We start from the raw sequence: 221,384 nt of genomic DNA, 5'->3' as shown, positions 1-221,384 counted from the left end.
GGTGGAAGTCTCACCTGCCGATAGCTGCCAGCTTCTGATTGACTGGAAATTCTATTGAATGGCAGCAATCACCGGGGATATGGTGGCTGCTGCCGTTATGACAGCCACATGAAGCTCAGCGAGTCCCCACCCACCACGTTCCACCTGATTGCCCCCACCACCACATTCACCATGTGGGAGAACATTAAATCCTTCCTGGAGAACTTAACAGCTTCACCCGCCTACAAATCCACCATCAGGGATGGTAAAATTCTACCCATAGAATATTTTTTGCACAAATACAAATATTAAAATATTTTTGAAAGAGGCAGAAGATGCTCATCTTTTAATGTACAAAGAAGAACTCATCCAAGTATGATGAGGGACAACCTGCAGTTCTCTAGTTCAAACATTTAGCTATTTGTGTAACCGTTTTACAATACCATTTGATCATACATTTTATAGTGCATTGCTTGTGAGAAGTGTTGAAAGCTTAAAATAACTTAATAGAATTATTTTATATTTTGACTAAGAATCCAATAAAAACAAACAGACTTAGGTGATGATAATGAAAATAATATAGTCGCTCCCCTCAAAAATTATTAATCTTAGACCCTTCAACATCAGAAAACATTATAGTGATCATCATGCTAGAGTTTGCTGTGTGTATGGCTAACATAGGTTTAAGATCAGATTGCATGTTCATAGGATGGATGTCAATTTTGTTCTACCCTCCAGGTTTAATGCTATGCTTTTAGTGTTTACTAAGAATGCACAAAACATGCCCCAATTCTGGGACAATATGGTATTCAGAGTATTCAGATTTAAATCTAGGATTTAGAAGTCATTATAACTTATTGTCTGCTGGCTTTCCTATGAGCTATCCTTTAAACCCATTGATAAATGTGTATGCATGCACAAATGCAAGCTGCTCCAGTTATATTTCTCTAAAAATTTGCATGAATCTAATGAATAAGCATTGTTCTCACTCAGCCCCTCAAATTTGATCTGCCATTTGATAAGATCATGGCTGATCTCATTCAACAAGATGAATTCTCAAGCTCAACCATGCTGTTTAGTGAAGCAACAACTGACAATATTCTTCAAACCATGCTAAATTCACAAGAGCTTATACAAGAGCTTTGCTTAGGTAGATGACTAGCAACTGGAGAAGGTTGGCACCTAACATTTTAGTCAAAGAATTAGGTTGGTGTCCATTACACCAGAAATAAGGTAGCCAACTTAATTTAAAATATGCAAAGATACAAGTGCAAAAAGCTTCAGGAAGACTTAGTGTAGTTTCTTTAAAAAGAGGTTGGTACAACGAAGGTAGGAATGTGAATCAACGGAGTTACTAACATTGAAGTTGTTTTTGAAGAATTCCAGCAATGCCAGCTTTAGCAACGCCAGCTTTACTTACACTTTTAATAAATTCTGGTAACATGACACCAAAGTATAAAGTAATTTTCTGGCACAAATCTTTTCATAGTTGGGTATATATGTATTCAAAGAGTCTCTATACTTACTCCAATTAACGGAATTTGGAATATTCATATGTAATCAACTATATGAAATAATGACAAATTATAGTGTGACCCTTTATCACAAAGTTGCACATGATGCCATCATGCCAAAACATTGCTCTTCTGGCTGTACTCTGTCCTTTAATAATGATAGGTTTGTTAAATATGTTTTCATTTGTCGCTTTTCATGGAAAAAATATCTATCATTGAATGTATGTATGGAAAGATTCTTTTAATTTTTTTATGTGAACCGAACACCAAAGATAGCAAATGTTTTCAGTGTATATTTTCAAATCAATGTGTTTATTGAATCACTTACAATTAAAGTAACAAATAATTGCATTTCTCTGTTCTTATGTAAATAAATCTTCATGTAAATCTTGCCATGTCAATTGTAACACATTGTAAACAGACAGTTTTTATAACTTTGCCTCCACTCAGTTGATACTCATTTACAACAGAATATAATTATTTTCTGGCTATGATGCTGTATTTTAGAATATTATAGTTTATGATTATCAGGACTTCACATCCCTTAATAGTATTTCCTGCATTTGCTTTAATTAATAGAATGTTTTAACTCATATTGCTGTAATTATAGTGTGACTAGCCAATAATTTATATTAAGTTTATGGTATGTAAGTTAACTAGCTGCATTACACATGCATAACAATGCCTCAGAAAACAGTCTAATGGGAGGAACTATAAGATGGGCTGATCTCAAATAAGATGGTAGAACTTACTAAAATCTCAATCACAAGGGATAGAGTATTAGAGAAGCTCAAGGAGCTAAAGTCGGACAAGTCGCCAGGATCCGCTGAACTGCACGCTAAGGTTTTAATGGAAGTGGCTGCAGAAATAGTGGACCCATTGGTTAAAATTTTTCGTAACTCGCTAAATTCTGGGAGGGCACCGGAGGATCGGAAACAAATCAATGTGACTCCCTTGTTCAGAAAAGGAGAAAGTCAGAAGGCAGGAAACTATAGGCCAGTTAGTTTAACATCTATAATTGGCAAGATGCTGGAATGAATAATCAGAGAGAAATAGCAAATCATTGAGGAAAGCTGAATATAATACCAAGTCAACGTGGTTTTATGAAAGATAAATCATGTTTGACAAATTTGCTCAAATTCTTTGGGGATGTAACAAGGAGAGTAAATAGAGGGGAACCTATAGATGTAGTGTATTTAGATTTCCAAAAGGCATTTGACAAGGTGTCACATTAGAGGCTGGTGCATAAAGTAAAATCCCATGGAATTGGAAGAAGTGTGTTATCATGCACATAGCCCCATTTTGTGGACTGAGGAGTTCTGCAAGAAATCGGGACACCATTTTGTAAATGGCATCCTGATCTCTGGAGCCCCCATGCAATCCCCAATCCCCTGAAGTTCCAATAGACTATGGGAGACTCCCCGGGCCCCCCCATCCCCAATACGCACGCATCACTCCCGGCCCAATTGCCACCATGTGACAAATGCCAGCTTGGTACCTTGGCAGTGCCCCCACAAGCTGGCAGTGCCAGGCCAGGCCCATCCAGGCTAGGTCACCCCAGGAGACGCGCACCAACGGGGACCCTTGTCGCAGGACAGGGATCACAGCAGACCGCCTCTACTCCTGCTGTACCATCTGGGGAACCACCTAGACGTAGTGTTAGGGCCCGTAAGGCCAGAAAGTGAGACACCAGTTAAGTTGGCATGGGTGCAGAGCGCAGCTTTGTTATAGGAGCTAAGGCACAGACTGTATATATTTGTTCACAATAAACCCCCGTTACAACCTTTCTCGGTGCTCTGTCTGATGGGTGTGAGGGTGGGCTGGTCTGGGACGGCCAGGGGGAGGGGAGCAGGGGACTGGTGCAGGCCCTGCACGACCATCCCCGTCACCCCAACCCCAGGGATTCGGTGCGACATTGAGATGGAATGGCCAGCCTGCATGCAGGGATCACCCAGGTGGATGGTGCAACCGTGGGCATGAGTCAGACGTGGCCATTTGATGCGGAGCACCAAAGCTCATTGCAGCTCGGGTTGTCATCATCCTCCATTCCATGGACAAGACCCACTGTTACTGCCAACCCAGGGCTCCCACCTTCTAGCCTTGCAGGTATGTATAACGGAAGGGAGTGCAAGCAGGGGGTTTGGCAGGGTGGGAAGTTTGGGTGTGGGTTTGGGATGTGGTGTCCCTGCCCCTGGCTAGCCCCTCCTCTCCACCCCCTCCCTCCTAGTCTGTGAACCTGGAGGCGATCAGTGCATCCCGTGCACGTTGGCCCTGGCGCACATGTTGTGCGGCCTCCCCTGCCTGCATGGGCTCCATGTCCTGCTCATTGTCTCCCTCCCCTGCATACTCCTTGTGGGACGAGACCTGCCCTTCCTCCTTATCCTCCTCCAGCACATCGCCCCTCTGCTGCGCGATGTTGTGGAAGATGCAGCAGACCGCCTCGATGCTGGCGACCCTCTCAGCCTTGTACTGGAGGGCCCCTGCAGAGTGGTCCAACTGCATCTTCAGGACGCCGAACCACAGCTTGATCATACCCCTGGTCGCTGTAGGGGCGTCATTGAAGCGGGTCTCTGCGTTGGTCTGTGGCCTCCGGATAGGTGTCATCAGCCACGGCTGCAGCAGGTAACTCCTGTCACCCAGGAGTCAACCCCTCAGCCGGGAGGGAGGGAGGGGGGCCTCAAACATGTCAGGAATCGCCACGTGTGCCAGGATGAAGGAATCGTGCACACTGCTGCGTATCAGGCGCAGAGGTATACGATGCGCAGCTGATGGTCACAGACCAGCTGAACGTTCATTGAGTGGAACCCCTTCCGGTTGGTGTACAGCGGCCTGTTATCCGCAGGTGTCCGTAGGGGACATGCATCCTGTCTATCGTCCCCTGGACCTGGGACATCCCGGCGATGGCAGCAAACCCCGCTGCCCGGGCATCCTGGTGTGCTCGGTCCACATCAAAATGGATGTATTGATCCGCCTGGGCATATAGGGCTCCGTGATAGCACGGATGCACCTGTGCACCGAGGTCTGTGAGATCCCAGACAGGTCCCCACTCGGTGCCTGGAAGGACCCGGTGGCATAGAGGTTAGGGCAATCGTCACCTTGACAGTCAACGGGAGCGGGTGTCCTCCCCCATCAAATGGCAGATGTGTTGCACTGTCTCTCTGCTCAGCCGGAGTCTTCAACTTCCTAATTCAATTATTCCTCCAATAGCTACGGAGTAAAATTTGGATCTATTTGCTTTTGCTAATTTTATAATTTCCTTCAATGGAGAACCACCTTAAGAATCCCTTCACCTGTAAAATTGAATTTGGTAAAGTCTCCAATATGGAGAGAAGCTGCCTGCTTCCTGAGCAGTTACTTTTATTTTACACAGTGTACCTGCATGAGACCAGCTTCAGAGCTGGTCCAGAATGGCATATAACATCTGACACAGAGGAAAAATGCTTCTCGGCAGAAGCATTGAACAAATATATTGGGCGGACTTTCTGTCCCCAATTTCAGTGGGTGGGAAAGTCCGAGGAGGCGGACAGTCCAACGGGATTCTCAAATCTTCATTTATACCAGCAGGATTTCCTGTTGAGACAGTCACCACCCCCTGCCGGTGATGTAATGGGGTTCCCACCATAGAACCCCATTACTATACATTTAAATGTAATTTGTGGACCTCCCAGCTGTGTCATCCCCCCACGTAAGGAATTTCACACACCCCACTGCGCCAACCCCCCCCCCCCCCCCCCCCCCGCCTTCCCCATCAATGTGACATCATGGTGGCAGGGTTTACAAAAGGGGACAGAAGAGGACCTGCCAGAGCACAAAGGTAAGTACAAGACCACAGGTGGGAGAGGATCATGTCCGGGCAGTGTGATGATATGCATAAGCAGTCATGTATATTGTGATAGACAAGACCTCCAACCAGCAGGTGGCAGTAATGGGTAACCACGTGAGACTGTTACCTCAGGGAGTTGATTTAGGGTCTTCATAGTGGATAGTCATAGCTTGTCTTGGCTCATGGTTTGTCCTAGCTCATATAAGCTCATAGCTTATATCTTTTTAATATAAATTTAGAGTACTCAATTAATTTTTTCCAATTAAGGGGCAATTTAGCGTGACCAATCCACCTACCCTGCACACCTTTGGGTTGTGGAGACGAAACCCACACAAACACGGGGAGAATGTGCAAACTCCACACAGATAATGACCCAGAGTCGGGATCGAACCTGGGACCTCATCACCATGAGGCAGCAGTGCTAACCACTGCGCCATCGTGCTTCCCACAGCTCATAGTTAATTTATTATAGTTAGTTGTTTTTCTCATGGTAATGTACCCCACGCAATTGTTAAACAATAAAACTTAACTAGTCTAAGAACTACACGTTCTTTAGTGCATTTATTCCGACCGGCCAAGCACCAGAACGTTTCAGGCAGTTCAGGGTGAGGGGGTTCCTTTTGGAGGGGGTGGAGATCTCATGTACGTCAGGAGGGGATTCCTTTTCTTTTCAGATCAAATCTTTAAAAGGTCCCCAGATCTATCAGGGCCGAGGTTGCCGGTGGGGAGGGCTCATTTGGAGTCCGTCCAGCCAGCGTAATGTCGTGGGAACCCCCCTTCCATGCGTTTTTTGACTATCTCAAACAATATGGTGGGTAAAGGCAGCAGTGCATCCGGTGGGCTACACACCACTTTCCTGAGTTGGCCACAGTCAAAAAAGAGAAAATTTCACCGAGTGTGTCTGTCTTCGCAGTAGCAGACAAATGATGCATACCAGAAATAGAGGATAATCTAGAGAATAAAAAGAGTGAAGAAATTAAGGTAATAAAGGTCGGCATTGAAAAAATATTGGAGAAACATAAGGGACTAAAATCTGACAAATTCCCTAATGACCTCGGATGGTGATGTCTAGCACGAGGGGACATAGCTTTAAATTGAGGGGAGATAGATATAGGACAGATGTCAGAGGTAGGGTCTTTACGCAGAGAGTAGTAAGGGCGTGGAATGCCCTGCCTGCAACAGTAGTGGACTCGCCAACACTAAGGGCATTCAAATGGTCATTGGATAGACATATGGACGATAAGGGAATAGTGTAGATGGGCTTTAGAGTGGTTTCACAGGTCAGTGCAACATCGAGGGCCGAAGGGCCTGCACTGCGCTGTAATGTTCTATGTTCTATATTCTACACCTCAGGGTTCTAAAAGAGTTAGCTGCAGAGATAGAGAATGTGCTAGCTTTGATTTTTCAATATTCTTTAGATTCGGGAATGGTCTTTTTGGATTGGACGTTGAAAAGCGTAATACCGCTCTGCAAGAAAGAAGGGAGAGAGAAAATAGTGAACTGCAGGTCAGTTAGCGTAACATCAACTGCTGGAAAAATGCAAGGATCTATTATATATTTTAAAAAACATTTTATTAAGGCAATTATGATTTTTTAACAATAAAAGGAACAAATACAAATGTAAACATAGTTCAGTGCGTAACATATCCCTTCCATCTCCCACTGTTCCTGTCTAATCTAGACAAAAACTAGCCTAACTCCCCCCACCCCCCTTACCCCCAACCCCACTCCTTATTGAACCTGCTGACAGCTTAGTTTTCTCCGAAGAAGTTGATAAACGGCTGTCACCTCCGAACGGACCCTAACGTTGATCCACTCAGGACGAACTTAATTTTCTCAAGTCTGACAAACCCAGCCATGTTGCTAACCCGTACCTCTGGTTTCAGGGGCTTCGAGTCCCTCCACGCTAGTAATATCCATCTCCAGGCTACCAAGGAGGCAAAGGCCAAAACGTCAGCCTCACTCGCCCCCTGGACTCCCAGGTCTTCCGACACTCCAAAAATCACCACCTCTGGACTCGGCTCCACCCTCGTTTTTAGTACCGTGGACATGACATCCGCAAATCCCTGCCAGAATCCCCGAAGCTTCGGACAGGCCCAAAAGATGTGGACATGGTTTGCAGGCCATCCTGCACACCTCACACACCTGTCCTCTACCCCAAAAAACCTGCTCAGATGGGCCACCGGCATGTGGGCCCAGTAAATCACCTTGAATTGCATCATGCTGAGCCTGGCACATGATGAGGTCGCGTTGACTCTGCTCAGGGCATCCTCCCACAGGCACGCCTGTAACTCCTTACCCAGCTCATCCTCCCATTTACGTTTTATCTCACCTATCTGGGTTTCCTCCCACTCCATAAGTTCTTTATAGATTTCCAATATCGTCCCCTCTCCACCCCCGTTCTAGAAACTACCTTGTCCTGTATCCCCCAGAATCTATTATTAAGGAAGTCATAACAATGCACTTCAAAAAGTATAGTATGATTAGAACAAGTCAACATGGCTTTTTAAAAGAAAAATCTTGTTTAGTTAATTTATTAAGGTTTTTTTGTGGATGTAACTAGTTGGGGTAGATAAAGAGGAACCAGATGTGGTGTCATTCCAGAGCCAAAAGGCATTTGATAAGGTGCCGCACAAAATGTTAATTGGCAAAATAAGAGTTTGTGGAGTTTGGGTGTTATACAGTAGCATGGATTAGATTGGTTAACCACCATAAGGCAAAGAGTGGGCATAAATGGTACACTGTCAAGTTGGCAGGCTGTGATAGGGGCTGGTTTAGCACCGTGGGCTAAACAGCTGGTTTCTAATGCAGAACAAGGCCTCCCGTACCGGCCTCCCTGAACAGGTGCCAGAGTGTGGCGACTAGGGGCTTTTCATAGTAACTTCATTGAAGCCTACTTGTGACAATAAGCGATTATTATCATTATTATTTAGGATCAGTGATGAGGCCTCAGCTATTTCAACTATATTAAAGACTTAGATGAAGATATAGAGAGTTATGTACCTAGATTTGTTCTTGATACAAAGCTAGGTGGAACGATAAGCTGTGGGGAGGACACAGATTGAAAAGAGATATAGACAGATTAAGTGAGGGGACAATAAGAAGGCAGGTGGAGTGTAATTTGGGGAAGTTTGGAGTTATTCACTTTGGTGACAAGAATAAAAAAGTAAAATAATTTTAAAAAGCTGTGAAACTTGTTGATGTTCAAAGGGATTTTGTTGGGTATGCTCATACAAGGATGACAGAAAGATAGCACATGGATACAGCAAGCAGTGAGGAAGACAAGTGACATGTTGGTCTTTATTGCAAGGAGATTGGAGTGTAGGAATAAAATACAGTGAAGTAATTTCTCCTCATCTCAGTTCTAAATGATCAGCCCCTTATTGAGGTACATGAATAAAAAACTCTTGCTACAATTGTATAGGCCTTTGGTGAAACCACATCTGGAATGCTGTGTACAGTTTTGGTTTCCATATTTCAGGAACAATCTCTGTGCATTGGAAAAAGCACAGTGAAGCTTCATTAAACTTGGTACCCTGGGTGAGGGGGTTGTCCTACGATTGGGGGTTGTCCTGTGATCAGAGATTGTGTAAATGGGGCCTACATTTTCTGGAGTTTCAAAGAATGAGATGCAACCTCATTGAAACATACAAATTTCTGACAGGACTTTAGAGAGTGGATGCTGAGAGACTGCTTCAACTGGTTAGAGAATCTAAAACACAGGAGCACAGTCTCAGGATAAGGGGCTGATCATTTAGGATTGAGAGAAGGAGAAATCACTGCACTCAAAAGTTCTGAATCTTTGGAATTCTCTATTCTCCATCATTAAATATATTTACGGCTGCAGTAGACAGATATTTGGTCTCTCGGGAAATCAAGGAATATTGAGAGCAGGTGGACAAGTGGAGCTGAAGTCCAATATCAGTGTTGTTGTATTGAATGGCAGAGTAGGCTTGACGGGCCGTGTGGTCTACTCTTATTCCTATTTGTTGTGAATGGTGTTTTGAATTTCTGCAAGCAAACTCTGTAAGAACAGTAAAATGGAAGCAAAATACTGTGGATGCTAGAAATCTGAAATAAAACCTTAAAGTGCAAGAAATACTAAGCAGATCTGGCAGTGTCTGTGGAGAGACAAAGGGTGTGATTTAACGGAAACATTTCTAAATGTCATTTTGGGCACAATTGGTGGGGTGTTTTTTGACAACCACAGTGTTGAGATTGCGGCCGGTATTTACTGCACTTAGTGCCAGAAATTAGTTTCTCGCAATTACTAGCTGCCTTGCCGTCTGATTCGCCAGACCTGTGCCCCAGCGTCTCGCCACTAACAAGGGGGAGTTGCTTTTAAACACTCCCTCACCACTCACTCCCAGTTAATACACAAGTATGGCAGCGCGCAGACCTGCTCCTTGCTTTAGCGATGCCAACCTGGCCAGGCTTCTGGACATTGTAGAGGTGAGCCGGGACATCCTGTTCCCCTGAGGGGGTCAGGATCAGGGTCACCAATACCGCCTGGGAGGCAATCGCAGGCAGCATGACAAGGAGGACCGCAGTACAATATCGGAAGAAGACCAATGTCGTCTTTTAAAATTTTTCCTACTCCAAGACTGTGAAGAAAACAACTTTACAACTCGGTTTCGATAAATAACTTTGTCTTTATTGACCAAAGTCTGCATGCAGATGGCTACAGGTTAGAGAGAGAGAGAGCTGTTAAGGTAAACCTGCTCATTCTTTCTCAAGCTCGCAAAGACATGGAGAAAACGTTCAATATTTATACAAAAGCTGTATCATTTTACAAAAACAGACCTTGTTCAAAAATGTCAATACAGTCATAACTTCTGATCAAACATGTTGTCATGGAAAGACCCTGACTCGGCTTATTTGCAGTATTTTGTCTTTAGAGGGTTTAAGACGTGGTCCTATTTTGTTTTTACCTCTGCCCTCATGATGCCTTGACGCAGATGGACCTAGGTCATGAGGAGGTTGTGTTATTAGGACATTCCTAGATCGTGGCTTTGTTATCAGGTTTTAATAAGGTCAGGCACTATTTTCCCTCTTCTGGCCTTGTATGATACAATTATGTGGATTCTTAGCTTTGTTTAGTTTGTCAGGGTCTGATCTTGGCCCTTAGCTGACACAGCTGTCTCACACTTGGTTACATAAGTTGGCTATTTTTCCCATCATGCTATTGCTGAGTTTGTACACTTTCACATTCCCTCCTGTTGTCCCATCAGGACAACCACTCAATTTGTTCAAATAGGGATATTCAGGAGACGGGTGTAAATACATTGACACAAGCATCCAAGCAATCCTATTGCTAATAGTAATAATAGTAATAATATGAAGGCCTTAAAGATCCAATCGAACAATCCGTGTCCCAGCCAACCTAACCAACCTGGTGGGTTATAATCGTGAAATTCTTGGCCAATTTCTTGAAGTTGATCCGCCTGTCTTCTTATATGGTCAGCTAGGTTGGTAATATTTTCAGAGGCATCTGGGATATAAGTACAGCATTCCTGACCTATAATGGCACACGTTCCTCCCTGCGACGCTAACAGATAATCCAGAGCCATTCGATTTTGTAATGCCACAGTCCGGACAGCCACCAGCTCAGCCGAGACCTCGGCTAGTGCCCGTCCGGTTGCCCTGGATTCTGCTGCTGTTATGTTCGACAGTTGTTCCAATGCCGAGGCCATAAGGATCAGTTTGTTTGCTGCCTTGCCTGTTCCGTATTGTGGAAAGGCGATCATAAAGAACTCCTCAGTTTTACTAATGGCCCTCCTGATTCGTGAGGAGTGTTGTTTAAGGGAGAGTAGGTGGTGCATGCAGGGTACGACATATCCTAGATAACAGGGCCCTGTCCAATTTCTGGGAAGCCAGGAGTATGCTTTAGTGCCACATATTAAATAGGTCCCGTTATAGGCCGTAAAATTCTCAGCCATTGTCATCCAGGGTACCTGGGAATTCTGCGTCCATGAGCTATTTGATGTTTTATTCCACACCCTGGACCAATCAAGAACAAACATACCCTTGGTATCGGTCCCTGCCATTCAGTTGTAGGATTACACCTACTCTGCCCCATTGATGGTCCTTCTCCTGATTTACTAAAACATAGGGATCCTTGCGCAGTGCTCGATGGGGTGGTAAGGGCAGGGGGATTCGAAACATGGGGATATCCAGGTTGATACCAGGCTGAAAATCTAGTCATCTCATAGCCAGCTGATCTCCAAATTTTCATATCTCCACCGAACCCCTGTGTTCAGTTTTGACGCAGTATCCACTCAACTGTTTCTGCTAATTGGAATGGGAGTGATTGGAGAGGTAGCCCCTCCTTGGAATGGATGGGGATACGGGTACAAACCCAACAGTTACTTACATTCATTCTGTCAGCATAAATATATGACATGTATAGAAAGCTATTAGCACGCAGCTCTTGGTCAGTTTGTTCGCCTACTGTCGAATGGCCATTAAGACCAATTAGTCCAAATAGTCCAAATGTGATAATGAAGATCCTCATTCTGCGTCCTCGTTGGGGCTGGAACCAATCTTCTGACAATCCGATAGGTGTACCCAACTCGAACGTCCTTCGAGTTTAACGGCAGTCGGTGTAGTCAGCAATACTTGAAAAGGGCCGCTCCAGCGTTGCCCTAACTTCTCTCTGTCCCAATTCTTTATCAGCACGTAGTCTCCTGGTTTGACTACTGGATATCGAGGGATCTTTGTTCCGGCTGCTGCTAGGAGATGGGCCTGTTTTACCTGCGAGTGGAGAAACTTCAAAGAAAATGTTAATTGCTTCAAATAACTCAGCATTTTATCTCCCATAACGTGGAGGTCTACTCCCTCGAGGGGTTCTTCATGGGCATCCCAGGGAGTCCTCATTGGCCGACCGTAGACTATCTCTGCAGCTGACAGTCCGGACCGCGAATGTGGAGTAACCCTCATGTGAAACAGTGCCAAAGGCAATACCTTTAGCCAATTTAATCCAGTTTCTTCGGTCAATTTAGATAATTTTTCTTTTAAGGTCCCATTTGCTCTTTCTACAATTCCTGCTGCCTGTGGATGATACGCGCAGTGCAGTTGTTGTTTAATTTTGAGTGCTTCGCATAATTCAGAATTGATTCGAGCCACAAAATGTGTTCCATTATCTGAACTCATCATTCTGGGAATCCCAAATCGGGGAATAATTTCTGTCAATAGTAATTTTACCACCGTATGTGCAGTACAGTTGGTGGTGGGGAAGGCTTCAATCCATTTACTAAATACATCAATGATCACTAAACAATATTTATAGCATTGTACTTTAGGTAATTCAATAAAATCAAGCTGTATGCAGGCAAAAGGACCATCTGGCAAGGGGGTTGTTCCGGGAGGGCATTTAATGCCTTTACCCTTATTATTTTTCATGCAAATAAGACATCGATCCAGCCGCATTTGTGCTGCTGTATTCAGATCTGGGTGCCACCAAGTTTTCAAAAGTAGCTGTACCATTCCCTCCTTGCCAAGATGTGTACAAGAATGCAAATAATCAATAAGTATCGGCAATAACGAATCTGGAACACAAACTTGACCTACTGGGGTAAGCCAGAGGTTTTGTGTCAACGAGTGCGAACACCCCATTGACTTCTATAGTGTGCGCTCAGAATCAGAGGCGTCCCTCTGTAACCTTTGAATTTCAGCTAACTCTGGCATGCCCTTTTTTGCTAGAATAGGTAGCTGATTTAAAGCCTGTGTACCCCCTGCGGGAACAATCATAGGGGCTGATGCAGACGCTGCCTTAGCGGCTGAATTAGCACGGGCGTTTCCTAATTGCACAGGAGTGTCCCCGAAAGTGTGCGCAGCACATTTAATGATAGCCAATTGACGAGGAAGTTGAATAGCAACGAGGAGATTTTTAACGCAAAGAGCATTTAGAATGGGAGAGCCTGCAGAGGTAAGGAATCCACGTTGCTGCCAGAGGCGGACAAAATCGTGGGTGACACCAAAAGCGTACCTAGAGTCTGTGTACACATTCGCACTTTGGTCTTTGGCCAGAACACAAGCTCTAGTAAGGGCGAATAGCTCAGCTTTCTGTGCCGAGACTGGAATCTGGAAAGCAGCTGCTTCCAGAATGTCAGTGTCTGTAACAATGGCATATCCTGATTGCGGGACACCCATTTGGGAAATAGAAGAACTGCCATCAACATAAAAAGTGAGATCAGGATTATCAAGAGGGTGGTCAGTTAAATCGGGATGAGGTGCGGTAAGGAAGTGATTCCTAAGCAAACAATCATGTGGTGGATCAACAAGTACATCAGGGGGATGTTCGAGGAATGCTGCGGGATTTAAAGTGGAACAGTAATGGAAAGACAGATATGGGTTCTGTAATAGTGAGACCTCATATCGGCTCAAGCGGGCCTGTGTCAGATGCTGGGTCTGCTGAGATGTAAGGAGAGCCACAACAGAGTGTGAGGTATACACATGCACGGGCTGATGAAGGGTTAGATTAGAGGCTGCCTGAGCTAACACATGTACAGCAGTGAGAATTTGAGTGCAGGGGGGCAAACCACAAGCTACTGGATCCAATTTAGTAGAATAATAGGCAACCGGACGGCGTTGGTCACCATGTTCCTGTGTCAAGACACCCGTGGCACATAGGTCAAGGACATTAACATACAACTGGAAGGGCCTGTCATAAAGAGGTCGTCCTAGAGCCGGGGCGGAAGCCAGCGCGTTCTTGAGAGTAACAAAAAATTGCTGTGCTAAATCGGGTAGTTCAAACTTAAGGGGTGAATTCTGGGAGGAATAAGGAGTAAGCTCCTTAGTATGAGCAGTAACATTCGGAACCCATTGTCTGCAAAAGTTCACTAAACCTAAAAAGGCTCTCATCTGCTTTGGCGAGGTAGGAAGTGCGGTTTGCAAAATGGGAGTAATACGATCCTGCGTAAGGGAACGTTCAGTAGCGCTTATCAGAACGCCCAGAAATTTAACCTGCCTCTGTCCTTTGTGTACTTTATTAGGTGGTATTACATATCCCCAGGAATGGAGACGGGTGAGCAGATAAATGGAGTCGCGTTCGTTAGAAGCAAAGTCAGGGCTAGCAAGGAGTAAGTCATCGACATACTGTATAATAGTAGATTCCCCTGGGGGTGTCAAAGTAGCTAATTGGGAGTGCAGTGCCTGTGAGAAGAGTGTCGGTGAATGAATGAAACCTTGCGGTAGCCTAGTCCAAGGGTACTGGTGCCCTTTGAATGTGAAGGCAAACAAATACTGGGATTCAGCGGCAAGGGGTATCGCAAAAAAGGCATGTTGTAAGTCCACAAGGGTAAAGACAGCTGCCTCAGGCGGGATATTACTGAGGATTGTAGCCGGGTTAGGGACCAGGGGATGCAAGGGTTCAACGATCTGATTGATACGGCGGAGGTCCTGGACCAAACGCCATTCAGACGGCCGCCCAACCTTAGGAACCGGAAGAATAGGAGTGTTACAGGGCGATTGGCATGGAATCAAAATTCCCTGTTGAAGGAAGGACTGTATCATGCTGGAGATTCCTTCCTCAGCGTCAGGGCGAATAGGGTACTGAGAAATGGAGGGCAGGGGCATAGCGGACTTAACCTTAATGAGAACTGGAGGCACATTAGTAAGACCAACTTCGTGTTTGGACGCAGCCCATAAGTCTGCAGGAATCTCTGGGGATGAGGAACGGTTGGTCCGATGATGGTTCAATGTACCATCAACACAAAAGGGCTGTGAAACATACTGTAACGTGCCTTCAGGGAAGATCTGTCGTCCAGTATAAAAAGGATCACATTTTCCTTGGAGGGTAGCAACCAGAAAGCCCAGTGACCTGGCAATGTAGCCTGCATTGACAGTGAGGGTAACGTGAGGTGCCACTAGTCCAGACTGTTTCCAGAATACGAGGGGCACTTCAACAAGAAATGCAGAGCCCTCTTTTCCCTCCGCATGAGCGATGAAAGTAACCGCCACCGTGGACCCGAGGGAGTCCTGGTAGATGGTCTCCAAATCGGGCGAGCACCCCGTGTGGTCATAGCAAAGGGTCACGTGTGGATGAGGAACATGCAAGGGAGGTGAAAAATTGGAGGGATCAAAATCAACGGACCACCATTGGGGAGTGAAAAAAAGGGGTAAATTTCGAGGCTGGACTTGTGGAGCCGTGGAGATCGTGACGCCGTCGTCAAGGCAAACAATCTCAACTTGTAAGGGATATAACAGATCACGGCCAGCAAGATTAACACCGAGGGTACGCGTGACAGTGAAGGGAATACAACATTGACGGTCATTAAATTGAACCAGAAGGGGTTTCGTGAGTTGGTATGTAGCCCCCTCACCCATAAAACCAGAAAGTTCCACATATTCGTCTGAGAGAGGAAAACAATACTGTTTAACTAACGTCAAATTCAACGTAGAAGCAGTTGCCCCTGTATCAATGAGGAAGGGGACGGGAATACCCTCAATGTGAATTGTAGCTGTGGGTTCCTCAGAGTGGTCGCCAGAGAGAACCGGGAAATTGGAGCGGGCCAGTCAATAGGGGTGGGAGTCAGTGAAGGGAGCATACCGCCGTGGAGGGGGTGCCATGTCTCTGCGTGATGCAAGGCAATCCCTAGCGTAGTGACCCGTCCGTCTGCAATTAAAGCAAGTGACACTGTCTCGGGTTGGAGGACAAGGCCGGGGAGGGCCTTGGTGACGTTCATAAGGTGGGGGGTTCCTGCGAGGGGGTCGCTGGACAAACTCCGGCTTTATTTTGGGTGTAGGAGGGTCCCTTCCGAAAGCTTCTCTGTCACGGCCATTGCTCCAGTAATAAGAGATAGCACGTCGCATGTGGGATTTGGAGCTATCAGACCAATCCATATTATTAGTTTTAATACTGGTTGCTATGCGGTCAGGCACGACCTGCATAAGCAGCGCATTGAACTGGGGAGATTTCAAGCCCGCATTAAAAGTCTCATCACCGGAATAAAGAGTGTAAATTCCACAAAAGCGGTCAAAAAATTCAGGACCCTCCTCCTTAGGAGTGGGTGTACAATCAAGAATTTTGGAGATATCTACAGGTTTACGGAGAGCACGCTTAAGTACTGGGAACATTAAAGTGGGTTGAGCCTCATCTGATGGATTGTTGCTTTTAAACGCATCCCATGTGGTTCCATGATCCCCTAATTCCCGTTTCCATTTCTCACCTAAATCTGGGGGAAGGGATGAAAAAATAAGGGAATATTGATCCCTAGGGGTAGCACCATCCACAGTCGCAGTTCTCCTCAGATATTCAGTAAAGCCTTCTGGGTCCGTTTTATGTGACGGACAGTGAGCCATGATCAAACAGAGCTCCTGAGGTTTAAAAGCCTGCCATGTCTCAATAAATTGGTCGTCGTCATCAGTCGCTCGAGGGTTAACGAGACGTCGGATTGGAAAATTTGCAGGGGGAGGCGGTGGTGGAAAAGGCTCCTCTACCGGTGCTGTACTGATAGTTAATTCTTGGAAAGCCTGATTAACAGAGGTAACGGGCTGATCGAGGAAGGTGGTTGGTGCTTTTGAGCGAGTGCGTGTTGCAATGGAAGTAATAGGAGCAGGGAGATTATCGGCAGCAAGATTGTTACAAGGGGGATGGTGAGAACGGGGCTGCCGCACCGTGGAGCTGGGAAGAGGTGGCCATGGGGGCATCGTGGGATTTAATTCCTCCTCCTCCTCCTCTGTATCAATCAAATAGGGAAACAACGGCATGCCAGAGGTAGTGGGAGGATCCTCCTGATTTTTAATCTGATGGGCTATTCTGACCTGCTTACCACCCGATGCAGTATTATCCCCCTCTTGATTCTTAGGATCTTTCCTGTCCCATAGTTCACATTCGAATTTCAACGTTTCCCAGTCTTTGGTTTCTCCGTCTTTATAATCAGCAATCCCTCTCCTACGTGCATTGTCTCTCCAACTCATTAACAAGGACAGTTTGTGTCGTCTGTCTGATTCTTTTTGCCATTTGGTAATTAATTTCTTCCATTTGGCTCCGGCATTCCGAGACCAAATGGCTGTCTCTGCCGCGGTGCAGTTTTCTAAATTCCAGGTACCACCTAGTGGCCAAATTTCAGATCCGAATTTCTTATTTAAAGCTGAAGACAAGAGGCGTAAATTGCGTTCCTTATCAGGGAACATGGTGCACGTAAGAAGCAAGGGAGAATTGTCCTCCGTTTTGTCCAGGCTCTGGCCCATGACTTTTAAGGAGTGGAAAAAAAATTAAAAGAGCGAGAGAAGAGAAAAGAAATGGGGAAAAACTGCCTTGTGAATTTAAAAGTCAAAAATCCAAATCTGGTCCCTGACCTAGCCAAGCCTGTGTATCCCTGTCCTGGGAAAAAAACAAGAGCAGGTGGTCCCTGACCTTAGGCTTTGAACGACAACCGGGTCCCAGACCCTAAGAACATTACTCACAGTCAAATTTAGATTCGAACACCGTCACCTGTCAGCGTTATCCGTCAGGGACGAGGGGTCACAGCACCGATCCGAGAGAGAGAGAGAGACCAAGGTTAAAGCTTACCGTATTGCGCCGTCCGTCTCTGCTCTCCGGGTTCGTGCTCGATCACTTGTTCGGTCCCCCACGGAAGCCACTCAGGGTATTGGTGAGGGCTCGCAGCGCCACTGTCGTCTTTTAAAATTTTTCCTACTCCAAGACTGTGAAGAAAACAACTTTACAACTCGGTTTCGATAAATAACTTTGTCTTTATTGACCAAAGTCTGCATGCAGGTGGCTACAGGTTAGAGAGAGAGAGAGCTGTTAAGGTAAACCTGCTCATTCTTTCTCAAGCTCGCAAAGACATGGAGAAAACGTTCAATATTTATACAAAAGCTGTATCATTTTACAAAAACAGACCTTGTTCAAAAATGTCAATACAGTCATAACTTCTGATCAAACATGTTGTCATGGAAAGACCCTGACTCGGCTTATTTGCAGTATTTTGTCTTTAGAGGGTTTAAGACGTGGTCCTATTTTGTTTTTACCTCTGCCCTCATGATGCCTTGACGCAGATGGACCTAGGTCATGAGGAGGTTGTGTTATTAGGACATTCCTAGATCGTGGCTTTGTTATCAGGTTTTAATAAGGTCAGGCACTATTTTCCCTCTTCTGGCCTTGTATGATACAATTATGTGGATTCTTAGCTTTGTTTAGTTTGTCAGGGTCTGATCTTGGCACTTAGCTGACACAGCTGTCTCACACTTGGTTACATAAGTTGGCTATTTTTCCCATCATGCTATAGCTGAGTTTGTACACTTTCACACCAATGACCTCCACCAAGCTGCAAGGGTAAGTTACCACTTTTCTCTTGGCATCAGTTCTGCCTGCCACCCCTCAAATTCCCAAACCCCACCCCTCCGCTCGACAAATCGCTGGTCGACACCTCCACCCTCCCCGCATCCGATCGATGTGCTTGTTCCACAGCACCCGTAGCACCCTCCAACACAACCCCTTCATTTTCACACATGTCACCTGCCATCGATTCCTCAGATCCACCAAGCACGCCACTCACAATGCTTTCTCTTTAGCCCTGCAGGAGAAAATAACCCACAATAAGAGGGAAATGACCAACGTGGGCAGAGTACCAGAGATCTGAATCCTCACTCCCTATGAGGAACGGGCCCTGAATATTGCAGGGTTGACCCAGGAGAGAGCAATCACCGACAGCAAGGTTCGCCTGCGTCACAGAGGTGAGCATACTCTGCCCCTTCACTAGCTGACCTGTCTCAAGTGAGTTGTTCATGTCAGACAAAATGATCCTTCCCTCTCACTGACCACATGTCCATTGTCTCGCAGGATTTCCATCTGATGGGACCGGGCCATCCGGATTTGTGTCCTCCCCCCACCACCGCTACCCAAGAGACCGCCATCGAGGTATCACAGCTGTCACCCCCACCTTCCACTTGCGCAAAGACACACACCTTGATAGGTGACATTAGTGGTCAGGCTTCTGGCACAAACTGGTAAGTATCACACAGTTGCTGATGCACATCAAGTGGAAGCAGGAACATCCCTGGGAGTCAGCAGTCGAGGGTCTGCTGGATTCCAGGACTCAGCTGGGTTCCAGTCAGGTGCCGAGCCTCTGGTATCCCAGAGCTGATGCAGATGCTAGGGCACAGTCATGAGATTCAAGTGGGGACCTCAGTGATGTTCCAGTGAGTGCTTAGCCGATTGGAGGAGCAGGAGATGATGCCAACAATAGGTGGCACTGGGGCCAATACTTCTAGGGTGGCAACTGCAGTGGAAAGTCTGCAGCATGATGTCAGCGTCTTAGTGGTGGTGCTCAAGGCATGGCTCAGTCTGTGATGACCGTGGCTGAGGGCCCCAATGACGGACATGTCCCAGATGCAGGTGGACATTGACAAGACACTGCAGAGCATGGCACAGTCACTGAAGAGCATTGCTGAGGGCGTCAACACCATTGTACAAACAATGGGGAGCTGCCAGGACTGGCACAGCCATATATTCAGTGGCGTCTGGAGCTCACTCCAGCTGCCCTGTTATCCCAAGGAGACTCCCAGGACCCTACGGACACCGTCAGGGAGAAGGAAGCCCTGGAGACTAACCCAAGGCCTGTCACCAAGGAGACAACGGCGATCTCCAGTTCTTCGAAATCTCCCCCCCCTCTCAACACCAGTACATCTGAAGGGCAGCGGGCAAGACAGGGTGGCCCAGCAATGCCAGTGACACCAGTAAGTGAGCCAGGAAAGAATTTTGTGTCTGTCTTCACGGTAGAAGACTTAGAAAAAGATATGTGAAAATCGAGAGGTCTCTCTGCAGAGATGCTGGTAAACCTGCTGTGCATTCCCAGCACTTGCCATTCTTATTCCAGTACAACAGCTTTCCTTTGTAAATTTACATTTAACTTAAAAATTGAAGGCACTTGAGTGTTGGTAAGTACACTTTATTTGCTGCATTGTATGATTGAGGGAGTGAAGGTGTTGCACTGGTTTTGGTTTGTGGGGTTTGGGAACGGGTTTGAGGCTATGGCCTGGGGTGTGAGGATGTCTCCTGGTTTGAGGTTTAGGGTTGCCTCACTGTGGGAGTGGCTCGGAGTGGGAATGTAGTTTTGGGAAAGCTTACTGTGGGGTTTGGAGTTGGGTTGGGTTGTGGGGACGGCTTACTATGGGGACCATCCTGGAGTTCAGGATTAGGGCTGGGGTTGACTTGGTTTGGAGAAGGCTCACCGTGGGGATTGGTAATGGGACACTGTGTGGTGTAGGATTTGGAGACTAAGGGATATGGGGGCGCTCACTGTTGGGTTTAGGATTGGTTCACTGTAGGGTTTGCCTTTGGTTCATTTTGGGGGTTGGGATTGGCTCATTTGGGGATTTGAAGGCAGATCACTTTGGGATTTAGGGTTGGCCCACTGTGGGGTATGGGATTTAGGGTTGGATCACTGTGGGGTTTGGGATTTAGGGTTGGATCACTGTGGGGATTTGGGGTTAGGTCACTGTGGATTTTGGGGTTGGATCGCTGTGGGGTTTGGGATTTAGGGCTGGCTCACTGTGGGTTTTGGGGTTGGATCACTGTGGGGTTTGGGATTTGGGGATGGCTCAATGTGGGGTATGGGGTTGGATCACTGCGGGGTTTGAGATTTAGGGCTGGCTCACTGTGGGGTTTGGGGTTGGATCACTGTGGGGTTTGGGATTTAGGTTTGGCTCACTGTGGGGTTTGGGATTTAGGCTTGGATCACTGTGGGGTTTGGGATTTAGGGTTGGCTCATTGTGGGATTTGGGGTTAGCTCCCTGTGGGGTTTGGGATTTAGGATTGGCTCACTGTGCGGTTTGGGGTTGGCTCTCTGTGGGGTTTGAGATTTAGGATTGGCTCACTGTGGGATTTGGGTTTGGTTCACTGTGGGGTTTGGGGTTGGTTCACTGTGGGGTTGGGGATTGGCCCACTGTTGGGTTTGGGGTTGGATCACTGTGGGGTTTGGGATTTAGGGTAGGATCACTGTGGGATTTGGGATTTAGGGTTGGCTCAATGTGGGGTTTGGGGTTGGATCACTGTGGGATTTAGGGTTGGATCACTGTGGGATTTGAGATTTGGGGTTGGCTCACTGTGGGGTTTGGGGTTGGCTCACGGTGTGGTTTGGGGTTGGCTCACTATGGGGTTTGGGATTTGGGGTTGGCTCACTGTTGGGTTTAGGGTTGGCTCACTGTGGGGCTTGGGATTTAGGGTTGGCTCACTGTGGGGTTTGGGGTTGGATTACTGTGGGGTTTGGGGTTGGATTACTGTGGGGTTTGGGATTTGGGGTTGACTCACTGTGGGGTTTGGGATTTGGGTTTGACTCACTGTGGGGTTTGGGGTTGGATTACTGTGGGGTTTGGGGTTGGATCACTGTGGGGTTTGTGATTTGGGGTTGGCTCACTGGATTTTGGGGTTGGATCACTGTGGGGTTTGTGATTTGGGGTTGGCTCACTGTGGATTTTGGGGTTGGATAACTGTGGGGTATGGGATTTTGGGTTGGCTCACTGTGGATTTTGGGGTTGGATCACTGTGGGGTTTGGGATTTGGGGTTGGCGCAGTGTGGGATTTGGGGTTGGATCACTGTGGGGTTTGGGATTTGGCGTTGGCTCACTGTGGGTTTTGGGGTTGGATCACTGTGGGGTTTGGGATTTGGGGTTGGCTCACTGTGGGGTATGGGGTTGGATCACTGTGGGGTTTGGGATTTAGAGCTGGCTCACTATGGGGTTTGGGGTTGGATCACTGTGGGGTTTGGGATTTAGGTTTGGCTCACTGTGGGGTTTGGGATTTAGGGTTGGATCACTGTGGGGTTTGTGATTTAGGGTTGGCTCATTGTGGGATTTGGGGTTGGCTCCCTGTGGGGTTTGGGATTTAGGATTTGCTCACTGTGGGGTTTGGGATTTAGGATTGGCTCACTGTGGAGTTTGGGGTTGGCTCTCTGTGGGGTTTGAGATTTAGGATTGGCTCACTGTGGGATTTGGGGTTGGTTCACTGTGGGGATTGGTGTTGGTTCACTGTGGGGTTGGGGATTGGCCCACTGTGGGGTTGGGGATTGGCCCACTGTGGGATTTGGGGTTGGATCACTGTGGGGTTTGGGATTTACTGTTGGCTCAATGTGGGGTTTGTGGTTGGCTCACTGTGTGGTTTGGGGTTGGCTCACTGTGGGGTTTGGGATTTGGGGTTGGCTCACTGTAGGGTTTGGGGTTGGCTCACTGTGGGGTTTGGGATTTAGGGTTGGCTCACTGTAAGGTTTGGGGATGGCTCATTGTGGGGTTTGGGATTTAGGGTTGGCTCACTGTGGGGTTTGGGGTTGGATCACTGTGGGGTTTGGGATTTAGGGTTGGCTCACTGTGGGGTTTGGGGTTGGATCACAGCGGGGTTTGGGATTTGGGGTTGGCTCACTGTGGAGTTTGGGGTTGGATTACTGTGGGGTTTGGTGTTGGATCACTGTGGGGTTTGGGATTTGGGGTTGACTCACTGTGGGGTTTGGGGTTGCATTACTGTGGGGTTTGGGATTTGGGGTTGGCTCACTGTGGATTTTGGGGTTGGATCACTGTGGGGTTTGGGATTTGGGGTTGGCTCACTGTGGATTTTGGGGTTGGATCACTGTGGGGTTTGTGATTTGGGGTTGGCTCACTGTGGATTTTGGGGTTGGATCACTGTGGGGTTTGGGATTGAGGGTTGGCTCACTGTGGGGTTTGGGGTTGGATCACTGTGGGGTTAGGGCTTTAGGGTTGGCTCACTGTGGGGTTTGGGGTTGGATTACTGTGGGGTTTGGGATTTGGGGTTGGCTCACTGTGGGGTTTGTGGTTGGATTACTGTGGGGTTTGGCGTTGGATCACTGCGGGGTCTGGGATTTGGGGTTGGCTCACTGTGGGATTTGGGGTTGGATTACTGTGGGGTTTGGCATTTGGGGTTGGCTCACTGTGGGGTTTGGGATTTGGGGTTGGCTCACTGTGGGATTTGGGGTTGAATCACTGTGGGGTTTGGGATTTGGGGCTGGCTCACTGTGGGGTTTGGGTTTTGGGGTTGGCTCACTGTGGGGTTTGGGGTTGGTTACTGTGGATTTTGGGGTTGGATCACTGTGGGGTTTGTGATTTGGGGTTGGCTCACTGTGGATTTTGGGGTTGGATGACTGTGGGGTTTGGCATTTGGGGCTGGCTCACGGTGGGGTTTGGGAATTGGGGTTGGCTCACTGTGGGGTTTGGGGTTGGATTACTGTGGGGTTTGGGATTTGGGGTTGGCTCACTGTGGATTTTGGGGTTGGATCACTGTGGGGTTTGTGATTTGGGGTTTGTGATTTGGGGTTGGCTCACTGTGGATTTTGGGGTTGCATCACTGTGGGGTTTTGGATTTGGGATTGGCTCACTGTGGGTTTTGGAGTTGGATCACTGTGGGGTTTGGGATTTGGGGTTGGCTCACTGTGGATTTTGGGGTTGGATCACTGTGGGGTTTGTGATTTGGGGTTGGCTCACTGTGGATTTTGGGGTTGGATCACTGTGGGGTTGGGGTTTCGGATTTAGGGTTGGCTCACTGTGGGGTGTGGGGTTGGATCACTGTGGGGTTAGGGCTTTAGGGTTGGCTCACTGTGGGGTTTGTGGTTGGATTACTGTGGGGTTTGGGGTTGGATCACTGTGGGGTTTGTGATTTGGGGTTGGCTCACTGTGGATTTTGGGGTTGGATCACTGTGGGGCTGGGATTTGGGGTTTGTGATTTGGGGTTGGCTCACTGTGGATTTTTGGGTTGGATGACTGGGGGGTTTGGCATTTGGGGCTGGCTCGTTGTGGATTTTGGGGTTGGATCACTGTGGGGCTGGGATTTGGGGTTTGTGATTTGGGGTTGGCTCACTGTGGATTTTGGGGTTGCACCACTGTGGGGTTTGGGATTTGGGGTTGGCTCACTGTGGGGTTTGGGGTTGGATTACTGTGGGGTTTGGGATTTGGGGTTGGCTCACTGTCGATTTTGGGGTTGGATCACTGTGGGGTTTGTGATTTGGGGTTTGTGATTTGGGGTTGGCTCACTGTGGATTTTGGGGTTGCACCACTGTGGGGTTTGGGATTTGGCGTTGTCTCACTGTGAGTTTTGGGGTTGGATCACTGTGGGGTTTGGAATTTGGGGTTGGCTCACTGTGGGGTTTCGGATTTGGGGTTGGCTCACTGTGGGGTTTGGGGTTGGATCACTGTGGGGTTTGGGATTTATGTTTGGCTCACTGTGGGGTTTGGGATTTAGGGTTGGATCACTGTGGGGTTTGGGATTTAGGGTTGGCTCATTGTGGGATTTGGGGTTGGCTCCCTATGGGGTTTGGGATTTAGGATTTGCTCACTGTGGGGTTTGGGATTTAGGGTTGGCTCACTGTGGGATTTGGGGTTGGCTCCCTGTGGGGTTTGGGATTTAGGACTTGCTCACTGTGGGGTTTGGGATTTAGGGTTGGCTCACTGTGGGGTTTGGGGTTGGCTCACTGTGGTGTTTGAGATTTAGGATTGGCTCACTGTGGGATTTAGGGTTGGTTCACTGTGGGGATTGGGGTTGGTTCACTGTGGGGTTGGGGATTGGCCCAGTGTGGGGTTTGGGGTTGGATAACTGTGGGATTTAGGGTTGGATCACTGTGAGGTTTGGGATTTGGGGATGGCTCACTGTGGGCTTTGGGGTTGGATTACTGTGGGGTTTGGCATTTGGGGTTGGCTCACTGTGGGTTTTGGGGTTGAATCACTGTGGAGTTTGGGATTTGGGGCTGGCTCACTGTGGGGTTTGGGTTTTGGGGTTGGCTCACTGTGGGGTTTGGGGTTGGTTACTGTGGATTTTGGGGTTCGATCACTGTGGGGTTTGTGATTTGGGGTTTGTGATTTGGGGTTGGCTCACTGTGGATTTTGGGGTTGGATCACTGTGGGGTTTGGGATTTGGGGTTGGCTCACTGAGGGGTTTGTGGTTGGATCACTGTGGGGTTTGGGATTTATGTTTGGCTCACTGTGGGGTTTGGGATTTGGGGTTGGCTCACTGTGGGTTTTGGTGTTGGATCACTGTGGGGTTTGGGATTTGGGGTTGGCTCACTGTGTGGTTTGTGGTTGGATCACTGTGGGGTTTGGGATTTATTTTTGGCTCACTGTGGGGTTTGGGATTTAGGGTTGGATCACTGTAGGGTTTGGGATTTAGGGTTGGCTCATTGTGGGATTTGGGGTTGGCTCCCTGTGTGGTTTGGGATTTAGGATTTGCTCACTGTGGGGTTTGGGATTTAGGATTGGCTCACTGTGGGGTTTGGGATTTAGGATTGGCTCACTGTGGGATTTAGGGTTGGTTCACTGTGGGGATTGGGATTTGTTCACTGTGGGGTTGGGGATTGGCCCAGTGTGGGGTTTGGGGTTGGATAACTGTGGGATTTAGGGTTGGATCACTGTGAGGTTTGGGATTTGGGGTTGGCTCACTGTGGGGTTTGGGGTTGGCTCAGTGTGTGGTTTGGGGTTGGCTCACAGTGGGGTTTGGGATTTGGGGTTGGCTCACTGTAGGGTTTGGGGTTGGCTCACTGTGGGGTTTGGGATTTAGGGTTGGCTCACTGTAGGGTTTGGGGTTGGCTCATTGTGGGGTTTGGAATTTCTGGTTGGCTCACTGTGGAGTTTGGGGTTGGATCACTGTGGGGTTTGGGGTTTAGAGTTGGCTCACTGTGGGGTTTGGGGTTGGATCACTGTGGGGTTAGGGATTTAGGGTTGGCTCACTGTGGGGTTTGGGGTTGGATTACTGTGGGGTTTGGGATTTGGGGTTTGCTCACTGTGGGGTTTGGGGTTGGATTACTGTGGGGTTTGGGGTTGGATCACTGTGGGGTTTGGGATTTGGGGTTGGCTAACTGTGGGCTTTGGGGTTGGATTACTGTGGTGTTTGGGATTTGGGGTTGGCTCTCTGTGGGTTTTGGGGTTGGCTCACTGTGGGGTTTGCAGTGTGATTACTGTGGGGTTTGGGATTTGGGGTTGGCTCACTGTGCGGTTTGGGATTTGGGGTTGGCTCACTGTGCGGTTTGGGGTTGGATTACTGTGGGGTTTGGGATTTGGGATTGGCTCACTGTGAATTTTTGGGTTGGATCACTGTGGGGTTTGTGATTTGGGGTTGGCTCACTGTGGATTTTGGGGTTGGATCACTGTGGGGTTTGTGATTTGAGGTTGGCTCACTGTGGATTTTGGGGTTGGATCACTGTGGGGTTTGGGGTTGGCTCACTGTGGGGTTTGGGATTTAGGGTTGGTCACTGTAGGGTTTCAGGTTGGCTCATTGTGGGGTTTGGGATTTAGGTTGGGGTTGGATCACTGTGGGGTTTGTGATTTGGGGTTGGCTCACTGTGGATTTTGGGGTTGGATCACTGTGAGGTTTGGGGTTGGCTCACTGTGGGGTTTGGGATTTAGGGTTGGTCACTGTAGGGTTTCAGGTTGGCTCATTGTGGGGTTTGGGATTTAGGTTGGGGTTGGATCACTGTGGGGTTTGGGATTTAGAGTTGGCTCCCTGTGGGGTTTGGGGTTGGATCACTGTGGGGTTTGGGGTTGCATTACTGTGGGCTTTGAGGTTTGGGGTTGGCTCACTGTGGGTTTTGCGGTTGGATTACTGTGGGGTTTGGGGTTGGATCACTATGGGGTTTGGGATTTGGGGTTGGCTCACTGTTGGCTTTGCGGTTGGATTACTGTGGGGTTTGGGATTTGGGGTTGGCTCACTGTGGGTTTTGTGGTTGAACCACTGTGGGGTTTGTGATTTGGGGTTGGCTCACTGTGGGGTTTGGGATTTGGGGTTGGCAGACTGGATTTTGGGGTTGGATCACTGTGGGGTTTGTGAGTTGGGGTTGGCTCACTGTGGACTTTGGGGTTGAATCACTGTGGGGTTTGGGATTTGGGGTTGGCTCACTGTGGGGTTTGTGATTTGGGGTTGGCTCACTGTGGGGATTGGGGTTGGTTCACTGTGGGGTTGGGGATTGGTTCACTGTGGGGTTGGGGATTGGCCCAGTGTGGGGTTTGGGGTTGGATAACTGTGGGATTTAGGGTTGGATCACTGTGAGTTTCGGGATTTGTGGTTGGCTCACTGTGGGGTTTGGGGTTGGCTCACAGTGGGGTTTGGGATTTGGGGTTGGCTCACTGTAGGGTTTGTGTTTGGCTCACTGTGGGGTTTGGGATTTAGGGTTGGCTCACTGTAGGGTTTGGGGTTGGCTCTCTGTGGGGTTTGGGATTTAGGGTTGGCTCACTGTGGAGTTTGGGGTTGGATCACTGTGGGGTTTGGGATTTAGGGTTGGCTCACTGTGGGGTTTGGGATTTAGGGTTGGTTCCCTGTGGGGTTTGGGGTTGGATCACTGTGGGGTTAGGGTTTTAGGGTTGGCTCACTGTGGGGTTTGGGATTTAGGGTTGGTTCCCTGTGGGTTTTTGGGTTGGATCACTGTGGGGTTAGGGTTTTAGGGTTGGCTCACTGTCGGATTTGGGGTTGGATTACTGTGGGCTTTGGGATTTGGGGTTGGCTCACTGTGGGGTTTGGGGTTGGATTACTGTGGGGTTTGGGGTTGGATCACTATGGCGTTTGGGATTTGGGGTTGGCTCACTGTGGGTTTTGGGGTTGAATCACTGTGGGGTTTGTGATTTGGGTTTGGCTCACTGTGGGGTTTGAGGTTGGATTACTGTGGGGTTTGGGAATTGGGGTTGGCTCCTGTGGGGTTTGGGATTTGGGGTTGGCTCACTGTGGGGTTTGGGGTTGGATTACTGTGGGGTTTGGGATTTGGGGTTGGCTCACTGTGGGGTTTGTGATTTGCGGTTGGCTCACTGTGGGGTTTGGGGTTGGATTACTGTGGGGTTTCGGATTTGGGGTTGGCTCACTGTGGATTTTGGGATTGGATCACTGTGGGTTTGTGATTTGGGGTTGGCTCACTGTGGGTTTTGGGGTTGGATCACTGTGGGGTTTGGGATTTGTGGTTGGCTCACTGTGGGGTTTGGGATTTGGGGTTGGCTCAATGTGGGGTTTGGGGTTGGATCACTGTGGGGTTTGGGATTTGGGGTTGGCTCACTGTGGGGTTTGGGCTTGGATCACTGTGGGGTTTGGGTTTGGCTCAATGTGGGGTTTGGGGTTGGATCACTCTGGGGTTTGGGGTTGGCTCATTGCGGGGTTGGGAATGTACACCTGGCTTGTAATGCAGAACAAGGCCAGCAGCGAGGGTTCAATTCCTGTTCCGGCCTCCCAGAACAGGTGCCAGAATGTGGCGAAATTTCACAGTCACTTAATTGAAGCCTACTTGTGACAATAAGCGATTTTTATTATTAATGTGGTGTTGGCTCAATCTGGGTTTAAGGGTTGGATCACTCTGGTGTTTGGGATTTGGGGTTGGCTCACTGTGGGTTTTGGGGTTGGATCACTGTGGGGTTTGGGATTTGGGGTTGGCTCACTGTGGGGTTTGGGGTTGGCTCACTGGGGTTTGGGATTTGAGTTTGGCTCACTGTGGGGTTTGAGGTTGTATCACTGGGATTTGGGATTTGGGGTTGGTTCACTGTGGGGTCTGGGATTTGGGGTTGGTTCACTGTAGGGTTTGGGATTTAGGGTTGGCTCACAGTGGGGTTTGGGATTTGGGGTTAGTTCACTGTAGGGTTTGGGGTTGGATCACTGTGCAGTTTGAGGTTGGATCACTGTGTGGTTTGGGATGTGGGCTTGGTTCACTGTTGGGTTTGGGGTTGGATCACTGTGGGGTTTGGGATTGGCTCACTGTGGGGTTTGGGATTGTCTCACTCATAGTGTGATGGAGGCATCCAGTACGGAACAGTCCTTTTGCCCATCGACCCTGCACCAACAAATCTACACTAAATCTAAACTAATCCCACTTTCCATCCATCATTTGGTCAATAAACTTGAATGTTATGATATTTCAACTGCTCATCTAAGTAATTTTTAAATACTATGAGGTTTCCTGCCTCTACTACCCTCCCAGACAGAGCATTCCAGCCTTCCACCAACCTGTGGGTGAAAAGCCTTTCCACAAATTCCCTCTAAATCGCAAACCCTACAGTGAGCCAATCCCAAACTCCACAATGAGCCAAATCCAAACCCCACAATGAGCCAAATCCAAACCCCACAATGAGCCAATCCCAAACCCCAAAGTGAGCCAATCCCAAATCCCACAATGAGCCAATCCCAAATCCCACCATGAGCCGATCTCAAATCCCACAGTGAGCCCATCCCAAATCCCACAATGAGCCAATCATAAACCCCACAGTCAGGCAATCACAAATCCCAGTGAGCCAATCCAACAATGAGCCAATCCAACCATGAGCCAATCCCACAATGAGCCGATCCCAAATCCCACGATGAGCCGATCCCAAATCCCACAATGAGCCACTCCCAAACCACACGTTGAGCCAATCCCAAATCCTACAATGAGTCAAACCCAAATCCCACCATGAGCCTATCCCAAATCCCACAATGAGCCGATCCCAAATCCCACAATGAGCCAATCCCAAACCCCACAATGAGCCAAACCCAAACCCCACAATGAGCCGATCCCAAATCCCACAATGAGCCGATCCCAAACCCCACAATGAGCCGATCCCAAACCCCACAATGAGCTGATCCCAAATCCTACAGGCAGGCAAACACAAATCCCAGTGAGCCAATCCAACAATGAGCCAATCCCACAATGAGCCGACCCCAAATCCCACAATGAGCCAATCTCAAATTCCACATGAGCCGATCCCAAATGCTACAATGAGCCGATCCCCCCACAATGAGCCAATCCCAAACTCCACAATGAGCCAATCCCAAATCCCACAATGAGCTAATCTATAATCTCACAGTGAGCCAATCCCGTATGATATTTCAAGTGCCCACCCATGTAATTTTTAAAAACTGTGATGTTTCCCGCCTCTACTACCCTCCCAGACAGAGCATTGAGTCACTGGGATTTGGGATCGGCTAACTAGATTTTGGAATTGACTCACTGGGATTTGGAATTGGCTCACTGGGATTTGGAATTGGCTGACTGTGTGATTTGGCATTGACTCACTGGGATTTGGGATTGGCTGACTGTGTGATTTGGCATTGACTCACTGGGATTTGGGATTGGCTCACTGAGATTTGGATTGAGTCACTGGGATTTGGGATTAGCTCACTGTGTTTTGGGATTTGCTGACTGTGGGATTTGTGATTGACTAACTGTGGGGTTTGGGGATTGACTCACTAGGATTTGGGATCGACTGACTGGGTTTTGGGATTGACTCACTGGGATTTGGGATTGACTCACTGGGATTTGGAATTGGCTCACTTGAAATTGGCTTGGTTGACCGTGGGGTTTGGGATTGGCTGACTGGGATTTGGGATTGACTCACTGGAGTTTGGGATCGGGTGACAGTGAGATTTGGGATTAACACACTGGGATTTGGGATTGGCTGACTGGGATTTGGGATGGGCTGATTGTGGAGTGCGGGATGGGCTGACTGGGATTTGGGATGGGCTGTCTGGGATTTGGAATGGGCTGATTGTGGAGTTTGGGATGAGCTGACTAGGATTTGGGATTGGCTGACTGGGATTTGGGATGGGCCGATTGTGGAGTTTGGGATGAGCTGACTGGGATTTGGGATGGGCTGTCTGGGATTTGGAATGGGCTGATTGTGGAGTGCGGGATGGGCTGACTGGGGTTTGGGATGGGCCGATTGTGGAGTTTGGGATGGGCTGACTGGGATTTGGAATGGGCCGATTGTGGAGTTTGGGATGGGCTGACTGGGATTTGGAATGGGCCGATTGTGGAGTGCGGGATGGGCTGTCTGGGATTTGGAATGGGCTGATTGTGGAGTTTGGGATGGGCTGACTGGGATTTGGAATGGGCTGATTGTGGAGTGCGGGATGGGCTGACTGGGGTTTGGGATGAGCTGTCTGGGATTTGGAATGGGCTGATTGTGGAGTGCGGGATGGGCTGTCTGGGATTTGGGATTGGCTGACTGGGGTTTGGGATGGGCCGATTGTGGAGTTTGGGATGAGCTGACTGGGATTTGGGATGGGCTGTCTGGGATTTGGAATGGGCTGATTGTGGAGTTTGGGATGAGCTGACTGGGATTTGGGATGAGCTGTCTGGGATTTGGAATGGGCTGATTGTGGAGTGCGGGATGGGCTGACTGGGGTTTTGGGGGCGGCTCTGGTGCAGCCCCGGCCGCTGTGATTGACGTTTGGGGCGGGAGTGACGTGACGTGTGTGCCGGGCTCGGCTGCTGGGGGAGACGGAGCGGCCGCAGGGTGAGGCCGGTGAGTGGGGGCCGGTACCGGGCTGGGGTTTGCAGCGCGGGAGGGGAGGGGAGCTGGAGCCGCTGCTACTCCTCGTGTGACAGCCTCCGGCCTCGGGCAGTGTCCGGCCGCTGAAGCGGACTGAATTCGCCTCCCTGGGTGCAGGTTGTGAGCGGCTCCTGGTGTTGTCACCGTTAACCTGGGGCTGGGAGACCGGGATCCTGCTGTGGGCAGAGTTCGGGCAGTTTATGGATGTGACACTGGATAGAAACGGCGCAGCTGGTCCAGCTCACCAATAATAATATTTGCGCGTCGAATCCAAATTTGATCTTTGTTGACATATTTATATCAGACGGAATTTCCAGGAGTGATTGGTTACGGGTGACAATGTTTAATTGTCCTTGTGCTGATTTTACTGTGGTTATTCCACCAGCTGCAATCGGTAACGTGTGTTTTCGTTCTGTTCCATTTGTCAATTTGCTGCCGCCCCGAGCAGCCGCACTGCTATAATTTAATAAATTCCACAAAATGAAATCTGGGCTGGTGCCAAGCAGGTAATCAATTTGCAGTAAGGCAATGTTTCCAAGTTTAAACGGGTTAAAGAGCGGGGAGCAGCATTATAAACTCCCAAGAGAAATAGAGAAAAGCCATGGCTACAGTGGTTGGTGGACAAGATCAGGAGGCATTAAACGGGATAGGTTTCTGCAGGGCCATTTCAGATGAGTGCTGAATTTGAACAGATCCCATTTTGGCTGTCGCCAGGGCCTTAACCCGCACTGTGAGAGTCACAAATTGATGGGCAGGGATGATCTGTTTAAGCTTCATGATTGGAAGTTTTTTTTAAAATCCCCCACTGTTTAAAAATTGAAAAAGACAGGCTGAAGCTGTCAGTGAGATTTAAAAAGCCCTCTATTCCACTGTGTGATTGACAGACCATCTGGTGTACCTTAAAAAAAGTCTTCATGCAAAGTTATTTGTTGGCATTTTGGTAAGGCCTATTGTTATATTATCGTGAATGTTTTGCTAAGTATTAAAAGGTACAATTATCCTAGTAGGTGTCCTGGGCTCATGGTCTGACAGATTAGAGAGGCAGTCAAATGATTAGCTGTTGATCTGGATCTGAACAGAAATGTGTTTACATAAGAGATTAACCACTTGAGATATTAAAGGTTATGAGTGGGTTCCTTAAATTTAAGTTTTTTTTCCACTGTCAAGTGTGTAGATGTGAGAGCTGCATTTGATTAAAATGTTTTTTATTAAGATGAGGTCTGTCCATGGTGGATATTGGGAGAATGAAATGAAATGAAAATTGCTTATTGTCACAAGTAGGCTTCAAATGAAGTTACTGTGAAAAGCCCCTAGTCGCCACATTCCGGCGCCTGTTCGGGGAGGCTGTTATGGGAATCGAACCGTGCTGCTGGCCTGCCTTGGTCTGCTTTCAAAGCCAGCGATTTAGCCCTGTGCTAAACAGAATGGCATTGGGCTATGGGGGCATGAGTTAATATGGCGGTGCAGGGGGGAATGAGGGACCATGGGAGGGAGTGGGGGTGGGGAGTCAAGAGTTGGCATGGAGGTGACGAAGGAGTATGAATGATCCATGAGGATGGGTAAGGGCATGAGTTTAGGGATGGCATGCGTGCAAGGGGAAAGGGCTAGAGTCCCTAACAGCTTCTAAAATAACAGGCACAAGTCCCAGAGAAGCAGAGTGGGAGTTACAATCAGCCCATGTCGACACTCGCTCACCAGTGTGGTGCTAGGATCTGCTTTTGGGGTCAGTAGGCTAGACCTATTCCTACCTCTGCCTCCTGGAAGTGAAAATTGGATTTAACGGGACTCTTTAAACCAAGGCACACCTACCATGTCGGGAAATTTCCTGACTTAGCTACTCACTTTGGTTGTGAATATCTGACCTGAGGAGTTTGATTAGCAGGCTGCTTTGGGGTTCTGAGCTGGGGGTGGGGGGCATCATAGTTCATGTATATAAACAAGATGGAAGTGGGGGCTTTTTTTTATTGAATGTTGATACTGGAACTGCAAATAATATAAAACAAGCAATCAAAATAGATTGCCCTGAGGTGGGGTGAATGATGAGTACCATGTGTTACTTTAAGGTAGATAAATACAAGGTGATAATACTGAAAAAAAAAATATTCAGTGCGATTATGGAGAGACAAATGTGGCTTCCAAGAGTGCTCCAGAACTTCACAATCTCATTGAGTCCTACATTTCTTTGAGATATCTGTTCATTTGAAATGGAAATCGCTTATTGTCACAAGTAGGCTTCAAATGAAGTTACTGTGAAAAGCCCCTAGTCGCCACATTCCGACGCCTGTTCGGGGAGGCTGGTATGGGAATTGAACTGTGCTGCTGGCCTTCCTTGGTCTGCTTTAAAAGCCAGTGATTTAGCCCAGTGTGCTAAACCAGTCCCTGGAACTCTGGAACTCAGCCCCTTTATCTCTGGAACTTCAGCATTCCTGATTTAAATCATTGTACCATTGGTGGCTGCACTGTCAACTGCCAAGGCTTGAGAATCCCCTCCCCGCATCTCTCTGCCTCTTTGCCTTGATTTCCTGCTGTAAGTCTCATCTTAAAACCTTACCTCTTCACCTGACCTAATATCTCCTTGTGTGGCCTAGTGTCATTTTTGTAATGCTTCTGTGAAGCACTTTAAGGTGTTTCATTATGTTAAGCAGACTGTATGAAAATAACTTGTTGAATTATTTTGAAGGCATAGTCAGTGTTGTCTAAGAAGAAATTGTCAGTGGTAGAGAAATGGACATGATTCAGAGCAGTGATATACATATTGAAAAAACTCTGCTGCCCATTTACTCCCCTTCAAGCTCTGCTCACCCATAACCCCTCTCCATTACCTGACCTGTCTTGACTCCTGATCCACCAAAATGTCAAATTTACAATTCCCATCCTAGCTCTTGCCCTTCTTTATTTGTAACTACTGTTAGAAAAAAACAAAGGTAGTTTTAAAATATTTGTATCAGTAAACATTAGAAATAAGGTAGCGTTTTCATTGGGTTTAATTTGATGTTTCTGAACCTGGAAGGGTAGAACCTATAGTTAATTCATGCTAGACAAAGGTGTATATATGTATGTGTAGGGATTGGTTTCAATTCCAACTGTGATTCTTTTGTTAAAAATGGAGCGGAAGCTTTGTTTAAGCTTTACAGGCAACATGGTGGCACAGTGGTTAGCACAGCACCAAGGACCCAGGTTCAATTCTGGTCTTGGGTGACTGTCTGTGTGGAGTTTGCACTTTCTCCCCGTATATGTGTGGGTTTCCTCCGGGTGTTCCGTATCCCCCAAAGTCCAAAGATGTGTGGGTTAGGTGGATTGGCCATGGCAAATTGCCCTTAGTGTCCAGGGATGTGCAGGTTAGGTTATGGGGTTACGAGGATTGGATTTTTGAGGGGTTGGTGCAGATTCAGGGTTACAAGGATTGGACAGGTGTGGACATGGGTGGAGTGTTCTTTTGAGGGGTTGGTGCAGATTCAATGTGCCAAATAGCCACCTCCTGAACTGTAGGAGTTCTATGATTCTGGGCAGAAATCCGCAAACACTAACTTTGATTCAGAGTGGAGAGTGTATTTGACCACAACCACCTTGTATATTTAAAGGGACGTTGTGTTACTGAGACCGTTGAATCTTAAGATATACTTTGTAATCCGAGTTATTCTTATAATATGTGTGTATTTGTTAAAATAATGGGAGTAAAGGAGTATTGTATTGTAGTACAATATTTTCATGTTTAATAAATGTTTTTCCCCTTGTTAAAACTAATTAGTGGTCCTGTGACTCTGTTCCTCCACATTTTATTTTTTTTTAAAGTAAAAATTACGAAGTTTCTATCTTTTGAGCCAAGGTTCCATTCTGGGGCCTTCCCATCCAGTTATAACAATCAACTGGGATCGTGACACCACCTTCAGTTCTACGACCTTCTGGAAAATCTGCTCCAATTCTGGCCTTTTATACATTCCCCACTCACTTCTGTCCACCAAATATGACATGGAGTGTAAAAGCAAGGAAGTGATGCTACACCTCTACAAATGATTGGTCAGACTACATTTGGAGTATTGTGTTCAGTTCTGGGCATCTTATTTAAGGAAGGATGTTAATGCCCTGGAGAAAGTGCAGAGGAGATTTATTAAGATGATACCAGGAAAGAGGAATTTTAGATACAGGGGAAGATTGGAGAAATTGGGCTTGTTCTCCTTGGAGCAGAGAAGATTAAGAGGTGATCTTACTGGGGTGTTCAAATGCTGAACAATTTGGATAGGGTAAAGAAGGATATTCTGTTTCCACTAGTTGGTATGTCAGTGACGAGGGGTCACAATTTCAAGATGGTCAGCAAGAGAGCCAGGAGTGAGATGAGAAGAAACTTCTTTAATCAGAGAGTTGTTGAGGTTTGGAATGCGCTGCCTGGGAGAGTGCTGGAGGTGGATTACAGGAGCTTTCAAAAGAGAGCTGGATATATATTTAGAGAGCTTCAGAGATGAGGCTGGGGAATGGGACGAGCTAGGTTGCTCTTTTGGGAGCCGGTGCAGACACGATGGACCAAATGGCCTCCTTCTGTGCTGTAGGTAACAATAGCAAACAAATGTCTTCAGCTATGTAGGCCATAAACTCTGAAATTCTGTCCCCAAGCTGCTGCTCTATTAAACCCTCTGACTAATCGTTTAGTTACCTTACCTAATGTTCCCTCCTTTGGCTTGGTGCGAATCTTACTCCCATGTTTCTCCCATTGAAATATACTCCCATGAATTGCCCTTGGAATATGTTTTCAATATTAAAGGTGCTGTATTTGTTATTATTGACCTGAGGGTTCATGGAAACAAAAAGAGTATTCAGGGAAAATGTATTGGTGGTTTAGAGTATTAACATTTCATTACTTGATGGATAAATCAACTTAATATAAATTGTTACTTCACTGTGCCAAAAATAGAAAATGACACTATAGATGACAGGAGTCAGTGTAGATAATCAGCATCTGTATCCCTGGAATATTAATCTGCCTTTCTGTTTTGCCGATGCTGAGTGATTTCTGTATTTCTATTTTATTTCAGAATTTTCGTATCCCAGTTTTTCTTTATGCTGTTACTGGGATTTTTTTAGTTCCAGCAGTTTTAGGACATTTTTAGATTTAAAAGTTTGATTTTTTTAAAACTACATTTTTATAGCCTTTGTGTTGTATTAAAATATAATTACTTGCAATCAATGTACGTTATCAACATTACAGCAAACATATCAGATCTAAGCTCTGTAGTCCTGCCCCATCCAGCCGTGAATGGTGGTGGACAATTAAATATCACCCTGGAGATGCAGGCACCACAAATATCCCCATCCTCAATGATGGAGGAGCCCAGCACATCGCAGCAATGTGGTTGATCCATCTCGGTCTCCACCGGAGGTCCCCAGCATCACCGATGTCAGCCTTCAGCCAATACGATTCATTCCATGTGATATCAAGAAGTGGCTGAAGACACTGAATACTGCAAAGGCTTTGGGCCCTGACAATATTCTGGCAATAGTACTGAAGAGTTGTGCTCCAGAACTTGCCACACCCCTAGCCAGTACAGCTACACAGTTGGCATCTACCCGGCAATGTGGAAAATTGCAGAGGTGTATCCTGTATACAAGACTGGACGAATCCAGTCCAGCCAACTACTGCCCTATCCGTCTGCTCTCCATCAACAGCAAAGAAATGGAAGGAGTAATCAAAAGTGCTATCAAGTGGCACTTATTCAGCAAAAACCTGTTCGTGAACGCTCAGGGTTCAGCCAGGGTCGCTCAGCTCCTGAACTCATTGCAGCCTTGGTTCAAACATGGACAAAAGAGTTAAATGCCAGAGGTGAGGTGAGAGTGACTGCCCTTGACATCAAGCCAGCATTTGACCGAGTATGGCATCAAGGAGCCCTAGCTAAACTGGAGTCAATGGGAATCAGGGAGAAAACTCTCTGCTGGTTGGAGTTATACCTGGCACAAAGGAAGATGGCTGTGGTGGCTGGAGGTTAATCATCTCGGCTCCAGGAGATCACTGCAGGAGTTCCTCACGGTAGGCCCAACCATCTTCAGCTGCTTCATCACTGACCTCCCTTCCATCATAAGGTCAGAAGTGGGGATGTACGCAGATGAGTGCACAATGTTCAGCACCATCCACGACTCCTCAGATAATGAAGCAGTCCATGTCCAAATGCAGCAACATCTGGACAATATCCAGGCTTGGGCTGACGAGCGGCAAGTTACATTTGTGCCACACAAGTGCCAGGTAATAACCATCTCCTACGAGAGAGGATCTAACCATCTAATCAATCAACATCCTGGGAGTTACCATTGATCAGAAGGTGAACTGGACGAGTCTTATTAATACTGTGGCTACCAGAGCTGGTCATGAGCTAGGAATTACAAGGCTAGTAACTCACCTACCCCCCACCGAAAAAAAACAGAAGCCTGTCTACTACCATTTACAAAGTACAAGTCAGGAGTGTAACGGAATACTCTCCACTTGCCTGGATGAGTGCAGCTCCAACAATGCTCCACACCATCCAGGACAAATCAGCCCACTTGATTGCTACCCCTCCCACAAACATTCACTCCCTCCACCACCGACAAACAGTGGCAGCCGTGAGTACTATATACAAGATGCACTGCAGGAATTAGGCAGCACTTTCCAAACCCATAACCACTACCATCTAGAAGGATGAGCAGCAGATACCTGGGAACCCCACCACACGGGGTTTCTCTCCAAGTCACTCACCACCCCGACTTGGAAATATATCACTGTTCCCTCACTGTTGCTGGGTCAAAATTCTAGAACTCCCTCCCTAACAACACAGTGGGTGTACCTACACCTCAGACTGCAGCAGTTCAAGAAGGCAGCTTACCACCACCTTCCGAAGGGCAACTAGGGATGGGCAATAAATGCTGGCTTAACCAGCGACATCCACACCCTGAAATGAATTTTAAAAAATGAACACAGAACTTCCCATTGTATAATCATCATGGTACTTCATCTATTATTTGGATACATATGCTGCAGTATTGTTTTAGTGATATAGCTGTTATGCAGAAATACCCACGAGGGGTCTCTAGTCAATCAATTTATAATATGGTTAAGAATATGATACGGTTTGATAAATTGAGAAAGGGCTATTGATGCTGTTTTTGCCAGAATTATTATCTGTTCATATAAACACCGCTGTTACTGGTGTCAGTTGTGGCTCAGTTGCTAGTTCTCCATCTGAGTCAGAAGGTTGTAGGTTCAAGTTCCACTCCAGGGCCTGCAAACAAATAGCAGAAGCTATACTCCATTGCAGCATTGAGATGTTAAATCGAGGCCCTGCCTGCCTGCTCTGGTGGATCTGAAAGATCCCATGGCACTTTTTCTAAGAAGAGCAGGGTAGTTATTCACGACATCCACAGAATTACACAAAGCACTTTGCAGCCAATGAAATGTGGTCACCAATGAAAGGAAATATGGCAGCTGGTTTTCACATGACGTTGCTCCTGTAGGAGCTTGCTGCTATAATGATCAAAAAAAAGTTTTTGTGATTTAGATTCAGGGACAAATATTGCTCAGGACACCAGGAATAACACATCTGCTCTTCTTCAAAGTAGTGCCATAGCATATCTTATATCCACCCGAGTTGGCAGATGGCTCATCTAAAAGATGGCACCTCCAACAGTCCAGTACTCCCTTGGTACTGCACTAGAGTATCAGTCTTGGGGCGCGATTCACCCAAAAAATGACTTGTGTCATTTTGGGTGAGTTTGGCGGGAAGTTTCCCACACTTAGTTGTTATTAGGGCCTTGGGAGTTTCTCCCCGGTCTAGCCCACACTTAGAAATGTTTTCATCAGTGGGGAGCTGAACTCAACGGGATCCCGGCTCCTCCGAGACCGAGGTGCCATTTTAAGAGGGTACCCTGATGTCTAAGTGAGCTTGAGGGTCCCTCATGCGCCCCAACCATGGACAATGGCACCCCCTGCAGAAATGGACAATAACACCCCCACCCGCCCTAGTGGGCACACCCCAGTGTGGAGTCGCTCAGGGCCCCTCCTTTCAGGTCCCCAATCTTTATGAAACCCCTTCATATGCCCCTTTTCATGCGCCTGGCCCCCATGAGGCCTTGATCTTTGGCACTGCCAGCTTGGTAGCCTGGCACCCTGGCATCCTAGAAGTCTCCCTGCCTCCTAGCAATGACAAGCCTTGCACCCAGACAGTCTCCCTAGATCCTATCAGTGCCAAAGTCACCAGGTAAGAGTGCCAGTGTACGGCCCTACCCTGTCCCTGATCACTTGGGCACCTCCAATGGTCTCCCAAGACCCCTGGAGTGGCCATCAAGCCTGGTCTCAACTTGTGGCAACCAATACTAATCGGCGCCTGGTTGAGGCCTCGCTGATATGGCCGGTGACTTCCAAGTGCCTGCGGCCTCTAATAGGCCGTGCATATTTAAATGAACCAAATAACTCAAATCAGATTGCTCCGGGCGCCGCAGACTGGGTGACTTGTGCAATTTTGATGTGGGCCTCTCCCACGGTGCATCCGCACGACCAGATTGGCGTCAGGCGCAACGCGGTGGGAAAATTGCACCCTTGATTTTTGTACTCAAGCCTTGGAGGGGTCTTGATCTCAGATCTTGTGGCTCTGAGGCAAGAGTGCTACCTTTAAGACATCACTTGCTGAAAAGCCTAACCTCCTTCCCTTATTTTACATGAGGAAAATGGGGAAAACATTGTTTTTAATATTTAAGTTGAAATCATATGGTTACATTATCATAGTCAAGTTCAACTGGCAAATTTCATGAGCTGTACTAATTGGCTAAGATCCAGTGCAAGGCTTTCCAATCTGATTTCCTCATCCCTAATTGACATATTGCATGCTGCAAAATATGCACCAATATTTTCCTAACTATTTCACTTCAGACACTTCCAATGTCTGCTGTGGAATAAATAAACACGCTGTTTTTTTTTCGAACAGTCTTAGAGGGGAATTAGATGACATTTGATTTTTCAAGGTTCTCTACACAATCACAGGGCTTAAGAGATGAAGGAAGGCATTTTTTAAACTTGTGCCAATAGTATTACGTAGGATTTGAGGCACAGAATTAGGAGATTCGGCCCAACAGTTTTACTGAGGATGTGCTAGATAGCACTGGTGGAGATACAGAAGTGCTCGTTGGGGGAAAAACATGGGAAGAGACCAATGATTATTCTATTTTTGACCATATTTGGATTTGGTTCTACACCTGTATTGAGGAGGCAAGGTCAGAAATTAGTTCTGATGCTTATGTCTTCTGCATACGCTCAAAAGTAGTTTTTTGAAGGAGGGAAAAAAAACAGAGGAACCAAAAATCAGTATGACGCAATCCCACCAGTTTATTCTGGGGTGGTGCCGACCGATGCAGATGAGCACGAGCAATATCTGTTGTGCCTCCTTGCTGCAAGCCTGTGGAAACTTGGCAATTCCTTTGCCCTCAGTGGTGTTCCTGAGGCCTCTAAGTTATGTCCACTTACTCGCTTCTTGAACGTGACTTGGCCTAAATCCCAGTGGTTGGGCCTTCATATGCTGCAACTGGCAGCCATTAACATGCTGGGTTCCTTTCCAGCCTTCAGAATGGTTAGCTGCTGGCTTATGATATCATTGTAAAAGAACTTAGTTCAGTCTCATCTAAAATACCCTGCTTTGATTCTTCACGTGGTCTGGTATTATAGAAGCCCTGGGAAATGTTCAGAGGTTGACCATTGGATTGACACCTGGAATATAAATCCTTAGTAAGACATTACAGAATGGAAACTTTTTTTTCTTAGAAAAGTGTTGCATTTGGAATGTTCAAATTGAGGTATTGCTGGATGGGGAACCGATGTACATCAGCGAGCATAGGGATCATAGAATACCTACAGTGCAGAAGGAGGTAATTTGGTCCATTGAGTCTGCGCTGACCCCCCTCCTCCCCCCACCTCGAAAGAGTACCCCACCTAGGTCCATTCCCCTGTCATCCTCACAAGCCGCATAACCTTTAAAAAAAAATTTAGAGTACCCAATTTTAGCATGGTCTATCCACCTAATCTGCACATCTTTGGGTTGTGGGGGTGAAACCCACGCAGAGAAGGGGGGAACGTGCAAACTCCACACAGACAGTGACCCAGGGCCGGGATTCGAACCCGAGTCCTCAGCGCCGCAGTCCCAGTGCTATCCACTGCGCCACATGCTGCCCTATGCAGCCCCTTTAAAGGGCGGGCACCACAGACCATGTGACCGGCTTGGGGCCAATCGCGCAGTGTCCATGGAGCCAAAGTGTGAAGACCTATTGTATAGTGTTCTGCATCTGTTACTTAACTGTCTTTGCCTTTCATTAATAAGCCCCTTCATTAAGTACTGGAAGCCTCCAGTGTATGTCTTGAGCCACCACATTGATGATGAGGTAAAAGTTTTTGATCATATCCGACAGTTATGGTGAATCGAGGGTGGAAGGAAGGAACAGTTGAGAAAGTAGAGAAGCTCCAGCGAAAGTTGGAATTATTTAAACCTCGGGTGGAAGTGTCTATCATTGGGAAACGAGACCCATTTGACCAAGAGGGGCGGCACGGTAGCATAGTGGTTAGCACTGTTGCTTCACAGTGCCAGGGATCCGGGTTCAATTTCCTGCTTGGGTCACTGTGCGGAGTCTGCGTGGATTTCCTCCGGGTGCTCCAGTTTCCTCCCACAGTCCAAAGATGTGCGGGTTAGGTGGATTGGTCACGCTAAATTGCTCTGTAGTGTCCAAAAGGTTAGGTGGGGTTGGTGGGTTATGGGGATAGGGTGGAGGTGTGGGCTTAGGTAGGGTGCTCTTTCAGGGGCCGGTGTAGAGTCGATGGGCCAAATGGCCTCCTTCTGCACTGTTAATTCTATGAAAAAAAAGAGGTTGAGGTTGGAGTTAGTACATCGAACAGCTCCATTATTTTTACCATGAATGAGATCACAGGCAATATGGTGATACTTCTGACAGTTTGCAGGCCCCAATGTATAATTTGATTCAGAACCTCACGTATCCAGAGGCACCCAATTCAAAAAAACTTTTGATCAGATAGTGAAATGGGTTAAAGAACATTTCAATCCAAGGCCCTGTGTTATCCTCCAACATTACAAGTTTAATTCTGCAGTGAGGGACCATGTTTCAGCCTTCATAGCCGGACTCCGCCAGCTGGTTGAGCACTGTGCATTTGGGACCTTATTGACATGTTGTGCAATTGGCTGGTTTGTGGAATCCATAACCTTAATTTCCAGAAGAAGTTCTGACCGAGACCACGATTATGTTGGAAAAAGCGATTGGGTAAGCTTGGACGACGGAGTGAACAGATAAAGGCACCACTGAATTTCAAAGCATTATTATGATCCTGGACCAGACCTCAACATTTGCTGGGATACCGGACAGGTACCCCAATATCTTTTTGAAATTTATAAAACTGTGAGGAAAGAATACTTCGCTCCAGAAGTGATTCCATGCAAAAATAGGGATATTAAAACAAACTTTATTTGTAACACAGTATTAAATTATCTTAACATCACACAAATGTAGCTTACAATTACCAGTTAAACAATGTTTAACAATAAAAATAAACACTTTAGCTTCTAACTGATACCTTCTTTATCTCCAATCAAGCAAAACCCATCAAGGGTCGAAATCTACATTTAAATAGAGTTAGCAAACAGGATTTCTTGCTAAATTGTTCTTTGCGAAGTTGAACAAGCTAGTGAATTCCTTTATTTGAGCAGGTAAGGCACAAAGAATTTGCAGGGTGTACCTCCAGAGGGGCTGGCAGTTGGGAGGCTTGGCATTACCCAATTTCTTCATGTATTACTGGGCGGTCAATATGGAGAAGGTGTTGAGGTGGTATATGGAATTGGGTAACATTTGGGGAGGATGGAGGCAAGTTTGTGTAAGGGTTCAAGCTTCTGGGCTCTAGTGACAGCGTCACTCCCATTCTCTCCAGCGAAGTATACCTCAAACCCGGTGGTGATTTATCTTTATGGAGGCAGCTCAGACAACATTACAAGCTGAGGGCCATATTATTATTGACCCCAATATGTGGTAACCATTTGTTTGTGCCATCAGGTTTTGATTAAACTTTTAAGGGATGGGAAGGGAGGGGGTTAGAATGCCTTACAGACCTGTTTATGGAGAGACAATTCGCCAAATGCTGGAAGCTTTTGGCAAAATTCCAACTAATAGGGGCACATCTGTTCCGATACTTTCAATCGCATGACTCAGTTTGTGGGGGTTGTCCTGCTTTCCTCTTAGCACCGCAACCCTCCCTGTTGGAGGAAATCATACGGTTGTGTGGGGGAGGGGGGTGGGGTGGCGATCTCAAATATCTATCAGCAGACCATCTCATCAGAATCTGAGCTGCTTGATCGGGTGAAGGTGAAATGGGAGGAGGAGTTGGAGCCCATCCTAGATGAGGATGTTTGGAATGAGGCCCTTTGTAGGGTGAATTCCACCACCTCTTGCGTATGGCTCAGCCTGATCCAACTCAAAGTGATACACAGACCTTATCTAACCAAAACTAGGATGAGCGGACTTTTTGCTGAAGTGGAAGACAGGTGAGAGAAGATCTCTGGTGGGCCTGCCAATCATACCAACATGTTCTGGTCATGTCCAAAGATGGTGAGCTGCGGTGTCTCCTTCTTTAGCATCATGTCAGCAGTTCTTATTACCGATTTGGAACCTTGTCTGTTGGTGTCCACTTTAGGGGTTTCAGACTCACCAGGGCTGCATACAGGGTTGAAGGTGGGGTGAATGATAGCCCGAAGATGACTTCTGGGGTGGAGAGCTTCCGCTCCGCCTTTTGTACCTGGAAAAGATAGAATATATTGTTGGGGGATTGGTGGAGGGATTCTACCTGAGGTGGCAACTATTTCTCGCATACTTCAAAGGGTTAATTACCATCAGCTGTTTGGGGGGGGGGGGGTAGGGTTTAAATTGTGGGACTCGGGAGGTTATGGGGGGGTTGTTGGATGTGGCTGTTGTTGTTCGTTTTTCTTTGATCTTTTGTGTTAGCATAACAAACGTGCCATGCTTGAACCGTTTTCAGAGTTGTGTTATAGTTTAGATCGTGTGTGCTTTCTATGCAATCTTTAGTAAAATATTATTTTTACAAATTGCACCTCTGTAGCCACAAAGTCTGGCTGTCTTTCAAACCAGGATTTAAAAAAAACATTGCTGCAGCAGATACATACACGCTCTAACCTAGGCTTTTAAAAACATTACTGCATCAGATACATATAATCCAATATATATACCAATTTCTTAATTCGTCACCGCATGGCTGAAGGGAGATTAACTAGGTATGGTGTGGTATGGCTGCAAGATCTGCAGCAGGATCAACAGGCATGGCGCAGAACCAAACACGGTCCTCGGGACAAGACTGGAACTCAAGGAGTGGGAAGGAGTCGGGACCTGAATCCATGGTGGAATTCTGTCATTGCGCGGGCTGGACCATCTCCAGAAGACCTGCCATGTTTGGGAGTTTGTGTGCTTCTGATGCAACCAAACTGGGTACATTCAGGCACGTTGCCCCTCGAGGCACCACTGCAAAAACAAAACTAGCAGCAGCAGTCCACAACTCTATTGAACCAAGTGAAGAAGAGCTCTGAAGAAGTGGAGAAGAGCTCCGAAGAAGAGTATGCAATGTATCGGTTGAATCCAGACCAATTGAACTTGTCTTAAGGGTAAATTGTAGACCCCTTGTGGAAATAGAGAGGCTTCGGTGACTGGACTGGGGAAGCACATTTTGAATATAATTGTGCAGGAATGCTGTCTTTAAGCTTTCAGCAAATGCTGGGGAGATTTTGAAGATCCTCTGAACAGCCAATATCCACAAAGGCCTCTTTCAGTATATCAGACTGCCGTTCAGCATTGTTTCAACTTGTGCTATCTTCCAGTGCATGGTGGAAAATTTCCTCCAGGGAATTCCCAAGCTGATGACTTGCTAGTCACCGACACTTCACCAGAAGAACACATAGCCAGCCTAGAGGAAATATTAAACGTTCTTCTGATGCAGGGTTCCGTCTAAAACACAGAAAATGTACTTTTCAGGCCTCAGAAGTGGCGTACCTCGGATTTCGTGTTGATGTGACATGGTTGCACCCATTGAAAGAAAGAAGGCCATAAGAGATGTCCCTGCATCCAAAAATATCAGCGAGCTTAAATCCTTCCTCCGTATGGTCAATTATTATGGGGGTTTATTTCAAACTTAGCTACAGTGGCAATCGAGAGAGCCCCAAGAGGAAGCCTTCCCAGTCATGAAGCAAGCATTACAGTCTTCAAACCTCTTGGAGCATTTATTGTGCCACATTTATTCCACAAAATGGGAGGTGGTTCAGAATGCCCAATCACCATACCTTGAGGATCCTTTTTGAAGCGGAACAAAACTGTGCCCAAATTGAGAGGAGGGCTTGGCAGTGATATTCAACGTGAAGAAATTTCACCAGTATGTGAATGATTGACGGGTCGACGTAGTGACTGACCACAAGACTTTACTGGGCCTTTGAAGAGAGTCCATAGAATCCCGACAGTGCAGAAGGAGGCCATTCAGCCCATTGAGTCTGCACCAACCCCCTGAAAGAGCACCCTAACTAGGCTTATTCCCCCGCCCTATGCCTGCAACACCACCTACCCTGTACATATTTGGACTGTGGGAGGAAACTGGCGCACCTTAAGGAAACCAATGCAGACACGGGGAAAACGTGCAAAGTCCACACAATCGAACCCAGGTCATGGCGTTGTGAGGCACCAGTGCGAACCACTATGCTACATGCTGCCCATAGAAGATAAGCTCATACTGCCAATAGCTTGGCAAGGGTGCAGCGTTGGACCTTGTTGGCAGGCTCCAACAATGCTTTTCAGCACTGGCCTGTGATGCAGATTACTAATGCGAATGCATTGTCATCTGCCCCTCCCCAAGAACATTACACCACCACCTGTACCCCAGGAGATAGTTTGAACTTTAAACATCCTGTACACCCTCCCAGTATTCATGAGGCATCTGCAAATGGGCCCAAAGAAACCATTTCTTTCAAAGGTCAAATGAATGATGCAGTCTGGCTGGCGTTAAGAGAAGTCTCAAGATAAGATTCTACTCCACTCATCAAGATGAGTTAATATGTGAAGACGGCATTATTCTGTGGGCATCATGGGTGGACGCCCCACTCCGTACTAGGGCCCATCCTTCAGTAGCTACATAGCATCCACCTAGGGCAGACAAAGATGAAGATGTTAGCATGGAGACAAGTCTGGTGGCCAGACATAGATAACATCATTGAAGAACTAGTACAACAATGCCACCCTTGCCAAATGCAACAATCTTTGCTGCCTTCCAACGCCTATCACCCTTTGGAATGGCCAGGTCTCCCATGGACCATGGTCCATGTTGATTATGGGGGCCCGTTTATAAGCAAGATGCTTTTGCTGCTGGTGGATGCCCACTCTAAGTGGCTATCGGTTCAAGAGATGGGAACCACTGCCTTGGTGGCCACGGTAGATACCTTATGCCGAGTGTTTGCCAGTCTCAGGCTTCCCGAGTCAATGGTTTCAGACAATGGTACTCCCTCTACCTGCGATGATTTCCAGGTTTTCATGCGAGGGGAGGACATCTGCCCACCACCCAGTGTCAAATGGTCTGGCTGAGAGGGCCGTCCAAACATTCAAGAAATCCATGAAAAATCAATCTGATAAACCCCTTTGCCAGATTTGGCTAATTGTTTGCTGTTGTACAGCAGACCCCCTCAGGGGCCACACCAGCTGAGAGTTATGGGCCGTCGGCTGAGACCCCAATTGGATCTTGTGTTTCCAAATTTGGCAGGGAGGGTGGAGGCACGTCAGGCCCCCTAGAAGGTTCAGTGGTGAGAGCAGAGGGGCGACAGGCCGTTCCGGATGGAAGACCCGGTTTTCGCCTTGGTTCGAAGGATGGGTTATGGCCCAATCAGGGCTCGTGTCTTATGTGGTCAATTTAACTGGAAGACCATCAGAAAGCATGTCAATCACTTGAGGAGTCGAGAGGTGACGACTCCCAACTTCGACAAGTCCCGCTATTATCGTGAATACTACTGTAACTCTATCCAGCCTGGGGAGCCACGGACTCCCATTTCTGTTCAGCCAGCTGTGCCTGTCGAGGCCGGTGAGACCAGCTTGCCAGTCACTGAGGTGCTGCTTCCTGAAGTGGCACCGTCTGTTGACCACTCGATCTCCCAAAAGAGTGCTGAGCCTGTGGCAGGGTTACGGAGGTCCGAGAGGACCTGGCAGTCTCCAAACCTTTTTGATGGAATCTCTTTCCCGTGTTGTCTCCGTTAATATTTGCAACTTGTGTATGTAGTTTTTGGGGTAGTTGTAATAAGGGACTTGCGGGGGAGGGATGTGATAGCACGGCCCCTTTTAAGGGGGTGGACTGCACGGACTTCTTGACCGGCTCTGGGCAAATCGTGTGGGAGCGCCTGAACCGTGGCCAATGGGGAGTTTGCAGAGGGCCCTGGGAGCAGAATCCCAGGCAGTGTGGACCCTGGAGCCGAAGTGTTAAGACCTGTTGTATGGTGTTCTGTGCCTGTTACTTGACTGCCTTTGCCTTTCATGAATAAACACCTTTGTTAACTACTGGAAGCCTCCAGTCTATGTCTCGAACCACCACACGGGTCCATAGCAACTTTTTAATTTCCTGCAATGTATACGGTTCACTATTCAGAGGCTCATATGCCTCCTTTTTTAATGGATTACAGTATATCTAAAGCTTAAAAGTTCTGAATACACTGACATTGGAATAAATACTGCACTTAATGTACCAGTTACTGTCAATGCCCTATGCCAGACTGTAGTTATATCTAAGCAGTGGTGTGCTCTATTATGCACTGAGTAGAACATTCAATTAACCTGACCCTAACACTGCTCTTCAATAAATACTTTGTTAATTTGTTATTGCTGTGCAGCCACTCCATTCCTATTTCTTTTTGTACCATTTGCAGAGAACAAATTGTTTGTCATTGTCTCATTCCTTCAGTAACAGAGTTGTGCTGGTAGTAGCAGCATATTGTTGAAGTCTTATGGATCCAGCTTAAAATAAATTAAACGGTTGCAGCACACCAGTTGTGCCAAACAGTGGCCTTAGCAAAGTAAGATGAAGGTTACGTAATTTGAAATGAGATGCATTTAAAGTGTTTTGAAAAAGGTTAGGCTTCGAGACTTCCGGTGGCGGCTATGAGGGAGTAGGTCGGACCATTGGACCTTTTTCTCCGATTTGTTTTGTCGGATTTGATTCGGAAAATTGATGGTGGATGCAATTGTGAAGGGGAATCCTACATCAGTGCATGGAGAGGCAGACCAGAAGTGCTCGCAAAGGAAGAAATAGGCGAACAGAGAAGGCTTGGGCTGAGGCTGCAGCGGGAGAAAGCATGGCGGATGACCGGAGTCCTGGCTCGACGACCCAGCGGTCGACAGAGCAGCTGATGCAGTTCACAGAGGAGGGCTTCGCCAAGCAGAAACAGGAATGCTTGGACCCAATTAAGGAATCGATTGCGCGGTTGGAACTTCGACTGGATGCTCAGGATCGGGGCGATTCAGAAAGTGGAGAAGGCACTGACTGAGCAGGAGGAACACCAAACAGCAGTGGAGTTGGAGGTGGGGATGTTGAGAGACCAACAGAAAAGGCTCCTGGAGAAGGTGGAGGACCTAGCGAATAGGTCCCGCCGGCAGAACGTGAGAATCGTTGGTCTCCCAGAGGGATCCGAAGGAACAGACGCAGGGGCATACATAGCGGGCATGTTGGAGATGCCAATGGGGGATGGGACGTTCTCCCGACCCTTCGAGGTGGACAGGGCTCACCGAGCGTTCGAGAGGAAGCCGCGTGTGGGGGACCCCCCGAGGGCAATGGTGGTGAGATTCCACAGGTACCTGGACAAGGAGTGTATTTTACGGTGGGCCAGGCAGACACGGAGCTGTAAATGGGAGAATAGCATCCTGCGTTTATACCAGGATCTGAGTGCGGATGTGGCCAGGAGAAGAGTAGGGTTCAACCAGATAAAGTCGACCCTTTTCAAGAAGAAGGTGAAGTTTCGGTTGCTGTATCCGGCCCGTCTTTGGGTCACTCATGAGGAGCGACATTTTTACTTTGAGTCGCCCGAGGAAACTATGGACTTAGCTAGAAGGAAAGGGCTTGTAGCGGACTGAGGTCTGTGAACTTTGCTGTAGCGCTAATGTTAAAAAAGTTTTGTGTTTTTGGACGTTACCTGTAATGCCTTCTGTATTGATTTGGGGCCTGCTGCAGAACTGTGGCAGTTAAAGTTTACATTTGCACTGATGGGGGATGGAGGTGTGAATGTTAGATGTTGGATCTTCTTTTTGATTTTCTGTGTGTTCTTTCGGGCATTTGGGTTGGGATTATTTTTCTTTTGCATATGTGTGTCCGGGGGGGGGGGGGGGAGGGAACAATAGTTGGGAAAATGTCTGGTGCCATGGATGGGGCCACCAAGCTAGCTGGGCGGGCTAGCTCACAGTGGGGGGTGAGCAGATGTTATGCTTGTTGAAGGGGGTGGTTTGTATAGTGTTGATACTGGGGGGGGTAATGTTCTGCTGAATGGGGAGGGACTGTTGCAGTGGGGCAATAGGGAGGTCGGGGACGGAGGCTGCCTGGGGGTGGGCCTGCGGATGCGTGGGGCGCGGGCTGGAGACTGGCCCAAGAAAGGAGATGGCTGATCGGCGGTGGGGGGGGGGGGAAGGGAAGCGAAGCAAGCCCCCCCCAAACAGGCTGATCACATGGAAAGTAACAGGGCTAAATGGGCTGGTTAAGGGGGCACGCGTGTTCGCGCATTTGAGGGGACTGAAAGCAGACGTGGCAATTTTACAGGAGACGCACCTTAGAGTAACTGACCAGATTAGATTAAGGAAGGGATGGGTCGGACAGGTTTTCCACTCGGGGCTGGACTCTTAAGACTAGAGGGGTCACGATCCTGATTAACAAGCGAGTGTCATTCGAGGCGGGAAGAATAGTTGCGGATGTGGGAGGCCATTACATTATGGTCAGTGAGAAGCTGGAAGGGCTGCCGGTGGAGCTCATGAATGTGGACATGCCAAATTGGGATGATGTGGAGTTCATAAGGAGGATGTTGGGGAAGATCCCGGACCTGGATTCGCACAAGTTGGTCTTGGGGGGGGGGGGGGGGGAAACTTCAACACAGTCATTGACCCAAGGCTAGACCGATCTAGCTCAAGGACAGGCAGAGTGCTAGCAATGGCAAAGGAGCTAAAGGGGTTTATCGAGCAGATGGGGGGAGTGGACCCATGGAGATTTGGGCGGCCGAGAGTGAAGGAGTTCTCCTTCTACTCAAACGTGCATAAAGTGTACTCCCGGATTGACTTTTTTATCCTGAACAAGGCTTTACTGACGGGGTTAGTGGACACTGAGTATTCAGCGATCATGATCTCGAAACATGCCCCGCACTGGGTTGACCTACAGGTGAGCAAGGAGGGTGGCCAACGCATGCACTGGAGATTGGATGTTGGACTTTTAGCGGATGAGGAGGTGTGTGGGCGGCTGAGGAAATGTATCCAGAACTATCTGGAAGTTAATGACACAGGGGAAGTCTCGGCTGCAATGGTCTGGGAGGCGCTGAAGGCGGTGGTTAGAGGGGAGCTGATCTCGATACGGGCCCACAAGGAGAAGGTAGACAGAGCAGAAACGGACTGACGGATAAAGGAAATACTACAGGTTGAAGGAGTTATGCGGAGACCCCAGAGGCAGGGCTTTTAAGGGAACGACGGAGGCTACAGGCGGAGTTTGGCTTGTTAACTACAAGGAAGGCGGTGGAGCAGTTGAGGAAGGCGAGGGGGGCGATTTATGAATATGGAGAGAAGGCCAGCAGAATGCTTGCACAGCAGCTCAGAAAGAGGGACGCAGCCAGGGAGATTGGAAAAGTGAGGGACAGAGAATGGGAACCTGGTCGGAGATTCAGCAGGTGTTAATAAGGCGTTCAAGGAGTTTTACAGCAGGCTGTATGAGTTGGAACCCCCAGCTGGGTCGGAGAGGATGAGGCAATTCTTAGGGGGGGCTGAGGTTCCCGAAGTGGATGAAGGGTTGGTAGAAGGGCTGGGAGCCCCAATTGGGTTGGAAGAAATAGCAGAGGGGCTGAAGGCCATCCCGTTGGGTAAAGCCCCAGGACTGGACGGGTACCCAGTTGAGTTTTATAAAAAGTTCTCTGGGATACTGGGGTCGCTGCTGATGAGGACATTTAATGAGGCAAGGGAGCGAGAGGTGCTTTCCCTAACGATGTCACAGGCCACTATGCGGGTCCTATAGACCGATCTCCCAGCTAAATGTAGACGCCAAACTGTTGGCCAAAATCTTGTCCTCTAGGATTGAAGACTACGTTCTGGAAGTGATTGGGGAGGACCAGACGGGATTTGTTAAGGGTAGGCAGTTGACCGCCAACGTAAGAATGTTGCTGAATGTGATCATGATGCCCCTAGAGGGTAAGGACGTAGAGGTAGTGGTCGCAATGGACGCAGAGAATGCATTTGATCGGGCGGAATGGGAATATCTGTGGGAGGTACTGGGACGGTTTGGATTTGGACAGGGCTTCATCGACTGGGTCAGGCTGCTGTATCAGGCTCCCGTGGCGAGTGTACGGACGACCAGGTTGACATCGGGCTATTTTAGGCTGCGCCGGGGGACGAGGCAGGGATGCCCCCTCTCCCCACTGCTGTTTGCGTTGGCCATAGAGCCGCTGGCAATTGCGCTGAGAGCCTCAAGGGGCTGGTTCTGGGAGGGGTGGAACACAGAGTCTCGCTATACGCAGACGACCTGCTCCTATATGTTTCTGACACACTAGAAGGGATGGAAGAAATTATAAGGATTCTGGGGGAATTTGGCCAGTTTTCGGGTTATAAATTGAACATGGGGGAAAAGTGAGATGTTCGCGATCCAGGCAAGGGGGCTGGCGAGGCGATTGGGGGAGCTGCCATTTCGAGTGGCAGGGGGAAGCTTTTGGTACCAAGGCATACAGGTGACGCGGGAATGGGATCAGCTACACAAGTTAAATCTGGCCCGACTAGTAGATGAAATGAAGGAAGATTTCAAAAGGTGGGACGTGCTCCCATTGTCACTGGCTGGGAGGGTGAAAATGATGGTCCTCCCGAGATTCCTGTTTGTGTTTTAGTGTCTCCCCATCTTTATTCCACGGTCCTTCTTTGAACGGGTCAATAGGGTGATCTCTGGCTTTGTATGGGCGGGTAAGACCCCGCAAGTAAAAAAAGGGGATGCTGGAGCGCAGCCGGGGGGAGGGCGGGTTGGCGCTGCCGAACTTTAGTAATTATTATTGGGCGGCGAATATAGCCATGATTATTAGTAAGTAGGTGGTGGAGGGATCAGTGTGGGAACGAGTAGAGGTGGCATCATGCAAGGGCACTAGTTTGGGGGCATTGGTAACAGCGCCTCTGTCATTCCCGTCAGCACAGTACTCCACCAGCCCCATGGTGGTAGCGGCCCTGAGAGTCTGGGTGCAATGGAGGAGACATGTGGGAGCAGAAGGAGCATCGATCTGGTCTCCAATCTGCAATAATCACCGGTTTGCCCCGGGGAGGCTAGATGGAGGGTTCTGGGGATGGCAGAGAACAGGGATCAAGAGGATCAACAGGGAGATAGGTTTATAGAGGGGAGCTTTCCCAGCCTGAGGGAGTTGGAGGAGAAATTTGAATTGACGGGAGGGAATGAGTTTAGATACCTGTAGGCGCGACACTTCCTACTCAGGCAGGTCTCAACCTTCCCGATCCTACCGCCAAGGGGGATATAAGACAGAGTATTTTCCTGAATGTGGGTGGGAGAAGGTAAGGTTTCGGACATTTACAAGGAACTCATGTGGTCAAATGAAACTGAGACTGGGGAGCTGAAACACAAATGGGAAGGGGAGTTAGGAGGAGAGATAGAAGACGGTCTCTGGGCGGACGCGTTGAGTAGAGTCAACACGTCCACAACATGTGCCAGACTCAGCCTGATACAGTTTAAGGTCGTTCACTGGGCTCACATGACAGCGGCCCGGATGAGCAGGTTCTTTGGGATAGAAGATAGGTGCGCAAGGTGTGCGGGAGGACCAGCGAACCATGCTCATATGTTCTGGGCATGCCCAAAGCTTAGGAGATTCTGGCAGGGGTTTGCTGACGTCATGTCCAAAGTGTTTAAAAACAAGGGTGGCACCGAGTCCAGAGGTGGCGATTTTCGGAGTGTCGGAAGACCCGGGAATCCTGGAGGAGAAAGAGGCAGATGTCCTGGCCTTTGCCTCTCTGGTAGCCTGGAGACGGATATTATTAGTTTGGAGGGACTCAAAGCGCCGAAGTCTGAGACCTGGCTAACTGACATGGCTAGCTTTCTCTGACTGGAGAAAATCAAGTTCGCCCTGAGAGGGTCAATGTTAGGGTTCGTCCGAAGGTGGCAGCCGTCCGTCGACTTCTTTGGGGAAAAGTAACCGTCAGTAGAAGGGGAGGAGGGGGGGTGGTTGGGGTTTAGTTTAGAGTAGGGTGTTAGAAAAGGTAAGACCTGTGAGGGAGGAAGACGGCTTTTGCACTGTGTTTATATTTGTATGTTCATTGTTTCTTCTGTTATATAACCATAAATACCTCAATAAAATGTTTTTTAAAAAAAGGTTAGGCTTCAATTTCTTCTTTGTGGGCCTTTGGGGCATGTGTTAAGTTTAATCCACGTTCCTATTAATTTCCCTATATCTAAAGCTGATCTTGGTAGCATGATTTAGAATTTCTCTGTGAATTAGAGAATTGTGACAACAAAGTAGGAGGTCTTTCAAACCATCTTCAACAATTGTACACTTATACCCCCAGTTCTTTCTGTTCCTGCATCCCCTTTAGAATTGTACCTTTAGTTTGTATTGCCTCTCCTCATTCTTCCCACCAAAATGTATCACTTCACACTACTATCTACTTCTTGTCATTCAGCCAATGATGATCCTCTGCTGCTACTGTTCCTTTTGTTCCATGGGCTTCAGCCTTTGCTGGCATGCCTATTGAGGGGCACTTTATTAAACACCTGTTGGAAGTCCACATAGTCCACAACAACCACATTACCCTCATTAACCCTCTCTGTTACCTCATCAAATAACTCAAATCCATTTAGTTAAACACAATTTACCTTCAATCAATCCATGCTGCTTTCCTTCGTTCACATATACTTGTCCAAATAAGAGTTAATTTTATCCCAAATTATTTTTCCTAAACCACCCAGGTTAAACTCACTGGCAAGTAGTTGCTGGCTTTATCTTTATATTTTCTGGACAAAGGTGTAACATTTGCAACTCTCTAGTCCTATGGAACCATTCCTGTAGCTATGGAAGATTATAGCCAATTCTCCGCAATTTCTAAAACTATACTGACCACCATAGGTGTATGTGATTTACAGTTGCGGATGAGTGCTGTGTCATTGCACACTCTGCAACAGATTTGCAAGACACTATCGATCTCTTCAGTTCGACAAACACAAACTGAGAATGTTTCCAAAATAAAATGCTTTTGTTTGCTCAGTTAAATATTCCACCCTCAATATATGTTGAATTCATTGAGCATTTCCCATACCTTGGTAACCATCATTGATGAGATGGCGGCACAGTGGTTAGCGATGCTGCCTCAAAGTGCCAGGGACCTGGGTTTAATTCCGGCCTTGGGTGACTGCCTGTGTGGAGTTTGTATGTTCTCCCCGTGTCTGCATGGGTTTCCTCTGGGTGGTCCAGTTTCCACCCACAGTTTAAAGATGTGCAGGTTAGGTGGAGTTATGGGGATAGGGTGAGGGAGTGGGCCTAGGTAGGGTGTTCTTTCAGAGGACCGGTGCAGACTCAATGGGCTGAATGACATCCTTCTGCACATAGTCAGCTGCACCAGCTCTGTCTTCTTCAAGTATGCCAGGAATTGTTTTGACAACAAAGACCTTCCCAAGTCAACAAAGTCAAGACCTGGACTGTTTATCGGTGACACATAGCGCAAGAGAAATTGCACCAGCAATGCCTCCGCCGCATTCTCCAGATTTAATGGGAGGACCATTCAACAAATTCTCATGTCCCTCGAAGCTAGGTCCATTTGCATTCAGGCAAAACTCCTGCAAATTCAACTTCACTGTGTCTGGCTGACCGCAAAGTATCTTCCCCACCTGCCTTGGTTTTCTCAACTTCCAAATGACCAGCATTTCAAAGGAAGACCAAATAACTTCAAAGGCACTCTGAAGCTCTCTTTGAAGTGCGGAAGCATTGACATTAATAACCGGGGAGGAGCTTTCTGACAATCGTTCAGAATGGCGACAACTTGTCCATCAAGCATCTCACAGTCACATGCTTTAATGGTGAGGCAGAGCAGGAAATAAACGGCAGCAAATCCTGCACTTCGGAGCCCACTGCTCCGTGGGACTGCGCTTCCTGAATTCTTAAGATTATGTTGGTGAGATTCAGAACGCACGTGAGGCCTGTTCTGCTGCTGTACCCGCAAACACACTCATGGTCTACTTCAGGACTTCATCGTTGGTTTCTTCCTGTTGATCATCTGTATGCTAACTCCATAAGCATGACGTTTATTTTAACAAACATGTTGGAAACACTCTGTTCAATCTCTTCAACCACTAATGACTCTTGAGTGACTGTTTTACTACCTAGTTGTCTGCCCAAGCTGTGGATGACTTTAAATAAATAATGAAAACTGGAGTCACCTGTTTAGCACACTAGGCTAAATCGCTGGCTTTGAAAGCAGACCAAAGCAGTTCAATTCCTGTAACAGCCTCCCCGAACAGGCGCCGGAATGTGGCGACTAGGGGCTTTTCACAGTAACTTCATTGAAGCCTACTTGTGACAATCAGCGATTTTCATTTCATTTTCATTTCATTTAAACTCTCTCCAGTTCGATCCTTGCTGTTAAAATTTTTAATTCTCAGCCTCGTTCGAATTCCTCCTGGACCTTGCAACTACATACAATTGTGACATCTTCCTTCATCCCTACAATCCTCTGACAGCTTTGTGTTAACCACCTTTGGCCTTGTGCATTCCAGGTGGCCATGTCTTCAACAGTGCAGCCACCCAGCTCTGGAATTCCCTCCCGAAATCATTTCACCTCTCGATCTCTTTAAGACAATGTTTATAACTTAGCTAATTGAACAAACTTGTGGCCATGTGTCCCAATGTCTTCTTATAATAATAATAATAATAATCACTTATTGTCACAAGAAGGCTTCAATGAAGTGACTGTGAAAAGCCCCTAGTCGCCACATTCCGGCGCTTGTTCGGGGAGGCTGGTACGGGAATTGAACCCACGCTGCTGGCTCAGTCTCAATTTTTGTCTGTTTAGATTCCTATATGGTTCTCGGGGGCATTATGTAGAAAGTTCTATATGATTGCAGATTCTTACTTTGAACTCTCTAAACTTGCTTGGCTGGCTACCTTCATAGAGTCATAGATATTTACAGCATGATCGGGCAGCACGGTGGGTCAGTGGGTTAGCCCTGCTGCCGAGGTCCCAGGTTCAATTCCGGCTCTGGGTCACTGCCTGTGTGGAGTTTCCACATTCTCCCCGTGTTTGCGTGAGTTTCGCCCCCACAACCCAAAGATGTGCAGGGTAGGTGGCTTTAACACGCTAAATTGCCCCTTAATTGGAAAAAAATGAATTAGGTACACTAAATGTTTAAAGAAAAAAATATATATTTACAGCATGGAAACAGTCCCTTTGGCCCAGCTGCTCCATGCCGCCTAGTTTCTATCACTAAGCTAGTCCACGCGCCTGCATTTGGCCCATATCCCTCTATACCCACCCTGCCCATGTAACTGTCACTGCATTTTAAAGGAAAAAATTGTACTCGCCTCTGGCAGCCCATTCCAGATGCACAGCACCCTCTGTGTGAAAAGATTTCCCCTCTGGTCTCTTTTGTATCTCTCCCCTCTCATCTTAAACCCATGCCCTCTAGTTCTAGACTCCTCTACCTTTGGGAAAAGAGGGTGACTATCTATCTTATCTATGCTCCTCATTATTTTCTAGACCTCTATAAAATTACCCCTAAGACTCCGACGCTCCAGGGAAAAAAGTCCCAGCCTATCATTATAACCCAGACCATCAAGTCCTGGTAGCATCCTCGTAAATCTCTTCTGCACTCTTTCTAGTTTAACAATATCCTTCCTATAATATGGTGACCAGAACTGACCACTGTATTCCATGTGTGGTCTTACCAATGTCTTGTACAACTTCAACAAGACGTTCCAACTGCTGTATTCAATATTCTGACCAATAAAACCTAGCATGCTGAATGCCTTCTTAACCACCCTGTCAACCTGCGACTCCACCTTCAAGGAGCTATGAACCTGTACCCTTAGATCTCTTTTTATTCTGTAACTCTCCCCAACTCCCTACCATTAATTGAATATGCCCTGCCCTTATTTGATCTACCAAAATGCATCACCTCACATTTATCCAAGTTAAACTCCATCTGCCATTTATTGGCCAATTGGTCAAGATCCTGCTGCAATCTTATATTTTATATTACCTTCTTCACTATTCACTATGCCACCAATCTTGGTGTTATCTGCAAACTTACTAACCATGCCTCCTACATTCTCATCCAAATCATTAATATATAACAAATAACAGTAGACCCAGCACTGATCCCTGAAGCACACCGCTGGTCACAGGCCTCCTGGCTGAAAAACAACCCTCCACAACCACCCTTTGGCTTTGGTCGCCAAGCCAATTTTGTATCCAATTGACTACCTCACCCTGGATTCCGTGAGATTTAACCTTTTGTAACAACCTACCATGTAGTACCTTGTCAAAGGCCTTGCTAAGTCTATATAGACAACGTCGACTGCACTGCCCTCATCTACCTTCTTGTTACCACTTCAAAAAACTCAAATCAAATTTGTGAGACATGGCTTTTCCCTTACAAAGCCATGCTGACTTTCCTCAATCAGCCCTTGCCTGTCTAAATGCCTCTAGGTCCTGTCCCTCAGAATGCCTTCTAACAATTTACCCACTACAAAAGTAAGGCTAACCGGTCTATAGTTCCCAGGCTTATCCCTACAGCCCTGCTTAAACAAGGACTAATTCTGCCCAGAACGGACTCTGTTTTTCTTTTTAGTTAAATCGCACCCTACATTTTTCTGCTGTTCTGTTTGTAATGTTTTGTGATCTGCAACTTTCCCAGTACCCTCTGATTAATTTTCAGGCTATATAAATCACATACTTTGATTCTTTCTTAGATAATTTATTCCAACAGCTTGGAATGAGGTAAAGGCCAATCTTAGATTTAAAAAATTCCTACATTGTTTACTTTGCGGAAACAGAATTAATTATGAAGAATTATCACAAACAAAGAAGTCATTCAAATTTGAATGGAACAAAAACTTTCAACTAAGCAGTAAACCATTTGAAGCACAAATGCGACATGGACGGAGTGCTTTTCTAAGTAACAGCAGGATAACATTTTGCAGGATGAAGGATTTCCTAATATCCTGCAATCTGATTAATGCAAATTATTCAACTTATATTTCAGCAATGTGTCCTGGCTGTGCGGTAATTCATGTTGTATTGGTCAGTGCTTCTCTTTCATTTGTATTTCTATGAATAATTTGTTTAATAACTGGAAATTTCAAATTTAATTATGTTGGTAATATGTACTCTTCTGAAGTAGAAATTCTGAAGTTGTGCAAAATATGTCTGTAGCTGTTGGCATCAACTACAAAAACCCGAGTTAGTAAACATCACTATGCACCCACTGCATTAAACCCCGTACTGAACTCAGAGCACTTTTTGAAATAAAGGCAAAGGCAAAACATTGCTAAAAATAGTCAACAAAGAGGAAACTAATTTTATTTTTGCAGTATAGTAAATCTTATTAATTATAAAAGAGTACTCATCGAGTCATAGAGGTTTACAGCATGAAAACAAGCCCTTCGGCCCAACTTGTCCATGCTGCCCAGTTTTTACCACTAAGCTAGTCCCAATTGCACGCATTAGGCTCATAACTTTCTACACCCAGCTTCCAGCTTTCCCATTTAACTGTCTAAATGCTTTTTAAAAGACAAAATTGTACCCGCCTCTACTACTGCCTCTGGCAACTCCTTCCAGACACTCACCACACTCTATGTGAAAAAAATGCCCCTCTGGACCCTTTTGTATCTCTCCCTTCTTAGCTTAAACCTATGCCCTCTAGTTTTAGACTCCCATACCTTTGAGAAAAGATGTTGACTGTCTACCTTATCTATGCTCCTCATTATTTTATAGACCTCTATAAGATCACCCCTCAGCCTCCTACGCTCCAGGGAAAAAAGTCCCAGGCTATCCAGCCTCTCCTTATAACTAAAAATGTCAAGTACCAGTAGCATCCTAGTAAATCTTTTCTGCACTCTTTCCAGAAGAATGAGAGGGGATTTCCTAGAAACATATACAATCCTGATAGGACTGGACAGGCTACATGCGGAAAGAATGTTCCTGATGTTGGGAACGCCCAGAACTAAGTGTCACAGCCTAAGAATAGGGGGGTAAGCCATTCAGGACTGAGTTGAAGAAGAACTTCTCTCAGAGAGTTGTGAACTTGTGGAATTCTCTACCACAGAAAGTTGTTGGGACCAGTTTGTTGGATATATTCAAGGGGGAGCTGGACGTGGCCCTTGCGGCAAAAGGGATCAAGGGGCATGGAGAGAAAGTGGGAGTGGGATACTGAATTTGCATGATCAGCCATGATCGTATTGAATGGTTGTGCAGGCTTGAAGGGCTGAATGGCCTACTCTTGCACCTATTTTTTATATTTCTATGTTTTTCAGCAAATAAGTTGGAAAACCATTTTACCTTGCATCAAAATAATCAGAAGCATTATATACCCTGATGTGTATGTTTTCAAATGTCATGTGGCCCAATTTTGTTGTTACAAGTTAAGAAATTAAATGATAGTATTAATGAAAATGACACGATCTACTGCTTGTGTCATTGAACTCTGGATGTTGCTATTATTGGAAAAACTTGGAAGTACCATGGGTTGCCATTTGAGTACACCAGATGAAGAGAATAACTACAAGATGCTGGAAACCTGTGATTTAGAAAGTAAAATAATTTTAGAATGCCTAATGATTCATTCAAGGCAAGTATGAAGGATGACTTAAACTAGTTCCATTTAATTCGGGGTCATGTCTAAATCTATCTATCTGTTGTTGTCTTTTAGATACAACTGGTCTGCTTTATTACAACAATGTAGCATTGGAACTTCTTGCTGGGAGCTGAAAGGTTGAATCCCAGTCTGGATTGATATCTGCATTACAGAGGTGAGTTTATAGCAATTATAACTGAATCACAGTCATTCTCTCTTTCTGCTGACAGATTGCCCAACTGATGGAAATCACAGGGATGTTTGCAGTTTGTATTTTTCAGTCTCCTAAGAATAGCAGAGATGAAATCTGGAAATATTTTACAATATAGACAGTGAGGTAAATGTAAGAATTGTGGTGCGCACCTTGTCCGTGTATGTGCACAGCTATCTTCTGGTTAAAATGCCCCATGATCCAAGACACCAATCAGCCCTCCTTAGAGGGGAACTGAAACTTGAATGATTTTTTTCCTGCGTCTGGCAAGTGGCATCAGAACTAAGTGGAATGAAACATACTAAGGCCGGTTTAGCTCAGTGGGCTAGACAGCTGGTTTGTAATGCAGAACAAGGCAAGCGGCACGGATTCAATTCCCGTACCGGTTTACCCGAACAGGCGCCGGAATGTGGCGACGCGGGCTTTTCTCAGTAACTTCATACTTGTGACAATAAAAGATTATTATTATCAAATCTTATTATACAATACAAATTGTTGAATTGAAAATACTATTTTGCAAGGTTATTGGTTGAATTTAGGAGTGATATATTCTTATGTAATCTGCATTAAATTGTAATCCTTGTTTTTCATGGTCAAGTGTTTGAGAAAATAGACCTGCAATTCATGCCAAACCAGTTGATTTACCATTATTACAGGCCGTTGGCACAAAGAAGTAAAATGGTTTACAAGAAAAAAGCAACATGGGCTGTCATTACTTTTGTAAGAAATAGTTCTATAAAAAATAAAATGAGTATTTCTTCTAATCCAAACATTTTGATCTGACTAATTATTTTAGATGCCAGAAATAAATGAACATATGAATCACAATATTTTTTTAAAAATGGTATGTTAGACATGTAAAGTATTGTTATACAAAATCTATTATTGTCATATTGGCACAACGATCCAAACAGCTGTATAGCTAACGAGCATCACCCATTTTAAATGCAGTTGTTGGTCTAGGCTTTCTTCGTTTGGCATTGATGGACTGGGTTCTTTATTTAAATCCCAAATTCCTGTACTTGCCTTTTAATAAGTAATGAAAATGCATCTACAGAATAAGCTAAAGGGAAGCCATACATGTTCACATTTTCTGAGGCAGTGACGTAATGTGTGTTAAAGAAGAAGGCATATTTGAACTGTTCGAAGTAGCCTCTAGACGTCTTCTGATTCCCTGCCCATCTTAGAATGATAACAAAAGCCCCAGAGAGTTGAAAAAGACTAGTCTGAATTTTTCAGGTGGCAGGGGCTTGACCTGGAGAATCGGCGGGGAATGCATCCCTGCCAACTCTGACAGGCCTGCTGCCAATTCACATTCAAATTGATTGATTGGCAGCAGGTGGGAGTCTTCATTCCTCACTTGGGCGCAAATGGGTAATCGTCTTTATTAGCTCGGAATAACTTGATCGTTCTTTGAAGAAATTTTCAATGTCTATTTGTGTTTATTTACACAATATTAAGAGGTATGAAATGGGTGAAAGTTTAAAAAAAAAAAAAATGTTTTATTCAAGTTTATCCAATCAGCGTTTTTACATAACAAAAATAGAAATACAGATGGTAATAAAAAATAACTAAGCATAGCCCAAAGCTTACAATAAAACTACTTACAAAACAGAAATTTATTTTTAAACAGAACAAGGTGGGTTTTGCCTCCATGCCCAACTCACATTATATCAACAGTACCCCCCCACTTGAAAACCCCACCTGAACCTGACACTTACTGCTCCTCTCGAAAGTCATGGAAAGGTTGCCACCGCCGGGAGAACCCCATCAAGGACCCTCTCAAGGCAAACTTTATTCGCTCCAGGCTGAGGAACCCCGCCATGTCGCTAACCCAGGCCTCCACGCTCGGGGGGGTTTCGAGTCCCTCCACATTAACAAAATCCGTCTCCGGGCTACCAGGGAGGCAAAGGCCAGTACCTCGGCCTCTTTCGCTTCCTGCACTCCCGGATCCTCCGCCACCCCAAATATCGCTACCGTTGGACTCGCCTTCACCCGAGCATCCAAAACCCTAGACATCACCCTTGCAAACCCCTGCCAGAATCCTTTAAGCGCCGGGCATGCCCAAAACATATGGGCATGATTCGCCGGACTCCCTGCACACCTCGGGCACCTGTCCTCCACCCCAAAAAACCCACTCATTCTTGCCACCGTTATATGCGCCCGATGCACCACCTTAAACTGGTTTAATCCGAGCCTGGCACATGATGAGGAGGAGTTCACCCTGCCCAGGGCATCGGCTCACAGGCCCTCATCCAGCTCCTCGCCCAGCTCCTCCTCCCACTTATCCTCCAACTCCCCCACTGAGGCTTCCTCCACCTCCTGCAGCTCTTGATATATGTCCGACACCTTCCCCTCCCCTACCCAGACGCCAGGCACCACCCTATCCTGGATCCTACGTGGGGGCAGCCACGGGAATGTCCCCATCTGTTTTCTAAGGAAGTCCCGAACCTGAAGGTACCTGAACGCATTCCCCGGGGGCAGGCTGAACCTCTCCTCCAGCGCCTGCACGCTGGGGAAAACCCCATCTATAAACAGGTCCCCCATCCTCTTGCGGGGTTTTATTCGCCCACACAAATCCCGTAACAATCCTATTCACCCGCTTAAAGAAGGACTTGGGGAGGCACTGAAATACGAAGAGGGACCTGAGGAGAACCGTCATCTTCACAGTCTGCACCCGTCCCGCTAAGGAAAGCGGGAGCATGCCCCACCTTTTAAACTCTCCCTCCATCTGCTCCACTAGCTGGGTTCATTTGAGCCTGTGCAGGGCATCCCAGTTCCTGCCCACTTGTATCCCCAAGTACCGAAAGCTCCTCTCCACCATCCTGAGCGGGAGCTCCCTCAGTCTCTCCTCCTGGCCCCTACCGTGGACCACGAACAGCTCACTATTCCCCACGTTCAATTTATGCCCCGAGAACCTCCCGAAGTCCCCCAGGATCTGCATGACCTCCTCCATCCCCTCTAACGGGTCCGAAATATACAACAGCAGGTCATCCGCGTAGAGGGAGACCCGGTGTTCCTCCCCTCCGCGCACCAGCCCCCTCCAATCCCTCAAAAGTCCTGAACGCAATGGCCAACGGCTCAATTACCAGGGCAAACTGCAACGGGGACAGGGGACACCCTGTCTCGTCCCCCGGTGCAGCCTGAAATATTCCGACCTTAGCCGGTTTGTGGACACACTCGCTACAGGGGCCTGGTACAGCAGCATGACCCACCCTATAAATCCCTCCCCAAATCCAAACCTGCCTAGCGCCTCCCACAGATACTCCCACTCCACCCTGTCAAAGGCCTCCTCCCTGTCCATCGCAGCCACCATCTCCAATCCCGCACTCCCCCTCTCTGGCCGCCTCCCTCCTGCGCAGCTGGTGTGCCAGCATCCTACTCGCCTTATCCCCATGCTCATAAACTGCCCCCTTCGCTTTCCTCAGCTGCGCCTCCGCCTTCCCCGTGGTCAGCAAGTCAAACTCCGCCTGTAATTTCCGGCGCTCGTTCAACAGCCCCCTCTCTGGGGCCTCCGCGTACCTCCTATCTACCCTGAGTATCTCTCCCACCAGTCTCTCCCTCTCCGCCCTCCTTCTCTCTATGGGATCTAATGGAGATTAACTCTCCCCTAACGGCAGCCTTCATCGCCTCCCAAACGTCACCTCTCCTGTGTCATTCGTTCCCACATAATTCTCAATACTCCTCCTTATCCGCCCGCACACCTCTTCGTCCGCCAGCAGCCCCACATCCAGTCGCCAGATCCCGCGCTGACCCCGATCCGCCCCCAGTCGCAGGTCCACCCAGTGCGGGGCATGGTCTGAGACCGCTATGGCCGGGTATTCGACCCTCTCCACCCTCGGGATTAACGCCCTACTCAGCACAAAAGAAGTCTATTTGCGAATAGACTTCATGGACATGGGAGAAAAAGGAAAACTCCTTCGTCCTTGGCCAAGCAAACCTCCAGGGGTCCATTTCCCCATCTGGCCCATGAACTCCACAAGGCTTTGGCTGCTGCCGGCCTCTTTCCTAACCTGGACTTGGGAATGATCCAAGCTCGGATCCAAGACCGTAATTAAAGTCCCCTCCCATTATCAGGTGACTTATCTCCAAGTCCGGGATCCTACCCAACACGCGCCTCATGAAGTCCGCATCGCCCCAGTTCGGGGCATATACATTCATTAACACCACCCGGGCCCCCTACAGCTTGCTACTCACCATTATATACCTGCCCCCCTTGTCCATCACGATGCTCCCCGCCTCAAATGCCACTCGTTTACTGACCAAAATGGCCACCCCTCTGGTCTTGGAGTCTAACCCCGAGTGAAACACCTGTCCCATCCCTCCTTTCCACAGCCTCGTCTGGTCAGCGAGCTTTAAGTGCTTCTCTTGCAACATGGCCGTGTCCGCCTTCAGCCCCTTCAAATGCGAGAGAACACGCGGGACCGCTTGACCGGCCCATTCAGGTCCCTCATGTTTCCACGTGATCAGCCTGGTCGGGGGGTTGACCACACCCCATCCCGCCGACTAGCCGTTTCAGTTTTTCGGCCAGCCGCGTGCCCCCGTCTCCCTCCTCCAGCTCTCCCCCCGGCGGCCCCCCCCCCGCCCGAGTCTCCATCCATACCCCTCACCTGGCCCCCCTTCAGTCAGCAAAGCAGCACCCCTTCCCTCCCGCCCCCAGCTCCCACACTCCCCCCCCCCCCCCCCCCCCCCCCCCCGCACCCCATCCCCCCCCGCTGCCAAGCTCCCCCCATTGTGCTTCCGTGTATCAGCTCACCCATGCTGACCCCGGCCGCTCCCGCCTCTATACACCAACCCTTAACTTGTTGCCTCCTTCGGGGCACCCTACCCCCCCTCCCCTGCAGGGTAGAGGGGCCAGTGCCATCTGGGACCTCCCCATGCGCCGGACAGCCCATCCCGGGCGTTTCCCGCCCCCTAACACCGAACACCTGGAAAATAAAACACCTGGAAAACAAGCAAAACAAACAACAAAACCACCAACCAAACTAGGGCAGACAGGCCCGTAAACCTATGCTTTGCCCGCCGTCCTCCCCTCGCTCCCTCCACCCGCACATTTCAGCCCCATACAACTGTCCCTTAGTTCAGGTCCAGCTTCTCCTGCCTGATGAACGACCACGCCTCGTCTGGAGTATCAAAATAGTGGTGCCTGTCCTGGTATGTTACCCACAGTCTCGCCTGGTGCAGGAGCCCAAACTTCACCCTTTACTGTGGAGGACCGCCTTCGCCCGGTTAAAACCTGCACGCCTTCTCGCCAGCTCAGCTCCCAGGTCCTGGTAAATTTGGTTCTCGCCGTTCTCCCACTTACTGCTCCGCTCTTTCTTCGCCCACCACAGGACTCGCTCCCGGTCTGCCAAGCGCTGAAACCGTATCACCATCGCCCTCGGCTTGTTTACCCTCAGCTTTCTGGCGAGAACCCTGTGCGCCCCATCCAGCTCCAAGAGCCGCGGTAAGGTCTCCGCGCCCATCAGCGTCCCCAGCATTGTGGCCACGTATGTGCTCGCATCCGTCCCCTCCGCCCCTTCGGGAAGGCCCAGGATCCGCAGATTGTGGCTCCGAGATCTACACTCAAGGTCATCCAGCCTCTCCTGCCATCTCTTATGGAGCGCCTCGTGCGCCTCCACCTTCACCGCCAGGCCCAGGATCTCGTCCTCGTTCTCCGCCACCTTGCTCCTCACCTCCTTGATCTCCTCCTGTACCTTCTGGGTCACCACAATCCTTTCCATGGAAGTCAGCATCTCCGTTTTCAGCTCCATGAAGCAATTTTTAAGGAGCTCCTGCTGTTCTCTGGCCCACTGGGCCCACACCTTCCGATCTTCTCCGGCCACCATTTTGTCCTCCCGTACCTTCTCGACCTTCATCCCCGGGTTCGCATGTCTGCCGGCTCCGCTCCTGGTTCTCTCCATGCACCACCTCCATGGGAGCCTCTCCCATGTCCATTCCGGCGCCGGTCCCGCCTGTCAATTACCGCCGCCGCTCCTTTTAGCGGCCCGAGAAACCGATCCCGGCGGGAGCTGCCATTCGCACGACCTAGCAGGTCATGGCCGCTACCAGAAGTCCCGAAGGTTTTTAAAATTAATACCATGAATATCTGATTGATTGACAGGTGAACAGTTTGTTTTTTTGCTGAGGAGATTTTAAAACCTGTGCTTATTGAATTTGTTTCACGAGCATTTAAAAGACTTGGCAAACTTGCCAATGGCTCATTGATTCTGCGACATGTTGGATACTGGAAAAGTGGGTATGGAGGATGCATTGGGGATATGAGAGCACATGGAAGGAGCATAGGCTTGATGGGACATGAGGGCCTCACAGTCATGATTATAACTGGGTCGCTGTCCCATTCAGGGAAGTGGGATTTCTAGCCTCTTGGCTCATGTGTCTGCCTCTCTTGTGGCCGTGCACTTGCCCCCAGAGTTGGCGGGGGTGGAGGGGGGGGGTGGGGGGGGGGGGGGGGGGGGGGGGTGGGGGGGGGGGGGGGTGGGTGGGGGGTGGCTCAGCTACATCCTGCCCTCGTCTCCCTGGAACAAAAACATAGAGAGAAAGGGCCTCCTTAACAGAGATAGTTTTGTGGCATTGGGAGCTTTTCTAACTCCCGACGCCCACCTGCTTGATGAAAACATGGCCCATAATGAATATTGTTCATTGATGCATGCATTCCCCTTCTCGGCCAAAATAATATTTGTACATGAAATACAAATATGCTGAACAACATAGATGAAAATGGGGCACAATTCAATTTCTTTTTGCTGTGTACTTAATAGATATTGTTGATTTCCACTGCAATATTGTCCTGAATCATCTTATTATTATCTTTGTATTTGATGTTTATGCCACAAGTGACTGAACTGTTTATCTTCAAGAAGTTCACATACTGCTGGTAAAAATATATCCTAATTTCCACTGGTTCTTAATGTCCCCTTTATGAGACTTTATCTTATAAATTTCATCACATCAGAGAATGGTATCTTGACAAGAACAGTTACTACCCTTCAAAAATAATGTTTCTTTCCTTATTAAAAGAGAAAATGCTGGAAAAACTTAGCAGCTCTGGTAACATCCGTGGAGAGAGAAACAGTTGACATTTTGAATCTCTACGATTCTTCAAAGCTAATGAGGGAGCAATGTGATGGTTTTGCCTTAAGAGGAGGTAGAACAGGATAGACGTAAGTGATGGGTGTGAGCTCGGAGAGATTGCACAAAGATGTTTACAACACGTGACAAAGGAAGTGTTAAGGACTGTAGAATGTGCTGATAGTGGCATGAAGGTAAGGTAGCAGAATGTTTCAATAGGAGAACAAAGATCAGTGCTCCATGAAAACAAAACTTAAGGACAAGTGACAGTTGGCCTTTTTTTTTGGGGGGGGGGTGGAGGAGAGACTGGGTTGAGTTGTGTTGGGACAAAACATTTTTTTTGATTGAAGAGTTGAGTCCAGAAGGATGTAATGTTCCTAATAAAAGATGAGGTGCTGTTCCTTCAGTTTGAATGAGCTTCACTGGAACATTGCAGGAAGCCAGGGAGGGACATATGGGCACGAGAACAAGACGCTGACCTGAAATGGCAAGCGACAGGAAAGTTGGGGTCATGCTTGCAGATGGAGGGAAGGTCTTCCGCAAAGCACAGTAAGAGGTCTCACAACACCAGGTTAAAGTCCCAACAATCCTGGAACTCCCTCTCTAACAGCACAGTGGGTGTGCCTGCACCTCAGGTACTTCAACGGTTCAAGAAGGCAACTCACCACCACCTTCTGAAGAGCAACTTGGGATGGGCAATAAATGCTGGCCGAACCAACAACAACCACATCCCATAAATTAATTAAACAAAGAAATGGAAACCGAGAGGTCAAGGAAGGCAAGTGTCAGAGATGGACCATGTGAAAATGAGAGATGTTGAATCAAAGCTTTATTGGATCAGTCCTTTCCTTAAACTAAAATCTAAATAGCTCTTTAGAGTTTGTTATTTATAGCACAGAAGGAGGCCATTTGGCCCATTGTGGCTGCACCGGCTCCCAAAAGAGAAACCAAGCTAGTTGATTTATTGATCTGTTTATTGTCACGTGTACAGAGGTACAGTGAAAAGTATTTTTCTGCGAGCAGCTTAACAGATCATTAAGTACATGAAAAGAAAATACATAACAGGGCAACACAAGGTACACATTGTGACTACATAGCACCGACATCGGGTGAAGCATACAGGGGTGTAGCGTTAATCAGGTCAGTCCATAAGAGGGTTGTTTAGGAGTCTGTTAACAGCGGGGAAGAAGCTGTTTTTGAGTCTGTTCATGCGTGTTCTCAGACTTCTGTATCCCCTGCCCGATGGAAGAAGTTAAAACTGGTTTGGGTGCAATCATACTCGAAGTGTTTCCAGACCTGGAAAAAGAGAGGCTTTCAAAAAATAGAAACGTAAATTGGGCAATTAAAGCTTAATTTTGTAACTGGTATTAATCCATAGTTAAAAAAGGAAAATTGTCAGCTGATTAAATCTTATCAAATGATTATGCAAATAAAAACAGAAATGAGACGGAAACTGAGTTGGAATGGAGGAAACAAAGCAAGATTAAGCAGTCTGTGATTTCCGATTTCCTGCTATCTTTGAGCTCCAGCGATAGGTAGTAGCAGCCAAGGCAAAATGGAGGTGGATAGCCTGAGGAAATAGGCAGATAAAGGTGGCTAGGTCAAAAGTACTGTTGCTGTATCTTTTCATTTAAAAAAAAACCCAACCATTTATTAAATGAATGTACAACTCCAACAGTTGTAATGCTGGAGGCATTTACTTTTGTAGAATCTCAAATTAAAGAATTTCTACAGGCTGTCAGCTTGCCTCTCTGGATTCCACACTGTGAGCTGTGACTGTCGACATTAGAATAGCTGGCAGGGAGTAATACTTGTAACAGCCTAGATCTCCGAAGGGACGCCAAGGCTCTGAGCTGACAACAATTGGGCTCCTGTTAATTTTGAACACTGTGTAGGCTTCCCTGTAGAAAAGTGGAGAGGATATTTTTGTGCAGCGGCTGTTCTCTGAAAGCCACATACAGATGATTTGAAAACTGAAGTATGTTGTAGAGCTAGAATACTTGGCACATAGCTTTGTGGGAATTCAAGATCCTCACGCCCATCCTGTTTGTTGCTGACTCACTACTCCTGTTTCAATGCACATAATTGTAAGCCTACTGTAACTCGGAGGTTTCTATCCTTGTAAAGTGCCAATTGAGAGCACCAGATCATAACAGCAACTTTTGTGTTTACCTCCCTTAACAGCAAAGTACATTCAAATCAGTTTTAACATTGGATGCTAATGATGGTTTGCAAATAATATTGTTGTATCAGTCACGGGGATATCAAACCTGTAATTTAAACATTAGAAGATATTTTCATATTGCCTATACTGGAGAATTCAGTGACTGCATCTGGAGTATTGTGCAGTTTAAGTCTCCACATTTAGGAAAGCATGTACAATAGCGGCGGCAGCACAGTGAGAGTTCACTAAATTTGTCCTGGGGATGAGAGGGTTGTCCTACGATAAGAGACTGAGTAAATTGGGCCTTTATTCTTTGGAGTTTAGAAGTATGAGAGGCGGTCTCATTGCAACGTACAAAATTCTGATGGAGCTTGATAGAGTGGCTGCTGAGAGATTATTTCTGCTGGTCGGTAATCTAAAACCTAGGACTCGGCTCCTCCCTCTGCAACTGGATCCTCGATTACCTGACCCGCAGACCACAATCAATAAGAATAAACAACGACACGTCCTCCACGAAAGCCCTCAATATTGGGGCCCTACAAGGCTGAGTACTTAGCCCCCTACTATACTCCCTATACACACATGACTGTGGCAAAATTCGGCTTCAACTCCACCTACAAGTTTGCTGACCACCGTAGTGGATCGGATCTCAAACAACGATGAGTCAGAGTACAGGGGGGAGATAGAGAACCTAGTGCAGTGGTGTAACGACAACAATCTCTCCCTCAATGTCAGCAAAACTAAGGAGCTGGTTATTGACTTCAGGAAGCTAAATGTCGTCCACTCCTCTGTTTGTATCAATGGTGCCGAAGTGGAGATAGTTGACAGCTTCAAATTCCTATGAGTAAACATCGGCAACAATCTGTCCTGGTCCTCCCACGTCAACACTATGACCAAGAAAGCACAACAGCGCCTTTACTTCCTCAGGAATTTAAGGAAATTTGGCATGTCCATAACGACTCTTACCAATTTCTATGTACCATAGAAAACATCCTATCTGGCTGCATCGCAGCTTTTTATGGCAACTGCTCGGCCCAAGCCTGTAAGAAACAACAGAAAGTTGTGAACACAGCCCAGTCCATCACGTGAACCCGCCCCCCCATCCATTGACTTTGTTTACACCTCCCGCTGCCTTGGAAAAGCAGGCAGCATAACCAAAGACCCCTCTCACCCATGTTATTCTCTCTTCCAACCTCTTCTATCAAACAGAAGATACAAAAGTTTGAGAACACGCACCAATAGATTCATAAAGCGCTTCTTCCCCGCTGTTACCAGATTTCCAAATGGCCCTCTTATGGACTGAACTGATATTTCTACGCATCCTCTCTACAGTTGTAGCACTATATACTGCATACTTCACCCGCTGTCAATGTTTATGTATTTTCATTATGTAACCTTGTGTATTTATCATATGCTCTATGTTTTCATGTATGGAGCGATCTGTCTGGACTGTACGCAGAACATACCTTTCACTGTACCTCGGTATACATGACGAAAATCTAAATCTTTAAAAAAAATCTAAATCTAAATCACATGGGACACAGTCTCAGGATAAAGGGCCGATCATTTGGGATTGAGATGAGGAGAATTTCTTCACTCAAAGGATTGTGAATCTTTGAATTCTCTACTTGGGAGGGTTGTGGATGTTCCATTGTTGAATAAGTTTTAGGCTGGGAATCAAGGGATGTAGGGAGCATGTGGGAAAATTAGAGTTGAAGCCTAAGATCAGCCATGATTATATTGAATGGTGGAGCAGGCACATATGTGGTCTATTCCTGCTCTTATTTCTAATTTTGTATTTTTTTATTTACAGCACAGAAGGAGGCTATTCAGCCCATTGTGTCTGCACCGGCTCCCGAAAGAGCCACTTCTGTTCTTATTTAATTGATATTTCACAATGCAGCATTCCAGGCAGAGTCATGAGTAGCAACTTTAGTCGACAGACTCTAGGTAGCTACTCAGAAGGAAGGCACAACTGGAATAAACCGGTTACATGTTGGGATTTTAATTTATGATACCTGGGGCATTAGTCCACCGTCATAGCCATGAAGTTACTATGCCTTTAATTGTTCCCATGGTCACTTTCGTTTTGAAGAGCCAATTTAAGCTGTCAATTCTAAAACTTGATCTTGCCGTGCTTCTATTAATTTCAAGTGAGACCTCTTCATCTCCCACCCCTTCCCAATCTGCAACTTTTCCCCCCTTCTCATTTTGTCCTCAGCCCTTCCCTTCCATGTAACTCGCTACAGGTTGAGTAATTCTTATTCGAAATGCCCGGGGCTGTGAGTATCTTGGACTCTGGAATTTTCGAATTTTGGAATACCAAGCTGCAAAGACCCTCGGACACCGCTCGGAGTCGCCAATCGGCGCTGTGTCTTGACGGGGAGTACACGGCTTCCCTTCCGACAGGGAATCAGGTACCGGTTCAACTCTTTTGGTGCAACAAACCTGTGCTGTCAATTGGAAGGATACACGCATGTGTGTTCAGCCACAGGAACGGGACACAGGGCTAGGAACAGCCAACACTGGATAAAGTGCGGATTTCAGAGCTTTTTGAATTATTGAATTTCGAATAAAGGATACTCAACCTGTATCTGCTCACATCCCGATACAATCTGTCCTCTGGCGATATCACACTCAGAATTGAGGCTAGTTTTCATATGTGTATTGATGACGTTGAGCCCTACCCTGTCCAGCAACAAATTTCAAATGAGTTGCAATCTCTTCCAGCTAAATAATGTGCTAACTGAAGCCTTGTTTTCAATTTGCGCATCCTTACCATTGACTGCATTCCCCATAACAGTCACTAGAATGATGATTGAGGGGAGGCTGTTGAGATTCCATCTCTGAAATATTACTTGACTTCAGTCTCTCTGCTACATATTTCAGTCACTCTTCTGTAAAAATTTAGGAGTACCCAATTTTTTTTCCAATTAAGGGGCAATTTAGCATGGTCAATTTACCTACCCTGCATATCTTTTTTTGGGTTGTGGGGGTGAGACCCATCAGACAAGGGGAGAATGTGCAAACTCCACATGGACAGTGACCCGGGGCTGGGATCGAACCTGGGTCCTCGGTGCCCTGAGGTAGCAATGCGAACCACTGTGCCACTGTGCTGCCCTCTTCTGTCCCTTTTTTTTAATGTCATACTCCATGGTCTCCCATTTTCCTCCTTTGTAAACCTCAGGTTGCCTAAGATGTCATCCATATCCTTTCTGGCATCAAATCCTACTTGCCCCTCACTTTTGTTCGCAGCCACCCACACCAGCCTCTCGTCCTCAGTGCGTTATATATTGAGATCCTATTTCTGCCTTCGTATCTTTCTATGACCTCCTCACCATGGCTCTACAATTGCCTCCAGCTTTGGATTCTCACTGCATCCTTCAGTCTACTGCCTCTAGTTTTTGTGCATCCCCAATTCTTGGGTCCCAACACTGATGAATAAAGCATTAGACATCTTGGTCCTACTCTTTAGTATTTCCTCCTTAAATTTGTCTCTGATTCCTATCTCCGCCTTTTAAAAAGATTCTAAAATTTAGCATTTTAATTGAACTTCTACTTCTCCTGATGGTTCAGTGCGCATTCTTTTATGTATTCCTATTTCTCCTCCCCTCTATCAAGAGCATGTTGGAAAAACTCAGCAGGCCTGGCAGAAACTGTGGAGAAAGAAACAGAGCTCTGAACTTACAAACTTAAAACGTTAACTTGGTTTCTCTCCCACTGGATGAGACCAGACGGAAATGGGAGGACGAACTGGGGACAGAAGTGGGGTAGGGACTCTGGAGTGAAGCACTGAGCAGGGCCAACTCCACCTCCTGCTGTGCAAGGCTTAGCCTCATGCAGTTCAAAGTGGTGCACTGAGCACACCTGACCAGAACCCGAATGAACAGGATCTTCCCGGAGGTGGAGGATAAATGTGAACGGTGCCAGAGGGGCCCAGCCAACCACACCCACATGTTCTGCGCATGTCCCAAACTTGCTGGGTTCTGGACAGCCTTCTCCAAGGCAATGTCCAAGGCTGTGGGGGTGAGGGTGAAGCCATGCCCAAATGTGGCAATCCTCGGAGTATCAGAGCAACAGAGCTACACATGGGGAAGGGGGCCAACGCCCTGGCTTTCGCTTTCCGAATCGCACGCCGGAGAATCCTGCTCGGCTGGCGATCGACAGCACCACCCACAGCTGCAGACTGGCTCTCTGACCTTTCGGAATTTCTCCACTTGGAGAGGATTGAGTATACCATCCGAGGGTCGGAGGAAGGCTTCCTAAATGCATGGGGGTGGTTTGTCGGCCTGTTCCAGAACCTGTTTGAGGCCAGCAACAGCGAATGAGATGGGGAAATGGGAAAGTTAGACAGCAAAGGGAGAGGAAATAGGAAAAAAATAAAGGTGAGGGTTTCCTTAGGAACGCGCAACCTGGGGGGGGGGGGGGGGGGCGGGGGGGAAGAGGAGAAAAAGCTGGAGGGACCCAAAAGGGACAACGTGGGAGTAAGGCCCCCCCTCCCCCCCCCCCCCCCCCCCCCCCCACACACACACAGCCGAATTGACGGGGGAAAAAAGAAAGGAGGGGAACCCCCCCCCCCTGCAAAATAAAAACTGACCAGGGGGGACACGGTGGGGGGTGGGCAGGAGGGGTGGGCTGGGGGGAGGGGTGAGAGGGACTACACACTGAGCTAGAGGGCGGCAGAATGTAAATAGGGGAAATTAAGGGAAGAACAAGACAAACCTTTCTATATAATACAATAAATAAACACGGCTAACAATGTATATAAATTTATATATGTATATAAACTTATATGTTTATAAATTTTGAAAATGCCAATAAAAAGATTTTTTTAAAAAAACTTGGTTTCTCTCACCAAAGATGCTCCCAGACCTGCTGAGTTTTTCCGTCAAGTTTGGTTTTATTTCAGATTTCCAGCAACTGCAGTATTTTTTTAAAAAAAAATCATTAATGGATTCTCCCAATGGTGATTAATATATTTAATTCACCCTGGGGGTGTGGATAGTGTTCTGCCGTAATTTTTGCAAAGTTACTACTTGTAAATTTATCCTCTGGATATTTGCGGAGAGGCTGCAGGGAAGGCTATGAACTGCCAGGAAGCCCTGAAATCCTGGAATGGCAGATGACCTACCAAATATATCGGCAATTTCTCAGTAAAATGTTTGTACTCAGTTTTCTGCCCGGCAGCCATACAGTTTGAGAGCTTATCGAGTCCCTGATGAGTGGAAATAGGGATGGAGGAGGAGAAATGGTGGCATGGTGATAAACAAAAAATAAATCCAATGTCATTGCACTAGTAATCCAGCGGCCATGGCTGATGTTCTGGAGACAGGGGTTCAAATCTCTCTATACCAGCTGGTGGGATTTAAATTCAATTAATAAAATCTGTAATATTGGAAAAAAAAAAGCTAGTCTTAGCAATGGCAGCCATGAGACTGTCATCATAAAAACCCACCTGGTTCACAAATGCCTTTTAGGGGAGGAAATCTGCCGTCCTTACCTGGTCTGGCCTACATGTGACTCCAGTTCTGCAGCAATGTGGTTGATTCATAACTGCCCTCTAAAATGGCCTCGCGGGCTACTCCATTCAAGGGTATTTAGGGATTGACACCAAAAGTTGGCCTTGCCAGCAACACCTACATGAACAAATTTAAAAAAATAATGGGCGATGGAGATGAGGGGTGGCAAAGGGGACCACAGGCCTGGTGTCTGCAGATTCGATCGTGGACCGATTAATCATTGGGGTTAGGGGTGGGTGAGGGGTGATGAGGGTTTTTAATGATCATGGAGAAGGAGGCAATGCTAGCCCATGGGCCTTAGTTGAATCACTCCTTTTTCTTCTGTCTTGACCCAGAAACAGTGTTGGAAATGCAGATGCAGCCTTTCTTGCTTCCCTTTAACTTTCAGGTTTCACACCAGTCTCAAGTATCGTTAGTCATGAGGTTTTGCAAGATAATGGTATATGTTGTGCATTTGGTAAGTTGCAATACAAATATATACATGAAAGTCAGGATACCAGTGCAAGTTGACAAAATGCTTGTGCTAATAGTATGTGTATGCTCAGTTGTTCATAGTGGAATGAAGTAGTTCGATTGGGTAGCTGGCTGGGTGAAGCTGTCCCAATATTGACATAACAGCTGCAAAGGATCTCAGAATTTTAAATGCAAATCGAGCTCAGCACAACTCTAAAACTAAAGGCCCAGATTTTCTGGTATTAATGATGATTAAACTGTTGACAATCATTACCATTACTCCATTGAAACTGGCAGCAACTCTGGAGTCCATACATTTGCAGAATACGGGCAGCACGGTAGCACAAGTGATTAGCACTGTGGCGTCACAGCGCCAGGGTCCCAGGTTCGATTCCCAGCTGGGTCACTGTCTGTGCGGAGTTTGCACGTTCTCCCCGTGTTTGCGTGGGTTTTCTCCGGATGCTCCGGTTTCCTCCCAAGGTCCAAAGACGTGCAAGTTAGGTGGATTGGCCATGATAAATTGCCCTAAGTGACCAAAAAAAGTTTAGGAGAGGTTATTGGGTTAAGGGGATAGGGTGGAAGTGAGGGCTTAAGGAAGTCGATGCAGACTCGATGGGCTGAATGGCCTGCTTCTGCACTGTATGTTCAATGGTCTAATAATATAGAAATTCAAAAGTAGATGTGAACAATTCTACCTTGAGATTTTTTGAGGCATTCCCAGAGTGCAGCCAATGCAAAATCTTCTGAATTCACAGGAGTTTCTGCTCTGATGTTTTTGTTGGTTTCGTTGTTCTTGTTGTTTTTTTTGTTATGCTTCTTGTTGTTGTTTTTGTTGTGCTTCGCATTGTAGTTTTTGTTGTTGTTCTTGTTGTGCTGAATGACTGTTCCTTGTGGATAATTTGAGTCATTCTCAACGGTATTGGTATCAGTGTCCTTTGTGGTATCTGGTGTTGCATTGAGCGTTTTGACTTGAGCTTTGTGAGAATGATCTGATGTTGCACTGATCTTGGTGACATCAGTCATTTCTGGTTGATTTGATTCCTCTTTGATTCCTTGGTGCTCCTCTTCTGGAGTCATTTCTGGTTGATTGGCTTCATCGTTGATCTCTTGGTGCTCCTCTTCTGGAGTCAGCGTCGTCAAGGTTTCAGTTTCTTGTCTTTTGTCAAGAATAGATGAGGCATTAATTGATGTTGTCTCACTGGACTCAAGAGTAGTTTTACTTTGAATGTTGAGTGTTTCTTTACAGACGAGCTGAGATCTGTCAGTCTCGCTGTGATCTTGCACATCGTGTATGCTGATTGTGATCACTGTGTCACTGTTCGTACATACAGTGGCTGGACATTCATTGTCTTGTTCATCAAATAAGGTAGATAGACCTTCATAGTCGTCTGTTTGTTGTTCAAATGAGCTGGGTAGACTTTCATAGTCTGCTTCTGGTTGCTCAAATAAGGTGGATAGACCTTCATAGTCTTCTTCATGCATGGTTGTCGCTTTGGAGTCTTTAATTGCTTCCATTCTGGAGTCTGTCGATGAGCTCTCTGTGGAGGTTTGCATTGTTCTCTCTGTGGAGTCTTTCATCGCTCTCTATGGAGCCATGCAGTGTTCTCTCTGTGGAGTCGATCAGCACTCTCTCAACGGAGTCAGTCAGTACTCTCTGTGTGGTGTTGTTTTCTTCTTGGCTATTTGACAGGTTGCTGTCATCCAATGTATCAACAATCTGCCATTGCACCATGGTATTGGATTCATCGCCCATGAGTAGAGTGGTGTTGAGGTTTGCAACCGTGTTGATGATGCTGTGATGATCATATCCGAATAACTCAGCCATGTCTGAGTAGTATTCTTTGACAAACAAATCATCATCTTTAGTTTTGGATTTGTTTTTGTGCTCTTCACTTTTAATTAACAAATCCTCTTCTTTAGTTTTGGATTTGTTAATGTGCTCTTCACTTTGGATGCTGCAAACTGCTTGGTCCAGGGTGCTGCGGATGTTATTTTCAATTGCTGGTTGAAGTTCAGGCAATGTTGTGCATTTTGAGTTTAAATCTTTGAGTTTTGTACCTTTTAAGAGTTTTAGTTGTGATTTTTAGGCATTTCCCCTTTAAGTGGGCGTGGTCTGAGTCTTCTGACGTCATGACGCTCATGACGTCATGCGTACTAATTGATTACGCATGCGCGACTTGCGCAAGCGCAGATCAATCTCCGAACGGTGTGCGATCTTTTTTCAACTGCACATGCGATCTTCGCCCAATGCGTCTTTTCTCAACTGTGCATGCGCGGCTTCGGTTTCCTGCACATGCGTAGAACGGAATTTTGCCGGTTTGCGTCTTTTGTTGATGTGTGCATGTGCGGACAGTTTTGAATTGGAGGCGCCGCGATGAAGAAGCTGGTTTGAACGCTGAAACGCCATTTTAAGTTGCTCAGCCTCGTGGAGAACTTTTTCGGCGTTCTTTCTTTGTGAAAACTCAAGGTACTGATTATTATTTTTTTCTTGTGATGTGCACTTTTCAATCGCAATTTCCAGTGTTAGACCTTTCTGTTTTAATAATGATTGTCTGAGGTCTGCACCACTTATTCCCTGTGCAATTTGGTTTCTGAGCATTGAATCTCTTAAAACGGCATAGTTGCAGGTGTTACAGTTATCTTCAAATTTTTCAAGTATCACTTTCAATTTAGTCTGTCTTCACCTTCCAAGTAATTAAAGGAGTTATAGATCTCTCTAGCTTGATGTCCTGCTATTGCTAGTAGCAGTGCTATTTTGTTTGTCTTCAGAGGCCGTGTTCAAATCATTAGCTACCATATATATTTGAAACATTTGTTGAAAGATTTTCCAGTTATCACTTAAGTTACCGGTTGTTTTCGGCTGCCGTGGAGGTTGAACATGTTCCATCGAATCGGTCGGTCGTCGAGGATCCATATGCTGTGAGGCCTTCCACAGCCGAACAGTTGCTACTTTTGTTTCTGTCTTTTTGTCTTTAAGCTTTCCTGAAGTCACGTCCTGGTACCATATATTATTTTTTAAGTCCAAATAATGCTCGTAGTCTTCCAGTTGAAGAAAATGCTTTATTGAGTAAGTTTGTTCTCTCTCCAGAGCTTAAACTAGATGTTACATGAACATGATTGATTAAGAAGTACACCTGTGTTGAGCTGCCTGTCTGTCTTGTCACTAGCTAACTGTTCCTGTGAAGTGAGTGATCCTGGCTTCAGTCTGTCTATTTATACATCTCTAGTGCTCCCTCTAGTGATTACTTAGTTGTAGTGTATTACATTAATCCTTTGTGTGCATGCAGATATGCAGATCACTACAGATGTGAGCGATTCTACCCTTAGATTTTTTGAGGCATTCCCAGAGTGCAGTCAATGCAAAATCTTCTGAATTCACAGGAGTTTCTGCTCTGATGTTTTATTTGTCTCACTCCAAAAGCCCTTGGAAAAGTTACACCTTGTTGAATATGGTGTAACTGGATTTTTAATGGAGTACTAACTTAATAATTACAGTACGAAGTCTTACAATACCAGGTTAAAGTCCAACAGGTTTGTTTCGAATCACTAACTTTCGGAGCACAGCACCTTCCTCAGGTGAATCATTCAGGTGAAACTAGATTGCGGTGTCAAAATCAAAGCAATCAATTTAATATGATTCCCATTCCCTTTGAGAACACCACAACATGTTTCTGGAAAGATCCACAGATCAAGGCAGAATCCTGAAAAAGGAAGTTGAAGAGGACAACCAATCCTCTCATGCTCTTCTCAATGCAGAGAGCAAAAAAACAAGGATTAGGTTTGTCAGGATTGGGAAGGAAACCTGGACTATTGAGGGAAAACCCCATTGCTCATCTTTACCTTGGGGAATGATCAAAACAAGAAAACTGACCAGGAAAAGTTTTAAAAAATAACAAATGCTTGCAAATATTAGGAGGGTCGTTAGCATTTGTGAAGGGATGCGCTTACATTTCAGATGAAGATTAGAAAAGCAAAGTGTCCCAGCTCTTAGAATGGAATATTTCAATTGCTTTTCTTCACCAGGAGAAATCTAAAATTAGTTGGATTAAAATGAGAGTTGCTTATATCTATTACTCCATTTGCTCACTTGTAATCTGTAAAATTAAGTGATTTAAGGATTTACTTCTGACCTTGCTTCAGTAAATATTTTGTGTTCACTTCCTGAAGATTGGAGATGTGTACAGGAAGGTGCTTACAACAGACATGGGGCAGGATTTTCAACCCCCATTGGGGACAAGCGCAGAAATGGATGGGGCCATTGGCCGAGCTGTCACTGTACCATCCTAGAACATATTCCTGGAGACTGGATTAGCAGCTGAAAGCATACTTGCCAACCATCACCATCCGAGGAAAAAGGCTCTCACTGTCCACCCTATCCAATCCTCTGATCATCTTGTATGCCTCAATTAAGTCACCTGTTAACCTTCTTCTCTCTAACTAAAACAGCCTCAAGTCCCCTCAGCCTTTCCTCATAAGATCTTCCCTCCATACCAGGCAACATTCTGGTAAATCTCCTCTGCACCCTTTCCAATGCTTCCACATCCTTCCTATAATGCGGCGACCAGAATTGCACGCAATACTCCAAATGCGGCCACACCAGAGTTTTGTGCAGCTGCAACATGACCCCATGTCTCCGAAACACAATCCCTCTGCCAATAAAAGCTAACATACCGTACGCCTTCTTAACAACCCTCTCAACCTGGGTGGCAACTTTCAGGGATCTATGTACATGGACACCGAGATCTCTCTGCTCATCCACACTGCCAAGAATCTTACCATTAGCCCAGTACTCTGTCTTCCTGTTATTCCTTCCAAAATGAATCACCTCACACTTTTCTGCATTAAACTCCATTTGCCACCTCTCAGCCCAGCGCTGCAGCTTATCTATGTCCCTCTGTAACTTGTAACATCCTTCTGCACTATCCACAACTCCACCGACTTTAGTGTCATCTGCAAATTTACTCACCCATCCTTCTACGCCCTCCTCCAGGTCATTTATAAAAATGACAAACAGCAGTGGCCCCAAAACAGATCATAGCTTTAAATTGAGGGGAGATAGATATAGGACAGATGTCAGAGGTAGGTTCTTTACTCAGAGAGTAGTAAGGGCGTGAAATGCCCTGCCTGCAACAGTAGTGGACTCGCCATCACTAAGTGCATTCAAATGGTCATTGGATAGACATATGGACGATAAGGGAATAGTGTAGATGGGCTTTAGAGTGGTTTCACAGGTCGGCGCAATATTGAGGGCCGAAGGGCTTGTACTGCGCTGTAATGTTTATGTTCTATTGCGACCTATTTTTAGAGATTGATTGGAATTTTCCAGATGTTGGGTGAATTGACTCGCTGCCTGAAGTTGGGTCCCTGTGACCAAGGTCGCCCCATGTTCCTGGCAATAGCTGCAGCTAGAGGGTGGTGTGTGGAGAGACTAGCTATAAATTGCTGCAATTCAGTTTTATCAGCAGTAACATTATTGTTTTTGAAAGGCTGCAAAGAGCTCCCTTGTATGTTTCTGTTCGATTCATTGTTGTCAAAATGAGAGCATTACACATGTTTACTCAGTTTTAAATGATGTGCTTGTCAACAATTGGACACCAATGCTGGAGAATGAAACACGGGACCTCCAGTTGCAGCTATGCCGAGGTAGGTCGCACGTTCGGCAGCTCCCGCCAGGAATGGACTTTTGGGCTCTTCAGAGGGGGCCCAACGGCAGTTGTTCGACGGCTCCCAGTGTGGGAAGGTGACAGCAAGGTTCTCCCGGCACTGTATGGATTGGACCAGGAGTGGAGCGGTTAAGAAAGTGATTCTGGTGCAGCGAAAAGTGCGAGGGAGGAGAAGCAAGATGGCGGCGGCTGGAGACCAAGCAGCGTGGGCGCAGTGTTCGCAGGAGCACCAGCAGTTCCTCAAACGCTGCTTTGCGGAGCTGAAGGCAGAAATGCTGGCGCCAATGAAGGCGTCGATTGAGAAGCTTGTGGAGACCCAGAAGGCCCAAGGGGCGGCATTCCGGCAAAAAGCCTCGGAGAACGAGGATGAGATCTTGGGCCTGGCGGCGAAGGTGGAGGCGCACGAGGCGCTGCACAAGAGGTGACAAGAAAAATTTAAGGACCTGGAGAATAGGTCGAGGAGGAAGAATCTTCGGATTCTTGGTCTCCCTGAAGGAGTGGAGGGGCCCGATGCCGGGGCATATATGGGCACGATGCTCAATTCGCTGATGGGCGCAGGAGCTTTCCCGAGGCCCCTGGAGCTGAATGGGGCTCATCGGGTCCTGGCAAGCAGACCCAAGGCCAACGAGCTGCCAAGGGCTGTAGTGGTGAGGTTCCACCGCTTTATGGACAGAGAATGCGTCCTGACATGGGCCAAAAAAGAACGGAGCAGCAGGTGGGAGAACACACAGATCCGAATCTACCAGGACTAGAGTGCGGTGATGGCTAAGAAGAGGGCTGGTTTTAACCGGGCTAAGGCGGTGCTCCATTGGGAGGGGGTGAAGTTCGGGATGTTGCAGCCAGCGCGATTGTGGGTCACGTTCCAAGATCGGCACCACTATTTTGAGACGCCTGATGAGGCATGGAACTTTATCCAGTCTGAAAAGTTGGACTCAAACTGAGGGTTTGTCGTGGGGGAGTGTTTACTGCGTTTGGGGAATGTTCTTTTTGTTTTGGTGCTGGGTGGGGATGGGTTAATGGATTTGATTTGGGGGCTGTGGGAGAGTGTGGGCGTCGGTGTTGGGGGGCAGTGCCCCGCGGAGGAAGAGGGGGGTGGAGACCCGGGGATGGGGAGTTGGGGTAAGGCGCCATAGGGGGCGGGGCCGGCTCAGACGGAAAGCACGGGCTTTTTCCCGCGTTAGGGAAGGATGGGGGTGGGGCCAGGGGGAAGGGCGGTGCTGGAGAGGGGCGCACACTGATTGCCAAGGGGTGGGGGGCTTCTCACACTGGGGGGTCGATGGAATGGCGGGAGAGGCCGGGGTCAGCAGGAGTCAGCTGACTTACGGAAGTGTCATGGGGGGAGCAAAATGGCTAGATGAAATGAAAATCGCTTATTATCACAAGTAGGCTTCAATGAAGTTACTGTGAAAAGCCCCTAGTCGCCACATTCCGGCGCCTGTTCGGGGAGGCTGTTACGGGAATTGAACCGTGCTGCTGGCCTGCCTTGGTCTGCTTTCAAAGCCAGCGATTTAGCCAGCGATTTAGCCCTGTGAGCTAAACCAGGTAGTCGGAGAGGTAGTCGGGGCGGGGGTACGCCGTCTGGGGGACTGGAAGGTGCGGGAGGTGCGGGCACGTGGCTGGCCTAGAAAAGGAGATGGCTAGTCGGCAGGAAGGGGGGGGGGGGGGAGGTGAGGGTGGTGGGCGAGTAGCCCCCTGATCCGGCTGATATCTTGGAATGTGAGGGGCCTGAAGGGGCCGGTCAAGAGGGCCTAGGTGTTCGCGCACTTAAAGGGACTGAAGGCAGATGTGGTTATGCTCCAGGAGACGCATCTGAAGGTGGCAGATCAGGTTAGGCTGAGAAAGGGATGGGTAGGGCAGGTCTTTCACTCAGGGCTGGATGCGAAGAACAGAGGGGTTGCTATATTGGTGAGAAAGCGGGTGTCATTCGAGGCACTGAATATTGTCGCGGATAATGGAGGTCGATATGTGATGGTGAGTGGTAGGTTGCAGGGGGTGCGGGTGGCACTGGTGAACGTATATGCCCCAAATTGGGATGATGCCGGATTTATGAAACACATGCTGGGTCGGATTCCGGATCTGGAGGTAGGAAGCTTGATAATGGGGGGGGGGGGACTTCAACACGGTGCTGGACCCAGCACTGGACCATTCTAGGTCCAGGACGGGTAAGAGGCCAGCTGCGGCCAAGGTGCTCAGGGGGTTTATGGATCAGATGGGGGGAGTGGATCCGCTGGCCAGGGAATTTTCCTTCTTTTCCCACGTCCATAGAGCCTACTCCCGGCTCGATTTTTTCATCTTGAGTAGGGTACTAATCCCGAAAGTGGAGGGAACGGAATATTCCATCTCGGACCACGCCCCGCATTGGGTGGAGCTGGTGTTGGGGGAGTTGAGGGACCAGCGCCCGCTGTGGCGCCTCGATGTGGGACTGTTAGCGGATGAGAGGGTGCGGGGGTGTATTGAAAGATACTTGGAGGCCAACGGCAATGGGGAGGTGCAGGTGGGGGTAGCCTGGGAGGCGTTGAAGGTGGTGGTCAGCGGAGAGCTAATCTCCATTAGGCTCCACAGAGAGAAGAGAGAGAGAAGAGAGAGAGTAGGGAGGGAGAGGTTGGTGGGGGAGATTTTAAGGGTGGACAGGAGTTATGCAGAGGCCCCCGAGGAGGGGCTACCTAGGGAGCGACGGAACCTCCAGACGGAATTCGACCTGATGACCACGGGGAAAGCAGAGGCACAGTGGAGGAAAGCGCAAGGGGCAGCGTATGAGTATGGGGAGAAGGCGAGTCGGATGCTGGCACATCAGCTTCGTAAGAGGAAGGCAGCAAGGGAGATTGGTGGAGTTAGGGATAGAGGGGGGAATACGTTGCGGAGTGCAGTGAGAATAAACTAGGTATTTAGGGACTTCTATGGGGATCTGCACAGGTCTGAGCCCCCAGCGGGGGAGGAGGGGATGCGACGATTCCTAGATTAGCTGAGGTTCCCGAGGGTGGAGGAGGAGCAGGTGGCTGGTTTGGGGGCACCGATTGGGCTGGAGGAGCTGGTTAAAGGATTGGGGAGCATGCAGGCGGGGAAGACCCTGGGGCCGGATGGGTTCCCGGTTGAATTTTACGTGGACCTGCTGGGCCCGTTGCTAGTGAGGACTTTTAATAAGGTGAGGGAGGAGGGGACTTTGCCCCCGACAATGTCCAGGCGCTGATTTCTTTGATTTTGAAGCGGGACAAGGATCCATGCAATGTGGTTCTTTAGACTGATCTCGCTCCTCAATGTTGACGCTAAGTTGCTGGCGAAGGTGCTGGCTGCGAGAATTGAGGACTGTGTCCGGGGGTGATTCATGAGGACCAGACGGGATTTGTGAAGGGTAGGCAGCTAAACACAAATGTGTGGATGCTCCTCAATGTGATTATGATGCCCTCGTTGGAGGGGGAAGCGGAGGTAGTGGCAGCTATGGACGCGGAGAAGGCCTTTGATCAGGTGGAGTGGGAGTATCTTTGGGAAGTGTTGCGGAGGTTTGGGTTCGGGGAGTGGTTCATCAGTTGGGTAAGGCTGCTATATAGAGCCCCTGTGGCGAGTGTGGCTACGAACCGGCGGAGGTCGGAGTACTTTCGGCTGTACCGGGGACGAGGCAGGGGGTGTCCCTTATCCCCCTTGTTGTTTGCACTGGCAATTGTGCCGCTGGCCATGGCACTGAGGGAGTCCAGGAAATGGAGGGGATTGGTTCGGGGGGGGGGGGGGGGGGGGGAGGTGGGGAGGAACACCGGGTGTTGTTGTATGCCGATGACCTCTTGTTGTATGTTGCGGATCCAGTGGAGGGGATGGAGGAGGTCATGCGGATCCTTAGGGAGTTTGGGGACTTTTCAGGGTATAAACTCAACGTAGGGAAGAGTGAGCTCTTTGTGGTGCATTCAGGGGACCAGGGAAGGGGGATAAACGAGCTACCGCTGAAGAGGGCGGAAAGGAGCTTTCGATACCTGGGGATCCAAGTAGCTAGGAGTTGGGGGGCCCTGCACAAGCTCAATTTGACACGGTTGGTGGAGCAGATGGAGGAGGATTTTAAAAGATGGGATATGCTGCCACTCTCACTAGCGGGTAGGGTGCAGTCGATCAAAATGACGGTCCTTCCGAGGTTTCTCTTTGTGTTCCAGTGCCTTCCCATTTTGATCCCCAAGGCCTTTTTCAAACGGGTAAGCGGGAGCATCATGGGATTTGTGTGGGCGAATAAGACCCCGAGGGTGAAGAGGGTGTTTCTGGAGCATAGCAGGGACAGGAGGGGCGCTGGCGCTGCCGAATCTATGTGGCTATTATTGGGCAGTCAATGTGGCGATGATCCGTAAGTGGGTAATGGAGGGAGAGGGGGCGGCGTGGAAGAGGTTAGAGATGACGTCCTGCAGGGGCACGAGCCTGAGGGCGCTGGTGACGGCATCGCTGCCGCTCTCGCCGACAAGGTACACCACGAGTCCGGTGGTGGCGGCCACGCTGAAGACCTGGGGGCAGTGGAGGCAACACAGGGGCAAGGTGGGAGCCTCGGTTTGGTCCCCGATTTGGGAGAATCATCGGTTTGTCCCGTGAAGGATGGATGGGGGGTTTCGGAGCTGGCATCGGGAAGGAATTAGAGGAATGGGGGACCTGTTCATCGATGGGACGTTTGTGAGCCTAGGGGCGCTGGAGGAGAAGTTTGGGCTACCCCCGGGAAACGCTGTCAGGCACATGCAAGTGAGGGCGTTTGTGAGGCGGCAGGTGAGGTAATTCCCGCTGCTTCCAGCACGTAGGATTCAGGACAGGGTGATTTCGGATGTATGGGTTGGAGAAGGCAATGTTCGCCGATTTACCAGGAGCTGGAAGAGGAGGCGGCCTCGGTGGAGGAGTTAAAGGGCAAGTGGGAGGAGGAGCTTCGGGAGGAGATTGATGAGGGTCTGTGGGCTGATGCCCTGAATAGGGTTAATTCTTCCTCCTCTTGCGCCAGGCTGAGCCTAATACAGTTTAAAGTTACTCACAAGAGCGCATATGACAGGGGCGAGGTTGAGTAGGTTCTTTTGGGTGGAAGACAGATGTGGGAGGTGCTTGGGGAGCCCAGCAAATCACGTCCATATGTTCTGGTCGTGCCCGGCGCTCGATGGGTTTTGGAGGGGTTTTGCGAGGACTATGTCCAAGGCAGTGAATGCCCGGGTCAAGCCGAGCTGGGGATTAGCATTATTTAGGGAATCGGACGAGCCGTGAGTGCAGGAGGCGAAAGAGGCCGGTATTCTGGCCTTTGCGTCCCTGGTAGCCCGGCGGAGGATGTTGCTACTATGTCCAAGGTGGTGAACGCCTGGGTCAAGCCGAGCTGGGTGTGGTAATACCAGGTATTGCGGTACCTGAGAGGTGGATGACCATTGGCTAGACCCAGGAGACTACCATTGGCCGATGTACATAGCTCCGCCCTGAGAGGCGGAATATAAGAACCAATGCCGTTCCAGCAGCCTTCACTTTCTGTATCGAAGCTGCTGGGGAAGAATTCTAGCAGATTAAAGCTTATTAGTTATGACTCACCTTGTCTTGAGAGTAATTGATTGCGCATCACTGGGGATTAGCATTATTTGGGGTATCGGATGAGCTGGGAGTGCAGGAGGCGAAAGAGGCCGGAATTCTGGCCTTTGCGTCCCTGGTAGCCCGGCGGAGGATTTTGTTACTGTGGAAAGATGCGAAGCCCCCTAGTGTGGAAGCTTGGATCAATGACATGGCAGGGTTCATCAAGCTGGAGAGGATAAATTTTGCTTTGCGAGGGTCTGTGCAAGGGTTTTTCAGATGGTGGCAACCGTTTCGAGACTATCTTGCAGAGCTTTAGGAGGAGGTCAGCAGCAGCCTAGGGGTGGGGGGAGGGGGGGTTTCTTTTGGGGTGGCGTTTGGGTTAAGGTGGGGGGTTTCCCTATTTGTGTTTTCTAATGTTATATGGTGAGTTATTGTATTTGGGGGAAATCCAATGTATAATTTCTGCTTGTTGTGGGGTTTTTTCTTCTTGTGGTGGAGGGGGGGGGGGGTTTGTTGAAAATTTGTTGAAAAATTTGAATAAATATATTTTTTTAAAAACCAGAATGAAACACAATTCCACTTTTGGCACCCAGTATTAGATATACATCCCAAAATCAGATATAGCACAAGCAGAGCAAAATATTGTCCTCTGTCCCTACATGCTACTTAATCCCAATTTCAAAGGCCTTGAATTGCTGTGATGTCCATTTCCCATATCCTAAACGAGCTATTCACATGACTAATTTGGGTGAGAATAGTAAATTATGCATCATTTTGAACTGCAGACGATAACCCACAAGAGCACAACACAGGACAAGAATTAGGTTCAGGAGCCTGCTATTCCGCCCCCCCAAACTTGCTCTGTCATTCTATAAGATCATGGCTGATTTGATTGTGGCCTCAACTCCACTTTCCTGTCTGCCACCCTATAACCTTTGACACCTTGTCAATTAAAAATATATCTAACTCAGCCTTGAATATATCCAATGACCCAGCTTTAATTACTGTCTGGGGAAGAGATTTCCAAAGACTGATGACCCCCTAGGAGAAAAGATTTCTCCTCATCTTAGTCGTATAAGGGAGAGCCCCATTTTTACAATGGCTTCCCCTAGTTCTAGACCCCGTACAAGGGCAAACATCCTCTCAGAATTCACCCCGTCAAGTCTCCTAGGGATTTTAAATGTTTCTATAAAATTACCTCTCATATTTTTCTAAATTCCAACAAGTATAGGCACAACCTATTCAACCTTTTCTCATAAGACAATAATAATCTTTTATTAGTGTCACAAGTCGGCTCACATTAACACTGCAATGAAGTTATTGTGAAAATTCCCTAGTTGCCACACTCCGCCACCTGTTTGGGTACACGGAGGGAGAATTCAGAATGTCCAATTCACCTAACAAGCATGTCTTTCGGGACTTGTGGGAGGAAACCGGAGCACCTGGATGAAACCCACGCAGACACAGGGAGAACATGCAGTCTCCACACAGACAATGACCCAAGGTAGCGTAGTGGTTAGCACTGTTGCTTCACAGCACCACCCCTTCATCTAAGGACTCACTTGAGTAAACCTTATCTGACCTGCTTCTAAATAATGAATTCTAGGATTTCCATGATGGCAGATGTTAGGGATCACGTAGAGGAAGCCACATGCGATTAAAGTTTCCACTTTTCCTTTGAGTATCATTAATTTCATTACATTGATTGATGACAACAACATAGGTGTCATCGTGAGGAGTGTGGATGGAAGCTCGCATTACAAAGAGCCACAGATAGATTAAGTGAATGGGAAAAGCTGCATCAAATGGATTTCAATATTGGCAAATGTCCACTTTAGACTGAAAAGAATCGAGTGGGGTACTTTCTAAATTGTGAAAAGCTGGAACAACGGTGCTACAGAGTCATTGGGGGTCCAGGTACTTGGGAATTTGCACTGGAATTTTGCTACGCTATCACAAACTGATTACTTACATAGGAAGAGAACAGAGTTCATCCAGTTGGCATTGATGAAGTCGGGATAAAACCTGGCTGTGATGCTTTTCATCATCTACCAGGCTGCTGATGTCACTGTCAGTTTCATCTTCTGATTTGTAATTAAAATCATAATAATGAAGGAAAAATACTGAATTACGGCCAGAAATATTGGACCTGTTGTATTTTCAAAAAATGAACAAACAAGCCAAAAATGGTTGAGCATGTAGAGTCAGTCAGTGACTGAATTGGAGGTGGGTGATACTCTGAGAGACAATGGAATACCAACCTGTTTTCAGTCAAAGATACTTCTAAAGCTAATTGCCATCTCCAATGGAGACAATGGGAGATCATTGAAGGACAAGTATCATCTCATCAAGAGTTACCCTGTATATAATGTCCAGGTGGATTTTGCCTTCCAGGAATATACAAAGACTGGAGAAAACCAAACTGAAAAACTGCCCGTGCATGGAGTGTGTGTTAGCAAAGAAAAAGCCAGCAGCAGCAACCCCGCAGACGCTTTTTGCAGGCGTATCCCCTTCTCCCCCTCTTTAATTGTTGAAGTAAGCCAAGTCAGCTGAAACAGAAGCCAAGAAACCTCGCCACCAATTTGCAGAAGACAGGAATCTCAAAACAAACTTCGCCTACTGAACTCAGCACTACTGGAATCTCGAAGTACAATAGCTGCAACGCTCAATCCTCTACCCCTAAAATGATTGTTTCATATACTTTATTTTACTAACTTACTTTGGACTTCATTCTCACTTCTAATCTGTATTCATATTTTTGCATGTGTTGATATAATTTTCTTGCCTTTGGTAGTTCATAAACTCAACTCTATCTTTAACTCAAAGCCGAGTTAAATTGGCTCCTTTTAAAACATAAATATTGGGACTGAGAAAAGGGATCCTTTTGAGATTAGTCTTGTTGCAACCAGCAGAGGAGGGTTGAAGAAAGAAAAGGAGCCAGCTCATCTCTCCTTACCTGGCCATAACAATCTGGGGGTATCCCAGTCAGATAATGAAAAATGAAAATCGCTTATTGTCACAAGTAAGAACAAAGAACAAAGAACAAAGAAATGTACAGCACAGGAACAGGCCCTTCGGCCCTCCAAGCCCGTGCCGACCATACTGCCCGACTAAACTACAATCTTCTACACTTCCTGGGTCCGTATCCTTCTATTCCCATCCTATTCATATATTTGTCAAGATGCCCCTTAAATGTCCCTATCGTCCCTGCCTCCACTACCTCCTCCGGTAGTGAGTTCCAGGCACCCACTACCCTCTGCGTAAAAAACTTGCCTCGTACATCTACTCTAAACTTTGCCCCTCTCACCTTAAACCTATGCCCCCTAGTAATTGACCCCTCTACCCTGGGGAAAAGCCTCTGACTATCCACTCTGTCTATGCCCCTCATAATTTTGTATACCTCTATCAGGTCGCCCCTCAACCTCCTTCGTTCCAGTGAGAACAAACCGAGTTTATTCAATCGCTCCTCATAGCTTATGCCCTCCATACCAGGCAACATTCTGGTAAATCTCTTCTGCACCCTCTCTAAAGCCTCCACATCCTTCTGGTAGTGTGGCGACCAGAATTGAACACTATACTCCAAGTGTGGCCTAACTAAGGTTCTATACAGCTGCAACATGACTTGCCAATTCTTATACTCAATGCCCCGGCCAATGAAGGCAAGCATGCCGTATGCCTTCTTGACTACCTTCTCCACCTGTGTAGCCCCTTTCAGTGATCTGTGGACCTGTACTCCTAGATCTCTTTGACTTTCAATACTCTTGAGGGTTCTACCATTCACTGTATAAAAGTATAAAAGAAGTAGGCTTCAATGAAGTTACTGTGAAAAGCCCCTAGTCGCCACAATCCGGCGCCTGTTCGGGGAGGCTGGTACGGGAATTGAACCATGCTGCTGGCCTGCCTTGGTCTGCTTTAAAAGCCAGCGATTTAGCCAAGTGTGCTAAACCAGCCCCTGATAGTAACAAATTGAGAGATCTCGCCCAGGTTGATTAATTTGGAGAACCTCACCTGGGGACATGAGTAACTTTTATATCCCAGCCTACTCTTAGCATATAGTTCCAATATTTGTTCTTGTATTGGAAGGAGCTGGCCATTTAACTCCTTAAGCCTGTCCTGCTATTCAGTGAGATCATTGCCAATTTGTAACCTGACTCCCTAAACCTAGTTTGGCAGTCTATCCCTGACGCAGGGTTTTTCAAACTGCGAGTCGTGGGCGAATGTCGGGAGGGTTGCAGAGCGACTGGTCGGCGCGTTCCCAATTGTGGGAGAAGTACCCAATGGCTGCAACCAACTTTTGAGAATGCCTGCCGCCCCATGCATGCAGGCCCTCAGGCGGATCCGACAGTGCGCCTGAGATCTGAGACCGTTCCCCTGCTGTGTCTGTTCACCCACATGGTTATTACACTGTCCTTCCTCCAGCAGCCCATCCCATTACGGTTGTGCCCCCGCTCCGTTCTCATAGAGCCGCAGCTCCGAGCACCACGGCTCCTGTGTATATTCATACATTACTCGGAGAGCGGTCCAGGGGGCAGTCGGCCTCCGCCTGAGGTCACTGCGCTGTCCCAGTACTGCCTGCTCCTGATGTCCATGCGATGTCCCAGTACCGATAATTTAAAAAAAGAATACTAACGACGGAGATTTCCGCCAGAAACTGTGGCAGAGAGCAGGTACACACACGGCACATACACTGAGGTCACGCGACCTGTTTGTCTGTGCTTTGGACGCAAAATCATGGAGGGGCACTTTAAGAAGAGAGAGCCAGAGACACAAACAGGCCAGGATCTCATAACTGAATCTGCTGAAGAGAGGTGTTGAGGAGAGCCCACGGCAGTACAAAGTAGTGCTGGTGTCATAGAGTCATAGTCATACAGCACAGAAAAGGCCATTGGGTCTGCATATTGCACAGAAAAGGCCCATCGCTTCTGCACTGGTCAAAAACAACCACCTAACTATTCTAATCGTGTTTTCCAGCACTTGACCCATAGCCATGTATTCCTTGGGATCGCAAGTGCACATTTAACAACTTCTTAAGTGCCATCAGATAACCCCATTCTACCTGATCGAATGCCTTCTCCGCATCCAGAGCCGCCACAACTTCTTCCTTCCAGTATCACATCCATCCAGTGCGGGGCATGATCCGAAATCGCGATTGCTGAGTACTCAGATCACAGAATCCCAGCCAATAGAGCCTTTCCCACCACGAAGAGGACAATTCTTGAGTACACCTTTTGAACTGGGGAGAAGAAAGAATACTCACGTGCCTCGGTGTAGGAACCTCCATGAATCTACTTTGGGGAGGCACAATAGCATTAGTTAGCACTGTTGCTTCACAGCGCCAGGGACCCGGGTTCGATTCCTGGCTTGGTCACTGTCTGTGCGGAGTCTACAAGTTCTCCCTATGCCTCTGTGGGTTTCCTCCGGGCGCTCCGGTTTTCTTACACAAGTCCCGAAAGATGTGCTTGTTAGGTGAATTGGACATTCTGAATTCTCCCTCAGTGTACCGGACAGGTGCCAGAGTGTAGTGACTAGGGGATTTTCACAGTAACTTCATTGCATTGTTAATGTAAACCTACTTGTGACACTAATAAAGTTTATTATTACTCCTCCTAGCTCCCTCGAGGCCCCCCGCCCCCCCTCCCTCCCTCTGCAGATTGGGACAGTGAGCGTGACTGAGACTTGTCCACCTTTGGATCCAACACCATGTTCCAATCTCTCTCTATTATCAGCTCATGGGTATCCGGATCCGGGATAGCACCCATTACCTTCTTTGCAAGCCCCGCATTGTCCCAGTTGGGACCATATGTGCTCACTAATGCCACCAACCTACCGCCTAGTGCACGTGTCACTACTACGTACCAGCCCCCTGGTCTGCCACGATCTTCTTCATCTGAAACCGTATCCTCTTGCCTAGCAGTATCGCCACACCCCGAACCTTACTGTTAAACTCCGAGTGAAATACCTGACTCACCCAGCCCTTCCTAAGCCTCACCTGATCTTTCACCCTTCGATGAGTCTCCTGCAGCATGACTCCATCAGCCTTTAAGCTCTTCAAATGAGGGAAAACCTTTGATCTCTTCACCGGTCCCCCTAATCCCCTCACATTCCATGTTACATTCTGATTGGGGGTCTCTCACTACCTTTGAAATCTTGAAAACTTGAATTAAACCACCACTTAACCGTCTAAATTCCAGGGAATACAATCCGAGAGTGCAATCTTTCTTTTAATTTTACCCTCAGGATGCATCATCCTGTGCTCCTTCCAAGGCCAGTGTTTCCTTCCTGACATGTTGTACCCAGAATTGGCCACAGTTCTCCAGGTGTGATATTTTAAATATATATATTTTTAAATAAATAAACCATAAAACCAAAATAAAAAAATAAAAAACAGCAGCATGAACCCCCCCCCCCCCCCCCGCCCTTAACAGATGCCAGTGACTAGCTCTTTAAAGGTCACAATACAAGTCCGTCGTCTTTTGTAGAACCCCTCCAGTGTATTTAGCTTTCTTAAGATGCAAAAACTGCATGAGATCCCCCAGCCACACTGAGGCACTGGGTTCCAACAGAAACTGCCTACGAGCGATCAATGAGGCAGAGGCTAAGACACCCGCATCCCACACACACCTGCAATTCCTGCATGTCTGACACCCCAAATATGGCAGCTAGGGGACTGGGCTCCAGATCCATCTGTAAAATTTCTGACATGGTGTTGAAGAAGGAGACCCCCCCCCCTTCTCCCAGTCAGGTCCTTGAGTCAACAGAGCCGTGGTTTGCACTATGTTTAATTTGTGTCTTGACTTTTTTTTTGTACTGTACAATGTCACTTTTTCTATATGCCGAAAATACCTCAATAAAATTGTTTAAAAAAAAAAAAAGGAGACCCCAATTTTCACCTGTGGCCAATCCACCTAACCTGCACATCTATGGGTTGTGGGGGTGAGACCCACGCAGTATCGGGGAGAATGTACAAACTCCACACAGACAGTAACCCAGGGCAGGGTTTGAACTTGGGTCCTCGGTGCCGTGAGGCAGCAGTGCTAACCACTGCACCACTGTGCTACCTAACCTAGCCCCAGTTAAGTGTGCCTAGTGTACCACCTTCAACGATATAAACCCCAGTCTAGAGCATGAAAAAGTGACATTCACCCTCCGTAAGGCCTCACACCATACCCCATCTCTAACGCCACCCCCAACTCCTCCCCCACTTGGTCTTAATCCTTACCAGGGGTGCAATATCCTCCACCATTATCCTCCTGAAATTCTTGAGGTATTCCATTCTTCCAGCCCCGGAAGCGTCAAAATCCTTTCCAATGGTGAGGATGCCGACGCGACTGGAAACTGGAAATGGGAAAACCTTTCTCGCAAAGTCCCTCACCTGCAGATATCTAAATCTTTCTGCCTGCAAAACCCCAAACTTCTCTGACAACTCATCCAGGCTCACGAACCATCTCTACAGAATCAGGTCCCCCATGCCACCCACCCCTTATCCATCCAGCCCCGAAACCTGGCATCCAGTCTTGCCGGCTCAAAGATATGATTATCACAAATCGACGCCTACCTTAACAGTTTACCTAATTTAAAATGCTGCCGAAATTGATGCCAGATTTTCAATTTTGCAACCACCACCGGATTACCTGAATACTTCCCTGGAGAGATCGGCAGCGAGGGCGTTGCCAGCACCCGCAACCCCGTTCCTTTACATGATCCTGTCTCCATCCTCACCCATATTGCTTCCTGATCACCACACCAACCCAACACCTTCTCTGTGTTCGCTGCGCAGCAGTAATAGATCAAGCTCGGCAGTGCCAACATTCCTGATAGCCGGTCACTTCGCAGGACCTTTACGACAAATCCTAGCAACCTTATCTGCCCAAATAAAGGATAAAATCAGTCTCTCCACCCCCACAAAACGTCTTACCCGTCTGCATATTTCCGATAGTCTTACGAACTTTCTCCGTCACCAGTGATGCCTCTAATTCTTCCTGAACCTCCTCCAATGTGGGACACTCCAGCCTCCAAAATCTCCCCCTTATCCACCTCATCCTCTGGTGGTTCTGACCTATATAGCCTGTCATAGAACGCCTTAAACGCCTCATTCAGCTTCTCGGGCGCAGCCACTGGCCCAGCTCCCATATTGCGCACCTGAACAATTTCTCGGGAAGCTGCCTGCTGTCTCAACTGGCCAGTCAACAAGTGGCTGGCCTTCTCCCCATATTCGTACGTCGGCCCCCATCGGCAAGGTTAAACTGTGACTGCAGTACCTTCCAATAGCTCCGGGTGGGACAATCCGCATAATTACTGTCAACCTCCAGAATCTCATCCACCAACCATTGGCATTCGTCGCTAGCCTCTCTATTCACTGCGCCTTATATGCAAATATCTCTCCTCGCATAACCGCCTAAAACTCCTCCCATAACACCAACGCCGAGACCTCCCCATTTTTATTAAACCCAACATACTCATCAACCGCCCTTGGTGCACTCGCACAAAACCCCAGATCTGTGAACAGCCCTGCATCTAAGCTCAGCCGACTCTCTCCTGCACCACATCTACCAGATGCGGGCATGATCTTATAATAATCTTTATTATTGTCACAAGTAGGCTTATATTAACACTGCAATGATGCAATGAAGTTCCTGTGAAATGCCCCGAGTCGCCACATTCTGGCGCCTGTTCGGGTACACAGAGGGAGAATTCAGAATGTCCAAATTATCTAATATCATGCGAAGGGTAGGCAGTTGTCCTCTAATGTGTGGCATCTGTTGAATGTGGGAGGAAATCAGAGCGCCCGGAGGAAACCCACGCAGACACAGGGAAAACGTGCAGACTCCACACAGACAGTGACCCAGCCGGGAATCGAACCTGGGGCCCTTGCTGTGAAGCCACAGTGCTATCCACTGTGCTACCGTGCTGCCCATAATCACGTCTCCCCTGCCCCCGCAGGATCAACTGATCTGTGTCCATGTCCAGGATAGAGGTCACAAACCTCTTTATAAAATCTACATCGTCCTAATTTGGAGCCTGCACTTTCAGTACCAGTCTGCCCTCCAACACCGCCGAGACCATAAAACATCTCCCCCACAACCCGTCACTACCTTCTGCGTCTGTAACCAGACTCTCTTATTGATCAGGATTGCCATCCACCCGGGCCCTATTGTCAAAGCCTGAATGAAACACCTGGCTTCTCCAGCCCTTACAAAACCTTGCCTGTTCCTTCACCTGCAAGTGTATCTTCTGCAACTGCACCACATCGGCCCTCAAGCTCTTCAGATGAGTGTGGTGGTATGCATTAGGGGTATTACGGTACCCTGTGATGCCGAGAGGCTATTAGTGGATAGATGCCGGGTCCCGATTGGATCAGCCACCTACTGGCTCCACCCAGTAAGGCGGAGTATAAGAGCCCGGGTTCTCCCAGCAGCCGCAGTCTGTAACTGTGCTGCTGGGGAACAAGTCTGCATAATAAAGCCATCGATTGACTCCTTCTCATCTCGTCTCGTGAGTGATTGATTGTGCTATAATTTATTGTGCAGACTTTAAAGAACATGGAGCTCCGAATCACTCCGGAGTGTCTGCGAATCAGCCCCCACACGGCAAACTCAGCGGCCACTTTTAAACACTAGTTAGCGTGTTTTGAAGGATACCTCCGAACGGCCACCTGCGTACCTACAGAAGACTAGAAAATGCTGGTCCTGCATTCCAGGGTGAGCCGGGAAATCTACACACTCATAGAGGACGCAGACGATTACCAGGTGGCGCTTGCCATGCTGAGAGGACTCTATGTTCGGCCCATCAACCAGGTTTACGCACGCCACCAACTCGCGACGAGATGGCAAATCCTCGGGGAATCGCTGGACGAATTCTACAGTGCGCTGCTAATACTGGGGAGAAATTGCAACTGCCCACTGGTTCCGGCTAATGAACATACGGAGCTACTGATTCGGGATGCTTTCGTGGCAGGTATGCTTTATCCCAAATTCGCCAGCGATTGCTGGAAAGAGACTCACTAGGCCTCAAGGAGGCACGGGCCCTCGCTGCCTCGTTCGATGTGGCATCGCAGAACGCCCGTGCCTACGCCCCCGACTGCGCGGCAGCCCCTTGGGCACCATGGACCCCCGCCGCGACCGAATCCCCGGCACACCCCCCCGCTCCCCCGCAGGACTGTGCTGCCGGAGCGCCAGATGACCCGGGTTGCCCCGCTGCTACTTTTGTGGGCAAGCGAAACACCCCCGACAGCCCTCTGTAAAGGGTGCGGCAAAAAGGGGCACTTTGTAGCAGTGTGCCAGGCCCGGGGGGTCGCCGCAATCTCCGGGGGAGAACCAGGACCCCAAACTCAACTCCCTCAACGATCTATGTGCGGCCATCTTGGGTCCCGGACTCCATGCGGGAGGGATGGGCGCCGCCATTTTGTGCTCCTCCGGCCACGTGCGATCAATGGGCGGCGCCATCTTGTCCACCGCCGACCGTGTGCGACCCGTGGACGGCTAAGGTCCCCGGGATGGACGGCCCCACGGGGCCTGAGGAAAACGCCCCAATGCAGCAACAGCGACTGGCTTTGGTGACCTTGGACCAGTTGCGGCCCCGAACGCTCCAAATGGCAACAACGACGGTATTCATAAATGGGTACGAGACGCCCTACCTGGTCGACTTTGAGAGCACGGAGAGTTTTATACATCCCGATCAGGTAAGACGCTGTTCCCTTCCGATCCACCCAAGTAATCAATAGATTTTTCTGGCAGCAGGATCCCATTCTGTAGAGATCAAAGGGTTCTGCATCGCGAACCTCACGGTGCAGGGGAGGGAGTTCAGGAACTATCAGCTTTACGTCCTTCCCCACCTCTGCGCTGCCACACTCCTGGGGTTGGATTTCCAGTGCAACCTCCAGAGTTTAACGTTTCAATTCGGCGGCCCTATACCCCCACTCACTATCTGTGGCCTCGCGACCCTCAAGGTCGACCCTCCTTCCCTGTTTGCGAACCTCACCCCGGGTTGCAAACCTGTCGCCACTAGCAGCAGACGGTACAGCGCCCAGGACCGAACCTTTATCCGGTCAGAAGTCCAACGGCTGCTGAGGAAAGGCATAATCCAGGCCAGCAATAGTCCCTGGAGAGCTCAGGTGATAGTTGTAAAGACCGGGGAGAAGCAGAGGATGGTCATAGACTATAGTCAGACCATCAATAGGTACACGCAGCTAGATGCGTACCCTCTCCCCCGCATATCCGACATGGTCAATCGGATTGCACAGTACAAGGTCTTTTCCACGGTGGACCTTAAGTCCGCCTATCACCGGCTCCCCATCCGCCCGAGCGACCGCAAATACACTGCTTTTGAAGCAGATGGGTGGCTCTATCACTTTTTAAGGGTTCCATTCGGCGTCACTCATGGGGTCTCTTGTTCCAACGGGAGATGGACCGAATGGTTGACCGGTACGGTTTGCGGGCCACGTTTCCGTATCTCGATAACGTCACCATCTGCGGCCACGACCAGCAGGACCACGACGCCAACCTCCGAAAATTCCTCCAGACCGCAAACGCCCTGAACCTCACCTACAACAGGGAAAAATGCGTGTTTAGCACCGACCGTCTAGCCATCCTCGGCTACGTAGTGCGAAACGGAGTTATAGGCCCCGACCCTGAACGCATGCACTCCCTTATGGAGTTCCCCCTCCCTCACTGCTCCAAGGCCCTGAAACGCTGCCTGGGCTTTTTCTCTTATTATGTCCAGTGGGCCCCCAACTACGTGGACAAGGCCTGTCCGCTACTTCAGTCCACTGTCTGTCCCCTGTCGACAGAGGCCCGCCAGGCCTTCAGCCGCATCAAAGCGGATATCGCAAAGGCCACGATGCACGCCATCGACGAGTCCCTCCCCTTCCAAGTCGAGAGCGACGCGTTCGACCTAGCTCTGGCGGCCACCCTCAACCAAGCGGGCAGACCCGTGGCCTTTTTCTCACGCACCCTCCACGCCTCAGAAATCCGCCACTCAGTGGAAAAGGAGGCTCAGACCATAGTGGAAGCTATGCGACATTGGAGGCATTACCTGGCCGGCAGGAGATTAATTCTCCTCACTGACCAACAGTCGGTTGCCTTCATGTTCGATAATGCACAGCGGGGCAAGATCAAGAACGACAAGATCTTGCGGTGGGGGATCGAACTCTCTACCTACAACTATGAGATCTTCTATCGTCCCGGGAAGCTAAACGAGCCTCCTGATGCCCTATCCCGCAGCACATGTGCCAACGCACAAGTGGACCGCCTCCGAACCCTCCACGAGGACCTCTGCCACGCGGGGGTCACTCGGTTCTATCACTTCGTGAAGACCCGCAACCTGCCCTACTCCATCGAGGAGGTCAGAACAGCCACCAGGAACTGCCAAATCTGCGCAGAGTGCAAGCCACACTTCTACAGGCCAGATAAAACACACCTGATAAAGGCTTCCCGTCCCTTTGAACGCCTCAGTCTGGACTTCGAAGGCCCCCTCCCCTCGACCGACTGCAACACGTACTTCCTGAACTTGGTTGACGAGTATTCCCATTCGCCATCCCCTGCCCCGACATGACCACGGCCACGGTCATTAAAGCCCTCTGCACCATCTTTACACTGTTAGGTTTCCCCGCGTACATACATAGTGATAGGGGGGTCCTCCTTCATGAGCGACAAACTGCGTCAATTCCTGCTCAGCAAGGGCATTGCCTTGAGCAGGACGACCAGTTACAACCCCCGGGCTAACAACAGGTAGAGAGGGAGAACGGAACGTCCTGCTGGCCCTATGGTCCAGACATCTCCCACTACCCGCTGGCAGGAAGTCCTCCCGGACGCCCTTCACTCCATCCGGTCGCTGCTGTGTACCACAACAAATCAAACACCTCACGAATGCCTCCTTGTCTTCCCTAGGAAGTCCTCCTCTGGAACGTCACTCCCGACCTGGCTGGCAGCCCCGGGACCCATCCTGCTCCGAAAACATGTGCGGGTACACAAATCGGACCCATTAGTCGAGAGGGTTCACCTCCTCCACGCAAACCCTCAGTATGCCGAAGTGGCGTACCCCGACGGCCGACAGGACACGGTCTCTCTGTGGGACCTGGCGCCCGCCGGATCTACACACCACACACCACACACCCCCCCCCCAACACCAATCACCCACTCCCTCCCACCGGCACGCCCCACAGCCGCCCCCTTCCCGGGTGGATCGGTCCTTCCCCCGGCCCCGCCTAGGGGTAGTGAAGCAGGAAGAGACATCGCTATGCTCCCAGAGATGACGGTGCCCGAGCCAGCACCTGCATCACCGCCGGGGCTGAGACGATCGGGGAAGACGACCAGGGCACCCATTCGACTCATCAAATCATTATAACAAAGCAAGAAATGCCTCTGTAAATAATTCAGTTGCCCAGTAAAAGTGACATTGTAAATAGTGCTCGTAGTTTGATATCGGAGCATAGCCGCTGTGTTAGTGGCATCCCAGGTACCGATTCTGTAAACCCCTACCACCATACGGCCCACTACCCTCGCCGGGTTCTTTTTTAACGAGGGGTGAATGTGGTGGTATGCATTAGGGGTATTACGGTATCCTGTGATGCCGAGAGGCTATTGGTGGATAGGAGCCGGGTCCCAATTGGATCAGCCGCCGACTGACTCCACCCAGTAAGACGGAGTATAAGAGCCCGGGTTCTCCCAGCAGCCGCATTCTGTAACTGTGCTGCTGGGGAACAAGTCTGCGTAATAAAACCATCGATTGACTCCTCCTCTCGTCTCGTGAGTGATTGATTGTGCTACAATGAGCAAAAGCTGTTGCCCGATTTACCAACCCCCCCCCCCCCCCCCGTACCTCTGCATGTTTTACATCTGAATTGGGGCTGCCCCCACCTCCGCATCAGCCCCTATGGGTTTGCAGTAATCCCCCCAACATTCCCCAACCAGCAGTCCCCGCCCAAGGTGACAGTTTCCTCACCCATCGGATGGAGCCAAAGGTCAATCCCCAGTCACTGTCAGCAAACTACCACTTTTTCTCAAAACCGCTCTTATCTCCACCATCCCCCCACCATTCACACCTCCTAGGCAGGCCAAAACCTGGACAAACAGGATCAGCAGGTCATGGCCTCTCCCCGCACCTCACCACGTTTATTAGTGAACTGCAGTTTGCTAGCAGGGCAATCTCCCTCACCCAAAAATCAACAATAAAACAATGTACCCTCCAGCCCACCCATCCTTCCAAATGCCATTGGCCCCCTCTTTTCCATATGCCCATACCTGCACCTAAAAACCACAAAAGAAGAAAGGGGAGAGAAGCAACTCAATCGGTCAAACAGTCCCCGAAGTAGCACAGTGGTTGGCATGGTTGCTTCACAGCTCCAGGATCCCAGGTTCGATTCCCGGCTTGGGTCACTGTCTGTGCGGAGTCTGCACATTCTCCCCGTGTCTGCGTGGGTTTCCTCCGGGTGTTCCGGTTTCCTCCCACAAGTCCTAAAAGACGTGCTGTTAGGTCATTTGGACATTCTGAATTCTCCCTCAGTGTACCAGAACAGGCACTGGTGTGTGGTGCCTAGGGGCTTTTCACAGTAACTTCATTGCAGTGTTAATATAAGCCTACTTGTGATAATAATAAACGATTATTGTTATGATTATCAAAACAATTTTCTGACCAATACTTTCTTTGCCACTGTGATTATGCACACATCAGATGGAAAACCTTTCAACCTTAAGACTGAAAGCCAAGACACAAGTGTGGCATATCCTGATAATATAAGGCATCAATTCGCAAATGAAGCTGACCTTTCTCGAGAAAACATACCAAGCAGGCTTGTACTAATCAAACAAAGATGACTTTGTGGCTTGAACATGTGCACACCATGGAAGTGGCCCCATCCCAAGGATATGCTGTATGGGGAGGTAGCCCATGTCTAGAGTTCAGCAGGGCACAGTTCCAATTCAACAATTCAACCTGTGGGATCAATAACGAACAGATGGGAAAACTCCAGCCAAAGATCGCTGCAAATAGTGACCGGAGTTCATTACCGCAATGACATGTAGTTTCAGAAGCTCCAAAGCAGATGCCAGCCCTGCAACAAGATGTCAGCAGATATCATCCTGCACTGCCAGTAAAGGATATGTGGCACTTATGGCAGACCTTGACTTTCCAGAATCAGCTTGTACAGCTGATAAATTCATCTGACTTTATCAAGATTCTTGGGCTACATTCCAAGCAGTCTCACAGGTTCAAAGATGCCAACCAGCCATCCGTTCATTTGTCTTAAATAAATATGAATAGTTGAGACTTCCTCACAGATCCATGCAGGAGACCACTAGTCACATCTTGCCAATTAGAGTACCTGCTTATTCGCTTTATTCTCTGTCTCCTACCACTCAGCCAAATTTCTAACCAAGCCTTCAAATCTATGGGTTTCAGCTTAAGCTGATAGTTCCTTAAAGGGTCTCCTCCACTGTAGGTCTGCAAAGTGTTAAAAATGAGCATTTTGAAAACTCATCACTGGGTTTAGGATTGTTTTGCCGGCACGTGCTGGAATTCAAAAGCTGTGTTCAAAGTATTATAAAACCAGTATGATTATCAGTATTACTGCTGTAGAGGGCTCTTATCCGAAATTGCACTTGGTAAGGTAATCAACTGAATGATAAATCCAATTACCATAGTCTGCTTATGTACTTGTACCAAGACGAGCGTCAGCTAGATCATCCTGTGACCTGTGTACAAATATGAAAGATTTTGAGCCTTGCATTTAGATTACTCGTGACCCTAATGTTTCAATTTGATGTCAGCGATTGGGAAGCACATAAATGTCTAGCCTTTGGCAGTAGTACACTCTCTATGCTTTAAATCATATTGAACTTACTGTTATCATTGAGATGAAATATCCTGAAATGGCATTAATGGGTAACATCCTTTTTTAATCGTGCAGTAGGCTTGGACTTTAACCTGTGGCATCTGCGTTCAAATCAATCCCAAACTAACTAGATGAAAATTTTCTCTTCAATGTGAAGGGATGCTACACAGTTGATTAAAGACGCTTGGATGTCTCATGGCTGTGCCATCAGCTCAACCATCTGCAACTATTTATTTAATGACCTTACCCCTGTCATTAGTAACAGAAGTTACAACATGGAAAGACACCTTTCAGCCTAATCGGGCTGTGATGGGGTATACAGACAGAAAATACTGGACAATCTCAGCATCTGTGGAGAGAGGAGGGAGCTAACATTTTGAGTCTGGATGACTCTTTGTCAAAGCCAATAATACCACTATGCCACTGCCTCACCCTAAGGATTTCTCTCCTCTTCTATCACTATGCGGCTTGGGTCACTGTGCGGAGTCTGCACGGTCTCCCTGTGTTTGCGTGGGTTTCCTCCGGGTGCTCCGGTTTCCTTCCACAAGTCCCAAAAGACGTGCTTGTTAGGTGAATTGGACATTCTGAATTCTCCCTCTGTGTACCTGAACAGGTGCCGGTGTGTGGCGACAAGGGGATTTTCACGGTAACTTCATTGCAATGTTAATGTAAACCTATTTATGACAATAATAAAAATCAAGATTATATCACTTTCAATTTCACAATCATCTGTTGTGTTGTCCATCTGCATGTTTGAAATTTGGTTGTAGATGATCTAGTCTTATTGAAATTTGCCATTGCCAAGACCAAAAGCACCTTGTTTAGTACTGATCATATGTTTTCCATTTTCCTGAATAGTTCTAGTTTCCTTCCCAGCTTATTCCTTCAAGCTGATCTCAGTGGTGCGCAACTTCATTGTACTGTTTGAACAATACTTCATCTAGAGAGATAATAGTGTAATGATAATGTCAGTAAACGAGTAATTCAGAGGTATGGACTAATGTTCTGGACATGGATTCAAATCCCAACATGGTTGCTGGTGGAATTTGAATTCAGTTAATGAAATCTGGAATGAAATGCTAGTCTTTGTAATGGTCACCATGAAATCATTGTCGATTGTTGTTTAAAAACCTATCTGGTTCACTAATGTCCTTCAGGGAAGAAAATCTTCCGCCTATACCTGGTTTGGCCTACATGTGACTCCAGACCCACAGCAACGTGGTTGACACTAAAATGGCCCAGCAAGTCACTTACTTCAATACTTAATTTGGAATGAGCAATAAATGCTGGCCGATGAGTGACTCTCTAATCCCATGAAAAAATAAAATAAAATCCCAAATTCAACTCGTCACCAATTATTCTACTTGTAAAAATACCACCCATAGTTGTCCCTAATGCACTCCCCAAAACCGACGTCTCCCCAAACCTGACGTGCCCCCTCACAATTGCTGTAAAATGCCTCCCACAAACGTGGGTGATGTGCCTGATGGTCATTCAGCATTATCTGCAATAGAGTTATTGAGAATAAGTAGCTTTATAGAAATACAAAGGTGTGGCCATCAATTTAAAAAAGCTAATTTTACATTTTCATTTCATATTTTTTGCTTTAAAACTATTCGCACAGTTAAGCCGGCAAAATATCATGTGGCATCACAGTTGTTTGTAATTGCCTCTCTCATATATGATTTGAAATTACTGCTGCCAGTATCATTGTATGAATGCAAAAAAAATTTGTCCACTATTTAAATGAACATTGTAAGCCAAGTTAATGATTTTGTTTAATTAACAGATGGAGGAAGTCATCTGTGGAAGTTAAATATATGCCAAAATCACCAACAGTTATTTCCAGGTTATATTCTCAGGTGTTCTGTTTGAATGAAATCAGCTTTTCATTTATGCCTTTATTCTGTTCATGGTTTCCAATGTTGAAAATTAGTTGGTTTGGAAGCAGTAAATGCACTGAGTATTGGATGGTGCCCTTTTACTTTCCATTACAGGAGCATAAGCAAATAACTGCACAAGAATAACAGTTGTTGACGAACCATTGCATTCAGTTTGTTTATCGCTTTATTGGTCAATTCTGCTTAAATAACAAATTATTTTTATTGATTTTTCTGCACATTAAGGTGGAGCAGTTTAATCCCAACCACCAAAGAGAAGCCCTGCAGTTTACTAATGTTTCCATTTCTTGTTCAGATGCGGGTTGGGGGAGGGGGGCTGGTGACCGCACCAGCGAGGGTGAATAGGGCATTTGAGGAGTTTTCTAAAAAGTTGTGCAGGTCGGAAACACAAGGATGAGTCGGATATGGTGGGGTTTTTGGAGGGATTGGAGGGCCCCATAGTGGAGGGGGAGTACAGGGCGGGGTTGGAGGAACTGTTGGGGAAACCGGGCCAGATGGGTTTCCAGTGGAATTTTTTAAGACGTTTGTGGGCCGGTTGGTACTGCTGTTGGTGGACATGTTTGAAGATGTGGTAGCATGAGCTGATGAATCAGTGCACCTCCATGTTGAACACCACTTGGAGGAAGCACTGAAGGTGGCAAGGGTGCAGAATATGCTCTGGGTGGGGGACTTCGATGCCCACACCTCCTGACCCCCCAAAGCCCGCCCGTCATCTACAAGGTACAAATCAGGAATGTAATGGAATACTCTCCACTTGCCTGGATGAGTGCAGTTCCAACAACATTCAAGAAGCTCGACACCATCCAGCCCAAAGCAGCCTGATTGATTGCTCCTCCTTCCACAAACATTCAAACCCTCCACCACCGACGAACAGTGGCAGCCATGTGTACCATTTACAAGATGCACTGCAGTAACTCACCAACGTTCCTTAGACAGCACCTTCCAAACCCACGACCAATACCCTCGAGAAGGACAAGAGCAGCAGATACCTGGGAACCCCACCACCTGAAGGTTCCCCTCCAAGTCACTCACCACCCTGACTTGGAAATATATCGCTGTTCCTTCACTGCCTTTGGGTCAAAATCAAGATACTCCCTCCCTTTCAGCACAATGGGAGTACCTAAACCTCAAGGACTGCAGTGGTTCAAGAAGGCAACTCACCACCACCTACTGAAGGGCATCTAGGGATGAGCAATAAATGCTGACCAGTGACGCCCACATCCCGTAAATGAATTAAAGAAAGGGGGGGCCACTCCTGGAGATGATGAGACAGGCATCCATTTTGCTTCTATTAAAGAAAGATAAGGAACCAGTAGAGTGAGGGTCCTACCGACCAATATCTGTACTAAATATAGATGCCAAGATACTTGCTAAGGTGCTGGTGCTCAGGTTGGAGGGGTGTCTTCTGCAATAGAGAGGTGGTGCATAGGGTTTCCTTATATGCCGATGACCCTCTTTTGTATATCTTGGATCTGATCCTCATGGTGGGGGATATTAAGGGGATGCTGATAAGATTTGGGGTTTTCTCAGGATACAAACTGAATTTGGAGAAGAGTGATTGTTTCTCAGTCTCCCCACTGGGGAAGGGGGTGCACTTGGTGGGGGTGAGGGTTGCTGTTTTGCTTGGCGACTACCTACTTTAGGTATCTGAAAGTGCAGCTCGCTCAAGATTGGGCTATGTAAATTGAACTTCATGAGCCTGGTGGGGTGGGTCAAAGCGGATCCTCAGAGGTGGGGAAGCCTCCCTTTATCATTGGCAGGCCAGGTTCAATCGGCAAAGATGAACGTTTTACCACGGTTTCAATTTTTATTCCAATGCCTGCCAGTTTTTCTGCCAAAAGCATTCTTTTTGGGAGTTGGGCAGTTGATCTCGTTGTTTATCTGGGTGGGTAAGGTAGCCAGGACCTGGAAGATGGTGCTTCAGAGAAGACGGCAGTCGGGGAATTTGGCTCTGCAAATTTGTTTTATTACTATTGGGTAGCAAAGGCCGAGAAGGTGCTGGGCTGGTCCAGGGATCGGGAGGCAATTGGGTAAAGGTGGAGTCAGGTTCATGGAGGAGGTCGGGATTGCGGGTGCTGGTACGACTCCACTTGCGCTTTCCCCAGGGAAATACTCGGGCAATTCGGTGGTGGCTACACTGAAGATACAGAGACAATTTTGGCAGCATTTTAAGATCAGGGCACTGACGAAGATGATGCCAATCAATCTGTGCAAATCACTTGTTTGAACTGGCTAAATTAGATGCTAGGTTCCGGGGTTGGGAGGATAAGGAGGTGGTCGGAATGAGGGATTTGTTTCTGGAGGGGCGGTTTGTGAGTTTGGAGGAGTTGACAGAGAAGTTTGGGATCCCACAGTCAGAAACTTTCCGGTATATCTAGGTGCGTGATTTTGCAAGGAAAGTCTTTCCGACGATTCTGGTGCTGTCGCCCACCTTGCTGTTCGGGAGAGTGCGGTCGATGGTGGGTATGGAGGAGCGGAGTATTTTGGAGATCCATGGGACGTTTCTGGAGGAGGATTTGGTATTGCTAGAGGGGGTTAAGGCCAAGTGGGAGGAGGAGTTGGCAATGGCTTTGGAGGAGGGGGTGTGCTATGAAGTGTTGTGCAGGGTGAAAGCCACAGCTTTGTGTGTAAGACTAGGGTTAATAACTTAAAAGGTAGTGCATAGGGCACACCTATCGAGTCCAAGGATGAGCCAGTTGTTTGCAGGAGTGGAGGACCAGCATGAGCGGTGTGGGAGGAGTCCGGCGAGTCATGTTCATATGGTCTTGCCCTGAGTTAAGGAGATTTTGCGGCTCTTTCAGCATCCTGCAATGGATTTGGAGACCAATCCCCTAGGGGTCATATTTGGGATGTCAGATCTACCGGAGCTACAGATGGAGGCGGGTGTGGATGTTTTAGCCTTCGCCTCACTGATTGCTCATAGGTGGGTTCTGTTGGGGTGGAGGTCAGTGATGCACTATCGGTTGCGACGAGACGAGAGTAGAGAGTAATAGAGGCTTTATTACACAGAGAAGTGTGGCCTCCTACAGCTGCTGCCGAAATGGCTGCAGTTCGGAGAGCACACACATTTATACTCCGCCTACTGGGCGGAGCCAGTAGGCAGGGATCTACCACCGTACCTGTAGTACAGGGGCCTTACCGTAATACCCATATATACAATCTAATACAACAGTGGTGACTACCACATTCACCCCCTGTTAAAAATGAGTCCAGCCGGGGTGGTGAATAACTATATACATGCAGATTGGTTTTGAAATTACAGAGAAGGTTACAAATTTAGACGATCGGGCGCCTTGCTCTGTCGTTGAGAGCGCCGCAGTGCTGGTGGCGACTCAGGCGTTGGCTTGGTCTTCGGTGACTCGGGGAGCGTGTCGAAATCCTCTTCATCCCCGGGTGGGAGCAAGTGGAGGATGGATTGTCCTGGAGCGGGGGCTGCGGTGCGGTGCGCCGGGGGAGGGGAGGGTGGTGCTGGGGCGGGGGGGTAGTGTGTGGAGGGGGGTGGTGGTGTGTGGAGGGGGGGTGGTGTGTGGAGGGGGGGGTGGTGTGTGGAGGGGGGGGTGGTGTGTGGAGGGGGAGGTGGTGTGTGGAGGGGGGGGTGTGTGGAGGGGGGGGTGGTGTGTGGAGGGGGGGTGGTGTGTGGAGGGGGGGGTGGTGTGTGGAGGGGGGGGTGGTGTGTGGAGGGGGGGTGGTGTGTGGAGGGGGGGGTGGTGTGTGGAGGGGGGGTGGTGTGTGGAGGGGGGGGTGGTGTGTGGAGGGGGGGTGGTGTGTGGAGGGGGGGGGTGGTGTGTGGAGGGGGTGGTGGTGTGTGGAGGGGGGGTGGTGTGTGGAGGGGGGGTGGTGTGTGGAGGGGGGGTGGTGTGTGGAGGGGGGGGTGGTGTGTGGAGGGGGGGTGGTGTGTGGAGGGGGGGGTGGTGTGTGGAGGGGGGGTGGTGTGTGGAGGGGGGGGTGGTGTGTGGAGGGGGGGGTGGTGTGTGGAGGGGGGGTGGTGTGTGGAGGGGGGGTGGTGTGTGGAGGGGGGGGTGGTGTGTGGAGGGGGGGGTGGTGTGTGGAGGGGGGTGTGTGGAGGGGGGGTGGTGTGTGGAGGGGGGGGTGTGTGGAGGGCGGGTGTGGTGTGTGGAGGGGGGGTGGTGTGTGGAGGGGGGGTGGTGTGTGGAGGGGGGGTGGTGTGTGGAGGGGGGGGTGGTGTGTGGAGGGGGGGGTGGAGTGTGGAGGGGGTGGTGGTGTGTGGAGGGCGGGTGTGGTGTGTGGAGGGGGGGGTGTGTGGAGGGGGGGTGGTGTGTGGAGGGGGGGGGTGGAGTGTGGAGGGGGGTGGTGTGTGGAGGGGGTGGTGGTGTGTGGAGGGGGGGGTGGAGTGTGGAGGGGGGGGGGTGTGTGGAGGGGGTGGTGGTGTGTGGAGGGGGGGTGGTGTGTGGAGGGCGGGTGTGGTGTGTGGTGTGTGGAGGGGGGGTGGTGTGTGGAGGGGGGGTGGTGTGTGGAGGGGGGGTGGTGTGTGGAGGGCGGGTGTGGTGGGCGGTGTGTGGAGGGGGGTTGGTGTGGAGGGGGGGGTGGTGTGTGGAGGGGGGGGTGGTGTGTGGAGGGGGGGTGGTGTGTGGAGGGGGGGGTGGTGTGTGGAGGGGGGGGTGGTGTGTGGAGGGGGGGGTGGTGTGTGGAGGGGGGGGTGGTGTGTGGAGGGGGGGGTGGTGTGTGGAGGGGGGGGGTGGTGTGTGGAGGGGGGGGGTGGTGTGTGGAGGGGGGGGTGGTGTGTGGAGGGGGGGGGTGGTGTGTGGAGGGGGGGTGGTGTGTGGAGGGAGGGGTGGTGTGTGGAGGGGGGGGTGGTTTGTGGGGGGGGGTGGTGTGTGTGGGGGGGGTGGGGGGTGGTGTTTGAGGGGTGGGGGGGTGGTGTGTGGGGACCCAGCTGGTGCCAGATCCCTGAGGGAGACTGTGTCTTGGCGGCCGTCGGTATATGCTACGTAGTCGTACTGCGGGTTCGCATGGAGTAGCTGTACTCTCTCAATCAACGGGTCCGCCATGTGGAGCCGCACGTGCTTGTGGAGGAGAACGGGTCCTGGAGCTGCCAGCCATGTTGGGAGCGAAACCCCGAAGGTGGACTTTCTGGGGAAGGCAAAGAAACGTTCATGGGGGGGTTTCGTTGGTCGTGGTGCACAGGAGCGACCAAATGGAGTGAAGTGTATCAGGGAGGACCTCTTGCCAGCGGGAGGCCGGGAGATTTCTGGACCGTAGGGCCAGCTGGACGGCCCTCCAGACCGTCCCATTCTCCCGCTCCACCTGCCCATTTCCCCTGGGGTTTCAACTGGTTGTCCTGCTCGAGGCAATGCCCCTGTTGAGCAGGTACTGGCGCAGCTCCTCGCTCATAAATAGTATTCCTGGTCGCTGTGGATGTAGGCGGGGAAACCGAACGGAGTGAAGATGGTGTTGAGGGCTTTGATAACGGTGGCAGACGTCATATCGGGGCATGGGACAGCGAAGGGGAATCGGGAATACTCTTCGACCACATTAAGAAAGTACGTGTTGCGGTCGGTGGAGGGGAGGCGCGCTTTGAAGTCCACGCTGAGCCGTTCAAAGGGGTGGGAGGCCTTCACCAGGGACGCACGGTCTGGCCGGCGAAGTGCGGTTTACACTCCGTGCGGACCTGACAGTCTCTGGTGATAGCCCTGACTTCATCGATGGAGTAGGGCAGATTGCGGGCCTTAATGAAGTGGTAAAAGCGGGTGACTCCCGGGTGACAGAGATCGTCGTGCAGGGTCCGGAGTCGGTCCACTTGTGTGCTGGCACATGTACCTCGGGACAGGGCATAGGGGGGCTCGTTGAGCTTACCGGGGCGATACAAAATATCGTAATTGTAGGTGGAGAGCTTGATCCTCCACCTCAAGATTTTATAATTTTTGATCTTACCCCGCTGTGTGTTGTTAAGCATCATAGAATTTACAGTGCAGGAGGGGGCCATTCGGCCCATCGAGACTGCACCAGCTCTTTGAAAGAGCACCCTACCCAAGCCCACACCTCCACCCTATCCCCATAACCCAGTAACCCCACCCAACACTAAGGGCAATTTTGGACACTAAGCGCAATTTAGCATGGCCAATCCACTTAACCTGCACATCCTTGGACTGTGGGAGGAAACCGGAGCAGCCGGAGGAAACCCACGCACACACGGGGAGAACGTTCAGACTCCGCACAGACAGTGACCCAAGCCGGGAATCAAACCTGGGACCCTGGAGCTGTGAAGCAATTGTGCTAACCACTATGCTACCGTGGTGCCTTGAAGGCAACATGAAGGAAACCGACCATTGGTCAGTGAGGAGAGTGAATCTCCTGCCGGCCAGGTAATGCCTCCAATGTCGCACCGCTTCAACGATCGCTTGGGCCTCCTTTTCGACGGAGGAGTGCCGAATTTCGGAGGCTTGGAGGGTGCGGGAAAAGAATGCCATGGGCCTGCCTGCCTGGTTGAGGGTGGCGGCCAGAGCGACGTCTGATGCATCGCTCTCGACTTGGAATGGGAGCGTCTCGTCGACCGCGTGCATCGTGGCCTTGGCGATGTCGGCCTTGAGACGGTTGAAGGCCTGGTGAGCCTTGGTCGTCAGTGGGAAAGCGGTGGATTGAATGAGTGGGTGGGCCTTGTCTGCATAGTTTGGGACCCACTGGGCGTAATACGAAAAGAACCCCAGGCATTGTTTGACGGCCTTGGGGCAGTGGGGGAGGGGGAGTTCCATGAGGGGGCGCATGCGATCAGGGTCGGGCCCGAGAACTCCGTCCTGAACCACATAGCCAAGGATGGCTAATCGATTCGTGCTGAGCACACACTTCTCCTTGTTGTAAGTTCGGTTGAGGAGTGTGGTGGTGTGGAGAAATTTGGAAAGGTTAGCGTCGTGGTCCTGCTGGTCGTGGCCGCAGATGGTGACGTTGTCCAGGTACGGGAAAGTGGCCCGCAGCCCGTACCGGTCAACCATTCGGTCCATCTCCCTTGGAAGACCGAGACCCTGTTGGTGACGCCGAAGGGAACCCTAAGGAAATGGTAAAGGCGGCCGTCTGCTTCAGACGCAGTGTATGGGCGGTCCGCCTTATGGATGGGGAGCTGGTTATAGGCAGATTTCAGGTCCACTGTCGAGAAGACCCGGTACTGTGCAATCTGATTGACCATATCAGATATGCGTGGGAGGGGGTACGCATCGAGCTACGTGTACCGGTTGAGGGTCTGACTGTAGTCAACGACCATCCTGTTTTTCTCCTCCGTTTTCACCATTACCACTTGGGCTCTCCAGGGGCTGTTGCTGGCCTCGATGATACCTTCCCGCAGCAGCCGCTGGACCTCAGACCTGATGAAGGTCCTGTCCTGGGCGCTGTACCGTCTGCTCCTGATGGCGACGGGATTGCAATCCGGGGTGAGGTTTGCAAACAGGGAGGGCGGGTTGACCTTAAGGGTCGCGAGGCTGCAAACAGTAAGGGGTGGTAGGGGCCCGCCAAATTTCAGGGTGAGGCTCTGGAGGTTGCACTGGAAGTCCAGATCGAGTAGCAAGGCAGCGCAGAGGTTGGGGAGGACGTAGAGCTGGAAGCCGCTGAATTCATCGTCCTGGACAGTGAGGGTGGTGATGCAGTACCCCCGGATCGCCACGGGTGGGATCCGGAGGCAAGAGAGATACTTTGGTTAGCGGGGTGTACCGTGAGGGAGCAGCGCCTTACCGTATCGGGGTGGATGAAGCTCTCAGCGCTCCCGGAGTCCAGAAGGCAGAATATCTCGTGCACGCCGACCTTCACCTTTGTCGAAGCGGTCGCGAGGTTGTGTGGTCAAGACTGGTCGATTTGTGACCGAGGCGAGACGCGGCTGGTCGTCGGCGGTTGCAGGCGATGGACGGCCCGATGAGGTGCCCTGAGGTGGGTAAGATGGCGGCGCCCACGGGCCGCACGTGTCCTGGGGCAGGTAAGATGGCGGTGCCCACGGGCCGCACGTGTTGTGAATAGAGCAAGGTGGCGGCGCCCATGGGCCGCACGTGGTCGGAGGAGAGGAAGATGGCGGCGCACACTGGCCGCACGTGGGGTGTGCCGGGACAATAGCGGCGATTGTGCGGGCCTGGCACACTGCAGCGAAATGTCCCTTCTTGCCACAGGCCTCGCAGAGTGCGCTCCGTGCTGGGCAGCGCTGCCGGGGGTGTTTTGTCTGTCCGCAGAAGTAGCACTTGGGTCCTTCGGGGTTGGTTGGCTGCCGCGCGACGCAGGCGTGGGGTTGGCTGAGGGCAGTTGCTGATGGGGTGGCCGCTGGTGGGGCCCACGATGCACAGGAGGGGTGGGCCGTACGGTTGGGGGCATAAGCCTGTACGTTGCGTGAGGCGACCATGAGCGAGAGCGCTAGTTTCTTGGTTGCCGCGAGGTCAAGAGTGGCCCCTTCTAAGAGACGCTGGCAGATGTAGTCAGACTCTATGTCCTTAACGAACGCGTCTCTCATTAGCTGATTAGAATGTTCAGCGGCCTAAACGGCCTGTCAATCACAGTCTCTCACCAGGGCGAGCAAAGCACGCCAGAAATCTTCCACAGACTCACCGGGAAGTTGGTGCCGCATGGACAAGAGGTGCCTGGCGTAGATCTTGTTGGTCTGCTGAGCGTAGTTCTCCTTCAGTAGCGCCATGGCCTCTGCGTAGGTAGGCGCGTCCTGGATGAGGGGAAAGACATCGGAGCTCAGCTGCATGTACAGAATCTGGAGCTTCTGTGCGTCTGGGATTGGGTCTGTCGCAGATCCGATGCATGCTTCAAAGCAAGCTAGCCAATGTGCGAAGTCCTTTTTGGCGTTGTCTGCTTGAGGATGGAGCTGCAGGCGATCCGGCTTGATGCGGAGATCCGGAGATCCATCTTTGTAAAATCTCTGTGTAATAAATTGATGCACTATCAATTACGACGAGACGAGAGTAGAATGTAATCGAGGCTTTATTACACAGAGATGTGTGGCCTCCTACAGCTGCTGCCGAAATGGCTGCAGTTCGGAGAGCACACACATTTATACTCTGCCTACTGGGTGGAGCCAGCAGGCAGGGATCTACCCCCGTACCTGTAATACAGGGGCCTTACCGTAACACCCATATATACAATATAATACAATAGTGGTGACTACCACAGTCAGCTTCTCCGCCCTGTGCCTCACTGTGGCTGGGGGATTTAATGTAATTCCTATATCTTGAAAAAGTTAAGTTCACCTTGAGGGGAGTGATCGAGGGGTGTACAAAGGATGGCGCCCGTTCATTCTGTATTTCAAAGAGTTGGTCACCTTTAGCAGCTAAGGAGGGGGTGGGTGGGGGTGGGTTGGGGTAACGGGTTTGTATTTTATTTTTGTTTGGGGTGGAGTGTGTTTTTTCATGTAAAAATGTTAATAAAAATACTTCCGAAAAAAAAAAAGCTTCCATTTCTTGCATCAGCCAGCCTCGTGGGGCCCATTTAAGTGAGACAGGAAATCAGTATGGGAACATAAAATAGAATTCAGATAGCTTAATGTCCATTTTATCTCTGACTTTTAGAGCCATAAGCGAGGGGAAACTTTCATCCTGTCTACTTGACTGGATTGAAATCCAAGTTTTAAATTTGAATGGGCAACATGTTATTCCATCACACTACTTAGTTGCACCTATGTTCTTGGCATTTTCAGATTATAAAGCTGAAAGTTACAGCTTGATTCAGGAAAATTACCATGAGGAAAGGATCTGTCTGTCCGTCGAACCTGCACCACTCAGTGAGGGCTTAAGTCGGTCGGTGCTGACTCGATGGGCCGAATGGCCTCCTTCTGCACAGTATGTTCTATGTCTATATGTTCTATGTGATATGCATGATCCAATGAATGTAATAGCCTGGTAAAAATACAGTTCCACACCAAAAATCATGTGATTAAAATAATATTGATAGAAAGCTAAATGGTACCTCAAAATCTCAAACTTGCAAATTGGCGCTACAGTCGGGTTTGCAGTGTGGTGCATTTGTGTGCACTGGAAGCCTGGTTCAAATTTAAAACAATGCTTGGCAGTTAACTGTCAGTCACCATCAAATGGCACTAAATTGGTATTCAAAAAGATTTGACAAAATGCCTCTTTTTTTCGCTCCATACTAAATACTCTGTTCTGTTCGTCTATTCCATCTTTTCAAATGCACTAACTGATATTTTTAACTTTGAATGCTAAACATTACAGTAATTTGGTGGTACAGAACTGGTGCATTCTCCATGGAAATCCCTCTACCAATCAGAGTCCATTTTCAACTTATCAGCATTTTCTTCTCGTATTGTATGAATTTGTTGTTTTCCCACATTTGTATCCTTGCAATTGTCCTGACGAGTACAAGATGAAAAGCTTCGACAAAATGTCTTTTTTTTCAACAATGCTTACCATTGTTTTTTGTAAATATCTTTATTGAAAACATTTTAATTTGTAACAATGTAATATAGCACGGTAGCACAGTGGTTAGCTCTGTTGCTTCACAGCACTCTGGTCCCAAGTTCGATTCCCGGCTTGGGTCACTGTCTGTGTGGAGTCTGCACATTCTCCCTGTGTCTGCGTGGGTTTCCTCCGGGTGCTCCAGTTTCATCCCACAAGTCCCGAATGACGTGCTTGTTAGATGAATTGGACATTCTGAATTCTCCCTTAGTGTACCCGAACAGTCGCCGGAATGTGGTGACTAGGGGATTTTCACAGTAACTTCATTGCAGTGTTAATGTAAGCCAATGTGTGGCAATTATTATAATATAAAATGGATGCTTCGGTTACAATATAAAAAGAACATGGTCAACAGTTAAGAACACATCCAAACCTAGCCCCAACAAGAAACTAAAATTCCCCTAAATAACTAACTCTTTAAAAAAGGAAATGAATGGCTGCCATCTCAGATTACAACCCCTCTACCGAACCCCTAATGCTGTACTTGACCTTCTCCAAATGTAAAAATTCCATGAGGTCACCCAACCAGGCCAAGGCACTGGACAGAGTAAGAGACCTCCATCTAAGCAGAACTGGCCTCCGGGCTATTAATGAGGCAGAGGTGAAGACATTCGCCTTAATCCCCATCTGCAGCAATGGCGAGTCTGATACCCCGAAAATGGCCACCAACGTACAAGGCTCCAGTTCCATGTTAAGAATGGTGTTAAAGAAGGAGCGTCAAAGGCTTAACAACTTGAGGCATGAGTATGATTAGCTAGCCCTTGAGAAAGCTGCTCACAACTGTCATCCACCCCCAAAAAATATCCGCTCATCCTCTCCTTGGTCAGGTGAGCCCTCTGCACCATCTTTGAACTGGATCAAACTGAGCCGAGGACATGAGTTGACCCTGCGAAAAGCCTCGCTCCACATCTCATCATCCAGAATAGGACCCAATTCACCCTCCCAATTTTTCTTCCCCTCATTCAACATAGACGACTCGGTTGACAGGATCTGGCCATAAATACCTGAAATACTCGCCCCACCAGACTCGGCCAAAGATAAAATCCGCTTCAATAAGTAGGGCGGTGGTGTTGAGGGAAATGAAGGAAAAGTCTTCTGCAAAAAATCCTGAATCTGGAAATATCGAAACAAATTAGTCCCAGGGAGTTGAAATTTTACCGACAGTTCTTCAAAACTGGCAAACCGTCCCTCCATGAACAAGTCCCGCAAACCTTTCCCGACCCTTTGCCTCCCTTCGTCGAGTCTAAACTCGCTGGCACAAACAAATGATTACCACAGATGGGGGCCAACAACGAGATGGAGCTAAATTTAAAATGTTGTCTGAATTGCTTCTAGATCCTGAGGGTGGAAAATACCACCGGATTTGAAAAACATCTCACAGGCGAGAACGGAAACAAGGCAGTTACCAAACTCAAGTCCTTACATGAACTCGCCTCCATTTGCCCCCATATGGAACTCTGATCACCAAGCCACCCCCGGCACTTTGTCACTATTGGCAACCCAATAATAAAATGACAAATTGGGTAAAGCTAAATCTCCAGACTGTCTATCCCTTTGGAGAAACGCCCTATGGATCCTTGGGCTCCCTTGCCCACCCAAATAAAAGATGACACCAATTTGTTAATTGTAACAAAAAAGGATTTGGGGAGAAAAATGGGGAGACACAGAAAAAATAAATAAAAACTTCGGGAGGATGTTAATCTTTATAGTCTGAACGCTGCCCACCAAGGACAAGGGGAGGTTATTTCACTTTTGCAAGCCAGATTTGACCCCATTAACCAGACTAGCATAATTTAATTTATGAAGCGAGGCCCAATCGTGGGCCCCCTTAATACCCAGATAATGAAACCTAGATCTGGCAAGGCTAAAAGGTAACATCCCCAGATTGCCTCCCCTCCCCGGGGATTAACTGGGAAGTATTAACTCTTATTCAGAGTCAACTTATACCCAGAGAAGGAACCAAAACTCCTAAGTCGATATCTCCTTATTAGTGGAGACTGGGTCCATAATATAAAGAAGCAGATCTTTTGCGTACAAGGACACCTTATGTTACCTCCCTCCTCGACTTATCCCCTTCCACCTATCAGAAGATCCAACTCTGTGGCCAATGGTTCAATTGCTAAAGCAAATAGAAGCAGAGACAGTGGACATCCCTGTCTTTGTACCCCTGTTCAACAAAAAATACCCTGAGTTCCGTGGGGGCCCGATACAGTAACCAAACCCAAGATATAAACTTTTTCCACAAAGAAACCTTTCAAGGACCTCAAAGAGGTTTTCCCACTCCACCATTTCAAACACTTTTTTAGGGTCCATGGAAACAATCACTTCTGGTTTGGGCGGTGGAGAGGGGGAAGGAAAGATATTTAACAACCAACGTATATTGGCTGACAATTCCGACGCTTAACAAAGCCTATCTGGTCTTCCGTGATCTACTCTGGGAGGCAGGGCTCCAATCGCAGTGCCAACACGTTTGAAAGTAATTTGGCGTCCAGGTTCAAAAGGGATATGGGTCGATATGATCCACATACCGTAGGTTCCTTGTCCTTCTTCAGGATCAGATGGGAGAAGCCCATGTAAGTGTAGCAGGCAACGAACCCCAGGGCAAGGAATCATTTTACATGTCCAATATTAATGGAATCAACTGACCTGCAAACGTCTTGTAGAACTCAATGGGAAATCCATCAGGGACGGGAGCTTTACCCAGCTGCATTAACCCAATACCTTTCAAAATCATCTCCGGACTCAACGGGAATTCCAACACCTCCCGCCTTTCTCTCTCCACTAATGGGAAGGACAACCCATCTAAAAACTCCATCATGCCAAACTCTCTTCCATAGGCTCCTATCTATAAAGTTACCTAAACAATGCTTTGAAAGCCATATTGACCTTAGATGGGGCAGAAAATAAACTGCCACTCGAGTACCTAATCTGTATAATCTCCTGGGAAACTGCCTACTGCCTCAGCTGATGAGCTAAAAGGCCTTCTTCCTGGTATACCCTTGCAGCTGAATCACCACCTTACCTATTGATAATTCAAATTACGTCTGCAGATTTTTCCTGCTTGCAAGCAACTCCAGGGGAGTACTCAAGCGAGTACTGATAGCCCAACTCAAGGGTGGAGTCCACCATCCTCTGCCTTTCCACCCTCTCATCCTTTCCATCTGTGCTTTAGGGAAATTATCTCACCCCTCATAACCAATGATCACCTAAAGGGCTTCCCATAGTGTCGAGGGTGACATAGATTCACTCTTGTTAAACTTGATAGATTCCTCAATGGCGGAGACTATATGTACACAAAACCCTTTGACTGCTAACAACACCGTATCCAACCGCCATGGGCGCTGAGAGGGACCTGAATCTAGGACCAAGATCAAAAAGTGTGGGGCTGCGAAACATATCAGCCATAATTGAATAGCGGAGCAGACTCGATGGGCCAAATGGCCTTATTCTGCTCCTCTGTCTTATGGTCCGAAATCACAATAGTTGAATACCCCACCCTCTTCACCCAGGGAAGAAGACACCTACCTGCTGAAAAAAGTCAATCCGTAAGTACACCTGATGGATATGGGGGAAAAAAGAAAAATCTTATCCCTCCGGTGCAAAAATGCATGGATGTGCCCCTCTCCCATCTGTTCCATAAAAGTTAACAATGCCTTTGCCACCCCTGATGGAACCAGTGACTTGTGCCGAGATCGATCCAACTTAAGATCTAGAACACAGTCCAAATCCATCCCCCGCCTCCAAGATTAGTTGATGTGAGTCCAAGTCTGGAATGGAGGCCAACAACCTCCTAACAAACCCCGTATCATCTCAGTTTGACACATAGATATTGACCATGACCACCAAAGCGCACACCAAAGACCCACTGACCATCGTATATCTGCCACTAGGATCAGCCACAATCTTAGCGGCTGGAAACTCATGAAAATCATCGACCCATACCAAGGATCGAACAGATACATCAAAATAATTGTCCTTCATCACAAAAGTCACTCGGAGCCACACCGGGTACACAATCCCAAACCGAACTCCACTCTTAGACCGACTTTGGCTGTTTTAAACACCTTCAGCTTCTTTTCCTGTTCCGCTCCAACATCCTGGTAAAACCTGATGGTGTGGCCTTCCCGTCTATAGTCCCGATGCTCCTTTGCCCATTTCAGGACCAATTCCTTCTGGAAGCTGTGGAACTGTAAATTAACAACCTGCAGTGGTTTGTTGGGTCAGGACTTCTGCCAGAGTGTTTAATGGGCTCGATTTAGTTTGGGAGGGACATAAATGCACCCTTCTCCAATATTTTTCCAAACCTCTTTGAAAAGTATTCTGTGGAGGTTGGGCCTTCCATACTCACTGGCAACCCCATCATTCTGATATTCTGCCTCCTAGAGCGGTTCTCGAGATCATCTATCTTGGCCCCCAGTGCTTTGTTTTCACAGGGCATCAGGGAGGTCTTCGCCTCCAGTGAGGCAATTTGGGCGATGTGTTTCGAGAGAGACTTCTCCTTGCTCTTAATCGCCGTGCCATGCGCTTTCAGAGGTCTTCTATAACTTCGACTGAACGAGAGCCAGGGCATCCTCTATCGACTTACAAAGGTCCCCAGATACTACCCTCCATTGCTTCTCAAATCTCACCTTCGGGATGCCGGCAAGCATCTCGACTGTTATTGGAGTGGTGGGAGTCACAGCCTCGGTGGAAAAAATGGCAGCCTCCGCCATTTTCTCCACCGAGAAACCTCAAGAAGCCTTTGAATCTGTCGACGAATTTCTATCAACGATTTTCTTTGCCCTGGTCTTTCTTGGCATTTCCCTCATGCGGGCACCTTATACCATTGATCAGATCGGAATTTACACCGATATATCCCCAGAAACTGGGAAAAAGGGCCAAAAATCATGTACCCTGGCAGGAACCTCCTTGACTTCCCTTACATGCCGCCATCGGCTTAAGGTAATGGTTGTGGTATCTCTAGGAAGACAATTTGTTTATTGTCAGATCATAGAGATTTGTATATTTAAATAATTTGTTTTTCCTTGCGCTCTCCTCAAAACCTGACAAAGAACAAAGAAAAGTACAGCACAGGAACAGGCCCTTTGGCCCTCCAGGCCTGCGCCGACCATGCTGCCCGTCTAAAATCTTCTGCACATCCGGGGTCCGTATCCCTCTATTCCCATCCTATTCATGTATTTGTCAAGATGCCCCTTAAACATCACTATTGTCCCTGCTTCCACCACCTCCTCCGGCAGCGAGTTCCAGGCACCCACTACCCTCTGTGTAAAAAAACTTGCCTTGTACATCTCCTCTAAACCTTGCCCCTCACACCTTAAACCTATGCCCCCTAGTAATTGACCCCTCTAACCTGGGAAAAAGCCTCTGACTATCCACTCTGTCTATGCCCCTCATAATTTTGTAGACCTCTATCAGGTCTCCCCTCAACCTCCTTCGTTCCAGTGAGAACAAACCGAGTTTATTCAACCGCTCCTCATAGCTAATGCCCCCCATACCAGGCAACATTCTGGTAAATCTCTTCTGCACCCTCTGTAAAGCCTCCACATCCTTCTGGTAGTGTGGCGACCAGAATTGAACACCATACTCCAAGTGTGGCCTAACTAAGGTTCTATACAGCTGCAACAGGACTTGCCAATTCTTATACTCAATGCCCCGGCCAATGAAGGCAAGCATGCCGTATGCCTTCTTGACTACCTTCTCCACCTATGTCGCCCATTTCAGTGACCTGTGGACCTGTACACCAAGATCTCCCTGACTGTCAATGCTCTTGAGGGTTCTACCATTTACTGTCTATTCCCTACCTGTATTAGAACTTCCAAAATGCATTACCTCACATTTGTCCGGATTAAACTCCATCTGCCATCTCGCCGCCGAAGTCTCCAAACGATCTAAATCCTGCTGTATCCTCTGACAGTCCTCATCACTATCAGCAATTCCACCAACCTTTGTGTCGTCCACAAACTTACTAATCAGACCAGTTACATTTTCCTCCAAATAATTCATATATACTACGAACAGCAAAGGTCCCAGCACTGATCTCTGCGGAACACCACTGGTCACAGCCCTCCAATTGGAAAAGCACCCTTCCATTGCAACTCTCTGCCTTCCATGATCTAGCCAGTTCTGTATCCACCTTGCCAGCTCATCCCTGATCCCGTGTGTCTTCACCTTTTGTACCAGTCTGCCATGAGGGACCTTGTCAAAGGCCTTACTGAAGTCCATATAGACAACATTCACTGCCCTACCTGCATCAATCATCTTTGTGACCTCCTTTTAGGCCGCCTGACTCCTTGGTTAAGTTCCTTCCTACTTTTCTTATATTCCACTTTGTCTGTTCCCAGCCTTCTAGCCCCGACAAATGCCTCCTTTTCCTTTTTGACGAGGCATTATCTCTCGTTATCCAAGGTTCCCGAAAGTTGCCATATTTATCCTCCTTCCTCACGGGAACATGCCGGTCCTGAATTCCTTTGAAATGACCGCTGTTTTCACAACATCTCCCTGTCTGCTCTTCCTCAGAGCCATCGTGGCCCTATTACCTACTTCTTCCTCAATTTTTTCACCTTCTGACCTATTGCTCCGGTGCCCACCCCCTGCCATACTAGTTTAAACCCTCCTGTGTGACACTAGCAAACCTCGTGGCCAGGATATTTATGGCTCTCCAGTTTACATGCAACCCTTCCTTCTTATACAGGTCACACCTGCTTTCAACTGACATTTGAAAGCCTCCCACATGTCAGATGTTGAATTACCCTCAAATATCCGCCCCCCAATCTATGTTTTTCAGTTCCCGCCTAATATTGTTAGAATTAGCCTTTCCCCAATTTAGCACATTCACCCTAGGACCACTCTTATCCTTGTCCACCAGCACTTTAAAACTTACTGAATTGTGGTCACTGTTCCCGAAATGCTCCCCTACTGAAACTTCTGCCACCTGGCTGGACTCATTCCCCAATACCAGGTCCAGTATAGCCCCTTCCCTCGTTGGACGATCTACATATTGTTTTAAGAAGCCCTCCTGGATGCTCCTTACAAACTCTGCCCCGTCCAAGCCCCTAGAACTAAGTGAGTCCCGTTCAATATTGGGGAAGTTAAAGTCTCCCATCACAACAACCCTGTTGCTTTTACTCCTTTCCAAAATCTGTTTACCTATATGCTCCTCTATCTCCCGCTGGCTGTTGGGAGGCATGTAGTAAACCCCCAACATTGTGACTGCACCCTTCTTATCCCTGATCTCTACCCATATAGCCTCGCTGCCCTCTGAGGTGTCCTCCCGCAGAACACCTGTGATATTATCCCTAACCAGTAGCGCAACTCCTCCACCCCTTTTACGTCCCCCTCTATCCTGCCTGAAACATCTAAATCCTGGAATATTAGCTGCCAATACTGACCTTCCCTCAACCAGGTCTCTGTAATGGCAACAACATCATAGTTCCAAGTACTAATCCAAGCTCTTAAGTTCATCTGCCTTACCTGTTATACTTCTTGCATTAAAACATACGCACTTCAGGCCACCAGTCCCGCTGTTTTCACAACATCTCCCTGTCTGCTCTTCCTCAGAGCCATCGTGGCCCTATTTCCTACTTCTTCCTCAATTTTATCACCTTCTGACCTATTGCTCCGGTGCCCACCCCCTGCCATACTAGTTTAAACCTTCCTGTGTGACACAAGCAAACCTCGTGGCCAGGATATTTATGGCTCTCCAATTTTGATGCAACCCGTCCTCCTTATACAGGTCACACCTGCCCCGGAAGAGCCAGTGGTCCAGATAACTGAAACCCTCCCTCCTACACCAGCTGATTAGCCACATGTTTAGCTGCTTTATCATCCTATTTCTAGCCTCACTGGCACGTGGCACAGGAAGTAATCCCAAGATTACAACCCTCGAGGTCCTGTCTTTTAACTTTCTGCCTAGCTCCCTGAACTCCTGCTGCAGGACCTCATGCCCCTTCCTGCCTATGTCGTTAGTACCAATATGTACCACGACCTCTGCCTGTTTGCCTTCCCCCTCCAGGTTGCACGCTACATGTTCTGAGACATCCTGGATCCTGCCACCAGGGAGGCAACATACCATCCTGGTGTCCCTTTCACGTCCACAGAAGCGCCTATCTGTGCCCCTGACTATAGAGTCCCCTGTGACTACTGCTCTTCTGCACTTTGATCCTCCCTGCTGATCATCAGAGCCAGCCATGATGCCACTGCTCTGGCTGCTGCTGTTTTCCCCTGACAGACTATTCCCCCAACAGTATCTAAAGGGGTATACCTGTTCGAGAGGGGGACAACCACAGAGAAGTCCTGCACTGACTGCCTGCCCCTTCTGATATGGAGGAGGTGTTAGCGTTTCTGGAAAGTGTGAAAATAGATAAGTCCCCTGGGCCGGATGGGATTTATCCTAGGATTCTCTGGGAAGCTAGGGAGGAGATTGCTGAGCCTTTGGCTTTGATCTTTAAGTCATCTTTGTCTACAGGAATAGTGCCAGAAGACTGGAGGATAGCAAATGTTGTCCCCTTATTCAAGAAGGGGAGTAGAGACAACCCCGGTAACTATAGACCAGTGAACCTTACTTCTGTTGTGGGCAAAATCTTGGAAAGATTTATAAGAAATAGGATGTATAATCATCTGGAAAGGAATAATTTGATTAGAGATAGTCAACATGGTTTTGTGAAGGGTAGGTTGTGCCTCACAAACCTTATTGAGTTCTTTGAGTAGGTGACCAAACAGGTGGATGAGGATTTAGCAGTTGATGTGGTGTATATGGATTTCAGTAACGCGTTTGATAAGGTTCCCCATGGTAAGCTACTGCAGAAAATACGGAGGCATGGGATTCAGGGTGATTTAGCAGTTTGGATCAGAAATTGGCTAGCTGGAAGAAGACAAAGGGTGGTGGTTGATGGGAAATGTTCAGACTGGAGTCCAGTTACTAGTAGTGTACCACAAGGATCTGTTTTGGGGCCACTGCTGTTTGTCATTTTTATAAATGACCTGGAGGAGGGCGTAGAAGGATGGGTGAGTAAATTTGCAGATGACACTAAAGTCGGTGGCGTTGTGGACAGTGCGGAAGGATGTTACAAGTTTCAGAGGGACATAGATAAGCTGCAGCGCTGGGCTGAGAGGTGGCAAATGGAGTTTAATGCAGAAAAGTGAGAGGTGATTCATTTTGGAAGGAATAACAGGAAGACCGAGTACTGGGCTAATGGTAAGATTCTTGGCAGTGTGGATAAGCAGAGAGATCTCGGTGTCCATGTACATAGATCCCTGAAAGTTGCCACCCAGGTTGAGAGGGTTGTTAAGAAGGCGTACGGTGTGTTAGCTTTTATTGGTAGAGGGATTGAGTTTCGGACCCATGATGTCATGTTGCAGCTGTACAAAACTCTGGTGCGGCCGCATTTGGAGTATTGCGTGTAATTCTGGTCGCCGCATTATAGGAAGGATGTGGAAGCATTGGAAAGGGTGCAGAGGAGATTTACCAGAATGTTGCCTGGTATGGAGGGAAGATCTTATGAGGAAAGGCTGAGGGACTTGAGGCTGTTTTCGTTAGAGAGAAGAAGGTTAAGAGGTGTCTTAATTGAGGCATACAAGATGATCAGGGGATTGGATAGGGTGGACAGTGAGAGCCTTCTTCCTCGGATGGTGATGTCTAGCACGAGGGGACATAGCTTTAAGTTGAGGGGAGATAGATATAAGACAGATGTCAGAGGTAGGTTCTTTACGCAGAGAGTAGTAAGGGCATGGAATGCCCTGCCTGCAACAGTAGTGGACTCGCCAACACTAAGGGCATTCAAATGGTCATTGGATAGACATATGGACGATAAGGGAATAGTGTAGATGGGCTTTAGAGTGGTTTCACAGGTCGGTGCAACATTGAGGGCCGAAGGAACTGCGCTGTAATGTTCTATGTTCTATCTTGAGCTGACTGTTCGCCATCTGAATGGGAAGTGGCATCTCTTTTGATTCTGTCACCAATATTGATGCTACCTTAGATTGGTTGGTCACAAGTCTTGACTTGGACACTCCCTTCAGGACCAGAAAAGGTGCCAGTTTCTGCTCAGATTATTGATGTCTGGTTAATTCATTTAGTGCCAGGTGGTATACTAGGCCTCCTGAAGCTGCTTTTGGACTTGCAATGTTAAAATTGTTCCCCTTGCATTAGAGATTAGTAACGTTTCTTGTGATTTTTTTTTTGTGTTATCACTTCACATACAAACTTGAACGCTGAAAGAGTATATTACCTGGAATGTGAAATGATCCTGCCAATCTCGGGGGTCACCCACAAATTTCTTTCCTTCTTCCCCGTCTCCATTTAATAAATTTGAATGCTGGAAAAGTATGTCAGGGGTAGGTGAAAGTGAGTTCAGAGATATAGAACATGTTTAAGTGCCCTCCTGTACATTGTAGTAGCCCATACTGATATGAGGGTGATGTGATACTGAAGTATAATATTTTACTGCAATAAGTATGCTATTTAAATACAAACATGAGGCTTGCACAATACCCTTGCAACCGTGGCCTGTATAAATTGGCTGTAACCCGTTACTTTGTTATAATTAGCATATTGCAGTACTTAAAATCAAGTATTTCACTTTCACATTCTGTGTTGATATAGAGACATTGATCACTTCTCAGGTTTATTGTTTATTTTGCTTTCCTTTACCTTCCCAGATTTATGCTTGAGGCTTTAGGCTTTGTTGTGACAAGTATCTACCTTCTCATCACTTTTTGCTTCATGATGCGTGTGGATGTTGGTGTCAACAATTGGTTTAAAGAACTCCTTTTGAAGAAGTCGAGATAGTTATTAACACTATTGCAACAGAAATAGTGGGGACTGCTGGAGATAGTTAAAATGGACAGATTGTCAACCAAACTGCATACCAAGAAAAAATGTTCCTTAACCTTACTGTACTGTGTCTCTGGACATCAGAAGATGTTGCTGTAAAAGAAGCACAATTTACCTTAATGCCTTGTGTATCTAAAAAACAAATATCTCTCTGCCTGCACCTTGGGTGTGACCACATCGATATAACTGCTATCTATGACGCTTTCTGCCACCTGCATGCTCCTAAGTGCATTCAACTGCTGCTCCAACTGAACCATGCGGTCTGTGAGGATCTCCAGTTGGGTGCACTTTCTGCAGATGAAGCTATCCGAGACGGTGGAAGCCTCCCGGACCTGTCACATTTCACAGTCAGAGCACTGCACCCCTCTAATTGACATTGCGTTAATTAATTAGTAAATTAAATTTAAAAAATAATTTTTTATGCTTGAGTGGAGATATAAAGAAAGCAGTAGTTAGGAGTTAGTGTTTTATTTTGTTGTTAAGCATTGTCTAACTGGTAATTGTAAGCTCTATTACTATGCTGTTAAAGGTAGTTTAATACTGTGTTAATATCGTGGAATCACTCCTGGAACAAAGTATTCTTTCCTCACCTTTTACAAATTTAAAATAATTGGGGTTTCTGTCCAGTATGCTGGGAAATGTTGTGGTCTGGTCCAGGATCATATTAAGGCCAATCCAACCCTGGCCTCGGAGACATGATTAAATGTGCTCCTTCGATTTGAGCTGCCTGGCACCCTTATCAAGATTCCAGAAGCGTGGCAGCCAGTTCTCTAGTATAAATTGTTGCTTTTTCTTTGTATTGGGATTCTTGCAAAATGTCTGGATGAGTGCAAGATGAAGAGCTTCAGCATGTCTCTTTTTTCCCGTAACAGCCTCCCCGAACAGGCGCCGGAATGTGGCGACTATGGGCTTTTCACAGTAACTTCATTTGAAGCCTACTTGTGACAATAAGCGATTTTCATTTTTCATTTCATTCATTTTCAGTAATACTTGAGTTCTGTAGTACCAAACAGCTATTAATTAATCTGTATTGCCCTTTTGAAGATGAAGCCTGTTGCTACCATGACTCAGACAGGCAGTCTGCTAAAATACTTTCAAGCTTGTGTTTGACCCACAAAACATGTTTTTACAAAATGTAGAAATACCCACATTATATTTAGCGTGTTTTCTGTCCTGTGCAAAATGGCCTACAGCCCTCTGGCATGAGGCCATAATTCTCAGACTGGGGGTGTAAAGTTATGACCTTAATGTGAGATGCTCCTGGCTATTATGGAAGAGGTAATGCATATAACTTCCATGCACTTTAAAAAAAAATGTATTTTATGACCAACATGTATCAAAACAGGTTACAATATATAAACGCCCGGAAACATACTTCCCAGCAATCAACTTTACAGCCTGTACAAATGTTTTCCCCTTTTTCACCCCCCCCCTCCCCCACCCCGCGATGAACAGCTCCTCAAACATGGATGCAAAGACCCTCCACCTTTTCTCAAACCCTTCTGCAGAGCCCCTTAACTCAGATTTTATCTTCTCCAACTGCAGGAAGTTGTACAGGTCCCCCAACCAAGCCGTTACTGCCGATGGCGATGCCGACCACCACTCCAGTAAAATTTGCCGCCGTGCAATCAGAGAGGTGAAGGCCACAACATCGGCCTTTCTCCTCTCCATGAGCTCCGGCTTCTCTGAAACCCCAAATATCGCCACCAAAGGGTCCACGTCCTCCACCTCCTCCTCTAACCAGGCTAAGACCGCGAACACTTCCACCCAGAATCTTCCCAATTTTTCACAACCCCAAAACATGGGTGTGTGATTCACTGGCCCCCGCCCACACCTCTCACCTCATCTGTTACTCCCTGAAAGAACCCATTCATTCTCGCCCGTGTCATATCACTCTGTGCACCACTTTAAACTGTATCAGGCTCATTCTTGCACAGGATGAGGTCAGGTTACCCTGCGCAGTGCCTCACTCCATACTCCCCAATTGATCTCCCCTCCCAACTCCCCTTCCCATTTCTCCTTGGATCTTCACCACCCGCTTGCCTCACTGCCCCCCCCCCCCCCTGCCTTAAGCTTCCATGCACTTTCTAACAATCAACTGAGCACCAGTCTTGGCAAAGATGTAAATGTGTCACCTGTCCGACTGCTTGGTTAACGTGCTGACAGAAAAAGGAAAAAATTGTTACAAAACATGGAAGGTGCCATTTGATTAATTTGATACCAAAATGGCTTGTGACAGATATAGACAACAAAGGAAAAGATTTTCTGCTGAGTGATGTTGCATTGTACAGTACGGGTTATTGTGTGATAACTCATCCACAGTTTTGAGTTAATTCAAGGACTGATCAAATTTGAACTGCAACATTTTGACTGACAGCAGTAGATCTGTTTATTCAAATTGTAATCAAACTGAAGCAAAATTGCAAAGTACATGAAAGGAATGGTTAGATTAATTACTTACCTGAAAGGACCGGTTTATATTGGGTTGGAATCTTTTTGATGGTGATTCACATTGTTATGTTTTGGTACAGTAGCATGCAGTCGCAGAGTGAAGTATGTGCTTGTTTTAGCTCGCCTTTCCCATGTTTGTTGTCTGATTTCTTAGCTCTGAGCTCATTTGGATTACAAGGTCTCAGACATTGATTGCAGTTGCAGAGCCTGAGTGGCTGTGAGCATGCCAGTCTCAGTGATGACGTTAGATCTTTATAGCAAGCAGCAGCACCAGCAGTGTGTTTGCGCAGTCCACTGCATTGCTATAGCTGCTGCTGAACAAATAGCTGCTCTGCTATAAAATGGATGTGTAAAAATGCTGGTGTAATATTTATATTACTGGAGGTTGTAAAGCCAACAAAACACTTTTTTTGTGTGAGAAATAATTGATGAAAGAGGAGGAAGCCGAGAACAAAAGGTAGGGTAGGGTGGAGACCAAGCTCACATCTCCACAATGCATAAAAACTGTTTAGATAACCTGGTGATGCTGTTGAGACAGCCGATGCATTTACATTGCTGTAATGTCATCACCATCAGTGAGTTAAAATGAATGATATTACTGAAATGGCACATAATGCTAATCTCTATGGCTGCTATGGTTAGTAATGCAGAAGGTCTTTGTAAGGGAGCTACTGTACTGTATTCTTGGATGTCAATGCTGTTCAGCATAATACTGTCATGGCTGCTGTTTGCATTGCTGGCAGAAGATACCGTGAAGATTTTAGTGCACCACAAGTCATCCTGGATGTAATGTAGTCCATGACTAATTCAGATGTGCCGTTTAAAGCTCCGTTTTAATGCCTGGTAGCTGACATATCATTCTTTATTTCTGTCACTGCTGCAGAACGTGCAACAAAAACTGGAGGTGTATAAATATTGTGCTTTGTTACGACTAATTTTCAAGGGGGAAACTGGAATGATTTGTCTTTACAGTCTGGCCTGATGTTAGACAGCAGACAGTGATTTAAGGCAGTATGTTCCTTTAATGACGTGGGGTGTTTTTGTGTTGAAGCTGCCACGCCGTATCTCTGGGTGGAGTGTATTTTGAAATGGCAATTCAAGCAAGCATTTGTGATGGTGTAATATAGTGAGCAAGTCTCAAATCATTTTATAATCTCAAGAAAGCTCAGGCGATTATTGTTTTTGTGTGACTGACATCAGATTTCTGCCACCTATCTTTAGAATGTAGTTTCTGTTGACAAAGAATGTAATGGTTGTGCTCTGCAGCAAAGCCATGGTGATGGCGATTCAGAGTTAAAGGTAGTATTTCGACACAGACTGTGTTTGTCATTGCATGACTGATTATAGGATTGTAAGATGCTTGATTAGCAGTGGTTGTTGGAAATCTATACACCACAGATAATTGCAGATTGCTTTCATTGTTACAATTTTATGTGGTATCAAATTAACTCAATAGTTTTGAATGTTTAAAGAAATAATGGGTAATTGCAGGGTGTAGTTAATTTAAGAAATATTTTGCCTTGCATATGAAATGACCTATATTCAAGAATGCTGGTTTTATTTTGAAATTCTCGATCTGCCTTTTAATTTGTCCTTGATGTGTGCTTATATCATTGTATCTAATATCTAGGCACAAAATGTTGTGACCGAAGAATACATTTTGTTTACTGTCCCATTCATTTGTGAGATTCTATATGACACCTTTTGTTCTGAAACAAAAATATACTTGCACTTTTGCTAATTAGTTGCATGCAGGCTGTTTACAAGGCTCATGGGGGATGACTGGCAAGCACCAAACAGGAGAGGGAGACACGGGGAATGCACAACAAAGCATTTTTCCCCTATTTGGCAGCTGCAAAGAGGCGTAGATGAGATGGAGCAGCTGAATCCCATCTGTGGAGGGTGGGGGGTGGAGACATGAATTTGGTCAGATCTCCCTGCTGAAATAAGGAGTCTTGTAATGGTTATTATTTCAATTGAATTCATCTTTCTAAAAAAGCAAACTAAAATGGGAGGGACGGTGAATGAATCAATTTTCCCCATTGGTCCTTGAAATGAATGCGATGGGTTTGCAAATACACTTGCAAGCTACTGATATAGACCATAAAATACATTCAGCAAATGTAAATTTTATATATGAATAACTATTAGTCCCTCTGTTTTTGCAATATTTGACTCATTCACATTTAGTCAATCTGGTATTTGGGGATTTAATGGGGACTTAACATGGGGCTGGTTTAGCACAGTGGGCTAAACAGCTGGCTTGTAATGCAGAACAAGGCAGCAGCCTGGGTTCAATTCCCTTACCGGCCTCCCCATACAGGCGCTGGAATGTGGCGACTCGGGGCTTTTCACAGTAACTTCATTGAAGCCTACTTGTGACAATCAGCGATTATTATTAATTAATTAGTTACTGCAGTTGCAGCATCGGAAATACTATTGGCTTCAGATGTTATGCTTTGGTGTAGTGATTTCGGAGATATTTCAGAAACCGACATTTTAATTGGGCAGATTGTTGATGCCCTGTGGTGTTGCTGAGGTGCAAAATACATTCTCTGTCCTTCTATCTGTGTCTTACTTCTTTCACAGCCTACTTCCCAGGCCTTCTGTCATGGTTTTTTCTCTCTCTCTGTGGCTGTTGTACATTTTGTGCCATCATAATGCTTGTATCGCTGTAATAAAAAACAAAAACACTGGAAATACAAGTCTGGCAGCGTCTTTGGAGAGAGAAACAGATTTAATGTTTAAGGTCGTCGGTGACCATCAGAAACAGTGTCTGACTGTTTTTCTCTTGATCATTGTTGATGTGCTGTCTTCTGTTTTCCAATCTCCCTGTATGTTTCTTGGACATTTTCTTTGCAAATGCAATGAGCTGATGATTAGTTTGTTAATTGGAAGGTTATGCTCCAAGATGGAAGCCAAATTGTTCACACTGATTGAGTGAGGACAGGGTGTTCTGAATGTGATTATACGGATGTATGTGAGAAAAAAAGGAGCTTGGAGCTCAAGGTAAGAGTGGAAAGTCTTGTCATTGGAATTTAGGAGCTAATGGCATTTAGGAGCTAGTGGTTAATAAGAATGAATGGTCTGACTCCTGGGAGGCCGCAATTGCGTGGAGATCAGAAAAGTCAAAGTTCAATTTGGAAAGATTTCCAAAGGCCTTGCCTGAGTTAAATATTTTAACCACGACAGTGATTAAAATTTCTCCGTGATGTAAGGTGTAATTTTGTCTTTATTTACAATAATTTAATTCAGGAAATATGATGACCATTGTAAGAAATTGGAAAATAATTTGTGGACTATGATTTGCTGTAATTGTAGGGTCCTGATACTTTTTTCTCAAAATGACCAGTGAGATACCCTCAATTACGATTCAGGAGAGAAGTTCGATAATACAAAGGCTTTAATAACCAGAAAACCAGACAGCTGCCGAGAAGTGTGCTCATTGCACGCTGCCTACTGAACGTAACCTTATATACAGCTTCCTGGGGGTGGAGCCAGAGGCGGAGTCCCCCAGGGTTCCAAACCTGGTCTTAAAGGGGCCTACGCATTAAAGGTACATATGTATACAGATATCATTCTTCACATTCACCCCCTGTTTAAAAAAAAAACGCATAGTCCGTCGGGGATGAAGTGGAATTACACGTTCAGTCTTTTGGGTGGTCTGATTGCCCGTGTCGACCTTCTCAGCTCCGGCGGTGGTGCGGCGGGTACGGTCGTCCTCGGTGGTGGTATATCCAGAAGCACAGTTGTCTGAGCCTTTGCCCACGTTGGAGCAGGGGGGGTATCCGGGGTGACTAGGGTGATTGGTGCCGGCGCCGGCTGGGGGGAGGGGGGGGCGCTATGGGGAAGGCGCTGTCTGAGTCGACCGCTGGTGCGGGGAGGGGAGAGTCGGTGGAAGGGGGGACGTTGGTGGGCGAGCCAGCGGGTGCCAGGTCTCGCAGGGAAACGGTGTCCTGCCTGCCGTCGGGGTGCTCGTCGTAGGCGTATTGAGGGTTTGCGTGTAATAGTTGGACCCTCTCGGATCTGTCTTGTGGCCGTACAGAGGAGCGACCTTTTGGAGTGTAGGGCATCGGATAGGACCTCCTGCCAGCGGGCGATTGGAAGACTTGACCGTAGGGCTAGAAGAACAGCCTTCCAAACTGTTGCATTCTCCCTCTCCGTCTGCCCGTTTCCCCGCGGGTTATAGCTGGTCGTTCTGCTCAAGGCGATGCCCTTGTTGAGCAGATACTGACGCAGCTCATCGCTCATGAACGATGTACCCCGGTCGCTGTGGATATAAGCGGGGAAACCAAACAGGGTGAAGATGCTGTGCAGTGCCTTGATTACGGAGACCGAGGTCATTTCGGGGCAGGGGACAGTGAATGGGAAGCAGGAGAATTCGTCGATGACAGTGAGGAAGTAGGTGTTGCGGTTGGTGGACGGGAGGGGCCCTTTGAAGTCCACGCTTAGTCGCTCAAAGAGCCCAGAGGCCTTTACCAGGCGAGCCTTGTCTGGTCGATAGAAGTGCGGTTTGCTCTCCGCGCAGATCTGGCAAGCCTTGGTCGTGGCCTTGACCTCCTCCGTGGAGTAAGGTAGGTTGCGGGGACTTGATGAAATGGGCAAGCCGGGTGACCCCCGGGTGGCAGAGGTCATCGTGGATGGCCCGCAGTCGGTCTTTCTGAGTGTTTGCGCACGTGCCGCGGGACAGGGCATGTGGGGACTCGTTGAGCTTCCCCGGACGATATTTAATATCATACGTGTAGGTGGAGAGTTCGATCCTCGACCTCAGAATTTTATCATTCTTTATTTTGCCCCGTTGTACGCTATCGAACATAAAGGCGACCGACCGTTGGTCGGTGACGAGGGCGAACCTCCTACCGGCGAGGTAGTGATCTCCAGTGTCGCACGGCCTCCACTATGGCTTGTGCCTCCTTCTTGACTGCAGAGTGTTGAATTTCCGAGGCGGTGAGGGTTCGGGAGAAGAACACTACCGGTCTGCCCGCCTGGTTGAGGGTAGCAGCCAGGGCGCTCTCTGATGCGTCGCTTTCTACCTGGAAGGGAATGATTTCGTCCACCGCGTGCATGATTGGCCATGATTGGCCTTGATATGACTGAAGGCCGACTGAGCCTCAGCCGTCAGGGGAAAAACCGTGGTCTTAATGAGTGGACGGGCTTTGTCTGCATATCTGGGGACCCACTGGGCATAATAGGAAAAGAGCCCTAGGCACCGTTTGAGTGCCTTGAGGCTAAGGGAAGTTCCTCAAGGGGGCGCATGCGGTCGGGGTCTGGGCCTAGGACTCCGTTTTCCACGACGTAGCCGAGGATGGCTAGTCGGGTTGTGTGGGACACGCATTTCTCTTTATTGTATGTCAGATTGAGGGCCCGGGCGGTCTGGAGGAACCTCCTCAGGTTTTCGTCATGGTCCTGCTGGTCATGGCCGCAGATGGTGACGTTGTCCAAGTATGGGTATGTAGCCCGTAAGCCATACTGGTCCACCATTTGATCCATCGCCTTTTGGAAAACGGAGACTCCGTTTGTGACACCGAAAGGGACCCTGAGGAAGTGGAAGAGCCAACCGGCTGCTTCGAAGGCAGTATAGGGGCGGTCCTCTGGGCGGATAGGGAGTTGATGATTGGCCGATTTTAGGTCGACCGTGGAGAATACTCGATACTGGGCGATTTGGTTCACCATTTCTGCTATGCGGGGAAGTGGGTACGCATCGAGTTGCGTAAAGCGGTTTATGGTCTGGCTATCGTCCACCACCATAAGTTGTTTTCCCCCGGAGCGGACTACCAGTACTTGTGCCCTCCAAGGGCTGTTGCTAGCCTCTATGACCCCTTCTTTCAGTAGCCGCTGAACCTCTGACTTGATGAAAGTCATGTCTTGGGCACTGTACCGCCGACTCCTGGTGGCGACGGGCTTACAGTCGGGGGTGAGGTTCGCGAAGAGGGGGGGTGGTGCAACTTTGAGTGTCGCCAGGCTGCATACCGTGAGCGGGGGCAGGGGTCCGCCGAACTTCAGGGTCAGGCTTCGGTGGCTGCACTGAAAGTCCAGACCGAGCAGCAGGGGGGCGCAGAGGTGAGGGAGGACAGAAAGTTTAAAACGGGCGTATTTGGGGCCTTGAATATCGAAGTTTACGACACAATACCCCGTGATTTGGACCGAATGAGACCCGGATGCGAGGGCGATAGTTTGGGATGTGGGATAGGTGCGCAGGGAGCAGCGTCTTACCGTGTCTGGATGGATAAAACTCTCCATGCTCCCGGAGTCAAAAAGGCAGGGGGTGTCACGGCCGTTGATTTGAACCTGCATCATTGTGTTTCGCAGGTGCTTCGGCCGAGATTGATCGAGCGTGATCGCTCCTAGTTGCGGGCAGTCAGAGTCCTCGGTTGAATCGGACTCGCAAAATGGGCGCCGCCGTCAGTCGCACATTTTGAGTTTTGAAGATGGCCACCGCAAAGATGGCCACCCCCATGACTTGTACGAGGCCGATGATGCGCGGACGTAGGCATGTCCGGCCGCCGCGCGGTCACGTTGCGGGGCCTGTGGTCCCGGGAGTTCGATTTCTGGGCCCGATAAGACTTTTGTTTCTGGCCTTTGGGCCCAGCCAGGCAGACCTTTGCAAAGTGCCCCTTCTTTCGGCATTCGCCGCAGACAGCGGAGCGGGCCGGGCAACGCTGGCGTGAGTGCTGGCCTTGCCCACAGAAATAGCATTGGGGGCTCCCGGTGTGAGCGGGTCGCCGTGTGGCGCAGGCCTGAAGCGTGGCCGAGTCTGGAGGGGATCGAGAGGGGTTCGCAAGGTCCGCGGAGTACGTGTGGAGATAATGGTGGGCCGCTTCCAGGGAAGAGGCAAGCGTTACCGTGCCTTGGAGGTCCTTCGCTCCGTCTTCTAGGAGCCGCTGCCGGATGTACATGGATCGGATACCGGACACGAAAGCAGCACGAATATGTAAGCTCATGTGGACTTCTGCCGTCACCTCTTTATGGTAGCAGTTCCTGGCGAGTGCGGTGAGTCTCTCCAAGTATTCATCTAGCGTTTCTCCGGAGCGCTGGCGGCAGGTCGAGAGCAAATGTCTGGCGTGTACCTCGTTTATTGGCTTTACAAAGCGCTTCTGTAGGATTTTGACTGCCATTTCGTACGTCGTAGCTTTCTCGATCACGGAGGATAGTCGGTGGCCCACCCGGGCATGTAGTAAGCTCAGCTTGCGAGGTCCGTCAACTTCAGTCTCTGAGGAATTCAGATAGGCCTCAAAGCACCGGAGCCAGTATTTAAAAATTTCAGTGGCTTCCGGCGACCGAGCGTCCAAATTGAGCTTCTCCGGCTTTAGACCGCTGTCCATCATGATGTAGTCTGGTTATTAAATTGAGATACCCTCAATTACGACTCAGGAGAGGAGTTTGATAGACAAAGGCTTTAATAACTAGAAAACCAGACAGCTGCCGAGAAGTGTGCTCACTGCACACTGCCTACTGAACGTAACCTTATATACAGCTTCCTGGGGGCGGAGTCCCCCAGGGTTCCAAACCCGGTCTTAAAAGGGCCTACGCATTAAAGGTACCTATGTATACAGATATCATTCATCACAACCAGTTTAGTGATTCGATTGGTTTTAGTTTTATTTTAGTTATGGTTTGTATTTATTAGCTTTTCTTTCCCTGTCTGGTGCTTTGAATTTATAGGTTCCCTACTTGTCTAGGGCACACCAATAAAGTTAATTTAAGAGATTGCCAATTGAAACGTGAAGGTGTGCTAGAGAAGGTGATAAACACATTGCATGGTATACTCAAGACTTTTCTAGATCATAGAAATGTAGATCAGATTGATTATTCCTCATTGAATCTAATTAAAATTATTGGATGTTATAAAGGTGTGACTAACTGGCATAGCTTTAAAGATTGGCAATATGGGCATTTAGGAAGTAACAGAAACCATCTTCTCATTTTGACAAAGTTGTCTTGTGCTGAAGAATGGAATATACTTTCAACCAGCATTATATTAGCGATAGTGGAGCAGGCGATAAAGGATGCGATTGGGGGGATGCATTCGGGGAAGGTGGCGGGGCCGGATGGGTTTCCGGGGGAATATTATAAATAATTCAAGGATAAGCTGGCACCCCTGATGGTGGGGATGTTTGAAGAGGCGATAGGGAAGGGGGTGTTGCCACAAACTTTGGAGCAGGATCGATTTCCCTGTTGCTAAAAAAAGATAAGCATCCGACGGAGTGTGGGTCGTAAAGGCCCATATCGCTTCTGAATGTGGACGCAAAAGTATTGGCGAAGGTAATAATAATAATAATCGTTTATTGTCACAAGTAGGCTTCAATGAAGTTACTGTAAAAAGCCCCACATTCCGGCGCCTGTTCGGGGAGGCTGGTACAGGAATTGAACCTGCACTGGGTTACATTACAATACATTCTGCATTACAAGCCAGCTATTTAGCCCAGTGTGCTAAACCAGCCCCTGGTACTGGTGGGTAGGCTGGAGGAGTGCCTCCCGAAGGTGATAGGTGAAGATCAGACGGGGTTCGTGAGAGGGAGGCAGCTCTTTTCAAACGTTACAAGGGTATTGAACGTCGTTATGGCACCGGCAGAGGGGAAGGAAACAGAGGTGGTTGTGGCATTGGACGCTGAGGAGGTGTTTGACCGGGTAGAATGGTCTTGATGGCAGTTCTGGAGCGGTTTGGGATTGGGCCAAGATTTGTGAACTGGGTAAAGCTACTATATAAGGAGCCGAGGGCGAGTGTCCACACAAACAACATCAGCTCGAGATACCTTTCTGTCCACAGTGGGGCTCGGCAGGGATGTCCTATGTCCCCCCTGCTGTTTGCACCCGCGATTGAGCCGTTGGCCATCGCATTAAGAATTTCGGGGGTCGGAAAGGAATAGTACGGGGGGGGGGGGGATAGAGCATAGGGTGTCCTTGTATGTCGATGATTTGCTGTTATACGTGTCGGAACTGAGTGTGTCGATAGGGGGAGTATTGGAGCCGCTTCGAGTGTTTGGGTCTTTCTCGGGGTACAAACTAAATCTAGACGAGTGAGTATTTTGTGGTGTCTTGGCCGGGGGTGGGGGCAGGGATAGGGGGGCTTCCATTCCGTAGGGCAGGGACTCACTTTAGGTATCTGGGGGTGCAGGTTGCCCGGGAGTGAGGGGGGCTCCGCGGGTACAACATTTCTAGTTTGGTGGGGAGAGTGAAGGCTGATCTGGCAAGGTGGGATGGTCTCCCTCTGTCACTGGCGAGTCGGGTACAGGCGGTTAAAATGAACGTGTTGGCGTGATTTCTGTTTTATTTTTCAATGCCTGCCGATTTTCCTGCCAAAGGCTTTTTTCAGAGAGATTGAAGGAAGGATTACTTTGTTCATATGGGGAGGGAAGGTGGCCAAAGTGAGAAAGGTGCTGCTACAGAGGGGAAGGCAGGTAGGGGGTTTGGGTCTTCCGAACCTGATGTATTATTACTGGGCGGCGAATGTGGAGAAGGTGTGGAGCTGGGTCAGAGGGGTTGATTCCCAGTGGGTCAGAATGGAGGAGAGTTTGTTCAGGGGGTCGGGATTGAAAGCACTAGCAACAGTGCCGCTCCCGATAGCCCCGGGAAGTACTCAGGAAGTCCGGTAATAATAGCTTCATTGAGAATTTGGAGGCAGTTACGCCAACTCTTCGGGTTGGGGGCACGGTCAAGGGAAATGCTGATTCGGGGGAACCACAGATTTGAGCCAGGGAGGTGGGATGGAAATTTTTGGAAATGGGAGGAGAAGGGGATTAAGACACTAAAAGATTTGTTTCTTAGGGGTCGGTTTGCAGGACTGAAGGAGCTGGAAGCGAAGTATGGGCTGAAACAGGGTGAAATGTTTTGATACATGCAGGTTCGAGATTTTGCCAGAAAGGAGATACAGAGCTTCCCGGTGGAGCCGGCCTCCACATTGCTGGAGGAGGTGCTGACGACAGGGGGACTGGAGAAGGGGGTAGTGTCAGCGGTTTACGGAGCTATTTTGGAAGAGAAGGCACTACTGGAAGGGATCAAAGCAAAGTGGGAGGAAGAGTTGGGAGAGGATATAGAGGTGGAGTTCTGGTATGAGGTGCTCCGGAGAGTGAATGCCTCCACCTCATGCGCGAGGTTGGGGCTGATACAGCTGCAGGTGGTATACAGAGCACACTTCACGAAGGCGAGGATGAGCTGATTCTTTGAAGGAGTAGAAGATGTGTGTGAATGTTGCAGGGGGGGGGGGGCGGGGAGGGGGTGGGGGGGTCGCTAATTACGTTCATATGTTTTAGTCCTGTCCAAAGCTAGAGGATTACTGGAAGGAGGTTTTTAGGGTTATTTCTAAAGTGGTGCACGTGAAACTGGACCCGGGTCCCCGGGAGGCCATATTTGGGGTGTCGGACCAGCCAGGGTTGAAAACGGGTGCGGAGGCAGATGTTGTCGCCTTTGCCTTGTTGATCACCCGAAGGCGGATCCTGATGGGATGGAGAGCAACCTCTCCACCCTGTGCCCTGGCGTGGCGGGGGGGACTTGTTGGAATTCTTGACTCTTGAGAAGGTTAAGTTTGAACTGAGGGGAAGGATGGAGGGGTTCTACAATTCATGGGCATTATTCATAATGCACTTTCAAGAACTGGATAACATCGAACATCAGTTGGGGTGGGTGGGTGGGAAGGCTGGGGGGGAGGGGGCTGTGTGTTGATGGTGACTATAGGTGATTCCTGATTCCTTTGTCATTTGTTTATGTGAACATGTGGGCTAATGTTTGGGGTTTGGTGGGAGGATGGGATCATTGTTATTGATATGGGGATTGATATATTTGTTACTGATTATTGTTTGTTGTTGGTGGGTGTAAATTTGGGAGAAAATGTGGAAAAGGAGAATAAAAAAAATATATTTTTTAAACCAGCATTATACTCCGGTTCGCAGGTGATGAGATATGACAATCCTGTGAACAGTGAAACCTCCCTCCGCTCCAGCATATGTGCCAACATATCGGCATTTCATTTCATTTCTTTGACCAATTTTCAACCTAGTTTAAACAGATGGAATGAAAAGGATCTCTCTTTCTTAGCTCTGCATGACTTGTCTGAATGATCGTTCACATTCCCAATCAGTTTTATCAGCAATGCACTGTTCTGGAAATTGGGATGTAAGAGGGTGAAGAGATCCACTCGGGAGTCCTCCACAGAGATTGTGATAAGGATGTGTGCAAAAGAGATCAGCAAGGAATAGAGAATTTTGGGGCTTAAGGAAGTAACAAGATTGGGAAAAGTAAGTAAAATTCCAGGAATTTTATTTTCTTGGCCAGGATTAACAATAAAGTGCCTCAAAGCTGAAGGTGCCATTATTGTAAACTAAATAATATACTAAGATTAAGGTGATCATAATTATTGTAGAAAACAAATCTTAATTCACAATTTTCTAGGTTTTAATGCATAATATTGCATTCAATTTGTTCAACTGCACAGTATTTTCGTTTTGGCAATGCAGCAACAGAGCACTCATGCTGGTCAATTTGACAAGACAAAACTCAATTCAGCATTACAATAGTACAACCTTGGCTGTATTCAAGTTAATATAACATCTCTCTTTCAGCTGTCGGTTTAAAGCAATACACTAGAGAACTGATTCAGAACAGACTGCTGTACACGAGGGAGCAAGTGGGCAACTGGTGCAGAGGAAGCTCTGCAATTGGAGTAGGTTATGCACCAATTTCTTTGTGACCTGCAGATCTGTGCTTTCCTGTATTAGCGAGCTGACTTGCTTGTCATTTCTTGCACATACCCTTTTGAAGCTCCAGATTTGATGCAAAGAATTTGACTTACGGTGAGCACAATTCGCTAGTACACTTTTGTCTCAGATTTTCCTTTTTCAGCTTTCAAATCCATTTGTACAAGAAAAGATCTGTGTGCACTGCAACCGGGTACGCTATTTTTGCAACGTTTAGAGTATCTTTCAAGATTTTTCTTGGACTTTTTTCTATGTTTCTGAAATCTGTAATGAAATTTAATACAGTTTTTCTCCATCCTCAGGATGAAGGTTGTTTTTCAAAGCATGCCAAGTAAATATTTAATAGTGGACATGATACACAATGAAATAAGGGACTGAATTCTCCGGCCATTCGCTGGAGGCAGGATTCTCTGGTCTGGCCAGCAGCGCACCCCCGCCCGTGGGTCTCCTGGTGATGTGGGATGGGTTCAATGGGAAATCCCATTGGCAAGCGGTGGGAGAAGAGGATCGCAACAGCGAACTGTGCGCCAAATACTCCACCCTCGCTAGCAACACAAGCAGGCCGGATTTGCAACGGAGAATCCCGGGCCAAGCTATGATTTTAGTAAATTAATAAAATCCAGCTCATTCTATAGATATATGAATACAATATTTAACTACCAATGACCCATGCACAATCTGCATATGAGGAGGCTTGATCTTTCTATTCACCCCAGAGATAGCAGTGCACCATGCATGCTACTGTAAACAGACCCTAGAGAAGATAATTAAGTTCAAGAATCTATGAGGTATGATAAATTGCGAACACATTGCAGGTGGATGGCATGTGTCATAAAATGTAGTCTTTCCTCAGTTTGCTGCAAAAAAAATAGATGTATTCATCTGTAGTAAGGCCACTTGTAGCAATGTAGCAATCTTACACCATAGAGATGGCATCACCAAGATCACTTCTGGTCTTGATTGTTGTGCCTGGGACTTATTCTATACAACACCAGATATGCAGTGTCACCAGTTACATTACTGCTAGCAGGTACTGTCGTCCATATGTCTAACCTGAAAGATTTGAAGATGTGGTTAACCAGTTTGTACGGGTTGGATTTTATGGGAGGACAGATCATCTGCCGCCCCCAACCTAAGCTAACAGTTAGCTTTGCCCCTTCCTTCACTCGCAGACTGACAAATTGTGGCAGAGATGTACTTTGTTTTATCTGCACCCCCCCCCCCCCCGCCTTTAAATACGCCGGAAGGGGCCATAACATTCACCCCGATGACTTGCTGAAATATGAGTTTCAATGAAAATAGCATAAATGCATGAACAGACATAGCCTCTCAAGCCCATTTTTATTTTTATTTGTGCTGTGGCCAATCTGTTCAACAATTCCATTTAAGACTTTTGAAGTCTTAACCTGAGTGAACAGAAAATAAAATAAACAGATCAGCAGACTACATTTTGTGGCACGGGCCTTCTACGTGCAATGTTAGTTTATCTAACATTGCAGATTCCTTGAGTTTAGCTGTCTTCTTCAGGGTGCTGGTCTAATGGGTAGCATTCACTGTGGTTACCACCCACTATCAGGCATGGTATACTGTCCTCCGGATCCTTTAATGCAGAATGACCATTTCGTCAGCAATTGAACATGACATTGTGACTACCATTTGTGGAGGAATTCTCTATGCTTCCCATGTTGCATTCGCTTTTCTTTCTGTCAACTTACTTCCTCAGTTCCCCATCCAGCTTTCACAGGCTTTGTTCAGGCTGAAAATTACTGTGACCATTTTGGAGCTGTTTAGAAATAAGAAACAGAGCACCCACCCCCCCCCGCCCCGGCTTTCCTTTGAGGCCACCTTGCTCATTGTGCAACCTTCAGAGCTGTGCAAGGGGCAGATATTAGCTATTGAAGTTAGTTGACCATGCTGAATCTGGCAAGGTTGACTCCCCACTCCAGTTGCATAAGTTGTCATGGAAGTGTTGTCACTGGGATTGCCAATACTGTGGCTTGTGTATTTCGGTCATTGATAATCTTACTCGTGGCATTATTAAAAAGACATGCATCGCTGTATTCCGTTTTTCACAATGTGGTCAAAGTTGAATCTACTTTTGCAATGATCTAGTTTCCCTTTTCTGTGAATGACAAGTTATGCTCTTTGACATTTTTTGCTGGATTATCACGTGTATTGTTTCTCTCAGATTATCCTATACACATACCTATAGGATTGATTTCCGCAATCCCGTAGTCACAAATTGGTATTCTACATTTGGAGGTTTGGTTTGAAGATAGGTCTACAGCATTAATTCTCCAGTCTACACTCCTCATGATCATGGCTTCTGACTAGGAATGTGGAAGCCAAAGAATTGCTTCCTTGTACTTCTTGACCTTTTGAGAACTTGCATTGCTAAATTAAATGGTCGCAACATTCATCCATCCTTGCCTGGTCTGGTCTACATGTGACTCCAGACCTACAGCAAATTGATTGACTCTTAACTGCCATCTAGGGATGGGCAATGAAGCTGGCCTTACCAACAATGCCCATTTACCATGAATATATATTTTTTAATACAAAGCTGATAAATTTAACCTCTGTCTCTACAGCACAGTATAATTATAAAGATATGAAATTCAATGGCAGGAAAAGATCATTGCTATATCAAGTCTGTTGCACATTAGGACGAGGGATTTCCTATCACTCCCAAAATGGCCACCATCCCATTTTTGGACTTTTAAAATTTTGTTTCATAGTGGAAAATAATAATGTGTCATCTGTGTGTGTTGTGTCGGTTGAGGAGTGCATTGACAACACAGAGCACTGTGGGGAAGAACAGTAAAAATGCTGCTTTTTGAGCTATGTAAATTTTGAGATGCCAGAAGTAGGAAATCTAAAAGGTACAATACAGATATAACCTTAATAATTTTGACTGTTTTAAATCTGCAGATGTCTAGACTGAGTTCTTGCATTTTTTCCCCCAATAAATTTAGAGTACTCAATTCATTTTTTCCAATTAAGGGGCAATTTAGCGTGGCCAATCCACCTACCCTGCACATCTTTTGGGTTGTGGGGGCGAAACCCACGAGCACACGCGGAGAATGTGCAAACTCCACACGGACAGTGACCCAGAGCCGGGATCGAACCTGGGACATCAGTGCCATGCACTAACCACTGTGCCACCTTGCTGCCCTTGAGTTCTTGCATTTAATAATTTGTTTGGAACTGCTTGGGTCCAAGAAAAAACTGTTTTGATTTTGATCAGTGTAGTCGGGCTATGTTACATAGGAATTGCTGGACAAGAAGAGACCGAGATTGATCTAATTTGCCTCCTTCTCAAAATGGCGCATGACCAATGAGCATACGCCTCAGAGTCAAGCTGCAGTTTCCCGTTCCTCATGTCTTGTGCGTGGATGGGGACTGAGTGATACTTTGTTATTGTCGATCAGTAACTTGAGACTGGAACGTAAAACTCTGTGCCTTTGATTCTGTGACCTTTGGGGATTGGCAGTGAATTCATTTTGAGAGAGATGGAGCTGTGGACTCCTAGCTGAGAATCCTTGCTGTAGCATCATCAGTGAACCATAAGGGTGTTTTTTTTAACAACAAACTGGTAGTTTGTTGGTCACCATTGATGAACTAGCTTTATGTTCTAGATTTATATCATTACATTTTGCAGCTGACATAATGAGATTTGAACTTGTTTCTCTAGACCAATTGTCTAGGTCTTTGGAACACAAGTCCAGTAAAGTAACCACTTTGCTACCATACCCCTAAATATTACAAGATAACTTCTATGAAGAATATTTTGAGAACCATAGATCCAATGTTACCTGTTCCTCACAAGCATGCTACATTTGCCACATTCCATGTTTTAAATGAGTCATATATTATGCATCCTACAATTTTCTGAAATAAATATTTGAATGAATTAACACTAATTATTTCTACCATCTTGCCTGGCGTTTGTTCAAAAGATTGACCACTCACTCATTGAAATATTATTTTTGCTGATTAGTTTTGAAGTTACCCCTTCCAAGTGTAAGTCTTGTCCCCTGCTTCTACAATTTTGGACAACTTGAAGTAGCTTGTCATGGTCTACAGGAAAGGAACTCTATAAAATCCCAAAAGCAGGAAGAAAGTAATTTTATTATTGACTTAAGTATTATCAACATGCCTAATTTAACAAGTACTGTAAAGTTATGTGTTTCTTCTCCTCCCCTGTGTTTTCCAGGTTTCTGAGCCACATGATGCAGGCTATCAATGTGGCCACAGGGGATTCTCACTGTTTTGTGCAGCTCGACTGATTACCTGAGACAGCATGGATAGCCCACCCAAACTGACGGGGGAAACGTTGATTGTACATCATATTCCCCTTGTTCACTGCCAGGTCCCAGACAGAAAGTGCTGTAGCATGGGCAAGAGACCAAACCCTTTCTACCATACTGATCTGGGAATCACGAGGACTACATCCCTGCCAGAAAAGGACCTGCTTCAAAAGGAAACGTTACTTTACAGCAGCTTAATTCAGGCTTCCTGTTTACCTCCTGGGGCACCACATGAAACTGAAGACAGAATACCAAACACTAGTGAACAGCACAATTCATTACTTTTGAATGAGAATAATGATCAGGAAAGCTCCAAAAACATTTCTTTTCATCCTCAGAATAGCAACATTAACAAGCCACAATTTGTTCTGCATGAGCGGCCATTTCACCTTCATGGTGCTGAAAACAACACAAAGCAATGGAGCCCCACCATTAGACAAGGGGCTATTGAAGGTGAAGAGGAACAAATGCATCAATGTGATGGCAAAAAGTCGAATAGAACCACTGCATCAAGACCATCATCAGCTGAATTAATGGAACTACCTGTATGCAATTGTGCTCATGATAGCACATCAACCTTATTCTTTGATTGCAATCAAGGGTTGGAGAGCAGCCAAGATGGATTGTGCAGAAAGCAAAATTTGCTAGAGAGCAGAAGATGTAGTTGCTCCAGCCTGGATATACAACAAAGCAGAAGTTGTGTCTTTTCAGATCAATCTGAGATGGATAATCAGCATATGACCTGTAACAGTGACTCGTCATGTAACAGTTCGGACGGTGTGCTGGTCAACTTTACAGCAATCTACAATAAAATGAAAAGCCAGTCAAAGTCCAACCTAAGTTCAGCTAACATGTCCCATGATTCTTCATACTGCAGCCACTCAGAAATGGGTGCATTCTACTTGGACCTACATTCATCACCTAATGAACCAAAGAATTCAGGTGATATTCACAATGGTGATAGCGCCATGCACACCTGTCTGTGCCATCAGCAGTGTTCACCAGCTGTTGATGACAATTGCAATTCTTACCACCTACCATGTGAAAACATGCCCTGTTCTTCTGAAAATTCCGATTTTACTGCTTGTTTTCAAAGTCAAGCAAGACTAGTTGTTGCCACACAAAATTATTACAAATTAGTGACTTGTGACCTATCTTCTCAGTCTACACCAAGCCCTGCAGGATCTTCAATAACAAGCTGCTCAGAAGATCACACAAAGAGTACAAGCCCGAGTCAACCCACAGAGTATTACCTCTTCCGGCAACCAGAAGATAAGAAGATTAACATTGATCAATGTCTTCCGGAGAAACCAGCAGTGGATACTGCTGAAGATCGCATTGAAGGTCAAGTATACGTGAATGTTGCTTCAAATACTTCTGGCAGGCAAAGATCGAGGAGCTATGATCGCAACTTGGATAAGAGCCCATCACCTAGGTTGGGCTCATTAGAACGAATGTATAGCTGCCCAGGCAAGCTAAGTGATGGTCAGACAGGGACATCTCAGAGATCGCCACCAAGACGAGTAACCTCATTTGCTGAAATTGCTCGAACTAGAAAACGGAGTGGAAACTCTCCACCGCTGAAAACCAGTGGGGATTCTTCCATAGAGTTCTCTCCAATTCTGGAAAATCAGAAAGAAAATAATGTATTTGTTTACTTGGATGAAGAAGAGCACCATAATTTGCCTGGCAGGTCCTCTACAAGAATGGATTTAACAACGTCCGCTGAAGCACCTTTTATTCATCGTTTCAACAACAAAAACAGAAATACAAGTGTGTATGATAGAGCTCACCTGGAAACGTATGGACCATGTTTCAATGGAGAAGATGGCAGGAAACTAGAACCAGTTCATGCACTCCATCAACAAATTGAAAAGGATGCATCTTTTGACAGCAGAACTAAGATGGAAGGTAAGCCAACGTCTAACTGTGAAAATAGTCTAAAATAGCCATTGTGTAATTCTTTTACATTTGAGCCAATTTTGTAGTAAAACCAGTTTTTGGATTTGTTCATATTTCGAATAATTATTTTTGAACTCTGGTGTTATATATTTGAGTGCTTTTCCATTTGGCAAGAGGGTTAGCATCTGGTACTTGCATATGAAGCACAAAAGATTAAAACTTCCACTACTCGAACATATGGATATAGCTTATCACCAGTGTCAGAGTGCTGTTTCCATTCCTTGTTAATTTTGTTTCCCTGTACCAACCATCATTGTGGCCCATTTGTGGGAGGCTTTGTGCTTTAAATCAAGAGCTAAGCAGCACCTACCTAATCTTTTATATATGTGAGATCTGTGGTATATATTCCCTAGATATGAAAGATAGTTTCCTTAACAATGTTGTAATGTTGTTGCAATGTTATTAGTAGTGGTTGTATTAACAGTGGTAATATTCTGTGCAGATTCATCTCGTCTAGCATGCAAACTCTCCATCAGTATTCATACCATGAATCTGAGCCTAATAGCCCTCTATCCCCAAGCAAACAGATGGTAGTATAATGCTTATGTGACTAACACTCCAGAGAAAATGAGTTCAAATCCCATCAATTGAAGAATTTTGATTAATCAAAAAAAATCTGGAAATTAACAGCTGGTATCAGTAAAACAGGGAAGGAATGTTACCAAATCTGACTTTCCAGTCTTGCACCAATGTGTTTTCCTCTGAACTTCCTTCTGAAATGGCCCAGCAAGCCACTCCATTGTTTCAAACCACTGCAGCAGCTCAAGAAGGACCTTGCCAGAGGAGCTAGATCCTGGTGATAATAGCTGACTCTGTCAGTGACATCATAGAACATAGAACATAGAACATCAGCATCCCAAGAATGAATAAAATTAATTTTAAAGATTTACCCAGCAGAAACTATAGTGGCTTAAATGCCACAAACATCTCAAGATGCTTTTCAAGAGGACAGGTAGTCAGAGAAAATAGTTAAAGAAATGGAAGGCAAGCCATAGTCATAAGAGTGTAGCCAAGCGACTGAAAGATCATAGAATTCTCACGGTATAGAAGGAGGACATTCGGCCCATCGAGTCTGCACTGACCCTTCGAATGAGCACACTACTCAGTAACACTACCCCTTCCACCTCACCCTATCCTCATAACGCCATAACTTAACCTGCACATCCCTGGACATTAAGGGGCAATTTAGCATGGCCAATCCACCTAAAATGCACATTTTTGGACTGTGGGAAGAAACCGGAGGAAACACATGCAGATACTGAGAGAATGTACAAACATAGACAGTGACCCAAGGCCAGAATTGAACCCGGGTCCCTGGTGCTGAGAGGCAGCAGTGCTAACCACTGTGCAAACGTGCTGCCATGATTGGTTGAAAGGATACACCTTGTTAAAGTTTTTAAAGATAGATGTAATGTAATGTAAAAAAAGCAAAGTCTAAGGAGCAAACGGATAGCAGGATGGAACAGATTTTAGGATAGGCAGAAAACCACTGCAGATCAGCCAGGGGATTATGGTGAAAATTCAGTTTGGCCAATTGAATCCAGCCCACAGCGAGGACGAGTTGAGCTTTACGCTGGGTGAAGGATGGGAAGCCTGTAAAGTGGATATTGAAGAAATTGAATCCAGATGTGGCAAAAACATGGATAAATGTAGCTGTGACAGTGAGGTTGAATCAGGATTGGAAGATGGTAATATTACAGATAGAAGAAAGCAATCTTGGTGTTACGAGGATGTGGATTTTGAAGTTCTACTGTGGGTTGAATAGGATGTCAAAATGTGGGTTGTCTGGTCTGAAAGAGTGGCTGGGGAGATTAAATTTATGACAGGAGCTGAAACCATGATTGCTTCTGTCTTCTTGAATCTCAGTTAAAGGAAATCTGAATATCCATAATTTGATATTGGCTAGCAATCTGATGACAGGGTGATGATAGGTTGAGGGAAGGGTGGGAGGTATTTCTGGGTATTGAGCATACAGGAAGAGAACCAGGAATGATAGCTCATCACTGTCAAAGACAATATCATTTGTGACTTTGGCTAGGCAAGTCTTGCTGCTTTGAATAGGGCAGAAGCCAGATTGAAAACATTAGCGAGTCTCGTGGAAGAGTTGAGTTTTGAGAGTGAGACAATGGAAAAGAAACTTCAAAGGACACAGCTGGAGTGGGTTAAAGACTCGGGAGAGAAGTAGCCAATATAACGACACTGGTTGTTATCTCACTATCCTTGTTAATTCAACCTTAATTAAAATCGGATGTGGGCTTCTGTTCCACTGATCCTGCTTGTAATCTGTTCCATCAACTAGTATCATTTCATTTTTTTAAATGTTGCCTAAATTTTCTATTTTCATGTTTGATCCTCATAATCTGACATGTTTTCCATTCCAACTGCTATGTCTTTTCACAGGCAGTGGAGAGAAGTCACTTTGCCTCTAGTTCAGATAAATCTAAATCTAACAGGGGCAAGCTGGAAGCAGGTGAACCAAAAGAAGAAGGAATGAAAACAGCTCTGTAAAATAATCTTTATTCGTGTGACAAATAGGTTACTATGAAAATCCCCTAGACGCCACACTATGGCGCCTGTTCGGGTACACAGAGGGAGAATTTAGAATGTCCAATTCACCTAACAAGCACATCTTTTGGGACTTGTGGGAGGAAACCATGCAGACACAGGGAAAACGAGCAGACTCCGCACAGACAGTGACCCAAGCCGGGAATCGAATCTGGGTCCCTGGCGCTGTGAAGCATCAGTGCTAACCACTGTGTTACCATGACGCCCATTTTGGTTAATGCTAGGAATCGGGAGAATAATAGGTTTGTTGGATCAAGACATTGCTCCACCTCCTTCTTCTGCCCCATGTGTATACATAAAAATTACAATATCCAAATCTACAATGAGCTGCATGATTGAACCCAGTGGAGGTGCTTACACTGTGTGCTGCTAAGAATTTACCTGATTTTAAAAAAATACAAGTGTAGTATATAGAATAGTCATGAAGAATCCAAAATTTCTTGACATTTTGAGATTGTACCAGTGCCTTGATGTCAAATGACATTCAGGAAAGCTGTTATATTGTTTCACGGTATTATTACATGTTATATTACAGTGGCTATATTGTGTGAAAATTTAGAACTAAATGCTGGGACCTCAAATCCATTCTGACTCCCAGAGGAAATTATTGGAACCTCCAGAAAAATGTCATTTTCAACTGTTTCTCAAGTGTGTTCCACTGATTTCCTGTCACAGTTAGGAGAATTTCCAGGTCATGGATTTTCTGCAACACAGTGAGAATGCTATTGGTGATAATTTTAAGTAATCTTCTTCATAACTGCTTTTAAAAAGAAGCGGTAATATTTTGAGGTTGCGAAGTCAATGCATTACATCAAGAGTAGAACTTGCTTCAAGTCATTCTTTGGTTCAGCATGTTACGCCTCTGGTACGATGTGCCAGTGCAGCACTCGCATTCAGTGAATGATTACATTTGTGCTTAAAGGAGAATAATGTATTTTAGAACTATTATAAAAGCTGGCCAAATTACTTTATAACCAGCTTTACATCCTACCAGCTTTCAGTTCAAATGTCGATATTTTTGGTGTTGTGAAACCCCATATTATCATATCTTTTCCATTTTAAGAGGTTAATGTTCAGGCTGACTAATTATACTTCAACCAGTACTGAACTGCCAAGTGGCTATGTAAAACAGCTTTTGGTTTATTAAATGAAAAAGATGCTGAGAGGAAAATAAAAGGAATAAGTCCAAGAAGCGACATTACCTAGGGAGATTGAAATCCATATACTTTTTTTTATTAACTGCAAAGGTCACTGCAGTGCTCAATTACAATTTATTGTCAAATAAATCATAATGTTTGCCTGATATGTAAACCATTGTATTACAGAAAGTCATGTTGTATTTGACAAACCTTGGCACTGATGGTAATAGATTAAAGGATCCCCTTCAATTTTAATGAATCAGGATGTCTGATTTCCCATGTTATGTGAACCACACTCCTGCAAAAATTCTGAATCCAAGGATATTGGCTGATTTCCACTTTCCTAACATAGTTTTTTACTAAAAGCACTTTTTGTAACTTAAACTTTTAAAATTGTGCTGTTAGCATGATGCATGAAGAAATTGAAAGAAGCCATTTGTGCAATTCAACGACTAGATTACATTAATAGTTCATTCCTATTTGAAAGAATTGCCTCACTTAGCAAACAAATTTGACAAGTGCTATTATATCTAATAAATGTTGCAGACGTCCTATAAGTTCTCCCAGGTAGAGTGTAGAAAATCCACACAAAAACCATTCCCCTTTCCATGGCACTAGCCGCCATATTCTGGGTATGTCCCAAAGCTTATATGAAAAGATAAGGTAAAAGTATGAGAAGGTATAGGTGGCAGCTGGATAGAGTGGCAGCTGAGTCAGGTGGAAGCTGGATAGGGTGACAGGTGGGTGTGGGTAGGTGGGTGAAAAGGCAGGTAGATCAGGTAGACGGTTGGGTTGGGAGAGCTTGTCAGGTCGGAGGTACGGTGGGCAGAATTGCGTGATGGGGGCTAGTCAGGTTGGGGAATCAGGGTGGAGGTGGGGGTCTGGGGCTTTAGTTTTATAATTACCAGGAGTTAAACTAAGATTTTTCTGACATTTCCTGGGTAACTATCCAGGTAAGTAAGTTGGAACTGGTTGAGTCGCTGACTCAAACCCTGAGTTGGAAATCTTTTCTGAGGGTTCCCAGGAGCAGGGGAATTGTCCAAGTTCAAACTTCCCTGACAATTCCCATGGAGTCGGTGCATCTGGGCTTCCAAGGGGTCATGATATTACAATTCAAAAATACAAAGAAACCTAATTAATGATCTTAATGTACACAGATGGATCGGTAAAGATTTAATCACCTGCTAATGGTCGCATTCCAAGCATTGTTTGGCATCTTTGAATTTGTCTAAATATATGTTTCTGGAACATACCTCTTCATTCACCTGAGGAAGGAGCAGTGCTCCGAAAGCTAGTGACATCGAAACAAACCTGTTGAACTTTAACCTGGTGTTGTAAGACTTCGTACTGTGCTCATCCCAGTCCAACGCCGGCATCTCCACAACACAGATGTGGTCAGTAGTAGAGTAGAAATTCCTATTATCCAAAAATCAAATTAAACAAGCTTCGAGATGACAAACACCAATGATTTCCAAGTTTTCAGTAAATCATAGAAACAAAACACAATTTAACATGTTTTTCTCTGATTAGTGTGGAGCATTAAAACATAGAAAATAGGAGCAAGAGTAAGCCATTCATCCTATCGAACCTGCTCTGCCATTCAGTGTGATCATGGCTGATCCTCTATCTCAACGCCATACTCCCGCTCGCTCCCACTACCTCTTGACACCTTTGGTGTCTAGAAATCTATCTATTTCTTTCTTAAATGCATTTAGGGACTTGGCCTACACAGCCTTATGTGGTAGAGAATTCCACAGGTTCCTCTGAGTGAAAAATGTTCTCCTAATCTCAGTCCGAAATGGCCTACTCCATATTCTGAGACCATGACCCCTTGATCTAGGCTTCCCCAGCCAGGGGAAACATCGTCGCTGTATCCAGTCTGTGGCAGCCCTGCCAGAATTTTACATATTTGAATGAGATCCCCTCTTATTCTTCTAAATTCCAGTGAATACAGGCCTAGTCAACTCCATCTCTCCTCATACAAAAATTCTGTCATCCTAGGAATCAGTCTGGTGAATCATTGTTGCATTTTCTCTGTGGTGAGTATATATTTTCTTGGGTAAGGAGACCAAAACTGTACAGAATACTCCAGTGTGGTCTCATGAAGGTCTTATACAGCTGCAGTAAGACATCCTTGCTCCTGTACTCAAATCCTCTTGCAATGAAAGCCAACATACATTTGCTTTCCTCACTGCTTCCTCACTGAATGAATGCACCTGCATGCATTCTTTCAATGACCGGTGTACAAGGACACCCTCATTCCTTGTATATCAGCATTAACTAATCTAACACCTTTTAAATAATACTCTGCCATTCTGTGTTTCTTACTGAAGTGGATAATTTCACACTTAATCACATTATACTGCATCTGCCATGTATTTGCCCACTCACTCAACTTGTCAAAATCACCTCAAAAGTCTATTTTATTCCTCCTGACCACTCCCAATTCCACCTAGTTTTGTGCCATCAGCAAACTTGGAAATATTACATTTGATTCTCTCATCCAAGTTATTGATGCATATTGTGAATTGCTGTGGCCCAAGCACTGTATCCCACTAGTCACTGCCTTATACTCTGGAAAAAACCCATTAATTCCTACTCTGCTTCTTGTCTGTTTACCAATTTCCAATCCATGTCAGTATATTACTCCCAATCCCATGCACTTTAATTTTGCACCCTAATTCTTATGTGGAACTTTATCAAAAGCTTTCTGAAAATCTAAATATACCATATCCACTGGTTAACCTTTATCTATTTTGCTAGTTATGTCCTCAAACAACTTCCAGTAGGTTTGTCAGGGCATAAGAAATGGGAATATGCTATATGGCCCCTCAAACCTCTGCCATTCAATAAGATCATGGCTCAACTTCTACATTAGCTCTATTATTATTAATCTGCCCTAACCTTGATTTCTTCAATTCCCAACAACCTGTAGATATCAGTCATGTGTGTGCTTAAAGATGGAGAATCCACAGTGCTCTCGGTTTGGATTGGATTGGATTTGTTTATAGTCACGTGTACTGAGATACAGTGAAAAGTATTTTTCTGCAAGCAGCTCAAACAGATCATTTAGTACATGAAAATAAAATAAAAAGAAAGTACATAATAGGGCAACACAAGGTACACATTGAAATACATAGACACTGGTATTGGGTGAAGCATACAGGAGTTTAGTATTAATCAGGTCAGTCCATAACAGGGTCGTTTAGGAGTCTGGCAACAGCGGAGAAGAAGCTGTTTTTGTTAGAGAATTCCAAAGGTTCACAACCCTCCCTGTGAAGAAGTTTCTTCTCATTTTGTCAGAAATAGGCAACACCTTATCCTGAGACTATAATCTCTAATTCCATGCTCTTCAGCCAAGAGAAACAGCCTTTCAGCATCTGTCCTGTCAGCCCTCTAGAATTCTATATGCTTCAATGAGATAATTTCTCATTCTTCTAAATTTTTAAGAATATAGGCCCATCCTATTCATCTCTGCTCAGAGGACCACCCTCTCTTCCCAACAATCAGTCTAGTGAACCTTCATTGCATCAAAGAGAGACTAAAACTGTACATACTCCAGGCATGGTCTCGCCTAAGTTCAGGCGATGTAGTTTACATGGATTTCAGCAAAGTCTTTGACAAGGTCCCACATGGGAGACTTATAAAGAAGGCAATTGCACATGGGATACATGGTAACTTGATAAGGTGGATTCAAAATTGGCTTAGCTGTAGGAGTCAGAGTGTGATGACAGACAGCTTTAGTGACTGGAAGCCAGTGTCCAGTGGCGTACCATAGGGATGTGCTGGGTCCCCTATTGTTTGTCATTTATATAAAAAACATAGATGACTATGTCGAGGGAGTAGTATCAGTAAGTTTGCGAATGACACAAAGATTGGCCGGGTTGTTAACAGTGACGTTGAGTGTCTTGGGTTACAGGACGATTTTGATGGGATGCTCAAATGGGCAGAAAAGTGGCAGATGGAATTTAAACCTGAACAATGTGAAGTGATACACTTTGGAAGGAGTAATTTGACAAGGAAATAGTCAATGAATGGCCTGACACAGAGGTTCCGAGGAACAAAGGGACCTTGGCGTGTTTGTCCATAGATCTCTGAAGGCAGAAGGGCAGGTTAATAAGGTGTTGAAAAGGGCATATGGGACACTTGCCTTTATCAACCAAGGCATAGAAAACCAGGAAGGACATGTTGGAGTTGTATAGAACTTTGGTGAGGCCACAGCTGGAGTACTGTGTGTAATTCTGGTCACCACATTATCAGAAGGATGTGATTGCATTGGAGTGGGTGCAGAGTCGATTCACCAGGATGTTGTCAGGGACGGAACATTTAAGTTATGAAGAAAGGTTAGATAGGCTTGGGTTGTTTTTGCTGGAGCAGAGACGACTAAGGGGCGAGCTGATCAATGTGTACAAAATTATGCGGGGCATGGAAGGGTGGATAGCGAGCAGCAGCTCCCTCAATTAATAAAAGCAAATTACTGCGGATGCTGGAATCTGAAACGAAAGAGAAAATGCTGGAAAATCTCAGCAGGTCTGGCAGCATCTGTAGGGAGAGAAAAGAGCTAACGCTTCGAGTCCGCTGACTCTTTGTCAAAGCTAACAGACAGAGAAAGTGGGGAATATTTATACTGTGGAGTGAGAATGAAAGATGAGTCATCGCCACAGAAATTCAGGGAAACAGGGTGCTAATAACCACAGAAACCAAAGGAAAAGAGTGCTAATGGCAGTCCCCAGAGAGAACAAAAGATGTGAAAGGCCAAACAGCAGAGAAATTAACATCAGAGGGTAAACTGTGACAGATGTAGATGTGGGGGAGGGGAAAGGGAAAGCAAAGGGGAGAAAGGGTAAGGAAAGGTGGATAAGATGGGGGAAGGGCATTTAAATGTATATTAAGAAAGACAAGAAAGAAAGAAATGGTAAAAGACAGTTAAAATGAAATGGGATGAAAACAAATGGGTTGAGGTGGGGTAGAGCTAATCATTTGAAGTTGTTGAATTCGATGTTGAGACCGGAAGGCTGTAGAGCTAACCGGAAGATGAGATGTTGTTCCTCCAGTTTGCGTTGTATAGAACTTTGGTGAGGCCACAGCTCATATCACCCATGGAACCTTCCCATGCAATCGCAGAAGGTGTAACACGTGCCCCTTTACCTCTTCCATGCTTAACACCCCAGGCCCAAAACACTCATTCCAGGTTAAGCAGTGTTTCACTTGCACCTCTTTTAATCTGGTCTATTGCATTCGCTGCTCCCAATGTGGTCTCCTCCATATCGGAGAGACCAAATGCAGACTTGGTGATCGCTTTGTTGAGCACCTTCGGTCTCTGCGCATTCAGGACCCTGACCTTACCGTTGCTTGCCATTTTAACAAAAGACCCTGCTCCCATGCCCACATGTCTGTCCTTGGCCTGCTGCAATGTTCCAGTGAAGCTCAACGCAAACTGGAGGAACAACATCTCATCTTCCGGTTAGGCATGCCTTACGGTCTCAACATCAAATTCAACAACTTCAGATGATTAGCTCTATCCCACCTCGACACATTTGTTTTCATCCTATTTCATTTTAACTGTCTTTTACCATTTCTTTCTTTCTTTCTTGTCTTTCTTAATATATATTTAACCCCCCCCATCTTATCCACCTTTCCTTACGCTTTCCCTCCTTTGCTTCCCCCTTCCCCTCCCCCCACATCTACGTCTGTCACATGATTAAGTAGTGCAGCTTTACCATCTGATGTTATTTTCTGCTGTTTGGCCTTTCACACCATTTGTTCTCTCTGGGGACTGCCATTAGCACTCTTTTCCCTTGGTTTCTGTGGCTATTAGCTCTCTGTTTTCCTGGGTTTCCGTGGCTATGACTCATCTTTCATTCTCACTCCACAGTATAACTATTTCCCACTTTCTCTGTCTGTTAGCTTTGACAAAGAGTCATTGGACTCGAAACATTAACTGTTTTCTCTCCCTACAGATGCTGCCAGACCTGCTAAGATTTTCTAGCATTTTCTCTTTCGTTTCAGCTCCCTCAATTGAAGGGTCAGTTAGGAGGGGCACACGTTCAAGGTAAAGGGCAGGAGGTTTAGGGGGATTTGAGGAAAAATACTTTTACCCAGAGGGTAGTGATGGCCTGAAATGCACTGCCTGGGAGGATTGTGGAGGCGGGTTGCCTCACATCCTTTAAAAAGTACCTGAATGAGCACTTGGCGCGTCATAACATTCAAGGCTATAGGATTAGGTAGGCAGGTCAGATGTCTTTCATGCGTCGATGCAGAGACGGCGATGGGCCGAAAAGCCTTTTCTGCAGTGTATTATTCTGTAACGCTCTGTGAAAGCCCGCCCAATATCATTTCAGCAAGATTTCTTCTTGCAATAAGGCTAAATTATCATTTACCTTCCTAATTGCTTGTTGGCCATCCACATTAACTTTTTGTAATTCGTGTACAAGGACAATAGCCACGTTTACTCGTGTCTCACTTTTAAAAAAGTATTTTGCTTTTCCATTCCTCCCACCAAAGCAGATAATTTCACATTTCTGCACGTTCCACACGGACTGCCGCCTTCTGGCTCAGACGCTTAACAGGTCTATTTCGCTTTGCATCCACCACACAGTTTTCTTTCCGATCGGCATAGCTCAGTTGAGCCAAATCCCTGCTGTAAATTCAGCGTAATATTGGAACATTAGATTGAGAATTCCACAAGCAGAACTATTTAGGGTAGAGGCATTTACTTATGCCACTTATTTATTATCCTCTTCCTGCTTAATTCTTTCATGTCCATTTCATCAATTTCCAGCTAAAACTGGATGCAAGCACTCTCCCCATAACCTCTCTTGATGTCTTTTCATTGTCAAGTATTAAAGATACATTAGATGGGCCAGGGATATGATTGGTAATTATTGCTTTTGTTGTGGTCCGTGAGGTATTAACTGACCCCGGTTTCATTTTTATTCCATTTTAGATTGGGAACTGTCTTTTGGATATCAACTGTAAACAATGTTGTCTTTCTTTCTAAAGTTAATTGTGCTCATGTTGAGAAGAAAACACATGTAAAGATGTACAATAAAATTGTCATTTTCAGCATTGTTTGAAAATGCTTGAAAATGTTGAAAATTGGTTCCTACTTGGAACCAATTTTGCCCTGCTGTTTGCCTGCCCCTTTTTTTCACTGCTGTTTCTTCCATAATTCTTGTTAAAAAAATGTTTCTAATTCATATGTTCCGAACGTTTTGGTCTTATCTATCTCTTTCCTCTGTCCTTTGTCTACTTATGGTGATGTAGGTGGTGGATCAGAAGCTAATGCAGTTATCCGTTATAGTAAGGAACAGCGCCCAACTACATTGCCTATTCAACCTTTTATTCTTCACCATCCATTGAGCAAACAACTTCCCAGGGTTCGCCCACTGCAAAACCATAGTGCATCTTCTGTCTCGTATATGTACAGTATTCCAAGCAGTCAGCTAACAACGAATGAACATTCAGGTGGTACATCCAGTTCTTCTGGTGGTATGGTGTCATTGGAAAACATAGCAACAGTAGGCCAGTCACAGAATGGATTCAATACAAATGAGAATGAGAAACAGAGAAACTCTTCTCCCATAAATGAGTATTGTTTACGGAGACCTATACCAGATGCAATTAGGCCATCACCATTGGGCAGTTACTCACCAGTGAAAAACGATGCACCTGTCTTGCAGAGTGGAGACTCTGCATCTTCTGCTGTCTCACCAGAAAGAAATTATGGAAGTCACCCTCCAAGAAGTAGATCCTGTCCTTTATCTGCTAATCTCCTTTCAATACCATCATCCCCAGCGAAAGGTGTTGCTTCACCAAGCAAAAGCCACCTTCAACAGATCGGAGATGAAACAAAGAGTCCCAAGGAAGCTCGGAAGAAAGAGCAAGGATACTTTAAAGCTGCACAGAACTCCAGCTATTGTTCCCATCAAATTGTGTTGCCAACTTCAACTGATGTAACAGCAAATGGTGTCAGCTGTCATCTGGATCAACAGAAGGAAAACAAAGGCAGAGGTGGAAAAGCTGCACTACTTAATCAAGTGGCATCAGGCTTCACTGCTGGTAAACACTGACTTTACTTCTTAAACAGTAACAAAATAGAATGGAGCTATAACTGTCATGATCTGCAGTACTTCACTGATTACTAGGCTGCTTTGCTCGTGGCCAGGAAAGTTATTGGCTTAGATTTCATCTCCATTCATCCTCAAGCTATTTATTGAAAGAAGCAAGTTTTCATATGAGGGAAATAGAAATTGAGATTTTGGCATTATTAAATTCTCCTGATAGCTATTATTTTATTTATCTTAGCTTAATTTTCCACTCCTGTTTTTATATTAGCCCATCATGCTCATTACTTTCTCATTTGCAGGATGAGATTGCCTAGCTCACTGCCATCTCCATGGACTCATTTGTGTTTTGAGTAGAGCAGGAAACTGGTGTTTGAGCCTATCTACTATAAAGGAGTCCGCTTTCACAAAGATAAAACCAGAGTTAAAATTCTAAATTGGGACGAGGCTAATTTTACTGAGTTGAGGAGTGATTTAGCAAAAGTGGACTGGCAACAACTGCTTGAAGGTCAGTCAGTGTCAGAGCAGTAGGAGGCATTCATAGAGGAGGTTCAAGGCTTTCAGAGTAAGTATGTCCCCACAAAAAAAAAGGTGGGATGGCCAAATTTAGAACCCCCTGGATGTCGAAGAGCTTACAGGATAAGAAAAGGAAAGCTTACATGTTAGACACCGAGAGCTCAATACTTCAAAAAGCCAAGAGGAGTATAGAAAGTGGTGGAGTGAAATAAGAAAGGAAATGAGGAAAACAAAGAAGGCATGAAAGAATATTGAGATATTGAAGAGAAATCAAGGCAAACCCAAAGATGTTTTATCAATGCATTAAGAGGATAACGAAGGAAACCAAAAAGTAACCTATGTGTGGAGACAGACGATGTGAGTATCGTTCTTTAATGAAGATTTTGCACCCATCTTCACAAGAGAGGGCGGCAATGCAGGCAATATAATTGAAGAGGAGTGTGAAGAATTGCATGTGATAAGCAAAGGGGAGAGAGAAAGTATTCAGGGGATTAGTATCTTTGAAATTGGAGAAATCATAAGGGCTGGATGAAATGTACTCCAGGCTATTAAAAGAAGCAAAGGAATAAATTGTGGAGGGTCTGACCATCATTTTCTAATCCTCGCTGGATACAGGTGAGGCCAGAGGATTCACGACTGCTAATGTACCTTTGTTTAAAAAGGGATAGACTGAATAATTACAGGCTAGTCCGTCTGACCTTGAAAGTGGGCAAATTATTGAAATCAATTCTTAGGGACAGGATACATTGACAGTGAGAAAGACATTGATCAATCAAGGACACAGTATAGATTTGATAAGGGACGGTTGTGTCTGACTGATTTAATTGAATTTTTTGAGGATGCAGCAAGGAGGATTGATGAGGGTAGAGCAGTTGACATAGTCTACATGAATTTTAGCAAGGCTTGTGACAAGGTCCCACGTGGCAGACTGGTCAAAGTGAAAGCCCATGGGATCCAGGGGAACGTAGCAAGCTGCATACAAAATCGGCTCATGGCAGGAAACAAAGGGTAATTATTGATGGATGTTTTTGCGACTGGAGGACTGTTTCCAGTGAGGTTCCATGGGGCTTAGTACTACTCACCTGCTTTTTGTAGTATATATTAATGATTTATTGGGGGAATGATCAAGAAGTTTGAGGCGATCCAAAAATTAGCTGTGTGGTTGATGGAGAGGAGAATTGTTGTAGACCGCAGGAAGATATCAATGAACTAGTCAGGTGGGAAGAAAAGTGGCAAATGGAATCTAACCCAGAGAAATGAGAGGAGACTCATTTGGAGAGGTGAAACGTGGCAAAGGAATACACAAAATGCGGGAGAATGGTGAGGTGTAGAGGAAGTGAGGGATATTAGAGTGATTGCCACAGATCCCTGAAAGTGACAGGACAGGCCAATCTGGTTGTTAAGAAAGCATATGGAATCCTTTAATTTATTAGCTGAGGTGTAGAATAAAAGAACAGGGAGGTTATGCTGGAGTTATATAAAACATTAGTTAGGCCACAACTTGAGTACTGTATGCAGTTCTGGTCACCTCCTTACAGAAGGATTAAAGGAGATTTATGAGGATGTTGCTCGGACTGGAAAATTACAGCTATGAGGAAAGATTGCATAGGCTAGGGTCGTTCTCCTTTGAACAGGAAGCTGAGGGGGAGATTTGATTGAGATGTTCAAAATTGTGAGGGGCCTGAATAGAGTAGATGGGAAAGATCTATATTTACTTTAGCAGAGAGGTCAGTGACTAGGTGACATAGATTTGAAGTGATTGGTAGAAAGTTTAGAGGGGAGATGAAAAACAAAATTCACCCAGAGACTTGCGTGGGTCTGGAACTAATTGCCTAAAAGGTAGTAGAAGCAGTAACTCTCACCCATTTTAAAAGTGTCTGGATTTGCACCTCAAACAGCATGGATCAAATGCTAGAAAGTGGGATTAGGCTGGGTGGCTTGTTTTTCAGCCAGCACAAACACGATGGGCCAATAGCCTCTTTCTGTGCCTTAAACTTGGTGATTCAATGATTTCTCATGAAAGAAAAGCAATCCAAAGTATATATGTGTATTAAAAATAAATGCTTATGTTGCATGGCAAATGGGGTTTTCCAGTCCTTCGAAGAGGATCTTTTCAAAGACAGGTACCTAAAAAGCAGGAAGTTTAATCAAGAAAGTTAAACTTCAGGAAACTGATGTCATGAATCTGCAAATTTTAACAATTTATTTTAATTATGTTCTCTGATGTAATTGAATGATTATATTAGTATGTCACAAAATTCTTGTTATAGAACATTACTAAAGCATTCTAGAATGTGAATTTACACCACTAAATCTCTCTGGCTCTTCTATGTTTTTCATCTATTGTGCATTCTAGCTAATCACATTACACCTCTGACATTGAAATGGAGGGAATATCGTAGAAGAAATCCCCTCGGTCATAACCGAATAACAGGATTTGGCTGTAATTTGGAGCCTAAACAGTCAGGTCCCGGAATGGTCAAGAAGAATACGTATCTGGAATTTTCCGGCACAAGTGGTGTCAGCCATATTCGCTCAAGGCTATATGGTGCAGTTCTGTTTCGTGCTTTCAGAATATATAACCATATAGTTTGTAGTATTTCTTTCATGTTATTTATTTGCTTATAGCTTTTGCCACAGTATCTTTGTTTAATACTTTTCTATACTACGCTTTCTGTCTACTAGTGTTATCTGTTATCGTTTATCTGTTCAAACAATAATTTTGAAAACTAGTTTCATTCAGTGTGTACATATTAACATTGCTTCATGATGATGATTTTAGAACCAGAGAGAATTTATTTTTTAAATGTTTGAGAGAATGTTACTGCTCGTTGTTGTGAATGGGATTTTTGGTAAAGAGCTATCAAGTTCTCTATGACGTGACCCAGTGGTATTAACAGCTAATCTAACAGTAATGACAACAGTATCAGCCGAGGGTAGACTCAGTAAGCAGATCTGCCGACATGCAACTTGGGATATAGATTCATGGTCATGGAATGGAGGCAAAAAGAACAAATAGTTTCACAAGGGATGACGATAATTATGAAGCAAGTGACTCTTGGCAGCTCCCATATTACTCACAGTGCTTAGTCACAAACTCTCAGTGGTGGATGTGATGGAAAAATGGTATGCACGTTCTCTCTCAGCCAAAGACTAGTTTAGAGTGAGGGAATATATATGACTGATGCTATGGTCGACCGACAAGCAGAAAATCCCTTTGATACAAAATACTGTTGCACAGTACCGTCCCTGCCACTTATACCAGCCACACATATTGAGGACAGCCAGTTATATTGGGCAACTGGCACTAACCATTCACTTTGACCATTGACTTTACCTACAAAGGCACTGCTCAAATTACATTAAATGATGGCTGTTTCAGGCAGTTGCCAATCTAACAGTGGTTATTGTGATATTGAAGTATCTAGCCCGGGATGAGATATGGGAGGCAGAAGATTCATCATGAAATATTAATAATCTTCCCTTTAACACATTCCCATTTATGTTGTATATTTATGTTTCACAGGTTTAAGTACAAAAAAAAGCATGGATAAAGACTAGCTGCTGTATTTAGACTGGAATTGCATAATGATTATACATTAGAGCTCTCATTTCCCCAACTTCTGTTATAAACACTTCCATGCCAAATGCTCCCACACACTGCCTCAGTTTCCCATATAGTAGTCCAAAGAGAAGCAAAGGAGATTTGTCTGATACAGGAACAAAATCTCCAAAATTCCTCTATGATCCTTGAAGCAATCAGACAAGCTCCAGAGACACTATAACTCCTAACGATCAAAATACGTCCAAAATGCTCAATACCACCTCCTCAAGGGTAGTTTGCGATGGGAAAATTCCCTTTGCAAGCAACACCCACATCCCATGAATGAATAAAAATAGGAAAATATTTGCCAATTAAAATCTCCTTGCAATCTGTGCTTTTCTAGATGATAAGGCTACAGCTATCTTTAGTTTATCCTGATAGTTGAGGGCTATCCTTAATTGAACATTTTTCAGGGCCTATATTTCCCATTATGCGTGGGCTCCAAGACTGAAACTGATGATGAAAGGATGGAATTTCTAGTTTTATAATATTTTGGGGATGCATCTTAACACCCTACTTGTTTCAACAATAGCTTTATGGCATTGGTCATGGAGCTTCAACAAGTTATGCACTATTAACTCCAGGTTCCTCTTCCATTCAGCAACCTTAAGCAGACAACCCTGGATGGTGCCAACATGACTGGAGTTGGCCCTACCCAAGTTTATCTCGCTGTATTTATTGGTATTAAAAGACAACTGCCATATATGAGCTTGGTGACATCAAGGATTTAACCACCTTCCCTTGATATTCAACAATGGCATTACCATTGCTGAATCCCACGCCATCAACATTTTGGGTGGGGGTTGGCTCATCATTAACCAGGAACTTAACTAGATTAGCCACATAAATACAGGTCAGAGTACACCCTGCTGGAGCGACTGCTGCTTCCGGATGTGGAAGGGGAGGGAAGAATTGGGGATATATATAAGTGGCTGGGGGAGCAGGGAGGCGAGCGGGTGGTGAAGATCAAGGAGAAATGGGAAGCGGAGTTAGGAGGGGAGATCAATTGGGGAGTTTGGAGTGAGGCACTGCGTAGGGTAAACGGGACCTCCTCTAGTGTAAGGATGAGCCTGATACAGTTTAAAGTGGTGCACAGGGTGCATATGACTCGGGCGAGAATGAGTGGGTTCTTTCAGGGGGTAGCAGATGAGTGTGAGAGGTGTGGGCGGGGGCCAGTGAATCACGTGCACATGTTTTGGAGTTGTGAAAAATTGGGAAGATTCTCGGCTGGAGTGTTCGTGGTCTTAGCCAGGATAGTGCAGGAGGAGGTGTACCCGGACCCTTTGGTGGCGATATTTGGGGTTTCATCGAAGCCGGAGCTCATGGAGGGGAGGAAGACCGATGCCTTGGCCTTCACCTCTCTGATTGCACGGCGACGAGTTTTGCTGGAGTGGTGGTCGACATCGCCACCAGGGGTAGCGGCTTGGTTGGGTGACCTGTACGACTTCCTACGATTAGAGAAGATAAAGTATGAGTTAAGGGGCTCTTCAGGGGGTTTCGAGGAAAGTGGGGGATGGTTGTGACCATGTTTGAGGGGCTGTTTGTCGCGGGGAGGAGTGAAAAAGGGGAAAACTCTGTACAGACTATCTAGTTGATTATTGGGAAGTATGATTTCTGGGGTGATTATTCGCTGTAACCTGTTTGGTACATGTTTGTAATAAAATACATTTAAAAAAAATAAAATAAAATAAATACAGATCAGAGGCTGAGCATTTTGTGGTGAGTAACTCACCACCTGACTTCCCAAATCTATTCTAAGTGTCAGGAGTGATGGAATACTCTCCACTTGCCTGGATGTGTAGCTTTACCAACCTACAAGAAGCTTTATAGCATTCAGCACAAAGCAGCCCACTTGATTGGCACTCCCTCCTCCACCATTAGTGGACAGTGGCAGCAGTATGTACCATTCACGAGATGTGCTACAACTCAACAAGGCTCCTTCAACACCACCTTTCAAACCTACGGCCCCTGAATATAGAAGAATAAGGGCTGCAGACACCTTGGAATACCATTACCTACGGCTTTCCCTTGGAAATAAATTGTCTACATTCTGGAACTCGCTCCTTATTACCATTGTGGGTGTAGGCAAAGCACGTGGATGGCAAGAAGGCAGCTTGCCACCACCTCAAGGGCAGTTTCTGATGGGAGCTCCATGACCTTGCCAGTAACACACAGATCCTATGAAAGAATAGAAACAAAATTAATCTTATCTTGATTCTTGATAAAAATTAAAAGGCACAGCTCTAACACAGACATCTTCAGCAAGAAAGCTTGCAATACAGCTGAGTTAAATTTGATGTTATGTAGTCACTTAAATCTGTAGGTAAAATAGGGTATACAGGATATCTGGAATTGGAGTGGGGGGAATGCAGAGAGAGATTGAATATGGTTGGAGAATGTCAGACAAAGTATGTTATTTGCCCTCGGATTACATAATATGGTTTCCCTTACTGTAGGTCAATCTGTGAAGCAGCTTCAGAACTATTACAGTGATTTCTTTCCGGATTATTTTTCATTGACTGAGAAACCGCCTGCTGAGTTCTGTTTATCACCTGATGGAGCTGCAGAAAGTATCTCTATAGATTTGCTACAGAAAAAGGGTAAAAATCATCTTTTAATATTTTGAATTTAATTTTAAAATATAGGACATTTCAAATATATTTATCAAGCATAGAACTCTCTCATTTGACCAAAATTTGGCATGTTAAATATTTCCTGCGATCACTGAATTTCACTGGTATTAGGAAAACAATTTCCGTACAACCACGACAATAAACAATTTGAATAATGTTGAATTTTCAATAATTTGGTCACAAATTAAAGTATAGGCCAAACATTGTGGATTAGAATTTGTCAAGAAATACAGTTTGTATTTTGTGGGCCAGTGAGCCTTTATATAATTGCAGTGTATTTTGAGTGAATGGCATCACTGGCAACCCAAATACTTTGTACGTGGATGAAAATTATTACAAATTAAATTGTGTGGATTGAAAACTTCTAACACTGGAGGTTTCTGTGACCTGTAGCGTTTAAAGCTTGTATGGCATTTGTCCAACATTATTTTCTGTTCCAATGATCATGTAAAGTTTTCAGTGGAGTTGAGTTGGACATGATATAATTTTTTTAAAAAGCAATGTCAGAGTTGTCAATATGAAATCCACTGTATTAGTCGTATATCTTTTTTTATTAGGTCTTGTTAAGGCTGTGAATACTGCTGTTGACCTAATTGTCGCACACTTTGGCACAAGTAGAGATCCTGGTATAAAGGTAAGATGACTAATGTGCCTGTGATCTGATTTGATTTGAGTATTGATGTGCTCCTGTGCCATTTTTGAATTGTTTGAACAAAAATTGGGAAAAAAGCTATCAGCAATGTTCACCGTTCAACTTTTCCTGGTATCTTACAGTCAAGTGATTGTTTGCTGCAGTGAATCAGTCAAATCTTTATTGTTTCTGAAGAGAATCGTGACATTGTTTGCATCTCTGATTGCTGATGTTTGTAAAATTTTTCATGGCTCCACATGGTGCAGGGAGAATCTTCAGCAATGTGTGTGTGTGTAGGTCAGAATATTAGGTTTTGATTTTGCGTTCCTCTTGTTTGCAATTTTCCTACTTTTGACAGCAACACTGAGTCCCTTGTGGGCCTGTGAAATCCTCAGAAAATTATGTAAATTGGGTCCCAAATTTGATTTGTGTTTCTACTGGGTAGACCCTGATGTGAGAATTGGGGAGGTTAGTGATGACATGAAGGATTGTGACAAATGGAGGATATTTGCTAAGTGTGCCATTGAGGCACGATTGATTTGGCTGGAGACGAAGTTGAATTCAAACTGAGGCTTTATTAGTATCTGAAGTGTGGCCTCCTACAGCAGCTGATGAAATGGCTGCAAGCTGAAGGCCACGCATATTTATAACCCGGCTCCTGGGCGGAGCTAGCATGCAGGGGCCCAGGTGAACCTGTAGTGCAGGTTCTACCGTACAACCCTTAATATAGGAACACAGTGGTTTACCACAGCCATCTTAACTGCAAATGTGCCCACTGGAGTACTTTACCCAACTTCTGAGGCACTAGGGGCATGTGTTGATCTCTTTGTATCTGTCAAAGAAAGACTGACCTTGTCCTGTTATTCTCTGCTTATGACTATGGCCATACTTGACCTGGCAACAAATTATATTAGTATTTTTAAGTAAATGAATAAATGGTAGACCCCTTCTGTATTATGTGTTTCCTTGTTTGCCCAGACCCCTCCTCAATAATTTGCTCATTGCTATTCCTGCCAACTCTTAGTTGTGATTTTTGAAGAGCTCTATTAACCTGGAATCAGAGTCCATGATTAAAATATGAATATGACATGCCTTTACTGGGTACAACAATATGAATGCTTCAGTGATGCACTTAGCTCCAAATTCCAAGTAAGTATTTAAAGCTGAGTAGCTGCCCTGCAAAATGTGCTGCTCAACCCAATTTCTCTATTGGCAGGAAAAAGGTCAAAGAATCCTGTGACTGTCTGTGGACTTTTCTTGTGCAGGAAGTACAATTTAATGAGCTAGAGCCAGCAGGAAATTTGACCTTGCAAGATTACTGTGGTAAACACCACTGGTAACACTCTACACGTATTACAGTACTGCCACTGTATTACAGGTACCACAGCTCCTCCCCAGCAGGCGCCGTATAAAAGTGTATGCTCTCCTGCGCTGCTCCCATTCTCGTTCCAGCTGCAGGAGGCTCAACATCTTGTGCAATAAAGCCTCAACTGTTTCACCATTCTCGTCTCGTGGGAATTGATGGTACATCAATTGACTGTACAAGATTTTACAAGATGAACGTCTTAATCAAGCCTGATCGCCTGGAGCTGAACCCTCACGCAGCCGAAGCCATTGCCACCTTCGAGCACTGGCTAGCCTGCTTCGAAGGATACCTCAGAGCAGCCACTGAAGAACTCTCAGATCCGCAGAAGCTCCAGATCCTCTACTTACGGGTGAGCAAACAAGTTTTTCCCCTCATCCGGGATGAGCCCACCTACACAGAAGCAATGGCGCTACTAAAGGGGCAGTACATCAAGTCAGTCAATCAAGTGTACGCCAGGCACCTCCTGGCCACGAGACGGCAACTCCCGGGGGAGTCCCAGGACGATTTTTTGCGGGCTCTACGGATACTCGGTAGGAACTGTAACTGCCAGGCAGTTTCGGCAGTCCAACACACCGAACTACTAATCAGAGACGCTTATGTCAAGGGCATTAAGTCTACTTACGTTCGCCAGCGGCTATTGGAAGGGGGTACACTCGACCTTGCAGAGACCGTGCAGCTTGCTAACTCCCCAGAAGTGGCCTCCTGTAATCTGGAGGCCTACACCTCCGAACGCGCGGCACCCTCGTGGGCCCCACCAGCAGCTGACTCGAGTACACCGCAAACCTGCGCCGCGCGGCAGCCAGCCAACTCCGGAAGGCCCAAATGTTACTTTTGTGGCCAGAGCAAACATCCCAGGCAACGCTGCCCGGCACGGAGCGCGACCTGCAACGGGTGTGGGATGAAGGGCCACTTTGTTTCCATTTGCCAGGCCCGGTCGGTCGCCGCTGTTTCCAGGCCCAGCATCGCTACACCCCCCACGTATGATCCAGGGGCGCCGCCATCTTCTCCACCACAAGTCACGTGCGGCCCGTGAGCGCCGCCATCTTTGATGTCGCCCGCCATGTGCGCCCCATGGGTGCTGCCATCCTGGACTGCGCCTCCGGGCCCCTGTTTGCCTGACCGTTCGTGGCCCGCCGATACCTCTGCTACCGCTGATCAGCCCGTGACAAAGAACAAAGAACAAAGAAATGTACAGCACAGGAACAGGCCCTTCGGCCCTCCAAGCCCGTGCCGACCATGCTGCCCGACTAAACTACAATCTTCTACACTTCCTGGGTCCGTATCCCTCTATTCCCATCCTATTCATGTATTAGTCAAGATGCCCCTTAAATGTCACTATCGTCCCTGCTTCCACCACCTCCTCCGGTAGCGAGTTCCAGGCACCCACTACCCTCTGCGTAAAAAACTTGCCTCGTACATCTACTCTAAACCCTGCCCCTCTCACCTTAAACCTATGCCCCCTAGTAATTGACCCCTCTACCCTGGGGAAAAGCCTCTGACTATCCACTCTGTCTATGCCCCTCATAATTTTGTAGACCTCCATCAGGTCTCCCCTCAATCTCCTTCGTTCCAGTGAGAACAAACCGAGTTTATTCAACCGCTCCTCATAGCTAATGCCCTCCATACCAGGCAACATTCTGGTAAATCTGTTCTGCACCCTCTCTAAAGCCTCCACATCCTTCTGGTAGTGTGGCGACCAGAATTGAACACTATACTCCAAGTGTGGCCTAACTAAGGTTCTATACAGCTGCAACATGACTTGCCAATTCTTATACTCAATGCCCCGGCCAATGAAGGCAAGCATGCCGTATGCCTTCTTGACTACCTTCTCCATCTGTGTTGCCCCTTTCAATGACCTGTGGACCTGTACTCCTAGATCTCTTTGACTTTCAATACTCTTGAGGGTTCTACCATTCACCGTATATTCCCTACCTGCATTAGACCTTCCAAAATGCATTACCACACATTTGTCCGGATTAAACTCCATCTGCCATCTCTCCGCCTAAGTCTCCAAACAATCTAAATCCTGCTGTATCCTCCGACAGTCCTCATCGCTATCCGCAATTCCACCAACCTTTGTGTCGTCTGCAAACTTACTAATCAAACGAGTTACATTTTCCTCCAAATCATTTATATATACTACAAAGAGCAAAGGTCCCAGCACTGATCCCTGTGGAACACCACTGGTCACAGCCCTCCAATTAGAAAAGCATCCTTCCATTGCTACTCTCTGCCTTCTATGGCCTAGCCAGTTCTGTATCCACCTTGCCAGCTCACCCCTGATCCCGTGTGACTTCACGTTTTGTACTAGTCTACCATGAGGGACCTTGTCAAAGGCCTTACTGAAGTCCATATAGACAACATCCACTGCCCTACCTGCATCAATCATCTTAGTGACCTCCTCGAAAAACTCTTATCAAGTTAGTGAGACACGACCTCCCCTTCATAAAACCGTGCTGCCTCTCACTAATACGTCCATTTGCTTCCAAATGGGAGTAGATCCTGTCTCAAAGAATTCTCTCCAGTAATTTCCCTACCACTGAAGTAAGGCTCACCGGCCTGTAGTTCCCGGGATTATCCTTGCTACCCTTCTTAAACAGAGGAACAACATTGGCTATTCTCCAGTCCTCCGGGACATCCCCTGAAGACAGCGAGGATCCAAAGATTTCTGTCAAGGCCTCAGCAATTTCCTCTCCAGCCTCCTTCAGTATTCTGGGGTAGATCCCATCAGGCCCTGGGGACTTATCAACCTTAATATTTTTTAAGGCACCCAACACCTCTTCTTTTTGGATCTCAATGTGACCCAGGCTATCTACACACCCTTCTTCAGACTCAACATCTACCAATTTCTTCTCTTTGGTGAATACTGATGCAAAGTATTCATTTAGTACCTCGCCCATTTCCTCTGGCTCCACACATAGATTCCCTTGCCTATCCTTCAGTGGGCCAACCCTTTCCCTGGCGACCCTTTTGCTTTTTATGTACGTGTAAAAAGCCTTGGGATTTTCCTTAACCCTATTTGCCAATGACTTTTCGTGACCCCTTCTAGCCCTCCTGACTCCTTGCTTAAGTTCCTTCCTACTTTCCTTATATTCCACGCAGGCTTCGTCTGTTCCCAGCCTTTTAGCCCTGACAAATGCCTCCTTTTTCTTTTTGACGAGGCCTACAATATCTCTCGTCATCCAAGGTTCCCGAAAATTGCCGTATTTATCCTCCTTCCTCACAGGAACATGCCGGTCCAGAATTCCTTTCAACTGCCACTTGAAAGCCTCCCACATGTCAGATGTTGATTTGCCCTCAAACATCCGCCCCCAATCTATGTTCTTCAGTTCCCGCCTAATATTGTTATAATTAGCCTTCCCCCAATTTAGCACATTCATCCTAGGACCACTCTTATCCTTGTCCACCAGTACTTTAAAACTTACTGAATTGTGGTCACTGTTACCGAAATGCTCCCCTACTGAAACATCTACCACCTGGCCGGGCTCATTCCCCAATACCAGGTCCAGTACCGCCCCTTCCCTAGTTGGACTGTCTACATATTGTTTTAAGAAGCCCTCCTGGAAGCTCCTTACAAACTCCGCCCCATCGAAGCCCCTGGCACTAAGTGAGTCCCAGTCAATATTGGGGAAGTTGAAGTCTCCCATCACCACAACCCTGTTGTTTTTACTCTTTTCCAAAATCTGTCTACCTATCTGCTCCTCTATCTCCCGCTGGCTGTTGGGAGGCCTGTAGTAAACCCCCAACATTGTGACTGCACCCTTCTTATTCCTGATCTCTACCCATATAGCCTCGCTGCCCTCTGAGGTGTCCTCTCGCAGTACAGCTGTGATATTCTCCCGAACCAGTAGCGCAACTCCGCCTCCCCTTTTACATCCCCCTCTATCCCGCCTGAAACATCTAAATCCTGGAACGTTTAGCTGCCAATCCTGCCCTTCCCTCAACCAGGTCTCTGTAATGCAACAATATCATAGTTCCAAGTACTAATCCAAGCTCTAAGTTCATCTGCCTTACCCGTAATACTTCTTGCATTAAAACATACGCACTTCAGGCCACCAGACCCGCTGTGTTCAGCAACTTCTCCCTGTCTGCTCTGCCTCAGAGCCACACTGTCCCTATTCCCTAGTTCTCCCTCAATGCTCTCACCTTCTGACCTATTGCTCCCGTGCCCACCCCCCTGCCATACTAGTTTAAACCCTCCCGTGTGACACTAGCAAACTTCGCGGCCAGGATATTTATGCCTCTCCGGTTTAGATGCAACCCGTCCTTCTTATATAGGTCACACCTGCCCCGGAAGAGCTCCCAGTGGTCCAGATAATGGAAACCCTCCCTCCTACACCAGCTGTTTAGCCCAGTGTTTAGCTGCTCTATCTTCCTATTTCTAGCCTCACTGGCACGTGGCACAGGGAGTAATCCCGAGATTACAACCCTCGAGGTCCTGTCTTTTAACTTTCTGCCTAGCTCCCTGAACTCCTGCTGCAGGACCTCATGCCCCTTCCTGCCTATGTCGTTAGTACCAATATGTACAACGACCTCTGCCTGTTTGCCCTCCCCCTTCAGGATGCCCTCTACCCGTTCGGACATCCTGGACCCTGGCACCAGGGAGGCAACATACCATCCTGGAGTCTCTTTCACGTCCACAGAAGCGCCAATCTGTGCCCCTGACTATAGAGTCCCCTATTACTATTACTCTTCTGCGCTTTGACCCTCCCTTCTGAACATCAGAGCCAGCCGTGGTGCCACTGCTCTGGCTGCTGCTGTTTTCCCCTGATAGGCTATCCCCCCGACAGTATCCAAAGGGGTATACCTGTTCGAGAGGGGGACAACCACAGGGGATTCCTGCACTGACTGCCTGCCCTTTCTGGTGGTCACCCATTTCTCTGCCTGTACCTTGGGTGTGACCACATCTACATAACTGCGATCTATGACGCTTTCCGCCACCTGCATGCTCCTAAGTGCATCCAATTGCCGCTCCAACCGAACCATGCGGTCTGTGAGGAGCTCCAGTTGGGTGCACTTTCTGCAGATGAAGCCATCCGGGACGCTGGAAACCTCCCGGACCTGCCACATCTCACAGTCAGAGCACAGCACCCCTCTAACTGACATTGTGTCAATTAATTAAAATTAAAATTTAAATTATTTTTATTTATTTTTTTGAATTTTTCTTTTTTTTAAATTTCCTCCCAACTACTTCCGCAGCTCGTTTCCATCACCCTTGATCAATGTCGGCCCCGCAACCTCGCGACCGCTATGACGACGGTAAAGATCAACGGGTACGAAACGACCTGCCTCTTTGACTCCGGGAGCACAGAGAGTTTCATCCACCCTGCTATGGTAAGGCGCTGCTCCTTCCCGGTACTCCCCGTCACCCAGAAAATCTCCCTGGCCTCCGGATCCCATTCCGTGCAAATCCGGGGGTACTGCATCGCGACCCTCACCGTTCAGGGCGTAGAGTACAGCAACTTCAGGCTCTATGTCCACCCCCATCTCTGCACTGCCCTGTTACTAGGTCTCGATTTTCAATGTCACCTCCAAAGCCTTACTATGAAATTCGGCGGACCCCTGCCCCCCCTCACCGTCTGCGGCCTCACGACCCTTAAGGTCGATCCACCTTCGTTGTTTGCAAACCTCACCCCGGACTGTAAGCCCGTCACCACGAGGAGCAGACGGTATAGTGCCCAGGACAGGACCTTCATCAAGTCAGAAGTCCAACGGCTTCTGCGGGAGGGGATGATTGAGGCCAGTAACAGCCCCTGGAGAGCTCAAGTGGTGGTAGTCAAGGTTGGGGAGAAACACAGGATGGTCATCGACTACAGTCAGACCATCAGTCGGTACACACAGCTCAATGCGTACCCTCTCCCACGCATATCTGACATGGTCAATCAGATTGCGCAGTATCGAGTCTTCTCCACAGTTGACTTGAAGTCTGCCGCCTCTACCACTTCCTCAGGGTTCCCTTCGGCGTCACCAATGGGGTCTCGGTCTTCCAGCGAGAGATGGACCGAATGGTTGACCAGTACGGGCTGCGGGCGACCTTCCCGTACCTAGATAATGTCACCATCTGCGGCCACGATCAGCAGGACCACGACGCAAACCTCCAAAATTTCCTCCATTCCGCCAAACTCCTTAACCTCACCTACAATAAGGAGAAATGCGTTTTCCTCACCAACCGCTTAGCCATCCTTGGCTACGTTGTGGAAAATGGAGTCCGAGAGCCCGACCCCGACCGCATGCTCCCCCTCCTGGAACTCCCCCTCCCCCACTGCCCCAAGGTCCTGAAGCGATGCCTGGGGTTTTTCTTATATTACGCTCAGTGGGTCCCCAATTATGCGGACAAGGCCCGCCCACTCATCAAGTCCACAGTTTTTCCCCTGACTGCTGAGGCCCGCCAGGCCTTCAACCACATCAAGGCGGCCATTGCCAAAGCCGCGCTGCACGCGGTTGACGAGTCCCTCTCCTTCCAGGTGGAGAGCGATGCATCGGAAGTTGCTCTGGCCACCACCCTCAACCAGGCGGGCAGGCACGTGGCTTTCTTTTCCCGCACCCTTCATGCCTCCTAAATTCAGCACTCCTCTGTCGAAAAGTAGGCCCAAGCCATTGTGGAAGCTGGGCGACATTGGCGGCATTACCTGGCCGGCAGGCGATTCACTCTCCTCACTGACCATGTTTAGCAATACACAGCGGGGCAAGGTCAAGAATGACAAGATCTTGAGGAGGAGGATCGAGCTCTCCACATGAGATCTTGTATCACCAGGGGAAGCTCAATGAGCCCCCTGATGCCCTATTCTGCAGTACATGTGCCAGCGCGTAAGTGGACCGACTCAGGGCTCTCCATAATGACCTCTGCCACCCGAGGATCACCCGGTTCTTCCATTTTGTCAAGGCCCGCAACCTGTCTTCCTCCATCGAGGAGGTCAGGACTGTGAACAGGGACTGCCCAGTCTGCGCGGAGTGCAAACCTGGTGAAGGCCTCCCTCAGCATAGACTTCAAAGGGCCCCTCCCCTCCACCGACCGCAACGTGTACTTTCTCAATGTTATTGATGAGTACTCCCGTTTCCCATTCGCCATCCCATGCCCTAACATGAGTTCTGCCACGGTCATCAAGGCCCTGCACAGCATCTTCACCCTGTTCGGTTTCCCCACCTACATCCACAGCGATCGGGGATCCTCCTTCATGAGTGATCAGCTGCGTCAGTTCCTGCTCAGCAAGGGCATCGCCTTGAGCAGGACGAACAGCTACAACCCCCGTGGAAACGGGCAGGTGGAGAGGGAGAATGGGACGGTCTGGAAGGCCCTCCTGCTGGCCCTTCGGTCTAGAAATCTCCCGATCTCCCGCTGGCAGGAGGTCCTCCCGACACGCTCCACTCCATCCGGTCGCTTCTATGCACCGCTACTAATGAGACCCCTCACGAACGTGTGTTTGCCTTCCCTAGGCAGTCCACACGCGGGTTCTCGCTCCCAACATGGCTGACAGTTCCTGGGCCCGTCCTCCTCCGGAAGCATGTGAGGAGCCATAAATCGGATCCCATGGTTGAGAAAGTCCACCTCCTCCATGCAAACCCACAGTACGCCTACGTGGCACACCCCGATGGGCGACAGGACGCAGTCTCCCTCCGGGACCTGGCACCCGCTGGGTCCCCACCCACAACCCCCGACCTGGTACCGCTTCTCCCCCCTCCAGTTGCCTCCCTCACCCCTGTGACGCCCACCTTCCCGCCAGCGAACCTCACCACAGCCCCTACCCCAGCAGTATCCGTCCCCTCACCGGATCCACTACGGGGTGACGAGGTAGAGGACAACACGCTCCTGGAGTCGCAGGTGACCACATCGGCGCCCACACCACCACCAGGACTGAGGCGATCGCAGCGGAGGATCAAAGCCCCTGACAGACTAAATCTGCAATGTTGTTCTTCACCCCCGCCGGACTCCTTTTTAAACGGGGTGAATGTGGTAAACACCACTGGTAACACACTATGTGTATTACGGTACTGCCACTGTATTACAGGTACCACAGTAATCCCAGCCTGCTGGCTCCTCCCCAGCAGGTGCCATATAAAAGTGTATGCTCTCCTGCGCTGCTCCCATTCTGGTTCCAGCTGCAGGAGGCACAACATCTTGTGCAATAAAGCCTCAATTGTTTCACCATTCTTGTCTCGTGGTCATTGATGATACATCAGTTACCATGTACACTGCTGATAATTATGCATGTATTAAAGCTTGGGCCATTGTGTACATTTTGGAAAATAGGATACTTTCCTTTTTAGACCATCAGTTTAAACAAAATCCAGTATTCAAACGAATTAAGTAGTTAAGTTCTATCATCAAAAACTAGAAAATCTAATTTCATCCTAATACACTCAAGTCATTTGAAACCTTCATTTTGCAATTTTACTTCTCAGTATTGACAATGGTTTTTATAATAATAATCTTTATTATTATCTTTATTAACACTGCAATTAAGTTACTTTTCTTGCTTGTGTTTTTAACATTATGGAAACTGTAGAAATTGTTTATTTTTCCAGGATTATGAAAAGAAAAAAAAACCATAATGGATGGCATTTTCTCAAAAATCGGCAGAGTGGCGCAGATAGAGCCTGCCTTACCAGCAACTTAATTTTTAGGGGCACCCTGGTGCAAAAAATTAAAATTAGAACTGCCCCCTCGTACTGTGCCTTAATGCCAGGGAACTGTGACCCCCCCAGGGGGGGCGGGGGGGGGGGGGGGGGGTGCACTCACCTTCACGCCTGCAGTGGGTTCTGCTCACCAGGTGCATGTGGTGGGGGGACCGTTGTGATTCATGTTGGCATGCCTTCTGGCCGTCGTGAATGTTCAATCTAATGCGGTTGGGGGGGTACAGGGAACTGTCAAGCGTAAGGATGGGGATCTAATGGGGATTCCAGCATTGACTATTGGGATTCCCATTACATCATTGGCGCAGGACAGGGACAATCGGAATGGGAAATCCTGTGGCTAAACAGCTGGCTTGTAATGCAGATCAAGGCCAGCAGCGCGGGTTCAATTCCTGTACTGGCCTCCCCGAACAGGCGCCGGAATGTGGCGACTAGGGGTTTTTCACAGTAACGTCATTGAAGCCTACTTGTGACAATAAACTATTATTATTATTATTTTGGGATTCGCGTGGGAATTCCCATTCCCGCCGCTGATCTCAGCTCCTGAAACAAGACCGCAAAATCCAACCCCCCTCTCCCACCCAATGTTCAAGTACTTTTGCTTACATTTATACACATATAGCTGGAACCATGTTCTGTCGAACTCTTCTTCAGCACATGTTGCACAACGATAGGCTCAGCATTCAAAACAGAGGTAAAAAAGCCAACATAAGTGTACTTTACCTGAATGCTCGTAGTATTCGGAATAAGGTAAATGAGTTGATGCCGCAAATCATCGTGAATGACTATGATTTAGTGGCCGTTACTGAAACATGGTTAAAGGATGGTCACGACTGGGAGTTAAATATCTGAGGGTATCAAACTATTCGGAAGGACAGAGTGGATGGTAAGGGAGGTGGTGTAGCTCTGTTATTTAAGGATGACATCCGGGCAATAGTAAGAACAAAGAACAAAGAAATGTACAGCACAGGAACAGGCCCTTCGGCCCTCCAAGCCCGTGCCGACCATACTGCCCGACTAAACTACAATCTTCTACACTTCCTGGGTCCGTATCCTTCTATTCCCATCCTATTCATATATTTGTCAAGATGCCCCTTAAATGTCCCTATCGTCCCTGCTTCCACTACCTCCTCCGGTAGTGAGGGATGACATCGGTGCTATGGAGGATAAGGTTGAATCCATTTGGGTGGAAATCAGGAATAGTAAGGTGAAAAAGTCACTGATAGGAGTAGTCTATATGCCACCAAATAGTAACATTATGGTGGGGCAGGCAATAAACAAAGATAGAACGGATGCATGTAGAAATGGTACAGTAGTTATCATGGGAGATTTTAATCTACATGTCGATTGGTTTAACCAGGTCGGTCAAGGAGTTTATAGAATGTATCCGCGATAGTTTCCTAGAACAGTATGTAAAGGGACCTATGAGGGAACAAGCGGTCCTAGATCTGGTCCTGTGTAATGAGACAAGATTGATTAATGATCTCATAGTTAGGAATCCCCTCGGAAGGAGCGATCACAATATGGTGGAATTTAAAATACAGATGGAGGGTGAGAAGGTAAAATCAAACACTAGTGTTTTGTGCTTAAACAAAGGAGATTACAATGGGATGAGAGAAGAACTAGCTAAGGTAGACTGGGAGCAAAGACTTTATGGTGAAACAGTTTTGGAACAGTGGAGAACCTTCCAAGCGATTTTTCACCATGCTCAGCAAAGGTTTATATCAACAAAAAGGAATGACGGTCGAAAGAGGGAAAATCGACCATGGATATCTAAGGAAATAAGGGAGAGTATCAAATTGAAGGAAAAAGCATACGAAGTGGCAAAGCTCAGTGGGAGACTAGAGGACTGGGAAATCTTTAGGGGGCAACAGAAAGCTACTAAAAAAGCTATAAAGAAGAGTAAGATAGACTATGAGAGTAAACTTGCTCAGAATATAAAAACAGATAGTAAAAGTTTCTACAAATATATAAAACAAAAAAGAGTGGCTAAGGTAAATATTGGTCCTTTAGAGGATGAGAAGGGAGATTTAATAATGGGAGATGAGGAAATGGCTGAGGAACTGAACAGGTTTTTTGGGTCGGTCTTCACAGTGGAAGACACAAATAACATGCCAGTGACTGATAGAAATGAGGCTATGACAGGTGAGGACCTTGAGAGGATTGTTATTACTAAGGAGGTAGTGATGGGCAAGCTAATGGGGCTAAAGGTAGACAAGTCTCCTGGCCCTGATGGAATGCATCCCATAGTGCTAAAAGAGATGGTTAGGGAAATTGAAAATGCACTAGTGATAATTTACCAAAATTCACTAGACTCTGGGCTGGTCCTGACGGATTGGAAATTAGCAAGCGTGACACCACTGTTTAAAAAAGGAGGTAGGCAGAAAGCGAGTAATTATAGGCCAGTGAGCTTAACTTCGGTAGTAGGGAAGATGCTGGAATCTATCATCAAGGAAGAAATAGCGAGGCATCTGGATGCAAATTGTCCCATTGGGCAGACGCAGCATGGGTTCTTAAAGGGCAGGTCATGCCTAACTAATTTAATGGAATTATTTGAGGACATTGCCAGTGCAGTAGATAACAGGGAGCCAATGGATATGGTATATCTGGATTTCCAGAAAGCTTTTGACAAGGTGCCACACAAAAGGTTGCTGCATACGATAAAGATGCATGGCATTAAGGGTAAAGTAGTAGCATGGATAGAGGATTGGTTAATTAATAGAAAGCAAAGAGTGGGGATTAATGGATGTTTCTCTGGTTGGCAATCAGTAGCTAGTGGTGTCCCTCAGGGATCAGTGTTGGGCCCACAATTATTTACAATTTACATAGATGATTTGGTGTTGGTGACCAAGGGCAATGTGTCTTAAGTTTGCAGACGACACTAAGATGAGTGGTAAAGCAAAAAGCGCAGAGGATACCGGAAGTCTGCAGAGGATACAGGAAGTCTGCAGAGGGATTTGGATAGGCTAAATGAATGGGCTAGGGTCTGGCAGATGGAATACAATGTTGACAAATGTGAGGTTATCCCATTTTGGTAGGAATAACAGCAAAAGGGATTATTATTTAAATGATAAAATATTAAATCATGCTGCTGTGCAGAGAGACCTGGGTGTGCTAGTTCATGAGTCGCAAAAAGTTGGTTTACAGGTGCAACAGGTGATTAAGAAGGCAAATGGAATTTTGTCCTTCATTGCTAGAGGGATGGAGTTTAAGACTATGGAGGTTTTGCTGCAGTTGTATAAGGTGTTCGTGAGGCCTCACCTGGAGTATTGTCCTCAGTTTTGGTCCCCATACTTGAAAAAGGACGTACAGGCACTGGAGGGTGTGCAGAGGAGATTCACTAGCTTAATCCCAGAGCTGAATGGGTTGGATTACGAGGAGAGGTTGAGTAGACTGGGACTGTACTCGTTGGAATTTGGAAGGATGAGGGGGGATCTTATAGAAACATAAAATTATGAAGGGAATAGATAGGATAGATGCGGGCAGGTTGTTTCCACTGGCGGGTGAAAGCAGAAGTAGGGGGCATCGCCTCAAAATAAGAGGAAGTAGATTTAGGACTGAGTTTAGGAGACACTTCTTCACCCAAAGGGTTGTGAATCTATGGAATTCCTTGCCCAGTGAAGCAGTTGAGGCTCCTTCATTAAATGTTTTTAAGATAAGGATAGATAGTTTTTTGAAGAATAAAGGGATTAAGGGTTATGGTGTTCGGGCTGGAAAGTGGAGCTGAGTCCACAAAAGATCAGCCATGATCTCATTGAATGGCGGAGCAGGCTCGAGGGGCCAGTTGGCCTACTCCTGCTCCTAGTTCTTATGCACCCATTGATATTTCCTAGCATCAATGGTAAAAAGGAGAAAGTGAAATATTTGCTGAAAATTAATTGCATTGCTTCTGAAGACGGGCCCAAGTCATATTTCCCATTTGCACAGGTACAACTGGTATTGACAGCAATATGTTGGATTTAAAAAAAATAATGCCTGGACTATAGCAAATATGAAGTGTGATAGTAGTATTCATTTTTTTAACAGGCCAAGCTTGGGAACAGTTCCGTTAGTCCCAATGTGGGCCACCTTGTACTTAAGTACCTGTGCCCGGCAATGAAAAATGTACTTCAAGATGGGCTGAAGACATACATTCTGGATATGATCATAGGACAAAGAAAGAATTTGCCATGGACTGTGATTGAGGCTTCCACTCAGCTTGGTATGACAGAACTTTTAGCAATAGCTATATAATGTCTTAATTTACTCAACGCTCAGATTACAGGTAACGATTTTGGTCAGACTTCCAACAACACCAACTGAAATCGAGATTGAGACTAATAGTTTAGGCTATGAGTAACCTTATATTCTTTCTCAAGAATAAGTCAGGGACCTGGGTTCAATTCCAGCCTTTGTTAACTGTCTGTGTGGAGTTTGCATGTTCTGCCCGTGTCTCCGTGGGTTTCCTCTGAGTGCTCCAACAGTCCAATGATGTGCATTTTCGGTGGATTGATCATGATAAGTTGTGCCTTAGTATCCAAGGATGTGCAGGTTAGGTGTATTGGCCTTGGTCAGTAAGTGGGGTTACAAATATAGGGTGGGAAAGTGGGTCAAGCTAGAGTGCTCTGGTTGATGGGCCGAATGACTTCCTTCTGCACTGTATCATAGAATCCCTACACCAACACTCCAAAAAAGCACCGTACCTAGGCCCAGCCCAATCCCCGTAAACCCACCTGACCTTTGGACACCAAGGGGCAATTTAGCATGTCCAATCCATCCTTGGACCGTGGGAGGACCAGAGCACCCCGGGTGAATGTGTAGGGATTCTATGGGTTCTGTGAAGAGAAATTGGCAGAGTAGAATAATAACTATTACTCAACTTCACACTTGGAATTTAATAGCACTTTGGAATGTTTCAACTGTCAACTTTTTACTGCACCTTCCATCCTTCCCCTTTTGCCTTCTCCCTCTCCTCACTTCCCCACCCCATTCCCTTGTCTTTTAAATGTTATCTTCCTTCTGAAAAATTAGAGGGACCAAACACATGGCCCTCCAGATCACCCATTGTGGCTGTAGAGATGGCATTTCCTCCCAACAGTCTACTCTCAGGGCCATGGAGCCTCCAGCTCCAGTGGTATCACAAGCTGCCACAGGAATGCCTCCATGAAGCATGCATCTTTCCCACATGGCCGGGGGTAAAACCTATCGGTCCGGGAATAGTATAGTGTCTTTAATAACTTCCATCATTCAAGCTTTTGCATCCAAGTCCTTTTTCTCTGGTCGCCTTCTCAAGGTACAGTCTCCAATACAACTTAATAAAATAATGATCATATCTTGCACAACAATTATTTTACCCTCTAAGGTAGCATTTAAACTTCCAGTTTTCTTAGGGTAATTTTTTTTTTTCAATTTAACTTACCCAATTCATTTTTTTCCAATTAAGAGGCAATTTAGCGTGGCCAATCCACCTTCCTTGCACACCTTTGGGTTCTGGGGCTGCTCTTCGGGTAAGAAGCAGCTGCTTCTTGGCTTCCTCATTTACCCCATGTTCCAACACCAGAATACATCTGGTTCACCTCATCAATGAATTTTGTTTCAGAAAGTAGAATCTATACATTTCGCGACTTTAATAATGTGGCCTTCAAATTAAATGTACAAAAATATGTACAAGTATATATACATGTTTGTATAAATAATGGCAAAAGTGTCATTTTCATACTTCACCATATCCCTTTAAAAATGAATACTGCAAATTGTTTGTACTGTGTGAAACAAAATATAAATACAGTTACTACAATTTGGCTAATGTGTCAAAACATAAATTGGGAGAAGCATACCCTGTTTGACAACACAACAGGATAGTCTTGAAGAGTGAGCAAGTCAAATTGAAACTAAATTCTGGCAAGCTTTTTTTGCTTTGTTCTTGAATTATTTAAAAAATGGAGTAAAACTGTCAACAAAATAAATTTCATAGCAAACCTTTAACCAATGTTATAGAAGAGACACTGAGATTTCTTTAGACCAATTTTGCCACACTTTGGTCAAATTCAAGATCCCAGAGCTGATGGGCCAATATTCTAACTCAATTCACCTCGCTTTCAGAACTTGCTAACAGTGCATCCTCCAAATATAATGTGTTGTCCTACGATTACTATTTTGATACTTCATCTTGTTATCTTTTCAGGTCCTTCTACCAAGGCACTTAACAATCTGTTTTGCAAGATAAGTGAGTTCTCGGAGTTAACGAGCCACAGCACAAGATTTAATGCATTCATCTTTGGCCTTCTGAAGTATGTAGTAATTATCAGAACTTGAAAACAAAGTTGAGTTGCATGAACAGTGTTCAAAATGATGGCAATATTGGTCTTGGGTGTGTTTTAAGAAAATTGAAAATTAACAGAAATGAACATTGCTAAAAATGTTGCTGAATCATTCATTTAAAATGCCCCTTTAAATGGTTATTTAAACTATTAACAGTCAAAGTAAAATTTTCCAGGAAATCTTGGATGGGATTCTCTGTCGGCCGACGGCAGAATCGAGAAACGCGATTGGGCGGAGAATTGTTTCGGACATCGAAGTCGTAGCTGGCGCCGATTTCACGCCAAATCGCAATTCTCCGTCGGCTCGACAGCGGCGTCAATGCGTTCCAGAATGCACATGCAGTAAACGCCGTTGGCATATCATTAGCGGGCCTGATCCGATATTCTCTTGGACCTCCGCGATTCTCCGCCTCCAATGGGCTGAATGCCCGAGGGCGAGGTTCACTTGTGCTTTTAAAAATCGTGAAACAGGCACCATGGCTGCTGAGGGAAAGAGAGGGGCTGGAAAGCGTCCATCATCGCCATAGTTTGCTGACTGTCGTGCTGCTGGTCGGGGGCTTCTGCCAGAACCGGGGGTAGTAGTGGGGGTGGTCAGGGGGTGGGCTGTGGTGTCGGGGTCGATGGGCACGGAACACCATTGCTGCAGCCTGCAAGGCAGCCATGCAGCTGTGCATGCTGCTGACTACCCATTATGAATTTTGGGCCACAGGTTGTATGGGTGTCCCCCTATAGCACCTCCCTCGGTGCTCTCTGGCCCCAGCCGACCCATCAGCCATGTGGACGTGCTCCAGCGCAACCTTATTGGCAGGGATAGTGTGTGTGGGGAATGAAGTGTGTATATGTGGCTACAACTTCTTGGCCTGCTAAGTGTCAATCGCCAATCCAGCACCGTTTCTCATTGGAATCAATTGTGTTCCACGTGGTACCGGTGCTAGCCCTTCAACGGTCGCTGAATCGGTCCAGGTACGCTGCCACTTTTGCTGTAATGGAAGTCCACGAATCCTACCCTGGCATCAACACTTAGTCTCAGGAACAGAGAATCCTGCCGCTTATGAATCCCGCCACAGATTGGGCAGCATTTATTGGAGGTGATGGGACTGTTGCTCGCTAGCTGGAAAGCCAGTGAGAGCCCCACATCACCTCCTTTAGTGAAGGCCTCTCTTATTAAATACCATTCAAGTACTTAACTGGACAGTGGCAGATCTTCCCTGGGATCAAGGATCCCTGGGAGGCAAATGTCCTGCTGACCAATCCAAGGTCAGCAACTTTATTGAACAAAAGTACCACTTGGGATGCGGTGGCTGCTGCCAGTCCAACGCCCACCTGAGGCCTAGTATCGTCACTGGATCCCAGGTCACAGTCTATGTATGCCAGGTCTCTTTATTAGGCACTAAGTGCCTTTGAATTACAGACTTCCCAGGAATCTGTGAGCAACCTCAGTTGCTTTAATAAGGGCCTCAATTGGCACCAGGACAGGAAGGCCATCCACAAGCCTTTGCTTTAATGAGTTAATTGGGGCAGAGGCGGGAAGGCAACAGAGTCCCCACCTGCCACCCTTCCACCTGCTTAAATGCCCCACCACCACCAAACATGCCACAGGATGGACATTAAATTCTGCCCTGGCTTTGACTGATTTTTTAAAACATATTCTCATATAATCTGATTTATGCCATTGGAAACTTAATGCTTATGTTTTATGTAACATTCAAGTTTAGTGACGACAATTATTAATTTACTTTAAGTGATAACTCTTTTATGTACAGGAAAAAACATTTCGGAAGGGGAAACCATAAAATAACTTTTTTAAAGTACTGTGAATAATGTTGAAGACTTTCAGTTTCTGTTCTGCAAAGAATGCAGGAAAAAACAATACAAACGATTTGCATTTTTTCCTGGAATGGACTATACCTAATCCTTTCAATCTCTGAAGGATGATAACTGACCACAGTGGAAGGTCTGGACTTTTGCAGACAGATCCATTTAAAATTGGCAGGTGGGACCTGATTCTGGGACTCCCGCTGCATTTCTGGCACCCCCAATTTTCATTGGCATGGGCTAAGACCCAAACCCTGCACTCCCAGCTCATTGGCCAGCTCCATTGGTCTGGCCATCCACAATTTTCATGGAGCCGGGTCAGCTTCACCCCAACTCCTCAGAGGAGCCGTGAAGGGTCAATCAGATAGACCATTGGAGTACCAAAAACAAACTTAACAATTCACTTCACTTGGCACCACGGTGGCGCAGTGGTTAGCACTGCAGTCTCATGGCACCAAGATCCCGGGTTCGATCCCGGCTCTGGGTCACTGTCCATGTGGAGTTTGCACATTCTCCCGTGTGTGTCTCCCCCCCCCCCCCCCCCACACACACACACATACAACCCAAAAATACGCATGATAGGTGAATTGGGCATTTCTTTTTATTAATACAGTAAAAAAAATATACAAGGCCAAACGGTACAAACACTAATTTTGTGTTGGAGAAACAGGTTACCCTCCCCTCAGTACCAACGTACGGGGAGGGCGGGTAGGATACTCTGATTATTAAAATTGTTCACAACACAGTTGTACAAAAAACAAACGGTACACGCACTAACCTTGCGCTGGAGAGACCAAATACCCTTGCCTCTGTACCAACAGAAGGGAAAGGAGTGGGGGGGGGGGGGGGGGGGGGGGGAGGTGGAAAGGAGGGTAGTGGGAAAATTGCCCCTTAATTGGAAAATATGAATTGGATACTCTAAATTTATTTGAAAAAAAACAATTCACTTCACTTATCAAAACAGAACCCTTGCTGCGCTCGTGCTATTATTGGTTTGGACTCTCAGCCAAGCATGCACATCAATCAATCAATTATTCAATCAATCAGTAGTTTCTTTTTTCAAAGGAAGGTTAGTGAATGCGTGTTTTTTTTTCTCTCAGCTGTTCGAAATTCACGATTGTTTCTTTATGGCTTATTGGTTATGTACATAGTGCATACTGGCTGAATGGGAATGGAAGGATCATGAGTTGGCATGGATAACTGAGCGAGCATGGGGGGTGGCTGAAGGGCATAAGATGATATGGAGTGTTTAAGGGGACATATGAGGTTGTTAGGGGACATGCATTGAGTTAACGTGGAGAGTATAAGGGGCCACAAGGGGTGGCATGGTGGCAGAGTGGTTAGCACTGCTGCCACACAGCGCCAGGGACCTCGGTTCAATTCCAGCCTCGGGTGACTTATGGAGTTTGCTCTTTCTCCCCGTGTCTGCGTGGGTTTCCTCCGGGTGCTCCGGTTTCCTCCCACAGTCCAAAGATGTGCAGGTTAGGTACATTAGCCATGCTAAACTGCCCCTTAGTGTCCAAAAAGATGTGTAGGTTAGGTGGAGTTCTAGGTTACAGGGACAGCATTGGGGAGTGGGCCTAGGTAGGGTGCTCTTCCAGAAGGTCGGTGCAGACCCGATGGGCTGAATGGCATCTTTCCGCACTGTAGGAATTCTATGGTAATAAAAGTTGGAAATAGATTTGTGTAAAATTTCTCCTTGAAGGCAGTTGGTGGATGAGGGAAAACTTAGAAGTGAACATGGAATGGTTGATAGAGAGGAAACGGTGTACACTTGTTGGGTGAGCAATATTTGGCTTTATTCCACTAACTGGACTTTGAAAAATTTTGAGAACACTTCTTTAAATCTGAAACCAGGCGAATGAGAGGGGCCTTATGAAGATGTTATGCATAATAAGCAAAGTTTACTTGGAGCACTATTTCTACTTAATTCATGATTGTAAGATAAGGGACAAGGATTCAAACTGGGAAGTGTTAAGTTCAGGATTTGTGTCACTACATTGTTCAGGTATTAAAAGATAAACATCTGGAGTGGTCTTCCAAGTAGGTTAGTGCAGGCAAATTTTTTAACATTTATTTTTACAGAATGGAGAGAGTGAGGTTGTTGCAAGGGATCAAATCTAGAGATATATGACTGCAACTGGTGGGCTCAGGTCGGAGTGGAAGCAGGTGATAATTGTGATGTAAGTCTTAAGTGACCTTTGTGATGGAGAAGCTATAAAATTGGAAATTCAGCTATGGGTTGAACAAAATTCTGAGGGGGCAAACAGGCTGGTTCAGCCTGAAGCAGCGAGTTTGTGACGGGAGCCATTGACATTAGGAGTACCAATGTTCAGCTGATTGCTACTCCCATACATGGTTACAAAATGAGGCTGAACCAGGCTACGTGACCTCTGATTCCTGTTTGACCAAGAGCTGAGTTTCAAATCTCCTGGGCAGGGTTTTTCAGTTGGTGGGGTTTCTCGTCCCACAACCTGAAGATTTAAAAAAAAAAAAAATTTAGTGTACCCAATTATTTTTGTTTCCAATTAAGGGACAATTTAGCGTGGCCAATCCTCCCAACCTGCACATCTTTGGGTTGTGGGGGTGAAACCCACACAAACACGGGGAGAATGTGCAAACTCCACGCGGACAGTGACCCGGGGTCAGGATTCGAACCCGGGTCCCCAGCCCCGCAGTCCCAGTGCTAACCACTGCACCACCGTGCTGCCCTCACAACCTGAAGATTTGGTGGGGAGTGCATTCCCACTAATTATTTCACATTCTGCGGCATGTTAGTTGACTGATGATGTGAGGGTCGGAGATACCTATCAAAGAGCTGCAGGTCAATTTGATTGTGTAGGTGGGTGGGGGGTTGAGTGTGTCTCTCAAGGCAGAGTGGGGTGGGTGTCTTGATGGGGGGGGGGGGAGTAACACCAACTGGGGGGCAGATCTTGGGGGAGGGGGTCAGGGGGGTGGCATCATGTGTGGAATGGGGGCCTTTGAGGGAGACAAATCCCCCCCCCTCACTTCACATCTGAAGCTGGGTGGGAAAAGGCCCCTCAGGCCGAGTGCCTGGCTGCCTCACCATAAAATTGCTTCCAGTTTAGCGTGGGTAGGAACTGGAGGGAATCCTGCCTATGCGGTTTCATGCTCTGTAGGAGCTTAAAATTCTGGCCCAAGATTACTTCTGTTTGTCCCTGGTTCATTCCTACTGCAGTTCAAACTCTATTGTCGCCACTGACCACCTTGCTGGCATCCTGTTTTACAATTCTTCATAAATTAATCCAAAACGTCACTTCCCACAATCTGTGCCAAACTAAACTTTGCTTGGTCATCATACTTCCTTGCTAATCTATACTGGCTCACTCCTCCAAGTCAAATTGACATTACTTCAAAAGCAAAGTATTGCTGATGCTGGAACTCAGAAATAAAAATAGAAATTATTGGAAATGCTCCAGGTCTGGCAGTATCTGTTGAGAGAGAAACAGAATGATCAAGACCTGAAACGTTAACTCTGTTCCTCTCTCCGCAGGTGCTGTCAGACCTGCTGAGCAATTCCAGAGTGTTCTGTTTTTATATGAAATTCATGTTCCTCTTCCTCCACGACAGATTCCTCCAGAGCCTTGCTCCACCATTTCGTAAAGTGAAGAAAGATTTTGTCCACTGAGTATTTTTCTAACGATTCATTAAATTTAGCATTTATGCACTTGTGAGTTTGTGATCAGAATTAAAACGTCAAATTAGTTCTTCCATTCACACTATCTATGTGCTTTGTCATTTTAAAGAACTTGTGCTTGTTCCTGCTAGACTCCAGTGCTATAAATTCATGGCATCAGTCCCTCCATTTGGACACGGTTTAACTGGAAAAATGTATGTCTGATTTTGGGCACGTATAGCGAGGTGCTTCTCGGTGGCTGCAGCATGGAAAACCCCCCTGCTAATCGTGCGTTTTTGGGCTTCAGGGAGTTTCTCTCCGCCAAGACCGCACTTAGAGTAATTTCCTGCTCGCGAGCCCAGTAAGAAAGGCTCCTCGCAGATTAGGGCGCCACTTTGTCTGGCTGCCCCGATCTCTTCTTCTTCCCCCCCCCCCTCAAACCTCAGGGAGAACTCCCGGGAACACCAACTCATCCACCTCCACCTGGTAAGCTGCCATTCCCCCCCCCCATGCCTCCGGCCCCGATCCTTCGCAGTGCCAACTGGGCACCCTGTGGCACTTTCAGGGTGACAGTAGTGCTAAGGTGCACGGGTGCAAGAGGGAGTGTCAGGGTGCCACCCTGCCCTGTCCCCGACCACCTGAGGTTTCTAATGGCCTGGTAGATCATCCAGGTACCATTATGACTGGTCCACGTTTGTAGAAGCCAGTACTTAATGGCACCCCAATGACTTCTCCCAGGCGCGGCCATTAGGTCCCAGACGAGGGGAAATCCCGCAAACGCAGATTTAAATGAGCCTAATGGTGATCTGGATCATGCCCAGTTAAGGGTGAGATCCAGATCGAGATGTCTCGCAAGACTCTGTTAAATCTCGCAAAGCGTGTCAAGCGTTGCAAATCCGCGGCATTCACCGACCTCGCCCCGACACCAAATCACGCCCATAATTAGCATCTCAAATCTTGGATTCATTCAAGTGCTTTTCATTGACATATGTCTAAAGTGTTTATCTAAATTTGCAATTGCGCTCTGAAGTTTGCTCTTATCAGATTGACTGGGTATGACATTTTTGTCCTTTTCATTGCATTTTCCCTCCAAATAAGTAGAGCCCAGATGACCATAGGCTGCATTCCCCTTTGAGAGGGAGATATGATTGGTGGTGATTTAACCTGAGGGTTACCACACGTCAGGCAAGGGGTTAGGTTGAGAAAGCAGAGCCTTCATGAATAACCTCAGCCTGTACGGGAATTGAAGCCACGCTGTTGGCCTCGCTCTTCATCACAAACCAGCTGTCCAGCCAACTGAGCTAAACCGGCCTTCTCCAATACCTGATATTATAATTTATTTTCTAATTTGGCTGAAAAACAATTTTTAGTATTTTTCCTACTAGATTCAAATGTTTTTCTTTAAAAGATGTTTTATGGCAGCACGGTAGCGCATTGAGTAGCACTGCTGCCTCTTGGCGCCGAGGTCCCAGGTTCGATCCCGGCTCTGGGTCACTGTCCGTGTGGGGTTTGCACATTCTCCCCGTGTTTGCGTAGGTTTCGTCCCCACAACCCAAAGATGTGCAGAGTAGGTGGATTAACCATGCTAAATTGTCCCTTAATTGGAAAAAATAAATTGTGTACTCTAAATTTATTTTTTTTAAAAGATGTTCTGTGTGTTGCAGTTATATGCTGAGTCATAGAATCTGACACAATAAAATGTGACTACCTGTTAGTCATGGTATAAATAAACTATATTCCTAGCCTAAACATTTATGCAGTAACTGCCAGAGGGTACCATTTTAAGATACTTAAATAATTCCTTTATATTCTTCTGCAGTATCAGATCCTTGGAGTTTTGGTGTAATCACCTGTATAATCATGAAGGTAAGCTCACATTACAATTACATTTGCTTGAATTGTTTTAACTTATTAATTCACTTGTACAACATTAATGACGGTGGACTAGAAATTCTTTAAGTTGTTTGGCTACCAAAACAACTTCATCTGCTTGTCGCACTTAGTGCCGTGCCATGCCAGATCCTGTGGTTGGCGTTATTAGCATAAAGGAGGAAGCACCAAGTCCCGTATGGTTTGAACGTACGCAGCAGGGCTTTGTTGCTCCATTGGGTGTGAAGAAAAACTTTGCTGGCTCAACTGGAGAATATTTTCACCCATCCTCATCCCAGATATAGCTCTTCGAAATGGAGTTGATTTCTCTAAAAATGAAGTTGACACTGGAAAATAGCACTGTGGGTCCCACTAAAACCTGTTGTATGACAACTGTACCTGTATCATACAGGTATACTGTAGATTGACTGTACAGTACATGGTAGAATTCTGATTTGGGGGTAGCACCAATCTGTTTCAAAGCTGTTTAAAGTTCTGCATCATATGAGAGGTTCGCCATAAACCACCTTCAAATCCAGATTAGATGATTTCAAAAAATGGTGCGAATTTGGAAGCTCCACTTTTCATCGAGTCATAGTCATACAGTACAGAAGAGGCCCTTCAGCCCATCGTGTTTGCACTGACAAAACTACACTAAATCTACACTATATTCCCACTTTCCAGTACCTGGCCGATAGCCTTGAATGCAATGACATTTCAGTTGCTCGCCATGTAGTTTTTAAAGGCTGTGAGGTTTTCCGCCTCTACTACCCTCCCAGGCAGTGAATTACAGACTCCCTATCACTCTCTGGGTCAAAATCGTTTCCTCAAATACCCTTCAAACCTCCTGCCCCTCACCTTAAAATTATGTCCCCTCACCATTGACCCTTCAACTAAGGGAAACAGCTGCTTCCTATCCACCCTGTCCATACCCCTCATAATCTTGTGCACATCAATCAAGTCCACCCTCAGCCTTATCTGCTCCAAAGAAAACAACCTGAGCCTATCCAACCTCTCTTCATAGCTCAAATGCTCCATCCCAGGCAACATCCTGGTGAATCTCCACTACACCCTCGCCAGTGCAGTCACATCCTTCCTATAGTGAGGTGACCAGAACTGAAACAGTACTCCAGCTGTGGCCTAACATAAGTTTTATTCAGCTCCAACATAACCTCACTACTCTTATAATTTATGTCAAAACTGATACAGGCAAGTGTCCTGTGTGCCGCTATAACTACCCTATTAACCTGTCCTGTCACCTTCAGGGATCTGTAGACAAGCACCCCAAGATCCCTCTGTTCCTCTAACCTTCATAGTGTCCTGCCATTCATCGAGTGCTCCCGAGTATTCAGAATACTGAGTACTCAGAATACTGAGAGGCCTTGATAGAGTGGACATGGAGAAGATGTTTCCACTTGTGAAATGAAATGAAAATTGCTTATTGTCACAAGTAGGCTTCAAATGAAGTTACTGTGAAAAGCCCCTAAACGCCACATTCCAGCGCCTGTAGGAGACTAGAACCTGAGGACACAGCCTCAGACTGAAGGATTCTTTAAAGCAGAGATGAGGAAGAATTTCTTCAGCCAAAGGGTAGTGAATCTGTGTAACTCATTGTCGCAGAAGGCTGTGGAGGCCAAATCACTGAGTGTCTTTAAGACGGAGATAGATAGGTTCATGATTTATAAGAGGATCAGGGGTTACGTGGGGAAGGCAAGAGAATGGGGATGAGAAACATATCAACCATGATTGAATGGTGAAGCAGACTCGATGGGCCGAATGGACTAATTCTGCTCCTATGTCTTATGGTCTTGGCATCACCTCGCACTTTCCAGGATTACATTCCATCTGCCAGTGACCGGCTCATCTGACAACCCGACTATGTCTTCCTGCAATCTAAGACCTTCTTCCTCACTATTAACCACCGTGCCAACTTTTGTCATCCTCAAACCTACTGATCATCCCCCCCACCCCCACATTCTCATCTGTATTGTTTATATTTATAACAAACAATAAGGGATCTAGCACTGATCCCTGTGGTATTCCACTGGGCACCGGCCTCCAGTCACACAGACAGTCTTCTACCACCCTGTCTCCTATCACTGAGCCAGTTTTGAAACTTGCCAAGTTTCCGTGGATCCCATGTGCTGTGACCTTCTTTATCAGTCTCCCATATAAATGATCTCAACTGTATAGTGGCACAGTGGTTAGCACTGCTGCCTCACAGCACCAGGGACTTGGGTTCAATTCCGGGCTTGGGTGACTGTGTGGAGTTTGTACGTTCTCCTTGTGTCTGCATGGTTTTTTTTTCGGGTGCTCTGGTTTCCTCCCACAGTCCAAAGATGTACAGGTTAGGTGGATTGGCCATGATAAATTGCGCTTTAGTGTCCAGGGATGTACAGATTAAATTATGAGATTACGGGCATAGGGTGGAGTGGATCGGTGCACACTCAATGGGCCAAATGGCCTCCTTCTGCATTGTTGAGATTTCATGAGAACTGCACTACCCTCATTTACACACCCGATCACCTCCTCAAAAAATTCAGTCAGACTCTTTAGGCATGACCTCCCTCTGACCAAGCCCAGCCTCTCCAAGTGGACATTAATTATCCCTTTCAGATGGGTAGCACGGTGGTGGAGTGGTTAGCACTGCTGCCTCACGGTACCGAGGACCCAGGTTCGATCCCAGCCCCGGGTCATTACCCGTGTGGAGTTTGCACATTCTCCCCTTGTCTGCGTGGGTCTCATCCCCACAACCCAAAGATGTACAGTAGGTGGATTGGCCACACTAAATTGCCCCTTAATTGGAAAAAAAATAATTGGATACCCTAAAGTTTTTTAAAAATTCTCCTTCAGAACTTTCTCCAATCATTTCCCTACCTACTGATGTGAGACTCATTGGTTTGTAATTCCCTGTCTCATCTCTACCACCCTTGAAAAGTGGAACCACATTATTTCCTCTCTTTATTAGTGTCACAAGTAGGCTTACTTAAACATTTCAATGAAGTTACTGTGAAAATTCCCTTGTCGCCACACACCAGCGCTTGTTCGGGTACACTGAGGGAGAATTCAGAATGTCCAATTCACCTAAGAAGTACGTCTTTAGGGATTTCATAGAACCATAGAATTTACAGTGCAGAAGGAGGCCATTCGGCCCATCAAGTCTGCCCTGGCCCTTGGAAAGAGCACCCTCCCTCAGCCCACACCTCCACAATATCCCCGTAACCCAGTAACCCCACCCAACCAACCTTTTTGGACACTAAGGGCAATTTAGCATGGCCAATCCACCTAACCTGCACATCTTTGGACTGTGGGAGGAAACCGGAGCACCCGGAGGAAATCCACGCAGAGACGGGGAGAACGTGCAGACTCCGCACAGACAGTGACCCAAGCTGGAATCGAACCCGGGTCCCTGGCGGTGTGAGAAGCAACAGTGCTAACCACTGTGCTACGGTGCCACCCAACCTCCTCACTCCCAGTGTCAAATTGTTCAAGGACCTCATGGTTCCTCTCACTGATCAGGTACCTACATTATCATCCTCCTGAGTTAAGACAACTGTGAAGTATTCGTTTCAAACCCTACCAATGTCCTCCTGCTCAGCGCAGCAGATTGCCCCTTGGTCCCTAATGGGTTCTACTCTTTCCCTGGTTATCCACTTCCCTTAATATACTTTGTAGGCTATCTTGGGATTTTCCCTAATCTTATCTGCTAGTGCTTTCACATGCTCCCACATTTGCTCTCCTAGATGCTTTCTTAAATTCCCCCCCTGCACTTTCAAAACTGCATTCAGGCCTCTGCTGATTTGCCCGCTATGTACCTGCTAAAAGCCTTTAATTTATTACTTATCCAGACTTGAATATACCTATACATCCAGAGTTATCTGGGCTTTTTGCTCCTACATTTCATCCGAAAGGAACATGTTGGGCCTGTACTCTCCCCATTTCCTGTTTAAATGTCCCCCACTGCACTGTAGATTTTCCCACAAGAAGCTATTCTCAGTCTATATTGGCTAGATCCTGCCTTATTTTAATAAAATCTGCCTTCCACCACCACCTCCACCCAATTCAAAACCGTTTTTTGCATCTTTTACCTTTTCTGTAACAAGTTTAAATTGTACTGTGTTATGATCACTGTCACCAAAATGCTTCCCTACTGCCACCTCAAACTCCTGTCCACTTTGTTCCCCACTTGTTGGACCTTCTACATATTGACGTAAAAAGCTCTCCTGAATACATTTCAAGAAATCTGGAATCCGGACCCTCTACATCCTTTAAACTGTGACTATCCCAATTAATGTTAGGGAAGTTGAAATCCCTAATGTAATTATTATTATTTGTACATCCCTCAGTGAATTGTCTACATATCTGCTTCTCTGTTGCCAACCTTTCTGTTTGGGGGCCGAGAATAAACTCCCAGCAATGTGACTGCCCCCTTGTTATTTCTAAGCTCTACCCACAAGCCTCATTTGTAAGAACCCTTCCAAGATATCGTCCCTCCTTACTGCAGTAACTGACTCCTTAATTAATAATGCAACACCGCCTCCTCTTTCACGCACCCTCCCTATTTCGCCTGAAGATCTTGTCGTGTTGGGTGTTCTGATTCACAAACAAGCCAACAATGCTGGAAGTGGTGTAACGCTAATTTTTATTAACTGTTCAACTATACTAACATACTGTAAACATGGGTATAAGCAATACCAGCTTAACTGTGGACCTTTTCCTATCACTAACTATGGTGAGGCACTCAGCACATGGTGAATGTCTGTGATGCAGACTGTGAGCTCTGTGCTCTGAGCTGGCTGCTGCTAGAATGAGCGGGAACTCTCCTGTCCCCTGTCTTTATAGTGCTGGTGCTCTCATTGGTGATTGGCTGCGGTGTTATGTATGCTGGTTGGTCCTACTGCATGTCCATCAGTGTGTGTATGTGACTGCACCATAATATACTGATGTATATTATGACAGATCTTATTCCCCGAATGTTGAGTTGTCCCCCCCCCCCCCCCCCCCCCGGACACCATGTCTCTGTGATCGCAATTCCACGTATCAATCCACACCCTTAATTCATCAGTCTCAGTCTTGTCGATAATAGTCTTAGTATTAAAGTAGAGGCCATCCACCCTCGCCTTATTCCCTTGGCACTCAACGTGGCTTAACTCCCACTCTCTGGGTTCATTTATTATATATGCTGTGTCCCTATTGTACTAACGCTGTGTGTCCCCTCCCCCTTCCGAATTCATTTTGTTCATACTTTTGTTTATTATCTACAAGTAAGTTGTGTTATTGTAATAACAAAGAACAAAGACAAATACAGCACAGGAACAGGCCCTTCAGCCCTCCAAGCCTGTGCCGATCATGAGGCCCTAACTAAAACAAAATCTTCTGCCCTTACTCAGACCATATGCCTCTATTTCCTCCGTATTCAAGTATCCATCAAGATGCTTTTAAATGTTGCTAATGTGCCTGCTTCCACCACATCCTCTGGCAGCGTGTTCCAGCCACCCACCACTCTGCGTGAAAAACGTACCCTGCACATTTCCCTTAAACTTTCCCCCTCTCACCTTGAACCTGTGCCCCCTTGTAATTGACACTTCCACCCTTGGAAAGAACCTCTGACTATCCACCCTGTCTATGCCTCCCATAAGTTTGTAGACCTCTATCAGGTCTCCCCTCAACCCCCGTCTGTCCAGTGAAAAAAATCCTTGTTTATTCAAGCTCTCCTCATAGCCAACACCCTTGAGACCAGGCACATCCTGATGAACTTTCTTTGCACTCTCTCCAAAGCTTCCGTATCTTTCTGATAATGTGGTGACCAGAACTGCACGCAATACTCCAAATGCAGCCACCAAAATTTTATGTGGCTGCAACATGATTTCCCAATTTTTGTACTCTAATGCCCCGTCAGATGAACGCAAGCATGCCATATGGCTACTTAATCACATTGGCCACCTGTGTTGCCACCTTTAGGGAACTGTGGACCTGCACGCTCAGATCCCTCTGTATGTTAATGTTCCTAAGGGTTCTGCCATTTACAGTATAATTCATACCTAGATTTGATCCTCCAAAATGCATCACCTCGCATTTGTCCGGATTAAAATCCCTCTGCCATTTCTGTGCCCAAGTCTCCAATCTATCTATATCCTGTTGTATTCTCTGACTATCAGCAACTCCGCCATCTTTGTGTCATCTGCAAATTTACTAACGAGGGACATCCGGTTGCGGCTATGCGGAGCTAAGTCGCACGTTTGGCAGCTCCCGCCAGAAACGGACTTTTGGGCTCTTTTTAGAACCCCCAGCGGCATTTGTTCGACGGTTCCCAGTGTGGGAAGGTGACAGTAACATTTCCCGGCACTGTATGGATTGGACCAGGAGTGGAGCGGTGAAAAAAGTAGTTTTGGAGCAGCGAAAAGTGCAAGGGAGGAAAACCAAGATGGCGGTGGGTGGGCGCAGTGGGCGCAGGAACAGCAGGACTTTCTCTAGCACTGCTTCACGGAATTGAAGGGTGGAGTGGGGGCACCTGTGGGAAGTGTTGAGGAGGTTCGGGTTCGAAGCCCCGGTGGCGAGTGTGGCCACAAATCGGAGGAGGTCGGAATACTTTTGGCTGTACCGGGGGACAAGGCAGGTGTGCCCCCCTATCCTCCCTGCTATTTGCGTTAGCAATTGAGCCTTTGGCGATGGGCTTTGAGGGAGTCCAGGAACTGGAGGGGGCTGGTGCGGTGGGGGGGGGGGGGGGGGGGGGGGGGGGGAGGAACACCGGGTTTCGCTGTATGCCGACGACCTGTTACTGTATGTGGCGGACCCGGTGGGGGGATGCTGGAGGTGATGCGGATCCTCAGGGAGTTGGGAGACTTCCGGGTATAAGCTCAACGTGGGGAAGGGTGAGCTATTCGTGATACACCCGGGGGACCAGGGAAGGGGGGATAGACGAGCTTCCACTGAAGAGGGCGGAAAGGAGTTTTTCGGTACCTAGGGATCCAGGTGGCCAGGAGCTGGGGGGCCCTACACAAGCTCAACTTGACGAGGCTGGTGGAGCAGATGGAGGAGGAGTTTAAAAGGCGGGATATGCTGCCACTCTCCCTGGTGGGTAGGGTACAGTCGGTGAAGATGACGGTGCTCCCGAGGTTCCTTTTTATATTCCAGTGCCTCCCCATCCTGATCCCTAAGGCCTTTTTTAAGCGGGTCAGCAGGAGCATCATGGAGTTTGTATGGACGAAAAAGACCCCGAGGGTGAGAAGGGTGTTTCTGGAAAGGAGCAGGGACAGAGGAGGGCTAGCGTTGCCTAATCTGTGTGGGTACTACTGGGCTGCCAATGTGGTGATGATACGCAAGTGGAAATACCTTCAGGTACAAGCAGGTAAGGGCGTTTGTAAGATGGCAGGTGAGGAATTCCCGCTGCTACCAGCATGTAGGATCCAGGATAGGGTGCTCTCGGGGGTGTGGGTTGGAGAAGGCAAGGTCTCAGCGATCTACCAGGAGATGCAGGAGGAGGAGGAGGCCTCGGTGGAGGAGCTGAAAGGTAAATGGGAGGAGGAGCTGGGGGAGGAGATGGACGAGGGTACATGGGCGGACGCCCTGGGTAGGGTAACTTCTTCCTCTTGCGCCAGGCTTAGCATGATACAATTTAAGGTTCTGCGCAGGGCGCACATGACTGGGGCAAGGCTGAGTCGGTTTTTTGGAGTCGAGGACAGGTGTATTAGGTGTTCGGGGAGCCCAGAAATCACACCCACCTGCTCTGGGCGTGCCCAGTGCCTGAGGGGTTCTGGAGGGGCGTTGCAAGGACGATGCCTAAGGTGGTAAACACCCAGGTTAAGCCGAGTTGGGGGCTCGCACTATTTGGAGTATCGGACGAGCCGGGAGTGCAGGAGGCGAAAGAGGCCGGTATTCTGGCCTTTGCATCCCTGGTAGCCCGGCGGAGGATTCTGCTGCAGTGGAAGGATGCGATGTCCCCAAGCGTGGAAGCCTGGATCACCGACATGGCAGGGTTCATTAAATTGGAGAGGGTAAAATTTGCCTTAAGAGGATCTGTGCAAGGGTTCTTCAGGCGGTGGCAACCGTCCCTAGACTTTCTAGCAGAGTGTTAGGAGGTGGACAGCAGCAGCAGCAGCAACCCGAGGGGGGGGTACTTTGTGTTTACTATTATCGTTTAATGGGGGGCTTGTATATTGGGGGAATACATGGCATAGCTATAAGATGTTTATTTATGTGTTCTTTGTTTTTTCTTATTTCTGAAAGTGGGGGGGGGGGGTTGTTGAAAATATGTAAAAATTGGAATAAAAATATTTTTTAAAAAAAATTTACGAACCAGACCACCCACATTTTTCGCCAGATCATTTATATATACTACAAACAACAGAGGTCCCAGCACTGATCCCTGTGGAACACCATTAGCTACAGATCTCCATTCAGAAAAACACCCTTCCACTGCTACTCTGTCTTCTATGAACAAGCCAGTTCTGTATCCACCTACCCAACCCACCCCGAATCCCATGTGATTTTAGTTTTTGTACCAGTCTGCTATGTGGGACCTTATCAAACGCTTAACTAAAGTCCATATAAATTACATCCACAGCCCTTCCCCCATCAATTTTCTTTGTCATCTCTTCAAAAACTCAATCAAGTTGGTGAAACATGACCTTCCCCATACAAAGCCATGCTGCCTGTCAATAACTAGTCCATTTTCCTCCAAATGTGCATACATCCTGTCACTCAGTATCTTTTCCAAAAGCTTCCCCACGACTAATGTGAGGATCACCGGCCTATAATTTACTGGATTGTCCCTACTTCCTTCTTAAACAAGGGAATAACATTGGCTATTTTCCAATCCTCTGGAACCTCACCTGTGGTCAAAGAGGATGAGAAGATATCTGTTAAGGCGCAGCTATTTCTCCTCTTGCCTCCCGCAGTAACCTGGGATAGGGACTTTTCTACCTTGATGCAATTTAGGATACTCAACACTTCCTCCTTTGATATATTGACGTTCTCAAGAGAATTCATGCATCTATCCCTGACCTCAACATGTGTCATGTCCTTCTCCCTGATGAATACCGATACAAAGTACTCATTAAGGATTTCACCCACTTCCTGTGGTTCCACACATAACTTCCCTCCATTGTCCTTAAGTGGGCCTACTCTTGCTCCTAATATATGCATAAAAAGCCTTGGGATTCTCCTTGACCATGTTTGCGAAATACATTTCATGGCCCCTTTTAGCCCTCCTAATTCCACGCTTAAGTTCCTTCCCACTTTCACTGTACTCAAGGGCTTTGTCAGTTTTTAGATGCCTAGACCTATCGTATGTTTCCCTTTGACTAAGCTTACAATTTCCCTTGTCATCCATGATTCCCGAACCCTGCCATTCTATCCTTCATTTTTGCAGGGACATGCCTGTCCTGCACTTCAATCAACTGGCCTCTAAAAGCCTGCTGCATGTCAGATGTGGATTTGCCCTCAAATAGCCGCTCCCAATCCTCACTCCCCAGTTCCTGTCTAATTTGGATGTAATTGGCCCTAACCCGTGGACCACTCTTGACTTTATCCATGACTATTCAAAATAATTTGGAATTATGGTCGCTAAGCCCAAAATGCTCCTCCACTGAAACATCAATCACCTGACCTGGCTCATTCCACAATACCAAGTCTAGATTGCCCTCTCCCTGGTTGGATTGTCAACATACTGCATCTAAAAGCCCTCCTGGACACATCTAACAAATTGCTGATGGGACAATTTTCTTTAAAAAAAAAAAAAAAAAATTTATTAAAGGTTTTCATAAAATATCAATAACAAAATGAGAAAGAAAAACGAACCCAACAGGGTTAAGTACAAAACATAAAAAAGCAACCCCCCAAACCCCTCCCCCGCTGTACATAAATAATAAATTAACATTAACACCCCGACTTAACACAACAGGTGTATACACCCCCTCAGACCCTCCAGTGTAAATAACATTAACAAAAATAAAGTAACCCCCCCCCCCTCCCCCGAGCTGCTGCTGCCATTGACCAATGTCTATCGTTCTGCCAGAAAGTCTAAGAACGGTTGCCACCACCTAAAGAACCCTTGTACCAACCCTCTCAAGGCGAATTTCACCCTCTCCAATTTAATGAACCCTGCCATATCGCTGATCCAGTATTCCACGCTTGGGGGCCTCTCATCTTTCCACTGAAGGAGAATCCTTCGCCGGGCTACCAGGGACGCAAAGGCCAGAATTCCAACCTCTTTCACCTCCTGCACTCCCGGCTCCTCTGCCACCCCAAATATTGCGAGCCCCCAGCCCGGTCTGACCCTGGATCCTACCACCCTCGACACCGTCCTCGCTACGCCCTTCCAAAATTCCTCCAGCGCTGGGCATGCCCAGAACATATGGGTGTGATTTGCTGGGCTCCCTCCGCACCTAACACACCTGTCCTCACCCCAAAGAACCGGCTCATCCTTGTCCCGGTCATGTGTGCCCTGTGCAGCACCTTAAACTGTATGAGGCTGAGCCTCGCACACGATGAGGAAGAGTTCACCCTCCCTAGGGCATCTGCCCACATCCCCTCTTCGATCTCCTCTCCCAAGTCCTCCTCCCACTTACCTTTCAACTTCACCACCGAGGCCTCCTCCTCCTCCTGCATCACCTGGTAAGTTTCCGAGATCTTCCCCCCCCCCCCCCCCCCGAGAGCACCCTGTCCTGTACTTTGTGTGGCAGTAGCCGCTGGAATTCCACCACTGGCCGTCTGGCAAACGCCCTCACCTGTAAGTACCTGAAGGTGTTTCCTGGGGGGGAGCCCGTACTTCTCCTCCAGCTCACCCAAGCTCGCGAACTTCCCGTCCACAAACAGGTCCCCCAACTTTCGTATCCCTGCCCTGTGCCACACCGAAAACCCTCCACCTGTCCTTCCTGGGGCGAACCGGTGGTTCCCCCATAATGGGGTCCATGCCGAGGCCCCAACTTCCCCCCCCATGCCGCCTCCACTGCCCCCAGATTTTGAGGGCCGCCACCACCACCGGGCTCGTGGTATACCTCCTTGGAGGGAGCGGCCCCAGATTCGTACCCACACAGGACGCTGTCTCCAGCCTCTTCCATGCAGCCCCCTCCCCCTCCATCACCCACTTGCGCACCATCGTCGCATTGGCGGCTCCGTAGTACCCACAGAGGTTGGGCAGCGCCAGCCCCCCCCTATCTCTACTCCGCTCCAGGAACACCCTTCTTACCCTCGGAGTCCCTCGCGCCCACACAACCCCCATTATACTCCTGTTAACCCGCCTGAAAAAAGCCTTCGGGATAAACACGGGGAGGCACTGGAACAGGAACAAAAACCTTGGGAGAACCGTCATTTTGATTGACTGCACCTTACCCGCCAAGGACAGCGGCAACGCGTCCCACCTCTTGAACTCCTCCTCCATTTGCTCCACCAGCCTTGTAAAGTTAAGCCTATGCATGGCCCCCCAGCTCCTGGCCACCTGGACCCCCAAATATCTGAAGCTCCTCTCCGCCCTTTTTAGTGGGAGCTCGCCAATCCCCCTCTCCTGGTCCCCTAGCTGAACTACGAACAGCTCGCTCTTCCCCATATTGAGCTTGTACCCCGAAAAGTCCCCGAATTCCCTAAGGGTCCTCATTACCTCTGGCATTCCTCCCACCGGGTCCGCCACACACAGCAGCAGGTCGTCCGCATAAGGCAACACCCTATGCTCCTCCCCACCCCGCACCAACCCCCTCCAGTTCCTCGACTCTCTCAGTGCCATAGCCAGGGGTTCAATCGCCAGTGCGAAGAGCAGGGGGGACAGGGGACACCCCTGTCTTGTCCCTCGGTGCAACCAAAAGTACTCGGACCTCCTCCTATCTGTGGCCACACTCGCCATCGGGACCTCATACAACAGCCTAACCCACCTGACAAACCCCTCCCCAAACCCGAACCTCTTCTGCACCTCCCACAGGTACCCCCACTCTACCCTATCGAAGGCTTTCGCAGCGTCCATCGCCACCACTATCTCCGCCACCCCCTCCCTCGCCGGCATCATGATAACGTCCAAAAGCCTCCGCACATTCGCGTTCAACTGTCTCCCCTTCACAAACCCCGTCTGGTCTTCATGGATGATCTGCGGCACACAATCCTCAATCCTCGTGGCTAAGACCTTCGCCAGCACCTTGGCATCTACATTTAGCAAGGAAATCGGTCTGTAAGACCCACATTGCAGGGGGTCCCTCCTTGTCCCGCTTCAGGATCAAGGAGATCAGTGCCCGGGACATCGTCGGGGGTAAAGCCCCCCCCCCCTTGCCACATTAAAGGTCCTAACTAACAGCGGGCCCAACAGGTCCATATATTTTTTATAGAATTCGACCGGGAAACCGTCCGGCCCCGGTGCCTTCCCCGCCTGCATGCTTCCTATCCCTTTGATCAGCTCCTCCAGCCCAATCGGGGCCCCCAGTCCTGCCACCAGTCCCTCTTCCACCTTTGGAAACCTCAACTGGTCCAGGAAACGGCCCATCCCTCCCTCCTCCCGTGGGGGCTCAGATCGGTACAATTCCTCGTAGAAGTCCGTGAAGACCCCATTGATGCCAACCCCACTCCGCACCACGCTCCCTCCGCTGTCCTTAACTCCCCCGATCTCCCTAGCTGCGTCCCGCTTCCGAAGCTGATGCGCCAGCATCCGGCTTGCCTTTTCCCCATACTCATAGACCGCCTCCTAGGCCTTCCTCCACTGCACCTCCGCCTTCCTGGTGGTCACCAGGTCCAATTCGGCCTGGAGGCTGCGCCTCTTCCTCCTCAATCCTTCCTCAGGCTCTTCCGCATACCTCCTGTCTACCCTCACCATCTCCCCCACCAGCCTCACCCTCTCGCCCCGCTCCCTCCGCTCCTTGTGGGCCCTAATGGAGATCAGCTCTCCCCTCACCACCGCCTTCAGTGCCTCCCATACCATCCCACTCGGACCTCCCCGTTGTCGTTGGTCTCCAAGTACCTCTTTTTACTTCCTCAGACCCGCTCGCTCACGTCCTCGTCCGCCAACAGCCCCACCTCCAAGCGCCACAGTGGGCGCTGGACCCTCTCCTCCCCCATCTCCAAGTCCACCCAATGCGGGGCGTGGTCCAAAATGGCTATTGCGAACACTCTGTATTCTCTACTCTCGCTATCAGCGCCCTACTCAAAATGAAAAAGTCGATTCGAGAATAAGCCTTATGGACATGTGAGAAGAATGAAAATTCCCTAGTCCCCGGCCTTGCAAATCTCCACCCCTCCCATTTGGTCCATAAATCCCCTCAACACTCTAGCCGCCGCCGGCTTCCTGCCCGTCCTAGACCTGGAGCGATCCAGTGCCGGATCCAACACCGTGTTAAAGTCTCCCCCCATTATCAGGCCCCCCACTTCCAAGTCTGGGATCCGACCCACATACGCCGCATAAAACCCGCATCGTCCCAGTTCGGAGCATACACATTGACCAGTACCACCCTCTCTCCCTGCAACTTACCACTTACCATTATGTACCTACTGCCATTATCTGCCACAATGCTCGACGCCTCGAATGACACCTTCTTTCCCACCAAGATCGCCACCCCTCGATTTTTGGCATCTAGCCCCGAGTGAAACACCTGACCTACCCACCCTTTCCTCAGTCTTACCTGGTCTGCGACCTTCAGGTGTGTCTCCTGGAGCATAACCACATCCGCCTTGAGCCCCTTCAGGTGCGCGAACATGCGGGCCCGCTTAACCGGCCCATTCAGTCCCCTTACATTCCAGGTTATCAGCCGGATCAGGGGGCTACCCTCCCCTAGCCATGACCCCTCCTCGGCCAGCCACGCGCCCGCACCCCACACCCGGCCCGTTCCCCACAGCGCCATACCCCCCCCCCCCACTCGCTCCAGCTTCTCCTTGACCTTAGCAGCAGCAACTCGATTCCCCCCCCCCCCCCCCCCCCAGGCTAGGACCCATTCTAGCTGGTTTACTCCCCCCATTGCACTTCCGCAAGTCAGCTGACTCCTGCTGACCCCGGCCACTCCCGCCTCCCCTTCGACTCCTCCCATTGTGTGGCACACCCTCCTCTCCCACTCCCCATCCACAGGCTCTTCCCCTCCCCCCTCCGTTCTAAGCGTGGGAAACAATCCTCGCTTCCCCGCCCCGGCCCCGCCAGTCTTCGGCGCGGGAAAAAAGCCCGCGCTTTCCACCTACCATGCCCCGCCACTAACCAAAACAGTGCCCAACCCGCCCCATCCACCCTCCCCAACCCGAAAGAGAAAAACACAGAGAAAAAGAAACCCAAAACAATGCAAAGGCCCCCCCCCCCCCCCCCCACCGAACCAAAAGTAGGCATAACATATCCACCGCAGTCCCCAATCGCCCATCCCGACCTTCAGTTTGTGTCCAGCTTCTCGGCCTGAACAAAGGCCCACGCCTCCTCCGGAGACTCAAAATAATGGTGCCGGTCCTTGTAGGTAACCCACAGTCGCGCCGGCTGCAACATGCCAAACCTCACCCCCTTCCTGTGCAGCACCGCCTTCGCTCGATTGTACCCGGCCCTCCTCTTCGCCACCTCCGCACTCCAGTCCTGATATATCCGAACCTCCGCGTTCTCCCACCTGCTGCCCCTCTCCTTCTTGGCCCACCTGAGCACACACTCCCAATCGACGAACCGATGGAACCACACCAGCACCGCCCGCGGAGGCTCGTTAGCCTTGGGCCTCCTTGCCAACACTATATGGGCCCCTTCCAGATCCAGGGGCCCCTAGAAGGACCCCGCTCCCATCAGTGAGTTCAACATGGTGACCACATAGGCCCCCACGTCCGGCCCCTCCAGCCCCTCTGGGAGGCCCAGAATCCGCAGATTATTCCGCCTTGACCGATTCTCCATCTCCTCGAACCGCTCCTGCCATTTCTTGTGGAGCGCCTTGTGCGCCTCCACCTTTACCGCCAGGCCTAAGATCTCGTCCTCATTGTCAGAGATCTTTTGTCGAGCCTCTCGGATCGCCACCGCCTGGGCTGTCTGTGTCTCCAGCAGCTTATCAATAGAAGCCTTCATCGGCTCTAGCAGGTCCGTTTTAATCTCTCTGAGGCAGCGCTGGATACCCTCCTGTTGCTCCTCCACCCACTGCCTCCACGCTGCCTGGTCTCCACCCGCCGCCATTTTGTCCTTTTTCCCTCCCTTCTTCTGGTCCACCACCACCTTTTTTGTCGCCCCGCTCCTAGTTAAAGCCATATACTGATGGGGAGCTATTATTACCTCCTTCCCACACCGAGAAACGTCAAAAAAGTGTCCTTGGGGGGGCCCTGAAAAGAGCCCAAAAGTTTGTTTTTGCGGGAGTTGCCGAATGTGCGACTTAGCTCCGCATAGCCGCAACCGGAAGTCTCGAGAGGGAATCCTTTTGGCAGTGTTCGCTTCACCAATGTGCCCCAAAAAGTCTGTGGAAACTCCTGAAAAAGGTCTGAGAGTCCGTTCCAGATGGGAGCTGCCGAATGCGTGACCTACTCCTCCATGGCCGCCACCGGAAGCCTCGTCCCCGCTTCTTCAATGGCCTTGGTAGATCTTTTCACAGTTGTTCCCTCTGCTGCTAGAATTCACCTTTAATAGAGGCCCTCAAGTCAGCTTGCAGCTTTAAGCTTTCCCTTCCCCCACCTGCATGCTGGAAGAGGCCCCTCTCTCCCCTGCAGTTGCAGCCAAATCTTTTACTGTTTCTGCCGGGTCTGGTAACCAAAAGACATACCATTCCTGGGGGACACTGTCAGGGGAATGTTGCAGTCTTCTTCCCACACCGGGAAATATCAAACAAATTCCGTGGGGGCCCTGTAAAGAGCCCAAAAGTCCATTCCAAGCGGGAGCTACCAAATATGCGACCTAGCTCTGCATAGCCGCACCCGGAAGTTCCCTGGGACAATTTTCAATGGGTTATTATATGTGAAGGCTATGATTGAATATGAAAGAAAACGAGAGATAATCTTTATTATTATTATCACTAGTAGGCTTACATTAACACTGTAATGAAGTTACTGTGCTAATCCCTTAGTCGCCACACTACGGCGCCTGTTCGGGTACACTGACAGAGAATCAGAATGTCCAATTCGCCTAACAGCACGTCTTTCGGGACTTGTGGGAGGAAACCGGGACACCCGAAGGAAACCCACGCAGACACGGGGAGAACGTGCAGACTCCGCACAAACAGTGACCCAAGCCGAGAATTGAATCTGGGACCCTGGCGCTGCGAAGCAACAGTGCCAACCACTGTGCTACCGTGCCTCCCCTTAAGACAAACAACTGTTTACAATCTCCCAACAAGAAAGGAATTGTTGAGTAAATGTAGCTTCTTGTAATTGCAAGTTAGAAAGTGGCAGAGAGATGCTTACTTTTATATCTCTGTTCCAGAGGAAAGTACAATTTTGACTGTAAAAATACCTGGAGAAGAATGTTGAGTCATTTCTAGAAATAAACAGTCAAACCAAAAGGGTATTTTAAAAGGTGCCAAAGGTGTTGGGGCAAGATTTAATGAAAGGACAAATCATAATAACCCTTTAAAAATAGAATTGGAGGATGAAAAATATTACATCTGTGTTCAAGAAAAGGGAAAGTGATATTCCATGAAATTATGGGACAGTTAGTTTATTTTCATTGTAGGTGAACTTAAAAGAGACAAATTCACAACCCCATATTACCAATATGGTGTTCCCCAGAATCTGCTGTCAGCTTTTTTTTTCATTTGATTACCAAAACGGCATCTTATGTGTGCGAGTGCACAAGGTTACTGAAACTGCAGTAGACGGCATCTTCATAAAGGGAAAAGAGAGCCAAGATCTGAAGCATGCATTAGTCCATTTGGATATTCAAATAAGGGGTCTAATGCTGATCATGGTCCGTGCTAAAACCTGGCTTTGCTCTGAGATATTCAGTGCTCCTCCGAGGAAACCAACAAGAATGTCACCGTCCAAGTAAAAATTGCTGCAGCACCTGGTCCCGAGATTTCTGACCTCCATTTTCCCCCTCTTCCCCCACCGCACCATTCGAACCCCCAATCTCCACTCCTGATCTCCCAGGTTACCCCCCCCCCACCTCTGACAGTGCTCTTAATCCCACCCTCTCAAGATCTGTACTCTTCTGACCCATCACCCCCAACTGTACTCTTTCCTATCTCTAACCAAAACCCAATCGCAGACTGTGATGACAACTTGTCACTCCTCCAGAACCCGCTAAATAAATCAATCACAGACCTATATACTGAAATATAAAGTTGTGCAGGCTCCTAATGCAGCAATGACATCTAAGGGCCAAAATTCAGGACTCCTTGGAATTACCCATTTGAGCGCAGGCTGTGCCATTTTCCTTGTTCACATTGTGAAGTGCAGTTGTCAGATGTATCATCCAGTTTATTCACTGGGGTGGAAATCTCTGATATCAAACTAGTGGTTCTTGTTTATAATTAGTAATGAATAAATCTGGTTTTGCATGCATTTGTGTATTCAAACCTGCAGGGAAACTAGTGGTATTGTTGTATTTTGACTTATACGGTATGTGTGTGAATACTTGTGTAGCAGCAGTGTTCCCATCCTGTAGAGTGATACAATCCCAGTGGAGACTGAAACTTAAACGACTTCAAGAAATTGCATGACAAGATTTGAAGTTTAAGTCTTTTACTGTAACAGACAAATTAAAAGCAACATCAATTAAACATTACTTAGTTGGAAACTAATGCTCTGAACTACAGAAAAGAAATCCCTTATCAGCATTTTAACATGACCTATAACCAAATGTTGCAAATATACTTTAAAGAACCCTCTCCACAGTATTTACAGGATCCAAAGGAAAGTGGTTGTGTTTGTTGGAGCTCATTCACCTCACTCCGAGGATGTCACTGCAGAAGTTCCTCAGGGTAGTGTCCTTGTCCAACCATCTTCAGTTGCTTATCAATTACCTTCCCTCCATCATAAGGTCAGAAGTGGGATGTTTGCTGATGATCGCACAATCCTCGGAGTGAGGTGAATGAGCTCCAACAAACACAACCACTTTCCTTTGGATCCTGTAAATACTGTGGAGAGGGTTCTTTAAAGTATATTTGCAACATTTGGTTATAGGTCATGTTTTCCAGGTCCTTAAGGGGGAGGGGGAGCAGCCCCAAGTCGTGGTCCACATTGGCACTAACGACATAGGTAGGAAAGGGGATAAGGATGTCAGGCAGGCTTTCAGGGAGCTAGGATGGAAGCTCAGAACTAGAACAAACAGAGTTGTTATCTCTGGGTTGTTGCCCGTGCCACGTGATAGTGAGATGAGGAATAGGGAGAGAGAGCAATTAAACACGTGGCTACAGGGATGGTGCAGGCGGGAGGGATTCAGATTTCTGGATAACTGGGGCTCTTTCTGGGGAAGGTGGGACCTCTACAGACAGGATGGTCTACATCTGAACCTGCGGGGCACAAATATCCTGGGGGGGAGATTTGTTAGTGCTCTTTTGGGGGGGTTTAAACTAATGCAGCAGGGGCATGGGAACCTGGATTGTAGTTTTAGGGTAAGGGAGAATGAGAGTATAGAGGTCAGGAGCTCAGATTTGACGTCGCAGGAGGGGGCCAGTGTTCAGGTAGGTGGTTTGAAGTGTGTCTACTTCAATGCCAGGAGTATACGAAATAAGGTAGGGGAACTGGCAGCATGGGTTGGTACCTGGGACTTCGATGTTGTGGCCATTTCGGAGACATGGATAGAGCAGGGACAGGAATGGATGTTGCAGGTTCCGGGGTTTAGGTGTTTTAGTAAGCTCAGAGAAGGAGGCAAAAGAGGGGGAGGTGTGGCGCTGCTAGTCAAGAGCAGTATTACGGTGGCGGAGAGGATGCTAGATGGGGACTCAGCTTCCGAGGTAGTATGGGCTGAGGTTAGAAACAGGAAAGGAGAGGTCACCCTGTTGGGAGTTTTCTATAGGCCTCCAAATAGTTCTAGGGATGTAGAGGAAAGGATGGCGAGGATGATCCTGGATAAGAGCGAAAGTAATAGGGTAGTTATTATGGGAGACTTTAACTTTCCAAATATTGACTGGAAAAGATATAGTTCGAGTACATTAGATGGGTCGTTTTTTGTACAGTGTGTGCAGGAGGGTTTCCTGACACAGTTTTTTGACAGGCCAACAAGAGGCGAGGCCACATTGGATTTGGTTTTGGGTAATGAACCAGGCCAGGTGTTGGATTTGGAGGTAGGTGAGCACTTTGGGGACAGTGACCACAATTCGGTGACGTTTACGTTAAGGATGGAAAGGGATAAGTATACACCACAGGGCAAGAGTTATAGCTGGGGGAAGGGAAATTATGATGCCATTAGACGTGACTTGGGGGGGATAAGGTGGAGAAGTAGGCTGCAAGTGTTGGACACACTGGATAAGTGGAGCTTGTTCAAGGATCAGCTACTGCGTGTTCTTGATAAGTATGTACCGGTCAGGCAGGGAGGAAGGTGCCGAGCGAGGGAACCGTGGTTTACCAAAGAAGTGGAATCTCTTGTTAAGAGGAAGAAGGAGGCCTATGTGAAGATGAGGTGTGAAGTTTCAGTTGGGGCGATGGATAGTTACAAGGTAGCGAGGAAGGATCTAAAGAGAGAGCTAAGACGAGCAAGGAGGGGACATGAGAAGTATTTGGCAGGAAGGATCAAGGAAAACCCAAAAGCTTTCTATAGGTATGTCAGGAATAAGCGAATGACTAGGGACAGAGTAGGACCAGTCAAGGACAGGGATGGGAAGTTGTGTGTAGAGTCTGAAGAGATAGGCGAGTTACTAAATGAATATTTTTCGTCAGTATTCACTCAGGAAAAAGATAATGTTGTGGAGGAGAATGCTGAGCTCCAGGTAAATAGATTAGATGGCATTGAGGTACGTAGGGAAGAGGTGTTGGCAATTCTGGACAGGCTGAAAATAGATAAGTCCCCGGGACCTGATGGGATTTATCCTAGGATTCTCTGGGAGGCCAGGGAAGAGATTGCTGGACCATTGGCTTTGATTTTTATGTCATCATTGGATACAGGAATAGTGCCAGAGGACTGGAGGATAGCAAATGTGGTCCCTTTGTTCAAAAAGGGGAGCAGAGACAACCCCGGCAACTATAGACCGGTGAGCCTCACGTCTGTAGTGGGTAAAGTCTTGGAGGGGATTATAAGAGACAAGATTTATAATCATCTAGATAGGAATAATATGATCAGGGATAGTCAGCATGGCTTTGTGAAGGGTAGGTCATGCCTCACAAACCTTATTGAGTTCTTTAAGAAGGTGACTGAACAGGTAGACGAGGGTAGAGCAGTTGATGTGGTGTATGTGGATTTCAGCAAAGCGTTTGATAAGGTTCCCCACGGTAGGCTATTGCAGAAAATACGGAGGCTGGGGATTGAGGGTGATTTAGAGATGTGGATCAGAAATTGGCTAGCTGAAAGAAGACAGAGGGTGGTGGTTGATGGGAAATGTTCAGAATGGAGTTCAGTTACAAGTGGAGTACCACAAGGATCTGTTCTGGGGCCGTTGCTGTTTGTCATTTTTATCAATGACCTAGAGGAAGGCGCAGAAGGGTGGGTGAGTAAATTTGCAGACGATACTAAAGTCGGTGGTGTTGTCGATAGTGTGGAAGGAAGTAGCAGGTTACAGAGGGATATAGATAAGCTGCAGTGCTGGGCTGAGAGGTGGCAAATGGAGTTTAATGTAGAGAAGTGTGAGGTGATTCACTTTGGAAGGAAAAACAGGAATGTGGAATATTTGGCTAATGGAAAAGTTCTTGAAAGTGTGGATGAGCAGAGGGATCTAGGTGTCCATGTACATAGATCCCTGAAAGTTGCCACCCAGGTTGATAGGGTGGTGAAGAAGGCCTATGGAGTGTTGGCCTTTATTGGTAGAGGGATTGAGTTCCGGAGTCAGGAGGTCATGTTGCAGCTGTACAGAACTCTGGTACGGCCGCATTTGGAGTATTGCGTACAGTTCTGGTCACCGCATTATAGGAAGGACGTGGAGGCTTTGGAACGGGTGCAGAGGAGATTTACCAGGATGTTGCCTGGTATGGAGGGAAAATCTTATGAGGAAAGGCTGATGGACTTGAGGTTGTTTTCGTTAGAGAGAAGAAGGTTAAGAGGAGACTTAATAGAGGCATACAAAATGATCAGAGGGTTAGATAGGGTGGACAGTGAGAGCCTTCTCCCGCGGATGGAAATGGCTAGCACGAGGGGACATAGCCTTAAACTGAGGGGTAATAGATATAGGACAGAGGTCAGGGGTAGGTTCTTTACGCAAAGAGTAGTGAGGCCGTGGAATGCCCTACCTGCTACAGTGGTGAACTCGCCAACATTGAGGGCATTTAAAAGTTTATTGGATAAACATATGGATGATAATGGTATAGTGTAGGTTAGATGGCTTTTGTTTCGGTGCAACATCGTGGGCCGAAGGGCCTGTACTGCGCTGTATTGTTCTATGTTCTATGACCAGCACCATTCATGACTCCTCGGATACTGAAGCAGTTCATGCCCATATGCAGCAAAGTCTGGACAACATTCAGGCTTGGGCTGATAAGTGGCAAGTAACACTTATGCCACACAAGTTCCAGGCAATGGCCATCTCCAACGAGAGAGAATCCAACCATCGCCCCATGACATTCAATGACATTACCATCGTTGAAACTCCCACTGTCAACATCCTGGGGGTTACCGTTGACTAGAAGCTGAACTCAACTAGTTATGTAAATACTGTGGCTACAAAAGCAGGCCAGAGGCTGGGAATTCTGAGAGTAACTCATATCCTGACTCCGCAAAGCCTGCCCAATATCTACAAGGCACAAGTCGGGAGCGTGATGGAATACTCTCCACTTGCCTGGATGCATGCAACTCCAAAAGCACTCAAGAAGCTCAACAATAAAGCAGCCCACTGGGCACCCCATCCACTTCCTCCACCACTAACACACAGTAGCAGCAGTGTGTTGCATCTAGAAGATGCACTGCAGCAACTTACCAAGGGTCTTTTGACAGCACCTGCCAAACATGCAAGCTCTACCACCTGTAAGGACAAGGGCAGCAGTTGCATGGAAACAAGTTCCTTTCCAAGTCATACATCATCCTGACTTGGAACTACATCACCATTCCTTCACTGTCATTGGATCAAAATCATGGAACTCCCTCCCCAACAGCATTGTAGGTGTAGCTACAACACGTGGACTGCAGCATTTCAAGAAGGCCGCTCACCACCTTCTCAAGGGCAATTGGGAATGGGCAATAAATTCTGGTCTAGTCAGTGATGCTCACATCCCATGAAAGATTAAAAATAAACTCAGTCTAAAGTTACTTTTCATTTTCAATGCACGTCTCCCTGTTTCACAGAATCGTAACGCCCAGTGACTGTTGGAAGATCCTTTCCCTCAGTTTTTTGAGGACCAACCTTCAGCAGCTTAGCTCACCCAGATTATCGCTTCCTCTGGCCATGCCAGGGCAAATCTTTCAGAGTTCTTAACTTCCTGCTAGTTCCTTCTCTTTGATTAGAGGACCATCCACATCCCACCTGGTAGCTAACACCATGGCTTTGTCCCTGCAGCTCTCAGTTACTGATGTTTTGGTCTCTCCCCCAGACTCTCCCTCTCTGATTCTGTCAAAAGCCTCTGAGATGGAAGGTCTGTAATAACAATATTTGGATCTTTGGATCCTCGCTGTCTTCAGGGGATGTCCCGGAGGACTGGAGAATAGCCAATGTTGTTCCTCTGTTTAAGAAGGGTAGCAAGGATAATCCCGGGAACTACAGGCCGGTGAGCCTTACTTCAGTGGTAGGGAAATTACTGGAGAGAATTCTTCGAGACAGGATCTACTCCCATTTGGAAGCAAATGGACGTATTAGTGAGAGGCAGCACGGTTTTGTGAAGGGGAGGTCGTGTCTCACTAACTTGATAGAGTTTTTCGAGGAGGTCACTAAGATGATTGATGCAGGTAGGGCAGTGGATGTTGTCTATATGGACTTCAGTAAGGCCTTTGACAAGGTCCCTCATGGTAGACTAGTACAAAAGGTGAAGTCACACGGGATCAGGGGTGAGCTGGCAAGGTGGATACAGAACTGGCTAGGCCATAGAAGGCAGAGAGTAGCAATGGAAGGATGCTTTTCTAATTGGAGGGCTGTGACCAATGGTGTTCCACAGGGATCAGTGCTGGGACCTTTGCTCTTTGTAGTATATATAAATGATTTGGAGGAAAATGTAACTGGTCTGATTAGTAAGTTTGCAGACGACACAAAGGTTGGTGGAATTGCGGATAGCGATGAGGACTGTCTGAGGATACAGCAGGATTTAGATTGTCTGGAGACTTGGGCGGAGAGATGGCAGGTGGAGTTTAATCCGGACAAATGTGAGGTAATGCATTTTGGAAGGTCTAATGCAGGTAGAGAATATACAGTGAATGGTAGAACCCTCAAGAGTATTGAAAGTCAAAGAGATCTAGGAGTACAGGTCCACAGGTCATTGAAAGGGGCAACACAGGTGGAGAAGGTAGTCAAGAAGGCATACGGCATGCTTGCCTTCATTGGCCGGAGCATTGAGTATAAGAACTGGCAAGTCATGTTGCAGCTGTATAGAACCTTAGTTAGGCCACACTTGGAGTATAGTGTTCAATTCTGGTCGCCACGCTACCAGAAGGATGTGGAGGCTTTAGAGAGGGTGCAGAAGAGATTTACCAGAATGTTGCCTGGTATGGAGGGCATTAGCTATGAGGAGCGGTTGAATAAACTCGGTTTGTTCTCACTGGAACGAAGGAGGTTGAGGGGAGACCTGATAGAGGTCTACAAAATTATGAGGGGCATAGACTGAGTGGATAGTCAGAGGCTTTTCCCCAGGGTAGAGGGGTCAATTACTAGGGGGCATAGGTTTAAGGTGAGAGGGGCAAGGTTTAGAGGAGATGGACGAGGCAAGTTTTTTACGCAGAGGGTAGTGGGTGCCTGGAACTCGCTACCGGAGGAGGTGGTGGAAGCAGGGACGATAGGGACATTTAAGGGACATCTTGACAAATACATGAATAGGATGGGAATAGAAGGATACGGACCCAGGAAGTGTAAAAGATTGTAGTTTAGTCGGGCAGCATGGTCGGCACGGGCTTGGAGGGCCGAAGGGCCTGTTCCTGTGCTGTACATTTCTTTGTTCTTTGTTAATATCTTCTTCTGCCTCTGCCTTTGTTAAACCTGACACACGCATCTCAGTAGCACATGACCTGAGACTTTTATTCCCGTGGAAATCAGGCCAGACAACCCTGTCAGCAGGCTGAACTTGTGCTATATTTATTACTCGATTTGCCATCGAGTTTAAAATATAACCAACGTCAAAATTTGTAGCAGAAGTGTTTCATATTTTTCAATACTTACGCTATAACACTAATTCTTTCTTCTCTTTGGATAGATATTATTGGACTTCACTACCTGTCCACTGGTTTCCTAGCACTGTCGCACAGTGTTTGCCAACCACTGTTCGAGGAGGTCCTTCTTTTACTGCAGCCTCTTTCGTTACTGCCCTTTGATTTAGATTTGATGTTTGAACATCATGTTATCCAAATGAATAAGGAGCAACAGAAGAAGAAGGAACAACTCAAAGTCAAGCAGGATCTCTTGCAATCCGTGCACTCCACCTTCCAGCTCATGAGAACCAATGGCAGTAATGTGAGTTTGAGACCTGAACAGTACAGGGAGGACAAATCAGAAATAATTACACAAAAAGGTGCAATGATAAGAGATGAATCAGACAAACACAATGAAGATGTAGAGAGTATGGAAAGAATTAGAAAGGAAAAAGTAAGTGAGATCAAAAAGGACAAGCAAGCAGGGTGGTGGTATCAGCTCATGCAGAGCTCTCAGATATATATTGAAGGTTCTTCAGAACAATCAAAGTTTGTAAATTGTGAGAAGAGAAAGAAGCAGAGTACAGCTGCTGTACCTCAACGATTAAGTGCTGGAATGGAAAAAATTACACTTCGAGATGGTTTTCCAGAAGGAGCAGAGAGTCGGTCTATATTTGAATTACAAAATGCAGACATTTGCAGTGTGGTATGCAGCCAACCCGAGTCAAATGAAGAGGCAGCAGCCATGAAGGATCTCTTAAAGAAGATTCAGCCTGAGTATTCAAAAAATGAAGCCAAACCTTCTTGGATGGGGAGTCCTCCAGAATCTGTGCTACATGAACTTAAACATAACAAGGTGAATGAAAGCATGGCTTCAGATGACCATGATGTACAACCAGAAAGAAAGTCAAACGGGAAGCAAACTGAAGGCAAACAAGGAATGTGGCTGGGTCGGTTGTTTGGTGCAAGTGTAAATCAGACTAGAAAAGAAGAATCACAACTGGTAAAATCACAGAAAAGCAGGTGAGACTTTAAAAAAAAAACTTGTTCCCAGGATAGCAGGATGAACGTTGCCAGGACAGTAAATTGGAGTATGACAAAAACTAGCACGATATATAGACACACATTTTTCAATAAGGACTATTTCAGAACCTGATCAGAGAATAAAATACCCACCTACCTTCCTCTGATTTCTGTGGGCAATCTTCTGATGGAGGATCCTGCAGAGCTCATTCAGTACAGGAAACCCGAGAGGCAGCAACAAAGGGAATTTGCACAGATGGACACCCTGCACCCCCCCTTCCCTGTACAGCACTAGCTGCCACATTTTGTGAAGTAAAGAGTCTGGGACTATCATTGCCTGTTATAAAACTCCATTTGGTTCATTAATGTCCTTTAGGGAAGGAAATTTGCGGTCTTTGCCTGGTTTGGCCTACAGATGAATCAAGATCCACAGAAATGTGGGTGACTCTGAAATGGGTTAGCAAGCCACGGTAGCACAGTGGTTAGCACTGTTGCTTCACAGCGCAGGGTCCCAGGTTTGATTCCCGGCTCGGATCACTGTCTGTGCGCAGTCTGCACATTCTCCCCATGTCTGCGTGGGTTTTCTCCGGGTGCTCCGGTTTCCTCCCAGAAGTCCCGAAAGACGTGCTGTTAGGTGAATTGGACATTCTGAATTCTCCCTCCGTGTACCTGAACAGGCGCTGTGGTATGTCGACGAGGGAATTTTCACAGTAACTTCATTGCAGTGTTAATGTAAGCCTACTTATGACTCTAATGAAGATTATTATTATTAGCAAAATATTTGGGAAGGGCAACAAATGCTGGCCTTGCCAGTGATGCCCCACATTTCCGTGGAACAATAAAGGGAAAAAAGGGGTACTATGGATGATGTGGATAAGGGGGTTGGATGGCATGTGGTAGGGTGGCAGAGCTGCAGGTGGATAAGGTGGGCAGGGGGGCAGGTGGGTGGAATGGGTAGGCACTTCAGAGGCAAGTCGGGTCTAGGGGTGTTGCATAGTGGGGTCGGGTGGGAGTCAGGATCAGGATCAGGGGGTAATTGTGGTTGGGTAAATCAGGACAGGGTGTAATTGGGGGCTGTGGTTAGTTGAGGGGGGAGTTAGGGGTGTTGAGGGGGGAGTTGATGGGTGGGGAGGGCTCAGTGTGAGTGATTAGTGTCAGTTGTGTAGCTAACTAGGAGTTCAGCTAAGATTTTCAAGTTACGTTAAGCTAACAGTTCCTGGGTAACAATCCAAAGAAGTAAGTCAGAATCATCCAAAGTCTCTGATTCCTCTTTCAACTCTAGAGTTGTAAAATCTTTTTGAATGGTTCTGGGGAGCGGGGGAATTACCCAGTGGAGGTTCAGACTTCTGGGGCAATGCCCATGGAGTCAGTGCATCGGGACATCCGAGGGTTACTAGGAAAGCTAATACGACGAAGGCTCTCCAGTTCCTTGGATTTGATGGCCTGCAGCCTAGGGTCTTAAAGGAAGTGGCTTCTGACATAGTGGATGCAATTGTTATAATTTTCCAAAATTCCTTAGATTCCGAAAAAGGTCCCAGCAGATTTGTAAACTGCAAAGGTAACACTATTCAAGAAAGGAGGGAGACAGAAAGCAGGAAACTATAGGTCAACTTAGTCTGATTTCTGTCATTGGAAAAACGCTAGAATACATTGTTAAGGAGATAGTAGCGGGATAATTAGAAAATTGTAATACAATCAGGCAGGATCAACATAACTTTGTGAAAGTGAAATCCTGTTTGATAAATTTATTGGAGTTCTTTGAGGATGTAACAAATAGGGTGGATAAAAGGAGCCTGTGGATGTCGTGTATTTTTTTCCAAAAGCATCCAATAGGTGACATATAAAAGGTAACTACACAAGATAAGAGTTTGTGGTTTTGGAAGTGATATATTTGCATGAATAAAGAATTAGCTAATGAACAGGAAACATAATATGGATAAATAGAGCATTTTCAGGTTGGCAAAGTACAACAGTAGAGTGCCACAGGGATTAGTGATATGGCCTCATCTATTTACAAGCCATGTTAAAGACTTGGATGAAGGTATTGACTGTATTGTAGCCACATTTGCTAATTATACTGAAATGTTTGTTTATTTTAATTAGTATTTACCATCCCTTTTTTTCCAGATTACCTTCTGGCTGGCTAGGACTTGATAGATCAGTGTATGATCTAATGGTGCAAACCATGGGAACAGGAAAATGGAGAGGTCCTCAGCACGTCACAGAACAAATCAATCCACAATCTGGAGGTAGTCGGCCAGAATCTCAAGGAAGAAAAGCTGAGCATGAGCGGTAGTAGTATTTACAGTATTTTCCTGAACCTAGGCAGTTATGCATTATGTGTATTAAGTAATTTCAGTGACTGGATTTGTTACTTCAAGTAACAAGGTTAGCTTTTCTGAAGTTCCAGTGGGAAACGACACTGCTCATTATAGCACTCGGCCATTCAAATCCGAGGGTTTGATGCTCAGTGTAAGTTTGGCAGATTTCAATAAGAACAATAATCAGGATGCTTCACTTGCCTGATCTTTCATCATCATTCAATCCCCTAGTGCCAAGTATAAATTATGTGGCCTTTGGAAAAGAAAAGAAGGGAAAAAGCATCAAGAGAGAACATTGTAGAAGCAAAAAGTAAACCGTGTAATTGCCGAGGTTACTGAAGTTACTGTCGGTAAAGTAGGTTCTGGTGGGGGAAAAAAGGTGTACTTGGAAGTACCTGCAAACATTTAAATTTAGGATTTTTTGACTAATAAATGCAGAGCACTCACTACAGGAATTTATTCTGCATCATTTTCTTAACTTATTTTCAAACTTGTTCCCTCAGTTTATACATTTAAGACCTCTAGCAATACACTCTTAAGTTGAGTCAGAAGTAAATTGACAGAAGTACACCAAATTATCCTCTTTGTCTTTTCCTGTGAGGAAATTGTTAAACCTATTGTGCAAAATTGTTGCTTGGATACATAATTTCAGTCGTTTCATTTAAAATGCTACCAGTGACCTTGGCCGGGATTCTCCGAGCCCGGGTCGGTGAATCGGCGGTGATGCGGGAAATTCCCGCCACGCCGCTCTGACGCCGGGACACAATTCTCTGGCGACTGGAGAATCAGCGCCAATCCCGTCGACGCGTCGCCTGTCAGGGGCCACTGAAAGAGGCTGCCGCGGCGATTCTCACCATCGACCGGCCGAATTCCCACCAGCGTGGTTCCAACCTGGTACAACCCGGCAGGAGCTTGGACCCGCGGCCACGGTGGCCATCTTGGTGGGGGCGCGGGGGGATCGGACTCCGGAAGGGGGGGGGGGGGCCCTCACCGCGTTCAGGCCCGCGATCGGGGGCTACCGATTGGTGGGCGTCCGTGATCTGGATGGGGCCTACCTCCATCCGCACTGGCCCACTGTAGATCTCCGCCAGGTTGCGCGACGCCGGCGCAGAGATGGCCACCATGCGCATGGTCCCGCGTGGAGACGGCTGTCGCTGGGCCAGGAGGCCCGTTGACGCCGGCGTACACCACTCCGGTGTTGTCTGTTTTATCTGTCCGTTATTTAACCTGAAGTTCCTTTCTGGTTACAAACGAAAAGTGCTGTTGGTGTTGGAAATCTGAAAACAACAGAAAATGCTGGAAATACTCAACAGGTCTGTCAGCATTCATGGATCCGCTGTTATGTATTTGGTGTATAAGGCAACTTTTAAATATCTATTAAGCTTCATTATTATCCCGGTACTTTTTTGTGTTTTTATATGAAAAGCTTTCCTCATGTGCAGAGCCACAGGCTAACTTTATAAATGAACATTCTTTCCCAGTGACTGAATGTGTCTTTAATGACCAATAAATAGGCGAATGTGGTGAGCCCAAATGTCAAACAGGGAACCCACCTCTCTATCTCAACGTACTGAATTATCGTACATTGTTATATGGTTTAACTTCAGAAAGTAGAAGATAAATTGTAATAGATTGTGTTTGATCAATAAATTAACTGATACATGAATAGTATTAATTATAAATAGTAGATTTCTAATAATTAAACACTGTACAAAATTTCAAACATAGCAACGGCTATGTATTGTATTCAGCAAAGAAACTTCTTGTGCACTAATTCAACATAAAAGTCACCCTTGAGAGACAGTCCCTTAAATCTCGCAAGAAGAATCTGTCTTGCTTATAGGCTTGATGGTTTCAGAATGATTAGGTGGAAATAAGTCAATCATAAAGGGACATTCAAAAGTATTTGAAGGTATATCCAAACAATGATATTCAGAATATTTGTCTCATAACTACATTAGGTAGTCAGTCATTTGGAGGATTCAAGTAGGCTTTCCCATTGAAATTCACATATGAATCAAACATAGACTAAAGGGGTGGGCTTCTCCAATAATGGGGCAATGTCCCCACGCCTGCGAAAAGACGCCCGCGAATCACTCTGGATTTACCTGGAGAAAGCCCAGGGTGATTCTCCAATTTACAGGGGCTAGCAGGGCCAATACGGGGCCCTGTACTTCGGGTCGGGGATCCGCACATGCACACGGCCTGTGTCGGACGCCCCGCGCGACATGGCCGCCCCACACCGCGGACCGACACCAATCGGTAGCCTGGCTGTCCTGGAGCCCCCCCCCCCCCCCCCCCCCCCCGGGTGAATGATCGTCCCCGCCCCCCACCAGGGCAGCTGCGGACTGAGTCGAGATCCTGCTACTGTAGCTGTTGTTATCAAAAGTGCAGATTATTTTCTGTAAATTAACCTAGATTTTTCATGTTCACATCTGTCCTAAAAATATGAAAAAGAACAAGATGCTTCACTTTTGTCACATTCTCCTGTAATCCAATACTCCTGCTGGCATATCATGGGCTGGATTCTCCACCCCGCCGCACCACATTTCTGTTTTACCCTGCCGTCGGGATGCTCCCTTATGCCAGCTGATCAATAGGGTTTCCCATTGTGGGGCAGCCTCACGACGTCGGGAAACCCCCCCCCCCCCCCCCACCGTGCTGCTGGCAAAACGGAGCATCCCGCAGGTGGAGAATCCAGCCCCATATCTATGAAGTGCAATCATAAAGGAATTTCATAACTGATCAAATTGTACAGGAAAAATTACAATTTTCCAAGGGTTTCAATTGAGAAAGTCAGAACACTATTCCTAAATACATATGATTTCTACAAATATTTCAGAATTAATTTTTTTTCTCATGGCTTTTGGTGGTTTGAAAAGTTTTAACCGTGCACAATGGTGTGGGATATCAGAAAGCTAACAAAGAATAGGAATAATATTGAGCTCTGTTTTGTGCATTTAGCTTTTCAGACACATCTTTACTTTTTTTTCCTTCAAGAGAAGTGGAAGCGCTTTGCCATCACATTGCAACTGAAAAAGGACAACTCAGCTTTAAAAAAGGTGACATTCTGAGAGTGATGTCAAAAGTGGATGCTGACTGGCTGCTGTGTGGCCTTGGTGGTGAACAGGGATTAGTACCCTTTACATATGTGACTCATCCTGAAGATGAAGATTATTAATCTGAATGTTCGATGGACTGTGAAATTTTAATTGAGGTTGGTGGGATAGGGCGAGTAGAAAGTAAAAATTGTTGACTTCAAGATTAATTGAGCAGAAGAAGCACTAAATTGCCAATATTTCTTTGCTTATTACTTTATTTTTCATTAAATGCATTCAGTATACAATTTAGAACCCCCAATTGAATAGCATATATAGCTCATCAACTAATTCTCATTATAGCATTGGTACTATAAAGCATGCATGGCATACAAACATTTGTTCCAATTTTCACATGCCTTTAGGAGTAAGCGCCGTTATATTAACAGAGTTCTAAGTAAGTTATACGGAACTGGGACATCTATGTTACAATTTATATTATTTAATGTATATCAAATTTTCATTTTAAGTTGTGTAAATCGCATGAATTTATGAAGTACAAATAACAGGCAGTATTTCTGTTTATGGAAGACAGTATTGGTGCCTTGATTGGATTCTGTAGGGTGACTTAGCTGCCTACCTTTGCACAGCCATTCTACAAGAACGTGTAATGTTTGAGGTAGTGTAGGAATCAATGAAATATAACAATTTGTAGTAAAATATACCTCTGGCTTGTATATATGCTGTCAAAGAAGGTACACGCATTTAGTTTTATTTACAGACATTCTTTCAATGTGTATTGTATTATTTATTTATTTTGCATATTAATAAAAGTGCTGAAATGGTGACTTGCGATATAGTGGATGTATTGTAATCCTTTGCATAAAATTGTAGCTGATTCATAGCAAGTGCACAACTTACTTTAAACATTATCCTCCCACCGAAATGTAACACTTAAATTGATCAGTGAAACCTAAAAAAGAAGCTATCTGCAGTATTTAAAAATTATCTAGACTTTCCATTTTCCATTTTAAATAACGAATCGCTTGTGGTTTTTAAAGATTCCTAATTTATGCAATAAGATCTCAAAGGAGAGAGTCTATGCCTACCTACATTTAGCATTGTTCTAGCCGTACAAATATATATGCAAGTCTTGTATTTAATATGCATCTGAAGTGCAGCACAGCTCAAAGCTTAAAGTGTCATCTGAAAAATGTTGGTTGGGCAAAACAATTACAATTGATTAAAATAACCAAATTTTCTCATTGTATTGTGACTGCAATACTTCACTAGACATGCATTGAGAATTTGGTTGTGGAGATGAGGGCAACCCGCCTAACATTAAAAAAAATATATATATATATTTATTAAAGTTTTTTAACACAATTTTTCTCCCTTACAAACAATAACCCCTCCC

General features: G+C 47.0%; 1 protein-coding gene across 7 annotated transcripts; it reads left to right on the top strand.

Moving 5' to 3' along the window:
• The first annotated feature begins 31,412 nt into the window (after positions 1–31,412).
• Positions 31,413–220,815, top strand: rusc2 (RUN and SH3 domain containing 2). 7 transcript variants are annotated; one of them, XM_072497091.1, is made up of 14 exons: positions 31,413–31,500; positions 60,689–60,788; positions 114,543–114,684; positions 144,509–146,513; positions 157,535–158,329; positions 161,207–161,398; positions 164,911–165,054; positions 165,645–165,721; positions 179,742–179,916; positions 181,879–181,984; positions 189,286–189,332; positions 213,651–214,608; positions 216,736–216,900; positions 219,930–220,815. In XM_072497091.1, the coding sequence occupies exons 4-14, from the start codon at positions 144,596–144,598 to the stop codon at positions 220,108–220,110; spliced, it is 4,758 nt and encodes a 1,585-aa protein (XP_072353192.1). In that variant the 5' UTR covers positions 31,413–31,500; positions 60,689–60,788; positions 114,543–114,684; positions 144,509–144,595; the 3' UTR covers positions 220,111–220,815. The 7 variants fall into 7 exon arrangements, with proteins under 7 accessions (XP_072353192.1, XP_072353188.1, XP_072353190.1 ...); XM_072497087.1 differs by having other exon boundaries at positions 219,894–220,815; XM_072497089.1 differs by lacking the exon at positions 114,543–114,684 and having other exon boundaries at positions 219,894–220,815.
• The last annotated feature ends 569 nt before the right edge of the window (positions 220,816–221,384 follow it).

The sequence above is a fragment of the Scyliorhinus torazame genome, chromosome 3, assembly GCF_047496885.1.
Source record: "Scyliorhinus torazame isolate Kashiwa2021f chromosome 3, sScyTor2.1, whole genome shotgun sequence".
Classification (NCBI taxonomy): Eukaryota; Metazoa; Chordata; class Chondrichthyes; order Carcharhiniformes; family Scyliorhinidae; genus Scyliorhinus; species Scyliorhinus torazame.
The sequence above is the reverse complement of the archived record's forward strand: the minus strand, read 5'-3'. Positions and strand labels throughout refer to the sequence as shown.

What these genes read in the sequence shown, in the direction of transcription:
- rusc2 (XM_072497089.1), top strand. Translation starts at nt 144,596, where the DNA reads ATGGATAGCCCACCCAAACTGACGGGGGAAACGTTGATTGTACATCAT. An exon ending in CAGCAGAACTAAGATGGAAG is followed by an intron (nt 146,514 to 157,534) that starts GTAAGCCAACGT and finishes ATGGTGATGTAG; the next exon opens with GTGGTGGATCAGAAGCTAAT. An exon ending in AGATTTGCTACAGAAAAAGG is followed by an intron (nt 165,055 to 165,644) that starts GTAAAAATCATC and finishes TTTTTTTATTAG; the next exon opens with GTCTTGTTAAGGCTGTGAAT.